A 287,510-nucleotide genomic window follows, 5' to 3' on the forward strand; every position below is an offset into this window, starting at 1 on the left:
CCTTCGCGTCAGGGGCGTCTTTCCCTTAGGTGCAATGTGTGCGGTGCACACGGGCGCCGCGGTCCTAGGGGCGCCGAGCGCTACTCGCACTCGGCCCGCGCCCGCGCTTTATTGACCAACGTAAAAAGAACTCCAGTTTGCAAACATTTTTGTGTAATATCCAAAGCTCATCTTATATTTGTAGAATTACAGCAAAGCAAGTCGCGCCATGAGTGGCTCGGCTTTTGCAATATCAATATTATAATATTTATTTTTCAACGTGAAACGAACCTTCAAACACTTATATGAAGATTATATTATTTGGTGTAATAGTGAGTGTCCTATCGCTCGTTTTTTCAAAATAGCTAGTGGGAGGATTTGAATTTAGATACAAAAAAGCACAGTGTTCTAAGTTAGAAAACAAACTGTGCCATGCTGGCTCTTCGGATGTAGAGAAGTTAGAGCTCTTTAATGAAATCGAATTAATACCGATGTTGTGATGATGTGATGCTTAATAAGTATAGAACATGAAATTTAAAGTAAAATTGAAGTACTTAAGCGATATAAAATTTACGTTTTGGGGTTAGGCTTGTTAGGGTCATTCAAGACTCAAGAGCACATCATGGTCAAAACCGAAAAAAACTTCAATCTACAAACAAATAACAATAAAGTTTGTTAAAAAAGATAACTAAACAGTTATATTGGAGAAATTTGACAGTACCTATGTGGTGCTGTTGATGTGCTATAGTTCGTCTGGTGAAACGAAAGAAGCCACCGCTTAGAGTCCTCACCCATAAGCGGCCGGACAAACTGTACTTTTACTTTGTACCCATTTCGTTTTGACCGCGCGCGCGCTTGTTAGGGGGCGCTAGGGTAATGTTTGCACACGGGCGCCACATGGGCTAGAGACGGCCCTGCTTCGCGTGCTAACCTTGCACGAAAGAAAGGCGATCAAACTTCATCCGGTTTCTCTGTTAAGTCTTGACAACATTCATCATGCTAAATAATCGCTCTATATCAGCGTTAGAATGCAGCAAAACGAATAAAGATAATAATAATATAATTAAGTTTCCAGTGTGCGTCTTCAAGGGTTAGAAACATAAGAAAAAAAACTAGTGATTTAACGTAGAAGCTACCACTAACTTAAATAATCTAATCCACTAAGAAATTCTCTAGCCACTAAAACCAAATTTATCCCGCCGAAAGGTACGTCTAAACCACCAGATCTAGTGGAAATTCCACTAAGTTGGCAACACTGTCAATGATTTGTCAGTTGTCAGTTTTGACAGTGACACATATTGACAGCTTGCTGTTTTTATAGATTTTCAAAGCAGCACAGATGACAGAAGTTTGACCTCAACAGCTGTCCACATCATTGAGGTACTATAGAGCAGGGCTTCAAATACCGGTATTTTTTCATAACGTTATTGCTTCAAGGGCATAGATAACGGTATGAAAAACCCGATACTAGAAATAACGGTAAATAGGATTTATAACGGTAAATATATGTTCTTTGATAACGTTACCTTTTGTGAAATAAGTACTTAATTTGATCAGTCAATTCAGTATGCAGTATGCACAAAATTAAACTAGACGTGTCTGGTGACCAGTAGGTATATATTATAGTACAAATGACGTCTTATGAGGATGACATGGTCAGTACTCAGTAGTTCAGTGCTCAGTATCTTTGTTCAAATATTACTAATTTATGGTTTTTATTTATGGTTTGTATAGTAAATTATTGTATTGTCAGCACGTGCACCGTGCGCTGGCTGCCGGACGGACTCTATTGTTTTGCAGACGACGGGGCGAGGTGGTACACAAAGCACACGACGAGTGGAGGCAGTCAGTTCAGGACGTTCGTTCTAGTGGAGTTAGAGAGAATAGAGCTAGCTGCCGCCTCGCGCCGCGCCGTCTGCGTTACTGCATGTAAACTGGTTTATGTGATCCATGGCGGGCAGCCACGGACATGCCGCGCCGCCAGAGGCCGCCGGAGACCTGCGTAGCGGTCTTTTTCCCTTTTTTTATTATTAAATGAGGGGGCAAACGAGCAAACGGGTCACCTGATGGTAAGCAACTACCGTTGCCCATGGACACTCGCAACATCAGAAGAGCTGCAGGTGCGTTGCCGGCCTTTCAAGAGGGAATACGCTCTTTTCTTGAACTGCAAACCTTCAATAAGTCGTATAGGTCCGGAAATACTGCTGGTGACAGTTCGTTCCATAGTTTTACAGTGCGCGGCAGAAAGTTACGCGAAAAACGCACTGTGGAAGACTGCTACTTATCAAGGTGATGAGGATGGTATGTTTTTCGCGTGGGACGATAGCGAAAAGTTGCAGGTGGTATGATTACGAACAATTCCTCAGAGCACTCCCCGTGATACAACCGATAGAGGATGCAGAATGAAGCTACCCTAGCCCTTAGTGTGCGTTGGTAATACATATTGTAGGATTCCCTTTGTGCTATCGTTCGCGGCGAAATTGACCGGTCCGCCCCGCCCCAAGCCCCGTGCCAAGCGTCTCTGATCCGACGGTATACGCTCCTTAAAATATTCTCCGTGTTATAATACCTACATATTTTGTAAATGCTATCATATAATTTTGTGCTTCCTTTTTTATATGTGTTGATACTTTTAACTACAGTCTACAAAATATATGTATTAAACTTAGAATTCTAGTAATAAATACTAAGACATATGAATAATTATCCATATTTTGCCAATCCCCCGCACTCGCCACAATTAAAACAAGTAAATAAATACGGACATAGGTACCTTGCATAATTTTCTGCATTCATTGACTAAACAAATTGCAGCACCATCTTGACTTGTTAGTGTGCGAACAAGCAAACGGGTCACCTGATGGAAAGCAACTTCCGTCACCCATGGACACTCGCAGCATAAGAAGAGCTGCAGGTGCGTTGCCGGCCTTTTAAGAGGGAATAGGGTAATAGAGGAGGGTAGGGAAGAGAAGGGAAGGGAATAGGGGAGGGGATTATGTCTCCGGTAAACTCAGTCACTCGGCGAAACACAGCGCAAGCACTGTTTCACGCTGGTTTTCTGTGAGAACGTGGTATTTCTCCGGTTGAACCGGCCCATTCGTGCCGAAGCATGGCTCTCCCATGTATATAAAACTGGTGCTCGGAAGTCGGAAGTTGGGCTGCGAGTGAGATATGGTGCACGACGCATACCGCATACCTGATACCAGAAAATATCGTTATATTTACCGGTATTTTTATAACGATATTTTTTGGTTATGTTACTAGATATCGATAAAAATAATACCGTTATCTGGCTACCATTAATTTTGAAAATACCGGTACGTAACGATATTTTTTCGGGTATTCGATAACGTTATGAAGCCCTGCTATAGAGTATAGACTGGAGAGAGCCTTATATCGGTGTATAAGCGTCAAAAGCGTGTAATGTTATGTCCTACTTACTAGGACATAACAAAGGAGTCGGTCTGCATATTTTATGTAATAAAAGTGTTAATAAAGGTTTTTAGTGAACATTTAATGCTACATATTGTTGAGTTTTGTGGTTCCGCTAAATAATAAACCATAAGAATGGTCAAAGAATGCCTCAAACACGTGGATTTAACATTAAAAATACGTAAGTTTTGAACAACGTTTTTTGGGCTTTTCAATCAGTACTTTTGTAAGCTAAATAATAGATAATTTATAAGTTTATTAATTCCTTATTCGTACTTTAGGCATTAGTGCTAAAAATATCACATCAATAATTTGGCTATAAAAATTGCATAGCTTTTTACATGTGTTTACGGATTCTTATCACTTGAACTATAGTTAATCGATATCATGACCTAATTGACTTTCTTTCCTCTATCATAATGTGCTTCGAAATAATCGACAAATAGAAATATTCAAGAAAATAAACGCACACTACTTGTATGAAAATAAGCACAAAATGGCCACGCGATGACGGGCTAAGACTACATCTATACTATAATACTTTATCTATGGTCCACATAAACTGACTTTACCTTTTATCATTTAAGTGACATGGTTTACAAAATATCCATACTTCCATTACTAATATTATAAATGCGAAAGTGTGTCTGTGAAAGTGATCCATCGTGTTCTGTCACAGAACGCGATGGATCGACTCAATCGACAAGGTTGAACTTTGAAGTTTAAAGTTTAAACTTTGAAGTCATTGAACAGTTGAACATCTTCATCAAAACTATTTTCAACAAAAAGGACCTAAAATATTTATAGGTTTAATGATATTGTAAGAGATTTCCATGATATTCGTACAAAAATCAAACCGTACAAATAAGGCCTTGTCAAGCTGTAATATTTTATGAAGTTTACAGTTTACACTTTAAAGCCCGACCAACAATATAAAAAACCCCGCCATATTGCGGAAATCTATTGGAACTAATTTCTTCAACTGGCAACAATCTTTATGAGATGTCATAATTGTCATCTGTCAAAGTGTGTTCTCGATTGTGCGTGATAAATTTCTAGGCCAAGCGAGTTATTTAAGCGTTAAAACGCCGAAAACTATTAAAAGCCAGTTAAGAAAAGTTATTTCTAATATGAATAATTACTTGTCGGAAAGAAGGTCTGAAGGGATCGACTCTATTCCTCTAAATAACATCACGGACTTTGTTGTCAACATGACTGGTAGGTACCTCATATAGTGTGCACAATTTGAATTGGCTAATTTGTGACTAATTTAATTCAAAAGTTCTGTTTTTAGGTGTATATTAGGGTTGCTGAGGATTCCTCTTCCGCTTCCTCATAATGAGAAAGTTCCGCAATATTTTGGGTTCCTCAACCGTTACCGCATTCCTCATAAATAGAAATAAAAATTCCTCTTCCGCTATCGCTTCCTCAAAATTTAAGAGGAATTTATGAGGAATTACACTGCGCATGCGCGTCGCGTATCCAATCACGCTCTGGCGCGGCGGCGCGGCGCCGGAGCGGTGCCGCACCGCACCCTGAGGGCAAAGATGAGTATTGCAGCGGCGCCGCTGCGGCGTGTGTCTAAACAGCCTAAGGGCCGCGACACACCAGAATGGCAGCGGCGACGCGAGCACTTTCAGTGTCATAAGATTTTAAACTTTATCTTCATTTTTGTAATACATAGTACAGCGGCCACGGGCGGCCGTAGACTTCTCAAGCGGTACTATGTATTACAATAATGAAGATAAAGTTTAAAATCTTATACTTATAAAATTACATGTCCTGACTGACTGACTGACTGATTCATCATCGCTGAGCAAAAACTGTAAAAGTTACAGCCACGAAATTTGGTGAGTAGGGTTGTTTTATTAAGTAGACACCCACTAAGGAAGGAATTTTGAAAATTTTACCCCGAAGGGGGTGAAATAAGGGTTGAAAGTTTTAATGAAAGTTCGTCATTTCTTGAGTTAGAAACATGAAACTTTATTTTTGGGTTACTGATTAAAAATGAATGGATACGTATTTAAGCGTTTTTGGAAATTTTACCCCCAACGGGGTGAAATTGGGGTTGAAAGTTTGAATGAAACTCCGTTATTTCTTGAGTTAGAAACATGAAATTTTATGTTTGGGTTACTGATAAAAATGATTGGATACGTGTTTAAGCGTTTTTGAAAATTCTACCCCCAAGGGGGTGAAATAGGGGTGGAAAGTTGCAATGAAAGTCCGTCATTTCTTGAGTTAGAAACATGAAAGTTTATTGACGTTTGCGTTTAACGTTTGCTTAAATAGGGTCCGTTTTTACCCTTTGTATAAGGAACCTCAAAAACAAAAAGGAGAAAACTATCCATCTTTGTTATTATACTATGTTAACGCGGATGAAGTCGCGGGCAACAGCTAGTCATATATATGACACTGAAAGCGCTCCGAGGGATGTAAAGCGGTAATATTAGTTTCGTAAAATTCGGTTTTTTACCATATTTTACGTAAAATATAAATAAATTACGTAAATTACGGTAAAATTGGGTAAAATTCAATTTAACAAGAGTTAAATCGTATTTTACCTTTTTAGTTAGTAATAATTGCAGTCTTCTTTAAAACAGAAATAGTCAAAATGTATATGTCCAGACAAATATTACTGAAGTTGGTGAAAACATAAGACTTAATAATCTTATGTTCTGTAAATTCATTTCTCATGAACTGGATAACTACCAAGGCATTGAACGTATGACTATTATGCAAAAATAACTAATAAATAATAATTTAACATCATAAGGACACTTTTTGCACTTCTCAAAATGTTCTGTCATCCGAGTAGCATTAGCATTTTTGTACTCCGTATTACAAAATATACACATCACATGTTTCCTTTTGTCATGTTCACTTAGCACTTGGAAATAATCCCACACTTTTGCTTGATTTCGTGGCATAATTTACTAAATGCACGTATAGTGCAGTCAGTCAAAACAATTGCAAGCAGAGTTGCATTTTGCGATTTTAGAAAAATGAATCATATTATGATTCATATCATGATTCTTCAAATTTTAGCCGCCGCCGAACGTAAGTATGTTGCAAGTTGCAACTTGCAACTACACGCTCTTCTCACCCCCCGCTATACTTTTCGCATACATACGTAGCCGGTAATTTTACCGTAATATATATAAATTACCGTAAAATACGCGTATTTTACCAGCGTTTTCGGTAAAATTACGTAATTTTGCAACCCTCGGCTCGCCTCGCCGCTGTCATTCCGATGTAGCGCGGCCCTTATTGCTAGACTGATTTTGATGATTCTTTATTGTGTGTGTTTTGAGAATGGTTTAGAATTTAGATTCATAGTTTGGTTCACTGGAAAATGCCCTTTTAATTATTTTTTGTGTAATGTATGTACCTAGTACGTTATGTACAAAGTACAGACAGGACAAAAGTTTGGGTTGGGTCCGCTAGTATTTATAATTTTCTATCTTCCTCTTCCTCATCCGCTTCCTCTTCCGCTTCCTCATCCGCATCCTCTTCCTCATAAAATATCCTCTTCCTCATCCGCATCCTCAAAATTTGCGCGTGACAATTCCTCTTCCTCCTCCTCTTCCTCATAATCACTTCCTCAACAACCCTAGTGTATATTGATCGTCTGCAATGTAAACACGAAGAGAAGGTCAGACCTCAGTTTTATTTTCTATACCTAATAATAATGAAATAAGAATGAGTCAGAGATGAGATATTATGACATTGAACCACTACAATCTGAAGATCATGAAGTATTTGATTTGAATCTGTTGAATATTTAGATTCTGAGTTTGATGAATAATGAATAACTGAAATAAAAGCGAATAATGCAATTATAAAGTTGTATTTTTTAAACTGCCTAATGCCTATAGTATTAAGTGAGTTTATTTCGTGATAAGTACTTACATAAATGCTATGCTTTTGTAAAATTATTTCTGCAATAGTCTTTAATAAAATAATTAGTCTTTATTATTAAATTAAACACTAGCTAAAAATTGTTCACTAGCCAATTCGTAAGTGTATGACTGTACTAAATGTTGCCATAATCATAGTTTATTTAGCGCCCTCAGCGCAGGTTTTTTAAGATATATTCTATGAATCTATGGGATTGGTACGGCTAAACCTGTGGCCCTATGAAATTAAAAAAAAAATGGATGTCACTGATGATCATTTGTGATTTGTCAATTGTCATCTGCAATTTGTAAACATTTCATTCGCGGGCTGGAAGTGGTTTGTTTGGGTTTGTAATTTTACAAGATAAAATATAGGTAACCCAAATAATTGTGGTTTTTCACAATAGTCGTTATTGCAAATTGACTGACGTTGATCGCGTTATCGTATCGAATTAAACTATTAATTTGAGTAAATAAAAATTGTTACTACTAAAGCTGTTCAAATCCAAGATAGTAAAATCTGGCAAAATCCGTAAAAATTCAAACTTTTATGCAAAATCATGTTTTTCAATGCGTGTTGTTAGTTAAAATAATGGTCGTTCACTGAAGAAACCCTATGCTCTAACCTGGGAAACAAGATTGTTAGAAAAATATAAATAATGCAGGGACTAAGCAAATTATTTCCAACCACAGAGGCATTTATTGTTTTCGCACTTTATATTATACTATTTGTGTTTCAAGGTATAGTTATTGTATTATCTTCTCACATTACCATTACCCGCCGCATAATATTTCAAATACTTATTATTAATGTGATTTTTTTTGTTGCAGGTGTTTTTATAACAGCATCAAAAACTGAAAATGGAGCCTACGATTATAATACAACACTAGTAGTTTTCCTCACAGAATTACTGAAGCTTTTCATATCGGCCGCTTTGTACACCATCAAAAGGGAGTAAGTATCGGTTGAGACTAACATTATTAATTTATAATTTAATTATTTGTATAAAATCAGTTTTACCATTAATTTCTTTCAGGAGTAAGCCAAATATTTTTAGGGCAATAATAATTAACAGGAAGCTACTACTTCTGTACTTTATTCCATCGCTGCTGTACTGCTTCTACAACAACTTGGCATTCATTAACCTATCCCACTACGACCCCACCACGTACTACATCCTGCTGCAGTTCAGAGTGGTCCTCACAGCTCTCATATTTCAGGTTAGGAAATACTGATTCTGTTACATCTAAATACAATCATTTTAAAGAAGATAAACCTAATGTTTTTTCAATGATTACAGGTTCTGTTCAAGAGGCAGCTGACTTTTATCCAGTGGGTGTCGCTGGGTATACTCACATTTGGATGCATGGTCAAGAACTTTGATGCAACGTCGGTCAAGTCTCAGCAGGATTCTGATGTTGTGTCTCAAATATTCAACATATACTTCCTGTCTATTAACTTCCAGAACTTCTGTTCATGCCTAGCGGGCACGTACAACGAGTATCTCCTAAAAACACAGGGACAAAATGTAGATATATTCCTTCAGAATGTGTTCATGTATTTGGACTCCGTGTTGTGCAACTACTTCATATTACTCTTCAAAGGCGAGGCAGGCGAAATGTTCAATGATTTTAAATCATTAGGAGACATTTTTGTGATCCTCATCATAGTTAACAGTGCCATCGTTGGAATAGTCACTAGTTTCTTCCTCAAAAACTTAAATTCGATTTTGAAAACATACGCTAGTGCCTTGGAGCTGGTCATAACGGCTGTGGTCTGTTACTTGCTCTTCAACATACTGATCACATGGTACACTATCTTCTCGATATGTTTAGTGAGCGTGGCGGTGGGCATGTATGTGAAAAATCCTGTGAATAATTCCAATCCCAGTCAAGTAGAGAAAAGAGATAAAGAACCGCTGTTAGAGTCCGTAACCAGTGATTGAACTTAATATTTTTAATTGCACTGCTAATAATATTAGTATTGAGCTTAGAAAAAAAAGGTATACAATACACTGCTATAATATTGGCAATATTTGGAAAGGCAATATTAGGTTTACAGTATTTCTAGTGGTCTTTAGTGCACAAAACTTTTATTTCCTGACAATTTCTGCAGAGGCTTATTATTATGTATATTTTTATTATGTAGACTATGATGGATATGTGCACTGTATAATACAGTATTACAAAAATTTTTACTCTTAGATATAAGGATACAGCTACGTATCAGTAAGATTTTATTAACTCGGAAAAACTATTACAAATGTGAATAGGTATGAGCAAAAATTCATACAAAAAAGCGTCTGCCAGTTGTGTGTCCTTCAAATGCTTGGTGTATGACTTAAATTTTAATATTATAATTATTTACATAAGTTGTAGTTATTAAATTATATAGTTACCAAATGGTTAGTCAGTATTAATTTGGAAATCTCGGTGTTTATTTCGTTTAGTACAATAATTGTGTTGTATAAAAAGAAAATTGAATAATACGAAAGTTTTGTTTTTATTCTAAAAATATAAACTAATCCAATCTCATATCTGCATATTATGATATTCACCTTCAAAACTACACTTAACTACGAAGTAATATTATTTTTACTACACAGAGAATAATACAATATTATTGTTATATTTGCCAACACAAAAGTATAAAGGGCATGTCTTATTTTACGATCGTTAAAAATTAGCTAAACGATAAGAAAGCCACACTCTAAATAGTGATAACACTATCAATACATAAAATGTTGTAATGTGGAATGTACTGGTCAACATCCGTTGGTTGACTAGATTTTTCCTTCCTGCAGACAGCAGACTTTCGGTCGGCCGATGGTTTAGTCAAACGCTCATCATGAATCATGAGATGGATGGGGGTGCGCATTGAGCACCATGCACAACCACAATTTGGTCAAACTATCTGCCGGCTAGTCCGCGGGGGTTCTTAGTTTTACGTGTGTCGTGTCGTTTACATTCAGCTACTGTTGCTGTTCCTGGCGCTGTCGGAAATATTTCTTTGAATTCTGCGGCCAGCGTGCAGCGGCAGTAACGACGCGAGTGATTATTAACACTCAGCCTACTACTCACTTGCCGCGTCGGTCAGCGCGCAGCGGCATTAGGACGTAGCAGCACAAGTGACTTTTTAGATTCTTGTGATGCCCACTTCCCTGCCCAACAGAGTTGAATATAAACGACGCATTATACACACACTGGCAAAATTAGCGGAACATAGGTAAAAAGGGCCAAAACTTGAACTCAAGTGGGTCGGGCTGTCTGAAAGCCTTTTTTATAGCTTCTAAGCTCATTCAAGAAATAAAATATTGAACAAAACTGGCAAGTTGACAGGTTTTTATACCAATTATGCCCTAATAAGTGTTTTTCGATTATTGACGTTGTAAGTGTTCCTGATAAGAATGGCGTTTTAGCGGGGTGCAAGGTGTGCTCAGCTCATTTGATTGTTTGGTTTTTGGAAGAACACATTGCTTAGATACAAAATTAGTGATTTCCCAGCATCTGCAACAGCTAGAGCTGTAACCACGATAGAGAAAGGTCACACCTACCGTTCGGTCAGTCAGGCCTTAGGTGTGTCGGCTTCCGTGGTTCATCGTAACTTTCAACGCTTCAGAGAGACTGGATCTTACGTTCGGAGACGAGAACAAGGCAGATATCGGGTGACAATGGTTCAGGATGACCATTTTGTAAGGAAACAAAACTTAAGAAATCGACCTCAAACTGCTATGCAGACACGAAACCTGTCGGAACAGGTCCAAGATGAACGTGTAAGTGATTGTACAGTAAGAAGAAGACTCAAAGAAGTTAAATTAAACTCAAAAGTGCCAGCAAGGGCACGAAAACTTGAGACAGGACACCGAAGTGCCAGGCTAAGATTTGCGCGTGAACATCAAAATTAGACAAGTGAGTGAAATCTTGTGCTGTACAGTGATGGGAGCAAATTCTGTGTACATTGTATTGACAGGCGATAAAGAATGTGGATAAATCATAAGGAAAGCTACAGGCCATCAAACTTACCGGAAACAGTGGCCTATGATGCAGGCTTTGTAATGATTTGGAGTTGCATATGATTTGGAGCCCGCATGGAGCTGATGATTATGGCCTATGATGCAGGCTTTGTAATGATTTGGAGTTGCATATGATTTGGAGCCCGCATGGAGCTGATGATTATAGGTGATGGTACTTTGACAGTACAGGGCTATAGCACCGACATCCTGGAACTGCATGGTGTGCCTTTTACACAGTTTTAGGTAGTAATTTCAATTTTATGTGCGTCCATAGAGTAAGAAAATCGGGCATTATTACCTAAACGATGCTGGCGTAGCCCAGGTGGAGAGGCCAGCGTGGTCTACGGATGTGGATCCGATTGAAGACGTGTGGCACATCAATGGGTGAACGGTACGAGTTAAAATTCCAGCTCCAAAATGTGTCCAGGAGCTCGAGTTGGCGCTACTGTGAGGAGTAGGAGATAGCCCACAGGAAATGATTGACAATTAAAATGCAAGCATGGAATGGCGTATCCAGGCCCTCTTGAGATCCATAGAAGGCATTAACGCTTTTAACATGGCATTTCTTTAATAAAAATGGAGAATTTATCTTAAAAACTTACTACTGAAATTTCAAAGATTTTCTTCATTTTTTGATTTTTGCTGATTTTTTTCTATTTTTCACGTTTTTATGCCCTAAATTTACATAAAATTTATTTTTTAATAATCAATTAGTAAATAAATAAATAAATATATAAAAATCAGTAAACAATTTTTAAAAATTGAAAATTTTGTTATGTTCCTCTAATTTTGCCGGTGTGTTTAGTTTAGCGTCGGAAGGACGGGCGTAGGCGCCATTTTTATAATGTTTGCGGCCAGTTTCGGTCACAGTGAACTGTTTGATTCTATTACCTAATCCAGGTGCGCTGTGCAGAGTATGTAACTTGTAAGTCGGTTCTGCGCATTTAATCTCTCGCCAGTCGTGTTGATCATCTGGGTCATGTTTTACGAGAGGGAAGGTGTTTTTGTGCACTTGGCACTGGCTTAGCAGTTGATAGTTAGCACCATAATATATTTCATGTGGCCTGTTACGTAGCATTAGATACATATAATTTGGTAAGGCCATCAGTCATCACATAAACAGCCACCCAGAAACAGGTGTGCCACAGGCCACAGAAGATCGGTTAATAACAATCTAGATTCTAGGTCGTAAAATTTCTTGATGTAACTTTGACAACGCAATATTGTCCACATGTATTATTACTATATCTAATCTACAGTATGATAACACACTACGAATAATAAAAACTATGGAAACATAACTCCCATACTGTTACCGTTTTAAATTTGGTTCCTTTCGATCTGTCATGTAACGTCAGCCTAGTACCGCTCAAGGTCACCTAAATAAATAAATAAAATATATTTTTATTCAAAATGGGTATCATGATACACTTTTTGAAAGTCGAACGAAGAAACTACGTTGCCTACCACCGGTTCGGGAACTACCCCGCCGAGAAGAATAAATATTGCAAATCACTGATCTCCATTATACATGTATAATGGAGATCAGTGTTGAAAATGTATTGAAATGTGTACCTAAGGTACACTTTTTTGACAAGTATTGTGGAGCATGTTTTTTGACGGAGTTACTTTATTATTCGTAGAGTTATCTATGTGTTAACATAATATATTGGCAATGTTAATTATGATTTAAGAAACCGACCAGCTATTAATACTCTGTTGTCGCCGGTGTAGGCGAATGTAAAACGATCGCGACTCTAGTCCACCAACGTTGCGAACTGCGAAAGAGGGGCGAACTGATAGTGTCATCCGCCACACGACAGTGCGTTATATTGCATCTCGCTCTATTGCTGTTTCGCATTGGTTTTACAGTTGTTTCGCGTTTCGCAGCGTCGGTGGACTAGAGACGTAAGGGTCACAATTTTCACCATCTTAAAACTATTTAGAAAGTGTGCTGGGGTCCTATTTTTATGGGTCGTATATCGCTTTGATTGCAGGCAGCCCTCACTCCTCACTCGCGCATCAGACGATGTGTGTGCGCAAGTAAGACAGCCTTTTTCGAAATAGGTCATACCAGTAACCAGACACCTTCATCCTTCAAGTATTGTAATACTAACAATAATTAATTCGTCACTGCAAACTGACACGACGTTTAAATAAAAAGTAGGTTCAAGACAATGACACTTTATTAAATTAAAGAGTTTTATTTCAAACAGAGATTTAGAAAAGCTGTGCATGTCGAAATAATGGTAAATAAATTATTGGCTGGCAAGTGACAATAAATTAAAAACGGGAATTTGATTCAAAAACAAACATTCTACATAGCCTTTATTATTGCACAACTCCATACTAGAATAATTATTATTATTGAAATAACTCATATAGGCGTCATCACCCTGGCGATTAGCGGGAGAGGTGGTGCAGATCTAGTGATCGCCAGGCAGGATTTGTATTTTGCGACAGCAATGAACGGGCGAAAATTGTTAAATATCTGCTGTTAATGTCCCTTTGACAACAGACATTGTACTATCAGAGAAGTTGATTCCTATGCAAATCGGGCACCTAAGTAGTTTGGTTGCGTTACGTCAAACCCAGCTGACAGATCACAATAATTAACATTGAATTGACATATTCGACCAAATAACGTTAGTCTGTCAATTGCATAGGAATCAACTTCCTCGATGGTACAATTTTTGCTAGTTGTCTTGCTGTTGCATGATACAAAAACACCCTGCCATTCTCGCCCACAAACCGCTAGCGCGATGACACTCCTCGTATTATACTAAGCGCATCACAAAACCAGTATCTCTTAACTACTATAATTTTAAGGCACCAAATAACTATAATAATTTAAATAGGCTTGTAGAGCAGCGTGGTGACGTACTTTTTCCTGTAGCGGTGCGTGGCGGAGAGCACCATCACGCCGTCCTTGATCGACAGCGCGTACAGGTGGTTCAGCATCACGTGGTTCGGCTCAGGCAGCAGGGTCGGTTCACACTGGAAAGAAAACAACAAATTCATATAATATAGGACAATATCAAAGGTAAATGTTTATAACAATTAGCAAGGTGTGATACTGGCAAGCCCAAGCCAAGACCTAGACAAGCCATTCTAATACAATAAATACGAAAGTATCTGTCTGTCTTAACAGACAGACAGATACCTTCGTGATTCAGCAGTTTGGGCGTCAAGAGGTAACCCTCTTGACGCCCAAACTGCTGAATCGATTTTGCTTAGTATGGAGTCCCAGGAAAGGACATACTACAATTTACATACGATACTTTTTATACAAGAAAAATGCACGGTTCCCGCGCGATCAACGACCTTAGGCCTAGCGCGCACCACGATTTTAGTTTTTGCCACACAATTTCAAAATTGCGCTGCAAAAAATCGCAGAGTACGGTGCGCGCACTGCGATAAATAAATAGTGATCTTTACTCACTTTCACCATAGATTTCGTACAAGTTGCTTGTCTTTATTTACTACTTCGGAGGATCAGAGGAAAAAAAAAAAGAAAATTCGTCAATACTGGACTCATCCTTTTATTCTAATTACTCACATACAGTTTTGCTCGATAGTTTTACTCCAAATCGAGTAATAGTTTAACTGTGTGGACCGCAAAACTCACAGCTCAAAGGCTCGCATCGAGCCGGTTTGATGGAATTAAATATATCGATTTAGGCGCTTTGCAGGGGGCGGGGCGGGCCGATCAATTTCGCCGCGAACAATAGCACAAATGGAATCCTATATTACCAACGCACATGGCGGGCACAAAGACCGCGCCGCTGGTGCCCGGCGGGCACTGGCGGTGCATGTCTGCGGCTGCCCGCCGTGGATCACACAAACCAGTTTACATGCAGTAACGTAGACGGCGTGTGCTTTATATACGCGGCGCGGGCAGCCGTCAGGGCGTACGCATACGCGGCCAAATTGACCGGCCCGCCCCGCCCCGTCGTCTGTAAAGCGCCTTAGAGTAAAACTATCGAGCAATGCTGAATGTGTGGACCGAACCCCCGAGCCGCAGGTTTTGCTCGACGTTATTGGCTCGATCGAGCAAAACCGTATCTGAGTACTAAGCATTACAGCGGATAGAATTATCAAAGGTTTCTTGTATCAGAAATACCATGAACTTCGGATGTATCCCAGTGGTTTATATTATAGAGTATAATATAAACCACTACAATGTTTATCGTTGGACAGATGATAATTATGTATTAATCTGTAGACAGATGAAACACAAATGCAGTGCGCGCGGTACCACACAATTTCATATTACTGCATTTTTATTTTCGCGACAATCGCGTCGCGAGCAGTCGCAGCAAAATGTGACAAATCACAATTTTAAAATCGCTGCGATTATTTACTCGCATGTGCGCGCACTCTCATACTAACTCATACGTTGTATTTCTGCGATAAAATAATCGCGCTGCATAAAGTCGTGGTGCGCGCTAGGCCTTAGCGCTATGGAGTTGCGGCCTGCGGGCGTCATCACGTCAAATTATGTCAACTTGTTTATCTTGTCAAATAAAATTAAAGTTGCATATTATAGTAATGTATAATAAATGAGGAGCTGGAGAACAAAACCGGATAAGTCCACTAGAGCGCGAAAGTATATATTTTTTTTAATTGGTCAAAATTTAATATTTTCAATCAAAACCAGTTAAAAAGGCTTCAAAAAGTTCATTTTCAAACAAAACTGTTCAGTAGTAGTAGTAGTTTTATTGATACTAGTTTTTAAGCCACTGTGTAATTTTTTTTCTCGCGGACTAATCCAGTTCTGTTCACCAGCTCCTCAAATGTCTCTTATTTTTCTTATGATAAATACTCACAGACAGAGGTGTATCCTTGTTGAGGATAACTTGCAGCAGATGCGGTGGTAAGATAGGTGGACCTGACACCTTCTCCCATGGCTTTGACTGTGGTATTTCCTGAAAAACATATTATTTGTAATTAATTTAAGTTAAAACTATTTACTCTCGTTAAAAAGATAAATCTTTTATCTTGGTTTCTTACTGTAGCAATAATCTACATCAATATACGTGGGAGAGCCATGCTTCGGCACGAATGGGCCGGCTCGACCGGATAAATACCACGTTCTCACAGAAAACCGGCGTGAAACAGCGCTTGCGCTGTGTTTCGCCGAGTGAGTGAGATTACCGGAGGCCCAATCCCCTACCCTATTCCCTTTCCTACCCTCCCCTATTCCCTTCCCTTCCCTACCATCCCCTATTACCCTATTCCCTCTTAAAAGGCCGGCAACGCACATGCAGCTCTTCTGATGCTGCGAGTGTCCATGGGCGACGGAAGTTGCTTTCCATCAGGTGACCCGTTTGCTTGTTTGCCCCCTTATTTCATAAAAAAAAAAAAAAATAATAATGTCCCTGGGTTCAAGTAGTGATTCAGCATTGCATCAATGTAAGTAACTCAACGTAATTAATGATCATTTTTTAAACTAGTCCAGTGTCTTAATAGCTAAAGTCAGCCTACGTACCAAGCAATGTAAAATAAGCATGCAAATTCCTATAGTCAATGTAATACTATTTATCTGAAGTAAGTGTAGTTACTAGTCACTAGTCAGTTACCTGTGAATACTCAGTCTGAGCACTACTGAGGACTCCCTCGCTATCTTTGGCTAGGGCTTGGAACACTTCAAAATCCGACATCTTCACTGTCACTAGGTTGTTTTTTGAACCCATGCCATTGTCAACTACTTTCTACAAACAAATTTAAAATAACATTTTAAACTTTCGCGTTGCATTATAATGAAACTTTTTAATCGGGACTTAACGCCACTTATACCGGAGATACCATGTGTATTGGAACACAAATATTGGACAACTCGAGGGTAGTCGTAGAACCGACCGCCCGGTGCAAACGAAGACGTCGCGCTCCTGCAGTCCCCTCGTGACCACGGCCGTTGCAACACGGCCGAAACGTCGAGAAAAAGTATGTACTCGTAGTAGCATTACTACTTAAATAAGTCGCGTTAAGTCCCGATTAAAAAAAATTAAAATACTTTACAATCTAGTAAGAAAAAAAAATATTATTTTATTTTACTATTCGTAGTAAAATAAAATAACCAATACATTGTCCTAGTGTGCCATAATGTGTTAATACAGATTGTCCTTTACGTCAGTCTCCATCTTTATATTAGCAAGTTGCAACAGCAAAGATAGTAAAAATATGAACTCACAACAGTGGGATCATGTCGCCACTCTCCGTCTACGAAATATTTGTACTGGTGCTCCCCTTCGGGCAGATCTATAATGGTCACAAAATCTCCATGAGACTTCACCATGGGAATTGTTTTCCAATCAGTAAATGTTCCGCTTATGAAAACCTTCAAAAAAGAAAAACATATTAAATACAGTGATAACTTAATTCTCTTACTTTATATAATTAATACAGTGATAACTTAAAACTCTTGAGAAATATTCATTGACATATCTGTGAATGGTCAAGGGCATAAAATATGCTAACAAACTCCATAAACCATGTGGCAAAATGATTGAAATAACATTGCGTTTATTAGACTTTAGCTATTCTAGTTATTACTAATCTGTAGCCTTCAATAAGGAAGTAAACAACTAATAAACAGATACCTGTTTTCCACCTCCTTCCCACTTGAATACGGTAGGTAATACTTTAATATCAATACTATCACAATTCTTATTGCTCTCTGTGAGCGTGTTGGACCTCTCTCGCATGACGGACTCGTCGGCCTCGTGCTCGGGGACGGCTTTCGTGTAGTAGGGCGCGCCGTCCTCGATGTTGTTGTCGTCATCGCGCGCGCCGCGGTCCTCGTCCTTCTTCTTGTCGAACGTGAACGCCTCGCCCTCCTTCGCTGGCGACGACGGCCCTAGGTCTGGCTGCTTGCTCGCCTGATCCTTGTGCCATTCTTTTGGTTGGTTGCTGCCTGCATTGCCCATCTCTAAAACGAGATACATCACACAGTCTAACGCCTATTTTCGTGCCTAATGATTTGTTACACTATAGTACAGCATTTACTTACCAGTATCTTACGTGGAAGTATGTATTCAAATCCAAACTATAATAATTTTTTTCTCATTTTTAGAAACAAAGCGAAGCAAAATCATATCATGTATTTTCTTTTGGTTGTCAAAAGTGAAACGTCAAAACATTAACACGACTGTCAGGTGTTCTCCTACTTGTATTTACAATAGGGACACACTTTTTGCCATTTATAAAAAAACTAGATCAGTGGTAATCAACCTTTTTCTATTTGGGCCTTTAAATTGGTTTAACTTCACCCGGGCCACTAAAACAGTCCTGGCAGGCCGCAGCTTGAGTAAAGCTAAACTAGATGAATCCCTCGACCCCGTTGCGCCAAAATTCGTTTATTGTGCGGGAACCGTACATTTTTCCGGGATGGAAAGTATCCTCAAGTGTCCTTTCCCGGGACTCAAAGTAACTCGCGCTGCGCCAGTAACTAAATTAAGGGAACCATACAGGAAAATAATACATAATATGAAGGGAACTTCTTATAGTAGCTTTATAAACCTTTAACAAATTGAATAATGAATTCTAAATATTATGTATATTATAATTTATAATTATTATCAAAGCTCCACTGGCTAGCTTCGAGAAATTGGGAGGTTTAGGGCTATCTGGCGAGTGCAGAGCCGCGTTCGCGGTTCGACTATCGGAAAATTCAGATCGTCAGTAAATAAAACAAACAAAAAATAAATACTTTGATTTATTATAGTCACATTTATAGTTTACATTTCCTAGTAAATAAGTGTAGCGCTATGTTGTGGCGGTTGTGGTGTTGCAGACTGTAGGTATACAACAGAGGTTTGTGCGATCCTGTATGAGGTATGTTAATCAGCAATCAATGGATTCAATCATCAAATTGCTGTATTTTTATTTTGATTAATGTTTGGTAATATACTATTTGTCATGGGTAACCTTCTAGCTTTTACAATACATATTAAATTTCTAGAAATAATTTATATATTTTAAATAACACGAGAAAGCCTCCTATCATATATTGGGTACATTAGACTGGTAATGTAAATAATGTGTAACATAAGCCTAATAAAACAATAACAATTTTAACTAACATAATCACAGCTCATTTTGTAAATAAAGTAGAGTAGTAGAGAACAAAACAATATTACTGAGAATTTACTACAAAAAAACTTTAGTAAAAGTTACAGCGTTTTCACAATAATTATTTTTCCCGCGAAGACTCTGTTAGTAAAATATTTTAACAGTTACTTAAACAAGCAATATAATTTGCTATATACTCTATTTTTCTTACAGTATAATATTTGGTATTATTATATTATAATTTATTATTTAATATAGCAACACAGTGCAGTAACAGTCAAAGCGCATTTTAAATTCCAAATAAAAATTAACATACACAACTAATACAAATCATCTGTAAGTAGCTCATTACTATCATCCTAAATAATTTAAACAATATGTAACTACTTAAAAAAATATTACAGCGACAAACAATATCCTAAAATAATACCAAATCACACACTACAAGCGCAGGTAGCCAAAAAAAATATTCTTGCAATCGTTTATGAGAAAAGCTGATATAGAAATTATTATTGGTTTTTATAAAGCGTATATTGTGTTATATAAAATGCTCCTGATAGATATAAAACAATTCACCTGAACGAGTGCACACGCAAACAACACAGCACCGGCAAAAACAGCTGCCAGAGATAAATCCTTATCACACAATAACACAAATGATAATGTGCATTTCACATACATAATATTATGTACACGATCAATTATAAAACTTTAAAATAAAACAGGTACTCGCAACAGATCTCCTCGTCATATAAGTGACATCTGAGGGCCAAAATAATGTGATTAAAATATTCAATTTGCAGTACCGCTGCAGTCCCATATAAGAAGATGAAATAGCATTACATCGTGTGCGCGTATTATCGACATTATTGAGACTGTAACTGTGACTGTAGCTGCGAATGAAACATTTTTATAATAATCACATAAAAACCTTCTGCATAACATAACAACTCATAAAGACAATAAATTCAGTCATAATGTTAAAATATGTATATAATATAATTTTTAAAAAACAATCCTCTGTAATCAAGTTTGATAAAATAAATTAGATTATTATTTAATTAATATTGAGGCAATGTTTTTTGTTTCAAATTGTGCAATTCTGTGTTATGTTCTGTAAAAAATAGCATTAAAATATTTTATTTTACTACTTTTCAATAAATATTTTCGGTTGCACACAAAATAGCCATAAAACGTCTTATCACACTAAAAACAACTATGGCTTTACTCCTAATAATCGTATTGGAAACAACAGGCAGGGCCGTGGCGCTGCTCACAACGATACGCGACGTGGCGCTGCGCAGCGTGCTGCGAAATTGGAACTTTGCATTTATATTTGTATTTTCTTTTGTAGCGAATGAAGTACAACTTGTAATGATAATAATTAATCATAAAAATCCGCGCTTGGTCGCGGCTCCTGGTAACCTGACACTTCGGCTAAAAATCATAATTTCAGTAGCTACTATAGAGTATTGTCATGTCAAACATTTCAGACAGACTTTCAAGGTAAAAAAATCGAAACTTGCTCAAGCGAAAAAATATTAATAAGCTTAACAGCAATACAATACAATTATTTTAAAAATCTGCCGCTTAAAAAAAATAGTTTTAGTATTGCCAGACCAAAATATTTTCTAGTCACACAGATAATATTAATGTCACATTGAATAATAAAACATGTAGTTTCTATAGGGTAGTATTTAATCGAGTGACTGTAAATTACAGTTTTAGGTGTCAAAATTACTAAATTTGGGTTACAGAAATACTATTTGAGCGACTGAGAGTGAGTGACAAATGAGAATGAGAAAGAACAATGGCCAAATCGTACCAGGTGGGCGGTGGCGTCCCGATATGCCATTAGTAGCAAAAATTCCCTAATATTTTAAGGCATCGAAAATCATTAGAAATGTGTCTATAAATAGCCACAAAAAAAGATCAATATATTTTAGTTTCGTTATGTTCTGACAGCCGGCGATCATTCGCATTCGTTCTATTATTTGGGTAATACTCTAGGAAAAATTGAAATAATTAGAAACGAGATCGCCGAATATACACTTGTAGGCCACACCGCAGTCGGGAAAAAGGTAGTTCTTAAGTCTAACCTCAAAATAATAATTGTAAACGTTATTAATTATTATAAAAAATCGTGGCTATTTAGACATAATTCTCAAACGGAATTATGTTTAGAGCATAAGAACAACCAAATCTAACTATAGTTTATTTTGGGACATCAAAAATAAAAGTCGAGTCCAACTCCTATACAAATTTGGCCATGATTCTTAACAGAACAGCAAGTTAGAAATTATTTATTTGAGTTACTTAAAATACAAAATGAGCAGCTTTATAATTTTTGAGCGACCTAATATCTGTTTGAGTGTCAACGTTACGTCCTGCATTTTTTTCAATATTTGGCAAATGTAATTTTTATACTGAGCGGCATTTTATCTTAAATGAAGTGTTTCGAATACCAAAAACCACTTTGAAAAATACACTAATGAGCAGTGTATAATGAGCACACATTAAAACAAAAAAAATGAATATGAAATAACTATTTGGTGAAACACTTTTATTCAGGGACTACTACGGACAGGGATAGAACAATTTTTTTTGTGAGTAGCTTCATTTGGATAAGAGGAACAACAATTTTATATGTGAAAAAAGTGGTAGCTAACACTTAACAGAGATAGAAAGGATTTCATTCTTTGATTTGATGATCCCAAAATATGTGTTGTTCTATTTGTAGGAACTTAAATTATATAACGGTAAAAGTTTAGAATCATACCCAACGATGGAGGGGGGGGAGGGGGGAGGGGGGTAACGCATTTAACAATATGTAGTTCTCATTAAAACACGTACAAAAATATAAAATATAAAGCCTCAAATAGAATATCAGTAACCAATTATCATTAATAAAGCAGCTCACAAAAGTTTGCTCAAAATGAACTTTTTAGTAGCTCGTAATAAATAACCTCACTTCGAAAAACTGAATATATATTTAATATTGAAGTTGCCCGTTATGTATTTCCAATCGCTCACTTAGTAATACAGTCGCTCGGATAGAATTTTAATATCTGAAATAGATTAATCGCAATTCACATTTTGTAAGCTCGTTCTGGATTTTATTATAAATCAATATTAGTCGTTAGTTTAGTTTATTTTTCGCTTAGTCAAATTAATACCGCTCATGTTATTAAAACAGTATGTATGTTCATCATCAGTCGCAAAGTAATTTTTTGTTCGCTCGTTTTATTATTTCCCTTTTCTATACACAGTACACGTTTATATAAGTAACGAGATAAACTTTAGTCAATTAATACTAGACGTAAATAGGTTACGACGATTTGAATAATTTATCGGTATATAAGCTACGACTACTTCATTTGTCTATTGAAAATTATTGTCATAGTTGAGTTTGGCGGACCGACGCGGAGGCCTCGTCTGTCAAATTGACAGCTGAGGTCGGGGCATAGACTATGGAAGCTCGACCGATGGCCACCGGTAAGGCTGCTTTTCCACCGGTGCTGAACTAAGCTGCTTTGCGAAAAATTTGAAAAATTAATAGAATTGCTGTTCTGAGTGACGTTAGAAAATGAAGCGATTCTACTGGTTCCCAAAAAGACACTCATCGTAACGCAGCCTAACTAAGCTGTGGTGGAAAAGTAGCCTAAGTGAAAGAGAGAGAATAAATGCTAGCTCCTCTTATTAATATTACGCACACTATATATGTAGAGCTATAATAGTCGATAGCTAGGTACCTATGCTACCCATCTCTTTCGCTTTATAGGTCCACAAATTGCAGTGGAGAAATATGGCCTTATTGTAGAAAATAGACAGACTGCTATCTCTTTCTAGGCTCGGTCCGTTCATACGTACATCTATGTATAAGTGAGTATATTCTGTATACTGGCGTACGTTCCGAAGCCGAAGCCGGTCAAGCCGAAGATGACGATGGCGACGTTCTTGTATAGCCGCCAGCCGCGGTCCGGCCAGAAGGTGACGAGCTCGATGATTGGCGGGAAGATGAGCGCCAGGGCGGAGCTGCTGAACGCGCCCACCAGCGAGATTATGGCGCTCAGGTTCGGGATCATCACCGCCGCCATGACTGAAACGTACAGAGTGGACTTTGAGTGCACGATAATCTTAATAAAGGGCACGAGCGAAATCTAAAACTAAAGACAGCGAAAAATGTTCCAAGTTTTATTAACAATATATTTTAAATAACGTAACCGTATTGGTTACGGCAAGTGTTCAATAGTCCTAAGAAGATTCCACAAAACATAATCGCACGACGATTATGCAGCAAAATAGCTCATAGTTAGATAGCAATAACTTCCCGCACGATGTATGAGCATCACATTAGTCAACAGACTGTTTACTCCGCGACACTATCGCGATCGCCCGGTTGTTTTCCGCGCTACCCCGTCTACCGAGTACCGATTCACAAGGTACATCCGCCGACACCGAACACCTTCTGAACCTTATTACCACAGCCTTAAGGGCGAAATGCAGGGTCGCCTCGTTGAACGACCTTTGGCGAAAGATAAAAGTGCATTCTTGCAGACGTACCTATCTGGGCCGTGGGGAAACTAAACACAACAATCTAGTTGAAAAAATCTAGTAGGAACTCGATTTTAACTCAATTAGTTAATTTACTTTCTACTACCTACCTACTTCTATCATAATATTAGGGCATAGATAAAGTATTATTAGGGTCTACGAATTAGGAAAAAAAATTACAAATATTGGCAATAGCAGTTTCAACGAAGGATCTCAATGAGAGCTTAAGACATTCGGATTATGAGAATTGAGATCATTGCATAACCCGTCTCGAATGTCTTAAGTTTTAAGTTTTAACCATTTAAATGTTAGCCGTTTATATTTTAACTTATGTAGTGAACGAACAGTAACGACAAAGAACACAATAAATTAATTATTTGCTATGAACAAGGTGTTGCTAGTGGCCAATAACAAGTGGTTTTGCAAATAAAATCGCTAAGATAAACCTTTGTTTGCCGTGGGCGGCGACCGACGTCACTAACTAGTTATTGATTTGGCGAAATACTAACTGGACGAAAGTCTTCAAAAACTCTAATATATACAAGCTCGACTTTCATTATTCCAGAGACTAGACATAATATTTTCCTTAGGGCCTGTTTCACCACTTCCTGATAAGTGCCGGCAGCCGGATAGGCTATCTACTACTTAACTTGACAGATAGAGTATGGAGAATCTGTCAAAAAAGTTGTGGATAGCCAATGCGGCACTTTTTCAGGAAGTGGTGAAACAGGCCCTTAGTCTATGATTATACAAAAATAACAAAGGGCCAGGCCACAACACTGCGTTGCGGCGTCGTATCGCAAAAACAATATCGCACTGAAATGCGATGCGATGTCGAAACGCAAAAATTTCACATAGTATAGCACTATTTAGTCGTAGATTTATACGATGCGACGCCGCAACGCAGTGTTGTGGCCTGGCCCTAAGGTGTACTCGAGGAATCGAGACAGTAGCGGTCATTGACCCTGTCAAAAACCTTGTCATTTTCTTTATAAACCGCGATTGACAATGAAGTGTCAAATGTCGGGCGATATCATATTTTGCATGCTCGATGTGAACTGAATATGAAGCATATCACTTCGAACTTATAAAAAGTTGGAGACTATCATTCTTAGAGTTACCAAGAGGTTTCCGATGAATCTGTAATAATCTGTGTCTTTATAGGAGGTCAATTTTGTTCTTAAATATTCTAAATACAGTGCGAGCATTTTTCATTTAGCGCCTAGACTAATAAGGTCCGGTACCGCCTCGCAGCGGCGGATCTTGAATTTGTGGGGCCCTGGGCTAATACTGCTTAGGGGCCCTACCTAATTACTCAACTAATTGCCATTTTGACAAGAAACTGTTTTCTGTAATGATGTAGGTATATCTATTATCTATACTATATAATAATATTATAAAGCGGAAGAGTTTGTTAGTTTGTTTGTTTGAACGTGCTAATCTCAGAAACTACTGGTCCGATTTAAAAAATTCTTTCAGTGTTAGATAGCCCATTTATCGACGAAGGCTATAGGTTATATTTTATCACGCTAAGACTAATAGGAGCGAAGAAATAGAGGAAAATTTGGAAAAAAACGGGAGGAAATATATTTGAAAGGGCTTATTTGAACGCGCTAATCTCAGGAACTACTGGTCCGATTTGAAAAATTCTTTCAGTGTTCGATAGTCCATTTATCGAAAAAGGTTATAGGCCATATTTTATCACGCTACGACTAATAGGAGCGAAGAAATAGAGGAAAATGTTGAAAAAACGGGAGGAAATTATTTGAAAGGGCTTATTTGAATGCGCTAATCTCAGGAACTACTGGTCCGATTTGAAAAACTGTTTCAGAATTAGATAGTCCATTTATCGAGAAAGGCTACAGGCTATATTTTAACATGCTACGATTAGTCGTAGCGTGATAATATAAGCGAAGAAAGAGAGGAAAATGTTGAAAAAACGGGAGGAAATTATTTGAAAGGGCTTATCTAACGAACTACTGGAGCAGCAATTTTTCTGTTATTTGGCACAGATAAGAAGTAGACCACGTGAAGGATCATAGGCAATTTTTTGTGGACTAATTTGTCTGTGAAATATCTAATTTGTGATATATACTTATATAAAATATAGCCTTTCTCGATAAATGGTCTATCCAAACTGAAAGGATTTTTTAAATTGGACCAGTAGTTCCTGAGATTAGCCCGTTCAAATAAGCCCTTTCAAATAATTTCCCCCGTCTTTCCATAATTTCATCTATTTCTTCGCTCCTATTAGTCTTAGCGTGATAAAATATAGCCTATAGCCTTCCTCGATAAATAGCCATCTAACACTGAAAGAATTTTTCAAATCAGACCAGTAGTTCCTGAGATTAGCGAGTTCAAACTAACAAACAAACTGCAAATTCTTTTATTTGGTCATCGCACTGTAGGTCCTTAGTTAAATCGAAATTTATCGAAAGAACTGATAATTAATGATGATTGATTGTGATGATACATTGTTGTCTTGTATTTGTTTTCTGTATACGACATCCTGGAGAAAGAACGCTCTGCTCCCCGTGTATTATATTTCTCTATGGCTCACAGCTAGTGATCGGTATCGTTAAAAAATCTTTAAGATGATATAGCAGTTTGGGAAAACATCAACAAGTTTCTCTTCATAAATTAGCCAAAAAATTTCACTGCAAGAGGTGTAAGACTCTGTCTTACTGCATTAAGTAAGATTTTAACTGAATGCATTTATTCACAAAATGTTCGTCTACGGCATTTGGATAATGCGCCAACCTTATGATCGGATTTTTTAAAATTCTAGATAATTTTTATATTATTGTCAATATCGTCTATTGGTTTCAGTTAGGTTGGGGGCCCTCTGTATTCGCGGGGCCCTGGGCTGCAGCCCAAAAAGCCTTATAGTAGATCCGCCCCTGCCGCCTCGTTTCGCCGAGTACAAAATAGGAAACGAGATTTAGTCGCAATCCTCTCCTAGTTACTTCAAAAAGCATACAGACTTAAGTTTCTTAATTAAAACAATTTGTTCTCATAAGTAAGTGACTAACAGGAATCAACTATACTACTGATTTAATTAATTTAAAATATCGATGATAGTTAATAATATCTAATCTTAAGGTAGAGCAATCAAATAAGACACGCTTCATATCAGAAGTGGGATGCATTCAGGAATCCCACTTCTAACACTTTTGTAAAATATAATTGTTGTGTAATTGCAGAATTTAGTTTTTAAACTCTTGTCCACATTATGTTTAGCGTGACAATAGATCAGTGGACAGGCATTGATCGTTATCTTATCGACCGCCCTCCCAGCCGAACCGCAACTAGCTACACTACTACAGTGACCGCAACACTCACCAGCCTATAATCACGTACATTGTACTGTATACTACATATTATGTGGTACATAGTTTAGTTATAACCACAGATTATAGATTTTCCTGTTCTGAGGTTAACTTATAACTTATACACCATAAGTAGAGGAACACATAAAAGCAACAAGCACTTAGCAGTTAGCAGTTAGCACACCATTAGAGGAAGCTGTAATGAGAAAGTGTATTTATAATTTACGTAAGTATACGTAAACAGGAATTGCAAGTAATAATCTGAACATCCATACAGCTTACTTAAATATTAAAATTATGCGAAAGTATGTTTGTCTGTTATCTCTTCACGCCCAAACCGCTGAATTTGCTGAAAGGTATTGAGATACTTTGAGTATCGGGAAAGGATATAGGGTACTTTTTATCCCGGAAAATGTACGGTTCCCGCGCGATAAACTAATTTTGGCGCAACGGAGTTGTGGGCCATCATCCTGTTCCAAATAAAATAACGGAATCTCTGAAGGTAAGGATTTATTGTTTCAACAAAATGTATAGAAATCTTGTTAATTTTCCATTGGAATTATTATTTACATCAGTACTGTTTGATGAGGCAGCCTTACGTTAATGTCACCAAACAACAGACCCCACTTAGTTATGTCAACACTCAACAACCCTCCCGGGGTCAAAGTACACCCCTGACATATTTAAGGTCGAACGTTTTCCTATTCCTATAAGTAAGTACTCCAAAATATTTTAAAATACTAGATAGCCCGCAACCACGGTACCTAACAAAATATATCCTATGTTTCTTACGCCGCAACGTAGTTTCTTTGTTCTTTCTACGACTTTCAAAAAGTGTATCATGATACCCATTTTGAATAAAAAGATATTTTATTTTATTTATTTATTATTTGATGTTCTTGCCCGTTACAAATTACATTAATTTTGTCAAAATCGCATCAAGTGTTGCATGAAGTAGGTAACAGACATGAGACATAAATCTATTGTAATAGTAGCAGTGAATCAACGGTTTATTGATTGACGAAAAATTGGCAGTTTGAAGAAGTAATAATTGGTAGACCTTGTACACAAACTACGGGAAACTGGCAGTTACATTAATTGGAAACAATCGAATTAGCAATTTACATAAACTGTAGTCGGATATAATTGGAGATAAACTTTTTATAGCGTTTAATGAAGCGGGCGAAGTGATAACCTCCATCTACCGACCGCTGGATAGGTATTTGGGGCAGATAGTGTTTGTGTGTAACCTATTGTCTGTCATGTCGATAATAATAATCGATATGTACTATAATACAGAGTCTAAACGTGTAAAAAAGATAAAGTGACAACTTTAGAGCTTAGGGTGTGTACGAGTCCCTTGAATTCACGATGAAAGTAGCAGCACTGAAAGAGCAAATTTTTGATATTTGTATAGGGCCAGTGCGGCGTCGCGATACTGTCCATACAAAAATAAAAAAGTTACTCTATCATCGCTGTTACTTTCACAGTCAGCTCTATACAGGGGACTCATACGGCATACCCTTGTCTTCCATATTTAGTATACTAGCTGTTGCCCGCGACTTCGTCCGCGTGGACTTTAGTTTATAGCGCGCGGTGTCAACAAAATTTGTGTCTAATTTAAAAACTTTCTAAAACCCTGGTAAGTGCCCCCTCTTAGGGCCGCGCTACACCGGAATGGCAGCGCTGAAAGTGCTCGCCTCGCCGCTGCCATTCCGGTGTAGCGCGGCCCTTTATTAATCAAAATACCCAAAAACAGCTGTGCAGTCTGCACATAATCTATACTAATATTATAAATGCGAAAGTATCTCTGTCTGTCTGTCTGTCTGTCAGTCTCGCTTTCACGCCAAACGCCAAAACTACAGAACCGATTGTAATGAAATTTTGTATACAGATAGTCTAAAGCCTGAGAATGGACATAGGCTACTTTTTTACTGGAAAAAATGGTTGTCAGGGGGTGAAAATGCGTAAATTTGTTCAAATTAAGTTAGTTCCAAAAATTCATAATAGATGGCGCCGTGCGTCTTCTACATCGCGCTGACGCTTGCTCAAAAGTCTTTCTATAAGAGGTGATATCATTTTACATTTAAGTTTCGATTTTTTTCGATTGTTATATCTATTCTACGGTATTAAATAACTCAGTACTTTATCTGTGCAGTGACGTAACCTTAAACCTATCAATGATAAATAGTTTATGGGTAAAGTTGTGTAATTGGGGGGCTACATAAGCTTTAAAATTTGGCATAAAATATAAAGTTTAATATAAAAAAATGAAATACTTATTGTGTGCACACTCCACAGCTATATTGATTTAAGGGGTACCAGGGTTTTTTTTATAAAAGCTTTTGACACCAATTTTGTTGACATCGCACTTTATAAACTGAAGTCCACGCGGACGAAGTCGCGGGCAACAGCTAGTCTACACTACTATTATAAAGAGGAAAGATTTGATTGTTTGTTTGTCTTGAATAGGCTCCGAAACTACTGGACCGATTTGAAAGATTCTTTTACCATTGGAATCCTACATTAATTCTGCTGAACATAGGCTAAATTTTATTTTGGAAAAAAAATAGGGTTCCGTAACATTTTTGGGATTTTCGGACACCAGGTGTAAAAAATCAACCATAAATGTTACTTTTTTCGCGTACGCTGCCTAAACTATAAAAGATAGAACCATAAAATGTTCTAAGTAATTGTAGATCTTTTAAATATGTACAAAAAAGTCCGCAACACACTATACCTATCTATGTTGAGTGAGGCACAATAACCATTTTTTATTAAAAAAACTTGAAATGTTTTTGGACTACATTTAAATGCCTTTATTTTACTCATGGCATTAATTCTTATCAAAATAAATTATTTCATTACTAAGTACAGTTAATGTAGATAATATTTGGTCTTTGAATGATTAAAATTGGACGTTTGGTTTTAATGTTATGGCGAAATTAAAATATTACGATTTCTGCTGCACGTTGCGAATTGGGCGTCGTCAAGGCGCGCCGCGCGGGTGTGCTCGCCCGGAGAGTCCACGTAAATATTAATTAATAATACCTCGATCATGGGAGTCGCAGACACAATAGATTTATAATATAATAGTTATGCGACAGCCGGGTGCCCCTTCATTGATGGGTTAATATTATATGTATTGCTTCATTAATTCATTACGTTTTGAATGACTATTATTTTTTATTGCTATTATAATTAGCTATTATAATAGTAGTTACAGGCTAAATAGTGTAAACCATTTTTATGTTCTTAACATAAATATTGACTAAGAAATAAAGATTGAAAAAAAATATTTAAAAATCAATGTCCACCCGTGCGAAGCCGGGGCGGGCCGCTAGTAACTAATAAGTATGATTAGTTCTATGTTACAATGAAGTAAAAAATAAAACGCCATCTGTTGAATCGTATTAGAACTAAAATGTTCATTGCATCGATATATTTCTGGATTTTTTATAATATTATACATAAAATATATTTAATTAAAAAATAAAACGCCATCTGTTTTCATATATTAGAATTAAAATGTTGATTGCATTGATATATTTTCTGGATGGAATATAGGCCAACACGGTACACTTGAACTCCTATTTTAGAGCGCCTTCTGTTGTCAACTTGTCACATATATTAGAAATGCAGTAGGAGCTCTATAAGATAAGATAGATTGATTATTATTATACCAAGTGATAATATTATTAAACATAATATTCTAACGTATTAAAAACTATAAACAAAAATATAATAACTAATAAGTATGATTAGTTCTATGTTACAATGAAGTAAAAAATAAAACGCCATCTGTTGAATCGTATTAGAACTAAAATGTCATTGCATCGATATATTTCTGGATTTTAAATAATATTTAAGATTTTTGAAATTTTATTTTAATACACATCCAAGACCCAGGAACATTGAAAACTTTTTGTTCCGCCTCCGGGCTCGAACCCAGGACCCCCGGGATGAGCGCTGGCCACGCGCAATGCGAATTCATTTTCATCGATATTTTCATGGAAATAAGATATTTTCCCACATCAAAATGTAGCCTATGTCCTTTCTCAGACTCTAGAATAACTGTGTACAAAATTTCATTGCAATCGGTTCAGTAGTTTTGGCGTGAAAGCGAGACAGACAGACAGACAGACAGACAGACAGAGATACTTTCGCATTTATAATATTAGTATGGATTATCACTTTGTTTCCTTACACCCTGTATCTAAGACCCTTGTTGTAGCTACAATCTACATCTCGTGCACATCACATGTTTTGTCCATATTATGTGTGAATGTGTTTTTGAACACTGTAGTCTGTACGCTAGCATGTACATTACTTACTGATTTCACACAATATCCATGTATTGTACTTATTAAACTTGTGATTACATAGCTATAATTTAGAAGCCTACATGGCTTTATGTGTGGTTAGTTGCCAATTGGTGACATAACTATGGGAAAAGTTTTGGTTATGTAGAGCTTCACAGATGAAAGTTACTTATAAGCGCAGCTCTACAAAAACGAAACCATATTGACATTCACTGTCGTATAGAAAAGCTTTGTTGGGTTGCACCAGAGTCACAGAGTCGTGGTTAGGGAGCAAACCCATACTACGTGACCCATTTAGGGGGGGGAGGGGGGTCTTCAAAATACTACACTCGGTCACGAGAGGGGGGGAGGGGGTCTAGAGTTTTGTCACGTAGTCAATTTTTTTTCTCGTCATTTAATACTTAACACTGGCATTTATTATGGTTATTTATAGCCAACAGCCATTAAAAAAACAGGCACTGTTGTCACTTATCAGGCATTTTGAAGTTTGGTGAAGCTGTCAAGCTTGGTGATCATATTTACTATATATTTTAGTGTTCGATTACAATTTGAACTACAGTCGTGACTAAAATAGTTGGTACCATCGAGGAAATTGATTCCTAAGTAGTTGACAGACCAACGTCATGTAGTCGGATCATGTCAGTTCAATGTTAATTGTGATCTGTCGGTTGGGTTTAACTTTAAACGCGACCAAATGATTTAGGTCCGCCATCTGCCTAGAAATTAATTTCTCTGATTGTTCTATTGTAATTTTAGACTATCACTAAATATTATAAAACAAAGTTTTTCCCCCATGTCCCTTTGTTCCCTTTAATCTTTAAAACTACGCAACGGATTTTGATGCGGTTTTCTTTAATAGATAGAGTGATTCAAGAGGAAGGTTTATAAGTATAATAACATTCCTTAAATAGTGGAGAAATACTGTTATTGTTGGGGTTTCTAATGTGATGTCGTAAATAATTAAAAAAAAAATCCGCTTACATTGCAAACGCAGGCTAAACCCTACGAGATTTATCAAAATAATGTACCAAGTACTGTACACATTGAAAAGGTCTACATAAAACTCCGCAATGGTATATGTCTACCTCTTATGGATATCCCACAATAACAGTTTTTTGTCATTTACTTTTAACGACAAAATATTATAATGGCTAATTTTCGAAGCGATTGTAATCAATACGGCATTAATCCTTATTCAATAAAACCACTTTAAATACATTGTAAATTGAATATCTATACTAATATTATAAATGCGAAAGAACCTCTATCTGTCTGTCTGTCTGTCTCGCTTTCACGCCAAAACTACTGAACCGATTGTAATGAAACTTTGTACACAGATAGTCTAAGCCTGAGAAAGGACATAGGCTACTTTTTAACTGGAAAAAGGGGGGTTGTAAAGGAGTGTTTATACGTAAATTTGTTCAAATTAAGTTAGTTCCAAAAATTCATAATAGATGACGCTGTGCGTCGTCCTACATCGCACAAGCGCTTACTCAAACGTGTTTCTATAAGAGGTGGTAAGGATAACGAAAGTTTATCGCGAGTTTATTTGAAGCTATAAGAAGATTTTTTAAGTTTGAAATAATTGTACCGCGGAAGCATTTCTGTAGCCTACATGGAAACGGAAACTACCGCACGCTACAAGCTGAAGTCCACGCAGACAGAATCGCGGGCAACAGCTAGTAGATCTATATGGCCCTTTACAGCATATGATTTTAATAAATAGATATTACAAATTAAAAAATTGCGAGACTTAGCTTTTGCGGCGGTACCGACCAATGCCGGTCACCGGCCACGGGCAGATATAGATAGAGTATAAGTAAAGAATATAAATCAAAACTGCTGAATCGATTTTAATATTTTTTTCTGTGGCTATATATTTTATTATACCCGGGCCGTGCGAAGCCGGAGCGGGTCGCTAGTTATTATACAATATTATATTACATAAATCTAAGTGATAATACTTTAGGATGTGTATGTGTTCCTGTGAAAGTAGCAGCGCTGAAAGACTATTTTTTTCACTTCTGTATGGAGAAAAAAATTTGCTCATTCAACGCTGCTACTTTCACAGTAAAGTTGTTTTTTTATTGGTGTCAAGTATTTCTTTATTATCTATATATTTTTTGGAGATCGTTATTTTTATTCTCTTATATAATTAAGTAGTAATAATTATTATAAATATGCAAAGAGTCTTTTGTAATAAATAACTTAATAAGCACAAAATATATAAGTCAAATTATTTTCGTTTGCTATCTAGTATCTACTCTTTCAACTTGCAAAATGATTAAAAATTATTCTTGTCAATACCACGTGAACAATTGAAGGGGGGGGGATGGGCATATACTACGCGTGGTCACCAGGGGGAGGGGGGGGTCAAAAAATCTTAAAAAGTAGGTCACGTAGTATGGGTATGCTCCCTTATAGTTACAGTAATGGTCAAAGTTATGGTTATAGTTAAGGCTAACTTAACTTTAACCTTAAGTTTGACCACAGAATTTGACAGATGTCTGTTGCTAAAAAAAGCTATACTTAGTTAATGGTATTGAGAGTATAAAAAATTGAATTATCCGTAAAAATCGACAGGAAAAATATTTGTTACAACAATCAACACTGTGAGCCATAGCAAATTTTCACGAAAAAATTTCGATAGCTGTTATGGTTATTGTTAAATATGGCGTCCTTAACCTTAGCTTAAGATTTGCACTGTAGTTAAAGTTGAAGTTATACTTAAAGTTACACATAGTTATTGTTAAATATGGTTACAGTTATTGTTAAAGTAAGTTGGTACAACCCACCCTTAGGTAGCTTCGGAAAAAAATGTAATCATCCCAATTAAAATAAGGTGTTTGTAACAATTTTCTTCTATGTTAAATTTTATATGTACTGTTGAACACAGTACCTACATATAAAATTGAACATAGAGGATATCGCATTTCTAATATAATCCATACAAATATTATAAATGCGAAAGTGTGTCAGTCTGTAACTTCTTCATGACGAAAACACTCAACCGATTTTGCTGAAATTTGGTATGGAGATACTATATGAGTCCCTAGAAAGGACTTAGGTTACGTTGATTCTGGAAAAATTAACGGTTTCCGCGCGATAAACGAATTCTGGCAAAACGGAGTTTCGGCCGTCATCTAAATAGTGATAAAAAATATTAGCTTCCATTTGCTAAACAAAATCTCAGGACATCAGCTATCAGGGCCTTAGTTTAGCCAAAAGAATTACTCTTTAAAACAGTGCAGTATACGGTGTACCATCAATTCTCATAATATTAGCTCCATCATAATAATTATTCATTGTCTCTTGTATTTGTCCGCGTGGGTGGCGCGGTGATGGCATCTGCATCAATATCAATTATCAACTGGACCTCGTTTATTTCCATTAATTACGGAAGTTTTTTGTTTGGCTGTTATTCAATTGTTCAAAATGATTAGGCAAACACCTAATTATCTCTTTATTACCTCATTTAGCGAGCAGTTAAAGTTTATTGAACTAATAATAGTAAACTGTGAATAAACATTGTGTTGTTATTTTTATAATTATATTACTTATTTTTATAAAGCATTTTGCTTATTACTTATAGTTTTGTCTAAATGACTTTCTTTTCAGGGTCTTATATGATAAGATACCCAAAAACCATATCAATTTCTAAACTCAGATAACTTTCGTCCATTTACCATTATCCTATGAATGAATGCACTTGCTAGTGATAAGTAATGGGCAAATGTTGACAGTACGGCAGTTCGGCTGTCGATAATCTGTGAAAAAACACGCGGAACTGCACCCGCGCCGGTTATTATCGCTAGTGGAAACTCCCAGCCCGCCGGCCGCCCGCCGGCCGCCGGCCGCCCGCCGCCGCCCGCCGCCCGCCGCCCGCCGCCCGCCGCCCGCCGGCCGCCAGACACAACGATAGCTACGATGCGATGCAGTTTTATTAGTGGCAGGTTTTCATTATAAACCTCTTCTGCATGTTCATGTTATGTGATGCAGGTTAGTCACTTGATTGTCGGACAATGACCATGGCTGGGTGGAACATAAATCATCCATCCGTGGGGAAGGGCGTGTAGGCTTTGGTCAGTCGGTCAAAAATTCATTAGGGATGAAAGGAATCTGAATTCACTGACGTGGAAAGTAGTGTTAGGATTCATCTTTACATGGAAAGGGTGTGCAGGGTGGTTAAATACTTTGAATTCAACGGTTGCGATTTAACGGGCTATAGTTTTAATAAATTAATAATCCGCTATGAGTGGAAAGGAAGATGGCGGTCACATGCAACTGCTGTCTGCTGCATACATTAATAATTACTGCTCATCAACAACTAATGGGACACAATTGCCAGCCATTAACACCGCGATCTCGCTGAATATCGGAGTAGCAACTAAATAATTAATAATGTCAAAACAATGAACCCGATTAATATAATATGACGTATTTAACAAAACTATTACTTGATGCCAGGCTTCAAAATTATAGATCGATCCTAATTCCTACATTTCCTAGACGATTTAATATATTTAACTATTTTGAATCTTGCATAAACAATAATTTAGCTGAAATGGCTACCTGTATTGAATAAGTTACAGACCTAGGAGGTATGTTCTCTTTAAGGGTGAAGCCAAACGAGCGTAATTTTGTGAGTTGTGAGTTGCAGAATTTCGGTAATCTGGCCATTTAAGGCTAGGTTATTCCAAATTCACGTTTCTAGAATGAGTAATTTTTAAAGAAAGCGTCATTAAAAAAAACTGAAAAATATATACATGTATAGATACATCTTTTAACTAGTGACTTTTACGGTTAGAAACACAATACAGATAATTTTACTCGATAAAAAAAAATTCCGAAACAACCTCGATTTTAAAAACATTTTCAGTTTTATAGGACTTACAGGGACTCAATCAAAAAATAATTTGGATAGTTCGATTACTATTAAAATTTTACAGGGAAATGTACGGATACATGTTTAGTTATACTATTTTTTATCTAAGTAAAAAGGTTTTTTCTCCTATTTCGCCCTATCATGGACGCGGCGATCGTCGTAACCGCCACTGTACAAGGCGCGCTGATATGAATGTTATTTTATTGTCTTTTACGTCGATATTAGCACTGACAGACATCGGCCTGCTAATTTAGGAATAACCTCCCCTTAACCAAGACTTTTTCGTTATCGCTTCGTTATAGAATCGCCGATCAAAATGTATGGAATTGACATAAGCGTTCGTTTATATGACGTTGACGTTCGATTCGTCTAATGTCAATTCCATACATTTTGATCGACGATTTTATAAAGAAGCGATAAAGAAAAGATCTTGGCTCACCCCCCAGGCAAAAATTCTGCTGCATTCAATTTCATAGAAAATTCCTACTTCGTTCACACGAGCGTAATTTCGTGAGACAAGATTAGTATAAAAAAAATATTTACGCTACCGAAATCATTACTTTCAGACCAAAGTATCTTGAATTTAGAATCAATCGGCGACTTTACGGGACGACTTTATTATAGGAGACAGGTCAAATCGTCTAAGACTACACCAAACAACTGTATAAGCAAGATACTCACAGGTAATAGAGATGAGGACGAAGCGCACCACCGCTTCCCCGTACTCGAGCGCCGCGTCCGTCGTCAGGCGCGCCTTCACCATCGGCCACACCACCGTCACGGGCACGTACAGCTGCAGGCCGTAGGACAGCAAGATGGCCGCCGCCATCGCCGCGCGCGCCGACTGCGCCAGCGCCGAGCCCGGCAGGTTCAGCGTGATGCTGCCCAGCACGTGGCTGCCGTACTTCAGGTAGCCGAAGAAGCCGATAGCCGTATATAGGGCGGCGACGATCGCCATGCCCGTGTTGAGCACGCCCGCCGCGCCGCCCAAAGCTTCGGGCGTCTTCATGTTGTTCTCGAGGGGTAGAATCTGGATACAGAGAACACGCGTCACATAGGCCGCTGTGTTTAGGATATTCATCTATTTAACCACCGAGATTCTTTATAACGAGTAGACAGCTATCATCCCGTGCCTGGTGGACGGTGGAAAGGGACAGCTCCACCCATGGACAGTAATTGGCCACCCGATCACGAGAGAAGTCACAATCGTAATTCGTAACTACTCGGATATATTGGATAGCAATCGGCATAGGATTGCGAGGACTAGGATTCTTAAACAACTGCTTTTAGACAAGATTCCTGGACCTAATTGGCAGGTTTCGACATGAACAATGAGCATCACTCATTCTTGTAACTTATAAACTCCATTCTAAATAATCAGTATTTCAGTACCGTTTTAGAAACTACATTACGAATTCGTGCGTGACGAAATCGCCGATGGAAATCGTCGCGTCGTCGGTTGTAGGGATTCACGAAAGTCGAAACCAGAAACCGTTCAATTTAATATTCATAAACTTGTCCGAATTCCCATCAAAGTTGTTTGATTAGTCTGTAAATGAAATATTTCTCATGAAACATAAGTTATCATCTCATCAGAAATAACATAGAATCAACGTGTTTATTGTTTAGTTATTTGTCAATACAGGAACTGTTTTCTGGTTTTGTGTGTCACGGCGTGCAGCTTGTTTACAATACCGATAAAGAGACACAGTTATTTAGATAACTAAAACATAACTATCAATTTCCCAATGCTAACTCCGATAAAAAACAGAGCGTGAATCACGGCCTTCGCGTTCGCGTACTCATCGCAGATGGTACCTTAAATAGAGCCTGTCCAGATGAGGCGTTTTACGCGCGTACCCGAGATACTAGAGCTACATGATATATCGCGTCGATGTCTACGCGCGTTTTTAAAACGCTTGCAATGAGCGGGACTCTCGACTCGCCCGAAAAACGCGCGAGGTACTTGGGTGTCATATGCAGCCATCGCGCGTAGTAGGAGTCAGTTGCGAGTGGACGTATTTGATGAAAATGATGGAGCGTGATAACTTCGATACGGAACTTTCTGACGAAATTGAAAAAAGAGAGGCCATATGGAATATGGAATGTTCAGATTATTTCAAATTCCAATAAAGTCATAAAACGCAGGAACTGGGAAGAAATCGTCGAGATTTTTTGTGAAGCAGGTGATTCCGAAGAAAAGAAAAAAACTTAAAAAGTAGTAAAAATTTGTGTGTAGTAAAGCCACATGAACACAACTGCTTTTTCCGAGTCCATGTGTGTAACTGGCTGCTGAATCCCTTCCAGCGTTTTACGCGCGCAAAACGCTTCTTTTGTGGTTAGTTCCTTTCATTATTCCACAGAAATATACCTAGTTCACCTACTGCGGTCTGCGTGTGAAAAGAGCCTGTCCAGATGAGGCGTTCTACGCGCGTAGTTTCTTTTGTGGTTAGTTCCTTTCATTATTCCACAGAAATATACCTATAATAATGAAAGGAACTACCTAACCACAAAAGAAAAGATTTGATGATAGATCGATTAATATAGGCATTAGGCTGTAGGTATTTGTTTCACCACTTTCTTAGTAATATGAATTCTAGACAGCTAGTCCTATCCAGTTTTAATACCCTCGCCGCTTAATATCTCTGATGCTCTTTGCCTGGATTCTAGCATAGCTGTAGCACAGAATAGAAAATAGTACAAGTAGCTGTAGTTAAATTAATGTCGAGTCACAGTCGTTGTAACGGGAAACCCAAAACCAACCAGTTCAAAAATCTAGAAAGTAGAAACCAGTTCCAAATTGAAATTCAAAAACAAGCAAGTTTAAAATGAAAAGAATTTATGAATATACGCGCGAAATATCAAAGCCATCGTCTATTTGTTACGCCCGCCATTAGATTTTATTAAACATTCTTGGCACAATATAATAATACTCCATAGTCCAGTATCCACAGCATATTATACACCGCAGTACGTGGGATGAGGGAATGTACATTATGTGGTGCAGAGTCGTCACTCGAGATGTCAAGGACTTCGCGATCGATTGATGGGGTCGCGTGATGGTATCGTGGATATCATCGAGAAATTTCATTAGGGAGATCACAGACGGCACACATTTTGTGTGATCGATTCTGCGGCGCACATTCGCGTCGGCAAGGCGTGGCGCGGCCAAAAGTGTGCCGTCTGCGATCTCCCCTAAGATGAACTAAGATCATCTTCGAAATGCTTGGTCCGCACAAAATGGGTCGGCGCGGGCGGTCCGGTTGCGGAACGCGGTCCGCCATTTGGTGACCCCTGTGCTAGATTATGCTGTATGCTCATTGCTCTGTTACCTATGGATTTCTAGTATGTCTACAGAAAAGCGTAGCATAGTAAATATTATACAACGCTATCCCAGAAGATTTTTATGGGATGCTTGCGACTAGTTTAGCGCAAGCTACGAACATGGTTTCGTAATTTACATTAAAGGTTCGCGCACACTTTGTCGGCGCGTGCCGGGGCGTGTCGGAACGGGTCGGGGCGCAGCGCAGCGCAAAATACGCTATAGCACACTATTGCCAGGTCGGGTCGCATCGCATTGACGGATTTTAACGCTCACTGTTCCGGTGCGTGCCGGGGCGGTTCGGCGCGCAATGTATTGACGGATTTTGAGCCGAGGCTTGCCGGGCCGCATCGCATCACATCCGCGCGCCGCTTGCTATAGCACACTGTTGCCGGGGCGCAGCGGGTCTTGTCGGGCCGTGTCGCATTGACGGAAATTCACCGAGCAAAAATCCGCACCGATGCGCCCCGGCACATTGGGCGATACGCGCATCCGCTTCCATACAAATTGTATGGAGGCGGATTTTTGCGATGCGCCCCGGCACTCTGAGCCCCGGCACGGCCCGTCTCACTCCTTAACGCAACTTAAAATAATCACAATAAAACCACAGTGAGTATGTTAGTAAACACAAAACACTCACCACGCCAATGCCTTCAAACGCGTAAATCGCCGTCCCAAAGTACAGCGGCAGCTGGTGCCAGCTGGAGAACGCCTTCACAGTGTTAGTAGGAGGCAGGTCTTGTAAGATATAGTAGAATGTTATTATCAGGCCCCAAGCGGTCATAAGGGAGGCGATCAGAGAGACGGGCGTCAGGTACTTGAGGTTCTTGACCATCCCGAGTGCCAGTAACGGCGGGAACAGGAGGGCCAGGTAGCTGTGGACTCCGAGGTTCACATGGAAGATGTGCATGATGTCCTGGAGGTTAGTGGCCACAAACAAGAAGTACACGCAGCAGAACCCCAGCTGAGTTATCACAAGAAATATATCAACAACATGCCTGCAACAAAACCTCCTGTTTTTATTTGGGCTTTCAAGAAAAATTGTTAAAATATATTTTTAGGTTGGCTGAATATTGTAGTCAGTCAACATAAACGGCATGCAATAGAAAATTCTAAACTATGTTTGGCAATGAAAGTAGGTAATATTATGCTCTATAATCTGTCAACAAAGAGTAGACGCTGAAATAAATTTCCCAAACATAATCACGCTCAAATGGTAGTTTTTGCACCTTATATTTTTACAGAGAATGTTGAACGCTCTTAGACATTTTTTATTTGCAATAATAAAGTTTTTGTACAATTTATGTTATTTAAAAATTATGTTCAGCGTCTACTTTTTTTGACAAGCTATACTATACTCTATGCAATACCTTATAGCACAACTTCATAAATATCTATCTCATAAAAGCTCAAAGTTCACTCAATCCAAAAACAATCAAACTTCTAACTGCTTATTATTAGAACAGATTTTAATGGCCAAAAATGTAAGATGGTGAGTTTACTCACTTAAAGAACCATGGAAGGCTTACAAACTCATGCAGTAATGTATTTTAAAAAACATTGTAATTAATTAATGATGTTATACTTAATAAATTATTATTATTTGTTTTTATGTAAACATTGTTTCACCGAGTTCATTTATCCTCAACTGTATAATTTATATAATAGCTCATTAAAGATTACATAAAAATTATAATGTTAGCAATAAAGTATTATGCACAATTTTGATTGACAAAGATTAATGCAAAAAAACAGTACCTTATTTTTTTAGCATGCGGTCTTAGAAAAATCGGGCCCATGGCAAAGGCTTCCTCCACCACATCCGCAAAATTCATTGAGGGTCTCTGATTCCTGATGCACAGTTCTCGTGAGCACCGCACCAATATGTGCATGCAGTGTGTGCATATCACTCCCATCAGCAGTGTCCCGCAGATACCTGAAGCGTGGTGCGACGAGGTTTAGAATACTCAAGTTGTACATTACTAATTTATATCTCTCTTATTGATTATAACCTGGAGTAGCATGTATTTTACATACCCAAATACAATCCAGCATTTTTAAAAGCATCCGGCATAGCCAGAATGCCGGTTCCAATGTTTCCCTTCAGCAAATGTATGAGAGTGTCGAAGTTGGACGTCGGATGTTCCAGCGAACGCTCCGACGCCGGATTGTATTCGCTTTTAGATTTATCATCTTTCGCTGGCGAGCTCGAACTCACTAATTCCACTGTTTGGCTTTCATTATTATCGAACGGAATAGCTGGTCCTATTAGAAGGGGCCGTTTTTCGTCGCTCATTTTCCTATTTTATTTTCTTTACAACTAGCGCACTACTTTATTAAAAATCTAATGTTACATAGTAGTTACATTCACAATAATATTTGTATACTAGTGAAGTTTATTATTTTTAACAAATAAGCGGTCGTTTCTAAATAATTTGTTTACATTTATATTTTAAAAATCTAAAATCCATGCATTGGATAGTGGACACTCTCATCAACAGAAATTGATCGACTGAAGAAAAAAAAACAATTTATCAAAAATGACACTTGACATATATATTTTTTAAATTGTCTCATGTGAACGGTCAACACTATAAGATCTAATGCCAAAAAATAAGGCTAAAATAAAAGCAAAAAAAATAAGAAAAATGTTTATCTAGTATAATAATTTTTTGTGAAAGGACCGAATGGTAAAACCTTTTTTTACATTTAAAATTTCAATATTATACAAATTTAAAAATTTAATTGGTCTGGCCAACGAAAGCTGAACCAAGCGAACCGCGGCAAAAAAAAATATTTATATGGTATCACATAATGTAGTAAAACCTTTTTTTTACATTTAAAATTTCAATATTATACAACTTTAAAAATTTAATTGATCTGGCCAACGAAAGCTGAACCAAGCGAACCGCGGCAAAAACAATTATTTATATGGTATCACATAATGTAGTAGGAAAAAAGGGAGTTTTTGGAGAATGTGAAAGAGTGATGTTGTGTTTTTAGAGTCTGACCAACGAAAGCTGAACCAAGCGAACCGCGGCAAATTTAAAAATTATTTATATGGTATCACATAATGTAGTAGGAAAAAAAGATTTAGATCATTTTCTGCTGATGCTAGATATTATATTACTCCAATGTGCAAAAAATTATGCACCTATAAAAGAAAAGTCTAACATAAATTATAGCCTATACTGACTTAGAAAATATATTGCTAACTAAGCCTAGTAGAATTGTTTCGAAACCGGTCGTGTTTTAGCTAAAATTTGTAATAATAATAAATGAATATAGTGGAAAAAGTGCACGTAAAATAATTGTGTTTTATTTGTGTTTTTGTTTGTATTAACGAGAGAGTAGAATATTCGATGGGTAATTAGGTCACAATGGTATGGTGGAAACTTTCCTGTTTCTCATCCGAATCTTCGTGAAGATTTTCAATAAAAATACCATTTATTAAAATAAATAACATGTCTAGTATGAAAAATTAAAAGATCATAAGAGTATAAAATAATAATAATTATGACCAAGTATCAAGATCATTGCACGATTTCATGATCTTGATAATGCACATTGCACGGTGCAACCGCAAACCATCGACTGGCAGAATAGTGTTGCCAGTCAAAACAAATGCTTGGTTCAGCTTTCGTTGGCCAGACTCTAACAATGTGGTCCTTTCAGTTTAATATTATTATGATGTACTGGATTAAAATTTGTAATACATATTAATATTTATAATAAACGTTTCATACTAGTTACTACAAATAGAAATCAATGTCTCCACTCTCCAGTGACCAGTCTCATTCGGAGAACTTCGGACATTCCGAATATTTATATAATTTTTTTTTTGTTACGTAATAATTTCATAAATAAAATTTCTGAACGAACATTTCCTCCATATTGGCAACATCGTCATATAAATGTCATTAATAAACAACAATTAAAAAATGTCGGAATCGTGTCAAGACGGTAATTGTCATGGAAATAATGAATTTGGACCCGATGAATCGCCTACGAAGCTTATCGTTAACTATATTCCCGAAGTCATGACCCAGGATATGATGTTTTCACTATTCTCCACAATGGGCAAATTAGAAAGTTGTAAATTGATAGCGAACCGAGGGTACGGGTTCGTGGAGTACTCTCGCCCGGAGGACGCGATAAAGGCCCGGAAAGCCTTCAACGGGCTCCTGATGCAGAACAAAACGCTGAAAGTGTCGCACGCCCTGCTCAACCCCGAACTGAAGCCACCGACGAAGCCGGAAGCGGACTGGAACCTATACGTGTGCAACCTGCCCAACGAACTGACCCTGCAGGACCTGCACGGCCTCTTCGCGCAGTTCGGTAAAATAGTCAATTCCCGCATCGCGTCCGGCATCGCCTTCGTGCTGTACGAGCACCAGTACGAGGCCGAGCGGGCGATACAGAGCGTCAACGGCACCACTCCGCCAGGTTTTTTACACCCGCTTACCGTTAAGTACGCTAATAAGAGTAATCCTCATAAGAGTAAAAATAATAATAATAATTTTTCTAAGAATCCCCTTGTGAAGCCTTACCACTGGATCAATCATATGGGTGCTATGAACGACCACAACTCCCCGAGCACATGGTCTATTTACATTTACAATATCGCCCCCGAGGTGGAGGAACTGACACTGTGGCAGCTGTTTGGTCCCTATGGTGCTATCGTGTCCGTTAAAATAATTAAAGATCATAAGACGAATAAGAGTAAAGGTTTCGGATTTGTGACTATGAGAAATTACGATCAGGCCGCCATGGCGATACAGGCCCTCAACGGCTATGTGCTGCAGGGCCAACCCCTATCTGTCAGTTTCAAGACCCAGAAGAGATAATGCCTTAATAAGTATCTAATTAACAATTTTACAATATCAATACAGTAACAGATAGACGAAACAATTTTCTCATTATTGGCGCTACGTTTACATTGGGTATGGGGCTCTGAGTCATAACTTTTACACGACGTAAGCATGCAGTTACACTCTTGTTGAAATTTTTTATATTAATTTGAGCTATTGACCTTGTTAAGTTTGTTTCTTATTATGGATAATAATTTATTCAGTTTGTTCGTTAAATGTTTCAAGTTTACTACAAGTTTAAGATGAAAAGATGATCGTTGTTTGGACGTCAGCATCAGTTGTGAGCATTGTGCTTTGATTATTATTTTTTATATTATTTAAGTATAATGAACCATATTATATGTGCTTTTACGAGATCTAATCAGTGTAAGCCACATGATGATGTTTAATCAGCTACTAGTTTTAGTTGTACACTTTTTATAACATGATGTCTATTTAGGTAGTGAAACGAAATCTAGAATATATCATATTTATACATTTAGTATAAAATTTGCTGAATTAAAGTTCATTTTCACAATTTTACAAAGTAGTTTTACTTGCAAATTGGTTTCTCACACATTGCACCGGTCTATGCACTACTGACTGCACATTATCTAACACCATTGACTATGTTTAACCTCTTATAATAATAATTTCCATATTTATTATAATCATAACTCCATTACTATTAGAGCTTTGTTTTAGTTTAAACCTCTATATAAGCTTCATGGTTTAAACACTAAAAACAAAACCCTTTTCTTAAATCTATTGGCTTCCAAAGATTTAAGTTTTATTTTATCTTTTAACTGTGAGTTAAATAGGGGAATATATTGCATCTAATCATAATTATTTATTGTAACATTATACAATTACATAATATAATATTTTAATATAATGTATATTAAAATATTATTATTAAATCATTTTTAATTTATATTGTTTAAATTTGTAAGGGTGTAAATTGTAATATTAAAGGGCACTTGGCTTTATCATGATAATTTCTGTTGTAATATCAATTATTAAGATTAAGTTTTATTAAAATTAATAAATTAAAGATATTATATTTTAGTCATTTATTAGTAAAACATTTAAAATGTACCCCATTGCATTTCCGTCATATTGTGTAAATCTTCCCTGAATGGTGAAAAGGGATTTAGAATTTTACCTACTCATTACATGTTTTACCCTTGATCAAAGGTTTTACTACATGAAATACTCCTCAACAGTCATATACAGATTTTGTACAGAACATACTTGTTTTATTCCCTTCGTACACAAAGTATCCATTTAATGTTTATTCATCCCATTTTGGTTATTAATCATGTTAGTAATATACAGAAATAATAAGATGTATAGGTTGATATCAGAGACCAGCCATGTTGATATCTTCCCATTTTGCTAATAGTGCTCGGCTACCGTCGTTTTTCATACATCATATCAGTCATTTTCATAGAAAAACAATGCTTGTGGAGAGCCCTTAGGATGTTCATACTGCAACCATCGTGCATAATGCACAATCAGCTGTTTACTAGGACTCGAACCCGCTTACCGCTACCAGCTGGCATGCGGCATGCGGATGACACCTTTTACTACGCGCACGCCCCGCGGGCCATGGAGAAAGTACAAAACTACTTTCAACGTAGTTTCGTGTGGTATCGATAGATGGCGCTTTTACAACTTTTCAATAAAAAATTTTGCAATTATTTTAAACTAGAATTTTATCGTCGTTTTAAACTTTAATTTATCGACTTATTAAAAGGATATAATTAAAATGTATATAAAAACATCACAAGTCTGTTAAGTAGCCAACTTTTCGAGTTGTCGATGGTGAAACTAATTAGCAATTTGTTAATTGATCGCAATTCGTAGATATGGATGCAATCGTTTGTTATCAGACTCGGATGAGTGGCGAGGTTTGGCGTTACAATAAACTAGGATCGTAAGTAGGTCTAGAACATCCAGATATATCCAATAACTATGCAATCAGCATAATAATTTATAGTAATTATCAGGGATGTTGCGGATCCCGATTTTTTCACATCCGCGGATGCGAATGCGAATGCGGATTTTTAGAGGTTCACATCCGCGGATGCGGATGTTGCGGATCCTGCATAAATATAGTTTATAAATTGAAAAAGTATTATTTTCATTTTTATTAATGTATTACAAAATAATAATACAGGTTCCCTAGGACAAACTTTTTGATTAATATCAAGCTAATTTTTCGTGAGTAGGTTCATTTTGATACGCATTTTGAATAGAACAATCCATATTTTAGGACCACCAAATCGAAATATTAAATCATATTTATCTCTGCTAGCTACCACTTTCGCAGAGGAAATTGTTGTTCGTTTTTTATATATCAATATAAATGAAAGTTATGAGCAAAAGATAGTAATTATGTAGGTATCTCAAACACAATCATGCAATCCTAATCAAAGAATTCATTTGCCAATAGTCGTTTTACAACGTTAGATTTAGTACAGAATAGGTCAATATCCATGTCCTGCGATACTTTATTAAAAGCATGAGTGCTTCGTAAGAAAAATGCATTATTTCTATTATTAGTTGTTTGCAGAAGGTACATCAAGTAAAGGCCGGTGACGAAATCCTTGTCTATTGGTTCGTAAATTTATTTTAGAAAGTAATTCAGGGCAGTCGATGAAACCATTTGCGATGTTCACTAAGAAACATGTCACTGATTTGACCCCTGAGTTTAAGTGGCAAAAAATGGTACCTTCTACAGCGTTGAAAATAGTTATCTGAACATTGCTGTGCCTTATAATCAAGATATCTCATAAATTTTCTTTGCACACCCTCAATACGTGATCGATAAATTTCATATTGGGAGTTCCAGACTTGCGACGCATACTCCAGGTGGCTACGAATGAAAGAACAATATAGGATTTTTATAGTCTTAATCGATCGGAAACTAGCGGACTGTCTCATGTTTCATCAATAAACCAAGTGCTTTATTAGCACTTTTTACGATATGGTCGATATGCTGGTCAAATAGAAGATTACTATCAAAGATAACTCCTAGGTCCCTAATGCTGTTAACTTTAGTTAAAAATTGATTACCTACAGTATATTTAGAATCGATTGTGTATTTCTGACGTGTATAACTAACGTAAAAACATTTTGATACGTTTAACTGAAGTTTATTACCATAGCAATAGTCTTCAAATCTATTGAGGTCACTTTGGAGTAAGTACCTCAATAGATGCACCACAATAAACGCGTCGGATTCTGTCACCGTTTTCAGGGTTCCGTAATCATCGAGGGACCCTTATATTTTCGGTCTATCTGTCTATCTGTCTGTCTGTTTCTTTTTATTTCGCGTCCACTCCACCGTGTGTGGTGTCGCTGGATAGGGTTTTTAAAAATATTACGAGTATTCCAAGATCGTTTTCCGATTCAGATATCCATTTATGAAATATGCAAAGTTTTAAATTGAAATAAATCGTCAGTGTCTCCCCCTTCTACCAGCTATTAGCTAAAAGGTAGCTTCGGAAAAATATGTGGAAAAATTCACGGGAGTAGGAAATATGCTAAATTTTAAAAGAAAATTATCACGGCTAAGAAGACTTCATAAGTTATTGAGAAGTACAAAGGAATTTTTCGTGTAAATTCCTTTGAATGTAACTGTGATCATGTTGTTAGTAGTATAAAATATATTATAATTGTACATTCATTGACGATACAAAACTCATCAAAAACTGGCGGTACTATGGAACCCTCTATTGTGCGTGGCCGATACGTACTTGGCCGGCTTTTTCGCTCCCATTGGTCATTTGTCACGCGCAAACGGCACGCGCCATTCACAGACTCCGCCGCTTTTTTTTCTTGTCGCAACTCGTATGACATTCGCATCCGCATAAAAATCCGCATTGATTTAATGTCGATGCAGATGCGGATGTCTAAATCTATGCGGATGCTCCGCATTTGCGGATGCGGATGCGGATATTCGCAACAACCCTGGTTATTATACGAGCTCAGGCGTTCAGTGTTTATACTTTATCAGCTATTTTTTTTAGCCAACCCTTGTCTCTTAACTTGGTGTAACAAAGGAATCAGCTGATGATGGCATATTATAAGTAGCAGAGCTATTTGGCGATGAAGGGCGAGGCGCATGCTCCGTGCTGTAGTTGCGAGTAAAATCAATAGGGGCTGGTAACCCCGACGGAGTGGTTGCGAAACCCGTGGTTGTCGGAGCTGTCCCCCGAGGGTCACGGAGAGCAGGCAGTGGCGGTGGACAGTGACTCAGGTGGCGCGGGGGGCGTCGGCCTCACCGTGAGTAGCAAGGTGAGCTGCGACGACTGACGTCATGTACTCTATTGTGACTTAAAATGTTTTTCCCAATGGCCAATAGGTAGGTAAATCTATTCAAATATAGTTCCAGATCTGCAGCTGCTATTTAATGATCACTGTAAGCATGGTTTTGCCAAATAACCTTTGCTACATGTAATAATATGTACCTACTAACTATAGGTCCATTACAGCATAGAGAAAAATGTCTAGTCTCCGATTACAGCTTAACATTTAAAGTACCAAGAACATAACAATACATTAGGGTAAAATAAGCCAAGTGCATGTTGGACTCGGCACATGGGCTTCCGTACCAATAAAGAGCAAAAGTAGGCAAAACTTTGTTCTTTGTAAGTACATTCAGCCTAAAGACAGACAGACGAACAGACATCGAAGTCTTAGAAATAGGGCCCCTTTTTTACCCTGCAGCCCTGTGGGTACGGTACCTAAAAAGCAATAAAAAAAAGAGACTCAATTGTAGAGCTGAGACCATAATGTTTTTTTTTTTAATTCGTCCCGGTCGGGACAGGCAAAGGGAGCGTTGCCCATACAGCCATTTCTATGTTTTCTCTATTTAATGAATGATAGAATAGAATAGAAAATACTTTATTTGTACAACTTAAAACTAAACTTAAACTTAAAAAACACAATAAAGGAAAAATATGTACAAATAGGCGGTCTTACTGCTAGCAGCAGTTTCTGCCAGACAACCTTTAATTTTAAATAAATTTGATAGTGAAGGCCGAAGCCAATTCTTTTATATGAGACCATAATGTGTTGTGATGGCAGGTATACCCGAGTGGGGGGGCGGCGCGCGGCGTGTGGGCGCTGCCGCAGCCGCCCCCCTGCACTATGGCGGCGGACGAGCCCCCCTGCTCGCCGGTCTCGCCGGACTCCCACCCCGCGCCGCCCCGCGCGCCCCCCGGCCTGCACTTCTCCGATGTGCAGCTCATCTTCGAGGCGGTACGCTCCGGGTGAGACACTAAAGTCTAAAGTAGTAAAGAATGCATGAAGTGGGTTGGATCCAGGGCATGAACACAAAGTTTGGTAGTTGAGCGGTACGAGAAGAGTAGGTAGCTGTTTATATTATACGAAATAACAGTAGTTAACATGTAATATGAAGAGGCGGCTAAAGTACCTACTAGTGATAGGATTGATCTATTACTAGTTAAGTTTGTTTCTTTAGTCGCTTGCTGATCGTTTTCACAAGTGCGTTATCTATACATATAATAAAACTGTAGAAATGACAATTCTGTACATTAAAGATATCCAAAAAATAATAAGCGGGGGCTGTTACTACATCGCTATAGAAGCCAAAACTGTGGTTAGTTTTTTGTCTGTCTGTCTGTCTGTCTGTCTGTCTGTATGTTTGTTCCAGCATCACACGAAAACTACTGATCCGATTTGAATGCGGTTTTCGCAGATATATTTGTCTTCTCCCAACTTAACATCTGGTGTACAAAAATTTTTCCCCCCACCTCTCCAAGGGGTCAAAAGAGGGGGTAAGATTTTGTACCAAACTTTTTTCTTTAACACGAAAACTACTGATCCGATTTGAATACGGTTTTCGCAGATATATTTATCTTCTTCCAACTTAACATCTGGTTTATAAAGTTTTCCCCCCTCACCCCTCTAAGGGGAACAAAGAGGGGGTCAAATTTTGTACCAAACTTTTTGCTTCAAAGGACTAACTTCATATTATTAACTGTATTTTTCAATTTAACATCTGGTGTATCAAAATTTTCCCCCCACCCCTTTAAGGGGGCCGAAGAGGGGGTTAGATATTGTATCAAACTTTTTTTTAACATGAAAACTACTGATCCGATTTGAATATGGTTTTCGCAGATATATTTGTCTTCTTCCAACTTCATATCTGGTGTATAACATTTTTCCCCCCCACCCCTCAAACGGACCAAAGAGGGGGCAGATTTTGTATCAAACTTTTTTCTTGAATAAACTTACATCATATTATAAACTGTGTTTTCCAATTTAATATCTGGTGTATAAAATTTTTCCCCTCACCCCTCTAAGGGGACAAAAGAGGGGGCAAGATTTTGTATAAAACTTTTTTCTTTAACACGAAAACTACTGATCCGATTTGAATACGGTTTTTGCAGATATATATGCCTTATTCAAACTTAGCATCTGCGCCTGGGTATGGACAGACGGACAGGCTGATATTATATCTTTGTACTCGGGTTCCGTTTTTTACCATTTGAGTAAGGGACCATAAAAAGGAGAGAATTATCCATTTCCGTTATTATATTATGCTAACGCCTACGAAGTCGCGGGAAACAGCTATCCATACTGATATTATAAATGCGAAAGTGTATTTGTTTCTTTGTCCTTTCTTCGCAGCCTAACGAAGCAACCAATTGACTTGATTTTTGGCATCGACTTAGTTGAAAGGGTAGAGAGTAACATAGGCTACTTTTGGTCTTGGAAAAACATCATGATTCTAAAGGAGATTTGCAAGAATATTCGTATTGTACACGATTTTCGAATTTCACGCGAGCGAAGCCGCGGGCAAAAGCTAGTTAGCTATAAAAGCACGATAGCTGTTGTCTTGCTATGCATAAATTAAAGAAACAATAGAGATATTGTGTTTTATTAGACGAATTTTAATATGCTCCGCATCGGACTGTAGGTACTTAACTGTCATAAATTTCTGTGTGATCCATAAAATTAATATACCTACCTAGGGGAATAGAGAAACAATTAGACCTGAGCAATAGAGATGTCATTATCAGTAACACTGCGTGGTAAAAAGAGACGTGTGACAGGTATATGACAGCGGCACTCTTTTTTTGACGTCCAGTCGGCACGTGCCGCACTAATCTCATAGAATTCATGTTCAATCATGCTTGTGTAAGTGTACCTATACGTGCACATATTTTTCACACAGATGAAAACCAATTTTGGTTACGTTTGACAGCTCGAGATTGTTGCTCTATTCCGCTAGGTACCTATATTAACTTTATGGTGTGAACATAGAAAATGTTTTATGGATTATCGCATCCTCTCTTTCTCTCCGCAGCGAGGTGAGCGAGACGGAGCGTGCGGTGGAGAAGCTGGGCGTGGCGGCGCTGGCGGGGCGGGACCCGCACGGATACACGCCGGCGCACTGGGCCGCGCTGGACGGCAGCGTCGCCGTCATGCGCTACCTGCTGGAGCGCGGCGCGCCTGTCGACCTCTCCTGCCTGGGCACGCAGGTACCGTTCAGACGTGATGTAGGTACCCAACGGCGTGTCCTTTGACGGGGCAAAAAATGTATGTGGGCAAAATTGGTTTGCGAGGCCCTCTGATTGATGACGCATTTTGTTGAGAGAAATAATTATTTTAATATACTCAAATCATACTCAAAAAAATCTTCGGGGCACGAGGCCCCTTGGACCACGAGACCAAGTCTCACGAGGCCGTGGGCGATGGCCCACGTCGCCCACGCTTTACGCCGCCTCTGGTTCTTTGTAACTGCTACATATTGCGCATCTGGTTAGTAATGCCCTGGCCTATCTGCAGAGTGCTCCTGTTTTTGAGACTTCTCAATTAGCACATTGATCTTGGATGATAATTATGTTTACGCCACTATATATTGTAACCAAACATACTCATAAATTTAAAATTAAGTACCTATATTAACAGTCATATAAACAACGAGTTGAATTGCCAGGACAATGAATGAATAATAATGTAATTCATTGAGGAAAACAATGTGATGCTGATGTGTCAATGAAATGGGAATTTGCACATTGCATTGTGTTATTGGAATTTGGACACACACATACACACACACACACACACACACACACACACACACACACACACACACACACACACACTCCACAACACATGACAACACCATGCGGACGTGAGATAGCTCGCGTCTCTTCTTGAGACTAGCCACCTCTCAAAAGTACTTATGGCTAAGTACGTTTATTTGTTACTAAGCCTATCCTAGGTCAATGAGTCTAGTCAATGCCTGTCGGACTATTTTGATATAGGTATTAACTAGAAATTTTAAGACTCACTTGCGACGGTGCATGTAAGGGTTACATAATATTGGTTTGGCGGTCAACTTAGATACGAAAGATCCGTTATTCGACAGTTAAAGACAGTGCTATCTAGTTAACTTCGGTTTATTGTTCTGTAGGGTCCACGGCCGATCCACTGGGCGTGCCGCAAGGGTCACGCGTCCGTCGTGCAGGTGCTGCTGCAGGCCGGTGTGGCCGTCAACGCCGTCGACTTTAAAGGTAACATACCATACAAGTTGCAAAATGCGCACACGAAAAATATGCACGACTTTCTACATAATATGCCGTTGGAATAATGTTAGTGCATTAAAATACTTAGTCTGATATACCAAGTCAACACAATCTTTTTCGAGGCTTAACATCTATATATCTAATATGCTAGGAAACTGAAAAGCTTACGATTTTTTCATGCGCAATAAGTAATATACAGCGTGACTGTGTCAGGTCTGACGCCGCTGATGACGGCGTGCATGTACGGCAAGACGGCGACGGCGGCGTACCTGCTGGGCATGGGCGCCGCGACGCAGCTTGCCGACATCAACGGCGACGCCGCGCTGCACTGGGCCGCGTACAAGGTACATATCTAACGACTTGACTTGAAGGAAACTATCATTTTATGGGCTGTGTAAAAAAAGCTCTTATGTCAAAATTTCACTCGTCAAAAGTCAAAAGCTCGGAAATGAGGCTGCTCAATAGCTGCAACTCATCATCATCAGCTCGCTTACTTTTCAAGAATGTCGATTTATTTATTTTTTTTGTTCAAAGTCTACATAAGTAGGTCCAACGACTTTTGTCTCTTTTACTTACGAACAAAAGCATTGCTATCTCGGTCCTTACCCCGGCGGCCGGCCTGTGGACCAAGATAGCATTAGACCTCGAGTGTAAGAGGAAAGTAGCGACCTCTATCATATAATGTCCTCCTGTTCGACGATCAACCTTCAACATCTGCCTCAGGGTCACGCGGACGTGGTGCGCCTGCTGATCTACTCGGGGGTGCCGCTGCACCGCGCTGACAACTTCGGCTCCACGCCGCTGCACCTCGCCTGTCTCTCCGGGAACCTCACCTGCGTCCGCCTGCTCGCTGAGAAGGTAACGGATAGCGACAAGCTGCGCCCAGATTAGACTTGAGTGGTGACTGTGACCGTAGGCCCCTAACACACTGCGACTTTTAACAGCGATGCAGTCGCGATGCTGTCGCGATGCTGTCGCGATGCTGTCGCGATGCGGCCGCGATGCGGCGATGCAGCATCGATACAGACACAAATGGTCCACCTTTACACACTTGCGCTACTTTAGGCATCGAACAGACGCACCTTCATGCTGCGCAGTTCGATCACAGAAAAAAAAGAATTCCCCGTACTACTATGGTCCACTTCGATGTCTTTTAATATCGTCTGTCATAAAATGATAACTTTTAGAACAGTGCTAAATGTCCAAAGAAATAATAACCAGCTGTTTCAAAAGAGTGGGAGTTCTTCAAATATGTACGTCACCTAAACTTGTATGGAGTATCATAATATTAATACGCGAACGAAAAACTTTGTAACCCTTTTTACGAAAAATAGGGAAACGTAGGTGCATGAAATTTTGCACAGTTATAGTTTATATGGTGAATGAGTGCATAGAACTAATATTATTTTGAATTTATGCTTTTATCATACATTTTTTTAACAAATAAAACATTACACACACTACAACACACACACATGATAAATGACAGATTTTTGAGTGACAAGCCTATATATACGAATTATACTCTTTTATTTATGGTTGAAGTCTGTTGACAACAAGTTGACAAATTGAAAATGGATTATGATTATCAGCTGAGTCCCAGAGACGAGAGTTGAAAAAAATATATGATAAAGTCAATATTTTTTTACAAATCAAACGTAGTAGTCTTAATGTCGTTGAGTCTAAGGTCGAATTTCGACCATTGGGCGATCTCTAGTAAGTAATAATTATTTTAGCCAATCAATGTACCTATTGTTAAGATTGTCATCGATAGCCGAGTTAACCCTTAACGTGCAGCACTCGAGCACATTAATATGCAAATCGCGGCGCGGCGGTGTCGGCCGAGTTTGGAGGGTAATTCGTCACAGCTTACAAGGCTGCACCGGGCTTTGTTGTTGTTCCGGACTGCGTAATACTTTATGCTGCCAATTTATTGATTCTTGGTGAAATTATGCAATCACGCATAAGAAAATATAAAAACGTATGATGCCTCCGATCTAGATAATGATTACAATCGATGCGGCTGAGAGAGTGGTGTCATAATGGTCTTCACCTTGATGTTGTAAGGAACGTCTTGAGATAATCATTGAGGCACATCGATAGTCTAGGGCCTACACAGATACTTCTGTAGGTATCAATAGCTCGCCATCTCCGTTGCCGTATTAGCATTACGGTCTGAATTCTTCGTTTGGAAACTCCACGTTCACAAACACAAACACCATCCAGGTAAAAGCAGAGCTGGAGCCGCGCGACAAGAACGGCAAGACGCCGCTGATGCTGGCGCAGGCGCACCGCCACACGGAGGTGGTGGCACTGCTGCAGAAGGAGCTGAAGCGGCGCGCGCACCCGCTGCAGCTGTCCGAGCTGTGGGCGCTGCTGTTCGGAGGCGCCGGCGACAGTAAGGGCCCGCTGCTGTTCTTCCTCGTCTCCGTGCTGCTCTGGGGGTACCCCATGTACATCATACGGGTGAGGATCCGGCTCGAAGGACCGATTTCTTATACGGCTCTGCCTGAACATTTATGCGCTGTTTTGTTTAGAATTCATTTACTTAAACTTGACTAAAAATAACAAAGCACTAACGCTAGTAACATTAGTAGGTATAGCTTCGTTTTTGTCATGAAATAAAAGAGTTTTGCCCCCCCAGCATACGCCAACGAGATATCTCGTGGATATCTCACTCTCGAGCTTAGTGATATTGTCGATATCGATATATATCTCTTTTTCGCTAACATGAATACGTCGAGACTCGAGAGATAAATTTCTCGTTCCTATATTTACTAGTTCGTTAGTATATAGAAAAAAATAGCACATATAAAAAAAAATTAAATCTAATTTTGACGACAGACGTACGAGAAAAATTTATGTCATGTTAAGGTCAATAGAGATTTTATTTTATTTTTTATTTTATTTATAAAGAGGAAAACTTACAGCTAGATAACATGGACGTAATGATAAACATAGAACAATAAGGCCAATTACAAGTTTTCACAGGTATACAGATGAAGAGATAAACCAGTTAACATCGAGAAAATGTGTAGAGTGAGATATCTCGTTGGCGTATGCTAGCACGGCTGGACTTCTTTATTATCTCACAATTTGTTTGGTCGCATTGAGTCTTGAGTTATATTTTGTGTTCTATAAGATTAAATTGAATTCAGAACAATGACCACTTGACCCGCAGTGCATCCCGCTGACGTGGAACACGCTGCGGCTGTCGCACTACTGCTTCCTGTACTGGAACGGCATAATGTGGCTGAGCTGGGTGGTGGCGAACCGGCGCGACCCCGGCTACCTGCCGCGCAACTCGGACACCTACCACCGCGCCATCCGCCGCATCCCCTACTACGACAAGTGGCGGCGGCGCGACGCGCTGCTGGCGCGGCTGTGCCACACGTGCCGCTGCCTGCGCCCGCTGCGCGCCAAGCACTGCCGCGTGTGCCGCCGCTGCGTCGCCTACTTCGACCACCACTGCCCCTTCATCTACAACTGCGTCGGCGTCCGCAACCGCATGTGGTTCCTGCTGTTCGTGGCCAGCGTCGCCATCAACTGCTCGCTGTCCATCTACTTCGCGTGCTACTGTCTGCTGCTAGAGGGCTTCGGGCTGCTGTACCTGCTGGGGCTGGTGGAGGCGGTGACGTTCTGCGCGCTGGGCTGGGCGCTGACGTGCACGTCGGTGCTGCACGCCTGCATGAACCTCACCACCAACGAGATGTTCAACTACAAGCGCTACGGCTACCTGCGCGACCGCCGCGGTCGCTACCAGAACCCCTTCTCGCGCGGCCCGCTGCTCAACCTCGTCGAGTTCTTCGTGTGCGTGCCCGACCGCCTCGACGATGCCGACGTCTTCTACGAGGAGGGCTTGTGATGGCCGGACGGCGGCGGGGGTGGCGGCGGCGGCGCGGGGGGCGGGGCCGGCTGGCCGCGCGCGCCGGGTCGCCCGCACGAGCTGCGCCTGCACAAGCAGTGACGCCGCCCCCTCCGCCCCACCGCGATCACCCAGCTAGAGCGCAGTCTTTGAAAAATAATAATATGCACGCAAATGGATGATATTTAAATACAAAGATTTAACACTTCGATAATCTGTGATATGATATAGCTTCAGCACACTCGGTAGGGATCTGTAGCCAAAACTTTGCCGCCCTAATAGGTATATGGGCGTTGGCCCCCGACGCTGTCTAGTTCGTCCGACACTATATTATAGTAGCGTTACCTATAATACAATAGCGTAGGCGGTAGCCATTTATTGTTAACAAATAACAATGACGCTACACCGCGGGTCACACATTATATTGCAAATTAAAGTATTTTCCTCGTTGTTTTATAAGTACACAATTGGACGATTTATAAATTGTTAGGTTTATTAAGCGTTTAGTATAATTGAGAAATTACTTAATATCTTTATTAGAATAAATGAGTTAAGCTTAAACTGTTGTTATTAACTGGCACGCACCCCAGAGTAGGTACCTAGTCTCTGCTCGTTAGTTTACAACCGTCAACCATGCCTTTATTTGCTCTTTGCATACCCAATTTAAACTTCGGAAACAAAAGTTGTACCTAAACTCGATCAAAGTAATGTCTCATTGGCACTTTATTGCAAATATTTAAACGCCAACTGCATTTAAATATTGCAATAGTAATAATGGCCATTCTGTTTGTGTTGCTTAAGGGTGAAGCTAAACGAGCGTAATTTTGGGAGTCGTGTCTAATACACCTGTGAAGCACACTATGCAGAAGTTTCGCGGCGGAAATTACGCATGATTACGTCAGCAATATCAAACGCATACAATATAACGCGACAGAATTTCGGCGTGGTGTGTCATCGGTAATTTCAAATACATTGCAACGCAGCATAGAGAAAAATAAACATACATTGCATTGCAGGCGGAATCAAGCCGAACTTCCGCCGCGGAAATTCGGCAGTGTATTTAGACACTGAGTCTAAACACACTAAGCCGATTTTTCATACTAATCTTGTCTCACAAAATTAAGCTCGTGTGAATGAAGTAGGAATTTTCTATGAAACTGAACGCAGCAGAATATCTGCCAACCGAAGTTCTGCGACTCACAAATTACGCTCGTTTCACGATTGACTTCACTCTAAATTACAACTTTATTTAAAAATACATTCTTTTGAGACTGGCTGGTAGTACGATGCATAAGCAACATAACTACAAATTTATTTTTTTCTAAATAAGTATGTCCCTACTCGCTACTCCCTAGACATGCTACAAGGTAAAATACGAGGAATAAAACAACAATGTATAACTGCACATTTATTATGTTAAAGACAACGAAAACTGAATCAACAGTACACATACGTCTTAGCCCAGACCATTCGATGCCGCAGTCCAAAACATTCGAGAAAAACTAAGTTTTGTTCTACGAATTAATTGTTTTAAATGTTAACATAAAAACAAAATGAAATAGAAACTAGTGATATTCGCCGCCGATAATCTCGATTGCATAGCCTATTTCTTTTCTGTTACAACAGGAAAATAAACGGATTAAATTTTCTAACAATAAATAATAGTATTTTACCCTTCTAAGTATCACATTTAGGTATTAACAAGACATCAGTCGCTTACACGGGCCGGACGAAATTATATTTCGTCGCGACGCTCCGGTCAAAATAAACTTTTAAAAGTTACCAGCCAGCCCGTGTAAGAGCAGTCTCAAATATCATTCAATAGGTTTCAAACCTTCAATTACATCTATATAGTGTAAGCCTGTTACACAGGCACACCGACACATTTTTACGGCTTAGGTACTGATATAGATTACGCGTTTTATCTGTCTACGTTTAAGTACCTTATCTACACAAATTAAACCAAACTCAACCCTCACTGGCATATATCAGATTCACAACAACTATAAGTTAAAAAGGAGTTGAAATTTAGCTTATATGGAACAGTAGATCTCGTAAATCAGTCGAGGCAAATGGTGCCATTAAGTAAAAAATAAAATTATATTGTGCAAAAATACAGTTTTATAAAAATAATAATCTGTCATTTAGAGTGGTTTCGTTACATAGAAAACTATATCATTTTTGTACACGAAATACATTCTATGTGCATTTGAAACCTGGCACGTTCGACACATTTGTTCGCAATCGTTCAACGATGTCTGAAATACTAATACCTACAAATGCGATAACGATCTACAAGTAACTACGTGGTATAATACTGATGCGCCGTAACCTACCGTATTCGCTCGATGGAAGCAGAATCTCACTTATAATACTACAGCTTGCCAATAAATATTCAATATTATTATTTCAATGTAACATTGTAACATTACCATAATTCTCTTCAATATAATTTCGTTTACTGCCAAGCTAAACGAGAGAAATTCAATAGAATATTTTTAAATTACAATTATATCCTTAACACAGAGTGCAGGTAGCGTCGAGCTACACTGCAGAACGATATCTAAATAGATTAGTAATAACGAATAAAATGTAACTCTAATGATGTCAGAGATGAGATACACTCAATGTTCGTAGCTGTGGGTCGGCGGCGTTCACTCGTCCTTGGGGTTGATGCGGATGGCGTTGGTGACGTCCTCCTTGGCGATGTCCTCGTCGCCCCAGCCCCAGAGCGCGTGCGACCCGTCCCCGGTGCGCTGCACGCGGCTGCGGACGATCTCGTCCGACACCGTCTTCAGGTCGTAGGCCCAGCCGATTTTGGTGAACAGGTTGATGAAGGCGGTGGTGAGGTTGATGCGCGTGTTGCCCAGCTCCGCGGTCTTGTAGTCCCAGGGGAAGGTGTGGTGGTAGTTGTGGAAGCCCTCGCCGAGCGCGAACAGCGCCACGCTGAGGTTCTCGGCGGGCTGGATGTGGCGGTCGTAGGGCTTGTCGCCCCACTTGTGCGCGGCCGAGTTCACCAGCCACGTCACGTTCAGGATGACGGCGTAGCGGAACATGGCCGCCACGAAGTACGCGTTCAGCCACGACTCGCCCCACGCCCACACCGGCACCACCGTCGGCAGCACGAAGCACACCAGCGGCATCAGCAGCAGATAGTATCTGTACATAACGCCTTGTGGTTACAAATACAAACAAATACATACTGGCTTTGACAAGTAAGGTAAGAAATGTAAAGAATATTAGGCAGATAAAATTAATAAAAATTTAAGAACCTATGCAACCCGACTCTTCTTACTTACTACTACTTAACTTAAAACTCATGTGCTTGCAAATATTTTTTTATATGTTAACATTTTATTTTTAAAATAAGCTAAAGGAAACATTTGTGACAAAATTTTCATAATATTTAAATAGGCCAAAATAAATATTGAAGGCGTGGCACGTAGACAACTCTGTATTTGCAAATGGATGTGTACACAGTGTTCCCCGGAGGAAGTGTAACACATATTTGCATGTAGAATACATTTGGAATACATTTATACTTGATGTTTCCTTTGACAGATAAAAATAGTCCATATTCTTTTTAAAAATTGGTCCAGTTACTTTGGACACTATTACATAGAATCTTTTTATAATAACTACTATAGATTATTATTGTTAAGACTTACTTCTTTTGGAAACGGAGGATGGGATCAGCGTACAAGTCACTGAGGTCCAGTCCTTTGCCTTTCTCCTTGATCTGTGGATGCTTGCGGACCAGCAGCCATCCAATGTGAGAGAAGAAGAATCCTCGAGTTGCATTGTGTGGGTCTGCGTCAGTCTCGGAGTACTTGTGGTGCATGCGATGATCACGAGCCCAGTCTATTGCAGAGTCCTGAATAATAATGTATATCTTATATCTTTAAACGAGCAATTCTTGTATATACATATATAATTGGAATCTCGGAATCGGCTGCAACGATTTTCATGAAATTTTTTTTTACATTTGCATGTATCATACACAGAATCAGCAGCTATAAGGAAAAAAAAGTATCAAATGTTTTGCTCCAATGGGGATTGTCCATTTTTTTTTAATTTTGCTCATTACAAAAACATTTCGAGGAATAAGGTCAGTGATCGTTTTTCTGTATATAAACGAAAAAAATACCCTTAGTTACTTATATTTTTGAACAAATACGTTTAACCTTTGTTTGACCTTCAATGGCGTTAAATTAGCAATAAATTCGACCAACATTACGTTTCGAACTTTTGGTAAGCTTCTCGTATCAGCTTTCACATAATGAGAACTTGCATTTGACGAACCAGCCATTATAAATAAGATTTTAGGGAAATTTAAAACATAAGCAGAGGTCAATTGGCGGCCGATGATGACGTCAGAGCGAAACTTTAAAAATTTATTGAGAAAAAACTAGCCAATGAATTTCAAAATTATTTAATTTATATTCTTAAAATACCCTATTTTAACGAAAAAAAAATATAAAAAGTACATGTGATTTTTTTTGGACAATGCCCATTTTTCCCCATTGGTAGCATCAATTTCTTTTTCCTTTTTTGCCATCAGATCCTGGTAGAACTATAAATAGCTTGAATTTTAAAAACAAAATATACCTGAAAAGCCATGGTGTTGAAGAAAACAAGAATAAGACGGAGCGGCCACTTGGCTTTGTAGGATTTGTGAGCCCACAAGCGATGAGCACCAGCTGTTATCCCCAAGCCGGACATTATGTACAGAATTAATGCTGAAAATAAAATGATTTTAAGAATAATAAAAATGTATTGGTAAAGATCTTCAGTAAAATAAATAATCTTATTGTTTATTTGTTCTACAGTGGGAAAAATATTTAAGAGACTCTTCTGTATGCATAATTGTTGCTTTTCAACAGCAGTTTAAAAAATGTTAAACTAAATTCATAACATTTTAATCAATACAAACTCTTAATAAACATCAGTTACAAAGTATAAAATGATCTTGAATGAATATCTTTGTAGTTAAGATGTACATTCTAGATTCCACTTCTATCCCAATCTTTAGCAAATCTTTATTTTTCACTTAAAAAAAATCGGATAGGAGATTTATTAATAGCACTCACCAAACACTGCTGTCTGCCATTTGGCAGAGAACAAGAAGAGGTATCCACCATACAAGCCGGCGATATGTAGATATGTGAAGGCTATGATGTTTCTCCACACCAGCTTCCTCGGGTAGCTGTCGGCCTGCTGTACGGGAGTCCTGGAGAGCGCCAGGTCGGGGGTAGCTGCGTCACTCTCAAACAGCACTCCATTGACATCCGTAGTGTTCGGCGCCATGATAGTCTATCTGTGAAAAAATGTCATTTGTACATTTTTACAAACCAAACTACAACAGTAACACCTTTAATTAGCTTAGTTAGGTTCAAGGTAACACTATTAGATGGAGAAAAAAACAACAAATTTTGAAATATTTTTTTTGCCTGGTTACGTATAATAAAAACTAAAGAAATGTAACTCCTATACTATTACTGCTTTAAATTTGGTTCCTTTTGAACTGTCATGTAACGTCAGCCTGATACTGCTTATGAATATAAATAAACAGAAACTGTGTCAATAAATGCCATAGTAAAATGTTGTTATCAATAAATACACAAAATAAAATGTGTTTTCTTGAATTTCTTAAATCGATCAAGTTTAACCATTATAATTAATTGCCTGTAATTATTAACTCACGTCATGTATTATAGTAGCTTTTAAGTTATTTATTATTTTTTTAGACAGGTGAGCATCTATATTATAAAATGTATTTTATACTTTAACCAGCTGACCCAACAGACTTTGTCCTCTGTCTCTTAACAATGATTATTTAATTCGAATTGGTATAATTAAGAAAAAAATAGATTAAAATTAGTATCTCCATGCCAAATTTCATCAAAATAGATTGAATAGTTTAGGCGAAAATCATAAAAGTTTATTGTGCGGGAACCATACATTTGTCGGGACCAAAAGTATCCCTTGTCCTTTCCCGAGACTCAAAGTATATCCATACCAAAATTTATCAAAATCGATTGAATAGTTTATACGCAAATCATAAAAGGATTTTGTGCAGTAACCATACATTTTTCAGGGATAGAATAGAATATAATAGAATAAACATTTATTTGCAGCTAAAACTATAAAAATACATACTTGATAAAAAAGAAACACTAAGAAAGGATTTTGATCAATTCTACCTCCAAGAGGTTAAAATAGGGGATGAAAGTTTGTATATAATAATACTTCTTAACGCAAGCAGAGCCGCAGGCAAAAGCTCGTTATCATAATAAAATATATTAAATGTACTACATTCAACCATTGCGGCACCGCACCCAAAGGACTCAAGCAGCTGTTGCAGCGTGATACTCCCGCGACACCGCTGTACGTGTCCAGGCTGCACTAGCCCACAACGATCAAGCAGGTCGTGGACTATATCAGGAGCAAGACCCACTTCGTCTTGAGGGTCGAGCGTTTGGAGTCCCACCACAAAGTCAATTTTAGCTTCTTTGTGGTGAGGGTCCCGACGCATCATCTACCGACCTTCGAGAAGGAGGAGTTCTGGCCGATTGGAGTCGTCTACAGGAGGTTCCGAGGACGACTTCCGAACAAGTCGCGCCCCACGTCGCAGATAATACGTGTTTAGTGCTTAGTGTTAGCTTTAGTTTATATGTTATGTATGTTAGTCTATAAGGTATATTATAATATGGGCCAAGATGCCAGATTTAAATAAATAAATAAAAAATAAAAATAAATAAATTAGCCGCAAATTGGACCAAGCTCTGCCCAAACTGTATCCTATGTCCTTCTCCGGGACTCAAAGTATCTCGATACCAAATTTCAGCAAAATCAGTCTAGCCGTTTCCGCGTGATGTCGTGACCAAGTGATATTTGGAAATTGGATTCATTTTTATTTAGGTAAGTAAGTTTATAGATCTGTGGGTGAGCAATAAAAACATCCACAATTCGAGGCGACGCGACGACGCAACAAAAATCGTTTTATTGTTTCGTGCACAGATTACTAGTTTCGGGTTTTGTGACTCTTCTAGTATTACAATAATGATTCATATTAAAAATACACTCAGCATTATAAAATAAAAGTTACCTGGGCTGAGGCACTTTTCACGGAAATATTCCTTTATAAATTATTATTCTTGTGAATATTTTCCTTTTATTTTCAGGAATTTCACGAACACAAATTGAAAACGTCACTTGTTTGACAACTGTGAGTCATGAACAGTGTTGCCAACTATTCAAAACGTTTTCCCCCTAAAGCAACTTCAAAATCCACTAAATTTCAACCAAAACTCCCCAAAAAATCAAAATATTTAAATTTTCTTGGGGTATGTTCTACTAAGCGTTCAAACGCTGAAATACACCTTCAACAGGCCAAACAAACAAACAGGCCAGCAGTTTTTAAATTATGGAGTGTAGATGGAGGAGAACTATCTCTGTATGTAAAAAGTGTCCGCTGAAATGCGTTAAATTAGGGTGGCGCTACAGTAGCAACAGGGTAAATTTTAAATCATTTAGCAGCTTTTATTTCAGCTATTTTAGGTTATATTTTTCAAAACATATTATTTAAATAAATTTAAATACTATTTAAATAAATTTAAATACTATTTAAATAATATATATTTATATTTTGTCACCAACGGCTACATTCATTCCATACCCTTTGCTGCAGCTAGCGCCACTCTTGGAGGATTTTTCAACTGTTATTTACTGCGTACAGTTGGACACTTTTTCAAATATCCCTCATATAAAAAAGATTGAAGTATGTATTTTAAATACATACTTCAATCTTTTTTTTTCATTACATGTATACAACGACAACAAATATAATAATCTGCCTGCCTAGTGTAAGCTGGTACGACTCAAAATACTATAGCGACTTCCATCTTAAAGGTGGCTTTCGGATCTATGCCGCGAGCGACCGCGACCGGTAAAAATTCAAATAAAATGCTACTTTATGACCAGTGGTCGGCGTAGGTAGTGCCATCCCGCGGGATTCGTTAATCGCGGCATAACGTGGACATGCCTCTCAATCCCGCGATTTTGGGATTCGCATTGAAATAATATATAATCGGAAATACATTCAGAATTTGATATTTAAACAACAAATATTGTGACAAACGTAAATAAAGAAATAATTTGTTAGTTTTTTATTTATTTATCATAATTATAAGTTTTATATGATATTAACAAATAAGTAAAAAATTAACAGAAATGTGATTATATTTATTTGGATATAAGTAGTATATCGTAGATCACTTTCAGGCTTGCCTGTGTTACCTGCAAATAATTTGATTGTTTAATTATAAAAATCCATTTAATGTTTATCAAATATTGACTTTCTTTTAAAATATATTTAAACAACAATAAACAATAATGAATTCGCTTAGTGGCACCGTTAAACATTCGACGCAAACAACCGAGCGATCATTCGCAGGCAACACAGGCAAGCCTGAAAGTGCTTTACGATATACTACTTATATCCAAATAAATATAACATTTTTTGTTCTTTTCGTCTGTTATGTGTGGATGGGATATTTTGGACTCACGCGCAAAAAAAAATGCTACACACAGAACAACAAGCCATGCGCTACTCGCAAGTGTCTGCTTGCTGTGTGCGGGGTGCGGGCCACCCCGCACCCCGCACACGTCTTGCTCCTGCGGTATTAAATAAATATGGATTATAATTAAAAAGAAAGAGTTATGTTTAGTTAATAAATAATAGATATCGATTTTGACGCGTAATCTTTTTTTTTCATACTGGCAACTAAGCAAAACATGGCTGAAGAAATATTAGACGTAGAAAAACGTTTAGTGACTCATTTATTTAGGCCTTTTTTATCCGGCGAAATTATGACTCAAAACTCGTTTTTTTTCATTAATTGTAAAGTAAATACTTGATTATTCGCGATAATTCGGAACGCGGGATTTTATCCCGCGATCCCGGAGGTATGTCCATGTTAACATATACAATTGAGGTCATTCACCCTAAATGGCACTACCTACGCCGACCACTGTTTATGACAGAATATAGGTATCATTTTCTACTGACATATTTTGCGTGGCAACCCATGCTGCCGCCGGCGGCGGCGTAAAAGTTAGTGGTTGAGTAAAATGAAACCTATAGCCTATGTCATAAAGTGGCATTTCGTTTGAATTTTCGTCCGTCACGGTCCCTCGCGGCAAAGTTCCGAGCCACTTTAAGGTTGTTATTAAAAAAATATTCCATTCTTCAAAATTTTTATACCCAAAAATATCCCCAAAATATTTTACCCCCTAAAAAACCCACTAAATTTATTTTTTCCCACTAAATTTAGTGGGAAATCCCCATAGTTGGCAACACTGGTCATGAAGTGACAGATTGTAGAAAAGGGGAGAAAAGGCCAACATGAGGCAATTTCCACGGCCTTCAGGCTTCATGACCGTGCACGAGATTATCACGAGATGTGCGATTATTTAATACATAGACTTATTTATATATGATTTAAGTAATATAATAATATACGATGAACGTTAGTCGTTACTTATTACTAGAGATGTGCCGACTAGTCGGTAAAGCCGACTATCCGGCCACTTTTGTAGTCGGCGAATAGTCGGCAAAAAGCGCCGACTAATCGGCTTTTTCCTTTTTTGCTGTTATTGAAATTACATACAAGAAAAATCTTGATTATTATTTATAATGTGTTCATTCACACTTAATCAGTGTTACACATTTTTAAATTAAATAAAGTTTTTCTGAAATGAGTGTTAGTAAAGAAATTATTTTTGTTAATATAATTTTAACAAATTAAGTACCGTATTATTAAATCAAGATTTCATGTCCCTACATACATGAAATATCTATTTAATAATACGTGAGAGAAAAACTTTGTAACCCTTTTTACGAAAAATGGGGAAACGTAGGTGCATGAAATTTCGCACAGTTATAGTTTATATGGTGAAGGAGTGCATCGAGCTAATATTATTTTAAAATGATGCTTTTATCATATATATTTTTAACAAATAAAACGTTACACACACTACAACACTACTACTAGGAAAAATGACAGATTTTTGAGTGACAAGCCTATACATACGAATTAAACTTTTTTATATATTATGGTTGAAGTCTGTTGACAAATTTGAAAATGGATTATTGTTTTTTTTTTTTATTTCATTTTAGATACTGCTTTAACGGCCAGTCTCAGATCAGCTGAGTCCCAGAGACAAGAATTGAAAAAAACTATGACGAAGTCAATATTTTTACAAAATATAGGTAGTAGTCCTAATGTCGTTGCAAGTAAGGTCGAATTTCGACCATTGGGCGATCTCTAGTTTAATGAAAACCATCAAATGTAGCTAGATATCATAGAAACAAAATAAAGTAACGTACGCGAAGTAAACATAACACGATTCGACACGTTTGCAGGCGGCGTGTGCGACTTGCGCACGAAACAGCAGTAAAAAAGCAGTAAAAAAGTTATGGAAACTTCCGAAACCGTGCTCGGCTTGGCCGACTAGTCGGCCGATTAGTCGCCTTCTTTGCAGCCGACTAATCGGCTAGTCGGCTAGTCGGCCAAAGTCATGATCGGCACATCTCTACTTATTACCTATATACTTTTTTTAGTCTATTTTTCTTGTCGTTTAAAAAACACGCGAATTATAGTCTGACAAATGAAAAAAAAAATAGAATATTGTAAATTATTAAGTTTTCAAAAGTATTCTGTTTTTTTTTAATTAGATTGATGTATCGACATTAGTGCAAATTGCAATAGTGCACACTCAATGCTTTGTACTTACCGGTTGATTAAAATTAGTGAACTTTTTAATCATATATTATTATATTGATATCACAAGACTCGTAAGTATCGAACGTTCCCGTAATGAATGCACTCATATACTCGCGCACTATATATATGAATATTTTATATCTCGTGGTGATGCAACGTTATTTTATTTACACGCTATCGCGGCGAGTGATGTTTGACCGAGGGTCGACCCGTCTCCCTCCCGCGGAATCGGCCGCACGCTGACGTAGCGTCTGCCCGCCGTCGCCTCCGGAGTGAAGTTAGCTCGCTGCAACACGGCGCGGCGCGACGATTGGATGGTACACCATGGCGCGATACTTGCACCACGTAGTCACCCACACATCCAAGCTTTGGGCCCCGGCCCACGAGTCCAGGCAGTGATCGCAATTCGCAGCGCAATTTGCGATCACGAATTATTGAGTACATCGGCCTAAGTAATTTAACGGCATCAAAATATTCAAGTACTGTCGCCCTACTTACCTTATCTATTTTGACTCACTGAGGTAATAAGTAATGTCAGTGGTTTTGACTACATACTTAATTATTTTAAACATGAGTTCTATCTAGTAATTAATTTTCTTTTTATGAAATAAAGGGGGCAAACGAGCAAACGGGTCACCTGATGGAAAGCAACTTCTGTCGCCCATGGATACTCGCAGCATCATAAGAGCTGCAGGTGCGTTGCTGGCCTTTTAAAAGAGGGAATAGGGTAATAGGGGAGGGTAGGGATGGGAAGGGAAGGGAATAGGGGAGGGTAGGGAAGGAAATAGGGTAGGGAATTGGGCCTCCGGTAAACTCACTCACTAGACGAAACACAGCGCAAGCGCGGCTGTTTCACGCCGGTTTTCTGTGAGAACGGCCGGCCGGCCCATTCGTGCCGTGGCTCTCCCACGTATAAACTAAACTAAACATATAACTAGATACTTTCATAAAAGTAAAAGAGACTAGCTCAAAATTAACGCCTAGGGGTTTTAGCACATAGTACCGTTATCTGAAACGGGCACATTACATTAAGGCTTTATAGACTCATGAACTTACTTTTAAATAAAAGAGCTTTGAATTAATAAAAGAACATGAAAAAAATGTAAAATATATTTTATTTGTATCAACAGTATGTAAAGTTTATTCGTCGTCCCTGGCGATGAGCTCGGGCGGCCACGTGTCTATGGACTTGGGCAGGAGCGAGGCCGGGCACAGCAGCAGCTCGTAGACGGAGGTGAGGGTGTAGCTGCCCAGGCAGTTCAGCGCCCACTCGTAGTTCACCGGCACCACGCCGCGCTCCATCGCCAGATCTGAGAGTATACATATTGACATACATTTCTAGATTGGTACATTCGTCATACGATTTTCATTATTTTTAGACCCCCCTCTCACCTTGTCACAGGTGGTCACATTTGTGAGTTCATCACCCCTTTAGGTGTGACATACTTTATGGTTTATGGATGAACCCATTTAGTTAAATTGTAATATTATTATGTTAAAATTACTTTTATTAGCAGCTTTAGAAGCACTGGTGGGTTCACACATTAAAATATTTTCCTGTGTTCAGCTTTATCAATTATTTATTACCAGTGAGTAGTGATTGAACAACTTTTATGCAAGGATTCAAAACGCTGATCTTCAAATTATTATTATTATTATTTATTAGTTCCTATTGTTTATCTTAGAAATAGGATTTAAATATCTCTTTGCAATAATCAAATAATTACAAACGGATTTAGTAATTTAAATTTTATTACACCTAAGTATAATAATATATTACTAGCAAGTGAGTTGCAACTAAAGATTTACTTAGCTTACATTTATTTTTCACGACTTTTTAACCATTTATTAATGTTGCAATAAATTCTGCAAAGTTATGTCGCACATAAAATATAATTCTTATTTTCTATATTGTACTATTATTTTATGATTGCTATTATTTTTTTATTGCGACCAATTTTACAATATTATCTTGATAGGACAATAACAAGGATGAGTCAGTCATCAGTGCAGTGTAGCAAGAGCACGCGTCTGGGGTGTGTGGCGACTGGCGGCGCGGGCGGCGCGGGCGCGGGCCGCGGGGTAGCGTACGTGGTGGTCAGAGTCCGATCGTACGAGGGTCGAGGGCCGAGGGGTTACAACTTACATCGCGTGATGCGGCACATATAGTCGTTACTTGTACGGTGTACCGCTACACCTGACTGTATCATGACTATTCATGAGTCATGACGCATTGTATTACATCATCAAATTGATCTTCGCACCCCAAAATAATTAAGTAATGTCAGACTTTGATACTCCTTGTAACCAACAAAATGGAGGAGGTTTCTCAATTTGACCGTATATATTGCAGTATATATTACCCCATCAAAAACATATTCATGTAAAAATATTGCTAAGACGAGAATATATAGTTCGTGGTGTCAAAAAGTAGTGAGATCTCAATTCTCATGTAGAGCCAAATTTCTAACCTTATAGTATACTCAGCCCTATATCTAAAAACCTTAATTTTACACAATATACTTGATATAATGTATCATCCGCACGAGAAGAATATTTCTCTACACATTCGTCAAAATCGGTGGCCCGTAAAGTTAAAGTTAGCCTTAACTATAGCTTTAACTTTAACCTTAACTTAACCATAGAATTTCACAGATGTCTGTTGCGTATTTTTCTATTAAAGCTACAGTTACGGTACGAGAGCCCTAGAACACATTTTTTATTACTTTCATTGATGGTCCTAAAATATGGACTGTTTTATTTGTAGGACAATGTTACTCTTAAGTTATATAACTAATAAGTAATAAATAAAATAAAAGGTCTTTATTTCTAGCAAAAATGTACCCATAGAGAATAATATAAAATACTAGATGACACCCGCAACTCCGTTGCGCCAAAATTCGTTTATCGAGCGGGAACCGTACATTTTTCCGGGATAAAAACTATCGTATGTCCTTTCTCGGGACTCAAAGTATCTCCATGCCAAATTTCAGCAAAATCGGTTCAGCGGTTCGAGCTTGAAGAGGTAACAGACAGACACACTTTCGCATTTATAATATTGGTATGGATTATGTAAAATTAAAATAAAAAAAAAGTTGACACTGTAAAGGGGTGTCCAGTCATAAAATCACTTCTTGTTCTGGTTCATGTGAACAGAGACCCACCGCACATACATTCGATTATTGTAGTAGTCGTCAGAGATAGCCGCGAGTATAATATTGCCAGAGCTGCGCAGTCCCTATAAAGGCCGGCAACGCACCTGCAGCTCTTCTGACGTTGCGAGTGTCCATGGGCGACGGTATTTGCTTACCATCAGGTGACCCGTTTGCTCGTTTGCCCCCTTATTTAATAAAAAAAAAATGTCCCCTGTGACCCCCCCCCCCCCCCCCCCCCCTTCGGACCGCGCCTGCTATCAATATACAAAAAATCAACAAAACTTGGTTGACTACTGAACCCTAAAATGGAACCCTAACAAGCTGATTTTTTGTATATTGATAGGTTAATAGTTATACTTATAAGTTAAGAGTAACATTGTCCTACAAATAAAATAGTCCATATTTTAGGTTTAAAGTATGAAATTCTTTCTATTTCTGTTAGCTACCATTTACAAGATTTTTCGCAGATAAAAATGTTGTTCGTCTTATCAAAATGAAGCTACTTACAAAAATTAGCTTGATAGTAATAAAAAAAAAATGTTCCGTTCTTACTGGGAAAGTGATTTGAATTAAACCGATGTTTAATTCCAATCAGTTTCCCAGTCAAATCAGTTTCTAAACGGGAGACTGGGGACACATCTTGTCCCCAGTCTCCCCTTTAGAATTTTTAATGTGCCTCTGCACTTTTTTTCCTGCGCATTATTTTTGTTGCGAAAATCGCGTAGGTAGTAAAAAGCTATTAATAATAATAGATGATAATAGGTATAGCCTATAGGCTATCATCATCATCATCAGATTCTGGTAGACCTATAGGTCTACCAGAATCTGATGATATGAATTACTATGAAATTTTAATTTAACAGAAAATTAAGATTATTGCTAATAAGTAACTTCATATTATGTCATCATAAAATAAAAATAACGATTGTAAAGAAATTAATTTTTATTAAATCAAACTTTTACAGCAAAAGTTCATGCCTCTGACCAAGATGCACAATCTGCACCGCCTAATAAAATTTCTTCGTAATCTGCGAAATGCAAGTCTGTTATTCATAATTTGTACCCTAGCAAACACAAGCTTTTGTCGTAGTTCTTGTTCGCTATCCCCACAGAAAAAAATCGATCGGGTTAAGGACCGTTATGTCTTGTGTAATGTGTACCCGATGGGGCCACATTTTAGCAATTAAATCTCCAGAAACTTCTAGCTAAAAGAGCTCTAATTAGTATTTGGTTGAGTTTATTTTGTAAAAAACTTAAATACTGAAAACCATTCAGCCTAGCTGGCATTTCATGCACCACCAACCTCTGGTTAATTATGCCAGCCCACATGTTTATACCAAACAGATGCCGAAATCGATCATTTTTGATGATAATATGAGGGTTTACTCTGAAATAATAGTGTAAATTATGAATATTAAATATGCCTTCTTCTGAAATTTGACTTATCGATCCAAAGAACCTTGTTGAAAAACTGCGGATCCTCCTTGTGGCGTCTTAGCATTTCCCTACAAAATCTCAGATTAGATTGTTAGCAAGTACTAACAATCGTTATTTTCATTTTATGATGGCATATGAAGTTATGAAATTTATGAAATTTTAATTTAACAGAAAATTAAGATTATTGCTAATAAATATATTAGCAATAATCTTAATTTTCTGTTAAATTAAAATTTCATAAATTTCTACCTTGATATAAATCAGCAAGTTTTTCTAATACAGGGTCACTTTTACGTAGTACATTTTTTTTCACAGTGGGCCCAAGATAGAAATAATTTTGGTAACCCTACAAATTTTTTGGAAAAATAGTTGATGGTTCCTGAAATTTGGACCGCAGAGACGCAGTTGAATTTTTTTAGTGTAGACACATTATCAAGGAATAAAAAAAAACATTATTTGTTTTATTGTTTCATAGCAAAAAATAAATTTAATGGGTTAAATGTAAAAGGACTTGGGGTTTCATTAAAAAAATACAAAAGTATTCATAACTTTTAGGGCAATTGAATTATGATCATACTGTAGAATATTTTTTTGTTGGAAATGCCTTCCTCTATCTGCCTGTTTCATTTGATCCACAATTTTTGGTCACGCTGTATATATAATATACAAGAATTGCTCGTTTATAGATATAAGATAAAAATATTTTTCATATTAATATTAACTAGAGATCGCCCAATGGTCGAAATTCGACCTTAGTTTCAACGACATTAGGACTACTAAGTACCTATATTTTGTAAAAAAATAATATTGACTATCATATTTTTTTCAACTTTTGTCTCTGGGACTCAGTTGATCTCAGACTGGCATAAATAAAAAAAACTGTAATCCATTTTCAATTTGTCACCTTGTTGTCAACCGTTGTCAACAGACTTCAACCTTAAATAAAAGAGCATAATTCGTATGTATAGGCTTGTCACTCAAAAATCTGTCATTTTTCCTAGTGTGTGTTGTAGTGTGTGTAATGTTTTATTTGTTAAAAAAATGTATGATAAAAGCATAATTTCGAAATAATATTAGCTCGATGCACTCCTTCACCATATAAACTACGAGGGCTGCTATTTATGTATCCGGAATTAAAAAAAGAAACAAACATATATCATTTAATATGGTTTTATTGCTTTTCAAAATATTCGCCGCGATGATCGACACACTTTTGCATACGCTGGACACGGACGTAAAAAAAGTACGGACGTAACCTTCTCTAATCACGAGTGAAGCCTAGTTATGGCCGCCCGTGTAGGACGTGTGCGTGATATGAGGGTTGCCATATAAATCATAAATTTGTAAAATTTCCCTACTTTTTTTTGTAAACTCAGACAAGTTAAATGTATTTTTTATACTTAAACATATTTTTATGTTTTTTTCGCTTCAGAAATGTAAGCGGTTGTTAAAGATGTCATAATGAAAATATTATTTTTATGACACTATAGATAGAAAAAAAAACACATATTACGTACAGAGAAGTATATTATTTACATAACATTATTAGTAATAATGATTATGTACAAACATTTACAATAATAAAATTATTACTAGCTATTTGACCGAGCTTTGCTCGGTATTCGATAAAACACGAATAAAATGACATTTTCTAAAAATGATTCCTAGCTAGACAGATTTATCGCCCCCGAAACCTATATAACAAACCTGTATACGAAAAGATATAAGATACTTAAGTCCCGTAACCCGTGTCTTCAAACAATCAAGTAATGTTAAATAAATAATGGCTTGTTAAATCAGTTAACGGCCTGTTAGAGCTATCGAGAGTTCTACCATGCGCTAACGTCAAATCAAATCACCTAACATGGTGTTAAATTTATTTCTGGTCCAGAGGTCCATTCAATATTTTCATTCCTACTAGGTCTCAATGACGCTCGGGTGACTACACCAATAGCACCTTCCCTCCCCTACTACTGAAGGAATTCTAAGACAACAATTTTATCTATGGACGCTTCACACCACGTCAGTCTGACCCCGTGCTAAGTACCTGAAGGACTTGTGTTACGGGTACCAGACAACGGAAATATATTTAATACTTTTATACTATACATATATTTAAGATTTTTATTATATCATACACATATTTAATACACATCCAAACCCGGGAACATTGAAAACTTTTTGTTCCGTCGGCGGGATTCGAACCCGCGACCCCCGGCTTGAGCTGCCAGACACTCAACCAATTGAGCCACAGAGGTCGTCGACTATGTGTTGCTGACTGTGTTGAATTTAAAACATCGACACTGCGACGAGCATCGTAAAAAACTACGTCGTGACATCGTAACGTGCCATGATACACGTGAAACGACGCCGCATCGTGGTACGACACGACGTCGTATCGTGTTTATGTGTCCCTGCCCATATATAATAATATACCACGTTAGTCTGGCCCCGTGCTAAGTACCTACCTGAAGGACTTGTGTCACAGGTACCAGACAACGGAAATATATTTAATACTTTTATACTATACATATATTTAAGATTTTTATTATGTGATACACATATTTAATACACACTCATGACCCAGGAACTTTGAAAACTTTTTGTTCCGTCGGCAGGATTCGAACCCGCGACCCCCGGCTTGAGCTACCGACAGCCCACCCACTGAGCCACAGAGGTCGTCAAACAACAATTATATCCACTTTTGTAAATTAAGAAATTAATAGGGGTGTAGACTATTTTTAGGAAATATATTTATTTTACAGATGTACCATCAAGGAAGTTGATTCCTATGCAATTGAGAGACCAACGTTATTTGGTCGAATACTTATGTCAATTCAATGTTAATTGTGATCTGTCGGCTGGGTTTGACGTAACGCAACCAAACTACTTATGTCCCCGATTTGCATAGGAATCAACTTCTCTGATAGTACATAAGTATTTTGTTACACCTAAAAATATGTATAAAAATAAATACACTCTTATTTCAATAAAAAAAATCACTTATTAAATATAAAAAATATTATAAAGTTATTAAGTAAAATATGTCCATTTTCGGTAATTCTATAATACAAACTCTCAAAAAAACAATAATTTGTATTAGATTTCGTTTACTGTCTACACCCCTATTATTGTATTCCTGCCTAATTACTGGTCAATAGTATGCTAAATACTTACATGAAACTAATAAAAGACAATAAAATTAATTATTTGATTATTTAAAAATAATTTTAAATTTTCCCCGGTTTGGGGAAAATTTCCCCACTTTGTTATGGACATTACTGACCTGTTGAAGTTGAATTAATATTTACATTATTTTATCAAAATACTTTAAAAATATGTTATCTTACCTATGAAATATTATTCCTTGATGTTTTTTGTGTAAGGTTGTATTGTTCTTGCACCATTTTACAACACAAGATGGCATATTTATTTTTATTTATGAATGACAAAGACGTGTCACCGCGATGCAGTCTAATTGCGTAATGGCGGTACGATCGGCTTATTACAGTGCGAGTGTTTGTGCAAGATGTGTACATATGATCGCCTGGGCTTATTAAGGGTGCTTCACTCATTTCTTAATGGCGATCCGTCCGTATTTTTTTTACGTCCGTGACGCTGGAACCAATTTTCATAGCACTTTTTCCATTCTGATTGAGGTATCTCCAAAACGTGCATTTTGAACGCATCAACAGCCTCTTCGCGGCTCGAAAAACGTTGACCACGTAATTTGTTCTTCGCGTATGGAAATAAAAAGAAATCGTTAGGTGCCAAATCAGGGCTGTACGGCGGATGACCAGTCAATTCGATCTTTTGACCCTCCAAAAACTGAGTTGTTTCAGCTGAGGTGTGACAGCTAGGATTGTCCTGATGTAATATGATTCTGCGTTGTCGGTTGTCCTTTCTTATTTCTTCAAAGACTTCTGGTAAACAAATGGTCGTATACCATTCAGAATTAACCGTTTTACGATTCTCTAATGGCACTGTAGCCACATGTCCATTAATTCCAAAAAAAACAGGCGACCATTTGCTTCAAAGTACTTTTTGCACGAGTAACTTTTGTTGGTTTCGGCTCATCTTGGAACACCCACACCGTTGACTGTTGTTTAGTTTCGGGGTCATATGCATAGATCCAAGATTCATCACCTGTGTAGATATTATAAACGGCTTTTGATGTACCACGGTTGTATTTTTTTATCATTTTTTTGCACCAATCGACACGAGCCCGTTTTTGATCGATTGTCAAGTTGTGCGGAATCCAACGCGAACATATTTTTTTTACAGCCAAATGTTCGTGTAATATCTTATGTATGCTCGTCATACTTATGCCTAAGGACGCCTCTATCTCGCGATATGTAACATGACGATCACGCATTATTAGTTCCCGCACAGCATCTATATTTTGTGGGACAACAGCTGTTTTTGGGCGACCTTCTTTATTTTCATCCGTGAGCATAGACCGCCCACGATTAAACTCACTGTACCAGTGATAAACAGTGGTTTTTGATGGTGCTTCATCTCCAAAAGTTGCGGTGAGTTGAATAAAGCACTGTTGTTGATTTAGCCCACGCCGAAAATCGTAGTAAATCATTGCACGAAAATGTTCACGCGTTAAATCCATGGCAAATGAAGACACGCAATTTTCAAAATGACGCCACAATGGAAAAATAATTGACAGTCACATGAAACAAAATGTATTCTTCAACCAAAGAGTTCTATTTTCAAATGTTGTAATTACTTTTTAAATATTGTTCTTGTAAGTGGCCAGTTCCGGATACATAAATAGCAGCCCTCGTATAACTGTGCAAAATTTCATTCACCTACGTTTCCCCATTTTTTGTCAAAAGAGATACAGAGTTTTTGGCTCACGTATTAATATATAGAAGATTTGAAATGAATGTGTCCGTCACCTTTCTAGAATAAAATAGATAGTCCCATAGGAAACATGATAGTTTTTACTGTGGCGAAATGCGCGCGATTAGCGATATACTTATTAAATGCTACCTGACCAGCGAACTTTAGTGCCCAAATGTGTGCGCAATACACAGGGTGCCCTTCCTATTCCATCACTCTCTCCCATCAGGTAAGACGGCTGACCGACACGACCGGTGAGATAACTGGCGAAGGACTGCTCGCTTTGCATGCGTAGGCAGGCATGGATCGACTTTTTAGAACAGAGAAACGAAATTCGCAATATAAGAGGAGTTGCAAGGGTTAACTTTGCTGGGCGAAAGTCGAAACACAATAGAACCCTTACTTGTTAAACTATGTATTCTGTGCCCTTACATTAATCTCGTCCGAGGCCTTTTTCTTGGTACTTGGCGCCGGCTCATTCGTGTCGTAGTCGTGGCTATCTTAGGGTTGTAAAATCCTATTGACAAAAACGGCGACAGTGGGAGGAAGTTTGCAAGATACACAGCACTGTTGTTTATGCAAATCATGATCCAATCTTATATGCTGCAATAGAATTACTAATATAAGGATTATGGGCCGATCATAAAAATATTGTTATCTGTTGTAAACAATAATAAGTTATAATCCAACAAGTGGCGCAGAGTGCACAGTCCAAACGTTCGAAAATATTAGTAAGCACCTTGCAGGCAGTTCGATTGTAGATAATAATATGTTGCAACTTGGAATTTAGTAGATTTGTCAAGTCGTCTAAACTAGTCACAGGTGTATCATAATCTCTCTACTTGTTTATATTTAAAAAAACCGGCCAAGTGCGAGTTGGACTGAAAGTTAATTAAAGGTTTACCATTTATGACGTATAAAAATAAAAAATCGGCCAAGTGCGGGTCGGACTCGCGCACGAAGGGTTCCGTACCGATACAGAGCAAAATAAGCTAAAAATTGTTTTTTTTGTATGGGAGCCCTCCTAATATTTTTATTTTATTTTAATATTATTATTAAATATTAAAATACACGTCATATTATAACAAAATTATGTGTGAAAAATTCAGCCCCTTCCTTTTGCCACTATTGATATAGAGCGGAAAAGGCCGAAAAAATCACGTTTGTTGTATAGGAGCCCCCCTTAAACATTAATTTTATTTTGTTTTCAGTATTTCTTGTAATAGTGGCAACAGATACTTTGGAAGAGTCTCTTTCGCAAACTATTCAGGTTAAAAAAAATATATTAGGAACCTCAATATGAATTTTGAAGACCTATCCATAGATACCCCACACGCATAGGTTACATGAAAAATTTCTTTTTTGTTTCAGTTCTACAACTGAAACAAAAAAAATCTAGAATGCAATATATATTCAAGGAATCTTGTCCACTGTCCAATGTCCTCTAGGTAAGGGTGGTATTCTATCAAAGATTTTCTATTATAATATGATTTGGATAACAGAAATTGGTACACTTCACGTAATTGTCTTTGTAAAAGAAGTTGTCTAGATGCAGACGAAAGAGAAAGGGATAGATAACAGCTCACAGGGGATATTTTATGCAAATTTTTCCCTTCGGTCATATTTTCTTCCTTTGTCAATTTAATGAAATTTTTATTGAGTCTTTCACTGAATTCTTTGGAGTATGTGCAGTAAGAGATAAGGTCGAAAGGTTATCTTCGACTACACATTCGACTGCAAATGTAATACCACACTTTTTTTATAAAAATAGAGGGCAAACGTGGCCATGGACCCTCGCCGCATCAGAAGAGTTGCAGGTCCGACCTTTTAAGTGGGATACGCTCTTTTCTTGAAGGTAACAGTTCACGCGTTTAAGCGTAATCGGCGTAACAGTTGCATAACAAATAACAATACGGGCCAGACGCGGCGCACGCGGGCACGGGTCGCGCGATGGCCGCTGGCCCGCAAACGTGAGCGGTGAGCGAGCACGTGCCTCGTGTGCGAGTGCGGACTTTACACGGATGACACACGCCTGCTGTATACATTTCTGAAGTGTGTATAAAATGAATGAGGTGAAGCCCGAATAATGCACACACGAATAGGAAGATACCCTCGAAGAAATTGATTCATAGGCAGTTGACGGACCTAAAGCACTCCCTAGACGGTAATTCAGCATGACATGCATTTACGTGACAACACGGGCGTAGCCAGGGGGAGGGTTTTGGGGGGTCCAAACCCTCCCGAAAAGTTAAGATATTAACATTCATAAAATTAAAATAAGGACAGGCGTGCGGCGTATCTCAATTATTGACCGACTTCCAAAAAGGAGGAGGTAATACGTTCGACTGTATCGACGGGTGCAAAGTAAAAAGAGTCATCTACAAAACAGCAACTTTTCAGGAGAGCGCATAATAGGAAAAAATGCTCCCATTTTGTCAATTTCCGATCAAATTTATTGAAATTTTCATCATTGTTTCATTATTTATTAATGAATCCACATGTATATTTAATTTCTTCTAATTATGTTTAATTTACGAGATATTGTAGTTGTCTGCATCTACATTGCGCTTGAAAATATGACAACTGAGTTAACTACCACTTGGTCGTTTCTACGTGGGAATTAAAAATTATATTTATTAAAGTATTTTTACCGATTACTAGTACGATTATCAGTAACTACGTAAAGTGTAACACTTTATATTATTAAAATTATTATTAAAAGTAAGTTATATTATTAAAATATGTAGTTAAACGTTTTACATCTTAAACACACCAAGTTCAGAACATAATTGCGTAGATATCTTTTTCTACGTTGTCGATTCGGTGCAAGGTACACGATTTAGAAGGAAGTTAAAATATGAAATACTAGCTTTTGCTCGCGGCTTCGCTCGCGTGGAATTTGAAAATCGCCTAAATTGCAAATATTCCCGTAAGCTCCCTTAGAAACATGATGTTTTTCCAAGACCAAAAGTAGCCTATGTTACTTTTCATCCTTTCAATTAAGTTTATGCCAAAAAACAATACGATTTGTTTCTTCGTTAGAGCGTGAAGGAAGGACAAACAAACAAATAAATAAATAAACATACTTTCCCATTTATAATATTAGTATGGATATACTTAGGAATCATTCATTTACTTTAGTAAAAATCGTATTTTCTCACAAAAGAAATGAAATTCTGTGTCAATACTTTAATTATTTTAAACTAATTTAAAAATTATTCAGTATCATTATCAGTACAGGAACTATGTTGTAAATTATTATAATTTAGGCAGAGGCTTATTAAGTCTTTGTACTTGGCACTTGTAAGCATGATGGGTTCATTATAACATCATAAGCATCGCCGGACGTTTTACACCATCGGAGGGGTGCATACGATTCTTCAGAACACAGAATGAAATTTTATTTCAACGATTTCTCAATTGCTTCTCGTGATCACAGAGATCCCAAAACCGGTCAAAGATAAGTTAATAGAAAAACTTCGCGAGAACTTGCAAATGCCGGGATATGATGTTACGCAGGTTGCAATTTACCATTTCTGGACTGATGTAATTGTTTACCTAAATTTTGTCGTAATTTACGTCTCGTATCAATACACGTGTCTTTATTTCTCAATCGCCTTTTCTTTAGATCAATATTTAACTGACGTCTTTTTCTACCGTTTAACGAGGAAGGCGTAGAACATTCACTTGATGCCTCCACTGCCGAAGAAGCATCAATGGTGTTGTCTATAGAAGATTTAAAGTTTGAGAGGGACAATATACTCGATGGCCTGTTTGAGTTAATAAACTCAAGCAGGTCACAGATTATATGAGATCAAAGTATCTGTTTAATAAAAAAGAATATATAATATTTTGATCTAATACTGATAATGGACGCGGCGGACTTGAAGTGATGAACTGTATTCTGAGGGTGTTTGCGTATTTGTTAATTTGCTGAGATCGACAAATTTTCAAAATCATTTTATATTTCAGAATGAGAGTGAACTGGTGTGACTGGCCTAGAGTATTCAGATCATGGGGACTTATCTTACAAAGTTAACTTCTATTCATTTGTCTTCATCGTTGACACATCAAGGTTTTCTATAAGATGTTCAATAATTTCATCGGGCAACACAGTATTTTGCTCGATAAATCTATCACTTATGTTCTGGAAACTTTCAACTTCTTTAAAAAGTCGTTTTGGACTTTCTGAACATGAAAAAACAGTAAAAAATAACAGTAACAAATTAGATGTCAATTAATATAGCTAACAATAAGAATTAACATAAATAGGTACTCATAAACATAATAAACAATACTAATTTGCAAAAGTAAATTGAGACATCTAAATCACAATCGCAACGTAGAAAAAGCTATATGGCAGATAGCCGCTTATGCCGCATAACATGACCCCCGCGCGTCCCGCGTATAGACGACCAGCGGTAGTTATCCGCATCTACATCGTGCAATTTCACAAAACAAGAGTAGATGTCTTCTTTTATGTGATAAAAGTACCAAAAATAAGGTGATATTTGAATTTTTGTTTTTGGTATGTTGTAGAACATGATATTTTAAGCTAGTTTCTACAAAAAAACGAAAAACTCAAAATTGCAGATGACTTTTTTTACTTTGCACCCGTCGGTATGTATCTTTTTTTTTGTATGTTCAACGATTACTCAGCCGTTTGTGGTCCGATTTTCGAAATTATTTTTGTGTTGTATAGGGTTTCACTCGAATTTGGTACCATGTTCACAAAAGTGGTGATCTGATGATGGGATCCTTGTGAAATCGAGGGGACTCCTTGAAATTTGTATCGAAACATATAGTGATTTCGATTTTTTCTGAAGTATTCGAAGCATATGCTACCAAAAAGTAAGACTTCACACCAGGTTATACCCTGGATCCGAAGGTACCCAACAGAACTTTTGAATCCTTATAGATACAGGTTCGGGGACTTTGGCGTTGTTTAAACCACTGAAAGCATAAGCCAATAAATCAATTTCATTAATCATCATCATAACAATTATAATTATACCAAGCATCATCATATTATGACCCAATTAGTGGTACTTTTAGTGATATTTTGCATCGAAGCTGATATTTTTGATGATTGTTTCGCTGTTTGTGGACCGATTTTTTAAATTCTTGTATTGTAAAATTTAGATTATATCCTATAGGATATAATCTAAATTTTGTACGAAAGTGGTGATCTTTTAGGATTAATTTTATAAATTTCAAGGATTTACCTCGACTGCTCATAAGCAGTCGAGGTAAATCCTTGAAATTTATTAAAACACACAAAGTGGTTAAGAAGTTGTTTCTAGTAACGTCAACATGTGTTACAATTAAGTGAAATTGCATACGAAGGTGTCTCTGGACCCAGAAACACTGAACAGAACTCTTGAACCTTTAAGATAAAAGTTTGGAAATTGCAGCATCGCTTAGGTAACTGCAAGCATTTACCACAACTTCGCCAGTAATATAATGTGAATAGTTAACATTCGTAGTGGTTATTTACGCATACTTAAATCCTTATCTTGTAGATAACTAAAAAGAGTGAAATTATTATTTTTAACAAAAAATTAAAACCGACTTCCAAGGTAAAAACAATAATAATATAAAAGTATTAAATAACTCTTACTCTTTAATATTGCCTTTTTCATAATTCGTCTAAATCTCAACTATTTCTGTACAGTATACATATACTACAGTCTTCATTATTTTGAAGTCGTTACCAGCTAATTTAATCGTGAGTTCAATCAATGTCAGGATATCTGAAACTTTTAGGACTAGTACCGACTTCAAAGTAATGAAGACTGTAGTATGTACAGAAATAGTTGAGATTTAGACGAATTCTGAAAAAGGCAATATTAAAGAGTAAGAGTTATTTAATACTTTTTAGTTCATATTATTATTGTTTTTACCTAGGAAGTCGGTTTTATTACTATCTATTGCACTAAAAAAATCATGAACATTCCCTATGGGATAGAAATTGATGCGAATAAAGTAGTGGATATATTTAAAAAGAAAAACAGAATATTAATTCTGTAATGCGTACCTAAATATAACAGAACATTTTTTTTTTATTTAGCTTATATTGACCCACTGCTCGAAATAGGTCTCCCCCAATTCGTTACAGGAGCTTTTCTCTGTATCTGTTTTTTACATCTTTAATATTTTTCTTATAAATATAAGGGTTATTTCTTTTTTTAATCGGGCTTTGTTGGCCCACCACACATTCCCATCACTGTATCTCCTGTGTCGCCAGAATCGACAGCGATATCCAACCTTTGTTATGATCTCAGGGAGCCCGAGGGATATGCTAAAACGCAACGAAATTAATCAGAAGAAAATAGGAGGAGTAGGAAGATTCCAGTTTCCCTCCCCATAAAAGCGGGAGACAGCACAAAGTTGCAATGACCGAAACTCAAACAACTTAAGGGGGAGCACCACGGAAATAAGGTTAATAATTGTGACTCCTAAGCTAAAGCTAAGTTAATATTGGAGTTTATTGTGTTTGACTGTAGCCAATAATAATTGTGACAAAAACGCTTGAAGGCCTCCTAGCGCTCTCCACGAGATCACCATAGTATGCGACTCCAGATGTACAAAATAGGTTGTTTAGCATAGTAGTTCTTTCGTCCTGCCAAAGACTGCACTCCCAGAGAACATGATGAGCGGTTTACTCAAACATGTTACCTTCGGTCGAGCACTCGCACATGGGTGATACTACTAGTTTAAATCCGTAAAGTTTGGCCTTAAAATTTCCATGACCAGTCAGGAATTGAGAAACGCAGTGATCAATATCCATTATCCATTCAATGTTTGGATAGTCGTTCACGAATATTAGGGGGAAAAGGGTTATTTTATGTACTTTTATTCCTTTTATTTTCTTGAATTTTGAATTGTGTTAGTAAATTATTAAAGCCTAAAACTTATTAAAGCCAGCAAGGCTAGCAGCTAGCAGCTAAAGCCGGCAAGCCAGCTAATGTGAAGGCTGCGCTAGCTTTTCTGAGCATAGCTTCTGAAATCGGGGATTATACTGGTTGGGAATCTCGGGATGTATGATTGACATAATGCGCGCGGCGCTCACTCGATTTGAATGTGTTGACATGCGACGCCCCTGGGAGAGTGTGACGCACAGTTTGGGAAGCCCTGGTCTAATCTGTAGGTTGGGATTGACAAACGACCAAACTACGTAGGTCCGCCATCTGCCTATGTATTAACTTCTCTGATAGTACATGGTGAAGCCTAAAGGGACCTGCTGTTATCAATCACTTTAAGTGTAGGCGCACACTAGGCGACACGCGTCAGCGACAGCTCGGCGACTAGACGCGACGACAAGCCGCCCTGTTTGCGATGGCTCTATAATTGATTGTTTACTCGACATGTGCTGTCTGTACGTTATAATAATATATTTTTTGTTCGTTGTCATATACAAAGACCCAGACGAAAACACTGCGTTGCGCCATCGTAAAATTTATAGCTCAAAAATTAAATTAAGAAATTAAAAAAAAACCCCCGCCAAACAACTTTAAAAAGTAATGAAATAATATTACTGCCTTTAAGTTCAAATAATTCCTAACTTGTGTAAAGTAATATTTTAGTCCATAATTGTTGTCAAGGTGTGTCGGGGGACCGCTAATGTAGATGTTTGATTTGAGATTTCACATAACATTATAATTTATAGTTTAAGGATCAGTTCACAGCGAACCGAATGGAGATAATCAGCGACTTGTAGGTTGTAGTTTACTTGGCGGTCCCCCGACACACCGTGACAACAATTATGGACTAAAATATTACTTTACACAAGTTAGGAATTATTTGAACTTAAAGGCAGTAAATATTATTTCATTACTTTTTAAAGTTGTTTGGCGGGTTTTTTTTTTAATTTCTTAATTTAATTTTATTTCATACTTTTTAAAATTGTGTTGGTTATAGTGCAGAATAATCCCTATCAACGTAATTACCATCTATCAATGTCCTTTTCGATGAGGCCGTTAATATGAGCCCAAACATGAAACGGTTCCTATAGAATCCAGGTGATGCTGCAGCAGCAGCATGTAAATATTTACTGTCTATCTACTTCTTACTGGTTGTTGCAATTAAAATGAGCCCAAACACGAAACCTCTGCTCTAAGTTGGCGAGGAGTTGGATCTTATTGATTACCAGGTGATGCTGCAGCACCAGGTCAACTTTCCATTAATATGTGTATACGTATATTGCATATTCAGAAATGCCATGAACTAGAATGAAATATAAAACCCATCAAACGAATACAAGTTGCTAACGGCCTTTCATGAACCAGATAAACCCTGATTGTCCAGCACTGAGCAGGCTGATGATGATGAATTATAGCTAAGAACACTCTCGATCATGTCAGCTTTCAAACAAAAAAAACTATATCAAAATCGGTCCATTCGTTTGGATGCTACGATGCCACGGACAGATACACACACAGACAGACAGACAGACAGACACGTCAAACTTATAACACCCCTCTTTTTTGTCGGGGGTTAAAAACAACCATTGCACAGTAACGTTTGTTTATAAGAACGATGCAATGCTATAAGTGTTGTCGCGTGACCCGAAGAAAGTTCTGTATTACGTATTGGCGATAAAAATGCCAAATTTGAAATTGATTATTTCACGTTCATGCACGTTTCCTACAAAGGTTTGATTACAGTCAACGTTATTTAGCGGTAGTTAATGTACCGGGGAATGAACGCAGTTAAAAATAGTGACATTAATTACTAAGGCACATTTTGTCGTTATAAATCTTGGGGTTTTTTTCTATCGCGGTCACGTCGTTATCGTCTTTTAATAAATGTCTTTGGCCTTCGGACTTCTTCCACCAACTACCAACAACAAAAAACTACTAGTTAGTAATAGTTAGTATAATAGGACATTACTTGGTAGTTTACACCATACAATGTAATAATGTATGATCTGTAGGAATATGCCGTGAAAATTAATCATTTACCGAAAATATATATTTTTTAATATTCGCTTAGTATCCGACAACGTAATGTATAAAATAGTACTACCATATTATCAAAGAAGTTGATTCATAGGCGGACTTACAAAATAGGTAATTTGGTCGTGTTGTCGGCCGAGTGACATACTCGGCCGACAGGTCACGACTCACGACTAAAATTAAATGGACATAAACCGACCAAATGATGTAGAGTGTAGACCATTTTCCTTTAAATCAATTTTTCTGATAGTGCAAAACGTCAGAGTCGCGCAGCACCGCAACGGGGCGATGTGTCATTCCTCCTAATGCAATGGTCACAGCACACATAATATCAACTCGGAAAGGGATCGTCACCGTATCGCCTTCGCCTCGCCGTCAACCAGGCGTCAACCTAACGTATGCACGTATTACCAAAGCGTATCAGTAGCGCCTGTACGTCAACTCGGCTACGGCTAGGCGACGCCTCGCTCACGGCTCGCCGACCGCTGTCCCCTCCCGAGTCGAGGCGATTACGTTACGGTACGCTTAGTGTCCGTTGCAGTAGGGAGTTTCATACAAATATTTATACGTGGGAGAGCCATGCTTTCGCACGAATGGGCCGGCTCGACCGGAGAAATACCACTTCTCACAGAAAACCGACGTGAAACAGCGCTTGCGCTGTGTTTCGCCGAGTACCTAAGTGAGTTTACCGGAGTCCGAATCCCCTACCCTATTACCTTCCCTACCCTCCCCTATTCCCTTCCCTTCCCATCCCTACCCTCCCCTATTACCCTATTCTCTCTTAAAAGGCCGACAACGCACATGCAGCTCTTCTGATGCTGCGAGTGTCCATGGGCGACGGAAGTTGCTTTCCATCAGGTGACCCGTTTGCTCGTTTGCCCCCTTATTTCATAAAAAAAAACAATATTGAACGGCTCGAGGCGATACGGTGCCGATCCCTTTCCGAGTTGATATGTGTGCTGTGACCTTAGAGCTGATCGCACATTTGTCCGCACCGTACACGCCGCACGCGCCGACCGCCGTACGCGGTGAGTTCGAAATGCGGCGCGTTCGTGCTGATAAATGTACCTTTAGGGTCATAATATTCTTACACAGAAAGCGGTCCTCCTGCGTGTGCTCGGGCTCCGCCAGCAGCAGCGGCGGCGCTCCGCCCCCCGACGCCGCCTCCACCACCGTGCCTCCCGCTGACACCACCATCTCCTGTTAGTATCGTTAAAGTTACAACTGCACTCTGTTTAGTCGACTACTTCTGCCTACTCGAATAAACAGAATACGTATCCGTTGATTCATCGAAATACCTTTTGATAAAGCGCTGTTTAGCAACCTACATAAACATACATAAATGATAAAAAGCCAGGGGTGGATGCAGCCATTTTTTTCATACCATCACATCATAAAAAAGATTTAAAAACACTGTGAAGAATTATTGTAGAGCGCTTAAAACTTAACGACGTCAATTTATGACGGGCATATTATTATTATTTATTATTTAATTGCAGGGTGCCAAGAAATTTTTACAGTCCATTAAAGTTTCTTTATCTCTGATAGGACTATTTGTGGCATAGCAAAACTAAAATGTTTATTAACACGTCTGGGGCCTCTTTGAAGACAGATTGCCACGACTGATACAGTAGTACCTAGGAAGGTATAATATTATTATTTATGGCAACAGTATAAGGTTCAGTGTGACCTTGAGCGTGTCCTCGGTGAGCACGGTGAAGGGCGGATGCGTGATGAAGGCGAGGCCGGCGAAGAGCGGTCGCGCCGCCAGCCGCGCGCGCCGCGGGCCCGCCGCCCCCGTGCCGTCCAGCGCCTCGAACTCCTCCTGTTTACGTATACCGATCATAGATGCCGCTGGTGCATTTATGAATCACTCGGCTGGTATAAATGGTACTCAAGATGCATCTCGGTCTCAAGACACGGTTCAGGTTCTGTGATTGGTTGGCGTCAAAATTTGGACCAATCACAGAGCCGAACAGCGTCTCGAGACTTGGTCGCATCTTATTTCTTAAGTACTGACTATTTATACCAGCCTTAATCTTTAAACCCCTATCTAATATATGTAAATGTGTAGTGATTTTTAAAGATTTTCTGCTTCTTGGGAAAACTATGAACTCTAAGAGCCAAGCAATGCACAAACGGAAACAGTGCGCCAACTTTTGTATCTTATATAATGTGGATATAATATGTAGCAAACTAAACACAATCGACATCCCCATACCATCATGGTGGTACATGCAAATAACCAATGACCATAGTCTGGTGGTTTACCTCGTCAGCAACATTCTGTGTCTGCAGGCACTTGGCGACCCACTCGTACGACACGATCCACCGCCCCGCAGACAGCGCCAGCATGAACTTCACTGACCTGACACCAAACATTCATTAAAATATCCAGAGTGCCTAGTGTGAGTTTTTTGTTTGACATTCGATCATAAACGCGTTTGGCGTTTACTAAGATTTTGTATGGTAGTACTCACTGGGCTGGGCTCACTCCCGTGAGCATCGCTAGGTGGCGTTGTACAAATCCCATACAAAATCTAAGTAAACGTTCACGATCACGATCGAATGTCAAACAAAAAACTCACACTCGGCACTCATATGAGACCACACTAAGCGACACTACGCTGCAGCGGAGCGACGCGACACGTCACCGCCAATATTATTTGTACGGTACCTATGTGGCGACTGGCAAGACGTCTGTGAAACGTGTGTGATATGTCGCGACGCTCCGTTGTAGCGCTATGTGCCGCCCTTGGTGTGGTCTCGCATTAAATAATAAGTGGGTTACTTTTTGTCTTATAAAATTTTGTTCTTTTTTAAAGAAAATGTAGTATTCAGACAATGAAGGTTACAAGTAAACTATACCATACAGAACATCGTACCTCTGTGCCTTATTCTCCTCGTCGACTCCTACTACCAGATGCGTCAAGTCCTTCGTATACTTGTCGGTGAAGGTCCAATTCTTGAGCGCACACAGTTTCTTGAGGTTGAGCTGCTGCTGCGACGAGAGGCAGGACCCGGCGATGCAGTACTTCAAGTCCTTAGCCATTTTCTTCTGAACTAGTGTGCGCGACGGCGAGTACGACTGCTCGAAGGCTTTACTCATAAACTCCTTCTCCTGCGTGGTCTTTGCTGCAACAAAGCTGGAGCAGAATGTCTGCTCCTCTGTACTCTCTCCATCGAAGTCCAGGGACTTTTTGGCGACTGGCGTAGATTTGTACTTGATTTGGTCCACAAACTTGTTGATGGTGACCGGAGTGTCCAGCGTTGGTCGGCCCTTGGATTCGTCAGCGGCTTTGCTGATGTCGACCACTGTATCACACAAGGTGATCACGTTCGATTCGCGTTGCGTACTTCCTTTCCGCTGCGAATGTCTCTCGATGGAGTTAATTCTATTTATATTGAGTTTGGAATTATTCTTGGCGCTGTCGCCCCTTGTTCTGGCTTTTGTGAAGGAAGAACTTCTGAAAAATTTTCATGAGCATTATTATAAATTATGTAGATATATTAAAATAGTTACAGACTTTATCATATTAATATTTTTAAGGTAGAAAATATAAATTGCTGGTAATCATTACTTAGGCGTCAAATAACATTTAATCTATGGTAATATTTTTTCTTTTCGAGGTTTAATTGATGCTCTATGCCACCACAAAGTAACGGCGGCATAGTTCGCTAAACCAATGTCGGTAAAAAATAAAACCTGGAGGTGGAGGTGTAAAGATCATAAAGTAGCATTTTGTTTGAATTGTTGTCAGTCGCGGTCGCTGCCGACAGAGATCGGAAAGTTACCTTAAGACCGACACACACACACACAATTTATTATATAACTTGGATCAAACAAATAGTTTTTAGGGGTTCCGTAGCCAAATGGCAAAAAACAAAACCCTTATAGATTCGTCATGTCTGTCTGTCTGTCTGTCCGTCCGTATGTCACAGCCACTTTTCTCCGAAACTATAAGAGCTATACTATTGAAACTTGGCAAGTAGATGAAGTATGTGAACCGCATTAAGATTTTGATACAAAATTGGAAAAATTATTAAAAATTTTAGGGGTCCCCATAGGTACAACTGAAACAAAATTTTTTTTTCATCTAACCTATGCATGTGGGGTATCTATGAATAGGTCTTCAAAAATCATATTGAGGTTTCACATTTAATTTTTTTCTAACCTGAATAGTTTGCGAGTGAGACTCTTCCAAAGTGGTAAAATGTGTGTCCCCCCCTCTAACTTCTAAAGTAGTCATGATAATTCTAAAAAATATATATGACACACATTACTATAAAAACTACCAACAAAAATTGGTTCGAATGAGATCTAGTAATTAGTTTTTTTTAAACATCATAAATGATAAACCTTAATTTAACTTTTATTAAATCAACTGAAAATAAATCAAAAACCTTTTAATTTCATAGAAATAAACCTTATTGCTGCTGCGATATGCGCTGCGCTTATTGGGCGAGTCCAACTCGCACTTGGCCGGTTTTATTTTTATCCATACTAATATTATAAATGCGAAAGTATCTCTGTTTGTCTGCCTGTCTCCCTTTCACGCCAAAACTGAACCGATTGCAATGAAATTTTGTACACAGATATTCTAGAGCCTGAGAAAGGACATAGGCTACATTTTGATGAGGGAAAATATCTTATTTCCAAAAAATATCGATGAAAATTAATTCGCATTGTACTTCTTATATATGTGACAGCAGATGCCGTTTTTATTGCCGATGGCTCCGTAGCTCAGTTGGTTAAGCGCGTGGTCAGCGCTCATCCCGGGGGTCCTGGGTTCGAGTCCCGCCGACGGAACAAAAAGTTTTCAATGTTCCTGGGTCTTGGATGTGGATTAAATATTATATAATAATTATAATTATGTATCATAATAATATTTCAAAAATCTATACTTAATATTATAAATGCGAAAGTATCTCTGTCTGTCTGTCTGTCTCCCTTTCACGCCAAAACTACCGAACCGATTGTAATAAAATAGTACACAGATAGTCTAAGGCCTGAGAAAGGACATAGGCTACTTTTTAACTGGAAAAAAGGGTTGTAAGAGGGTGAAAATGCGTAAATTTGTTCAAATTAAGTTAGTTCCAAAAATTCATAATAGATGGCGCCGTGTCGTCTTTTACATCGCACAAGCGCTTACTCTAACGTGTTGCTATAACAGGTGGTAAGGATTAATTATTCATTTTGCGTTTTTTTAAGCATGAAGAAGAGCTGTTCGACTTCGACCGCACTCCCCAGTTTTTAACCCCCTACGCAAAAATAGAGGCGTTAGTCGTTACATGTGTGACGTGTCTGTCTGTCGAAAGCACCTCTGTCGTGGTAACTGGTAGCCTACATGGTTCAATGGGAACTACCTACTACAACTCGGGCGAATTAACATGACACCTGGTTCAATTGACGTTTCTCTTAAGTACTGAGTGCAAAAAAAGTTTTTTTATTTTAAGTTATTTCAAAAAAAAATTACGTTACCGGAACTAGTTATTTTTATAGGGCTACACTAACCACAGTATTAACCAAGTACGAGTTGGACTCGCCCAAGGGTTCCCCAGCAGGAATACGAGGTTTATGGATGCGTCCGATAATTTGTATCTAGCTTCATATTAATATATTCCGTGAGTAGCTAATTCATACCACAGACGCACGGCAATGTTCAAACGTTAATACGAATAACAAAAACTTAACAAATTTAACGTTCAAACGTAACAACTAACAAATAACACAACAAAACTCAACAAAAATCCAAAAACAATAACCATTAACTACTAACAAATAACTCCGAAACGCAAACTCAATAACACACGTGTAACGGTAACAGATATAATATGCTAACGCTACTGGACGCGTACGACGAGAGCGGGGTGCTGCGCGGGGAAGCGAGGGAGGGGTAAAATTTAAGCCAGGTGTCAAGTTAACTCGCCCGAGTTGTATATAATAGGGAAATAATAAAACGAGCGAATAAAAAATTACTTTGCGACTGATGATGAAAATACTGTTTTAATAACATGAGCTGTATTAATTTGACTAAGCGAAAAATAAACTAAACTAACGACTAATATTGATTTATAATAAAATCCAGAACGAGCTTACAAAATGTAGATTGCGATTAATCTATTGCAGATATTAAAATTCTATCCGAGCGACTGTATTACTAAGTGAGCGACTGGAAATACATAGCGGACAACTTCAATATTAAATATAGATTCAATTTTTCTAAGTTAGGTTATTTATTACGAGCTACTAAAAAGTTCACTTTGAGCAAACTTTTATAAGATGCTTTATTAATGACTAGCTGTTGCCCGCGACTTCGTCCGCGTGGACTTCAGTTTATAGCGCGCGATGTCAACAAAATTGGTGTCAAATCTTTTATAAAAAAAGCCCTGGTATCCCTGTGGGATAATGCGTGGTGGCCGCAAAGGAAGATCTTCCGACCGAGCGAGGTGTTATGCTCGGTCAGGCCGAAGCCCGCGTGATACATTTCAGCTGTCGTATATATACGACAGCTGCGATGTACTGTCGTATATATACCGACGCGCTCAGAAAACTTTGATAGCGTGATGCAGGAATGTTAGGCAAATTGTGGGTACCGCCATATCACTCCCCCCCGAAGACCGGAGGTCGAAATCTTGAAGTCTTGTCGCTTGAGTCGCCAGTGCCAGTGAGTTCCAGTGAGTCGGAACTGTTGCAGTGAGTCGGAACTGTAAGCTGCTGCACGGGATCCAGTGAGTCGGATAGCTGCTGTGCGGGGCCGATGCTACGTGCTGAACAGGAGAGATGTGCTCTGCTTGCTGACTGGTCGGTGTAGTGAGAAAGCCTGATGATGCCGATGCGGAGTCGCCCAGGCCGCGGTACATTGCGGCTAGTGGACGAGGTACCCGATGAAGCGGTGCTGGCTGGCGCGGTGCGATACGTGTTTTAATGAAAACTACATATTGTTGAATGCGTGCGAATTAGAATGGGGGCGAGGCGACGAATCGTTGCAGTCAGGTAAGTTGGGCTGCGGACCAATACGACTTTTTTGGGTTAGGTTAGATGGCTAAGGCGGGATCATCAAATCAAAGTATGAAATCCTTTCTATCTCTGTTAGCTACCACTTTTTTTCACACATAAAGTTGTTCCTCTTATCCAAATGAAGCTACTCACAAAAAATTTGATTGATAGTAATAAAAAAAAATGTTCTAGGGATCCCTGATTAAAAGTGTTTCATCAAATAGTTATTTCATATTCATTTTTTTTTGTTTTAATGTGTGCTCATTATTCTCTGCTCATTAGTGTATTTTTCAAAGTGGTTTTTGTATTTGAAACACTTCATTTAAGATAAAATGCCGCTCGGTATAAAAAATACATTTGCCAAATATTGAAAAAACGTAACGTTGACACTCAAACAGATATTAGGTCTCTCAAAAATTATAAAACTGCTCATTTTGTATTTTAAGTAACTCAAATAAATAATTTCTATGTTGCTGTTCTGTTAATTTCTCGTCACTCACTCTCAGTCGCTCAAATAGTATTTCTATAATCCAAATTTAGTAATTTTGACACTTAAAACTGTAATTTACAGTCACTCGATTAAATACTACCGTATATAATATAAGTTACTCTATGGCGGGAAGTATCGCGCGCTATAAGCTGAAGTCCACGCGGACGGAGGCGCGGGCAACAGCTAGTGTAAATATAAACAAAATGGTATGGTACAGGGTAAACTTACTTCTGTGGTGTTTCTTCAACTACACTCTGGCCAGAGAGTGTGTCCTCCTGCATGGGTGTACTCTGCACTACTAGGTCTGACACATTGTGCGGTGAAGTTTTTTTGCTTGTGTTATCTGTTTTCTCCTCACATACAATGCTTTTCTGAGATTCCTGTAAAATAAAATATTATTTGTTGACAATATTAAATTTTTCGTGTTTTAATCGCATATGAACTGTACATTATGCTGCGATAATTTCTCAGATACTTATTCTTTTTAATTCCAACAAACAAAATATGTACAAAGATTTGATTGCAAAGAATTATAATGAATTAAAAGCTACTTACATTCTGTTTTTCAATCTCATTATCAAGTCCGACGCTGTCCTTTCCAAGAACAGAAAACACGTTTTCACTGTATTTTTGTGTTGTGTTAACATTATCATTTCTTTTTACGTTATTCCCTTCATTTTGTGTGGCAGTTTTGTTATTACTCTTCTGCATATGATTGATATCAGCATCAATGTTAGCAAACACTTGACTGATGATATCATTGTAGTTGTCCAGCTCACTACACTCCAAGGTGTTAGGTTTTGGAACATCTTCACAAAGAGAATTCTCCTCAATAGTGTCTACATCCATCTTTTTATTAGATTTTCTTTTCTTAGTATTGGGCTTCTCATTTTCACTATCATCTCTACTTCTCTTTACAGTTCTACTACTCTTGTATGTAGGTACGAGTATAGCAGATGGAGTATTTTTAGTTTCTTTTAGAGGCTGAACATTTCCCTCCTTCACTGACTCGCTGTCGAATATGTCTAGATCATTTAGTTCGGCTACATTCTGCTCTACTTCTCTTAGAGCTTGTGATGTTGATTTGACTGTAGTATTTAAATCTTGCTGTGTATTTTTATCCATAGTCTGAAACAGCTCCTTCTCAACACTTGCAGTTATTTCAGCAGTAGCAGTGTCAGCTGATGCTGTATTCTTCTTGGTTGACGCTGATTTCTTTTCTATATTATTAAAGTCAGTTTTTGTAGTACCCTGTGACTGGTGTATGCTGTTTACTTTAATATTATGTTGGTTTTGTGATATTTTCTCTTCAATTTGTATGTCAACTGAATCTGGTTTCTTCATTTGAACACTTACATCTCTAAGGGAAGTCTGAACTTCTTTGTCAGATTGTATATTTAGCTGTACATCATTATCTTTCTTCTTAATGTGTATATTGGCTACTGTATTTCCAACTTTAATAGTTATTTCAATGTCATCTGTATTTACACATTGCACATTATGTCCATCAAAAACAATGTTTTCTTTACTGTATTTATTCTTAGCGACAAAAGTACTCTTTTTTATAAATATTACTCTATTATCACTACTATTACATTTGTTCTGGTTACTTAAATTGCTTAAGCTTTTATTTGGCCTGTCAATATTGTTGTTATCCGTGCTTCTTTTATTTTTTTCTACATTGTCATTGTCTTTTGTACTTCTGTGAGAGTGTACACTTGTTTGATAAACTTCTTTTTGTGGTACATTTGAATCATTATTTTCGGGGTTGGATTTTACAACATTACCAACAATTTTAGAGTCATTTTTCTCAACAACACTTGTTTTTTCAGTGGCAATATCAGGAGTATTGTCATCAATGCTGTACATGGCTTGTGAGTCGGCCGCCTCATTCGCTTTTCTTGCAATACCTTGAGTCTTTTTACACATTTCAGTAGAAACATTCAATTTGTTTTTATTGTTTTTAACTTTATTTAGGTCCTTTTTCATTTTTTTAACATTGTTCCAAGTCTTCACAGTTTTGTTGGACTTGTTGTTAGTCTCCATAGAACTTGTACTAGTGCAGTTAGCATTAATAGCCATGTCAATTGAAACTTTAGATTTGTTATTGCTAGTGTTCTCTTTGTTTCTAATACTTCTGCGAGGTTTTTCATTGGTATATTCCTTGTCATTATCATCTATTATGTAATCAAATGTTTCAATGTCCATGGGACCAACTATATTTGCTTTATTTTTGTGATTGTTGTCAGGTTCAGGCATTTCTTCAATTCTATCCCAGTCCTGCTCTTTTGGGGGTACATATTCTACCTCCATGGGCACAGGTTTCTTTTTGTTCTCACTGTGAACTTGCGCATGGCTCGTAACTTGTTCGACATACACGGATGTATCTTGTGTAAACTGTGCAGAATTTGTAGGTGGCATAGAAAAATGGTTTTGAGAAGAGGCCAGCCAGTCAGTTACATTTTTGCTTGGATCTTGTTCTACTTCATCATGTGAGTCTAACAGACATTCCTCCACTGAAAATTTAAATTAAAAATTGTTATTATTATACTTTTAATGCATTGTTGCTCAATTGAAATATTTATTTAGTTATACATAACTTGTTTTCTCAACATATTCTTGTAATATTTTATTATAAGCCCGGGCGCTCACTAGCGGCCAGGCAGCGGCGGCCATCGAGATAGATACCTTCGTATGAAGCCGTCATAGACGACACGCACATGGCCGCGTCACGACTTGCGGCCACACCATATTTTCGATAGCCGCCACGGCCTGGCCGCTAGTGCGCGCCCGGGCTTAAAGTAGGTTCCTACATTTTATCTTAAACAAGTCTTCAAATGTTTCCTGAAGTTTCAGAACATGTTTAGTGAGGTTCTGCAAAGGCAGGTTCAGCTTGAGAGATGCCTTGTCATGGTCTACGCTACAGGTGGGGCACTTGTGTCTCCCTCGCCAGCAAGTGTGACACAGGGTGTGGCCGCATTTCGCTGTGGTAGGTATTGAAAATAACTTGCAGCTGAAACATTTATGTAGAAATGGTATGGTTACTTTTACCTATTAACTTATCTATCCGAACCTTATTTTTGTGTAGATTTGACACACCACTATTAGAATAGACTAATCATAAAGTAAATGCAAAATATCTTCAATACGAACCATTCAATGCAAGTTACTTGATAAACTTGTTGTGATACTAGCTTCGATAACTTATTTATATCTAGTTCTTGTAAAATCATATTTATTTACCATATTATAATTATTCAGAATAAGCAGATTTTATGCACTTTACTAACAAATTCAATTATTTTTCAAGGAAATTAGAATATTTCCCGCGAATTGTTTCTTTTGACATATTATTTTGATTTTGACAGCTGTCATCAACATAAGTTTTTTTTTCATATAATGGCACTTCGGCTATAACCATGGCCAGTGTCGAGTATAATATTATCGCGGGAAAACAATATTCTTTAAAGACTGGAGAGAGCCTGTATCGGTGTATAAGCGTCAAAAGCGTGTAATGTTATGGCCTACTTACTGGGACATAACATGAAATGTGCCGACCGACACATTTCATGTAATAAAAGTGTTAATAAAGATTTTTAGTGAACATTTTATGCTAGATATTGTTGAGTTTTGTGGTTCCGCTAAATAATAAACTATAAGAATGCCTCGAACACGTGGATTTAGCATTAAATACGTAAGTTTTAAATAACGTTTTTTGGGCATTTCAATCGGTATTTTTGTAAGCTAAAAAGATAATTTATAACTTTATTAATCCCTTATTCGTGCTCACTGATCTCCATTATTACAAGTACGCTGGATCTATGATACCTACTTTTTAGGTGCCATTTGAAGCGGAATCAGCGCCCCCATTATTAGGGTAGAAAACTAAATTTGACGTAACCATTGGTAACCATATATGTATTTTAATTATCTATGGCTTAATCGTTCGAATTGTTTTCGTGTTTTTAAAGTGTTTTATAAGGTTTTACGCGATTAAGTAATATATAAATTTATTTATTTATTGCTATGAATAGCCAACAAAAGTTACAATAGTACATGCACATTAAGGATTACAATATTTATCAACGTTATTGCACTTTTACTTACAGGCTATTACATCATGCTATAAAAGAACGGCTTAATAATAATATGTAAAAGACAAAATAGAGTAAATTAAAATTAAGGCAATATCATTAAAAATTAAAACAATGTCATTAAAAATTGGTAAATGTCCAGGCAAATCAAAAACTACTTCAATAATACTAACAATTACAAAAATACATTAAATTGATTAATTACAAAACGTTTATATTAATAATATAAAACGTGTATAAAACAAGTTCATTGAAATTAATTAGAATGCATTCCCATTAAAATAACATCATAACAAGTAAAGATAAAATTCGGCACATTCAAAACATTAAAATATGGGGAGAATGTCATGCAATAATAATAATAAAAAATAAATCTATGTAGTTTTAGGTAGACACACAAGAGGGATTCATAAAATAAGATAAAAAATAATAATAAATATAATTACAATGTCTGATTTTTAAATTAAACATAAAATATAAAAAAATATGATTAACTATTGAGATGCTTGACAATCCTAGATTTGAAAATTTTCAGGCTATCATGATTTAAGTCTAAATCTGGTATCCTCGACGATAGCTCATTGTATGTTTGTGTGAATAAGTGATGGTAGTTCATAGTTAAATTATGAAAGGGTGTATGTTATGTAAAACACGGTACAAAAAGGGATGTGGGGTTACATTTCACTAGTAAGTAATTTTAACAGCTCATTTCTACGATATTAAACTTTTATTGATAACATAGGCACTTAAAAATGTGGCACTAATCCTATTATACCGTATTCACCACATATTTAAGTTTGTTTTACCGATTTTTGATAAACAGTAAAATTCAATAATGCTGGAGTTTTCTGTCGATAAAACTTATCGATATCTATAATAATTGTATTGAAATCTCCGATAACCGATTTTTATTATCAAATACTTACATATTAATATGCTCTTAAAATAATTGACAGGTTTCTAATGAAGGAATTTCATAATTCCAGTCTGGAATTATGGTTGAAAAAAATTGAAAAGCCTGGTTGGCGTCCAAAAATTGCTACTACCGCTTGCCGTTACTATTTGAAGTGTACAAACGTTCTCTGTGAAAATACAAGGCGCATAACTACCATTCGATCGTGATTATGTTTGAAAAATTTATTTCAGCGTCTACTCTTTCCTGACAGACTGTAACTGTGTAATGGTAACTAATAAAATATAATGTTAAAGTATCGCACATATATTTTTATTATTACCTTACCTACTCCATCCCAATAAAAAAATGTATTCAAACGTTCCATATTTATTTATGGATCGCATTATCCAATTAGTTAATTTCCCTCGCACTTCTGCAATCAGCGCCAAAATGGCGAAAATCAAATGAGATAAAGTAAATCGATAAAAATTGGCTTGCTAGATCCATAAATAAATAGGGAACTTTTAAAGTTTTATATTATTACTAGACTTTCCGCGCGGCTTCTCCCACGTAAATATCTATTTACACAGACAAATTGGTCCACAAAAAATAGCCTATATAATCCTTCACGTTCCTCCGCTTTTTCCACATTTTCCTCTATTTCTTAGCTCCTATTAGTCTCAGCGTGATAAAATATATAAAATGGGCTGTCTAACACTGAAATAATTGTTCAAATTGGACCAGCAGCAGTTCCTGAGATTAGAGCGTTCAAACAAACAAACTCTTCCGCTTAATAATATTATAATATGATGAGATTAGTTAGGGTCTAATCACACATAACACTTATTCAGCTTTGTTCAGCTTTAGTACGATACACTGTAGCACTACTTTGATAATATTAGAAATGAAATTAGAAAATACAATACAACAAAGTTTTCGTTAGAAGCTTATCTTCAGTTTTGTTTTTAGTTTTTCGTAGTGCCAACTGGTAAAAATAAATGGATTATAGATAGGTACTGCTACTTCAGGTTATATCTACGTATGAAATCGTTGTTAATTTATTACGCCTATCTAAGTTATGGAGAGGAAGTCTGTAATCTTTAATACAAATTTGTAGCGTTTGTATTATTCAATTTAATATTTTTAACCGACTTCCAAAAAACGAGGAGGTTATATAGGTATTCAGCTGTGGATATTTTTTTTATTGTCCTAATGGTCGACATTATCTGAATCTGGAAACTTTTCATCGATAATAGAAAAGACAGTTGTACTTCACTAGTATTAGTTCCAAATACTCCCACTACTGCTATCAGCGCCAATATGGCGACATGATGGTGACTTTCAAACGTCATTTTTACGTCAAATTTAGTTCCTAGCCCTAATAATGGGGGAGCTGATTCCGCTTCAAATAGGCACAAAAAATAGCTGTCATTTCAAAGAGTATCATCAGTCCAGCGTACTTGTAAAATGGAGGTCAGTGTTCGTGCTACATAAGGCATTAGTGCTAAAAATGTCACATCAATTAATAATTTGGCTATAAAAATTGCATAGCTTTTACGTGTGTTTACGGATTCTCATCACTTGAACTATAGTTAATCGAATCGATGAATTATATTGTAATTGACTTTCTTTCCTGTATCATAATGTGCTTCGAAATAATCGACAAATAGAAATATTCAAGAAAATAAACGCACACTACTTGAATGAAAATAAGCACAAAATGGCCACGCGATGACGGGCTAAGACTACATCTATACTATAATACTTAATCTATGCTCCCGCCCGCGTTCATATAAAGCCTTGTCGCACTTTAGCGCATTAAGTATAGCTTTGTCCACACTGTGCCTTTTTTTGTTCATCAAGGGCATGCGTTAAAGCACAGTCAACATTGCACGTGATGACGTGAGGCATGCCCGTGACGCTATCACACTTTTCTTTCCAACGGGTGGATTTTGACGCATTCAATTATTGAATATGCCAAACGAAAGTTGAATAAAAAGGTGATAGCGAAAATTGAAGATGAGACTGCATAGTGTGGACATAGCTTTACACGGTTTGTCAACAGCAAAAACGGGTTTGCGCGTTGCCAGCTACACTGTTGTAAACGTGTTTAAATAAACCACAGTAGGTATTGAATAGATTTTGCTTGAATAGGATGCTACGCTCGCAACCTCCTTGTGAGTATAGTATTCGTTGCTTGCAACTCATACACAACGTCATGGCGCCCTGTACATGATTCTAATATTTAAATAATTCTAATATAATTAGGTATGTTAAATTTTATTATTACTAAAATTACTTTCTATATGCTTATCATACTGTATACGTATGTATACAATAGGTACACACGTACACACTACACATATTTTTTCTCTCCAAGAATGTTAAACGCTTAATAATCGTACGTCACTGGATCGCCCAGCGGATATTAAGTCTTTGTATGAGTCGCATTTTATTTTAAAGTTATTTTATTACTTGTAGACTAACATAAATACATAATATTATTGGGATTGGGGCCATGGGCGTACCCAGGTTCTGGGTCAGGGGGGGGGCAAATCAGATTTTTCATTAGCTAGGTGTTTATAAAGAATAAAAAATTAATAATTTTTGGTTGTAAAAATAATGTATTGCAAACAAATGGCAAAATTAATTTTCTTTATTTTTAATTTTTATACATAAAAGTACTAGATAATATACTTAGTAGGGACGTCAACATGATCCAGGGGGAGGGGGGCAGCTGCCCCCCCTGCCCCCCCCTCGGTACGCCCATGATTGGGGCTTAAAATAAAAAAAAGGCAGGGCAAGTCTTAATATAGTCCGTCAAAAAAGTGAAGAAATTAAAAAGTGGCAACATCGTAGTGTCATCCCTTTCAAATCTATCTAAGAAAGTAATAATAAAAATATACTTGATATGCCGCTCGAGAAGAATTTAAAAACTCTACACATTTGTCAAAATGGGTGGCTTGGCCATTTTGTTATTCATCATTCTTTGAAGTTTGAACGTAATCTATTATCTATATTACTTTTTTGTTGTATAGTGTGTCATCCATCCCTTAACATCGTAGTGTCATCCCTTTTTTCTTAGATTGATTTGAAAGGGATGACACTACGATGTTGACACTTTTTAATATCTTCACTTTCTTGACGCACTATACTTCTTGGCCAGGGTGGTGCCAGCCGCCAGGGCGGGGTATAAAAAAATATGTTTGTCAAATTGTTTTTTTTTTCGGCACTTGTCAGCTATCTGTCAGCCGCAGGTCATTCCAGTTTTTCTGTAAAATTTGTGGGTTTTTTCTCATAGAACCAATATTTATTTTATATATAAACCTACATTTCGCACTATATTTAAAAGTAAGTAACAATATTTTGATCCAGGTAATATTTATCAGAAGACAGGATTATTACTTATTTAAAAACCGATATTTTATGTCATTACATAATCTTATATTTTTACCCTTTTTTATAATAATAAATAAGAGTTTCTAGTCAAGAATAAAAAATTACGGTTATGTTATTACTTACACCTCAATTTCATGTTTAATAACCTACGCAAAAGCCATTGAACAGGTAAATAATGTTGTCCATTAGGGAGGTTAGTTTAGTGTGAAACACCATCAATTTACATTAAACCCAACAACACAATAGTTATGTAAATGGTGGTAATAATTTTTCACATTTATTAATTTCAGAATGGCCCTTCGTATGTTTGCCCGCAATGTTGCGAGACAGATGCAAGTCCGTGGGTATGCTGAGGCCGCTGCCGTTAAAGAAGGAGAGATGGCACTTACTTTGGCTGCTGGAAACAAAGTGAGTATCTAATTAAATATATACTTTTATGTATTTTTAAGTATTAGTTTACAAAAAATATGAATTAATGTACTAACCAGCCATAATCCATAAACTTTGTGTTCAATTTGATATTCCTGCTTATGTAGAATTTATGTTAATGTTATTTGCTTTGAGTTTAATACTCACTAGGCCTTTACATCCGTTGTAGATGATTTATACAGTATTTTCAGAGCAAAGTAACCATACCTCAAATACTGTAGTGCCTGGGACAAGATTTTTAAATGTCCGTATGGTTGCCCAACCGCATACGGCATTCTCGCAACATAGTTGGCCTAGTCCAGAGGAAAGAACTAGTCAATACGTCTGGGACCAACTATGTGTGGCTTTCCTCACTATGTTTTTCTTCACTGTATGACCGTCCATATTATGTACTTTAGATCAGAAAATGTCTCATTGGTACACGCCACTCCACACTCCACCCTGGAACGAACCTGCACCCTCTAAGTGTCTAAACACACTACGCCGAAGTTACGCGGCGTAAATTCTGCATGATTACGTCAATGCATACAAAATACGGATGGAACGCTACGGAATAGTGTGTCATCGGTAATTTAAAATACATTGCGGGCGTAATCATGCGTAATTTATGCCGCGTAACTTCGGCCTAGTGTGTTTAAACACTTAAAGTACGAACCAACAGTGGTCTACCCATTAGGCCACAGATGCTCTTTTAACGTTGTTAGTGGCGGCCGAAAAGGAAGATCTTCCGACCGAGCGAGATAGCATGCTCGGTCAGGCCGAAGTCCACTGACGTCATTTCAGACGTTGTATATATCTTGCCGTTCTCCGAAACTTCGATAGCGCGATGCAGGAATGTTAGGCGAATTGTGGGTACCGCCACATCACTCCCCTCCGAAGACCTTTGGTATTCTTCTTCGATGCGCTTGTGTTGTCAGGTGTGGGCCGAAGCTACGCGTGCAATGACCAGGAGAGGGACCCCGTGCTCTGCTTGCTGACCGGTCGTTATAGCCTATGGCTGCCCCGTTCAAGCCAGACGCGAGTTCGACCGGCGCGGAACGCGGCTTATGGTCGAGGCGACCCAGTTATGCTTGATGTCTGCTGACGTGGTGCGGAGGGGCGGGGAGTGTTGATGATGATTAATGTCCAGAAGGATGCGTGTTCTTGTCGGTGGTCACCAATTTAACGTTGTTAGTGGCGGCCGAAAAGGAAGATCTTCCGACCGAGCGAGATAGCATGCTCGGTCAGGCCGAAGCCCATTGACGTCATTTCAGACGTTGTATATATCTTGCCGTTCTCCGAAACTTCGATAGCGCGATGCAGGAATGTTAGGCGAATTGTGGGTACCGCCACACTCTATTAATACTTAAAACAAATAAAATAGTATATTAATTTGTTATAATCACTCCCTAGACATGTATAATATGTAAGTTATAGTTACACTCCTAATACCTCCATTGTGGGTATCGCAGACGCAATAGATTTTCAATTGTTATGCAGCAGCCGGGTGCCACTTGGGGATTGGTGGCTTGTAGTTGCTAGTGAACAGTTTTTATTTAGGTATTGCAGTTGTAAAAATTGACAAAATTAATATATAATGTGTATAAAAACACAGAACATTACATTAGTATGTCTCTTTTTCAGGTGTTCTTTGACAAGCAGGTCGTGAAACAAGTTGATGTGCCATCATTCAGTGGATCTTTCGGCATCCTTCCCAAACATGTACCCACCCTTGGTATGAATAAATAATTTGCATGCTGCCTTTGTTATCTGATTTTCTTTTGCAACTTTAAAGATAAATGGCAAAGTCCTTCCTGTTAAGACTTAACATTTGTACTTAAATAAGCTTTTAATTAAAATATTTGGACTGATGTATCAATAGCAAATGTTTTATGATAAATTTAAAATTACAATATAGAATTACATTAAAATTTAATAAAAATCATAGTTTTGTGGTTGAACTAAGTACATATTTATGGACTGGAATGTATTAATTTTCAGCTGTGCTAAAGCCTGGTGTAGTGACTGTAACAGAAAATGACGGCAAACAGACCAAGATCTTCGTATCATCAGGCACAATCACAGTCAACGATGACTCTTCCGTTCAGGTATCTTTCTTTTCTTACTGAACCTCTTTATTATTAATATAATTATATTATACTCAGTGTTGAAAGTTGATTATCCAGACCAAGAATGTAGTTGCAGAGCGTGTAGACTTCCGTGTTTCGAATTATCACCACTCGCCTTTGTCACACATTTCATGTCTAATCTTATACATAAATTTAACTTATACATAAAATTCTCGTGTCACAATGTTAGTTACCATACTACTCCGAATTTTTTTTACCAAATTTTATATTCAGTAGGTCTGAGAGTTGGCTACTGGATACTTTTTAAATTGATAAGTGCATTTGTTGAATAAATAATAGTAAATTATAACAACTCGAGACTGACGGCGACCATTGTTTGTGCAATGGGACATCGATGGACGTTGCCATGGTGCCATAATTATTTAGTCACTCCAATAAAATTATATGGGCGAAATACTTTTTATGGCAAAACAACGTTTGCCGGGACAGCTAGTCAACATTATAAAGTTTGCTTCACGCTTTTAATAATAATATAAATGACGAAGATTCACGCAACTTCAGACCCTTACAGCCCTATTACTGCAATAGAAAGTAGACCATGTTCTTTTTAGGCAGACAGTAATTTATAACTTCGAGTGTACTCGGGGAATCGAGACAGTAGCGGTCCTTGACTCTCTGTCAAAAAACTTCCTTAATAAACAGCGATTAACAATGAAGTGTCAGTGGGCGCCTAGACCTACAATAATATTGAACAATATCACGTATTGCGTAATCTGGCAGCACGGCAGTGCTCCAGCCAAGTTTTTTAGCAAAGGCCGTAGCATACTTTTCTCGAAGCGGTTCGCGGCTTTTTCACACCCCCTTTATCTTCGATGTTAACAAAGCTAGGGATTTAGAATTTCGGTGACTAGGAGCAAGTATTAAAACTAGTTTAACCTCCAAATTACATAAAATTTCGATAAATAGTTTAATAGTTACGGATGATTAAAGTTACATTTTGTCACTCACTGACTGACAGATCATAAAAATTCTAAGGTACTTCTAGAAGACTTAGAACCTTGAAATTTGGCAACAAGGTAGGTCGTTATCCACAATGAAAGGAAAAATTATGAAACTGGCCAAGTGCGAGTCGGACTGGCGTACATAGGGTTCCGTACCGTAAATTTGTATGGGAGCCCCCCTTAAATCACAAGTTTATGTACTTTTTATTACTTATTATTAAAGTTGAAATACAATTAAGTATTTTCTGAAATTTTCAAAAACCTTACTTTTACCATTATGGATATAGAGCAAAAAAAGGGCAAAAAAATGTGTTTGTTGTATGAGACCCCCGATTAATCATTTATTTTATTTTAGTTGGACTATTATAAGTTAAAATTATTAAATCAATTATTGATATCGTAGCTCCTCATCTAGCAATGATTTTTAATAACTGCATAAAAAATGGTGTTTTTCCTGACTTGATGAAGCATAGCAAGATTGTTCCTTTATTTAAAGCCGGGACTAAATCGGATCCCACTAATTTCAGGCCTATATCGATTCTACCGACCTTTAGTAAAATATTTGAAAAAAATATTTTAAAACAATTACTAGTGCATTTTAATTCAAATAATTTGCTGCACGATAACCAATACGGATTTACTAAGGGTCGATCCACAACGGATGCTGGTATAGGACTTCTTTGTAGTATTTTTGAAGCTTGGGAGGAGTCGCAGGATGCCTTAGGTGTGTTTTGCGATCTCTCCAAAGCCTTCGATTGTGTTGAGCATGCTACATTGATCAGGAAACTGCGCCACTACGGCATAAAGGACTCTGCTCTCAGCCTTTTGACTTCTTACCTTAAAAATAGGACTCAAAGGGTCTAAAATAGTAAAAGGTCCAATGGAACCAAAATAGAATTAGGTGTCCCACAGGGATCTATCTTAGGCCCATTTCTTTTTCTCATCTATATAAATGACTTACCTTATCTAGTAAAGGATAATAATAATGAGATAGTGCTTTTTGCTGATGACACTTCACTTATTTTTAAAGTGAAGCGACAACAGTCGAACTACGACGAGGTAAACAGTGCTCTCTCAAAAATAGTACATTGGTTTAATGTTAATAACTTACTTTTAAATTCTAGTAAAACTAAATGTATAAAGTTTACTTTGCCCAATGTTAGGCAAGTCCAAACCAATGTGCTATTAAATGATGAGAAGATGAATTTGGTAGATAACACTGTATTCCTAGGTATTACACTTGATAGTAAATTACAGTGGGGTCCTCACATTGCTAATCTAGCAGGTAGGCTCAGTTCTGCAGCATATGCAGTCAGAAAAATCAGAGAAATTTCTGACGAAGACACGGCACGATTAGTATATTTTAGTTATTTTCATAGTAGGATGTCATATGGAATCCTTTTATGGGGAAACGCTGCCGACATTAATACAATATTTGTGCTGCAGAAGCGAGCCATACGTTCTATTTATAAAATGTCTGCTTTAGAATCTCTGAGAGATAAATTTAAAGAAATTGGTATTCTAACTGTTGCTTCTCAATACATTTTGGATAATGTAATATATGTTAGAAAAAATATAAATAAATTTAAAGTTAAAAGTGACATTCACTGTAGAAATACTAGAAATAAGCACAAGCTGGACATGCCAGTGATCAGACTTAGTAAAGTCAGTAAATCTTTTAAAGGTCAATGTATACGCCTTTACAATAAAATCCCAGAAAACGTTCAAAATCTTTCCATTAATAAATTTAAAAAAGTAGTCAAAGAGCGTTTGTGTGCCAAAGCTTATTATAAGGTCAATGATTTCATAGAAGATGGCACATCTTGGGAGTAGGATGGCTTCTTGCAAGGCTACTTCTACATCATTATATTATGACTTACAATTATGTATGTTGACATTGTATATAATATTAAGTTACAAAATTGTAAACTTTATTTTAAAAGAATAATTTTTCTCTCACTTTTTTGGTAAAAAGTGGAACCCGTGCAAGTTTCTTACGCCGGTTCTTCTCGCCGGGGTAGTTCCCGAACCGGTGGTAGGCATCAGGTAGACATTCTGAAAAAATTTGATTCAAATTTACTCAGAAATAAAACATTTTTTTTTTATTAGCTTTTATAGCGACAACAAAAGTACATAATTTGTAAAAAAATAAAATATCTAGCTATTGCGGTTCTCGAGATCTAGCCTCGTGACACACGAACGGACGACAGACAGACAGTTTAGACTCATTAGGAATAGGCTCCCGTTTTCATCCTTTGTGCAAGGAAACCTAAAAACTGAAAAGTATAATATAACTTTATTAAATAAAAGAAATAAGAAAAGATTTTTATGTTTGTGGCTTTGCAAGAACATTAAAAATGAGTTTCGACTTCATAATAATTATTTTACGTACAAAAGGAAAAATAGTGTTAACAAAGTTAACAATTAAACTATGATAATTAAATTCGATTAAAATATAAATGAAATCAGAACTGCGAATTACGATGTACACTCCATAGTCCATACTCCCTCGATACATGGTGGAGCACTCCCTTTATATCGCGGTATCGCTTGTTTGTGGAGTATAATTATTATGGTTTAAAAAAATCCGGGATAGGTCGTAATACTCAATCGAAAGTAACATCGGTGCACGAATAACCTCCTGAAAGTTCAAAAATTGTTGGGCTATCGTCATAGAATTTGTACTTTGTAGGAGTACCTACCTGTTATTATCAATTAATTTTACGACCTAGAATATATACCTAGAAATAGAAAATGGGTGCTAAGCTAAGTACAGAAAAGTTTTAACGTGACCTGGAAAAGAAAAGAAACCTTAAAAAAAGTAATGAAATCCCACCAAAACATTAAATGTAAAAAGGAGCCAAGCAAAATATTGCATAGCCATGCAATTTAACTATCGTAAAAAGTTTTCAGATCACATTCAAGCCAAGCCTTCAACTTATTTTGTAATTTAAATCAACATTCAGTGAATTTATCTATAGTTTTCTTTATTTTATAATTATTATAGTGGCTTGGCAATGAGCACTAAAGAAATAATCAGCGACTGATTGCATTTATTGGGTATCATCGTCCACATGCGTCGTTGCATACCAGTTACATACTAAAAAAACACTATACGTTTGCAGTTTGTGTAAGTATGAACTACCCCAAATATGAAGTTTTATATTTGTTTTTCTTGTGCTCATTGCCGAGTCAAGTTAGACGTTTGAGATTTCATAAATTTGCACCAAGCTGGACCAAACAGGACTAAAAATTAAATTTTATTTAGTTACCCTTATGGGGACCTATATAATTTTTTTTAATACAATTTTCTATACTTAATGAAATAATTCCCTTGTGTGGAAAAAGAAAATCCCACCAAAAACATACCTGTTAAAATTGGGCCAAGTTCCTATCGGCTAATTTTTGGCCTAAAAAGGGAGTTGAAATCCAATCCAATGCCAAGTTTAGATGCACTTCATCGATCGTAATCATCTTCATCAACAGCCTGCGGGGCTAAAATGGTCGCTTTGGAGAATCATATATTTAATCATAATATTCATTTTTAAACTGCACCACAACAATCATTGATGTAAGCGAATCACTATATGAATTGCACGCAAAGTGGAGTTCAAAAGTGATTCGCTTCGATTAATGATTGGTCTCCACGCGCGAGCGCCGCTCGCGGGACCAATAATTAATCTAAGTGAATCACTATATGAATTGCACGCAAAGTGGAGTTTAAAAATTAATCATATTATGATTAATTATATGATTCTCCAAAGCGACTATTTTAGCCCCGCTGATCCATAATACTTCTAATTTGAACTTTTATAAAGAATACTTTCGATAGCTGGCGCTGGTGGTATTTGTTAAACTATCAATAGAAGCCAATTTTTTAAGTAAACAGTATTTATTTAATAAGCTATACAGTTGCATTATACACTAGATGTTCCGCGCGGCTTCGCCCGCGTAATTTAGGAATGTCACAGAAACCGTACATTTTTCCGCAAAAAAAGAAACCTATGTCCTTTCACGTGGTATATTATTCATGTGTGCCAAATAACATAAAAATTGCTCCAGTAGTTTCTTAAGTTGGAGATTATCATTCTACGAGTTACTAAGGGGTTTTCCGATGAATCTGTAATAATCTGTGTCTTTGAGGTCAATTTAATTAAATATTCTAAATATAGTGCGAGCATTTTTCATTTAGCGCCTAGACTAAAAAGGTCAATGACCGCTAGCGCCTTGTTTCGCCGATACAGTATAGTTACAATTCAGTTAAATGTATCAATCAAAGGCGTGCGAGTAATATTTACATCGCCATCCTACTACGTGAACATATTTTGTAATTTGTAAGGGGATGGGAATGGAAATGGAAATAAAGGATATTATGTCTTCTTTTTATTATAATTTATGAAGTCAAGGTAGAAGGATTATTATTCCTGTAAGTAATGTGTGGTGGTGATGATTGCAGGTGCTGGCGGAGGAAGCCCACCCCCTGGAGAACCTAGACCGCGCGGCCGCGCAAGAGGCGCTCAGCAAGGCGCAGTCACAGCTCACCTCCGCTGCCAACGACAAGGTAATCACCAAAACACTTACACCAGGGTTAAGGCTGACCCCACATTAGGCGTGGGAGCGGCGCGCACGCGGCGTTCTCTCGGTCACACGCCAGTAAGACACGCTTACTTAGATCTGTAGTATTCGTAGTGGTGACTCTCAATAAGTGTAATAGGTCAATTCAACATTTTTTTGAATTCGAGGTGCGTGCGTGCCTCTGCATCATGCGTATATGCTGAATTGCAAAAAAATACATACACATTTAAGGTTGTTGGACGTCTTAATTTCTCAGGGCTAGGATAAGGATAACCTAATTAGGTACTATGACTTAAATAGACAACCATAACCTGGTTCGTTTGTAAAACTCATTTTACTGTGAAGAAATTAAACTTAAAGTGAGATTTCAATTTATTTTTCATCGTATGAACCAAACATCTGCAAGTACAACGACTATGTTAATTTAATAATAACAGCAATAGAGGTATAAATCTTAACTAAATGCGTTCCTCCTTCCAGGCCAAAGCCGAGGCCGCCATCGCCGTGGAGGTCGCCGAGGAGATCGTCAAGGCGGCGAGCTCGTAGACAGCTCAGCTGTTTCTAGTTATATTTTAATTAATACCAAGCGACTGTACAGTGTCTCCATGTGATTGTGTGGCAAATAAAACGCGATGATGTAGTTGAAATATGAGTACTTTATTCAACACAATTCAAACACTTTGGTACAAATAGTTAAATCGCAATCGGCGCTCCGGAAACGATCAGAACAAGCCGCAAAGAACCCGACAAGCGAACGTCGACGCGCCGTCGCGCCCTCACTAAGCTGGTAATTTCGAGTAATTTTAATCGTTACGATCGATTTATTCAATTAGAACTTTAATAATTATTAATCCAAAAATTTTCTAAATGGAAGGTACGAGAAGATCCGTTGCTAGGAAGTCGCGGGAACCTAACTACAGCCTACGTTGAAGCGATACACTTAGCGCGGCGTGCGCGCGGCGCGCGGCGGTGCGGTCGGGCGGCGCACGAGCGGGCACGAGCACGCCCGAGCGGGCGCGCCGCACGCACGCCGGCGACCTAACATCTAAACACTTTATACGTTTACATAGAAAGATAATTACGGTTAATATTAAAATTCACCTTATCGACGATCGGGTAACATGACTCATATAAAATATTCAAAATTTCGTATCGAGAGTACATCGGGGGACACGCTTACGTCTAGCTACGGAGTACATACGTCTGAAGAGTTAAACGCTAAATATTCTTACACCTAACTTACACCTAGCGTAAACGCAAATGAGAACATTAAACATTACAAAATACTAGACGCGATATAAAATATGGTAAAAAGCATCACGGGTAAAGGAAGCATTACGAAACGTGGCGGACGCTCAAATTATACAAAACAATATAAATAACGTTAGTTCACATGAAAATAAACGGGTTAGTTCAAAATATCACATTACCACGAGCGAGCTCGATCTAAACCGACGCGGAGCGAGCCAGCGGTGCCGGTCGATCGTCGATATCGAATCGATGGGATCCACCGACATTTTGGCAACACCATCGAGGGGCACCGCTGCTCTTACAGACCGGCGTTTATACAGGCGCGCGCGTCGCGGGCGGCGGACGGCAGGCGGCGGGCGGCGCGGGCGCGCTACGGGGGATACATCAATTTCAATACCTACCACAACCTTGTTTCTGTTGGAGCCCGACCAGAAAGTAAAAAAATCTGCCGTGGGGGCGCTTTTTTTGCTGCAATACTGTGAAAAGCGAGTAGCGTGTATGTGAATAATGATTACAGATTTTCAAAAGATTTTTCGTTACTGAGGTTTCAATTTCGTTTCGCGATTTTCGGCAAAGTGGCGATTATTTTTATTTTTCTGGTCGCGCTTCGAATGGTAACACTAGTGACGCCGCTACGGGAGTGCGGCGCCGCCCCTCGTCCGCCGGCCGCGGCACGCCGCGTCACAATCCAGCCAACTTAGTTGGGATAAAAAATAAAACGGCGACACGCCAAACAAAACAAAATCATCCGCCCGAGCGCGAAAACTTAATTAAATGCACGTAAATGAGCTGCAGCGCCGCGGCGGCCCGGCCCCTCGTCGGCGGCTTACAGGTTACACTGCCACAGTATCGTAGGCTGTGAGTCCCCCCCGCCCGTGGATTTGCTGGGGGACTGGGGTGGTTGCTTCTGGTCTGCAAGCGGAACGCACGTCAGATACACGCGTGGGGGGTGTGGGGGGTGCGGTGGTGTCGCACGCGGGAGCTACGCCGAGGGCCAAGCTGGTAACTAGGTGAAAGTAAGCGACGCAACACTCGTCTCGGCAAAAGGGCCACCGTTGACGATCGTTCGGTCGATTTTGTTGTATTTACAGCAAAGGGCTGCGAGTTATTCCGTGCGGGAACACGATGCCGATGGAGAGACACGTACGGATTTCATCAGTCATAAGGGATGATTTGGGACGATGATCGACGGACGATGATTAAGCGGGCTCATTAATTAAGGTTCAAATTATTGAAATTGCGTCGGTTACTTTCGTGACATAGTTGGCGGGTATATATGGTTTCCAGTAACATATCGAGTACATGGTCTGAAAAAGCACAATTTGACTGGTCGTTACTATGCTGGCGTGAGGGTCGCAGGTTCGATATGTTGGGCGTCGGCGAGACTACACGTGGTATCCAATTGTTGAGCAAATGAAACGACTGGGTGCAATGATCGCGCCCGGGGGAGGCAACGCTGTCGCCGCGACGTTTCCCCTCTCGTTCACCACCGTAGATCCGACAGGGACGGCGAAACAAACCTGCTCTGTCCTCCTGTTGCCGTCCTTACCGAGTCTACGGAGACGCTGGAGATAGACAATCGCAGCGGCAGCGTTGTCGCCCGAGGGCGCTTACGTATGGTGTTAGCCACATAAGGTTAATTCCACAAATAATAAGTTCAGGCAAAAAAACAACATTCAGCGAATAATCGGTTGTACATACGTTGACTTACTGCTTCCTGGCGCCGGATGCGGGACATAACACATGCTTAATGCCACCGTACATATACATACAATATACCCTACAGTATACATACATTACATACACTATATACTGCACCTGCGCTCGGGGTGCGGTTTGCCTCATGACGGGGCTTTTAGTGCCATTTAATTCGGAAGCTCAATGATTATTTTCGATATAATCTCGAAAGGGTATCAGTCGGTACGCTGGGCGCACGCGTAGTACTCGAGATTTTACCGATCTCCCCTAGGAGTGTTGTGAACTTGTCAATAAGAATATAATTATTAATAAAGTGAGTCGTATGTGCGGGCGAGACTGTCACTGACCTGTCTATGAGCTTGCGCATCTCGTCGCCGTGCAAACCGTCCTTGGCGGTGTGCGCCCGGACTGCAACAACCGCAACAACACATGACGATACTACCGCGCTCCACCGCGCCGCTACCGCTCTTGCGCGATGCCCACTACGCTCTTTAGTCTATGGCCGTTTCGGGAGAAACGCCCAATCTCTGGGGAATCGATACCCATTTTTTCCTAGTGTTTTTTAAGCAGATCACAATTATTTTTTGTAACTTTTAAGCAAACGTTTAGTGGACATCACGGAAGAGTCGAACATGAACTAACTCTACGGAACAGATCGAGAGGAAGATTAACACAGACACGTCTAAGCCGTGGAATGGAGAAAAAATATTATTAACAAAAATTTACACGAATCTAACTCGGCGTTCGCCGAGACACAGAGTTAACCTAGTGGAGGAAAAATTTAGAAAAAATATATAAAGCCAATTGCTATGATGTCTAGAAGCTCGAATTTGTTAAAACGTAGAAATGCATGCGGTCAGTCACAAGTTAACACAATGTAAACTATTGAGTCAAACGCTTTACCGTCCTCTGTGGCGCCGGGAGTGCATGGACAATGCGCTGTATTATTACACGTTCACATTCTACTTATTGTTATTACAGATCAACAAATTTGTATTCAACTCCAATTTCTGGTAGCATTCAACTCAACTCTGTGACACTATGGTCACCTAAAGTTAAAGATTTGAACTCATCGAAAGTGGGCGATCGTCGGTCGTTGGACATAATCATTGATCATCTCACATCTCATACATTTTTACGAAAAGCCATTATCTTCATTTTATTTTGTAGACGGTTAGGGCAACTCGATGCCCTTCATGTCAATGTCTACTCGTGTCACGAGAGTGAATCATAAACCAATGACGACTGCGTCATTGGATAATGTCGATATTTCGTTACATACGTATACATACAGACAACAGGTATACCGATGTGATTAGCCGTTACAGAGTTCGGTTAGGAGTGATCAAGGAAGAGTCATGTGAGTGTGTATACCAGGGTAGTTGCGGGGCTGGTCGCACTCGGCCTCGGAGATCTCGTTGGAGTCCTTGCTGTCGTTGAAGCTGGAGGAGCAGTTGTTGTCGGCGTTGCGCGGCGGCGGCGGCGGCGGCTCGGGCGAGCTGTGCTTGCGCCCGCGAGACACTGCGGAGTAAGAAGTAACATTAGTAGGGGTAAAGATAACAATCAGGTATTTTTAAAAACGAATGCAGTATACCGAATACTACATTAGTTTTCAGAGAGTTGTTTTTAGTTACATAGTAGAAGTTACTAGAAAGTTAGTGTAATTTTTATCACTGAACCGCGGCAGCGGCAGCTCTTGTGCCGTTTCGACTCACGCGACGATAAGGTGAAGATGCTCATTTTAAATCTAAAATATTATAATATACTTTCGTCGCCTTTTCTTAGAACAATTTCGCACGCTTGTAAGGGCATTTCGCACTGGCTAAAGGTTTAAAGGTAATGCTCGTTTGAACATTTCAACATGGCCTATCCGCCATTTCGTCGCTACGTCAGCCGTTTTGTCTTACTCACCGATGCTGGGCCGTGATCCGTAGTGGTCTCCATAGGGCGTGCCGTAGGCGCCGGTGTACTGCTCGTCCTCGGGCGCGCAGCACGCGGGCTCGTCGTACTCGGGGCCGCACGCGTACATCGGTCGGGAGTAGCGGGCACGCTGAAATGTGAAAAGTTAACATAATATAGAAAAGCTATAGTGCCAATGCAAAAGTGACTCCGCCTTATCTCACCTTCCGCCTTATCCCCAATTTCGCCTTATCTCACCATCAACAGTTCGAATTGATTCAAAAGTACCAAAGAGGTTGGTTTTAAATGTAAAGAAAATAAGAGCATTTATTTGTTTATGTAGATGACGTAGAGTTAACAATATAAAGACATTGTTTCGGTAGGAGTATCGAAGTACGCACGTATTGGTCCTCCTCAGCGCAGGTGGCGGGGTCGTCGTACTCGGGCGCGGTGGAGTAGATGGCGCTCTGGCCGCCCTGCGAGTTCTTGCGGGCGTAGCGGCTGTTGGCGCGGGGCTGGAACGAGATATTAATGTAATGCTGGTTTTTCGTATGAGTTTATTCATTTATATACATTTTTCATTAATTTATCCTATAAACTGTGCAGTAATTTTTTTAATTAATTATGTGATGTGAGATCACATTGTTTTGCAACAATAACATTAGGAACTAGATGACGTCCGCAACTTTGTTGCACCAAAATTCGTTTATGGCGCGGGAACCGTACAATTTTCTGGAAAAAAAGTATCCTATGTCCTTTCCCAGGATTCAAAGTGTCGCCATACCAAATTTCGCCAAAATCGGTTCATCGGTAAAGACGTGAAGAGGAGAGGTAACAGACAGATAGACACATAATATTAGTATGGATCTTGGATCTGTCCTATCGTGGTTATTTTTCATGCTCAATGTGTATTTCATATTCTCTATTCTTGTTGTTGCACTGTCCTATATCTTATAGATCCCTCTCGCCCTCAGACTATTATGCATCTTCTCTATTTGCATTTTGCAACTCTCCTGTCCCGTATCTCCATCTCTCTCTCTATACTGACCATGCTCTGCGAGCCAGCGCGCGAGTGTGCTGGGTGGTGAGGGTGCGCGGGGTGGGCGGCGGGGTGCGCCAGCGTGCCGGCGTGTGGGTGGTGGTGCGGGAACGCGATCGCCTTGCTCGGGTCCATCTCCTCGCGGAAGCCCAGCAGGTGGAACGTCGCGTACGGGCAGATCTCATCCTCCATGCCTGGACATACACAACAACGTTAGACGATATTATACAGGTCATCATGCTTCAGACTTTCGACGCGAGCTCCAAGGATTGTCGAATGTTGCGAGGGGAGTGCAGGGTGCTCTTTTAGCAGAGCGTGGAGCCACGCCCACTCGCTCTTGATTTCTCGGAGCTCACGCCTATAGAATGTAACGCAGTAAATAAATCAGTTAACGAACTCTTCACAAACCCTGTGAACAATATTTTAGCCTACGTTCAGAAGAATTCAAGTAAAACAAACGAAAATGTTGTTAAAATAATAGAAAAACTAACAAAACACCTCAAATTAAAAAATAACGAAGCAAATAATAATAACTGTTGTTAGTAGAATGCGGCAAAGCTACTAGAGCTTACCTCACATACGGCGGAGTTAGCCGCGGATCGGCCGGTATCACACTTGGTATCTATTATCTACTCTATCTTCTGTTTCACTACTTTCAAGCTACTAACTCAAGCATTTTCATGCGTGTAGTTTTATAATGTTTGATGATTGTATGAATGCTTTGTTACTATGTGCGTAAGTATTTGTGTAAGTATCGTTTTTAAATGTGATTAAGTTATCGTCTCAGACAAGTTCGAATGCCCATGACGAAAACAAAAAGATGTTATGATTTTTCATTAGCGCCCAACAGGGGGCTTTAGTCTCAAATTGGGCGCCAATAACCTATATTATAACTGCTGCAATTATTTGTTTCTGTGTCAGTGTCAGTAAAAATGTCCATGGTGAAAATAAAAAGATAATATTATGATTTTTAGTTGGCGCCCAACGTGGGGTTTTAGTTCCAAATTGTTCACCAATTGGCTATACTAATAACTGCCGAGATTGATAATGTGTTTTTGTGCCACGTGTCTGTGTGTATGAGTGTCTGTGTGTCGCAAGCGTCAAGCGACTGACCTGTGGAGAGCGTGTCGCCGGAGCCGGTGCGGCGGACCGGCGGGCGCGGGCGGCGGACGCGCTCGTAGTGATGGCGGCGCGGGTCCCACGTCGAGTGCGCGCCCACTACACAACTACCGCGTTACATGCGCTCTACCGCTACCCCGCTACACCTCTACCCCGCGGTGTATACTTACTCTCACCGCGTGCTACTTGTATAGTACCGACAGAGTTGGCGCTGGACAGTTGCAGACGTGGTTAAAATAAGTATTACGTCAGTATATACGGAATTCATCGATGCTGTTAATCCCTAGTCGAACGCCAAGTTCGTCGATGGCAACAAACCACTAAGCCTTAGTAAGGAGCTAGCTATAAGCTAGTAACTTAAGGATACAGTGAGGGTAAGTATATACACCACATCCACATCTAACATGTACCACGTACCTGTTTATGCTTTGACATATCCTCTTTGCAGAGAAAGTATAGTTTTGAAAAGAAAAGAATAAGCCAAAACATAAAATAAATTAGGTAATTAAGATAGTCACCAACATAATGTTATAAAACAAATAGAAATAATAACGTAAAATACAATATTTCGTCTTTGGTCTAAACGAGATCTTAGGTATATTTATTTTGTACTAGAAATAGTTGTTTAAGCAAGTCTGGAATAATAAATTGCTAGCGATATAATATGAATTAAATTAAATTTATAAATTTTCATTAGGTTTGGGGTGGCGTATTTTCAATATATTTTATGCCCAAAATAAGCCATACATAATGTAATAAAAAAATAGGGCCTATCTTTCCCCACTTATCGCGAATATCATGGTCATGTCGTCCCCCATGTGACATCACTAGTCAGTACTCACTGATAACGGCCTGTCGTTTGACTCTGTCGCAGGTGTTGTAGTTGGAGCCGGGTACGGGGGGTAGCTTGCGGTTGGGGGGCGCGATGTAGCCGAGCTCGTCGCGCAGGCCGCCGCGCTTGTCCAGCGTGCCGCCGCCGCCCACCAGCGCGCCCTGCGACGCGTTGTACACGGCGTCGTCTGCGTACACGCACGCAATTAGATACGAGCTTAAGTTATGGGGGAAGTTAGGTAATATGAGATATAGCTTGTAAACACATAATATGACTCATTTTTATTGGCTAAAATTTTATATGAGATACAAGAGGTTATCAATTGGATATTTTTATTCACGAACGATTAATATTCAAAAGGTATACGACATAATATATAGGTAGATACACTTTTCATGCTCTACGGAGGGTTACGTTTAAAATATCTACAAATAAAGGTGTATTACGACATAAAATGGTATTCTAAGTGAGATTTTTAAAATCATAGCTGAGTTGCAATGATATCTACATGATATAAAAACACTAGGGACAAATAAAATTACATTATAAAATAAAATTTAATTATAAAATCTATTATGATACATTTAGATTACAAAATCTGGGCCATTCACGCGTGTTCCTCTGCTGCTGTGGATATATCTAGGGGAGGAAATAATAAACGAAGCGGTGGTCATGCCGCATACATACAGTAGGCGTCCTTCTGACCTCGCAGGCGGCGCGGGGCGTTGCGGCGGGCGAGCGTGAGGCAGATGACGGCCATGCCGACTACGAACACCAGCAGCGTGGCCAGCATGGGCACCAGCACCTCGGGCTCGAGCAGCGCGCGCGCCCAGCCGGAGCCCTCGCTCGCGGGTGGCGCCACCGTGCCTGCGGTACCGACCTTTGTGGTGAGGCTCCCGGGCGCCGCGCACCACGCACACCACCACCACCGCGATGACGATCACGAGCACGGCCGCCACCACCGGCACGATCAGGTTGAGGTGCGACAGCACGATCTTGAGCGTCTGCTCCGGCGTGAGCGCGTCCAGCGACCGCGCCGGCGCTATCGTCCCTGAAATGCGAGCCGCGAGTTAGCAAACTGAAGCAATATTAACAACATATACACAGGCACCGCATTTCAGGTACGATCGATATCAAGATTGAGCGTCTGATGTTTTTGTGGTGGCGTTATAGGGCGCGGTCGCCGCGGTGGTAGTGTTGCGCGTTGGTACACATTGGCGGGATATTTATACATACATTCATCTTAAGCCTCTTTGAGGGGAATACTGACAGGTTTTCAGGTATGATAAGCTTAGATAATAGTCTATAGTCTCACGTCTAAATTGTATGTAATATAATATTAGTATCTATGTCGTCCCCTTTCATATGTAGCTATCTAATAATAAAAAAAAAAATAGTTCTAGGACTAAAAGTGCACTAAATAATAACTTGACAAGTAGGTAGAAATGATTAACTGGGTTAGTAATGGAAGGAAAGAATATCGTGATAATACTCGTATGTATAATGTAATGGTTTTATGTGCAATAGTAATGGATTTCAAAAAGAAAACTAATTCCAACACTTTAACGACAGTTATAAGCTAAAATGATAATTTTTTTAGAGAAGTTATAAGTGATGACTGAGGACTGATGCGTGGTAAGATGAGATGAAATGATCGTTGTGTTGGAATAAAAATTTGTTGTTATTACAAATTATTTATTTCATCTCATATTTTAGAGAGCTCAGTAAGTTAGCATTAGAAGAAGAACAAGAACGGAAAACAACACAAAAAGCAAACAAAACAAAATGAAAACATAGAAAACTACACACAACAGTCAGTAAGGTGCACAGGTTAGCTATAGTTCGTTCGCGCTAAGTTTTCAGTAACGCAATAGCACAAACGTCAAAATGGCAGACTTCAATTGGGTAATATGAATACGACTTAAACGATTTTAACATTTATACTGGTGGGTCATTGCATTTTTAGCGCGTATAGTGCAAATTACTGAAGACTGTACTTTTAGTTACTGTAGAACTCCCCCTTTGCATTTGACTATTACCATACTCAATTTTAATAAAAGAATTTCCTTTGGTCTAAGGAAACCCCCTCTCGAAATCCCCCAATATGTTTAGGACAGTGCTTGGAGCATAAGGCGCACATATTGACGTATAAGGACTCATCCTGGCTATGGGGTGACGCCCCAGCATGCAAAGCCGGGCAGTGCCTAGCGCAGAGTGCGCACATGTCGTTGACAATCCCTTGGCTGGTGCCCTTGGATATTTCCCCAGTTTTCGGGCAATGGAAGGCACATAGCGAGCACATGTCCTCGACGAGTGACCCCCTGTTTGAGCGGTCGTCGCTATCGGCCCTGGCAGTGACCCCCTGTGGTGTACCTCCGGTCATGGTGAGCGTGGCGAACTCGTACTCGGCGACGTTGAAGCCGGCGTTGTTGTGAGCGGTGATGCGCAGCACGTACCACGTCGCGGGTTCCAGGTCTGGAAATTAAAAGTTTTTTTAATGATATGAGATCATTAGACGGATAACAGTCGTCATGCGTCGTGCGTCTTTGCCGGGTAAATTAAGATCAAAGAAATACGTACCTACATATTTATTTATCAGGCGCAGGACCGACTTTTTACATGCCCATCCGACGCGTGGATCATCTTAATTGTTAGACAATCAGGTGATAGTTTGCATTGTCCTAACCAAACTTGGAAATAACATGTTTCCAACGCGGGAATCGAACCCACGACCTCCGTGTCAAGAGCCGCGCTCTATACCACTAGACCACGGAGGCGCCTGATCTCTCGCCGGTCGTGTCGGTCTTCCGTCCCACTGGGTTATGAGAGTAAAGGAATAGAGATTGCTCTTGTGTACTGCGCACACACTTGGGCACTATAAAATTACTCCTGCGTAGCTGGCCTGATTTCAATAAAACCGGCCACCGTCACCGAAACCGGTGTTGGGAGCTATTATTATATTTATTTATTGAAGTGTGACGTCATTGATGACGGTATGTATTTCCTTCCTACTACATATTATATGTAAAAGTTTATTTATAAATAGAATAACGTACCCAGTACAACAAAGTTTCCACCGGGTTTCACAGCGTTAGAGATTTGGTTCCATTCAGCAGCTCCCCTGTAGAAGTTTGCTTCACATTAATGTTGCATATTTAATACAATAACACTAGGCACAATTTATTTCAGGCCAGTTTTCTATAAGGTTAGGTTAGTCAGTATTTTAAAGGACAGCTCTCATACGCTTAGGCTTTGCAATTTTCCCATGCCACATTTTGTTTAGTGTCCTAAATGTGAGTTTCTATTCACTCTGAAATAAACTATCATTTGTATTGTAGTTAGTTACTATTTTTTTCCACTAGGGGCGCTGTTTTGATGGCATAAAAATACAAAGTTTTCACGGCAAGAAGTAACTTAAATTCGGAGTCACAATAATATAGAATGTTGACTCACTTCTTCTTGTTTTCGACGACGAAGTGGCTCATGGGGCAGCCGCCGTCGAGCCACTGTTTGAGGTGCAGCGTGACGGAGGAGGAGCCCACCTCGATGAAGTCGGCGGCGCGCGGCACGGGCGGCTTGGAGCCCCGCGTGCGGGCGATCACCACGTCCGACGCCTCGCCAGTGCCGATGCTGGAAATGCCGTAAGTGCCACTTTATACACGTATTATTTTAAAGATTCAATGAGAAATTGATTCCTAGGCAGAATATAGCGGACTTAAGTAATTTGGTCGCGTTAAGAAAAACGTAGCCGACCGATCACAGCTATCATTAAATTGACATAAGTCGGCCACATGACGTAGGTCGTAGGTCCGTCCACTGCCTAGGAATCAATTTCCTCGATGGTATAGGTATTTTAAGAGCGTGCTCGTACTTGGGAGTAAAATTATAGGGTCGAATGTTACAGTATGTAAGGTTTAATAATTTTCTATCAAAGCTTACATACTGAAAAACTCTATCTTATGTAAATTTTACTGCGTTGTCGTATTTTATACGTCTAACGTCAGCTAGTTTTCAGATAAACGCATAGAATTTTTGCGCCTAACGATGTGTTACACTACTCACTAGTAGTACTGTGTATGCATGTGTACTGTGTCGCAGTACTCGGTGACTTACCCGTTGTATGCAGTAACGTAAAGCTGGTATCTAGAGCCGCAGAACAGGTTCTCGAGTGTGTAAGTATCAGTGTTGCTTGGAATCTGAAATGACCGAGAGGCAGTAATAAGTTGACAGCTCATTTAGGTATAAACACAAACGTAAATTATAATCAAAAGTATACGAATTGATTTGACATGAATTAAAAATGAAATACTTTTTACCGTACTTTAGGCAATATGTACTGTGTGACTGTGGCGGTACAACTAGCGCCACAACCCTGCATCGCGCTATCGAAGTATATTTAATACGACAGTGGGCTCGTATATCACGTGCATACCTGACCGAGCATACCACCTCGCTCGGTGGAAAGACCTTTTCGGCATCCACGTATTTCCCACATAACAAAATATATTCACAATAATTACAATAGTGTAATTATTGTGAAGGCGCAGGCGCAGGCCGCAGCTAGCTCGACGCGTCCCGTTGTGATGTAGCCGCAACATAATCAGTTTAGTTATAATATTTTACTTGAAGGCAAACACACCCACAAACTTCTCGTTTATAATATTGTCAGTGCCTAGTACCTGCACGGTCTCCCAGTCGCCGAACTCCTGCTTGTAGTGTATGGTGTACCCGGCGGCGGGCGACTGCTCCGCGTCAGCAGACGGCTTCAGCCGCAGCGTCAGCGACGACACCGACGACGACGCGATGTTCAGCTGAGGGGGGAAGGGGGGCGCTGGAATATGATAATGATGGGTTACAGTGGGATTATAGAGTATACAAAGGCCTTTACACATATTAAGTAAAAACGAAGATAATCGTGAACTTGTTTTTGATAGAGGTGCATAACTTGATGTAAAGTCATAGGAATATCAACGCAATGCATAGACGTCGTCCTGTCGCGGAAACCAAACAGCTTCGTACATTTTATCATCGTTATTATTGTCATTATATTATTTGATATTTCACTGGCGCACTACCTTCTATCGATTGGTACGCCATAGCGATATATTCGTTAAGGAAAGAGACAAGTAGTGATGAATGAAAAACGACGTGCTCCGCGACCATTTTGTCTCGTATGTTTCACGAGGAACAACAACAAAAAAAAAAACACGAGCTTTTCGGTAGACAAGTGATGCACTACTAGACACCCTAGCGTCGTAACGCGTTACCTAACGAAGCGTTACGCTCTTATTAGAAGCTGCCATTTCAAAATACATAAACAAGTACGCCAACTCACCAAGAACAGAGAGCGTATGTGTGACGGTGTCGGTGCCGAACTGGTTGTCGACGTGGCACGAGTACTCGCCGGCGTCCTCGCGCGCCACTCCCGCGATCTGCAGCGAGCCCTCGGGCAGCTGCCGGACGCGTTCTGACGCTTCGAGAGGCTGACCTTTGACCTGTAGGAGAGTAGTTATAAGACAAATAAATAATTTTCTGAATAGGCCAAAGTGATTGTAAGATTATATTTTCACATGGTTTCATCTTTTGAACTGTCACACCATCAGATGTCGGTAAGTAGTCCTTTCGTAAATGTAATATGGACAAACTTCAAGAGAGTTTGGATGTAACCAGGTCCGCAAGTGTGCATCTCGAGAAGAATTTCAAGTACAACTACTCTGGGATGCACATAGGCGGCGGAATTCGTTTACTGACTGCTCTTACCTTCCATAGAATATTGGGTTGGGGAACACCAACAGCGAGGCAGGGCAGCTTGACATCCTCCTTGTAGGTAGCGGTGAATGACTCGTCGAAAGAGGCGATCTTGGCGGGAACTGGAAAAACATTTACAGTTATTATTAGAAGTTAAAGAATTAAATTTACAAGGATACATAATATTATGGGATTAAGCGTACAGCGTAGTTCGCCTTTGTCTCCCACAAACTTAAAAGAATGTAAAGTACATACGGTCATACACCGCTACGTTGCCACCATCTTTAATGTAAACATTTCAACACGTTCCACGATCTAACTCTAGACATATTATACAAGAATAATATATTGCTTCATTCGTGTTAAATGCTAATCTATGTTTTACACGAATGACGAGGATTAGGAGCTCGGCATCGTATAAGCTGCCATTAGCATCAACTTGTTATTAGCCATTAGCTTCAAACCTTTGTCACTGGGGCTGCAGGAGGCGGTGGCCGAGGGTTGACCTTCGCCGATGATGGTGGACGCGGTCACCCAGAAGTCGTAGCGGCCGGCTTTCAGCTCCGTCGCCGAGTAGCTCGTCTGAGATGCCGGGACCTGGAGAGGGCATTACACCATGTAGCATTGTCGAAAGTATGAATTATCCAATATTTACTACTTTTTACATCCACAACTTTTTTTATTACATATTGTGTTAAATCACAAAAAAATACTTAAAATATAAGTGTCAATATATTTTTAGGTAAAAAAGCTTATGTTCAAGTTCATTAGGAGCCTCGCCCTCAATCAGGAGGGCGTGGCTTTGGCGTACCAAATACAATGATTAAAATAAGTTCTCTTAATTTGGGTTAATATTTACCTTGTTAGGATGAGGTTCAGCGTTCTGCGCCTGGGTGTAGACGTTGTAGTGTGTGACGACGCCGTTGGGCTGCGCTGGCGGCCTCCACGACACGAGGATCGAGTCCTGACCCATCACTAGAGCCTTCACGGCACGAGGGGCCTCCGGTACTAAAAAGTAAAAGTGGATGTCAAGACAGATGAAAATGTTTGTGTTTTTGTGACTGGGAAGAGTTGGCTGCTCGTAGAATAATTATCAGATTTTTCGCGAAGGAAGGTATAAAACGAAAGGAATTGGCGAATTGCGTTTGTGTTTGACACTCGATTGAGTACGAGTTTTTCTATTTTATTGGTGTAGCGAACTTTTCTCCGACGTTCTGGATTCCAAATACTAGTCCCAGTCCCAACGTTAGGTAAAATACATAATGTATAAAGTATACCAACCGTCCTGTTCAGTCTGGCAGTGTATGGGGGCGGAGCGCACGCCGTCGCCGCCGTTGGTGGTGGCCAGCACCTCCATGGAGTAGTTGGTGAACTTCTTCAGCCCGTGGAGGATGGTCTCGCTGCTCGCCGTGATCTTAGTGTCTTTGGTCTTCTCGTCTAAAAAATTATCGAGTATTGTAAAGGAGATGTTATGATAATGACAATAATTGTATTGCGAGTTACTAATATCATAATCTAAAAATGTATAAATGTATTGTAGCAGCAAGTAATGCACCACTGCAGCAGGTCGCAGCCTTATGTAAAGTTAACGATGAGTTGTATGACGCTTCATTCGTCAATTTGACTTTTCGTTGCTGACGTCACTCTCTTCAAACGCGAAACTCTTCAAGCTCAAAAGATGTACACTCTCCAAACGCTAATCTATCAAATCTCAAACAAACAGGTACTTACCATACCAAGTGTCGCTGGGGCCGTATACAACTTTGTACGCCTTGATGAGTCCGTTAGCGGCGGCGAGGGGCGGGGACACCCAGGATACGCGGATGGTCTGAGCGGTCAGTGTCGTACATAACACGTCCTGAGGGGGAGCCGAGGGGGCGCCTTCTGCGGTGTAAGCCTTCACTTCCGTTGACACTGGTCCTGAACCCATCTTGTTAAACGCTTGAACCACGATCGAATATTGCGTGTATGTCCTTGAAAGTGAAAACATGGCCGTTTTAAAACGGGTTGGAGAATCGAATGATACTGGAATCTGGATCCTGTCCTATTAAATTATTATAAGTCGGAATAAAATGAGAACAACACTTACTTAAGGTTAACGATATCCAGATGATGTTCCTTGCCAGACTCCTTGGAAATGTCAACGGTTTCGAAAACGAACGACTTGTTGCTTGACGCCAGTTTGTAGCCAACATAGTATCTGCAATTTGAACAAAGGTAAGAATCATTCTATGAGGGTATAATTTACCAATCAATTACTATTCTTCTTCCATCTTTATTAATTATATTTTGTGTTTCCTTTCGGCTGATAAGTGAAAATTCGTTGGGCTAGCGTCAGACTTGCTGCGCCAGAAGCATGAAATTGACGTACCCTTGGAGTTCGCCGTTCCAGTCCTGGGGCTGGGGAGGTTTCCACGTCACTCGCAGAGTGTGCTTATCGGTGGCATCAACTTTGACGTCCTGTGGCATGCCAGTAGGAGCCTCTTCGGCGGTGATGATGGTGACTGTCTCCGAGGGTTCCGAGGTTCCGAGCTCGTTTTCAGCGACGATACGAATGTGATACGCGGTGGCGGGCCTCAAACTGAACACTCCAGCCTCGGTAGTATCTCCAGGTACTAATACCCTGCAAATGGATCATTTAAATCAGAAAAAGGTCCTTTTTAGTAAATATAGCAAGTGACTTTTAAGCTGCTTAGATTTTTTCGTTACCTGTCAATATCCTTCTCCCAGTTGCCCTTGGCGCGTTTGTATTCGATAAGGAACTTCTTGATTGGGGAGTTGCCATCGTAAGGAGCAGCCCAAGACAGTTGCACGGTCCTTCCGGATTTGTCCAATACCTTCAAGCCGTAGGGTGCCTCAGGGACCTCTGTAATGTAATTTGAGTCGTTAGTTAAAGCTTCGTAGTTTGTGAAATTGATTGGTAGGTGCTCATGATAGCAGAGATTTTTTTAGATAGGAGATTCTTTAACTTGCCTTGAATAATCATGTTGATGCTAGTATCGTCGGAGCCAAAGGCGTTAGTGGCGACACAGGTGAAGAGCGCGCTGTCAGATCGTTCGGTCCTTCTGATGCTGAGGTCGGAAACTACACCTCCGGGCAAAATCTCCTCGCGGATCGTGTATCGTGGGTCGGATTTGGGTTCCAGGCGCTTGTTGTTCATGTTCCAGATGATTCCGATTGGCTGGAAAGTAAAATATTATGTTAGTACAGCTTTGGAGGATAAACTAGTATTTATGATTAGTAGATTAGTATAATATCTTTCGTAAAGATACATACCCGTTCTCCTTTAGCTTGGCATTGTAAGACAGCGGGTTCGCTTCGTCGCGCAGTTTGGTTTCGCATCTTAATTTCGAATTGGGGTGGAGCTGAAACATGGTTTGTTGTTACAAGATTGATTCTTTGTTTTATAAGTATTTCCATGCAAATGAAAAGTTATAAGTTACCTTGTACACTGATGATGATGACAGCAGACAGTCCAGATCCGATTCCGTTTACAGCTTCGCACAGATAATATCCTTCGTTCGTCTTTTGAATGTTCGTGATAGACAGAGTACCATCCTCGACTTTTACGTTAGGGTTGTTTGGCTTAAGATCCTTGTAATCGCCGGGCGTATCCCCTTTAAAAAAATTGGTAAGTTTTGGAGTTATTGATTAAAGAAGAATTGTTTTGATGAAACATTAAAGAAGTATTCACTGTACCTTCAGCCCTCTTCCACGTGACCTGGGGCTTGGGGAAGCCGTCGGCTTTACATTCAACTTTAGCGTCAGAGCCTTGGGCAAAAGCCTTATCAGTGGGTTCCAAAATCCAACGAGGAGGTACTAAAATATTAGTAACAAATTAATTATTCATTCAAGGAGCTTTTATAAGAAATTCATGCATTCTGACAGTGTAAACATAAAAAAATAGATTTGAATTTCTTTTGAAAACATTATGATATAGCATTTTATAATGGGTTCATAAAATTGCACCTTTTGAAACATACATACATATATACACACATAGTTATTGTATCAAATTACGTTTTTTTTAATATGTGACATACATACAGACAAACTATGGGTTCTCCATTTGGAATAAGTAATTTCTGTTATAAGAAATGTAGGTATCAAGAGATAAAATGATACCAATTTTTTTGACAAAAAAGGTAGGAATTGAACTGAATAAAAATTTGACCCAAGATTTAAAACAGATGTTCTTATAGCAAGTATTAAACATCAAAACAATTTAATATTATGGTAAAGAGATAATTTTAAACGACAAATGATATTTAAAATCAAATTCTTATCCATTGATATAAACTGGAATGATTGAATATGAACAAAAATGAATAACGAACAAAATCTGGATGAAGTCCTTGACAATGTTGTTATTATTCCAGTTTACATAAATCGTATTAAAAGCTCCTATAACATACAACACAAACATAATAAAGTAAATGATGTTGCTTTCGAAGCACTAAGGAGTGAATCAACAATGATATGTCAGGCTTATGCAATAGAGGCTTTTACGATTTCAATCTTATAAGTAACATTTATAGCAAACAAAAATGTCCAAGCTGATCTAGCTACATCAAAACTAAAATAAATGGGAGAAATTATAATAAACAAGCGAACGCCAACACCCAGCCATGATTCTGCGAAAATAATGCCAGTAACGTTGAAATGGGTGTGCACGATGTTCGAATACATTATGTTGGCAGATAGGCCGACAAGCAAGCACACAAGCATCGAGTCTCAGGCAAATAATGCAAACGATATTAGTAACCAAAACCACCGACGGGAACTAGGGAAAAGGAGGGGAAAAACAAAAACGCTGCGAGGAGGGGGAGGGGGAATGGTTTCGTCGATGATAGCCGCAGCCGGTTCCTACGAAAGATCTTCGACTTTAGCATCTGTCACTAACTAAACTGAACGAGTTCTCCGAGTGTGTACGCTTATACCAGTATACTCGATAGATATCGACGCTAGCTAAACATCTTTAAATACTTCGCATGATCTCTTCAAGAAGCCAATATTATGATCGTAACAAAGCAAAGCGCATCCGTGCTAGGAATCGGGGGTGACGTGTGTTCTGTACCGTGGACTTCTAGTGAGGCAGAGTAATTGGAGGAGCCGGCGGCATTGCGCGCGAGACAAACGTACGTGCCGCTGTGCGACCAGTTGGCCGGGTCGATAACGAGTAGCGAGGCCCTTTTGGTAATTTTGGTCGCCGATACGTCGGCTACTTCTTTTAAAAGGCGTCCTTCAAAGTACCACTCGATATCGAGTGGCAGATCACCCTCCGAAACGAAGCAGTTGACTTGACTCGCCTGGCCGGCGTACAACGGGGTCTCAAACGAGAACGGAACTATTCGAGGTAGTACTGGAAAGAACCACAGATAATCGGTTAATTTTCAGCAGGCATGTTAGCGACGTGAAGTTAGAACAGAGTGGTGATAGTGAACGAGCCCCTCGAGGTGCTATCGTGTTGTTAGTTTTTGCTGATTATGATCGGACTTTAAAAAGTTGACGTGCCGTTGACTACGAGCGTGGCGGCGTGCTCGGTGCGACCGGCCGCGTTCTGCACGATGCACGTGTAGTTCCCCTGGTGGTTCGCGCTCACTGAGTTGATAGTGAGGACGGAGGCCCGCGGGCCGAGCGGCGTGGTCACTATGTCGCGGTGGAGACTCGAATCGATAGTTTCGCTGCTGAACGTCCAAGATATATCGAGCGGCAGGTCTCCCTTGGTGGCGACGCAGTTCACTACTACGGCGTCCCCAGGGTTCGCCGGCACCTCACCGAAATTAAACGGCACTACGATCGGCGGAACTAGGAGAACAAACAGTGAATTAAATGAAAATATGTACATAATAGTAATCGTATTACAGCGGGAGTGGATGAGTTCGAAAGCGTATCGATCGTTGTGTAACTGATGTGCGCACCCTTCACGACTAGCTCGGTGGAGTGGGAGACGACTCCACCGGCGTTGCTCGCCGTGCAGCTATACAGTCCCGCGTGCATGGCGTCTATGGACTCGATAGTGATAACGCTACTCCTTCTATCGACGTTACTGACTCGGACGCCGGGGACGGTGTTCGCCGACCGGTTGTTCACCGTCCACTCCATTCGGACCGGCTGGTCGCCGTGGGTAATTATGCATTGCAAGGCGAAGTAATCCCCTAAAAAGGCTGGCTCGGGGCCGGACGCAAAAGGTGCTATCTTGGGAGGAACTGAAACAAAGTTTTTCTAATGATTCAACAAAACTGTCTAGTCATAAGGAACTAAAACGACTAACCGTAGACTATCAGATCGGTCGAATACGTCGAGCGCCCGGCGCGATTTTCACCGATACACACATAGGAACCGGCGTGCTTCGCATCGACGGACTCGATTATGAGCAGGCTACTACGTTTCGAATTCGTGATCGAGTAATCGTTGCTCCGCTGCGATATCATGTGTCCGTTAAACGTCCAAGTGATGGTGAGCGGGAGGTCACCGAGGTTGACGGTGCAGGACGCTTGCAAGTATTCGCCGACGTTGGCGGGCTTTTCGCCGAACGAGAACGGTAAGATGTTCGGTGGGACTGGAAAAGTACTCTCATTGATCATAATAAAAACAAACTCTACAAACTGATCGAAATTATAGGAAGAAAAAGAATTAAAAGTGAACAAAATGTACAGTAATCGTATGCACCGTTGATTATCAACAGGGAGGTATGTGAGTGTAATCCGGCATCGTTTTCGGCTACGCAAGTGTAATTTCCGGCGTGACCGTGGGAGACCGAACCGATACTGAGAATAGCGCTCCTCTCTCCTATATTGAACACCGTAACTCCCGACTTGGGCTTAATGGGCTCGTTCTCGAAGAGCCAGCGCAGGTGGAGCGGATGATCGCCCTCGACGACCGAACAAGCTGCGGTTACCACTTGCCCGGAATTCATTGCGACTTCCCCGAACGTAAACGGTTGGACGACGGGAGGAACTGAACAGAAACAAGCAACACGAGTATTATTAAGCGAAACACGGTACCGATGACGTTCAGAGTCGCCGTGTGATTGACGGAGCCCGCCCTGTTGGCGGCGGTGCAGGTGTAGTTGCCGCTGTTGGCTCCCGTGGCTGTCGGGATGTCTAGTATGGAAACCCGGTCGCTGACTTTCATAGTTTTCAGGTTGAGGGCGGGAGTCACCGGTCGGCCTCGAAAACTCCAGACGATTTCGAGCGGGAGGTCGCCCTTCGGTACGTGACAGTCGAGGTGCACGGATTCGCCCGCGAACACGGCCTCGTCCAATTCGAATTGTTTGATGTGAGGAACGACTGAGCAAAGAAAATTCTAGCGTTAACACTAAACGAGTGCGGTCGGACGACAGGAGGAAGTGAACAGAAAATAAGCATCAACCTTTTTATAAAGCGACACGATACCGATGACGTTGAGAACGGTCGAGTGATTCGCGGAGCCCGCCCTGTTGGTGGCGGTGCAAGTGTAGTTGCCGCTGTTGGCGCCGGTGGCAGTCGGGATGTCTAGCACGGAGACGCGCTCGTTGAGTTTAGTGGTCTTAAGGTTCATCGCCCGGGTCACGGCCTGGCCTCGAAAGCTCCATACGATCTCTAGTGGAGTATCGCCCTTCGACACGTGGCAGTCGAGGTGCACCGACTCGCCCGCGAAAACGGCCTCGTCCAATTCGAACGGTTTGATGTGGGGGACGACTATGTAAAGAAAATTTTAGCTTCAATGATGTTACGAATACGCATGCTCTAATTCATGACATATATACCGTTGACGTTAAGGGTTGTAGAGTATCGGTCTTCGCCCGCCCTATTTTTGGCGATGCAAGTGTAGTTGCCGCTGTGAGCTCCCGTCACCGAGGCTATGGATAGAAACGAAGTCTGCTCGGCCATCTTTTGAGTCTTGATGCCGCTAACCGTCGATAGGTCCTGACCCTCGAACGTCCACGAGATCGACATCGGCCGATCGCCTTTGCTGGCGTGGCACGTCATCTGGACCGATTCCCCGTAAAAGATGGCCTCCTCGATTTCGAACGGCAAAATATGGGGTGGAACTGATGAAACAAAAATTTGGAACTAAGTAAAATCTAAACGTGCATTAATATTCTATGACGGTCTGGATAGAATATTTCTAAGGAGCGGTGAGGACATCGGGTACCGTGAACGTTGACCACGGCGGAGTGGTGGGCGCGGCCGGCGCGGTTACTGGCGGTGCACGTGTAGTTGCCGCTGTGCTGGCCCATCGCCGTTGGTATGCTTAGGACCGACGCCTTGTCCCCTAACTTAGTCACAGTGATGCCCTTGTTATTGTGATGCGGAATCTCGATCCCTCGAAACGCCCACGTTATCTGGAGCGGGCGATCTCCCTTGGACACGTGACACGTGAGATGCACCGACTCACCAGCGAATATGGACTCCTCTACTTCGAACGGGATGATGTGGGGAACGACTTGAAGCCAAATACGGTAAAGTTACAAAAATATATAAAAAAAGAAAATCTAACACAAATCGAATACAAACAGTTCACGAGTGATCTAGATCAGTGCATATATACCGATAACTTTAAGTACGGTCGTGTAGGAAGCGATGCCTGCGCGGTTCTTTGCTATGCAAGTGTAATTGCCACTATGTGCGCCGGTCACGGACGGGAGGACGAGCACCGATGACCGTTCGCCGACGCTAGAGAAGCTCCCCATCTCGGGCGATAATTTATGGCCGTCGAACAGCCACTGGACGTCCAATGGCACGTCCCCTTTCGATATGTGGCACATCATCTGCACCGATTCTCCCGAAAATAAAGCTTGATCGACATCGAACGGCAGAATGTTTGGTGTGACTGAAGTAACAGAAATAAAAATCATAGTATGAAAATAAAAACGAACAAAACAAGCTTACGTCGCTCAAACGTGTATGCGAACGGAATTCATGCTAATTCTGCTCGCATAACGTACTCAGGTCCGAATAGCTGCGTGGAACATAACACAATACGAGATGAGCGATGAGACTGACCATGAACGTTAAGGGCAGTGGAATGATTAGCGGAGCCGGCGCTGTTGGTAGCTACGCAGGTGTAATTGCCGCTATGGCCGGCGGACGCCGCGGCGATCGATAGGAACGAGGTGCGCGAAGTCATTTTAGTCGTCATAATGCCGAGATGCGACGACGTGTTTTCGAACCCGTGGAAATGCCACTTTATGTCGAGGGGCAGGTCGCCCTTCGACACGTGACAGTTAAGCTGAACGGACTCCCCGGCGAACACTGACTCGTCAGCTTCGAACGGGACGATGTATGGCAATACTGTTAATCCAGAAAGCTACGTATTAATTTGAGGCGAGCGTGCAGCGTGCGACAGAGTATGGGGATAAATATAGGTAGATACATGATTATGAGTTCGCTAGTTCGGACGCTTATATACCGTGGACGTTAACGGCGGTGGAGTGAACGGCGGAGCCGGCCCGGTTGGAGGCGTGACAAGAGTATTCGCCGCTGTGGCCGGCCGTCGCGCTAGTGATGGTCAGCAGCGAGGTCCGCTGACCGATCTTCGTCGTCATCAATCCCTGATGCGAGGACAACTCTTTTCCGTGGAAACTCCAGCTAATAGCGAGGGGCGTGTCTCCTTTGGACACGTGACACGTCAACTGGACGGATTCCCCGGCGAAGACCGGCTCCTCGGCCTCGAATGGAACGATATGTGGAGCGACTGGTGAAATGAAAATAAAAGGAAACAAAAATATTTAAAGCCTCGCCTGAGATACAAAAGTCCGTTATTTATCCATCAAAATTACAACGCGATTAGAAACTTGGATGCTCTTCAAAATATTTCCTAACTCTAACGGAGCCACTTCGGGCCCGAATTATTTGGGGAAAATTCGATATAGATAGGTCAGGGGAATCGGGGGATGAAACACGAAAGCGCTACATTTTGAACTTTTGTACCCTTAACATTGAGCGTTGCGTGATGGCTAGCATTGGCGACGATATTGGATGCGATGCACGTGTAATTGCCGGCGTGCTTCTCGGTCACGGTGGGGATGATGAGGGCGGAGCCCATGTCGCCCACGTTAATGATATTTATCCCGGGAAGGGAACTCACGTCTCCGCCGCTAAAGGTCCACGTGAAGCTCAGGGGCTTGTCGCCCTTGGGGACGTGGCACATCACCTGAACTCCCTCCCCATAAAACACGGACTCATCGAATTCGAAACCGGTTATGATGGGCGCAACTGAAATAAATTTATTTTACAATTGGAAATCTTTGGCTTCCGATCGAGGACCTTCGATCGCCTAGTTTGGTAGCCCGCCAAAGGTACTAGGGGTGGAACTAATGATAAAAAAAAAAACAAAACTAACAAGCAGTAAACCATAAATAATAAAATACCATTAACGAAAAGTTGTGCGGAGTGGTTCATAGCGCCGGCCTGGTTCTTTACGACACACGTATAGTTTCCTTGATTTTGATGACTCACTGACTCAATGCTCAGCTGACTCGCGCGTTTACTGTTCATGAGCGACACCCCCCGATCACCGGGACGAATGATGTTTCCGTTAAAATACCACTCCACCGTCAGGGGCTGGTCCCCCTTGCTGGCCGTACAAGTTACCAGTACCATTTCTAGCGAGTTGACCGGCTCCTCGCCGAAGTCGAAGGGTATTATTTGAGGAGGGACTGCGAGGAGAAAAGGAAATAAATTAATCAACGACAGCGATCATACGTTAAGTACCGTTGACAAACAACTGAGCCGTGTGGTTGACCGACCCCGCCTGGTTCTTTACTGTGCACGTGTAGTTCCCTTGGTTGTGATGCGTCACCGACTCGATAGTGAGTTGACTGGTTCGCTTGGCGTCGGTGAGCAGGACGCCGCCGGTCCCGGTCCTGAGCGGCTGGCCGTCGAAGTACCACCGTATAGCGAGGGGCATGTCGCCCTTGCTGACGGCGCACATCACCACGACCATCTCCTGGTCATTGATCGCCTCGGGGCCGAAGTCGAAGGGCATTATTTGCGGGGCGACTACGAAACGAAATTAAACCGTAGTGAAAGTCACCGGAATTAGTGGAAGGCGTGACATAGATGCTTTAAAAGGAGTACGACAAGTATAAATAATATAAACAAAACGTGCTAGCTGAAGCGGCTTGAGAAAATGAAAGTAAAGTGTCCTGGGGAGCTACCGTTGACGTTGAGAACGGCGCTGTGGCTGCTGCGGCCGGCATCGTTCTCCGCCACGCACGTGTAGTTGCCGATGTGCTCGTGCTGGACGTTCTCTATGCTCAAAATCGATATTCTTTTTCCGTTTCTATTGATTAGGACGCTGTTCCCGGACTTCAGAGGCTGATCGTTCAGCTGCCAGTGAACTTTGAGAGGCAAGTCGCCCTTCCCGACGGTGCATGTTAGCGATACCGTGTCCCCGGCGTTGAGGGATTCCTCCCCAAAGTCAAAGGGTGTAACCTGCGGTAGAACTATAGAACTTTCGAATTAAACGAGAGGATTCTGAGGCGTTTACGTTCGCGAAATGGGTTGAGGGTAACAAAAAGAATCGAGGAAGCTTAGGAAAAGTGCAGCAAGCTTAGCGTATCTAGAGATGAATTACCATTGACGATTAATTCGGTCGAATAATTAGCGTGGCCCGCTCGGTTGACGGCGGTACACGTGTAAGTTCCGGTGTGGATAAAGGACACCGCATCGATAGAGAGGCTGCTAGCTTTGTGACCGATTCTGGCGATCGCTACACCCTGGATTTCAGTCGCATTTTTGCCATTCAACGACCAGGTAATATCGACGGGGGTGTCCCCCTTGGCCACCATGCACTGGACGCCCACCGCGTCCCCCGCGTTGGCCGGCTCGTCACCGAAAGTGAAGGGATGGATTTGGGGCAGAACTGTTAAAAACGCTACTTCAGAAATGGATCTACAAAACAAAAAGCTAGGAGTAATGACCGTTAACTTCGAGGGTCGCGCTATGGTTGACCGTTCCCGCGACGTTCTCGACGTGGCACGCGTAAACCCCGCGGTGCGTCCCGTTCACGGAGTCGATGTTGAGGATCGACATCTTGCGGCTCATGCTACCGATGGCCACGCCCAGCGAGTTGCTCGGCGTGATCGGTTTTCCGTTTAGACTCCAAGAAAAGTTGGCGGGGAGGTCCCCCTTGTTCATGACGCACTGAACCGACACCGTGTCGCCGGCGTTCGCGGGCTCGTCGCCGAACTCGAAGGGGAAGACTTGGGGAGGTACTGCGGCAACGGAAAAGCTCGTAACGTAATAAATAAAAAGCAAAGAAAATCCGCGGGCGAACCGTTGACGCTGAGGACGGTGGTGTGGTTGGCCTCGCCGGCGTCGTTCCTGATTTGGCAGGTGTACGAGCCGCGGTGGACGGCGGTCACCGCCTCGATGTTGAGGATGGAGGTCTTCTTGCTGATGGTGGTGAGGACGATGCCCAGATCGTTGTAGGGTTTGATCTCGTCGTCGTTAAAGCGCCAGCGGAAGGCGACGGGCAGGTCACCCTTGCTCATGACGCACGACACCGACGCCGTCTCGCCCTCGTTGAGGATCTCCTCGCCGAACTCGAAGGGGGTTATTTGCGGGGGGACTGACGACGACGAGAGAGGGGAGTTAGGACGCGAGCGGATGCAGCGGGAAAAACAAATGTAACGAAACGGTCGGTCGAAGCCCAGCATCTGTACCGTTCACTTCTAGAACTGCGCTGTGGTTGGCGGAGCCGGCGGCGTTGGCGGCGACGCAGTGGTAGGTGCCGCGGTGCGCTCCGCCAACGGAGTCGATGTTGAGGATGGAGGTCTTTTTGTTGATGGTGGTGATGACGATGCCCAGGTCGTTGTTCTTGGGCACGCGGCGCCCGTTGAAGACCCACGAGATGTTAAGGGGCTGGTCGCCCTTGCTGACGGCGCACGACACGGACGCCATGTCGCCGGCGTTGGCGGGCTCGTCGCCGAACTCAAACGGCAGAATTTGCGGGGGGACTGACGGGTCGAAATATGTATATATATCGTATCGGGGGAATGTGCAGCTACTGTAGCTTTGGCGGGCGTTAACCGTTATTATTACGTATTAAATTACTTCCGTATCCTCTTTGAACCAGTAAAATACGCTTTTTCTGAAAGAAATTTTTATTAGACACAATATAAAATGGAGTGATGTCATAATATTACAAGAACCTCGACAACCCTTTGTAGGTTACTTAAAAATTATTGTGAGCCATGTTTAAAAGAGCTTGTCTTTATTTTGAACTTCATTATGACATCACTTACAATTTTAAAGAAAGAGTTACTTTTGAAAACGTTATTCTGCATAATAGTATAAGTTTAATCTATTTTATGAATACAAGGTGTCTTAATTTTTTTTTTCTATTGGTATATTGATGTATTGTGATATTTTACAAGTAACAACTTTCTTTATTAGTTTTAATAAGTATAAATGAAGTATCCTACAACTTTACTATTCATAACTTTAATACTCAATAATATTATATAAATGCAAATAGTGACTAACTTTTCATTTGTTTGCTTTACATTACTTTGCTGATGGACCGAGGGTCTTTATTTATAATATTTTATTGAATCGTAATTTACTTTTTGTTTTAACTTTGTAAAAAAAGCGTATTCTTTCTTTTGTGACTATCGCAACCAGTTGTTTTTACTTTATATTTACTGTTTCTTCATTTACACCTATAAAATATAATTTATCATGTTTTATGTAAGTGGTTATTGTGGTAACGTAACATGTCTTTTGAATTTTTTTTTCACACAAATTTCCAAAGTGCTCAATTAATATAACACTTTCGATACAATGATAAATTTCATTAGTGTATTTATAGGCGACTCTTACATAAGGCATGAAAAATATACATTTTTATTCTAGAATTTTCGATTTTAGTTAATTTTTTGTCGATAATTTTTGAAACATTACATCATAATTTTTTTCTGCATAAACTTTTTGCCTTCTTACTCATCAGTCATTACTTTCCCTGCGTATACTTTGAAATATCCTTTAAAAATTCTAGAATACCTTACTTCCTAGCCGTAGGTTACACGTTCAGTTTATCATCAATCTGGCGTCAAACTGAGACTGACGCCAGATTGATGACAGAGTGATGGCTAGAAAGTAAATAATAAAGAAATGATCAGTCCGTCAATCATCTGGTTAGACGTTAAATTTCGCGTCAATCTTACCAGATTGATGAGCTGAACTGATAAAACTGAGCGTGTAAGCTACATCTTAGTGTATCCGATCAGGGCTATCACTCACCCATGACCTGGAGCTCGAGGTTGCCGCGCGCGGTGAAGCCCTGCGAGTTCTTGGCGACGCAGGTGTAGGTGGCCTGGTCGCTCAGACGCTCCACGTTCTCGATCACCAGCGTGCCGTTCGGGAACACCTTCTGCTTGCGGTTGATGGGCAGCACGCTGAAGAGAAGAAGGTAGGATTGAATAAGCCACTTCAACAGAATAGGAATAAGAATCTATTGACTCACAATTCAAGTTCGTTAGCGCGGATGCGAAATGTCCAGTGCGATGATTTCTCGACGCTAGCTCTAACGCGCCTTTATTGGCGGTTACAAGCCTTAAATTTGTTTGGTAGGCACTATTTGGATTGATGAAAACGGCTGGTGTTTGAAACATGAAGAAGTGTCAATGTTAACTATTAAATCGGTATTATTAGGGCCTTTTAGAAAGCACAACATGTTTAACGTTAATGAATTACAAATATAAAAAATATAAAGTTAAAACAAAACAGTACAGATATATACAATATAACATACCGTCCGTCTCTTTCCCATACGATGGAGTCAATAGGGTACCCGGCGACGGGACAGTGCGCGATGAGCGTGTCGCCGGCGACGACGGGCCGCTTCTTCATCTGGCGGACGTACGGGTGACCGTACACGTTCACGCGGGCCGAGTGCGACGCGCTGCCGACCTGAAATCGGGACATTGGTTGGTGTAGTTAGTAGTTTTTAATCTGTCTAGAAATCCATATTTAATTTTATAAATGCGATAGTATGTCTGTCTGTCTGTTAGCTCTTCACGCCCAAACCGCTGAACCGATTTTGCTGAAAATTGGCATGGAGATACTTTGAGTCCCAGGAAAGGACATAGGATACTTTTAATCCCGGAAAAATGTACGGTTCCCGCGCGATAAACGAGTTTTGGGGCGTCATCTAGTGTAATATTAAGGACCCTTTACTAAAAGCTCTTTATTTTTAATTTTGCAATATGATGTTTTAGGTTTTTTTTTAATTTTTATAGTCACGTTTTATAAACCTTTTTATTATTATTTAATTTTGGCGAATGAATTCGAAAGTGAAAGAAAGATATGCAAATCAAAAGAAACTTCAAAAACATACTTTGTTGTTCACCAGTTGGGTTCAAATTCTACAAAGTTTTAACAAACGCAAATATAACCTGCAAATAAAATATGTATGCACGTGTCAAGTATTAAAACACGCAAAATGTTAACAAATAATTTAACCATGTATTACTAAAGTGCGGCGGCTGCACTACAGCTAACCCAATTACACGGGGTAAATGCGAAATTATTTTCCGCAATTAAAATGTTCCAGTACTTATTCAAATTAATGGGGCATTAAATTTTTTCATTCCTCATTATATTACGCCAAAACACCCCTTTTCATGAGTCACGGATCATTTTTAGGATCCCTTTAACATGTGTCTACCTAACCCCTTCCTCTCCCATTAACTTTGACGCAGTATGTGTGGGTGACGTTTTTTTTTCTGGTATACCGCCGCCGCAGTGGGACAGCATAGGCTCTTAAAAAAAGCGGCCAAGTGCGAGTTGGACTCGCCCATGAAGGGTTCCGCAGCAGTAATAAGGTTTATTTTAATGAAATTAAAAGGTTTTTGATTTATTTTCATATTTCAGTTGATTTGATGAAAATTAATTTAAGGTTTACCATTTATGACGTATAAAAAACTACTTGCTAGATCTCGTTCAAACCAATTTTCGTTGGTAGTTTTTATAGTAATGTACATCATATATTATTTGTAGACTTATGATACCCCTACTTTAGAAGTTAGAGGGGGGGGACACAAATTTTTCCACTTTGGAAGAGTGTATCTCGCAAACTATTCAGGCTACAAAAACATTATAGAAGAAACTTGAATATGCTTTTTAAAGACCTATCCATAGATACCCCACACGCATAGGTTAGATGAAAAAAAAAAATATTGGTTTAAGGTTTACCATTTATACCGTACAAAAAAACTACTTGCTACATATCGTTCAAACCAATTTTCATTGGTAGTTTTTATAGTAATGTACATCATATATTATTTTTAGACTTATCACGCCCCTACTTTAGAAGTTAGAGGGGGGGACACACATTTTACCACTTTAGAAGAGTATCTCTCGCAAATTCTTTAGGTTAGAAAAAAATTACATGAGAAACCTCAATATGATTTTTGAAGACCTATCCATAGATACCCCACACGTGTAGGTAAGATGATTTTTTTTTGTTTCAGTTGTACCTATGGGGATCCCTAAAATTTGTAATAATTTTTCCATTTTTGTATCAAAATCTTAATGCGGTTTACAGACTACATCTACTTACCAAGTTTCAATAGTATAGCTTTTATAGTTTCGAAGGAAAGTGGCTGTGACATACGGACGGACAGACAGACAGACAGACAGACAGACATGACGAATCTATAAGGGTTCCGTTTTTTGCCATTTGGCTACGGAACCCTAAAAAATACCGCCGCTACCCGCTAATAGTTGCTACTATTGCATTAAGGTTTCATTTTTTTTTTTATTAAATAAGGGGGCAAACGAGCAAACGGGTCACCTGATGGTAAGCAACTACCGTCGCCCATGAACACTCGCAACATCAGAAGAGCTGCAGGTGCGTTGCCGGCCTTTTAAGAGGGAATACGCTCTTTTCTTGAATGTTTGCAGGTCGTATCGGTCCAGAAATACTGCTGGTGACAGTTCATTCCAGAGTTTTACAGTGCGCGGCAGAAAGTTACGCGAAAAACGCACTGTGGAAGACTGCCACTCATCAAGGTGATGAGGATGGTATGTTTTTCGCGTGGGACGATAGCGAAAAGTTGCAGGTGGTATGATTCCGAACAATTCCTCAGAGCACTCCCCGTGATACTACCGATAGAGGATGCAGAATGAAGCTACATCTCGGCGTAATTCCAGGGGGTCCAAGCTGTTTGAAACACTATGGCAGTCAACAATTCGAGCAGCCCTTCGTTGGATACGATCCAGAGGGAGCAGTTGGTATTTTGGCGCCCCTACCCAGAGATGAGAACAATATTCCATATGAGGCCGAACCTGCACCTTGTAGAGTTGTAGGCGTTGGTCCGGTCTGAAGTACTGTCTCGCTCTGTTAAGTACACCAAGCTTCTTCGAGGCTAATTTGGCCTTACCCTCAAGATGATGATCGGAACTGGACTTCGCTCGATATGTTGACGCCAAGTATCTCAATGCTAGGGGAGATGGTTAATATCATCCATCCAAAAAGGATATGGGCGAACAGTCCATAGACGGCTTTAATTTTATAATAAAAAAAGAAATATTATCCATCACTACATTACAGACCTTGCTAGAGGCGATGCAAGAGTAGAGGCCGCCGTCGTTGGTGTGGACGGAGGAGACGTTGAGGTGGGACTCGACGTTGCCGTCGGCAGTGACGAACTGGCCGATCTGCAGGCGCTCGGCGCTGGCGAGCCGCTCGCCGTCCAGCTGCCACGCGATGTCGGGGGTGGGGTTGCCGGACGCGACGCACTTCAGCCGCAGGGGGGGACCGGACCGGAGCGTCTGCTCGCCGAAGCTGTGCCTGATCAGGGGCGGCTCGACTGGAAACACGTGATGCGTTATTATTATCAACTGGGCATCTGGGGTATCGTTTGATTGTATAGTCTTCTCTTTCTGCATAAATACGATTAAAGTATGACAAAACTTTACAACTGTTATAGTATGACTGGCGCAAGCCTCAATAATTATGACTCGAAATACATCAAAAGGTTTCCAAGTTAATCAAATTATACAAGATCCGTAATACTCTTTTATCTCTGGCTTCAAGAAACACAACATAAGCTTAAAAAAGGATAAAGTAAACTCACATCGTCCTCCAAGTTTCAGTTCGGCGCTGGCTCCGGCGCTCTCCTGGTCGTTCCTGATGAAGCACTGGTACATGCCCTTGTCCTCCTTCTTTACAGATTCGATCCTGAAACGTGGCAGTAGTACCTTTGTAGCTTTTGACAATGTTTTCTAGGTTAGTACGTGGAGGATCCCTCTGAGATTTCCTTTACTTTTGCGAACAATATCCCGATGACGAGTCACGGTATTACCTCAGAGTGGTGTCATGATGGTTCATGTCCTTGCCGTCCTTGAGCCAAGTGATAGTTTTAACGGGGTTGCCCTCGTATCTGCAAGTGAATACTGCCGGTCTTCCGAAGTCGACGGTCTGGGTAGCGGGTTCGACGGTAGCCTTTAGCGGGGCAGTAACTGTTAGTACCGTTTCGACGGATTCACCTGAAATATTTGGTATTATAATTTAGTTGTCTGATAAGGACTTCCATCTCTTAATTAGTTGTCAAACGATAAACCTATTCTATGCTTACATACCTCCAACCGAGTTATTGACGACGCACAGGTATTTTCCAGAGTCCTCTACTTTAGCCTCCTTAATGATGAGCGTTCCGGACACCTGCTTCACTCTGTCGTCCAGGGTAACGGGCTGCTTCCGAGCCGAGCCGTCGATGAATTTGTACCATCTGCAACAATGGAGAATTAGTTTAATGAAAAATGAAATGTGTTCACAACTCAAAATGTGTTGGACAGATCGACTGATTCATTGGGACTCTTTAAAATATAATTTTACTTATTTAAAATTTTGCATGATTCATAATTTTAGCTGCATCTATAGCCATGGATACAAGCGCAGGGATGTTAGAACCCTACTCGCCAACGAGAAACAAATCGATGAACCGAATCTAAAAATTGGTGCAAATGTTACAAATTAACTGATCGCGAACGAAGAGAAGACCTCCGACCCCAGTGAGAAAATAATGTACACTAAAAGCGATATAATTACGTAATTAGTGAAATTTGAATCTACAGAAAGCTACCATAAAAATCAAAAATGGAACAACGGATGACCGCTCCGTCCGAAGGTTGTAATTGAATTAAAGCACAAAGTAAAGATTTAAGCGTTCGAATGAAAACAAGAACACCCTGACACTTACCAGGAGGTGTCAACGCCGTTCAATCGTTACTTTGGCTGGGGGTGCTACTATCGCGGCCGGCCGCGTCACGCCTCCACGTCACGTGGGCGGCGCCACTGCAATAACAACGACAGTCAATATGCGGTATGAGCGGCGTGATGATGAACGCGTGAGCGCGCCGGCCGCGGCCGGACCTCGTGGGCGGAGTGGTAGAGTATAACAGGGCGCTCAGCCCCCCCCCCCCCCCCCCCCCACATCCCGGCACCCCCGGTCCGGGCCTACCACTGGCCACCGCAGCGTGCGACAGGTGTGACAAAGGGAACCCTACTCACCTAAACACCGGGACGGGGTAGGCGGCCACTTGACAGGTCAAGAATGCCGTTTCGTTTTCGCTCACGAAGAGTACGGCCCAACCCTCGAAATGCATAGTATCTTTTCTAGGAGCGATTTTATTTGTCGGCTCTGCAATATCAACGCCATATTATTTAGTCGGCAGGGACCTAGCACTCTAACGACCGATTCAGTAGTAGACTTAAAATGTAGTTACCTGAATATTGGGGGAGGGTAGCCTGCCACTTCGCAAGTTAAGTATACTGATTCCGTGATCGACACTGAGAATATTTCGCCGCCCTCGAATTTGCGATGCTTTTCGCTGCGAGGCGCTATTTTATTCGTGGGTTCTGCAATACGGAAGACAGAGGTAAACGCACCTTGATATGGGCACGGGGAATCCTTGGGCCGGACACAAGAGCGCCAGCGGGGAGTTTTGAGAGTAAAGAACGGCGGCCTTAGGCGTCGCGGTTATACTGGGGACGGCGCTCGCTATCGGTTCTAAACATACATACACCTAGCGTTTAATACTTTTTAATGTTGACTACAGAACACTACCAAAAATGGTTTATCATCATTCTGAACTTGCCTGAATAAGGGGACGGGAAACGCCTGAGCTTGACACAACAACGCAAAGCTTTGGTTGACGGTTCTTAAAAACGTACTACTAAGGGCGTCCGTGGAGAACGTCGGAGCTTTGGAGCCGACCGGTTCTGGAGTTAAAAATAAATGTTAACAGTGAGCGTGTAGGGAACTTGCCTGAACAACGGGACGGGGAACGCCTGCGCTTGACACAACAACGCAAAACTTTGGTCGACCGTTCTTATAAATGTGCTACTACGCGAGTCCGTGGAGAACGTGGGCGCTTTGGAGCCGACCGGTTCTGGAGTTAGAAAATAATGTTAGCGACGTGCATGAGAGACTTGCCTGAACACCGGGGCGGGGAAACTCTGAGCCTGACACAACAGTGCGAAACCTTGTCCTATGCGCTTCCTAAATATGCTGCCCATCGATTCCGACGAGAACGTCGGGGACTTGGCGCCAACCGGCTCTACAAAACGTTACTATTATTAAAATTTGGAAAAACCATAAACTGACTTGCCTGAAAATAGGAACAGGAAAAGCTTGCGCTTGACATAACAATGCGAAACTTTGATTTTCTTGTCTTTTAATAGACGAAAGTGCCGATTCCGAAGAAAAAGTTGGAGCCTTTGACCCGACTGGCTCTGTTGAAAACAATATTGAGTTAAAACTGACACATTCATGCAATCGTTACAGATATAGAACTATCGTCCAATATAATGCATTGGTTATGAAAATATTATTTATGTACGCAATGTGCCCTTAAATTACGAATAGTTTATCAGATATAATATGAACTTGCCTGAATATCGGTAAAGGGAACGCTTGAGCTTGACACGTCAGGGCAAAACTCTGATGTTTATGTCTCGTCACCGCCGAGGACGTTAGGTCATTGGGAAAGGACGGTGGCTTGGAACCGACGGGTTCTGTATAAGAAAAATATACATCGGTTTAGCTTACCTAAACAGCGGCGCGGGCGACCCCTGAGCCTGACACAGCAGAGCGAAGCTTTGGTTCGTCTCCTTTACGAATATACTACCCTTAGACTCTGAGGAGAACGTGGGGGCTTTCGCGCCGACGGGCTCTACAAGTAAACGTTCGTAAATACACTAACTATGGTTGAACCCACCTGAACACCGGCCGAGGGTACCCTTGCGCCTGACATAGCAGGGAGCCTCGCGCGTTGGATTCGATTTGATAAACGTACGATGATGCGGAAGTGGGGAACATGGGCGCTTTGGCAGAAACCGGCTCTGGGAGAAAGATATAATTTATGTTACATACACTCACTTGAAAATGGGAGGAGGGTGCGCTTGGGCTTGACATAGCAACACGATTTCGTGCTTTGCGAGTTTTGTGAGCGTAGTGCTTTTAAATTCCGAGGAGAACGACGGAGCCTTCGATCCGATAGGTTCTGAGACAAGATTTAAAGGGCACGTTAGTATTAATATTGACTACGCGTTCTTACCTGAAAATGGGGACAGGAAACGCCTGAGCTTGGCACAACAACGCAAAGTCTTGTGACGTTCTACGAGTTATCCCGGAAAACTGGACGTCGTTAGAAAACGTAGGGGATTTAGAGCCAACCGGTTCTAAAATTTAAAGAAGAATATAAATTAGTCACCTGTAAAGGGGAACCGGGTACCCCTGGGCTGGACACAAAATATTAAGGTCTTGGCCGACTGTTCGAACGTACCAAGAAAATTTGTTATCGGTCGAGAACGTTGGCGATTTTGATCCGATGGGTTCTAAAATCAAAGGTAGGTTCGGGTAAAAGCAGGTAGCATGAGATTTGATTATTACCTGTATATCGGAACCGGATATCCTTGAGCCTGACAGAGTAACGCAATGTGATAGTTTACGGGCCTGTTAATGAACCAAGCGAATTTATCGTCCGTCGATAGCACGGGAGGCTTGGCGGCTATCGGTTCTGAAAAGTGATACATTTATGCCCTTTTATTCTCACCTAAATATCGGGACGGGGAATCCTTGGGCCGGACATAGGAGAGCGAAATCTTGTCTCGATTCAATTTCAAACCAAGCTAGTTTTGAACCACTCGAAAATGATGGACTTTTGGATCCGATCGGTTCTACGAACAAAAACGTTTTAAGGAGTAGTTTTGAGCTGTATTCGTTAAAGTATTATAAGGTTTTAATTTGAAATGATCCACTCACCTAAAGACGGGGACAGGGTACGCTTGGGCCAAGCAAAGTAAAGTGAAACTGGAACCCTTCTTAAATTCCACGAATTCGATTATTTTCGTTGGGACTTTCGGAGGAGTACTATTGATGGGTTCTAAAAATATTAAGTAGATTTTAATATGTTATTACCTGAACAGAGGAACGGGGAACGCCTGTGCGGGGCATAATAGTGTCAAGCTTTCATTAACGATCGCACTAAATCCTCTAACATTATCCATCGTGGGAAACTTCGGAGGAACGCGTCCTACGGGCTCTATATTAAGAAAAACCTTTTTTAATTAAAAATTGTACTGGAAATAGGGTTTACCTGAATATCGGGACTGGAAATGCCTGTGCCATACAGAGTAAAGTATACGTAGCGTTAGCCGAAACTTCGGTGATATCGATCACCTTCGAAGCTACTTTTGGAGCGGCGCTGCCCATCGGTTCTATGGAAGAATAATATGCGAGGAGCTTAGAAATTTGAAACGTCACGAGTACCTGAATGCTGGGGCGGGAAAAGCTTGCGCGGGGCACAAGAGGGTGATACTAGCGCGCTCGTTAGCGTCGAAGGCGCGACTTTTGTCGGTGGTCGTGAATTTGGGCGACACTCGGCCGACGGGCTCTAAGAATAAATGGTTCGTCTGAGTCGTATTACAAATGCGTTTACCTGAACAGTGGGACCGGGAACGCCTGCGCGGGACACGACAGAGTCAAGCTGGCGCTAAGTATGGCACTAAAGCTCCTCGAGCTATCCATCGAAGGGAACTTTGGCGAGACCCTGCCGACCGGTTCTAGGGGCACATAACATAGTGTTTAATCGAAAGTACCTGAACATCGGACTCGGAAACGCTTGGGCCGGGCATAACAACGTCACGGAGGTATTCGACGAATACGTGAAACTGCGGCCGGTTTCCATCGACGGAAATTTTGGCGCGACTTTGCCCATCGGTTCTGTGTGACGAGACGTGCGTTTGAGCTACACCGAATACCGTACTTCCTTACCTAAACATTGGGACGGGGAATGCCTGAGCGGGACATAGGAGCGCTAAGCTGGACCGTGTGTCGTAATTAAAAAGTCGACTCTTTTCTAAGCTCGGAAATTTCGGGCCGACCCTTCCCATCGGTTCTGAAGCAACGTATTAATTCACAAAGACATAGGCATAAAGTTTTTAAAATCATATAAATGTCTCAGATAGCTTGTGTATTCGATAAATACCTGAAAATCGGGACGGGGAACGCTTGGGCCGGACATTGCAACGCAAACGAATCGTTCAGTCTCACTCCGATCATGGTACCCATAACTAGCGAGGCGAATTTGGGCGGGACGCGTCCCACCGGCTCTACAGTACAAAAGTTATCCGTTACTACAGTTTGCATTTACCTGAACAAGGGGGTCGGGAAAGCTTGCGCGGGGCACTGCAGGGCGTAAGACTCGTTTTTCCGCACCTCGAACATGGTCCCGGTGAGGACGGTCGCGAATTTGGGGGGAACGCGGCCGACCGGCTCTAGAACGCAACATACATCGGTGGAGGGGGGCGCTGCGGATTACCTGAACACGGGGACAGGAAAAGCCTGAGCCGGGCATTGCAACGAGTACGTCGACCCCAGGTGCGCCACGTACATGGCGCCGACCTGGGTGGAGGAGAATTTCGGCGGCACCCTCCCTATGGGCTCTGAGGAACGACGGAAACGCTTTAATGCCGGGAGAGTCTTACCGGTACACGGGCGCCGGGTAGGCCTGCGCGGCGCACAGCAGCGCCACGCCCGCGCGCGCACCGAACTGGAACCCGCTAGTGGTCTGCGCGCTAGGGAACTTGGGAGGTACGCGCCCCACCGGTTCTGTTCATGTTGGGAGAAGGTGGCTTTACGAGGGTCGGGCTCGACGACACGTTATTGACTTTGAGTCCCTACTTTGTAACGAAATAGATCGCGGCGAGGCTCTGCAGGATACCCTGTCCCAACATTCAGGCAAGTTTGTGAACGATGAAATTGGGCAGATCAAAATAACATGTTCAAATGTAAATCAAACCTTAATTATAATCTGTCATAAAATCATAATGTGATAAAACATAAAATGGTGATTTAGAGTCATGATAGTTGATACTATATGATTATGAATTGTTTTAATGTGAGATTATAATTAACGTTTGCAGTTTAGGTAGACAGAGTACTTTTGTAAACATTTGTTTAATTTTTGGTGAGCATATTTTGAGCATCATCCAACAACGAAATTTAATTTCTTACAAAAGTATTCTTTCTGACATGTTATTCATTTCATTAATTAACTATTTACAAAATATAATATAACAAAGAAAGCTTTCATCTTACGATTTAAAATATTTTCGTTACTTGTTAATTATTTATTGTAAAAGATGTCATGTCTTTACAAATATAATTTTCATCGTGGATGAGAGCGTCCTGTGTTATAATAAAGTATATACCAGTAGCGCTGATCGAGAAAATACTACAACATTTTTAAGTTTTTTAGTTATAAAAATATTAAATCTAGTTTCAATCTAAGATTATTATGAAAAAAATTTGAATAAACTGCGCTACTGAGTTACAAAACAAATAAATGTGAGGACTTACCAGTGATAACCAATCGTCCTTTAGTAGCCGACAATCTAGTTTCTCCAGTGAGCCTGTGCTTGGTGCGGCATTGGTACGACTTGTATCCGTCCTCGGGTCCGACATCTCGGATATGCAACTCTCCGGAAGGTAGCACCAAGTATTTGCCCTCTGAAAGTTACGACTTCATTAGTATGATCGCCGATGCCACCAGTAGTGTCATATTTCATTTAAGCTCAATCTTATTCAGTGCGACATAAGGTCGCAGTTTACTTACAATAGCAATGACATGCACTAGCCTAAGGAAGGAGGAGTGTCGGGAGAGGTAGGCCGTGAGGCCCGTGGAGCCACGGGAACCCTGTTCAGGAATATCAGATGCCTACGCAATGAAGCCCGAAGTGATCATATACGAAGGGAATTTGGAAGCTCGTACCATCAGATTTGGAATGAGTGTCAATGTTAATCTCGTCCTCCTCATCGCCCTCGCTGATGATCCAGGAGACGACGCCCACATACTCCGACACGAAACTGGGAATGTGGCATTTCACTATAGCCGCGTTGCCCCTAAGGACGTACTCCTCTAAGAGATTGACGGCGTACGCCTGCGAAACCACTGAAACAATCAACCTAATCAGTACCAGGGTAAGGCTTCGGCCGAAGATCCTAAAACTAATCACGTCAGCCCTAAACCTAACGCTGTGACAGGAGCGAGGAATAACACAAGGAAAAGGTAGCAGGAGTAGGATGTTTTTGTACCTAAGTCCGAAGTCTCATTAACTTTGATTTCTTTATCTACGTCATCTTCAGAAATGATCCAAGAGGCTACCCCAACGTATTCGGAAACGTAGCTCGGAATTTGGCATTTCAAAATGGCCGCATTTCCTCGCAACACGTACTCCTCCAAAAACTTTCCGTCGTATGCCTGAGATACAACTGCAAGGAAAAATAATAAGTTACTAAATATCTTTAATTTTCCTAGTGTTTTCGCACCGAACGATGAGTAAGAATCCGATTAATGTCACAAATTCACCCACCCTAAAACTAACGAAATGAACCATCTGGGACGAGAATAGGCAACATGGAAAAGGTTTGGGAAAATAGGAGATTTTTTCGATATTTTGTACCTAAGTCTGAAGTCTCATTTATTCGAACTTCTTTCTCTACATCATCTTCGGAAACAATCCAAGAAGCTACTGAGACGTACTCGGAAACGAAGCTGGGGATTAGGCATTTTAGAATAGCCGCATTTCCCCGCAACACGTACTCTTCCCAAAACTTGACATCGTATGCCTGAGATACAACTGTAATGGAAGTGAAAAGAAACAAATTATTTTGATTCCTTCAATGAAATTCTCTAAATAATTTTTCGCAATCAAAAATATAAATCGTAAGACCAGTAGCAGAATATTAGACCTAACTGACAAGATAGGACAAGGTAATGATGATGGATTTAATCAGGTCACAGGATCCGCTATATTACCCAAACTGAAATCCGAGTCGATATTAATATCGGCCTCCTCGTTATCGCCTTCTGAGATAATCCACGAGGTGATGGTAACATACTCCGTTACAAAACTGGGGATATGGCACTTCAGGATGGCCGAATTCCCGCGTAGGACGTTCTCCTCCCAGAGATTTACAGTGTACGATTGCGATACGACTAAAATGTGTGAAAAAATATAATAAGTAAAATTGTGCCTATTTACATTTTAGCACCCTAACTAATAGAATTCAATACCGGATGGACATAAAAGGATTACGGGATTTTCAGCCTACGACGTCTAATTCGTTACCAATATCGTTAAGGGCAGTTCCATTTATTTCCCTCTCCTCGACGTCTCCCTCGAATATGAGCCACGACAAAACAGTTACGTATTCGGAGACGAAACTCGGAATATGACATTTGACGATGGCAGCATTTCCCCGCAAAACGTTCTCCTCCATTAGGTTCAGTGTGAACGCTTGGGAGACAACTGCAATGTTACAACAAGACTAATTACGATTGGATATAATATACAGGCGTGATGGGACGGACATGGAATAAGAGGATACCAATAGCGCCTAGAGTTAAATATACCCAAGTTATTAGCTTCTGCCTTAATTTCTAGTTCGTCTATATCACCCTCCGATACGATCCAAGACGAGACGCTAACGTATTCGGTGACGAAGGTGGATATGTGACATTTGAGAATAGCGGAGTTTCCCCGCAGCACGCTCTCCTCCATCAGGTTTACAGTATACGCCTGCGTTACCACTAAAAATGGGAAACTTTTATTTACTTTTGAAAAAGGTATCGGGAGCACCTGGATCGGGAGGAGCTTAAACGTAGTAACTATAGCGTAAGAGTACCCTGTTGGCCTGCAAAGTCATTCGAATAGATTTCATTTTCTTCGTTATCTTCGCTGATGATCCAGGAAGATACAGAAACGTACTCCGTTACGAAACTCGGAATGAGACATTTGAAAATGGCAGCGTTTCCCCTCAGGACATTCTCCTCGACCAAGTTGACCGTGTACGTCTGAGACACGACTGAAATATAAATTCGGATCCGATCAGAAACTACAAGATCTAAATATTTCGGGTGGGGATGGAGAATGGGCCGAGCGAGACTGTCGGGTACCGTAATCATTGTCCAACACGTATTCCCCGCCCTCGGTGTCGTGCCACGAGACAACCTGCACGTGATCGGCGACGAACGACGGAATGTGGCACTTGAAGACGGCGGCGTTGCCCCGTATCACGTATATGTCGTACACCTGCGACTCGTAGAACTGATTCACGGCTGCAACGGGAGCATAGTGACTACGTTTGATCGGGCGGCGGGGATTTCGAGGAGCGGAAGAGGGCAATCGGGGATGCGCCGTGATCGCCATTACCGTAATTGCGCATCGAATCGTTCGAAAACGCCGGGAGGGACTCGTCGTTGGTGACCCATTCGATCACTTGCACGTAATCCGTCACGAACGACGGGATCGTGCACTTCACTATGGCCGGGTTACCGCGAAGCACGTCCTCGTCTGTCACTCGTGGTTCGTAACTTTGATGAACGACTGTGAAAACAGATCACCCTGCCTAAAATACCTGCCATCATTTCGGGAAGCGGAGAATGTGGAGGAGGGCCTAATGTGATGACTTGATGAGAGTGAGTACCGGATTCTACGTAGGAGTTATTGTAGCTCGCAGCGACGGTGTCGTTGTCCATTATCCACGACATTACATAAACGAAGTCCGCGACGAACGAGGGGACGATACACTTGAGGATGGCGGTGTTGCCTCGCAAAACGAACTCGTCGTTGACTCGAGCCTCGTACTCCTGAATGACGGCTGCGACGAGCGAATAGTGTTAGGGAACGGGAAATGCACTCGTTACTACGTTGGAGCGTTACCCTCGGCGCTGCCCGGGTAGTAGCTCCCTCCCTCGCTGTCCGTCCACATCTCGACGGACACGAAGTCGGAAACGAAACTGGGAACTTCGCACTTCATTATGGCGGCGTTTCCTCTAATTACGTACTCGTTGTCGGCCTCCGCTTCGTACGGCTGGGATATCACTATATCGGTCACATATATTTAGGAAGATACAAGGATTTGGAATAATTACAATTATTATCATTAGCATTATTATTAAATTATTGTACCCTCCGATATTTTCGTATTGTTAATGGTCAATATTTCCCCGTTGTCCATGAGCCAGGACTCTACATAGACGAAGTCGCTAACAAATGAGGGTATCTTGCAGCGGACAACGGCGGCGTTTCCTCTAATGACGTACTCGTTCTCGGCTTCCGTCGCGTAGTACTGAGATACAACTGGACAACAATCGATGTATTACGATGTATTACATTGAATAGGTAGGTACCAGGACATACGGACAATGGAAGTAAGGTGTGGTTGTTCGACGAGTGTTTACCGTCGTCATCGGAATAAGTGATGACCGTCCCCTCCTCGTCGATCCAAGAGTCTACTTTAACAAAGTCGGCGACGAAGGAGGGTATGGAACATTTCAAAACAGCGGCGTTGCCTCGGATGACATATTCAGTCAAAATCTCCGTTTCGTAGAATTGATTGACGACTAGAGGAGAAAAAAATTAATGATTCAAATGCAAAATTTAAATAATAATATTTAGAGTGTAGTGGGGGTAATGGAAATGGGAAATTCATATTTGTCTAGAAGCACTCTACCGATATCATCGGTGGGCAGGTACTCTCCGGCGTCGGAGTCGACCCAGGCCTCGACTTTCACGAAATCCGCGACAAAAGAGGGGATGTTGCATTTTAGGACCGCCGTATTCCCTCGAATCACGTACTCGGAGACCACCTCGGCTTCGTAGTACTGGGTCACGACTGAAATGATATCACAGGACGGATGGAGGATCGACGCGTCTAAGATCAGGTAAGGTTACCCTCGCCTTCCTTCGTGCCGTTCACGGTAAACGAATTTCCGGCCTCGTCGTGCCAGGAGATCACGGTAACGAAGTCCGCGACGAACGACGGTATCGAGCACTTGAGTATGGCGGAGTTGCCTCGGATCACGTACTCGTTGTTGACTTCGGACTCGTACTGCTGCTGCACGACTGGAACACGGGGGACGGAGGGGGGCGTTAGAGGCGGTAATGGCGGAGGGACCGTAGTTCTCGCCGGGGTAGAAGTCCTCCTTCTCGTCGGTGTGCCAGGACAGCACGTCGACGAAGTCCGCGACGAAGGAGGGGACCTGGCACTTGAGGATGATGCTGTTGCCCATTATCACGTACTCCTTGTTCACGTCCGTGTCGTACGCCTGCGCCACGGCTGGTACGAGCTCGACATTACTTTCGATACATTGATGACCATGACTATTTAGATGACTGTACAAAAAGTGTAGCTTATCCCTCTAGTGTTTTTTAACCACATAGATGTACCCCATTGAGTTTTACTTTCGATTCTATTGGATGTAACTGGTAGTGCCTGTTATATGGTCGTTATTAAGTGATTATCAAATTGACCCTATTGTCCCGGAGGGCCGTCTCTGAGGGCACGACTAATAGAAAGTAATTGACCGATTTGTCTTGTGACCTTTTATAATTCATTTCACGCTTGTTTATAAATATACCTCCTCCTTAAATCCTCTTTGACACGGTGCACTATAGCGGAACAATATTTTCACTAGAATATGGGTCTGCTACTTATAAAAATAAGTTCGAGATATTTTAGGGGACCTTTGAGTATTTCCTAGAAAGGGTGATATCAGTGATATTTAGACAGCTAATTTTCGAAACTGTCATGTAACATAATACCCTTAAACATGGCTGCTGAAAACCTTTACATTTTAAATATTTCTATTTTATATAATATCTAAAAATAATTTTTTAGATTAATGGTATGAAACAAACATACATACATGTTCTGGTAAGCTAGAAATACATTGTCAATCGTGACCAAACCTAACTTGCACTCTCTCCATGCCACGGAAGTCACTCATGGTGTTTCTCATGTAACTACTATTCTAAGTATGACGAACTAATAGACATTTAACTAATCTCCTTATTCAGGTTGGATGGCGTTTGACAAGTATTTTAGCTCGCATGATTAGACTCAAGGCTAAGTCTTCCTGATCAAGGTCATATTGATTACAAATACAGCAAAGCCTTTTGTTTACATTTTATTTTGCCTCGTATATTGCTATCCTCCGCGCGTGAGCTTCGAGGAATCTAGTGCTGAGGAGTGGGCATATGCAGGGCTGCACTTTTTCTTCTAACAAATCCTCGGAGCCCGCGCGTGGAGCACAGTTAATATTTGGTCCACTTAGTTATTTTAGCTCAGAATTGCTAATAGAGTGATTTTTATGTCGCCGACATAAACTGAAATAACTTTGAATGCTGTCTGCTATATCCAAGTTTTTTACAGTACTTAATAGTATATTTTGAGATTTAGTTAATTTCGTATTGTGTCTCCGAAATAACGCCCCGAATTGTTATTTTAATGCCGATTGTTTTTTAGCAGTGACGTTAAGTAACGTGCAGCACATGTCAAGTAAATAATCAAAAAAATACGGATTGGCGACATCAGTTCGCACATTGCACCGCACCTTGATTGCTCAAGTCCGCGTCCCCTATATTACGTACTGTCAAAAACTCTGGATCAGCTCTCTATATTATAGTGGTGAGTGGTGACTGGTGGGTATGCTCACCGGCGCGCACGTTGACGTCTCGGGAGTGTATGGTGCCGACGGGCGAGCGCGCGAGGCAGGCGTATACCTGCGCGTGCACCTCCTGCCTGTAGTCCTCCGCGCGGAACGGCGGGAACACCAGGTTGCCGTTCGGGAGCACCTGGAAGCGGAGACAAAGGAGATTGGAATGTTTGTGTCACACAGGAACGACGATCCTCGCGCGATCTCCGAGGATTCTCTTAAGAGGTTTGCTAGGTATTTTTTCATAGACAAGCGCTGTTCTGCGCTACGTATTACAAGCTCTATGACTTCATTGCGACGTAATTTGTTAATCACGCGGTATCAGTACTAATATTAATCCATCTTAAGAGCATTGTCATGACCTAAATTTCTTTTGTTTGATCGTGAAGGGGTAAGATAGACGAACAGACAGACACATATCGTAAAAAAATACAGTAATGACAGTGAGAGTTAGAAGATCATCGTCACACTCGTCAGAGCTTAGGATGGCAGTTAAATTAAAATGTACTACACTGTACTCGGCGAAATGAGGTGGTAGCCGTCATTGACCTTTTTAGTCCAGGCGCTAAATGAAAAATGCTCGCACTGTATTTACAATATTTAAGAATAAAATTGACCTCTTATAAAAATACAGATTATTACAGATTCATCGGAAACCTCTTGGCAACTCTTGGTATGCAAAATACGATATAGCCCTTAAACTAGGAACATTTGACAATTCATTGTCAATCGCGGTTTATAAAGAAAATGACAAGGTTTTTGACAGGGAGTCAATGACCGCTACTGTCTCGATTCCCCGAATACAGGTCTTACCTTACTTAAACTTTGACGATAGTAACAGAATCTTAGTAGTATAGGTAAATTCTCAAAAAGTAAACCCTAAGAATGAAGTTCTAACGGAAAGCGGCTGTTTTAACTTAAGAGTTGGATCAGTTTACAAGGATTAGCAGTCTGCGCGTCACACGGTAAGTATGCACTTCGCATGGCAATTGTATTCTGTATGCAAGATTGTCCCATTATTGTAAACCCGATACCATCAATGGACAAAATGTAGGAAACTATTGGTATTGACCGCACGTTCGCATGTTACGAGAACCATTATAATATTGGATCGGCTTTAGATAATAATAATAATATAATATAATAATATCTATGGACGCTTCACACCACGTCAGTCTGGCCCCGTGCTAAGTACCTAAAGGACTTGTGTTTCAGGTACCAGACAATGGAAATATATTTAATACTTTTATACTATACATATATTTAAGATTTTTATTATATCATACACATATTTAATATACATCCAGACCCTTCCCGGGTCTTTGAAAACTATTTGTTCCGTCGGCGGGATTCGAACCCGCGACCCCCGGCTTGAGCTACCGACGCGCTCACCACTGAGCCACAGAGGTCGTCAGAAGAGTCAGAGATAAAATCATTCATAGTAAGTGGCAAGTATGCAGTAGTCTGTAGTATGCAGTTGTTGCATATATGCGATTTGAATACATTTCACAACTAAGTTTCTAGCTATTAGCTAGCTGATGAGTGCCATCTATACTAATATTATAAATGCGAAAGTATCTCTGTCTGTCTGTCTGTCTGTCTGTCTGTCTGTCTGTCTGTCTGTCTGTCTCGCTTTCACGCCAAAACTACTGAACCGATTGCAATGAAATTTTGTACACAGTTATTCTAGAGTCTGAGAAAGGACATAGGCTACATTTTGATGTGGGAAAATATCTTATTTCCATGAAAATATCGATGAAAATTACTTCGCATTGCGCGTGGCCAGCGCTCATCCCGGGGGTCCTGGGTTCGAGTCCCGCAGGCGGAACAAAAAGTTTTCAATGTTCCTGGGTCTTGGATGTGTATTAAAATAATATTTCAAAAATCTTAAATATATTTTATGTATAATATTATAAAAAATCCAGAAATATATCGACGCGATGCAATGAACATTTTAGTTCTAATACGATTCAACAGATGGCGCTTTTTTTTTACTTCGTTGTAACATAGAACTAATCATACTTATTAGTTATTATGTTTTTGTTTATAGTTTTTAATACATTAGAATATTATGTTTAATAATATTATCACTTGCTATAATAATAATCAATCTATCTGATCTTATAGAACTCCTACTGCATTTCTAAGGAGTTCGAGTGTGTTGTGTTGGCCTATATTCCATCCAGAAAATATTTTTACATTTTAATTCTAATATATGAAAACAGATGGCGCTTTATTTTTTACTTCATTATTATAACAGAACTAATCATACCTACTTTATTATATATTATTGTTTTTATTCATAACTAGCTGTTGCCCGCGACTTCGTCCGCGTGGACTTTAGTTTATAGCGCGCGGTGTCAACAAAATTTGTGTCAAATTTAAAAACTTTTTAAAACCCTGGTAAGTGGTACCCCTCTTAGGGCCGCGCAGCGCGCTACACCGGAATGGCAGCGCTGAAAGTGCTCGCCTCGCCGCTGCCATTCCGGTGTAGCGCGGCCCTTAATTAATCAAAATACCCAAAAACAGCTGTGCAGTGTGCACATAATCTGTACTAATATTATGAATGCGAAAGTATCTCTGTCTGTCTGTCTGTCTGTCAGTCTCGCTTTCACGCCAAACGCCAAAACTACCGAACCGATTGTAATGAAATTTTGTATACTGATAGTCTAAAGCCTGAGAAAGGACATATGCTACTTTTTTACTGGAAAAAAGGGTTGTAAGGGTCGTAAATTTGTTCAAAAAATTCATAATAGATGGCGCCGTGCGTCTTCTACATCGCGCTGACGCTTGCTCAAAAGTCTTTCTATAAGAGGTGGTATCATCTTACATTTAAGTCTCGATTTTTTTCGATTGTTATATCTATTCTACGGTATTAAATAACTCAGTACTTTATCTGTGCAGGCAGTGACGTAACCTTAAGACCAAATTTCACCAACGACTGTTAAAGTTAATGCTCGAATTAGTATCACGTTAGCTGTTTCGTTTTTCATATGAATGAAAGAGAAGACAGGATATTTTAACAAGCTGTTAACACTAACAGACGTTGGTGAAATTGGGGCTAAACCTATCAATGATAAATAGTTTATGGGTAAAGTTGTGTAATTGGGGGGCTAAATAAGCTTTAAAATTTGGCATAATATATAAAGTTTAACATACAAAAATGAAGTACTTATTGTTTGCACACTGCACAGCTGTATTGATTTAAGGGGTACCAGGGTTTTTTTATAAAAGCTTTTGACACCAATTTTGTTGACATCGCGCGCTATAAACTGAAGTCCACGCGGACGAAGTCGCGGGCAACAGCTAGTTCTGAATAAAGGCCGGGTCGAGTGTCGAAAAATTGGTTCAACCGACTGTGTTTAAAATTAAGTATCAAGTTGCAACTTGCAGGTATAGAATTATTATTATAATTTTAAATGTATTTTAAATCTAAATCACGTGTGCAAATAATTATGAAGTTTTAATTCCCGCAGCTTCCTCAACCTTTCCCACACATAATACCCACATATTATTCAAAATAAAAGTAGATTTCAGAATGGGCACGTCCAAATATTGCTTGATGATATGAGGTGGGCGCTTCTCCTTAATCACCTTCGACGAAAATGTTGGTGTGTACTTAAGACCAAATCCTTAAGGACGTCTTTTACGACTGATGGACAGTAGGCGGGTCCTTCTTTCACACGGGTAGCGCTGAGCGCACAAATATTTGTTCGTGCCGAAGCACGGTTCAGTATAGAGCAGCCTCGGCAGCTGAGTTGTGACTTACAACTCATCTGCCGAGGCTGCTCTATAGTTACCCCGCGTGTAAGCGCTGGCACTCACCTGTCGCAGTCCGGGAACGTCGCCCACAGCAGTACCGTCAGCTCGCACCCAGATGACGTCGGGGGCGGGGGAGCCCCGCGCCGCGCACTCCACCACCGCGCCCGTCGTGTTGCTGAAGTCCACGCGGTTGGGCGGTTCCTTCATGAAGATGGGGCCGATGCTCTCGTCCTCGCATCGCACTGCTCCTGAAAAGATGGTTCAGTTAGTGTTTGGATCCAGAAAAGTAGTTTTACCTCCTATCTCAAAGAAGAACGCTCTTGGTGATTACCGATTACACTAGACAGAACTCCGAATGAGTGATTTATAAAATCCGAGTAATATTTTCCATGGCCTCCAGAAGCCAAAATAGCATACCTATTTAAAGTCTTTACCCCAAATGGTTAACTCGAGTTAAACGAATGATACCTAAATAATAATACATTCAGTGCAGCGGTATCATGCACGGTTTGCATCTAATTTTGTAGACAGTATCTGGTTCTAAAATCTAGACCGGTTGAAGGCTAGTTTATATGACGTAAACAGATATAATATTCATTTATAGCGCTCGACAAATCCAGCTCACTTCGCAGTTGCCGATAACTTCGATTCGCATTTGTAGCTTGAACACTGTACAGTAACTGTTTAATCTGTGCTTTTATTTCGTAGCCTGACAAAGAGCAGATATCTCGCATTTCATGTTAGTGGTAACTAAATGGTGTCAGGATTTTAGCATAGTTTACTCTGTCAATCACAAGAAATTATAGGCTGTAAGACGTTATTAGATTTAAAGTTATATTTAAGCTCTTGCAATAATTTGATAAGCTAAAGCTCGCTAAAGCTCATCAAATCTCAGCAAAGCAAACAGTTTTACTGAACTTCTGCAAAACATGGACCACGGTACAATAGTTTATTGGCGCGGTCGAATGACTTCTTAAGTCTCTACATAGAGCATATAGAACATCTTGGAGAATCATTGGATTGAGCCAACTAAGCCCAGATGTTTACCATCTCTAAATCTACATAACTGTCTGTCGGCGCACGCGCAGCCTTAACCGCCTTAAATGTCAGAGTCCCCGGGGCCCCGGGATCGGACGCGCACAATTGTGGCCCCCGGCCTCAGCTCGTAATGGCTGTGGCATTGCACTCGCACAGGGAATAGCGGTGACCTTTATAGCACTACTCTAGTGGTTAGTCACTGACTGGAGTAATCACAGAAGAGAGAAATCGGAACAGTATTCTAGTCAATTTTATAAATAGCTTATGTCTGCTATCACTATAATATTATTGTATGCAATGTGGTACGCGTATAATGAGGGGTAAAACATGAGAAAATATTATCACAAATGGCTGTAAGAGCAGATGATTGCGAAGATTGAAGTGCGTTACTGGTTTTGTACAGTTATTATAACTTATTAGCATTTTTATTTATTTAAACTTACTTTAAATTTTATACAAAAACTAGTTTGAAACAAGTCGACAATCGTCTGCAAATATTTATGCACCTTTTTGCGGTGTTGTGTTAATCATCATAACATATAGCTTTAACGAAGTCAAAATGTAAGTTTTTGATAACATTTCTTGCCCCAGCGTCCTTGAGTATAAAGAACAGGGTTTGGCAAAGAAATTTTTAAGTTTACTTTTCGTACGTCATATGGTCAGTAATCACTACACTTGTATGATTAGTAGATACAACATTACGCACAATTAAAATCTTTTGTTTGCGCTATTTACTCGTATACGCAGTTTTGACATGGTCAATTATTATCTAGATTTTAAGGTTTTTTTAACATATTAACTATCCATTCAAGGTAATTGTTGATTTGATTGTAATTCAAAAGGTCTGTAGAAACACTCCTGTCGAAACCCCCCCGAAACCGGGCATAATATTCAAACTTGGAACAAATTATAGGGAACAAACTGCACATTTTCCTGTACTCTCAAAGCTCACAAAGCTTTGGCTCAATTTATCCGCAAGGTTACCGACCGGAAGCGGGCGGGCCCGGGACTCCTGGCGATTGGCGAACAAAGGGACTAACATACACAGTACAGTACTGCAGACAAACATTGTACTACACTACTGACACAGATGCATACTTTACGGCCCGGCGCGCTAACAAGCCACCGTGACGGAGCTTTGCATAAGCTCTGAAAAAGCTCAAGACTTTTTTATGCGAATAAGTTGGACGTTTAATGAAGAATCTGAAAGCTTAAATGAATCACCAGCTTCATGCTTTTACACTACATACAGCTCCCTTAAGTCAAAATACTGTGATATAAAATGACATTGCCCTAAATCCAAAGCTGTTCCTGGCATTATGAAAAGATGAATGTGACTTGAGTTGAGTGCAAAACATAGCGTTTCTATAGGTGTTTGGTCTTATAAAGAAGTCTTTTGAGAGTTGCTGGCGTTGTAGCGATACATATTATGCTGTTAATATAGTGTAGCTTGTTAAAACGAACTAATAGTTCTAAGAGCCATGATTCCAGGCCAGGCGTCAATCGTCAATGTAATGTTCGGTGCTTTAACTTGTGTGTTTTAACATAGTCAAGACACAAGAGTGTTCAGTGTGCTCTATTATTATACTATAGGAGTGTCATTTAAAATAGCCTGTTTCAAGCAATGCATTATTTAAAGAGTTGGTTAATTCTTCACTCAGAGAAGAAAAGGCTGCAGAGTGCAACGGATTCAAGGGCTTATTTTTTAATCGATTATACACGAACTATGTTTGGTCCTCGTGATAGCCCCAACATCTTACAAAGTTGGCGGTACACGAGCTGAATGATGAGGGCTCTAAATCGCTCCGCTCGACCCAGATACGCGACGCAAGGCTACAAGGCTACAGTCTACGCCGAGAGATGCCGCATGACGAGTGACGACCATTTATAGTATTAACTGTGAAGATGTTGATTACTATTATAATATTATGCCAACAAATTAGTTATCATTGTTCGCCACTAGGGTTATTGTATAGATGACACACCGTAGTTAACGTCTTTACGGGGAGTAGTGACAAATTCAGGATTATGTTTGTCAAATTGTACATTAGGAAAACATTGCAGCACATAATACAACTATGCATTTATTTACGTAGAGTAGTATAGATTTTTTGCCTGATACTTAGATAATCTATCAGGCAAAAAATCGCTAAACGCTTGCGGTGCATGTCAAATCCATTCTCAATTTCTAACTTCGCTGTCGAAGCTATCGAGTGCAGTTTGACTGAGCTCCCGAACAGAGTTATTATATAGATGATGAGGGCTTCTGCTCGACCCAGTTCCGCGCCGCGTCGCGTCACCGCACGGAGGCCGACGCGACTAATTGCTGTTAATTACTAACCACGTGGTTGCTGGTTACCGTCGCGTTCGGGTTAACGAACACTCACAACTTGGTCACGGTCAACCTCTACCCGTAAAGGAAGTTACGGTGACACCCACGTTTTGTTACGTTTGAAATTATAGCACTATCCATGGACGCTATGTCGTTTTGCGTTTGCGGTGTAAACACTGACTCTGAAGCAAGTAAGCAAAGGATATTGATTGAATCAAATCGCAAAACCTTGTGTAGAGTGTAGTAGAACTCTCGTTAAAGGCTTGAGGAATATATTATTTGAAAGTTTGTATTGCTTCGTACAAAGCAAGCAGCGACTAATGATTTTGCGATCGTAAAACAGCTCCCCAAATCTGATTCTTAGGCCAGTATAAATAGTCAGTACTCAAAATGCATCTCGGTCTCAAGACACGGTTCAGGCTCTGTGATTGGTTGGCTGTCAAAATTTGGACCAATCACAGAGCCGAATCGCGTCTTGAGACCGGGTCGCATCTTAAGTACTGACTATTTATACCAGCCTTAATAACTAAACTTGATCAATTTGTGTCAATCACCGTATTGAAGCGAGCTAAATCTGTGTATTATATCGTAAAGCGATCAGGGTCACTTCTAGTGCTATAAAAATATTTCCATATTTGGCAACAAATAATAACCTTAGAATAACAATTAAACGTTAAATGCTGGTAGCAGTTATAAAAACAATTAATAATTAATATTTATAGTACAATAATTTTTATTTTATGATTTACGTTTTATAGTCGAGAAGCGTTTCTTTGATTGTTTATGACCAAGAGAGAGATAATGATTTATGACACCGTCTGTAGTAGAAAAGCATTATTATTTAATTACTTAGTTAAGTTTTTTCGCTGACCGCTGAGTCTACCTGCATGGGTTTACCGGACAGGTATACCACAAAGTGTGTGTAGCTGTGCAGTTTTTTTTAGCCATTGGTACATGCTGAGGCGACACACAAAAACATTTCCTACTTAGCTTCCATTCATCCAAATATATTTTTAGCACAGATTTAGCGTACTGCGTATCTCTCGGGTGGGGTCTGAGGTAGGTAATTTTAAATTTGAGATAATTTCAAAGTGTTTTTATGGTTCATTACTATAGTAATTAATTCTTGGTCTTCTTGTCGTAGACCCTGCACAGGCAAGCCTGCACAGAATACCTCTTCGGTTGACAGTATCGCACACTTAACGACACTTAATGATACACTTAATGTAATTGGGTTTATTGGGGATGATACTCTAGTGTGAAGGAGTTACAATAGATCCTCATAGATCGCAGTGATGTCAGGGCTACTGACAGTGACCTGCTTTCTTTAAAAAAAAGCATAAAAAATTAAAAAATAAAAATAACTTTCACCACAAAAGAAATAGTAATCAAAATATTTTTTCTTCGTCCAAAGTCCAATCCCATATATTCTGAGAAACTCAGAATATATGGGATTGGACGTTAGATAAGGCCGTGAGCGCAGATGTTCACGACAGGTGCTACAGAAACCTGATTCACCATATGGAAACGCAATTATCATTTTATTCATTTACTACATACTTCAAATTGTTGCTTTGATCATTTCATTAATGAGTCGAGGATTAGGTATAGTGTTTTGTAAGGATTTATGGACTATTTTTCTTAATCCTCACTCTATGCGGAGACGAAATGAGTCTACGATCTACAAAGTGCAATAAACTCTTTAATTTTATTATTATATAAATCTCTCTAAATGTTCATTATTTCTAATATTACTAAATGACTTCCAATGAAGTGAGGCTCGTTGTGCTTGTCATTCTGCTAAGAAATGACAATAACCTATGAATGCGTCCCTAATAATTTTGAGTACATTGTACATCTGTATTTGGCCATAAATATTAAACTTGCGTATAATATTTATGGCCAAATACAGAACCGTTTGTAGAGCAAGAAGCTACTTGCTCTACAAACGGTATATTCTTAACGGCTACTTTAGGGCCCAATTTTTGACGTACTTACTTAAATCTTTTTCTGCTGGGCTAACAGACAAGTCATAGCATGTGATTTGAGAGCCTGTTAATTTAGGAAGTGTTAAAATGGCTGTTATTATAATTACGAGGTACGAGCTCTATGTTTGTTATTTCTTCGCGCTTAGTCCTAGCTGGCGGATGTTTGGAATGAAAATAGTTTTTAATGTGATCCCTCAGGAACTCATACATTTACATTCCATATCCATAAATAAACGGGAATGTAGTCCAGCGGCTTGTTTCTTGAGAAATCTATTGTGATTGCAAGTGATTGTTGGTAGAGCCAAGTTTATTCTTGGTGACAAAACAGAAACCAATCTACATATATTAAGTTATAAGTTTGTACTACGTACAGTTATATTGTAAATGTTTGCACACAATATTCCTGTTCTACTTTACTTTCTTTATTATCATAGTATATCCCACAACCTGTACATTTTGTGGTAGGTACACTTTAGGGAAAAACTATCACGCCTATTGATTTGTGCTTTAACATAGTAATTTTTATTTATATAATATTAGATAAGTAGATGTGTCATCATTAGTAATTCAAGGTGTGACGACGCGAGCCCTCACAAGCTCGGCTTTGAGCTAGTTTATTTTAGCTCTACATCTCTAGCCCCTACATCAACAACTTTGCCTAAATCATACCATATTTTAGTTAACCACAATTTAAATTCATCACAAAACTATAGATCGGCTCTTGAACATCTCCTGCTTTAACGAAAATAAAAAAATGACCGCGGCAAAAAATGGCGCACGCGACAGATGTTCGCCGCGCGCTGTGATTGGCCAAGCGCCACAGATGCGTGCGAGGCCGAACTTGATTTCTACATCCACGAAGCCTCTACGTCTACCTGCTACTGTTTATAGCAGTCAGTAGAGATAGAGGCAAGTAGTTTATTGACGTTATACCGAATAGAAGGCGCAATATTCTTGGAACCAACTTGGAACATAGATAAGCTTCACTGAACAAATCATCAGTAGCACTAATGACGTAAAGGGCATTAATCATAAAAATGACGCTCCTGTCTGCATTATGAACACATTAATCTTGCAATTTGCAAATACAAGTTATAAAGATAAGTATTTGTTTAACTTGTATTAGCCTAAAAACGTCAGAATAGGCTTACTAACAACGATGAATGAAAGCTCTCATGCCCTCAAAGCATACATTTTAAAACCTAAAAGGAATAATTCCATTAGGAGAGCGATGCCCTTATGTGGAGAGGTTAAGCACTGGCGCGATGTAGGGCATCCAGATTAGTATTCTCGCGGGATCTGAGCCCTAGGGCACTTGATGCCTTCGCTTTGTGCTCCCCTGCAATTTACACAATTATTGTCACTTCCTGCCGTGGAAGATGAAATATGATATTTTAATGGTTTTCTAATTTATGTTACTGTTGTAACTTGAAGTAAAGTTATTAGTTTTAGCATAGAGTAATAAATGTATGGCTGGTCTCTGGTTTTAGATCCAGTTTCACATGTTGTCACTTTCTTACTTTATATTTTGTGGGAATTGAGATTAGAGAGTTGAAATGTGAATTAATAAGCTGTTGCTTATTAATTGTCAAAAGATTGGGTAACAAGCCACATTATGACTTGTAAAAGAAGTTCTAAGTATTAAACTAGTGCTTACTCAAACTCTACTTAGACGTGCCTCTATCATAGTTCGTTATATCTTTAAATATTTATAAGGTATGTTTGTGAGGAATGATTGACTCTTATTGATTGATATGCAAAGTTCGCTCGCTTCCGGCTCAGCCCACTCGCACATGGAAATTAGAATAGATAGCTTGATGAAATGGAATCGTCTTCTTTGTTTTGTAAGATTTATCTTTGACTAATGGTTCACCCATAAAAATGTTTAGATAATGTTGTCATAAGCTTGACCATTTGATATTTAAATTTTTTACGACAGTTACGAACTTAACGGTACCTTGCCTATATGCCTATTTTTTAGAAGGTAAGAGCAAAAAACTTTCTGCAATGGTCTTCAATGTTACGTGGAGTGTTTGAAACCTCTTATTTGGTTGCTGGTCCAATTTCGAGGACCGTATGGTGCTCACCATCCTCAAAGTTTCCACTCGGCACCAGGAACTGAGGCCATGACCCTTGCACGATTTAGCTCCACCGTATAAGCACGAAACAATGGAGCGAGCTTATAATTAAGCCGCGCTACTCCGACGCATACTAATGTTTACGCACGCGCCCTGAATCCCCTAATTAGGTCCACGTTTGGGCAACACCTCTCCCCTCCCCTCTCGCTGCGCCAGGTGACGACCCATAGATAAGTTTAATGACATCAACTAAGCCTCGTCTATGTAATCTATCGGAATAAATTATTACAAAGTTTGTTAATGTTGACGCAAATTAAGCAACGGGTTTGATCACTTTGAACGAACTCATTGGCTTTATACAGTTGCCGTGGCTCCATCAAAACCGATGCATAGCACTGGGGAGTCGAACATAAGTTAGTCCCTGCAGTTTCAGAACGCTGCATTGCAGAATGCATTGAAGTAGGTGTACTTACCCTTTTGCCTTTTGTATACTCGAAAATGTGCGCTCGGGACTCGGGAGCCACAAGTTCGAAAATATAAAAGCCAGCCTTTTGGTCATTTAGCGTGTGGTCAAAAACCACTGACACGAATAATTGGCGTATTAATTAATACACTAACATTGTGTTTAGCCTGTTTGCTGGTCGTTCGCACATCGTTTTGTTATAGATTCCTCGCGCGTCCGTCGACGGCTCTAATTGCTGTAATAAACAGAGGGCTTCTTAAAATAGACGTGAAATCAACGTAACCGCTCCATTAACGAGCTAGAGTCTAGGGTAAATGAAACGTCTCTAGGAATCTAGACTGCTAAATGGAGAATTTGCGGTTTTGCTCTCGGTAAGTAGCGAAGCCAGCGTAAATTAAAGCAGGAGTTGAGACAAATGGCGGTTAGATACGAATTACTTATGACGAGTTGTCCTGCACAATTGGCAAAATTTCCAACTTTCTGGTAAAATATAGACCTATACTTGCATACATCATCATTATGCATCGTGTAAATAGTCTGCATAAAATTATTCATTCTGAATTTTCTTTTACCTGACTATGTAATAAGTTATGAAACAAATCTGTGCTACCTTCTATTTCCACTCAATGTTTAAATTATTTCAACTTTAATTTCAGCAGATGTAGGGCCCATCCTCACACAAGTGATACGACTGGTTACGTTTCGTCTCCTGAACAGTGCGGCCATCTTAAGCATGCAAAGGCCTAATGAGTGTCGAAATGGTTCATCAACCTGACTGAATTCCTCCGCTTATCTCTTGCCACATTGTAACCCGAGCTAGCTGACACTGAATACTTGAAGACGCTTTGTAAATTATGTGCAATACGCACTGCACCATGCTCGATCTTATTACAATAGCCGTAAGGGTCATAAGAGGTAGAGCGGGTTAGTAGCGAGCGTACGTGCAGCGCGCAGGTGCTATGGAAACGAGGTTAGCCCTGCAGAGTTTATGTTTTGATTCATCTATAAATAAAACTTTATTATTGATATAACGTTACATTTTAATGCAATTGGTGGATACACTTTGACCTCCTTAGAAGTAAAAATATACCATATATTATAATTTATATGTATCCATATACGTATACCAATTATTCAATGAAGTCTAGATATTTGTCATGTCATGTCACACCCAGACCTTGCATAGTTATCAACCGTGTTATTATTTTAATAACTAAGGTAAAAAACCCAAACACAAAACATGATGTCTCAATACTTTCAGCGACTTCCGTTATTGTTTCGTTATGTAATTGTACTGCAGTTTTCTCCCCCAAGGAGCTAATTTTTTTCACAAAAGCACAAGGAGGCTCTCGCGGAGAACTAGATCGAATGAAGGATCTGAGAACTCGTTCCCGCTAGTCTGGCTGAGGTGAAGGCTTTTGCAAATACTCTCAGCTTAGCATCTTTGATAAGCTTTTTATGAAGCTATTAAAGATAGCTTTATGAAGTTTTTTAAAAGTTTTTGTTAGCCACGATAGTATAAAACATTCAAATTCTTTATTAAGTCCGACATTTTCATATTTCATTTATGTATTTACTAAAAACATATTAGGAAAGATGCAGAACTTGTTACTTTAAATAATAATAAACTCTTTATTCAAACCATTAGTGAAACAAATCAGTTGACAATGGATACAAAGAAAGAGGAAAAAAAAACAGTTTGAAATGGCGGCCTTCTCTTCATTACTTGAATATCTACAAAAAGCGATAGCCAGCTGCAATGACACTATATCCACAACTTTATAACGGCTATAGAGCCCACATTTTTGCCTCTCCTATGGCATTTCGGCACATAGCACTGTATAGTCAATACTGTAAAAATTATAATAATATGTACCTACTAAAGAAAGGTACTGGTACACAAATATTATTTTATATCAATATAACACAATATTATTTACGTGGGAAGCTGGGCAGTGGGCAGTGGGCAGGGGCAGCTATGAGCTATAGTCCAGTTGCGACATTTCGCAGTGGGCGACCACCAGGCACCAACACACTCCCAATTGGAAAATTAGTTCCGCGGACGGTGGGCTTGGTGTTTTGTCACTTTTAACCGACTTCCAAAACAGGAGGCGATTATACTATATTTATTATTTAATAGTGTAGCAATACCTACATTCCTAATTGGAATGGGAGTAGTAGCAGTAGTAGTAACTAGTAATGCATGCTCTGCTTTTTTTTTATGAAATAAGGGGGCAAACGAGCAAACGGGTCACCTGATGGAAAGCAACTTCCGTCGCCCATGGACACTCACAGCATCAGAAGAGCTGCAGGTGCGTTGCCGGCCTTTTAAGAGGGAAAAGGGTAATAGGGGAGGGTAGGGATGGAAAGGGAAGGGAATAGGGGAGAGTAGGGAAGGGAATAGGGTAGGGGATTGGGCCTCCGGTAAACTCACTCACTCGGCGAAACACAGCGCAAGCGCTGTTTCACGCCGGTTTTCTGTGAGAACGTGGTATTTCTCCGGTCGAGCCGGCCCATTCGTGCCGAAGCATGGCTCTCCCACGTATAAACGCTTTCGGTTCTGAGAGTTTTTGATTAGAATTTAAAGCATTATACTCTTATAGTCGCTTTTAATTGGCTAACGTCAAAATTCAAAACAATTTACTAATTAAAACATTCTGAATTGCTAAGGTCTGGCTTAAAAAAACTCAGATATTCATGTAAACTGAAAAGTCTGAAATCAGCCATTAGCTCTTTACAGTTAGTCGACCTAGGTTAAGTTTGAAATAAGTTATGAAGATTGGAGAATATATTACATACTTATAATATTTTTTTCTAGATTTCGGTTTAAGGCATAGAAAGTTGGCAATTAAATCTCCGTTACAAATTAAAAACAAAGTTTTTGTCTCCGAACTCTACGCTTAGAAATGCTTGTGAATTTCAATTTTTGCCACATGTTTAATAACCACAAAAAACATGCCTTATATACAAGCCATTATGGCCTCTACGGTGCTGGTGCTTAGTTTTATTTCCCCGAAGCAAACATCGATCCGGGGCAACGCTCGGCAAAGTTTATATTAAAATGTAGAGTTCGCATAATAAATGGTGTAGCGTGTCTAATTATAGCGTGCCCAAATATGTGGGTCTGTTTGGACAGGAGTAGCTTGGCCGTCGTATATTATACATACAGTCATAGATCATTTATTTTTAATGAATATAGGCTAAAGTCTATTGTTTTCGGTAAACTCCGCTAGGATTTTCGCGTCGGAGATAACATAGCAAGTAGCAACTAGCAATTAAACAAGTTAACCGACTCTATTTTCTTCAATTTTGTTAAAGCCTGATCTGTATTGTTTAGCTATAAATAATGTATCATAATCAGCTGACTTTTACAATCTCCATTTTAAACATATTCTCTCACTTTCTTGTACATACAATCTTAATGATTGCGAAGAGGCTGATAGAAGTTCAACCTCAGCAAGGTTCTATGTACGCACTATGAGGTATCGTTATTCATTACTATACCATGACATGTAGGAACCTAATGTATTATAGCATTAAGGCGAGGATATATGTGTTTATAATAGTGGCTTGGTTCTGACAATTGCAGTGCGTGCAGATAACTATTTGTTTCGACTTAGTGGCCTCTCCCTGCTCCCATCCCCAGAGTCCCTTCGTAATCAGATAAAGCGAACAAAATTATAGTCTACGTTAAAATATTATGTTTGGAACCATTTGTAATATTCTTTGTAATTCTATTATAGCATGGATTAGTTGATCTTTTAAATCGGTTTTCAACGTGCATATTGTTGTAATTGGGATAACCCGTTAAAATTAACTTTAATAAATAAATAAATAGGTGCAGTTTGTATGTTATCTGAGTCCAATACTCTTTCAACGCAAACTGTAAATAGAGCTATCAAAGATTAAAGAACATTTTTCTAATGGAACATAGTATGTATTATAAAAGTTGATGGTTGCAACATCGCCAAACTGATCGATATAATCGTGTGAAAAAGTTGCGAAACATTTTATGCGTCGGAGTCGGAGGAAGTGCGGCGCCACTTAACATGTGGATAACTTTTTGCTCGCTTTAATCAAGATGATGTCTTAATCTGATTAAGGACGCTGCATTATTTTAATTTTCATTGTTTTAAACCCGTAGTTTCTCTCTAAACTACGTGGACATAATATAGTCAGTAAATGTAAGTAATTTTTTATATTGATTTTGACAACAAGCTGACCATGTTGTTTCCAGAAAATAGTGCAAACAGTAATCACATACACGAATGTTTACAGTTAGACATAGTTGATGTATTTTGAATTAATATTTTTGCTTCGTGTGAATTCCAATATTCAAATTGCGTTAAATGTAAACAGTTTAATATGTTGTTGTAGAGCGATCGCCGCCCACCGCCGCGCGCCGCGGTCAGGCGAGTTCTTGGCCAGAACAAGGTTGTCTGTAACTTGGCAGACCGTGCTGTCCGTGCTAAGCTACGCTACGAGGAACTTACTAACTGCTAGTGAAACTTTGCATTATAAATTAAAGCGCTAGTCCTGGTTATTGCTGACCGATTATCAAAATAATTTCTTCTTTATCTAAAACTAAGTTCAGCGCGACTCGCTAAAATATGGAATTCCCAAGGAAACAAATATTTTTCCGCAAAAAAGTAGAGTATGTCTTATATGTACCTTGGTCTTATATGTGTGCAAAATTACATACAAATCAGTCCAGCAGTGAGATTAGCGCATTCAAATAAACAAACTCATAATATGAACGACTAACGGGAGAGACATACTCAATACAATTTACCAAAATTGTATTGAGTATGTCTCTCCCGTTATTTTAACCAAAAATGGTGCAGGTGAACCAAATCGTGACATTCATAAAGTAAGTCCCGTAACGCCTTAAACTTTTATCAATGTAGAGTTCTTCGCGTTACGTTTTTAAATTTTAAGGACACTTAGACAAATGATCCCAATATTTAGCCTCACTTCCTTCCTTATTTAACGAGACTGTCAGTAATAAGTCACACAGGGATAATTATAAACACCGGCCGTGGTATTTCAGTGACGGGGCGACAGGCGTGCAGCATTTTATATAGAGGTAGACGTATCGATTTGCCCTCGAGGCATAGTTCATTTCCGGACGAGCTTTGTGTCACCCCACATTCAACTTTACGGGATAATCTGCAAATCTTTCAGTCTATAAGGTCTAGTCTTTAGGGGGGTATAAATACAGAGGTGTGTATCACGAAAGTAGAGTACACAGTTTTGTAAGAATAAAGAAGGGTTCATCTATCGTTGGACTATGGTCTATATACTCTTTAAGTCTGTAGCCTATTAATAAAGATCGAAGTCCTGAGTCCCATTTTATCATCAGAATATTATGCATTATACAACACTTTCCTCTCATACATTCTATAATATACATATAATTACTTTTGACACTTTTAGCTCTATCTTAATAGTCACTACCGCTAAGCCATCGGTCCATTTAATAAGTCAGTGATATTGTATTATGTATACTACGTGTGATTTGTCTTCACAGCTCGCTTATCTGCCTTGGCCGGTTAGCGGCTCGGCGTATCATGTGTCATATTAATAGGAAGCAAACACGAGACTGTCTCCCGCTTGGTTGATAAGGTCCAAGTATGGAGTTGACTATAAATAGAGAGGCTAACACCTGCGCAGCAAGCATAATGCGCCAAAATGATAGTGACAGAAAGAGAGAGTGGTACAGTTTATATTAAAGACTAAAAAACCGGCCAAGTGCGAGTTTGACTCGCCCATGAAGGGTTCCGCAGCAGCAACAATGTTTATTTTTATGAAAATAAAAGGTTTTTGGTTTATTTTTATATTTCGGAACGGAACCCTAAAATAAAGTTTCAAGTGTATCGATTTTTGTAATTTTCTAAATTTCTTCCTTTTGTCGCGATAATTTTTGCAACCTGAGTGAAATGATCGAAGGCATACGTATAATATGGAGTTGTTATTGACATGAAAATATTAGACACAAAGTGATATTAATGACTATTGCAAATCACAATAGTAAATATTATGTTTGTTATGGGAACTAAATCTGACGTCCATTGACCTGCAGTAGGCCGGGGTCATAAGTTCGTACTCGTAGATAACTCGACACGACACGACAGCGAACACAGTTAAAATTATTTTAACTCCAACATAATGGTTATGGCACATTATATCAGTGTGGTCGAAATTACATCATGATAGCGAGATAATATCTTTAATAAAGCTTCATTACAGGATATGAACTAACGACGCGATAGTGTCATTTATTCAATTTCCTCTGACCCAAAGAGTGAACAAAAACTATTTGTGGCTACAATCATTTTGAAGTTAACATGTTGTTTACTTAATTTATTGTTTAGTTATTAATATTTTTACGCTAGGCAAGCAGCTTGGCTAGTTGGCTGTCGGCGAGCATAATCTCTAGTATCTATTCCCTGCTTGTTGAGACTTCGTACCCTCACGTAGGGCGCTCACAAATCTTGCGACAGCAATGCAACAGACTTTTGACAGCAGCTGTCTGTCAAAATTTTCGTATGTAACTTGACATAGGTACAACGTATAGTTCTGGTATAGTGTTGCTGTCAAACGTCAACCCCATAGTTGTCGCAAGATACACTGCAATCATCCTGCCACTCGCCTAGCTAGCATACGCCATCAACTGTTAACTCACCTATAGCGAGCAGCGCGACGAAGGCCGCTACTCCGGTGAACAAGCCCATGGTCACTTCACCTGTCACTCACACACCAATGATGGTTCACTCACAGTACACAGTACACACACGGGAAACTTCACAGGCCGCGATGCGGCCGGGCACTGCCCGAATCTGTAACAAAACAGAAGAACATGAAAATGTGGGGCGAATAGGTTACAAATGGAGGGGGACGAAAAGGTTACAAAAGTTAGGGGAAGATTAGTTTACAAAAGGAGGGGGACGAAAGAATAATTTTTCAAACTATGGTTTGACATTTTATTGTTCTAAACCCTTCATTGGAACGGAAATTGATAGCTCAATAAAAATTATCGCCCTCCCTCGCCGCTACAGTTTATGACTCTACCATACGTGTAGTTTTGAATACTTAGTAAGGAAAGCTTTCATCACATAACGTACTTTACAAATTCTCTTTCTAAGAGAGTAGAGAACGCAGGAAAAGGCTTACTTCCGATATATGGAGTGTACAACTACTGTTATTTATTACTCAGTAAATAAATGATAATGTAAGCATGTAGGTCACGCCTGTAGGTGCGTTTAATTATAATATTGCTTTTCACAGCCGTTAGTCAAAACACTAGGGGAAAGCTAGGGGCAGCGAGGGGCGGCGAGGGGCAGGCGAGGGGCAAACGGCCCGCGAGCCGTGAATTTGGGAAGGGTAGCGCCCCCGGGGGTACGCCTGTCCTCTTCTAATTTCCATCGATTTTAATATGCACGTCAAGTTTTTATATTATTATACTAGCATACATTCTGACAAACTTTTCAACTTTAGTACTACAATATAAAATTGAAAAGTTAATCGGAATGTATGCTAGTAATTTTCTTATACCAATTCCAGTAAAAAATTATAGAATTGGCAAAATGGATCTTACAACAATGTCATGTGTGATCTTTGTGTGTGATATATGTATGAACATTTTGTGAAAACTTTGCAACTTCGTCGTGAGTTCAACCGTACCGCGCGGTAACCGGTCGCGGTAGAACTAAGTACAGGTAATGTAGAGTTTGTCAGTTTGTCTTGTCTTCACCTCTCTTTGTACACGGTTCAGAGTTATTTGCCCCTGAGAAGACCTTTTATGTCGACGACATAAGAGACGCTCTATTAAAGTAAAACGACTCCGAACTACAATATATGTACGGTCGAAGACAAATTTGTTTAAACGTATATAAAAGCACACATTTGAAATTCAAAGTTTGGACTTTATTACCAGGGAATACGGTCTAAAAGGGTTAAACTGGATCTGTCTTCGACTATCCATATAGTGATGAACAAGAGGTAGGACTTAGGAGCTCACAAAAGGCAGTGCACGTGCGTCGCGCAATCACAACGGACAAAGTAATGCGGAAACGTCCCGTGAATACCGTCCGCCGTCCGCCGTCCGCCGTCCGCCGTCCGCCGCCCGCCGCCCGCCGCCCGGCGAATGTAAAACATCGACTTCGGAGAAAATACGTAGAGTTAGGCTGGTACCATCAGGCTGATTTAGGTAAAGTTAGACTGATTTAGGTACAGTCAGGCTGATTTTGGTACAGTCCGGCTATTTTACCTACAATTGCGCAGGTTACAGTACTAAACACGGTAAAGCTTGTAATCAGATCAGTTCTGGCGTGTTTAGGTAGAGACAGAAAATTATTTAATGCAGTTTCTATGCGTTTACATTTTAATTTCTGAATTTAATTTTTAATTGGTTAGTGAAGAAAAGCCCCGTTATTCGTTAATTGTAATTTTGTTCATGACATTGGCATTGTACAAAGCCACACATAGCTTAGGTAGAGTAAGGATAATAAATAAAATTTAACGATTTTCATTATTTTTACTATGCATTTCAACTATTTAGTACTATATTTAATAACTCAGTAATTTCTGCATAAACTTTTATGATTTATGGTCAATAACTCAAACGGAATTTCATCTTGCGGTAATTTCACAATTTATTACACACAAGCTTCTAAACTTTCTTTAGTAGGTAGTAGGTACTTAAATAAAAGATAGATTACCTGAAACTTCCTAAACCTCATTAAGTACTAAGAAGACCATAATTCTTAGTCCTAATTACTAAACATGATTTACTTAGAAATCCGTAAGTGTTTGTTAACTAAAATGCCTAATTTTAACCTTAATGGTTCTTTCTGGACGTTATTTTTGAAGAATTTTAAAAGGAAGAGATGATGGCTTGTTTCTCGGAGACACCACCACAACCTGAGGTATAAACAACCACCTGTAAATCACTGAAAGTGTTTGTTTGGATGTTGGTGTGAACGTGTGTATGTATGCAGAGTGGATATATACGTGTGTTGGTGTGTGTGTACGGCCCTCCGAACGTCCCCCTCGTCCCCCGGCCCTCGCCCTCCGGCTATTTCCAGCGCCATTACTGGGGTTTGCTTTCGGCTTTCACGATTTTTATTAGAACTCTCCCGCTACCGACTTAAGATTTCAATATGAGTTATGTATCTCAGTAAAATATATGTAGATTTTAGATGTAAAATTATTTATGGGAAATATTGTATGATGTCAGGTACCTTCCTGTTCCTGAGCTATTTTTGGTGCGATCAGAACTCAAATGATCAAATGAAATGATCAAATGATTTTACTAAAGCTTGATAAAAGCAAGAGACCATCATTTTGATTGTTACCAAAGTAGACTGACTTAGTTTTTAAGTCGTTTTAAAACCTATTTATTTCTAGAATTTCTGGGAAAGTTATATTGACGGGCAGGAAAGCAACCATGTATTTAGTATCAAGTCGGACGAGTTCTGTGTCGTCCCGCCATATTATACACCTTCGGACTCTTATGTAAAATGCTTCTAAACTTAGCAGCTTAGGAACTAAGCCAATTACTACAATCTTACATGTCCTAGGTGTCTAGCTTCTGACGCCTCCAGTCTAGACTAAGCTAATATTTTATAGCTTTTCAGTTTTCTTTAGGCTGCCTTCACATTAAGTCGCGCGGCTGCCGCACTACTCGCGACCTAATGTGAGGGCAGCCTTATGAGTACCTCTACGTGTAAATGGATTGCATGCTATCACATATTTTGTTAAGAATTTGTCTCAAAATAAATTTAGGATTTAAGACACTTACAGCAACCACAAACTTGTTAAACTTATTGCTAAGCTATGATGTACGTTTATCCAAGTTAAACTTAAACCTTCTTATAATAAAATATCAAGTCACTCTTTTGCAAAAATAAAAAAACAGCCAAGTGCGTGTCGGGCCACGCGCAATATAGGGTTCCGTAGTACCGCTAGTTATTGATAATGTTTGTATGGTCAATGAATGTACATTTATAACGTGTTTTACACTATTAACAACATCATCTCAGTTACGTTTAAAATTTCCTTTATACTTTGCCGAATACATTTTTTTTAGTTGATCCACTATTATAATAACTCTAAAACTTATGAAGTATTCTTAGCCGTGATAGTTTTCCTTCTAAATTCAACATATTTCCTACACGCGTGAATTTTTTCACATTTCCAGAAGCAACCGTTTAGCTGGTAGAAGGACTGGGCTCTTACGACTTGGACTCTAACGATTTTTTCCACTTCAAAACTTAATATTTCACAAACGGATCCCTAAATCGGAAAATGATCTATGAATACTCATAATAATATGTTTAAAAAACCTATTCAACGACACCCCACACGATGGGGTGGATGCGAAAAAAAAATCATCCCCGCTTGATGTGTAGGGTAGGTACCATAAAAAATATATTTTTTAGATTTCATGTACCATTTTGTCGGCATCATTAATATGTACATTCATGCCAAATTACAGCTTTGTAGGTCCTATAGTCTCTGAGCAAAACCGCGGACAGACAGACGGACGGACGGACAGACCGAAACTATAAGGGTTCCTTGTTGACTATGGAACCCTTAAAACGAGAGAAAAATAGTGCCTTCGGAATAACTAACCCGGACTAGCACAAGTAGACCTTAGCAAAAATTTTACAATTATGTTATTAGAAATAACTTCATCATTAAAGTTAGCAGAACCACCTAGACCTCCTGTGAATTGTGAATTTAATGTGCAAAAGCTATTTCTTATCAGCCCTGCCGCTAGTCCAAACTGATAACAGTTGAACTATTGAAAAACGATTACTAGCGAATGCGTATTGAGCAATTTTCACTTTAAGCGGGCTAGTTCACTACTACTTTTGTGTTTTTACATATTTTAAACGGACAGACCCATTATTTGTTACTTTTGTAAGCTCCTAACTACTATGGTTGGCCTAAATCCATAGTTATGGACCTGTGTGTACTACAAACTGGGTACATTTGTAATGATAAGACATCTCAGTTAGTGGCCGCCTGCCAAATGCTTTGTTTCTCTCACTACTAATGAATGCGTAAACAAAAGCGATATGAGGTATCTTTATGAAATAAGCTCGAAATGGAACACATAAAAGATGAAACATTTAGTATTCAGACGAGCGTTTGTCCGTGGCTTCGCTCATGACATTATAATATTATATGTAGTATGGCATGTAAACTTCGATCCCTATTAAGCCTCTTTTGTGGAGGACTTCTGAAAAATCCCTTTTTAGACGCGTGTGACATTTCAAGTTTCTAGATATATAAGTACGGGTTTTGCTATCTTTGTGCCGCATACAGAATTTCAGAGACGAATACTAATTACATAACTGTAATTAAATGAAGAGTTTGACAAAATATAATGTATGGGACCTATGACAAAATCTTCATTCAATTACAGTTAAGAAAAACATCCACAAAAGCCTTACTTTTGGGTGGTATATTTTGTCCGTTCGTAAATCCCTATACGGCATGTAACATAATCTACGTCGCTCTCTACATAAAGCACACAGTACGCGCCGCGACATATAACGGCAACTTGTCACTAAACGTGCCTCCTCAAAATTCTACCGCAGTATCTTGTCTGGCCTCTCTGTTAGATTTTATCATACAATTTATTTGATAAATACAAGTAAAGACAGGGAGAGAGCGGAATTAGAGTTTTTTCCGATGAGAGCTCTACATTTTTGAAATCGTTGTTAAAAATAATTATTTATTAAAAAAAATAAGTCTTCGTTATAGTGGTCATAGAGGCAATATAAAATAGAAATTTCCTTGAAGGCGTAAAGTATAGCTTTATTAACGGTTCATTTAAATTCATAGAAGTATTATAATATTTTGGGAAGTAGGCAATGTCCTTAAATATAACCATTACCATTTATAATATAAAAATTTAATATTTTATTGCCAATGCCATGCCTGGCCTGATCTACCTGAAGACCTGATAAAAACTTTACAATTTTTAATGATGTCTGAGAAAGGGCATGACCATCTGTTACTTCATAATGATTCTAAACTTATGATGATTGTTACTAAAATGTTGATGTTAAACATGTGTACCCCGCAGTCCGCACACAGAGCACCCCGCAACTTATTGAATTGTACGAGTATAAGAATCCAATAACGGAAGTCTGATGCTGCACGGTCCACATCGATCCGTCTAGCGCCCCGCCCGGCTCCGCCTGCGGTATGTACTCAATGGCGGCAGTGAATACTACCTTATGTCGAAGGTCGTTCGACGTGCGAGAGACGTAGGACGTACGAGATGATGATGAATGTTTAAGTGTTTTTGGTAAAAGCTTCTGGAACCTAACGAATAACATTTACATATAACATAGTAATTAGTATGTATTTAGAGTAACTATCACATTATTATCGCACATGTAGAAGCAATAATTTATTTTCGAACACGTAGAGGTCAGATATTTAGCTCTATCAAACGCAATGTGGTTTCAGTTAATCTAATGTAGCATGTAGCAGCTGCGAAATTGCTTAAATACGGAACTCTACACGCATCACGATTCACGAATCACACTTTACCGGTCCCTATCTTCCTCAAATATATAAACAATTTGCAGTTGATGAATCGCTACACTCAATCAGCAGTAAAATATCTGCATAACATCCTTCACATTAAGATGGCCTCTCAGCTCACAGGTACATTCTGTAAACGCTAACAATAATTGAAAATCACGGCTTTGTAAAGACTCTACCTGCCGTTTATTCTGCGCCCGCTTTCCGTGCACCTGCCCTTGAATAATGAGACTGGTCTTTTGAAGTTTAAATCGTTTTACCTAGCGTGAAGCTTTTTAAAATGTCAATAATCCTTAGCGGAATACGAGTTTAGTAAATACGTGTCCTTTTAAACCGAATTTGTTGTAATATATGTTTTGGTTTATGCGTTAAAAGCTTACAGAGTAGTGGCGTATTAATTACAGTCGCGTGCTCCGAATATAATTAGGAAGTAAGCAATAAAGTGCTGACGACTCTACATAGAGATTCGCGGATTAGGCGTGGCTGCTCTCGTTCGACTCACGTTGTACCCGCTCCGTGTTTTCTTCGTCTTTTAGCAATAATTATATTCTAGCAAATAGCAATGATTCATTTGTTAGTCAGCCTCACACAAGGTCAAAGGACGACCGCCTCGGTTCAGACGTGCGAAATTGCTACAGGTTTTCAACCGATCTGATGCAAAAGCTTTTTAATGTCTCTACATTTTTATTTACACTAAAATCTACGTAGAGAACGTTTACTACAATTATAATTTCGGTAGTCAAAACATATTTAATTGTAGCTTATTCTCTACGTAGTGAATGAAAGCTTATCTTAAAACACCTATACTTTTGCTACTGTCGATATAAATATTTATAGAGATTGAACTGCCTAAGGACCGACGAAGTCCTTCCGATTACAAAAGATGTTTATACTTATTATTGATTACTGATCAGCGGCCGAGACATTGTATTTATACTGAGAACACGCGATAGATTGTAATATTTTATCAGTTTATCGCAGATTAAAGTAATCGAGGATGCATTCATAATATACAAATACTCGCTGGGTAAACGTTGCTTTCTTTAGTATGTCTTAGGCCTAAATACTGTAGCTATAGAGGTATAAGGGTAGGTCTCCGTCATGAAATCAGTGTATCCCGGCTTGTCGGGGCTCGCGGCGGGCCGGCGATCGATCTTGCGCGGGGCCGCGTTGCGGACACTTCTCACGTGTGACACTGGCTCTAATAGGTTATACGCGATAAACGAGCGATCCTTACCTGAACAACACGGGAGGAGGCTCAGAGCGGCGCACAACACGGGAACACTCGCGACACGACGAGCGACCGGCTCGTCTCACACAACGACGCCGAATGCCACTACCGTAGTAGCCGGCATGAACGGCCGACGACTCGGAGCGGGACGGCGCTATCGGTCGTCCCGCTCACCCCGATCGTTACGGGCCGAGCGCGCCCGAGCCCGCCCGATCCCGCAGGACCCGCGCCGGTCCGCGCAGGGAGTCCTGCCGCCTGCGTCATGCGTGCTCCAGGCTCCTGCCTCCTTATTTATGTAACGACATGGTGCGACGCACCTACGCATTAAAACATAATATTCGCTACATATTATATACACTGAAAATTAGGACAGACTTTTTATTGTTTTTGAAAAAAAAAGCGCTTTCAATGAAAAGCAGTTAAGTTAGCTGTTTTACCATTTACTTAAAAAAGTATAAGATCAGTCTATTTTTGATCATTAAAATTTGATGTTACTTACTTAATAATTTGAAAAATTACTTACTCATTTTTCTCTTACTTCTTTTTTCGTATATCTTACCCGATCTTTTAAGGAGCTGTTTCATTTTATAAAATGTGTGTTTAATATTAAATAATAAATAAAATTCCTGTGAAATAAACATTATCAACTTCTACTCCAACTACTCAAACTAAACTATATTATAATAAAAAAGTTAATCATTAATTATAAACTAATTAATTAATCAAATAGTAATCAGGATAAATCAAACAACATTCTATAATTTATTATAATAAAATTTATTACCAAATTATGCCAAAAATATTTATTATAACAATAAATAATAATTAAATTCAGTTGTAACAACTTTGGCAGTGTTGTATAAAAATAACTTTTATATTTTCCCCAAAACTATCGTTCACAGGCGAGCAGACAAAAATAATGTTACAGAAAACGTATAAAAATAATAAATTCGTATAAAAGCCAGGATAAGGTGATAGTTACATATAGTATATTTTTTAATTAATTCTAATTTTATTATTAATTCTAATGACTTGTCAGTATATTATATTACCGAATTTATTGGCAGTAATCAAATATTAGCACATGCCGAGGTAATAAAGGTAAATAGACATATTAAGAAGACTAGAGAAGACTAAAAAGAAGTGACGCGGCCGGCGCTGCATTCTTCAATAATAAACTACATCACCATTCGGTGTTCTTTTACTCCTTGATAAACATTTTAATATATGGCACACTTTAGAATAGTAAAATGTTTATATTATGTTGTCTGTGGACGATAGTTTTGGTAGGGTATGGCACTTCTTTATTTATTCATTACCTAATAAATATATTAACAAAGTCTTAAAATTGTAGTTAACTTTGCTGGACGATATTGTTATAGTTCATTTATAAAACACATTTAACATATTATTTCAAAAATGAATCTTAATTTTTAATAGTGTTAATATTGATATTTATAAAAATAATATATTTTGTATGTTATAATATATTGTCAATCCTCATGTACTGAGTATAGTTCAACTTTAATAATATTATAATCAACACAACATACAACCACCTCAATATACACATTTTAAATGATTTAATAATAATTGACTTACTCAATGGGCCATTGAAGTATTCTGAAAATAAATTGTCGATGGAAACTCTACAGGAACTTTTAATGATTAAGAAACTTCAATACACTCAGCTCAAAAATTCATAAGCCTATTATAATGTGAATAAAAATACATTGCGAGCTACCACTACGAATATATTGTCCGCTACAGGTCCAATACTGTACATGTAAACAAAAACTCTTTCCTTGTCTATTAATTACGTAGAAAAATTTGCGGCGTATCATCTATATGCTAAAGTTGCATGATTTACAGTTTTAATGATTATTGAGTAACAATTTTACTAGTTTTTTTTTTCTTTCCCTTGTTATCTGCGATCAACCTGAAGGTTATAAGCAGACGCTCAGAGGCTCAAGCTCAGTAACTAGGCCTCTATATTCAATTGGCTAGAATCTGTTATCCAGGTCCAGTATGTTGTGGCGCTTGAGACGACCATAACGGCTTTTTTCGAGGAGACCGTGGGCAAGGTCATTAGGGTGGTTATTTAAGCGTAGCTTGTATCTAGTGCATGATTTAGAGATTTCCTCTTTGATGGTGGGTGAACTTTTACTCGTTTTAATTTTAAAAAAGCATTACACGTACATGTACGCAAATTTTGCGTATACGTACGTACATATACGCAATCGCAGTTTGACAGACAGACCGACTATATTTTTCTCAAACCGAGAGCATTTTGTTTACATAATATACAGCCGGACCGTGTCGGACGTAACATGTCTGCTAACCGGAAGTCCTAGCCGGACTGCCGGTAGTCTAGCCGGATCTAGGCGGACTCGTGCGGCGCCGGCAGCTTCTCCCAGGTGGGTTCGACGCCCCAGATATCGCGCGCGTACTCGGCGATGGTGCGGTCTGACGAGAACTTGCCCGAGCTCGCGATGTTCATTATCACCATCTCCGCCCACTTCGCCGGGTCCTAGAAACAAATTGGGATCTTATTAGTTATTAGCATCAGTATCTACCACATATAGTCATTCATATTTAAATTCTGGTGACTAAGACCGCATTAGAACTAGGCCACAACACTGCTTTGTGGCGTCGCGTCGTCAACGTTGCAATGTTTGTTGACGTAACTAAACGGCATGCCCGACGGAAAGTCCAACATTTTTAAGGTTGAGCGAGGAGTAAGTAGAGCGCTACGGGGAGACGTAATTGGTGGATCAGACGGCTGTTTGTGCGTAGGCCATACGATGGTGCCAGTAGCCAGCTACTATTGATTGTGAGTGTGTGAGACGTGTAGTAGGAGTTACCTGGTAGACGCGGGCGACGGTGTCCTGCGCCTGTATGTAGGCGTCGAAATCGGCGAGGTGCAGGAAACGGTCGTGGTGCAGCAGCACGTCGGCCACCGCCGCGAACCGCGCCGGTTCCCCGGGCGAGAAGAACCCGCTGCGAATCTGCTCCACGCACGCGCGCAGCTCGGGGTTGCGTTCATAGTACTCGTACGCGTTGTAGCTGTACACAAAATTGATATTATAACTTATAAGGAATAAATGTTTATTTGTTACATCGAATAAAGTAGGAAGTCTGTGTATTTTTAGTTAAGTTACTTGGGAATAAAAAGTATGTAATGTTATTCTATAATACTAGAGCTTAAACTACTACTATTATATCTATAATAATAATCCAATTGATTTTGCTTGTATTAGTAGTAACTAGTAATACGATTTCTGATATCTTATCGCAAATCTTATTTTTCTTTCGAGTAACGCATGACGATGTCAAATGTCATAAATCGCCAGATAATATAATGACTTTATACTGCATGCGTTTTGGACGCTTTTGTGAGCTATTATCGTAGTAAATAAAAGCCTAACATTTTATTAGTACGGTTGCAATCGAAAGAAGATGAATGCTACAAGATCCCCAACACGAGTAGCTAGTATATCATGAAAGGGGACAGCGGTACACACCCCTTCTTCTGCAGCGCGGTGACGTCGTCGACCCTCATGCCGAATATGAAGAGGTTGTCCTCGCCCGCCTCCTCCGCCATCTCCACGTTCGCGCCGTCCATCGTGCCGATCGTCAGCGCGCCGTTCAACATGAACCTGCATTACAGTCCACAACATATTAGTACTTAGTACACCGTTTGACATTAGCCACTGGTCAGTTTACTGCGTTTACCACGTTAGTTACAAATGCTCACGGTGCCATGCCACAACGAGCTTTTTTTTAATCTAGACAAGAAATGACTTTATCGTAGAACGATAACGGCAAACATATTATTACCCCCGAATGTAATGTCAATGTCTTTTTTTGAAATTACATTTTATGAAAACACCTATTTATCGTTTGATAGAGGAAGCTGACTGTATCGACCAAGAACGCAATTGCTATCATATTATTTAAAACAAATAGGCGAACTAGGGTACTGAACTAACGCCGCCTGTTTAAAAATCACATTACAGGCAGCCACCGTTTGAGTTCCCCACCCTCCGATCAATGTCATCAAATGCATGAGGCCGAAATAAGAACCAGCGTTGGTGTAACTTCGCATCTACGTCTCCATCTCAATGTCATTCTATTGGCAAAAGATCTCTAGGAAATCTGTAGGACTGCATATGAACTGGAAAGTGGCAAGTTGGCTCACTTCATGTTGCCGGTGCCGGAGGCCTCGGTGCCGGCGGTGGAGATCTGCTGGGAGAGGTCGGCGGCGGGGATGACGCGCTCGGCCAGCGTCACGCGGTAGTTCTCCAGGAAGATCAGCTTCAGCCTGTCGCCCACCTCCGGGTCGTTGTTCACCTGAGTATGAGAGAATGAGCTTTATTCAGGCCGGCCATTGACGGACGCCGCAAGTAGATCTGCAGTTTTCATACTAAATTCATATCCGCAACTAGCTGTTGCCCGCGACTTCGCCCGCGTGGACTTCAGTTATAGTGTGGGAACCGCACATTTTTCCGGGACAAAAAACGTTCCTTGTCCCAGATTCTAATTAGTATCTCCAATCCCCATGCCAAGTTTCTTCAAAATAGATTAAATTGTTTAGGCGAGAATCATAAAAGTTTATTGGGCGGGAACCATACACTTTCCGGGACAAAATGTATCCTATGTTATTTTTCGGGACTCAAAGTATTTTTATACCAAATTTCAGCAAAATGGGTCCAGGTGTTTACGCGTGATGTTATGACCACGCGAAATATAACGTTCCGGACGGCTTCGCCCGCGTGAATTAGATATTTTACAAACAAATTAGTCCACAAAAAATAACCAATGATCCTTCTTGTCTGTGCCAAATAACAGAAAAATTTATCCAGTAATTCGTGAGATAAGCCCTTTCAAATAATTTCCCCCGTTTTTTCCACATTTTCCTCTATTTCTTCGCTCCTATTAGTCTTAGCGAGATAAAATATAGCATATAGCTTTCTTCAATAAATAGGGTATCTAACAGTGAAAGAATTTTTCAAATCGGAACAGTAGTTCCTGAGATTAGCGCGTTCAAATAAGTCCTTTCAAATAATTTCCCACGTTTTTTCCACATTTTCCTCTATTTCTTCGCCCCTAATAGTCTTAGCGTTATAAAATATAGCCAGCCTTTCGCGATAAACAGGCTATCTAACACTGAAAGAAATTTTTAAATCGGATAGTAATTCCTGAGATTAGCGCGTTCAAATAAGCCTTTCAAATAATTTCCCCTCTTTTCTTCACATTTTCCTCTATTTCTTCGCTCATATTAATCTTAGCGTAATAAAATATAGCCTGTAGCCTTCCTCGATAAATGGGCTATCTAACACTGAAAGAATTTTTAAAATCCGACCAGTAGTTCCTGAGATTAGCGCGTTCAAATAAGCCCTTTTAAATAATTTTCCCCCGTTTTTTCCACACTTTCCTCTATTTCTTCGCTCCTATTAGTATTAGCGTGATAAAATATAGCCTATAGCCTTCCTCGATAAATGGGCTATCTAACACTGCAAGATTTTTTCAAATCGGACCAGTAGTTCCTGAGATTAGCGCGTTCAAACAAACAAACAAACTCTTCCGCTTTATAATATTAGTATAGATACACGGACCGCTCGCGCAGTTCTTGAGCAGTTTCTCCCGACTGCAACTTGCGGTCCGTCTATGACCAGTCTTACAACGATTCGTGTTGATATTTTAATTTAATATAATTTCTTAAACTTATTAAACTGCATAATGTCTTTGAGTGCAGCCGTTATTTGAGTTGCGACGACGAGGTTCAAAAACAAAAGTGTCGTAATTCGTATGTCAAACCTATTAAAATAAGTGTTTCAGAACTTAGTCATAATCGACGATTCCAAATTGGCTTATTAATATTTAAAAAAATATTTCAACGACTGATTAGCTATTCGAAGTAGCCGCCTGTCTCTATATGTTTGAAAAGTCACTTGACAGAAAAATGGAAGATAGTAAATTACTAAGAAATTGTTTGGATACATAATTATGTAAGTACACGTAATACCTACGATTATTTTAGTACGCAAAAGATCTAAAATAATTACCCGAGAAAATCAATATTTTGAATGTATGAAAATAATTTAGTTGTTTAGAAACACCGCATGTGGATCAGGTTTAAACAAACAATATTATAATTGAGTCGGTGCCAACACAAACTGCGCCAATCCACCTTTTTGTTGTCACTAGATGCGGCTTTCGCCCAGTCACATAACAGGTATATTATATTAATATAAGATGATTTCGTTAATGTATTGTTTGTATGAACTATGAAAACTAAAATCAGATATTTTTTTAGAATTAAGATCGTTATGGATTTACTATTTGCACGCACATACCTATCATGTGCGTGAAAAAGCGTGTGTGCGGCGTACCGCGTAGTGCGGACATACCGTGTTGCCGACGGCGCAGGCGAGCGCGATGATCTGCTTGGCGATGAAGTAGCCGGGCGCCGCCTTGCCGCCCAGCATGACGGTGCGCGGCGTGTGCGGCGCGGCGGGGTCGCGCTTGATGCGGTTGTACAGCGTGATCACGTGCAGGATGTTCAGCAGCTGCCGCTTGTACTCGTGGATGCGCTTCACCTGCACGTCGAACAGCGAGGCGGCGTTGACGCGCACGCCCGTGTCGCGCTCGATCAGCGCCGCCAGCCTCAGCTTGTTCTCCTGCTTCACCTTCATCACGGCGCGCTGGAAGGCCGGGTCCCGCGCCCAGCGCTTCAGCCCCTGCAGCTGGTCGAGGTGCGTCGTCCACTCGTCGCCGATCTTCTCCGAGATGACGTCCGCTAGGCCCGGGTTGCACAGCAGCAGCCAGCGGCGCGGCGTGATGCCGTTCGTCTTGTTCTGGAACTTGTCGGGCCACATCTCGTAGAAGTCGCGGAAGACGGTCGCCTTGAGGATGTCGGAGTGGATGGCGGCGACGCCGTTGACGGCGTGGGAGCCGACGACGCACAGGTTGGCCATGTTGACGCGCTTCTCGCCCTCCTCCTCGATGAGCGACATGCGGCGCATGCGGTCCGCGTCGCCGGGCCAGCGCTTCTGCACCTCCTGCAGGTGCAGGAAGTTAATGTGGTAGATGAGCTGCATGTGGCGCGGCAGCACGTTCTCGAGCATGCCGCACGGCCAGCGCTCGAGCGCCTCGGGCAGCACGGTGTGGTTGGTGTAGGCGCAGCAGCGCACGACGAGGTCCCAGGCGCGCTCGTAGGGCACGCGCTCGACGTCGACGAGGATGCGCAGCAGCTCGGGGATGGCGAGCGCGGGGTGCGTGTCGTTGAGCTGGATGGCGACCTTGTCGGGCAGGCTGTCGAACGTGGTACGCACGGCCTCGCGCGACCCGAACTTGGACGCCTTGTACCGCCGGATGATGTCCTGCAGCGTGGCGGCGCACATGAAGTACTCCTGGCGCAGGCGCAGCTCCTTGCCTTCGAAGAAGTTGTCGTTGGGGTAGAGCACGCGCGAGATGTTCTCGGCCACGTTGCGGTCGAGCACGGCCTGGATGTAGTCGCCGGAGTTGACTGCGGACAGAGGGCGGGCGTGAGTGCGAGGCGTGCGGGTTTGGCGGGGGGGGGGGGGGGGGGGGGGGGGGGGGGGGGCGGAGGGGGGGGCGGGATACTCACAGAAGCGCAGGTTGAAGTCCATGGGGCTCTTGGCGGACCAGAGGCGCAGGGTATTGACGACGTTGTTGTCGTAGCCGGGCACGGGGTTGTCGTAGGGCATGGCGAACACGACCTGGGTGTCCACCCACTTCTTGCCCTGCGGCGTGTCCTCGACGCGGCCGTAGAAGTTGACGGGCAGCATGAACTCGGGGCGCGCCTTCTCCCAGGGGTTGCCGTAGCGCAGCCAGTCGTCCGGCTCCTCCTGCTGCTCGCCGTTCTCGATCTTCTGCGTGAAGATACCGTACTCGTATCTGATACCTGCAACGTCACGCGCACCATGAACGGTCTTTTCAAGTTGCCATTTAAAATAACCGAGCTGGCGGTAAATAAATAGATCTCCCAGAACATAAATCGATCCCAAATAGAGGCAGATGTGCCTAGTCACAATTTCTTTAATTTCTTTAATCATAAGTCTCTCCGACCTCCGTATTTGAAACATGTTACGAATTGTTATGCTAAGACAAACAAATAGTTATATATACGGGACTCGACGTTTATTTATTACTCTGTCACCAAACTCTAGCTACACATTTTTAGAAAGAAAATCATGAATCACTTGATTCATATTTGCTATTACTTCTATAGTTTGTGCGTTTTATGATGATATGCGTGACACATTATAATTGACAATAGTAGGGAAGTTACCTAACAAACATTAATCGATAGTTTAAAAATATCGAATCACTTCGTAAAGGAATTGCAATCGAAATTATCAATTTCGTACTGACATTTCAGTGGTGCCGGCGATTTAAGATGGCCGCCCTTTTTTGTCGATTTGATTTCGATTCAACAGAGTCAATCTCTATTGACGTAAGTTCCGTTTCATGCATCTCACATTTTTCAAATGTTTTCGTAACAATAATTTTATACTCCTATTTTGCAGTTAATATTTATAATTTTATAAGTATTAATAAGTTAGCATTTAGCAACTTTTCATTTTTATTTATTTACAATTATAGGAAACATTTGTTTTTGTAGATGGAATATAATTTATTACATTTTGATTTTTTTTTGTTTTCTTGTAAAAAAACCCGTAGCAAGGAATATGAAAACTGTCACCCATATCATCTTAAAACGCACAAACTATAGCGACAAGTAAAAAGTCAATAAAGTCAAGTGATAGTCACGCGGAGCGCGCGTGGACTATATTATAATATCATCACAACAAAATATATGATCGCCGGCTTAGAGTTCGAGATAGAGAAAAAAATATATTGGTCAAGTTCACGGAAAATAATAACAAATAATGGCAACCGTGAATGGCAACATAACACGATGTTTTAGTTCTGGGTGGTGCTTAGACAAATACAATATATTCTGCCCTTCTAAAATATTTATAAACACAGCACATTAGGACAGATCTAATATTAAAAAAGTAAAAAGTTTCCGAATAGGTTAAAACTATTACACTTTCAGAGCTGTCTTACAAAATGCCTTTCATTGGTTTGGGTACTAGCCCAGAGAAAATAACCAGCGCGGCGTCAGAATCACGCTTTTACAGTATCTATTTAAGTATATTATTGTATTTTACGTACCTAAATGTGAGAGCATAACATGTTTATCAATCTCTAATCAGCTGGTTTTAGCTTATAGCCGCATTTTGTTATCATAATAGATGCAATAATCCATAATCTATTAGCTGGGGTCGGATCAAACGGGGGGTATCGGGGGTATCGATATAAGCTATTAGGAGCCAAACGGTTAGCTTATCAGCACAATAGTAATCAGAGCAGTAGTCTATTAATCAGCACGATATGTAGTTGCTTGTAGTCAGCGCAGTAGCCAGTAGGACGTCAGTTGCTAGGCACGCGGCGACCCACGCACAGTGTGATAAAAACCTCGATTTTGTTTCACAACGTTTTTCTTTCAAAATACTATAGTTGATAGCTATATAAACATTAGAGTAAAACTCCGAGATCGATATTCTTTGTAGTTATTTTTTTAAAGAGTGTCAAAGTTGGCGTTTTTCTGGGTAAAAAATTTGCATAAAAATTAATAAAAAAAAAACTAATCAAGTAACATTAACTTTGTTTATACCAATTAAACAAGAACTTAATACTTGACTTTTTCTCCGAATTTGGTTAACCTACTGTGATCAAGTAGGCAGATATTTATTTATTTAGTAATTTTAGTTTTTTATTTTTTATTTCGCGATTAGATCGAATTAGAAAAAGTTTTAAGCATGAAATGATAGTGTGAGTAATCCTTTATCAATGTTATCAAAAATCACACTCTAATAACCTCTGTGTCAGAAGTAATATCCAATTCAATTTTTTTTTTATAAAAATTCGGATTTTTTATACCTAGGGTTGTCACTAAAGTTGATATTTTATTTTCCCCGACTACATCAGAAGGTGATTACTGATTAGATACTGTTTGAGCATATTAAATCATTAATTTACGTCATATTTTTTCACTTTCAGATTTTTTATTATTAGACCTACCTAAACGTGATCCTGATATTTTTTGTATAGGATATCGATTGCAAATTTGCGTATCAACCGGATAAATCAAACAAGAGACCTTTAGTGACAACCTTAGGTACAAAAAATCCGAATTTTTATTAAAAAAAATTTAAATACGATATAACTTCTGACACAGAGGTTATTAGAGTGTGATTTTTGATAACATTGATAAAGGATTACTCACACTATCATTTCATGCTTAAAACTTTTTCTAATTCGATCTAATCGCGAAATTTAAAATAAAAAACTAAAATTACTAAATAAATAAATATCTCCCTACTTGATCACAGTAGGTTAACCAAATTCGGAGAAAAAGTAAAGTATTAAGTGCTTGTTCAATTGGTATATACAAAATTAATGTTACTTGATTAGTTTTTTTTTAATTAATTTTTATGCAAATTTTTGACCCGGAAAAACGCCAACTTTGACACTCTTTAAAAAAATAACTACAAAGAATATCGATCTCGGAGTTTTACTCTTATGTTTATATAGCTATCAACTATAGTATTTTGAAAGAAAAACGCGGTGAAACAAAATCGAGGTTTTTATCACACTGTGCCACGGGGTGACACTACAGCAGCTCAATGAAATAATCGCTACTGATAACGATATAAAAACGTATTACATAATAAACAGAAAATGCATGTATTTATTTAGGATAAGTACTTGTATTTACGTAGGATAAGCATGGGCGTACCCAGGTTCTGGGCCGGGGGGGGGGGGGGGGGGGGGGGGGGGGGGACTGCCACTCATCAAGGTGATGAGGACAGAGAATGATATCATTTTCCCGTGGAGGGATGAAATGATGAAAAGTTGCAGTAGGTAGGTAGTAGCAATTTTTGCTAGTAGTAGATGCTCGAAGGTTAAAAATCTAAACCATATCCATCATTGTTTACTAGGAAAAATTTTTGGACGCTACCGCGTGTCTAACGCGGTAGCGTGTCAAGCCAAGTTCCAGCACAACAGAACTGGCGAGCAGCACCGTGTGTACACGAACCATTTGTAGCTACTTTTGACCCCCTCATAATTCAGAAACTATTTCGCATAAACGTTTAAAATTTAGCTCATATAATGAGACTTGCGAGATAAATATATGATCTAAATTTCATAAGCACAGCTCAAACGGTTATTAAAATACCTACTAACGTCCGAAAATCTACATTTTTGTCACTGACTGACTGGCTGACTGACCTATAGATCAAAATTCTAACCCAGTTCCAGATTACTTAGAAGGCTGAAATTTCGAATCCAGCTCGGTAATTGTGTGTAAGCATGGGGAAAAATAAAAAAAACCGGCCAAGTGCGAGTTGGACTCGCCCATGAAGGGTTCCGCAGCAGCAATAAGGTTTATTTTTATGAAATTAAGAGATTTTTGATTTATTTTCATATTTCAGTTGATTTAATGAAAGTTAAATTAAGGTTTACCATTTATGACGTATAAAAAAACTACTGGCTAGATCTCGTTCGAACCAATTTTCGTTGGTAGTTTTTTGTAGTAATCATGTTTATATTATTTTTCCATTATTGTATCAAAATCTTAAAGCGTTTCACAGACTACATCTACTTACCAAGTTTCAATAGTATTTCTCTTATAGTTTCGGAGAAAAGTGGCTGTGACATACGGACGGACAGACAGACAGACAGACAGACATGACGAATCTATAAGGGAGATCGCAGACGACGAGACTTTTTGTGCGATCGAGTCTGCGGCGCCCATACAGTCGGCATGGCCGCGCCTCCCTAAGGGTTCCGTTTTTAGGGTTCCGTACCTCAAAAGGAAAAAACGGAACCCTTATAGGATCACTTTGTTGTCCGTCTGTCCGTCCGTCCGTCTGTCAAGACCCTTTTTCTCAGGAACGCGTGGAGGTATGAAGCTGAAATTTATATCAATTACTCAGGTCTACTGTCCCTTGAAGCTGTGAAAAAATCAAACTTCTAAGCCAACGCAATCAAAAGATACAGCCGTTTATGCCGCAAATTTTCGACACTTGCAAGGGAATCAAAACCTACAGGGTGCTTCCCGTGAACTCAGAATCTTGAAATTTGGTGCGAAGCAACGTCTTATAGCATAGATAAAGGAAAAATTACGAAAACCATAAATTTTTAGTTACATCACATAATATATTTTTTTTTAATAATTTTAAACTTACTACCCATTTCCTCATAAACGCGTAGAGGTATTAAATTGAAATTCATACCAAATACTCAGGTCTATAATACCTTTAAGCTGTAACAAAATCAAACTTCTATGTCAACGCAATCAAAAGAAACAGCAATTTAAGCTGCATATTTTGAAACTCGCAAGTACTCGCAAGGGAATCAAAACCTAAAGGGTACTTCCAGTCGACCTAGAATCTTGAAATTTGGCATGAAGCAACGTTTTATAGCACACATAAAGGAAAAATTCCGAAAACCTTAAATTTTTAGTTACATTACAAAATATATATTTTTTAATAAATATAAACTTATTACTTTTTTCCTCATGAACGCGTAGAGCTATCAAGTTGAAATTCATATCAAATACTTAGATCTAATTGCCTTTAACCCGTGAAAAAAAAAAAAATTTGTACGGAACCCTCGGTGCGCGAGTCCGACTCGCACTTGGCCGGTTTTTAGGGTTCCTTAGCCAAATGGCTAAGGAACCCTAAAAAACAAACAAAACTTGGCTAGTTTTCATCAGAATTAAAATGTTCAATAACTTTATGAAATGACTGATGTAATGAAAACTGGCCAAGTTAGATCTAATCTATTTTAAGATCTCACATTATTTTTAAATAACATCAATTATTGTTATAGATCTATAAGTATATATAAAAATGGATTTTAAATTGTATTAGTAACGGTAAAACTCGAAAACGGGCAAACGGATTGAGCTAATTTTAGTTTTAAAATATTCGTAGAAGTCCAGGGAAGGTTTTGAAATGACACGAAGTTCACCGGGACAGCTAGTATTCAATAAAGCAAAGAAATAGACTATTATTTGTTCATAATGTTATTTGGTTCCTATACATACATATTTCAATTTTCCATCGAACTTGGCACTCATTTAGATCTCCATCCTTTTTACGGCGAAGTCCATACTCCATAGACAAGAATAATGTTTGTATGGAACTTGGCTCTCCATTCTTATTACATTTATGTTTTTGGTGGGATTATTTTTTACGAGATTCGTATTAATTCATAACAAAACAATTTTAACCTGCACCTATCAGATCACAGATGCTATTTTACCTACGTTACAAATCGTATAAAATACTGATCTTAAAATTTATTATCTAAGGTCATTGTCAGCAAACATGTTAAAATGAATCATTCCGTAATACCGCGCTGACACTCGTGAATATATTTCGGTAGTACGATGAATGACCGAAAATCTCGTACTTACGTCTCGTACATTTTCCAAAATACTTTTAATGCCATGTCAATTTTTAATGTTGAGAATAAAAAGCTGTTACTCGTGTTTGAAGATGCATAATTTTATTCATCATGTTAACCCGTCGATCGTGGAAAAACGAGACGCAATAGATATTCTATTGTGTCTCGTTCACCGGTGAGCATATTATGGGGCTCGATGAATTATATAAATTAAAAGTATACTTATATAAGTAAATTAGGATATGTGATAAAAATTAACACTTAATACAAACTGTCATTATGGTGCTTAAAAGAAACCAACCAAACAACAATTTTCTCAGTCATCTTTCTATATTCTTTTACTATACTGGTTATATTCAGCTTTTGATAATAAGTTATCAATAGCTTTTTCTTTTATCATATTATCAGATAATTATAAAACATTATAATTATGTTTGAATATTTATTTTGTAACAAAATACACTGAAACAGAGATTGGTTTAATCACTTTTTTAATTAAACCTTGTTAAATCATAAACACATCTTTATGATTATGAATCCAACTCTCGGTATTTAGGCATGTTTTAACACAATTGGAATGAAGCCAATGATAATACATATTATTGTCAGTGTCAGCTTACACATAGCTACAAGTGTCAAAATGATTTTTGTATATTTTGTTAATAATTAAATTGATAATCAACAAAAGATTATGGGATAAATTAACAGTTAATGAGAATATGTTTAACCCATTTGTAGCCAAACCAAAACGGCAAGAAAAAATTTAGAAACTTCTTAATTTTATAATAGTAAGGAATATAAATAAAAAAAATTAAAAATATATATTTTATTTAAATTATAGGGGTGTACCCAAATTGGCACAATGGCCACTTATGGGGTCGGCGTAGGTGGGTTTATGTGAAGCATTCCTACTCAATGCAAATTATTTTTTCGTTCTTTTTATAAGCTCTTAGACTTTTATTATGACGGAAAACCTAATATTTACGGTTTGAAAGTACTTTTGACACGAAGTTTTTCGATTTTGGATGCTAGTGACGAGATCATTATAGGAGGTAAAATCTAGCTCTGCCTTGATGAAATAATAACTTGTCAATTGCACCTTCTTTATGCTGAAAATGTAAAAGACACGCATTGGATAAGCTCATGTCAATCATGTGTGTGATTATATATTATGTGCTAACACTTCAACAATGAATGCCAATTCTATACAACAATATTGATTGGTCCATTTTGACCACATCATCCCTGTGGTTTCTTGTAGTAGTTGTTATAAAAGTTTGCTATTTTTAGTTTAGTGATAGGCTATGCGATGCTGAATAAGTCTGAGTATAAGGAGTACACTTCGTCAAGAAGTAGCACTGAGCACTAATCAATTAGGCCAATCGTATGTACTGCTATTATATTAGCGGTAGTTTGAATCTTATTAGATGTAAGACAAGCTCAACTCGCTGCCTGCTGCAGGTTCATCATGCATGACCGCTATCCTCAGAATCCGAAAAAGTACCAACGTTATGAACTTTAGTTTCTCCTGAACATTTTTCAAGATTGATGAAATTTATCTATCATCCAAACCACTTTGTCAATAAATACACAGGATTCCAGTGAAATGATGGTCAATTTCTATTTCAAGGCATCATCACTATGTGCATATATTATGTAGTATATACGTATTCAGTGCTTCCTCAATCCCACGGTAGCTGTTAATGACACTATAAAGTCGTTAATCGATTCATCACAATAATGTAAAAAAAAATATTTTTTTTAGTATACATGTAGCCAGTGTACCAAAATTGGTACAGTAACGTTTCAGTTGCTATAAAATGGTAAAAAACGATTTGAAAAAAGCTTGTTATGTGCTTATAGGATATTATTTATTGTATTTGAAGAATAATGTCTATTTACGATGATATACTTAACATGTAATATAGAATAATTCCAAACAGGTAACTACCTCGACGTGTAACTCGAAAGCATATTTTAGCCAAATATTGCTATAAATGTATAATATTTAACGAAACTATTTAATTTTATACGTAACGACAACACTTTCAAATTTAATATGTAAGATTTTTTCACCTAATGTCAATATTTTTTTCATAAAAGATTAAAAACAAAGTGTTCCCAAATTGGCACGGTGGTCATGAATGGGTTAAAGAAGCACAGTAACAGATTATTGTATTCTTTTTTTTGGTTTAAGGACTTTATTTAGTTTACTTTCCTTGATAATAGAATCACTTGAATGGCTGGACTGATTTTAATGGTGACAGAGCTAAAATAGACCATGGCAATGGACATGGGCTAGTTTTTATCACAAGCAAATACATGGGTCCTGTACAATTTTTATTTTGGGCATAAGAGTAATATAGTAGAGTAGTATCCGTAAATTGTCCCACTCACCATAACCATAAGCTGCCATGCCCAGGGTGGCCATAGAGTCCAGGAAACAGGCGGCTAATCTCCCGAGACCTCCGTTACCGAGACCCGCATCCTCCTCCAGCTCCTCCAACTCCTCAATATCCAGGCCCAGCTGGTACAGGGCCTCATCCACCGTACCCTGGATGCCAAGGTTGATCATAGTGTTCTGAAGGGACCTTCCCATGTAGTACTCCAGGGAGAGGTAGTAGACACGCTGTAAAATATACCATGTTGTAATCATATAGAATTTATTTAGATATTTATTATTTATGTATATTTCCAGTTAACAGTAAAATAAATTCTATGTTATGCGAGGTTTTTACAAACATAATTATGACATATAATAGAGAAGCATGTAATGTTTTAATTAAAAATCGGCCAAGTGTGAGTTGGACTCGCGCAGGAAGGGTTCCAAAGTAGGGAGGGAAAAACTTGTGTTTCTTTGTATGGGAGCCCCCTTAATTGTTTCTTTTATTTTAATTTTATTATCAAATATTAAAGTACACATATAAATTTTGAGGATTTTGCGAAAATTTCAAGTGTCTATATATTGCGACAATGGAATTATGAACCAAAACATCCAAAAATATCACATTTGTTGTATGGGAGCCCCCCTTAAATATTGCCTTTTTGTTTTTAGTATTTGTTGCTATAGCGGCACCAAAAATACACAATCTGTGAAAATTTCAGAAGTCTAGCTATTATAGCGGTTCTCGAGAAACAGCCTGGAGACAGACAGACAGACGGACATACATCGAAGTCTCAGTAATAGAGTCCCGTTTTTACCCTTTGCTGTTAGCTAAACAGTAATCTGGTACCATATTTTTCTATAGTAATCATGCTCCACTATAACATTACATGTTGGACAGTAATTACACAAATAATTACTTAAATAGCAAATAATGTGTGTTTATCCTAAACTGGTTGCAGTCTAGTCTCACTTACTGACCTTGTGTCTGTTTGGTAAGTGGTTTCAGCCCAAATAGATTCATCAATAACATGCTGTTTGTTACTATGTTTAATTTAAGTAACAGAGGAACAGTTTTATAGCTTGTAATTAGTTATTTTATTACCCCTAATTGTATGAATGTTTGAGTTTAATGGATAATAATAACTTAATAATTGGTACATAAACACATAAAAAAATAACATTAACCTTGGGGTCCTTCTCATAGTAATACTGCTGCGTGCGGATCCAGCGCGAGACGAGATGGTCGCGGACGGTGTGGGCCAGGGCGAAGTAGTAGTCCCGGGGAGTCGCCACATTGCGGTCCTTCACCAGGGTGTAGTGGACGTGGCGGTTGAAGGCCTTCTTCACCTCGGCCACATTCTCCACCTCGACGATGCCCCGAACCGAAATCTGCTTTCGCTTGTCGGAATCCGTTTGCACGCTCATCCTGATTTATTTACTGTGCACGATACAGCGACGTTCCGCTGCCGAACCCGCACTGAGCGAGCCGCGATATCGGTCACCTTGAGAAGGTCAGACTAGACATCAACTCTGACCGCTGGCCGCTGCGAGTGTTTCTCCCGGTGCCGTCGAATGCGAATCACGACTTATATGAATTGTGGTTTAAGTAAACTGAACTCCTCCAAATTGCATATAAAATTGATATCAAAAATTAAAACTTCAAAGTAGAAATATTTACCCACAAAAAATCTTCTTCTTCTTTTAAAAATGGCCGCCTCGGTGAGTTGCCAATGTCAGAGTGGCTTAAACTTCTTCTTCGTCTTTTTTATCAACCAATCACTGTCGATCTTGCTTAAAAATTGCACAGATTATCCAACTTAATTTAGTTGCTATGTTTAAATCTGGAACCCAATTTTTTTTTGTTCGAAAGTTTCACCCACCTGAAGAAAGCGATTGCCGCGCTTGCCGTGGCAAAAATATGCAACCAAAGGGGCTCAGTTAGTAGTCAAACAAACTTGTCAATCTTGTTTTGAAATTTTTAGAAATTGGTCTTAATGGTTTTTGTATCGTAGATTGCAAAAATAACAGCAAAAATAGGTAGGTAGTCAGTATACAAATTTAATGTTTTTCCTAAATCCACTAGGAAATTAGATCAGATAACTGCTGTAAAAATGAAAAAGTATGTGATTCAATATAACCTAAAATTGCATTATTAGTCAGTCAGTTATTTGAGTTGCATTTTATAAAGATATTAATTGAGTACCTAACTATTGTTTAAGTGTTCATGAATGATGGACCACCATGTTCTCCAAAACACGACGACAAAACTTGCAGTGATAGTTTCATAGAATACCTATTTTATTTAAATCCAAAGTATCAGGTGGAAGAAATAGTGACTCACAAATGACGATAAACCAGATACAACATCTGGTTTAAATGATCTTTTAGAAGCTGGAGATAGAGTTTCAATGAAAAAGGTTTTTCAAGTAAGCAAGTCTTAGATGAAAGGGGTAAAAAAGTTAAAATTATTATGCCCCCATTTTGAGCAAAACAAAACGAGTACTCTCAAGAGGAAACCGAAAGTACTTGCTCGCTGATATTGCTCGAGTAAGAATCCATATTGAAGTGATTGAAAGCAATGATATTCTATGTTACTATTTTAGAAACTCATTGATTGAAAGTGTATTAATGCAAAGACTCAGAAACATGAAGAATGTTTGCAGTGTTTTAGTAAATTTATAGACACCGATTTTCTTCCAGAGTATTAATGTTGTAAAAAATAAATAAAAACAAGATTTTTAAAAACATTACATTTATTTTTTTCAAGTATAAAGTATTGCTTGTATTTTTGTTACTGATTAAAGCAGCAATATGTTTGCACTTGGCGCTCTGGTTATAAACGCAGCTTCATTTTACTCCAGCAACAACTGATCATTATTATCTATCTGTAAGAATGAATAAAAATGTTTAGACTAGCTTTATCTAAATGCTTAGTTACGTTTTTGGTTGGTTCATTACTTACGTTTGAACTTGTTTTATAGGGTGCTAAAGTCACTGATGTTCAACGAATTATATTGGCTCGTATTAAATAACATTGCCATTAGTTCTTAGCTCTTCTACATCCCTTACATGTCCTGCTAACACCAATTTATTTCCTTTTAGCATAGGTTGGGTCTTGAAACTTATTGAGTGTTTTATACTTTCAAAACCAGTTTTTTATGATTATATTCATTTTCCACAAGTAGTTTTTAACTAAATCTAACCCAAATACCATTAATTATTGTTCTAAATATATTTTACTAGCCGTTGCCCGCGACTTCATCCGCGTGGACTTCAGTTTATAGCGCGCGGTGTCAATAAAATTGGTGTCAAAAGCTTTTTGAAACCCTGGTACCCCCTAAATCAAAATGCCGTGTAGTGTGCACATAATATGTTTTTTTTAATTAAACTTTTTTATACCTAAAGCTTATTTAGCGTTATACAACTTAGCTGCATAATGCATTACTGTAAAGTATAGACAACTAGTGTCAAACTTAAAAAGTTAGATTGTCAAGTCTCTAGTGTGGTTGTCCTCCTATTGTAATTACATTTAGTATGTACTGAGATTAAAGCTTTTCATCTTGCCTAACCGCTTACTTATTTTCCTAATAACTATTAAACTACTTAACATGGTGTCAGAATAAGTATATAACGTGACAAAGAAAAGGAATTTAAGTGAGAAAGTTGTAAAATGGCTACGAACGATACCGTATCCGGAATAAAGCCGCCTGCCACCCTACAAATTGACTCAGACAAATCGACGTCATGGAAAAAGTGGTTACAACAGTTCGAATGGTATGCAATTGCTATTCAACTCGATAAAAAACCAGCCGAAGTCCAGGCAGCTACATTTATGGCAGTAATAGGCCCAGACGCGATCGAAATCTACAACAGCTTCAATCTTAGCGACGCAAATAAAAATAACCTCAAAATTATAAAAGAAAGGTTTGGGGAATATTTCACACCTAAAACAAATATATCATTCGAGAGATACATATTTTTCAAGATCGAACAAAACGAAGATGAACACTTTAACGAATTTTTAACCAGAATAAAAACTCAAGCAAGCAAATGTGAGTTTGACAATTTACTCGACGAAATGCTAAAAGACAAAATAGTATTTGGAATTAGATCAAATCAGATAAGAGAGAAATTGTTGACAGAAGACAAACTAAACTTGACAAAAGCTATAGCAATATGTAAAACTTGTGAAGAAGCAACAAAACAACTGGACGAGTTCGAAGGTAAAAATAAAGTCTTATCACTGAAAAACAAAAGTCTCAGAAATAAACAAAACGAATATTTTGACTGCAAAAGATGCGGTACAAACCATAAAAGCAGAGAATGCCCAGCTTTTAATAAACCATGTGCAAAATGCAATAAAAATGGACATTTTGCCAAGATGTGCCGTACACAAAAAAAATATCAGATTAAACAGAAAAATAGAGTGAATGCAGTAGAAGAAAGCTCAATTAGTTCTGAAGATGAGGTATACATATCAGCTATAAATGCTGGCGGAAATAAAGACTGGACAGAAAAGATACAAGTTGGTAATGTGCAATTTACAGCCAAACTAGATACAGGAGCACAATGCAATGTGTTACCGAGACACTTGATAGACAAAATAAAGGCAAAGCTAAAACCAAGCCGCACAAAAAATTTAATAAGCTACACTGAAGATAGACTGGCAGTTTTGGGTGAAGCGGAGCTATTGTGTACAATCAAAAATGAAGAAAGTAACATTACATTCAAAGTAGTACAAGAAAAAGTTACACCAATTCTAGGACTAGATACCTGTGAAAAATTGGAATTAATCGCTAGAGTCAAAACATTAAAGGAAAGTGAATGCGAAGATGATGTGTTCAACGGTTTAGGCTGTTATAAAGATTATGAGTATGATATTGATCTTATAGAGAACCCAAAACTCGCAATCATACCACCAAGACGTATTCCACATGCCATAAGAGATGAGGTGAAGCAAGAACTCGACAGAATGGTGAAGTTAGATGTCATAAAGCCACAGAAGGAGCCTACTCCTGCGGTGAGTCCTATTGTAATTGTCAGACAAAAAGGCAAATTAAGAATCTGTATAGACCCATCTGATATAAACAAAAACATTCTGAGACGTCACTTCCCACTTACTACTATAGAAGAAATTTCAGCTGATATTAAAGGTTCTAAGTTCTTTGCATTATTAGATTGTACAAAAGGATTCTGGCAAATAAAACTTTCCGAAAGAACACAAAAAATACTAACTTTTGCTACGCCATGGGGAAGATATTCTTACAAAAGACTCCCTTTTGGAGTGTCCTCAGCACCTGAAATATTTCAAGAAATATTAACTAATTTGCTCAGTAAATTCAAAAATGTCAGAGTGTCCATCGATGATATATTTATTCATTCAAAATCCAGAGAAGAACTCAACAAAACTGTTTGTGAAGTCATAAAAACATTGAAAACAGCAGGTTTCAAACTGAATAAAGATAAGTGCATTTTTGAATCACAAAGAATTAAATTTTTAGGGCACATTGTTTCAGAAAATGGACTAGAAGCAGACCCTGAAAAAGTAAAAGCCATTCAAGAAATAAAAACACCAACAAATAAAACTGAGCTACAGAGACTACTAGGGATGATTACGTATCTAAACAAATTTATTCAAAATATGTCAGAATTGACGGATCCATTAAGAGATTTGCTACACAAGAATACAATCTTCACATGGGAAGCCCATCAAGAAGAAGCTCTGAACAAAATAAAACATGTTTTACAGAGTCCTCCAGTATTGAAACTATATGATGTTAACAAACCAGTAACACTAACTGTAGATGCAAGTTCAAGAAACCTTGGAGCAGCACTTCTTCAAGAAGGACAACCAATAGCCTATGGTGCAAGAGCGCTGACTAAAACAGAACAGAATTATCCACAGATTGAGAAAGAAGCACTTGCTATACTGTTCGGATGTAAGAAGTTTCATGAATATGTTTACGGCAAAGAACTGACAGTGGAATCAGACCATAAGCCACTTGAGACAATCTTTAAAAAAAATATACAATCTGCTCCAGCGAGACTGCAACGCATAATATTCAATCTTGCACCATACTCGCCAAAGGTTATATTTAAAAAAGGAACAGAAATACCCTTAGCAGATCTCCTCAGTCGAGATTGCGATACATCTAATCTGAAATATAAACAAGAAGACAATTTGAAAATTGCAGTTATACTACCTATGTCATTAAACGCTAAAGAAGAGTTAATTACAGCTACTAAGGAAGATCCACACTTACAGTTACTTCTAAAAACAATAATACAAGGATTCCCAGAAAAAGTCAATGATCTGCCTACCGAACTACGACATTATTTTAACTTTAAAGAAGACTTAAGCTATCTCAACGGAATAATCTTCAAAGGAAATAAAATAATAGTACCAAAATCACAGATTGCTAAAATGTTAAAGAATATTCATCAAGGACATCTAGGTATAAATAGCTGTTTAAGAAGAGCACGGCAATTTCTTTACTGGAAAGGACAATATGACGATGTCATAAGACTAGTTAAAACCTGCTCTGTCTGTGAACAAACTCAGAGAGATAACATTAAAGATATAGTACTAATCAAAAAGATCCCTACACTTCCATGGCAAATAGTTGCATCAGATTTATTTGAGTTAAAAGGAAAAACTTACCTAGTAATCTGTGACAGTTACTCTGGATTCTTAGATTTTCATCAGCTAAAAGGTCAGTCATCATATGAAGTAATTGAACAACTAAAAAGATGGTTTGCTGTGCATGGAGTGCCAGAAGAGCTACAAACTGATAATGGAACACAATACTTGTCTCAAGAGTTCAAGATCTTTCAAAGAGAATGGAGATTTAATCATGTCACATCTAGTCCACATCACCATCAAGGCAATGGGCTCGCTGAAAAGGCAGTTCAAACAGCCAAGAATATGCTAAGAAAATGCAGCATTGACAAGTCGGATGTTCAACTAGCTTTATTAAACTGGAGAAATACACCAAGAAATGATATTTTAGGTTCACCAAACCAACGATTATACAGCAGAATTACTAGATCTCCAATACCCACCCTTGACAAAAACTTAAAACCAAAAATAATACAAGGAGTTACAGCCGAACTGAAACGACTAAGAGAGGAACAAACCCGATACAGTAATAAGCATACCAAACAGCCAGATACTATAGAAGTTAATGACAAAGTCCGACATAAAGTCTCTCATCGTCACTGGGAAGGGGCCACTGTGGTGAGTAAGCCTGAAGGTCTACCAAGATCTGTAATCATTGAAACAGACAAAGGACAAATACTAAGAAGAAATTTAAGCCACCTGCATAAGACACAAGCAGACATACCCAGCAACAGAGTAGTAATACCTGAAACCGTCCATGCTGATGAACCAGCTTTACAACAGGCCCCAGCACAAGAACAATTACCACCAATTACTAGCTCACCCCCAGCATCAACAAATTCTATAATGAATAACCCTGATCATACAAATAATTCAAATTTGCCTCAACCAGTGACTGCACCAAGAACGTCAAGATTTGGTAGAATCATCAAGCCAATAAATAAACTTAATATTTAATTATAATCATAGCACATAAGTTTATAATTACTAGTTCATTATGTAAGATACATATGGTATCTAGTTGGGCTGTGCAATTTATTCTATTATTACTGTTACTATGTTAGTAAACTAATTATAATTTTTGTCTGCATAGAAAGGGAGATGTAAAGTATAGACAACTAGTGTCAAACTTAAAAAGTTAGATTGTCAAGTCTCTAGTGTGGTTGTCCTCCTATTGTAATTACATTTAGTATGTACTGAGATTAAAGCTTTTCATCTTGCCTAACCGCTTACTTATTTTCCTAATAACTATTAAACTACTTAACAATTACTGATTACACAACTTTAGCTTTGCCCAATACCCATAAACTATTTAGTATTTATTATTGGTAGACTGTTGTTTCTGATATCTATGTTGGTACGTGAGTTAATTAACAACATGTATAACAATCTAAATATTAATTCAACATGGTACCACTTCTTATAGAAATACATAAATGAGCAAGCGATAGCGCGATCTAGGCGACTCTTGGCGCCATCTATTTCAGTTTTTGGAACTAACTTAATTTGAACAAATTTACGCATAAACACCACCTTACAACCCCTTTTTTCCAGTAAGAAGTAGCCTATGTCCTTTCTCAGGCTTTAGACTATCTGTGTACAAAATTTCATTACAATCGGTTCAGTAGTTTTGGCGCTGTTGTTTTTGAATTTGATATCTAAGTTGGTAGGTGAGTTATTAGTAATAACGTGTATAACAATCGAAAGAATCGTAAAACCTACCTCAACATAGTACCACCTCTTATAGAAATACGCATGAGCAAGCAATAGCGTGATCTAGGGGACTCTTGGCGCCATCTGTTTTGAGTTTTTGGAACTAAGTTAATTTAACCAAATTTACGCATTTTCACCTCCTTACAACCCCTTTTTCCAGTTAAAAAGTAGCCTATGTCCTTTCTCAGGCTTTAGACTATCTGTGTACAAAATTTCATTACAATCGGTTCAGTAGTTTTGGCGCTGTTGTTTTTGAATTTGATATCAAAGTTGGTAGGTGAGTTATTAGTTAATAACGTGTATAACAATCGAAAGAATCGAAAATCAGCTGAACATGGTACCACCTCTTATAGAAATACGCATGAGCAAGCAATAGCGCGATCTAGGGGACTCTTGGCGCCATCTGTTTTGAGTTTTTGGAACTAAGTTAATTTGACCAAATTTACGCATTTTCACCCCCTTACAACCCCTTTTTCCAGTTAAAAAATAGCCTATGTCCTTTCTCAGGCTTTAGACTATCTGTGTACAAAATTTCAAATCTATCGGTTCAGTAGTTTTGGCGTGAAAGCGAGACAGACAGACAGACAGACAGAGATACTTTCGCATTTATAATATTAATATAGATTTGCTATAATATTTACAAAATAAACAAACTCTTGTTGTTTATTTTTTGACACATGCCCCTAAAACTTCGTTTGAAATATGTCACTACTGACGTGCACGTTCCGAATAGACTGGAGAGAGCCTTACACTCACTACGGGGCCATTTTTTAATAAGAAGAAGAAGAAGAGAGCCTTATATCAGTGTATAAGCGTCAAAAGCGTGTAATGTTATGTCCTACTTACTAGGACATAACAAAGGGGTCGGTCTGCATATTTCATGTAATAAAAGTGATAATAAAGGTTTTTAGTGAACATTTAATGCTAGATATTGTTGAGTTTTGTGGTTCCGCTAAATAATAAACCATAAGAATGGTCAAAGAATGCCTCAAACATGTGAATTTAACATTAAATACGTAAGTTTTGAACGACGTTTTTTGGGCTTTTCAATCGGTATTTTTATAAGCTAAAAAGATAATTTATAAGTTTATTCATCCCTTATTCGTGCTATGTAAGGCATTAGTGCTAAATATGTCACATCAATTAATAATTTGGCTATAAAAATTGCATAGCTTTTTACGTGTGTTTACTGATTCTCATCACTTGAACTATAGTTAATCGATATCATGAACTAATTGACTTTCTTTCCTGTATCATAATGTACTTCGAAATAATCGACAAATAGAAATATTCAAGAAAATAAACGCACAGTACTTGTATGAAAATAAGCACAAAATGGCCACGCGATAACGGGCTAAGACTACATGTATAGTACATACTTCATCTATGGGCATGAGGCATCTGTATTCTACAGTACCTGTCAGTTAGTTGTCAATTTGTCATAGTAAATGTCAATTGTATATTGTCATTTGTCAAAAACGCCAACAGGTGCTATTTTTGTTGGCTTTTGGCAGTCGTCTCAAGCACGAAGCACTACGCATGTGCGGCCGCAGCATAATGAATATCTCAAGGAAACTGGAAAACAACACATTTCAGTTTCAGTTTTTGAGTGAGGTTCGATTACTATGCGAGGGGTTTCGCTCTCCGAGCCCGGCGCCCCCCCCCCTTCCCCCGCTCTAAGAATCAGTTACTTACTTTAAAAATAAATCGGCTTCGCATTTATTATTATCGTTGTCGTCAGCTTCGCGAAATACATCCGATAAATAATATCGGACGAGCGGACGACTATATCTAATGGCCCCTCTTCAAGATGGGCCAGCGCTGGGCGATCGAATGGTGCATGCGATGGCTATGCAATGGTCGCAACGCCTCTACATGATAGCCGTGCAGCGTTGCCAGAATGTTACTTTTGTAACATATAAGTTACTTTTGACCCTTGCATGTTACATTCATGTGACATGACTACAGATGTTACTTTTACTTTACTTTTGGTAATTGAAAAAAAAAAGATATTTGAAACCAAAAATGCGAAAACAAAACCATAACGAAACGCACTAAGTTTTATTGAGTTTTGTCGTTACAGCTGACAAAGCTTTAAATGAACGTGGCGAAAAAGGAACTAATGCTGCCATCATACAAAAACGCCCCCGCCCACGTTCATAACATTAAAGCCTTGTCGCACCTTAGTTTAAAGTTTTAATGACGGTCCTATTGGTAGACTTGGAGCTAAACAAAATAAAATGCCTTCGTAAAAATAAAATATAATCGGCCAAGTGTGAGTCTGACTCGCTCATAAAGGGTTCCATACCGTGATAGAGCAAAAATAGGTCAAAAATTGTGTTTTTTTTGTTAAGCTTATTTTATTATAAAATGTTAATTTGCATATTTTTTATTTAAGTATAAATAAAGTACACATTGGATTTTGTGGAAATATCAAGTGCCTATCTATTATTGATATTCAGCAAAAAATGCCAAGAAATCAAGTTTGTTGTATAGGAGCCCCCTTTAACTATAATATTTTGTTTTTAGTATTTGTTGTTATAGCGGGAACAGAAATACATAATCTGTGAAAATTTCATAAGTCTAGCTATAGCGGTTCTTGCGATACAGCCTGGAGACCGACACACGGATAGAAGGACATACCCTTTGGGGATACGTATAAATAAAGAACTTCATCTTTATATGTATAGTATTTTTCGTGAATTCTGGATCCTAAACGGCATTTAACCACTCGACCGCGGTCAGGCACCGACTGTCGTATCGCCAACGTGTAGAGGCGACAGGCGTACCGCCATCGCTGGGCCATCATCCTTTGATGTGTGGCCGAAAAACCGACACCGCCGCCATTCCACGGCCAGCGCTGACGCCATCGGTCATCCTACGCCACTACGTCCTCCACACGCTGGGCCATCGTGATGGCCCACTACGCAGGCCCATCGTGAAGAGCCGCAATAAGACACTTGTATTAAAAAATTAATCAGCTGTCATTCAACTCGGCTGTCATTTTGTTCTTGTCAACTGTTGTCAACCATTTCACATTTGTCAACAGTTGTCAAAACAACAAGGAAAATATTTAGGTAGGTACCTATTAGTCGAACGAACAACAACACCAATTATTACGAATACAAAATACAAAATCTAGTTTTACAAGATGAGCGGGTAAACTAGGGCCTCCTCCGACAGACATGACATGCGGTAATTGTTTTAAAATGTCCTGTAGCGACGAAAGCGAGGGTTTGATACCCAAAGAGTACATCGACTACGACTTTGCCGAGGATGCCCTGGATTTTGAGGTCAGAATACTTTTATTTTTCCTTAGTTACTAATAATAAGGTAGTATAATCATGGGCATATACAGTTGCTTCAATGGCAGGGGTATATATAGACTAATTATTGTTCGAATCGAGTACTTAAGTTTTCCAGTAGGCGTTATTAGATTACAGCGGTCAATGTTTGCGTTTGATAAGTGCATTATGTTCTGTATACAACACATGCAATATGTAGTTTTATCTTACAAGCCTTTGGTTGTAAATGAAACTGATATGAAAATACATTGTTATTAATTCCTGAATAATTGAGGATGAGCTTCATTGATCAATGGCTTCTGAAGCTTTGTTTATAATTATTGCCTTGACTATAATGCATGCTATTTTATATCTGTGTTCTAGAGTACAAAAATTGATGTACTGTAGCTCAATATTGTCTCAGCCAACTTCGTCGCACAAATACATCGCAGCCAACTGGTTAAAATAGCCGTTCAATCAAACAGCTAGCCTTTTGACTGAACAACGCTATTCAATCGCATGTCTAGCTTTTTAATGGAATATTTAAGTCGCTCAAAACGTTCATCACTACAAGTTAAACGTTTTGAGCGTTAGTGTTAGTGTTAGTTTTTAGTATAATTGTATGTATGTTAGTCTATACTCTATAAGGTATTTATAATATGGGCCAAGATGCCTGAATTAAATAAATAAATAAAAATAAAAAATAAAATAAATTAAACAAATTTCCACAAAAGCACACTAATTAAGGAACCCTAATGTATCAAACCAGCTGACTTCGCGCTCCTGCAACTTTCCCAGCGACGGTGGCCAGCGAGTTCGCCGAATCCCTTACAATAGCTTATTCTTTTAGGTCCCCATTGTTTCAATTCCAGAATCATAATTTTCATTTTACATTTGTCACTTCTTAATCCTACTTCGATTAGGACAGTCGCTTTAGGATAATTAATTTTAAAATTGTAATTTTTAATTTTAAATAAATAATTAAACATTTTTTGGTTTTTTTTAAGTCCTCAGACTGCTACAACCGTAATTGGCGCAGTCTTGGGGGGTAGGATACTCGCGGGCCGGTTCGCTTGAGTCGCTTATTCGCGCCGTGTTTGCGTGCCGCCCGAGTGGCAATCCAGTTCGAGTCTACCCAGAACCTACGTGTGGCAGTTCGAGGACCAGAATCCAGCCATCGATTCGAGACAGAGACCAGAAAATGCATATGTGAGTACACTAGAATAGCTCTCGTGTTGCTCCTTCTAGACCTAAGCCTATTTTTAATTTTCCAAAATTTATCATCCCAGAGCCTCTAGATCCCGAGAGCCTGAATCTTGGCAGGCGCGTCGGACGAGATTAGCAGATAGTTTTAGGGATATAGATATTTCAAATTTAGATTTAGATATTTCTGATTTATTTAATTTTAATAATAAAATGGCACACGACCCAGATACAATTTTTAAGGCCCTCCGCCTGGTGCCGGAATTTAATGGCAATCCAAATATTCTTACGCGATTTATCCAAATATGTGATCAATTAGTAGTTAAGTATGCTAGTCAAGAGCCTGGAAATGAATTTTCTAACCTTTGCTTATTAAACGGAATTTTAAATAAAATAACTGGTTCCGCAGCGAACACCATAAATTCGAACGGAATCCCAGATAGTTGGTTAGGAATTAAAAATTTACTTATTAATAACTTTTCCGACCAAAGAGACGAAACAGCTCTTTATAGTGATCTCTCTTTAGCTACTCAGGGGAATAGGTCACCCCAAGAATTTTATGACCATTGTCAAAATTTATTCAGCACTTTAATGACATATGTTTCATTACACGAAGGACTTCAGACTACTATAGAAGCTAAGCGTGACTTAAACAAAAAGGTTACTACTATGCAGGCATATGTACGTGGTCTTAAGGAACCACTAGGGTCCCGCATACGTTGCATGCGACCGCCTACAATTGAAAAAGCCCTTGAATATGTGCAGGAAGAACTTAACACTATGTACATGCATAATAGGTTTGACCCGAAATCATTTAAAATTTCTTCTACACCGCACACATCTACTCAACGCCCCAACTTTGCTCATCAGAATTTTTCTATGTCTAGTAATAATAGTAATTCCCCAATGCCGTTAGGACAAAGACCTTTTACACAAAATCCACAGCCTTTTAAATTTGATCATCATCATCAGCACAGGCAACCCACACATACACAGAGAATATTCAGTGCACCACCACCGAATTATAATCCGCGTAGTCATATGTTTAGGATGCAACCTAAAAATAATTTTTCGCACAGGCCTATTCAAAATTTTAGCTCGCAGCCTCAGCCTATGAGTGGTGTCAGCCACTATGTTACTCGACAGTTACCACCTACACAGCACACATTAACAGGACATAATTGGCATAAGCAGGGAAACCCTTCGAAATTATTCATATGGACTTACTGACTATAGACAATGTAAAATATGTGACATTCATTGACGTTTTCACTAAGTACGGACAAGCATATTACCTACGTGATGGAACAGCAATTAGTATTTTACAAGCACTTTTACAATATTGTACCCACCATGGTGTACCTCTGACTATAGTTACAGACAATGGAACAGAATTTACAAATCAGTTATTTAATGAATTTACCCGGCTTCACAAAATTAAGCACCATAAAATTCTAGCACATTCACCTAATGATAATGGAAATATAGAAAGATTTCATTCTACTATTTTAGAGCATATTAGACTTTTAAAATTACAGCACAAAGATAGTCCAGTAGTTAACCTCATGCCTTATGCATTAATAGCTTATAATAGTTCTATTCATAGTTTTACCAGATGTAGACCTTTTGACTTGTTAAATGGACATTTTGACCCAAGGGAATGCTTAGACATTGACATAACCCAACAAATGCTACAACAGTACTTACAGATTCATAAAGAACAAATGCAGAAAGTCTATGACATTGTTAATAGTTCATCCCTTAACGATAGGCAAGCTTTAATAGAAAATAGAAATAGAACGCGTGAACCTGAAAAGGAATATGCACCCGGTCAGCAGATTTTTATTAGGAACCCATCAGCAGCTAGACAAAAGACAGCACCACGTTACACACATGACTCAGTTATTGCAGACTTACCCATACACATATACACTAGAAAGAAACGAGGTCCCGTTGCAAAATCTCGTTTAAAACGGATTCCTAAAGCAGCAAATTTGTTACAGGATACCCACGCTGATACTCATGATAATACCCCTGGCACATCTTAAAGACATTAAAATAGAAAGCCTTGATGACGGACCTGGACTACTACCTTACAGACTTGGACATATGAAAATTACTACACATTACCATACATTTATTCAGTATATAAGACTTGACGAGATAGACGACAAAATGAGGACTTTACAGGACCAATTACAAGACTTTGAAAGCCAGTTGACTAATGACACATATGCAGTTTATGAAATTCAGATAAAATATTTGCTCAATAAATTAGATGACATATTTGATCAAGTAAAATCATTAGAACCTTCAAGAGCTAAAAGAGGAATCATAGATGGTCTCGGATCTGTTATTAAAAGTATTACAGGAAATTTAGATTATACAGATGCTTTAAAATATAATCAAGCAATTAAACTTTTGGAAGAAAATCAAGATAAATTAAGTAATGAAATGAACAATCAATTAAGTATTAGTAAGAAATTTATTACGAGATATAGCAGTGTTTTATCCGAATTAGTAGATAATCAGAGTAAAATAAACAGTACTTTATCTTTAATTTTAGCTAGTAGTAAGAATAAGGATTTCACTTTAATTAAATATGCTAAGTTTGCTCAGCTTTTAGTAATTTTAACAGAAAATATAGATGATTTATTAAACGAGTTATTAAGAATAGAAAATAGTTTAGCGTTTGTTCATGCATCAAGCATGCATCATTCGATGATTAGTATAGATGTATTAGGTTTAATGGTTAATAAAATGAAATTAATATATGGTGATGATAAAATATTAAATTTAGAATTAAGAAATTATTACGATATTATATTTAGATTTCCTATTATTTCTAAGGATAGTTTTACTTTATATAGATTAGCAGTGATACCAAATAGGAAGGCTCAGGCTCTCATTCCGCCCTCTCCTTTCATTGCAACTAACGAGATGTCATTCGTGTACATAGAGGCTGAATGCCCGAAGTATAATAACTGGTATCTCTGTGAGGACTTCAATCACCGTCTACGCACGAAACCAGATTGTATCCACGACCTCATCACCAGCCAAGTTCTGAAAGAAACATGCCACTTAACTTCAATCAACCTTCTACGAGACTCAATGGAAAAATTGGACGACGTACACTATGTTGTATCTTTCCCACATGAAGAAAAGGTACAGATTTCATGCAACACCCAGGAGTTCACCAAGCTGAAAGGAAGTTACCTCTTATCTATTCCAATCAAATGCAAAATTATTACTGAAGATTTCACAATAGTCAACGAGAACAACGAACTCAAAGGACACCCCCTGAAATTGATGAAGATTGCAGACAACATCGCTCACCAGCCCGACATCACTTTGAACATTACCTCAATCAATCTACAAGGACTTCATAAAATTCAAGAAAAGGTCATAATGCAGCAGCCACTACGACTAGATCATGGACACAATACAGCTATATACCATACCACAATACCATTATATACGCTGTTATTAAGTGCAGGTGTACTTATCATCATCTTATACCTGTACAAGATGAAAACCACTAGAAAAGCAGAGAAGCCGCATAAAGAAGATGAAATAGAAGAGAAGAATAAGGAGAGCCCTGAAGGCACAAGCATCCCGGCAACATTTTCGCTCAGAGTTCTCAAATAGTTGCCTCTCTAGGGGTGGAGGAATTAAGGAACCCTAATGTATCAAACCAGCTGACTTCGCGCTCCTGCAACTTTCCCAGCGACGGTGGCCAGCGAGTTCGCCGAATCCCTTACAATAGCTTATTCTTTTAGGTCCCCATTGTTTCAATTCCAGAATCATAATTTTCATTTTACATTTGTCACTTCTTAATCCTACTTCGATTAGGACAGTCGCTTTAGGATAATTAATTTTAAAATTGTAATTTTTAATTTTAAATAAATAATTAAACATTTTTTGTTTTTTTTAAGTCCTCAGACTGCTACAACCGTAATTCACTTTTTGATTCATCTTTGTTTGATTCCTCCTCATAATACACACAACAAAATTAATAATAAATGCTCACTTGATATTACAGGCTGTATAATATGCCAATAAGCAATACATAGTACAAATTATTATAATTTATATTATACTGAAAACCTAGTTGATACTTACAGTCTATAAGGTAAATTTTGAATGACAAAATAAATCATTCAAAGAACTGTCTTCATTAAACTATATTATCTGGAATAAGAATTACAATATTTGCTATTTTTATAACTCAATATTATAAATATGAGAGTGTCTGTCTGTCTGTTACCTCTTCATGCCCCAACCTGCTAAACCAATTTTGTTAATATTTGGTATAAGATATTTTGAGTCCCGGGAAAGGATGCATTTTATCCCCCCCCCCCCCCCCACCCCCAGCAGCTGCTCTGACTCACATTTGACCTATATCTTATATATTTTATCTATTATAGGTAATAGGTAGGTATAATGGTCATAATTTGTAAATGACATTATTTGCAAATGTTTTGAATGAATGAAGTTGCGTCTTATCTTATGTAGGTATATCGAAAATTATCTATTACCTCCTAGTTTTCCTTATATTGACAACATAAAAAGGTCAACACACAAGTGTTAGGTTTAATTAATTTGAAAGCAAAAGTAGGTGCGTCGTACTCGTTATCGTAACTCGTAACGTATTTAGTGCCCTACGAGTTACGAGTTTACGACCCTCACGTGTGATTGTTAATAACTTGTTATGGTGGTGTGAAGGTTGGTTGGTGTACAGTGCTAGTTCAGTCCGAAGTTGTAGCGAGTGGCGCACGCTGGCGGCTGGCCGCTGGCGGTGCGGACTGCGGGCCGCGAATAGTACGAGCGGATATTTCGGCGAGAATGCCGCGTCCCTGATCGCGTTTAGTTTTGATTTAGTTGTGGTGTTAGTGCGAGTGTAGTGCGAGTAGCTAGTTGCGACTGTGCGATGGTGTGCGGGAGCTGTGCGCTCTGCGAACGGCTGTTCTGCCGACCCGCGCCGAAGGTGGTGGAAGAAAATGTAATTAATAATTATCATTTTACAGTTGGTTAAGTTGCATATTTATTAATGTCACTGGTTACAGGAATTCGATTTGCCAGATCTGTGGTTCTAATTTAAAATCATATTGCACTGTACCATCACTGTACTCACTCAGAGAATACTGCAGTCTGCAAGTTCGTAACTCTTAGGTACCTACTCAAAAAAGGATAGTTTTTAAGGGTCCGTACCCAAAGCCTTTGGGTTCCTGTAACCAGTGACATTAATAAATATGCAGGCCAAAGGGTAAAAACGGGACGCTATTTCTAAGACTTCGTTGTCTGTCCGTCTGTATGTCTGCAGGCAGTAACTCAAGAACGGTAATAGCTAAAGAGTTGAAATTTTCACAGATTGTGTATATCTGTTGCCGCTATAACAACAAATACTAAAAACAAAATTAAATTAATATTTAAGGGGGTCTCCCATACAACAAACGTACCAACAGGTAGGTACTTACTTGAATTTTTGACACAATCCTTAGTTTTATGTATACTTTAATATTAAATAATAATATTAATATGAAATAAAAAATTAAGACGGGCTCCCATACAAAAAATATAAATTTTGGCCTAATTTTGCTCTATAATGGTACGGAACCCTTCGGGCGCGAGACCGGCTCGCACTTGGCCGATTATTTTAAGTATTTCACTGAACTTTAAATGGTTACAATTTACAATTTTATTCAAAGTTATTATACTTCTGTGATCTGTCAGGAGTTTAAGGACTCAGGAGCCAGGACCTTATGCCCATAATATTATAAATACTCCAACAGAAACTGAGAGGTATAAATACTAGACTGGACTGAACACGGGAGGACAGAACATTTTAATTACCGATAAAAAATAAAATGCTGACATTAGTCTTGAGAACTTCCTTGACCCTTTATTTGTTACGTATTACATCCGTGCGTATAATGTTATGTTCTCACAGTTTTTGTGTCAAGATCCCCAGCTGACATCATTAACAGTACATAATATACTACCTAGTACCCATAGAGGGGTACTATAACTTCGTACTGTAATATTTTGTAGTGATATACGTGAGGGACCTATTCGTGACTACCGCCTGTTACTACAATTTACAATGTTGACAAAGCTGTACAAAGTAAATCAGTGGTTGTTAACCTTTTGGATTACTTACTTAAGCTGAATATTTCCTTATAAATAACTTTAATATACCGAATGCACTCAGCGAGGTTTAATCATTAATCAACTTTAATTACTAGATTTTCATTTAAACTCCGTACTTACAATTTTCTGTCAAACTGTTAATTAAATTTTATTTTAGTAATCATTAAATGTCTCTGAGTACGTTAGGGAGTAACTAGACGTATGGTCCAAACCACGAGGTAAGCACAAAACATACGAATTTTCAATTTTAAAGTTATCAGAAAAAAAAAGTTATCAGCTGGTCTATTATGTATCAACTTACCTACTGGTTGACAATGTAACTGCATCAATGTTTTACCGCGGTTCGTCTGACGCCTTATAGCTTTCGTAATTTCATTGAAAAGGCCTTCATATTTTCCGGGAACTTTCCCCCTCGATTTCCCCTATTCAAATTGTTTATTTAGGTAGTGACGTCACGCGGAGACACGAAATGCGATAGAAAAATGTGTCGTCTACATCGATATAACATAGGTACTATGGAAAGGTAATAACTAATAATAATTAATCTGAAACATTGGACCGCTTAAATTAGCTTCAGCTTCTGTCATGAACACGTAGTGAGGGCAACGAAAATTATATGATCGACCCTAGAACAAAGTAACAAACTGATCAATGATGAGAACATACAATTACAACTACATAATATTACTTATAAGCTGCTTATAAGTTATAACTATTAGTATGCCTCGTGAATTTCATGGAACCATGTTGTTGGCTTAGTAACTAAGCCAAAAACATGGTTCCATGAAAGGAACTTAGTTCCTCTTCCATAGACTGGTATTTCGATGTTTGTCTAGGCTCCGTCGCTGTAGATGGCTAATCAGACAAGAGGGGGAGAGTTTATGGAGGCTGGGGCATGTCATCCTGACCTAGTTTTACTTTTAGGCATGGGGAATAAGGCCTTTAATGTGTACGTACAGTAGGAATGTAATTACATAACTAAGTGATAATTTTAGGGTGTGTAATCTGTGTATGTGTCCCTTGTATAGAGTTCACTGTGAAATTAGTAGGTAGCGCTGAAGCAGTAATTTTTTTTGTAATTTGTATGGGCAAATTCATGACACTAGGCGCTTGCCCATACAAATCACAAAAAAAACGACTATAATGGGCATGCAAAAGATGATTCATGTTACAAAAGATGATTCATGTTACAAAAGATTTAATAATAATTTGTTGTTGTCACTAGTATACAATGTCTATAGGCGGCTCCCGGTTTCCCGTTCACCTGAAAAAGTCAACCTAATCCCGACTCCTGAGAATTGAGATATTATTACATGGTAGGATCAAACACCAGCAATGTATAACCCAGGGTTCCCTACGTTCGTGTCGGCCGCCGCGCCGGCCTCGTCACACCCATTTTCTTTTTACGATAGCAGGAGCATTGATATTGATTTTCAAATAAACGACATGCGATGTCGAAACGATCTGAGTGGCTTAAGTATTTTTTAATTGCCTAAAAATATTTTAGCAATTTAATTACTTAATATTGTAATTAATGTAAGTCTACTTTACCTCTATGTTCATCTCAGAAAAGGACATAATTATTTGAATAGTTTTTGTCACTGCAAAATGTACGGTTTCAATTTGATAAATTAATTTCTGCGCGAAGAAACTTGCAGGCAAGGTAGTTATAGATATTATATTATAATATATTATAAGTACCTCTCATGTTACGATGACATGATGAAAAGGATATGGGCGCAGAGCCCATAGACGGCCCCAAATTAAATAAAGAAAAAAAAATGTTACGATGACGCGGACGCCCTCAACTCCGTTGCGCCAAACTTCGTTAATCGCGATGTCATAGGATCCTTTTTATCTTGGGAAAGTGTTAAGTCGCCGTACACTTTTCCAGGATAAAATGTATCCTGTAATTTCCCGGGGACTCAGAGTATCTCCACACCAAAATTCAGCAAAATCAGTTCAGTGGTTTGGGCATGAAAAGGAGACAGTCATACTTTCGTATTTAATATTAGTATGAGGATTCATTTCTGAGTATGGCTTTACCGGCTCCATATTTCCAAACTGGGAAACTTGATGTTTAGACTTTAGACTACGCTTAGTGAGAACAACTAGGCCAAATAACTTGGAATATTATGTCTACGTGGTCCATACTGGTACTCGATAGTTTTAATACTTCAGCAGATGCTTCACGAGCTAGCCAAGACCGAAGAGCCACTTTGTAAAAAAACAATAAAATATTAACTCTTTGTCGAGGAAGAGTAAGTTTTGATTTTATTAGTTTATAAAGCTTCGGCCAAACCTGCGCGACCAGAGCGACTGCGAAGCGGAAGCATCTTATAATCTTATGGCGCTTCGCGACCGCAATGCGGGCCGGGGCAGGGCCGTTGATTCAGACCACAACGCGACGAGTAGATGTATTTTCAAATTAGTATGGATTTGTCACATTCGCAAGACGTCTCACGCAATTGAAATCTGTCAAATCCATACAAATTTATGCCGCGCCGCGCCTCGCCTTGCCTCGTAGCGTTGCGGTCTTAATTGACCCTTAAGCTGCGCGTCCACTGCATCGGAATCGAAGCGTACTTACGAAATGCCGATGGGGTGCGTCCACTGCATTCGGATTCCGCATCGGCAATTTAGTTATTAATGTATTATTATGAAATGTGTGCGTTAACGCTTTGGAGTTAAGGTTGGATTTGCTATGTTCAGTTTTGATACTTTGTTTCGATGCGCTTTGACTCTGCACTAAATATATAAATTGGCCCATAGTGGCTGCGGATGACGTCATCGGCATAAATTCCGGTCTCAGGCGCAGAAATGCCGATCCAGTGCACGCAGTACCATACAAATCAATACAAAGCAACAAATCCGTACGCTCCGATTCCGATCCAGTGCACGCGCAGCTTTATAGGTAGAGCTAGACGCTCGGCGCGGGCGCGGCGCTCCCGCTTCTCAGTCGCTTTGGTTTTGCAGGTTCGGTCGAAGCTTTAATTAGGTACTTAGTTTATTCCACGGTAGATTTCATATTTTATCCATAATTGTAATATTGTAAGTTATTTAGAATAAATCAGAATCCTGGAAAACGGGATGAGCCTTAAAAATTATATGCACTGGGATATTTTCTACTCCTATCTTGCTTCTGATTAATCAGGTTGGGGGTCCCACGTCTTTTTGTTATTTTTTAAAACTAAACTCAATTAAATGCATTCTGCTCGTGGCAAGGTCAAGGCAATGAGGACAGGACAGTTTCCTAATAATTAAGCCGTGACTTCATCATGAGTCACGTCCTCGGTGCCGACCAACACAACATTAACATACAGTAGAGTGTAGACTGTAGACCATCCATAAGCGTGATTTCAGTTAACTTGAAGTAGCAAAGAAATGCGCTACTATTGAGTCGCACATAAGCGTTTCTTTGTCTCGAACGATTACATTTAACAGCTCAAAAATGGCTCCAGTTCCAGTCCAGTAGGTGTATAACACCTAGCTAGGGTAACAAAAATTGTTTAACCGACTCGAGTGTGACCAACGATGAAAGTATGACAGTTGTAAGCGAAATGCATAGGCATTATTAGGCATACATTTTGATTTACACCTAGCTGAGGCCTGACTGACTCCTGAGCAACACATGGAATCATTTTTTTACTTATAGTTACTCTTCCATAGTATTTATTACAACACTCGCTCTGTGTTGACTGTTGAGTGATTTTAGGGTGCGGCTGCGTTACTCTACTATATTATGATATACTGTGCGATTGGTATTCGCGAGTCGTATTGTCGCGGCTTCCTTATCAGGCGGTGTGACTTATCAGTGCCATTGTTGTGGTTTATAGTAAACTGTGGATTGGTGGCGTCACGTATACGTTTGAAATATATTTTGTATGAAATTGATTCTGAAGAGTAATTATTAATCTTCGATTCAACTGTATGATTGACTAAAGATGACCATACCATATAAAGCAAATAGTCTTTAGCTAATTACCCATAAACATAAAGGCGAGTCTACACCAAGTATATACCAACATAAAACTATTTCATTTTGTATAGAAATTTGATTATAACCTCAGAATTCGGATAAAAGCCGTCCAAACTTACAATTAAGTAATTTAACCAAATCTAACAAATTTTTAATCCAAGCGAACTTTGCTGCAAGTAAAGATTTTGTATTCAGACAATAACGAGCAACAATCCATTCCAATTTGTTGACAATGTAGCAATGCCTTTTGTTCAACTAGTTTTAGTCGTTTTCCCGGTTTTCCACAGCTGTTGGTCGGTGAAAAGCTTTTTCATTCCGCTACTAAACGTCGCATTCCACTGATATCTCTCGGGCCGCGGTCTGCCAAACCCAAAGCGTCCGTGACATAAACTTCAAAAATAAATCTGGATTGTTGTATTTCAATTCAATACAATCGCTCATCTGGATATGTAGAAATGTAAAATATGTACTTTATTATGTTTTTTTGGACGTTTCTTTTAACCAGCTAGAACTTTGGAAAAATTATGTACAAAGCTCTTTAGGATACACGATTAATAAACAAAATATTTACATCGGAATTCGGAATAGCCTCGTCAGTAAGCACCTCGTCTACGCATAACAATCTCACCAGTCAGTATAATACAGCGAGGGAGTACCGCGACCGTGATCTTATATTCTGTGGCGAGGGCGAGGACTCGGAATGTACATTTGTACAATTTGATTAATAAATCATTAATAAAGCAATAGCTCTCGTTAGCCAAACTTAAGAATTTGCAGCCCTGGATTTATAAATACCGCGGCGGTATAGTATAGGGGCAACGTCCAAGCGAGGTGGTAAAATTCGTACTGCAGGGGGCGGCGGAAATAAAGTGGCCTACGATTATAATAAAAAACATAAATCCGGCACTGCCTCAAGGTATAGGATCTTGAAAATCGTTTGTCAGTCATACTCCGAAGAACTAGTAAGAACTAGAGTTTTGAACAACCTAACTTGTCCTAAATCTAAAATCTTCATAAATACCTTCAATATCGAGCATAACATTGAGCTCGCTGCCCAGCCCCGTTGTAATCCCAGCCCCGTTGTAATCCAAGCCCCGTTGTAATCCCAGCCCCGTTGTAATCCCAGCCCCGTTGTAATCCAAGCCCCGTTGTAATCCCAGCCCCGTTGTAATCCCAGCCCCGTTGTAATCCCAGCCCCGTTGTAATCCCAGCCCCGTTGTAATCCCAGCCCCGTTGTAATCCCAGCCCCGTTGTAATCCCAGCCCCGTTGTAATCCCAGCCCCGTTGTAATCCCAGCCCCGTTGTAATCCCAGCCCCGTTGTAATCCCTGCCCCGTTGTAATCCCAGCCCCGTTGTAATCCCAGCCACGGTGTGTGTTCAGGTCCAGCTGGCGGAGTCGCTGGAGGTGCGGTTCACGCAGGCGCTGGAGGAGCCGCTCGGCATCGGCTCCCACATCGTGTGCACCGGCACGCCCAGCGCCGACCTGCCCTGGTGAGTTACCTTCTTTTGCAGAGACCAGCCGTATCAAACAAGCTGGTGGAGAAAGCACAATCTTTATAGTTTTAGAGGTTTATGTCTTTATGGTTTGAACCTTAAAGGTTTGGTCCTAATAACAGGATGAAAAACTTTTTCTACACCAGAAGTCATCATAAGGTCACTGGAAATTGTTATAAAAAAAATGTCTGACGACAATCATATTATAGTATGTCTAAGCGAGAATAAAAAAACAACCTTAATCGTTACCAACCCACTGATTTCAGGTTCTCGATAAACCTGTGCTGCGGTGAAGAGGGCAGCGAGGGGGGTGAGGAGGGCGACGTGGCGGTGCACTTCAACGTGCGCGTGCCGCAGCAGTACGTCGTGCGGAACACGCGGCGGCGTGCGCGGTGGGGGCCCGAGGAGACCACCGCCTACAGGTGGTACAAAAGTGCCATAATAGTGGTGTTGTGGTCATTATGGAGTGTGTCATGTCACAAAAATGTTGATTACGATGAATTTAACAATCAGGAATGTACTTGATTAACGTCTACCTTCTGAGAATTATTTGACAGAAGGTAGTGTTCTTGATACTTGATTAGTTACCATTTTTCACGTTAGCTAATCAAAACTGCAATTGAATAGATCTAAGTCTGTTAAAAATCCATAGAAACCGGGTATTATTTTCCTAAGAAAACGATAGTACGTTTCGTCATTTTGCATGTGTCATCACTCATCAGTCTCTGGAGCTAATAAAGCGATGCCTCGTGTTTGTCGCAGATTGTTCCCCTTCAAAGTGGACCGGCCGTTCACGCTGGAGATTCTAGTAGACGAGAAGGAGACGCTGTGGGCGGTGGACGGCGCGCACTACTGCAGCTACGCGCACCGTACGCCCAGCGTGTTCGCGGCGCGTGCCGTGCGTGTCAGCGGCGTGCGCGACGCCACGCTCAACGTGCGCAAATGTGACGCTTACCCCATGTTGGCGTCGCCGCCGCCGGAGGTACGCACTCATTCTATGAGCATTTATGTAATGCAGCTTAGAGTAAAGTGGTTTTTAGGGTTCCGTACCCAAAGGGTAAAAACGGGACCCTATTACTAAGACTTCGTTCGACTCGCACTTGGCCGATTTTTATTTAAACGTTACGATGCATCACAGCGTTTCAAAGAAGGCGAAGGGGGAGTACAGACATATGTTACGGCGCGTGACACGAGGTGGAGAGTATATACCTAGGTAACACTGAAAATGTTTAAAAAATGAAAAACGGCTTAATGTAGAAAGTTCCCAATACTTTTATTGTTTTTAGAAGTAATCTCCGTTCCTCTCTACACATCGTCACATTCGATGGAACCACCGAAAAAGCAGTGGGTCCAGTCTTCCACTGGGTCAATCAGTTTTAGGGGTCTCTTCTGTGGCATTTTCGTACGCTTTCATCGCATCTTCAGGGCTCGTAAAGCGAGTACCTCGAATTTTATCTTTATTTCTTGGGAATAAATTAAAGCCGCAGGGCGCCAGGCCAGGACTAAATGGCGTATGAATCAATATCTCAACACGTGCCATAGTCAAATATTCAACAGTCCGTCTCGCGGAGTGCGGTGAAGCATTGTTGTGGTGAAGGAGTGTCCTGCTTCGAGGGCGCTGCTGTTAAAATATTTCCAAGACGACAGGCACACAACGATTGACATACCATTCTGCAGTAACTGTCCTTTCATCTTCTAGCACAACTGTCGCAAAATTACATTTCCGACCAAGTCATGAGGCAATCATCTTTTTGCCTTGACTTCTTCCTTTCTTTACCTTAGTTGGCCAAACCTCGAAAGGAAACACCCCTTGAGCTGATTGTCTTTTGGTTTCGGGTTCGTAGCAATATATCCAGCGTTCATCACCAGTGAGGTTGTCAAATACAGCATTTGAGTCACCGCCGTTAAACTTATCTAACATTTGGCGACACCAGTCCATGCGAAGGCGTTTCTGGTCGTCGATTGAAGTATGGGGAATGCATCTGGTACAAAGCTTCCTGACGCCTAAATGTTCATAAAATATTTGTTGAACTTGACTCATAGCAATGCGTAGGCTTGCCCGTATCTGCTGGTAGGTCACTCTTTTATCTCCCTCTATCATGCGTCACACAACACTAATGTTAACTCCAGTAGTCGCTGTTAAAGGACGTCCTGCACGCGGATCATCAGTGAGATTGCTACGTCCACGTTTAAACTTGTTAAACCAGTTGTAAATAGTGACACGAGATGGGGCTTCATTATGAAGTGGTAATAGCAGCCTATCAAAGCTTTGTTATTGAGTAAGCCCACAACGAAAGTCATAAAAAATCTTTAACTGATAATTTTCACGTGTAACAAGAGTTTTAGATTTGCTGCCAATTCACCAAAACAAATGACAAATAAATGTAATATACCAGATTATGTTACCAAAGAGTTCTAAAATTGTAATTTAAAAAAAGTTTTCATTAGTAATGTTTCTAACTAGCTAGTTCTAAACACTTTCAGTGTAACCCACGTATTAAAATCATTAAAAATTGTGTAACATACTTTAATGATCCCTTAATTGCTTGACACTGGGCGGAGGAACACTAAGGGTTTGTGCACTACACGGCATTTTACCGTCCGTCGTTCATAACTTTCCCGTTTGCCATAATATCAAAACGTAAGAAAACGGGACGCCCCGCCGCGCCGGATGGTAAAATTCCGTGTAGTGCACAAACGCCCTAATGCATCGCTCGTCGCGAACCTTCCTCAACTTGTTTTATTTCAAACGACAACATACAGCTAGAACAAGTTTGGTTAAGCAGATAAATACGGAAGCCAATGACAAGTTTTTGCGACGAACTATCTGTCTATTAAATAAGTAATTTAAACTTAAAATAACTTCTCTTGCTGTTCAGTAGTTAAGTGGTGTAGTTAAGGTGCAAAAGAGAAACTATAAATGTAACTAACTTCCAGGTGCCGCTTCGCAGCAGCGTATCGGAGGTGGGCATGGCGGGGGAGGGGGCGGATGGGGCGGAGGGGGCGTGGCGGGCGAACATCATCGCGACGCTGCCGGACGGCGTGCCCGACGGACACCAGCTGGTCGTAGAGGGCAGGTAAGGGTACAACATTTAGGGCCTGTTTCACCACTTCCTGATAAGTGCCAGATAGGCTATCCACAACTTAACTTAACAGATAAAGTATGGAGCATCTGTCAAATAAGTTGTGGATAGCCTATTATCAGGAAGTGGTGAAACAGGTCCATACTTTACTGGTCAATTTGTCCGTTTAAAAAGAAAGACGCACTTGAAATATAATGTGTGCGCGATACCGCGGTATTATAAGCTAACTGTGTCCGTGCGGGCCTCTAACAAGCATTTAGACGACGCACGACGTTCCCCCTGCCTCGTCCCTCTCGGCCGCGCTGCCGCCGCCACATTCCATCAAGCCTTTTAGGCGTCACGTCAATTCTTCTGTAAACATATTATAACCAGTATAACTTTACAATTTATTGGTAGTTTACATAATATAATACAGTCCACTAAGTGCAAATCTTTAATATTTGTAAGTTTACCTCTTAGGTGTTTCTTGTTATAGAGTAGGCTGGTATAAGTTCCAAAGAGAAAGTATGATTTATTTGATTTTGAAGTAAGTTGACAATTTTATTATAATGAAAAAAATGATTTAAGAGAAACGATCTGTGTTAAAAATATTTTAATATTTTATCGGAGGAATAACAATAACAATAACAATAAACGTAATTTACGTACTTAAACAAAATTTTAATAACAAAATTAGAAAAAAAATAATTAAATTCCTTTTTCTGCTCCTTGAAGGAGGGTCAAACTAGTTCGCCGCACCAAGTTCTACAGCCGACATTATAATACAGCAACATTACTTGAACAAATTTTGAAACGATGTCGCTGATACTTTTATCTAATTTCTTTGTCTATATTCCAGGATTCGCGGTCTCCTCCACTCCATAACTCTGGACCTGCTGGACGAGGCGCGCGAGTGGCCGCGGCCGCAGCTCGTGCTGCACGCGGCGGTGCGCGCGTACGACCGCCCGCAGCTGGCGGCGCAGCTCGTCGTGCTCAACGCCTGGCTCGGCGCCTGGGGGACCGAGCGCCGCCAGCGCACCGCCAGACTCGTGCCCGGACAGGTAGGCGTTAGTATTTTAGATTGGTGATGATTTAAGGGCCAATTCACACCGGATCGGCAGCGGCGCGAAGAGGCGCGGCGAGGCCGGCAGCGGTGCGAAGAGGCGCGGCGAGGCCGGCAGAGGCGGCTCGCGTCGCCGCGGGCGGCCGCTTGTGGACGCTCGCGGAGCGAAAATTATTACTCCCTTATTATTACACGTAGCTGCGTCTTTTTACATTTTATGATGTAATAACAACTAGGAGAACATATTTCAGCCCAAAAAAAGACATCTGGAAATTCAAGTTCTTATGTCTATGATACTCGATTTTCGATCCACTGTGCACCGCGCGTCCGTCGGCGGAAAGTGCTCGCGGCACCTCGCGGCACCTCGCGACGCCTCGAGGCGCCTCGCGACGACGCGCGCGGTCGCGGGAAGCCGCGAGCACTTTCCGCCGACGGTCGCGCGGCGCCTCGAGCACTTTTGAAGTTTTCAAGCGATACTAGTAGTTATAAGTATGTAAATAAAGTTTAAAATTATTTCACACTAAAAGTGCTCTTCGCGCCGCTGCCGGCCGCTGCCGATCCGGTGTGAATTGAGCCTAAATCTTCCTACACCTGTACCTGCGACAATTTTTAACTTAGCTTCAGGCGGATCGGCTTAGTGCCCTCCCCACCTCCTGTCACCCAACGTAAAGTTATCTATATATTAATACGTGAGCCAAAAACTTTGTATCCCTTTTGACGAAAAATGGGGAAACGTAGGTGAATGAAATTTTGCACAGTTATAGTTTATATGGTGAAGGAGTGCATCGAGCTAATATTATTTTGAAATTATGCTTTTATCATAATTTTTTTTAACAAATAAAACATTACACACACTACGACACACACACACACAAGGAAAAATGACATATTTTTGAGTGACAAGCCTATGCATACGAATTATACTCTTTTATTTATGGTTGAAGTCTGTTGACAACAAGGTGACAAATTGAAAATGGATTATAGTTTTTTTTTATTGAATCTTAGATACTATTAGACAATGCTTACACGGCCAGTCTGAGATCAGCTGAGTCCCAGAGACGTTGAAAAAAATCTGATAAAGACAATATTTTTTTACAAAATATTATTAGTCCTAATGTCGTTGAAAATAAGGTCGAATTTCGACCATTGGGCGATCTCTAGTATTATTTTAAAAACATTACTGTGTTTTAATATTTTACTAGAGTGTAGACGAGGCCTGACCATGCCTTTATTAAAACCGATTGGCATACCTCGTTGTATTCGGTTTCGACTGCTTTTTAAAACTTATATTTTGTGAAACTACAGGTGGTGACTTTGCGCGTGATGCGTACGGCGGAGGGGTGGTCGCTATACTGCGACGACGCGCTGCTGGGCGAGATGGAGGCGCGCGCGGCGCTGCAGCCGCGGGCCGTGCGCCTGCGCGGCGACCTCACGCCCACGCGCCTCGTGGTCACGCCCGCGCCCGACGTGGGCGGGCCCACAACGCCGGTTACGCCCACGTAGAGCGGCTTCGAGCTCGATCGCGTCGCGGTCACACCCGCGCCTGCCTCGCGCCGCTCCGCGCCCGAGTAGAGCACGCTTCTTGTGCGATCGGGTCGCGATCACGTAGCGTCCGATGCTTCAACTGATGACCTCATATAAAAGAAGTATAACGACGCGACGCAATAATTTTGAAATTGAAGAAACGAAGTACGTAAATAATAAGGGTTCGTGGTATGAGAATTGGGCTCTTGCATTTTAATCGTAAATGTATTCAAAAGATTATAAAACTGCCATAATCTCGACAATTTGGAAGACGATACATGTTTATGTTAGATATAATGACTATAGGTAAAAATATTACGTTTCCGAAAATTAATTTCCGTCATGATAATATAGATAGTTTTTGGAAACGTTATACTTATTGTAGGTTTATGACATAATTATATTAATGTTTTTTTATAATTTTACTTATATTGTTGCATTGATAGATTTATACGATGTGAGGTGAATATTTATGAGATAATAATGTAGTGGTCCTCAGGTATTGGGAATATTAAAAAAAATATCTAGTCTTTCTGAAACTGTTGCTGATGATTTGCATAATATAGTGTGTACAGTACCGCACGGATCCTTTGACGCGTGGTCAAAATTCGAACGTAATGTATAGTCTGTCAAAAAAGTGAAGCAATTAAAAAGTGGCAACATCGTTGTGTCATCCCTTTCAAATCAATCTAAGAAAAAAAGGATGACACTACGATGTTGCCACTTTTTAATTTTATCACTTCTTTGACAGACTAAAGTCCGTATTCAGAATGAGACCAGCTGTCATTTACGACTGTTCATATTTTCAAGTGGCAAAAGATCCATGTAGTATTGTTAATGTGTTCAGAAATAATTGAAATGAAGTTAATGCATGTAAGTGATGAAGTCTGTGATGGAATACTGTTGTTACCGTGAACCGTCCTACTGCAGGTCGACTGTTACGAAAAGGCCGTAAGACAAGGTGAAAGCGCTTTAGTTGCACATTTTTGCTTTTTATCGTGATTTAAATTGTGTCGTTCATATAAATTAATACAGCTAGGCAGCAATTTTACTAGTAAGGTTTTCTAATGTTTGGCGTTAATGGCAAAAGAGACTTCAAATTGTCAAAGTTTTTGATCTTATTTTAGCTACCAGAAAGTTTATTCTGGTGACAAAAACTGCTAGAGTCGAGTCTGCCAGCAATAGAAAATATTTAAAAACTCTCATTGATAATGATATACATGTATAGCTCTTGCTTATATGATGCTTAAGGAATATGTATACTGTTTTCAACTAAATTATACAACTTATTTTTGTAAGCAACTGCTAGGTATTAGTTATTGTTACATTCATAAAACACTCATTATAATAAAAATCGTGCAATTATTATTCAATTAATATAATTTTTAAGGATTTGACTTTGTATTTTCGATGAATACGGAATATTTGACAATTGAAGACCTAATCGGATGAACAAGGTAACTAACATTTTTTAATGTTTCTCTTTTTGTATAAATGGAGGGAAAATGATTTGCAAAAAATATCGATGGTATGTTGCCAGTTTGCCACAGTCTCACAGTATACATAAAATCCATGTTTGTTCATATATTTCTGGTCCTAAGCCCCCATTTGTGAAAAAAAAAACGAACATTAAAAAAAATTGTAACATACATCCACATACGTCTTCAATTACAAGTTACTTACAGGGTAGGTGGTTTACCTGCTACGCGACAATACTTAAAAACTTTCGGAGAATATTATGTTATATGAAAATATATTATATGAAATTTTTTAAGCATTTACAGATAAATTTTATTTCGTTATGTTGATTTTTATTTCTCTTTATACAAATATAAATGAAGCGCAGTATGCCCGGCTAGAATGCTACTAATAGAATGTCAAGTAACTGCGATATAATATTATATAAGTACTTACCTCTACAATGCTAATTTTTGTTTACTTTTAGATAATTTTTATTTTTCGTAGCATTTAGATCAATATATTGTATTAAAACTAGAGTATACGACTTCATATTTGTATACATACACGGGTCATTTCAAGACAACCTCTAAAACATGAATGTGTGTGTGTGTAGAATTTCAAACGCAAACATTAGTTTGTCTTAACTGGCAAACGCGCCGGCTTGCACTCGCTACGTACGTGCGGAATTCATTTCGTTCGAAAAAAAGCGAACGTATGCGTCAGTTCAGACGCTCCCCCTACGGAGATGCCGTAATTTACCGTTCTTAGAGCCTTATTAACTCATAAATTGTAATTGTAAGCTACAAAATCATAATAAAAATACAGCAATAATCTTCAGTATATGAACGTTCCTTTCATATTAGTTTCCTATTTTTGTTTTTTATACTCATCATAATATCAGCTTCCAAAGTAATACCAATTTATTTAAATTCAAGCATACGTTCAGTACCTATCTCCCTAGTATTTACAAATTACGGTTATTTGAAACACACGCCAATAGATCGACAATTTCATTAACTACATACTGGACGTTAGAATTTTTTTAGGTCAATTTTGAACTAAGATAAGTAAAAAAAAATATTTTGGCGCGATATCGGCAACGCGGCAAATGTATGGTCAAGGTCGTTTGCTCAGGGGATGGCCTTATTGTATTTTTTTTCTGATTCGGTTGTCCGAATATGGAACGTGTGTATGCGGCAAGCCTAATGAAATGCTGAAAATGTCGACCCGTCTTATTATTATGGTCACGTGTCCGGACCATGTGGCGACGATCATTATTTAACGTTAATTTTTATTAAGTACACTACCTATTTAAATATTTTTTATAAGTACAATTTTGTTTATGTTTATCAATAAATAAAATGAAATTTATCATGTTGAACAAGTTAATATTATGATATTGATCTCAAAAAGTAATAAAAATGTTGCAATAAATAATAAGATTGTGTATAATTTTTTTGTTTTCGATTTTCAAAAGTAAATAGAGATCTGTGATCCATCTTATGTTCGATGGCTGTATCATGCGTGCAGCAGACCAATCAGCTGTCGGACACCGAACTGACTATCGGACACCGGAAACTAGCAAGCGGCAAGCGCTAATAAAGGAGTAGGATCGCAATAAAGAAATATATAACTTAAAAGTATAATTATTATTAAGTCGTTAACGAATATTCAGTATGACATGGCGAGTTTAGGCGTTGGCGAGCACCCAGTCGACGTATGAGGAGAGGCGCACGTTGACGCCGGGGTAGAAGGGGTCCGCGCAGCCGAAGCCCCACGACGTGATGCCGACAAGCACGTCGCCGGTGGGCGCGCGGTGCGACAGCGGCCCGCCGGAGTCGCCCTGGCACGCGTCCTTGCCGCCCACGTCCAGAATACCCACGCACAGCATCTCGGGGGTGATGTCGGGCCAGCCGCCGTAGCCGGGCTGCGTCTTGAGGTACGCGTACCGCTCCGCGCACAGTTGATGGTTGATCACGTTCACGTCCACGTGCTGCAGGTTCTCCGACCCGGGGCCGCCGGACTGGAAACGATAACGTGTTAGGTTTCGTCGAGGTCGCCGAAGCGATGTAAATTGAAAAGCTCGCCCTCGACAAGGGAACGAGGTTCCGTTGTGGTCACCAGAGAGACATAAATTCGAGAGCTACTAATATGCTTTTTAGCAATATTGCGAATTCTTACGCAGCGTACAACTTTTTGCAGCTGTCACAAAGTGAATATTTAGTGTACACGTCGGTTTACCCAGAGCGTTCCCCATCCGATGGCGAAGAGCTGAGTGCCGTCGGGCACGTTGTAGTTGGCGCCGGCGATGGGCACCGTGGCGATGTTGGCGGAGAACTGCGCGGGGCTGGCGAGCCGCACCAAGGCGATGTCGTTAACGAGCGTGTTGCCGTTGTACTGCGCGTGAACCACCAGCTGCGACACGGCGTGCAGGGAGCCGCCCGACGACGCCTGCGTCGAGCCCAGCCGCACGCTCCACAAGGACGCGGGGTCGCCGCTGGAAACCGATAAGCCGTGGCCCGTGACAAATGTTTTTGATGTGATTTCTACGTTGTGTTAAGTTTTGTTAGTAGTGTGCAGTAAAATTATACAATAGTCTAAACAGCTTTAGACTGGGCCTACTAATATATATTCTGTGACTGGGCATGAAATTTTAGATATTTTATATGGTTTTCGTTTGCCTGCACGTCTTTTGGCATCATCCAATAATCTCACGAGAAGTCTCTGCGAGAGACCGTACTATTATGTAAGTCGAAACAGTCTCTTTTTCTTTTCCACAGAAGTCTGAATTGTCGTTATACCGCTTCGGGGAGAACTGACGCTCCCGATCAAAAGATGACAAAACTAAAATTACGCTTGTATTGTAAACTCACTGGTAGCAATGGGCAGCGGAGAGCACGCTGGTGGCGGTGATGAGCGAGCCGCCGCAGGCCTGCGAGGGGAAGATGCCCCACCAGCTGTAGATCATGCTGGACATGTAGGGGTACTCCTGGATGGTGGTGGCCTCGCCGCCCACGATGCGCGAGCCATGCTGCGGCACCGCTGTAATATAGACAGGAGTCAGTTTACATCGAGGCCTCGGGCGGAAGATCTTTGCGAGGCCCTGGGCGGCAGGTCTTTGCGAGGCCCTGGGCGGCAGGTCTTTGCGAGGCCCTTTGTCGCCCAGTAGCGCACTAGCGGCCAGGTCGCGGCAGCCATCGAAAGTATAGTGTGGCCGCTGGCCGCCGTGCGGCCAGGTGCGCGTGGTCTATGGCGGTTTCATAATTAAGGTCGGCCGTCGCAAACTGGCCGCTGCGGCTTGGCCGCTAGTGCGCACCCGGGCTTTGTCTTACGAAAAAATACCTTGCGGGCTTGCGAGGCCCCTGCAAGAGCGAGGCCCCGGGCGATTGCCCTGTTCGCCACCCCACCGGGTCGCCATTGGCTTTACATCATAACGTGACGAGACGATGGGGTGCATTTTTAAATGTGACGACCTCTTCGGCTCAGTGGTTGAGGGCGTGGTTAGCGCTCAAGCCAGGGGTCGCCGGTTCGAATCCCGCCGACGGAACAAAAAGTTTTCAATGTTTGTGGGTCATGGATGTGCATTAATTAACGGCCGTTCCCAACATTTGATCTATCTCTGGTTTTGCCTAGCTCACATTTTGAATAGCTCACAATTGACATAAAATGTATGTCTCTAATGTCTAATGTGAGCTATTCTTTTTATCTCTAGTAGGGCAAAACCAGAGATAGATCAAATATTGGGAACGGCCGTAAGTGTACTTATCATATAATAGAAACCTTAAATATAATATTATGTACTTATAGTAAGTATAAAAGTACTAAATATATTATAATATATTATTATTTTATATTTTCCGTTATCTGGTACCTGTAACACGAGTCCCTCGGGTACTTAGCACGGGGCCAGACTGACGTGGTGTGCGTCCATAGATATTATTATATTATAATAAAATTGGACCAGCAACCCGCTTTTCTTCGAAAAGGAAGGCATGGATCACGGCGCGGCTGTGTCAGAAGCCTCCTTCTCATATTATAATATGTCTACTCTGATACTCTCTCATGATCTTATGAAAGGCGATATAAAGATCTTAAAATTACAAGCAGATCACTTATCCATGTTGCGGTATTTGTTTGCTAAGCGGTCGGACGAGTTGCTGTAAGTATAAATATTATTCTTTCCTTCTATTTAAATTAGCTGGATCGAGTAATGTAACAAACTTACCCAGAGCGGCTCCCACGAGGGCCAGTAATATGATAGCACGCATGTTGTCAGGAGTAGTTGCGAACACGTCGGTCGGCCTACCATTTATATTAATTCTTTATCACTTATCGTCTACCAAATCTACAGGCTTGTTTAGTGTCACGTAATTAGAATTTTTAAGTAATTAGTTTCAAATCTTTTTATCCTACGTTGTATTTTTTTTTATATTTGGAGACTAGCGACCTGCCCCGGCTTCGCACGGGTATAAAATATATTAGGTATAGGTACTTTCATGGTCTCTACTACGGACTACCCGTGGCCCGCATTGGTCGGTACCGCCGCAAAAGCTACGTCGCGCAATTTTTAAATCTGTATTATTTTCGAAAATATTCATTTAAATTATAAGTATACTGTAAAGGGCCATATAGATCTACATTAAATTAACAATGTATTTAAGGTATTTAATTGGATAAGGATTAATGCTGTATTTATTAAAATTGCTTCGAAAATTAGAAGTTAAAAGTAAATGACAATGTGGGATATCCAAAAGAGACAGACATATACCATCGCGGAGTTTTCTGTAGACATTTTCAATGTGTACAATACTTAGTACATTATTTTGATAAATGTCGTAGGGCTCAGCCTGCGTATCACGTACCTATGCAATGTAAGCGGAAAAAAATGAAATTATTTACATCATATAAGAAACCCCAAAATTAACAATGTTATTATAAACATTCCTCTTTAATTACTCTATCTATTAAAGAAAACCGCATCAAAATCCGTTGCGACTTGCGTAGTTTTAAAGATTTAAGGGAACAAAGGGACATATAATCGGCCAAGTGCGAGTCGGACTCGCGCACGAAGGGTCCCGTACCGTTATAGAGGAAAAATAGGCCAAAATGGTTTTTTTTGTGTATGATAGCCCCCCTTATTTCTTTATTTTATTTAAATATTATTATTAATTATTAAAGTAGACATAAAACTAAGGCCTTTGTGTAAATTTCCAGTGCCTAGCTGTTGCCATTATTGATTACGAGTAAAAAAGGCCAACAAAATTACGTTTGTTGTATGGGAGCCCCCCTTAAATATTAATTTTATTTTGTTTTTAGTATATTTTGCTGTTATAGCGGCATCAGAAATACACAATCTGTGAAAATTTCAGAAGTCTAGCTGTAGCGGTTATTGAGTTACAGCCTGGAGACAGACAGACAGACAGACAGACAGACAGACAGACAGACAGACAGACAGACAGACAGACAGACGGACAGACAGACAGACGGCCGGACAGACAGACAGACAGACAGACGGACAGACATCGAAGTCTCAGTAATAGGGTCCTAACTCCTATTTTTACCCTTTGGGTACGGAACCCTTAAAAGCGACATTGTTTTATAATAATATGTAGTGATTAAGAAAAAAAGTCTGTGTACTGCGACCAAGAGCGGATATTACCTAAGTAGTCTCAAAACCTCGTAATAATATCATTACCAAAATTTTTAAGCTCTCAAAAACAATTAAAACGCTTTGGTACGGTCGCCAAAGACACTTCAGGCGAAGTCTGCATACAATACGTATTCATCTTCTCTGTTACAGTACGATAGCTATACAGGGTGTAACAAAAATAAGTGATAATACTTTAGGATGGGTACGTGTTCCTTGTAGAGAGTTCATTGTGAAAGTAGCAGCGCTGAAAGACGAAAAATATTTTTCACTTTTGTATGGGCAAGGGCCCGAGCGTCACGAGTTTCCCCATACAAAAGTGAAAAAAATTTTTGGTCTTTCAGCGCTGCTACTTTCACAGTGAACTCCCTACAAGGAACACCTACACACCCTAAAGTATTATCACTTATTTTTGTTACACCCTGTATATATTATTAGGTATTTCTATATTTTTTTTTAATTCTATTTGTAATATCAGACTATAAATAAAAGTGACCAAAAACAAAATAAAAGTAAGTAAGTATTTCAAAAAGATAAAACCGACTTCAAATTATTTTAAGTACGTAATTATGATTCCCTATCTTAAAAACTACAGAGCCGATTTTGATGAATCTTGCAGTATTCCTAAGTTGAACAATACCTATAGTTTAAGAAAAAAATATTTATTTAAAATCAGACGTGTAGTTCCGGAGATCTGCGAACCCCAACATAAAAACATTCATACATACACTTTTGAAATTTGACACATTTGTTCAGACGCTGATACTATACAATACGAAAACTGGGCAGTTCTGGAAATATTAACATACGGGTCAAATTGATAACCTTTTTTTTTAAGTCGGTTGCCTGCCTTATAATTATTATTGATGATGATTGATGAATCATTATTGTTTTATCGCTATGGTTTACTGTAATCTTAATCTAATGATAATTCTAATTGATATGTTACATGTTCGTTAAATAATAATTATTAATTGTTATATTTTGAGTGGAAAGGACAGCGACGTTTTCACGGAATATTTCGAATGTGAACTTTTGAGAATACACAAACTGTGTTACGCTCGTAAACATCTCATAATTCGGTTTTTTTTTATGAAATAAGGGGGCAAACGAGCAAACGGGTCACCTGATGGAAAGCAACTTCCGTCGCCCATGGACACTCGCAGCATCAGAAGAGCTGCAGGTGCGTTGCCGGCCTTTTAAGAGGGAATAGGGTAATAGGGGAGGGTAGAGATGGGAAGGGAAGGGAAGGGAATAGGGTTAGGGAAAATTTTATTCGAAGGTTAACTTTTCTCACATCCTGAGAATTGCCTTCCAGGTCGCCACACTAGCATATTTTTTAAGCACGACATGGCATAGCATGACGTTTGCAAGTAGGGACCAAAATTTTGTATATTCTTATTTTCATACTAATATTGTAACTAGATTGCTATTATGTCACATAAAGCATACGCTTCTGTATTTCTGCATTATCTGGGGGCACAGCTGCAGTGCCCCCTCCAAGTCGAGCAAAAAAGCGGCACAGCCGTACCATCCTTTTCTCGAACCAATTCAGGCTCTTTTTGACACCCTATAACTTTTTTTTTTAATGAAATAAGGGGGCAAACGAGCAAACGGGTCACCTGATGGAAAGCAACTTCCGCCGCCCATGGACACTCGCAGCATCAGTAGAGTTACAAGTGCGTTGCCGGCCTTTTAAGCGATTCAGTGCGGATGACACGGGAGCCGTGTCATACGCGTTTTTAACGTGTGGCGTATGACACAGGAGCCGTGTCATTTGAAAAACGATTGTATCTCCCTCAAATTACACTTTAGAAGATTCTACTCTGAACAAAATCATCTTAATTTTCCACGTAGAACAAGCCTATAGGCTTCGCCTCTGAATATTCTGTGAATTGAAAAAAAGTAGGGGCCGTCAACCTTTTTTAAAAGGTGCATTCATTGCGGATTATACGGCAGCCATGTCTTATGGGTTTTTAACGTGTGGCGTATGACACGTGAGCCGTGTCATTTAAAAAGCGATTGTATCTCCCTCAAATTACACTTTAGAAGGTTCTTCTCCGAACAAAACCATCTAAATTTTCAACGTAAAACAAGCTTATAGGCTTCCTCTCTGAATATTCTGTGAATTGAAAAAAGTAGGTGCTGTCTCCTTTTTTAGCCCACCGTAGGTACATTATCCAAAATTTCTGATCACTAAAATTCGGACGCCAACCGGAACGTACTCTGTTCATACATTTTGTTGTGGCCCCGCATACTATCAGAATTCTGACGTGTTAAAATGTATGAGCGTCCGACTTTTTCTGATAATAAATTCGGATAATGTGCGGCCGGGCTTTTTAATAGTAAACTTTTAAGAAAATAAAGAAGTAATATTGGGAGTATTCATGGTTCCCATCATCAGATCACCACTTTTGTGAACATGGTACCAACTCGGAACCGGATCAATCGGAATAAATACCCTATACAACAGAAAAATTTTGAAAATCCGTTCACAAACAGCGGAGTAGTCGTTGAACACACATAAAAAAATATCCACAGCCAAACGTATAACCTCCTCTTTTTTGGAAGTCGGATAAAAAATATTAACTACGAACTTCTTTATCTACGAACGTATAATTTTCTTTGGAAACCCAGATTTAATATAGGTACTCGTAGGTACTGATATTTCTAACTTTGAAACCTACAAAAGGTTAGCAACATCTGAATAAAAAAATCGCTTACCTGACATTTTCAGGTTTACACTTAGTAAAACTATTCGAAATCAACTTAAAACAACGTAGCCTTCCGTCAACAACAATAGTTTGGGTTCAATTAAATAAATAAAGTTAATACAAGCGTAAAAACCAAAAAAAACCATAAAGCTTTTTGAACGTGGCGGATGACACGGTAGCCGTGTCATCTACTCCTATGGCGTATGACACGGCTCACGTGTCACGGGAAAATTGTATGCCGCCACGACTGAAAGTCTTCAAAAAGGTGCGCCGCATTGAATCGGTTAAGAGGGAATAGGGTAATAGGGGAGGTAGGGAAGGGAATAGGGGATGGTAGGGAAGGGAATAGGGTAGGGGATTGGGCCTCCGGTAAACTCACTCACTCGGCGAAACACAGCGCAAGCGCTGTTTCACGCCGGTTTTCTGTGAGAACGTGGTATTTCTCCGGTCGAGCCGGCCCATTCGTACCGAAGCATGGCTTGGCAAAGTCTCAACGTGGGACGTTTAGACTTTTTAGTTTATCCACTTCATTGTGGATAAACCAACAAGCCTGAATTTTCAGTTGTTAAGCAAGCATTGTATAATCACGGTATACGAGGGCTGCTATTTATGTATCCGGAACTGGCCACTTACAAGAACAATATTTAAAAAGTAATTACAACATTTGAAAATAGAACTCTTTGGTTGAAGAATACATTTTGTTTCATGTGACTGTCAATTATTTTTCCATTGTGGCGTCATTTTGAAAATTGCGTGTCTTCATTTGCCATGGATTTAACGCGTGAACATTTTCGTGCAATGATTTAATACGATTTTCGGCGTGGGCTAAATCAACAACAGTGCTTTATTCAACTCACCGCAACTTTTGGAGATGAAGCACCATCAAAAACCACTGTTTATCACTGGTACAGTGAGTTTAATCGTGGGCGGTCTATGCTCACGAATGAAAATAAAGAAGGTCGCCCAAAAACAGCTGTTGTCCCACAAAATATAGATGCTGTGCGGGAACTAATAATGCGTGATCGTCATGTTACATATCGCGAGATAGAGGCGTCCTTAGGCATAAGTATGACGAGCATACATAAGATATTACACGAACATTTGGCTGTAAAAAAAATATGTTCGCGTTGGATTCCGCACAACTTGACAATCGATCAAAAACGGGCTCGTGTCGATTGGTGCAAAAAAATGATAAAAAAATACAACCGTGGTACGTCAAAAGCCGTTTATAATATCTACACAGGTGATGAATCTTGGATCTATGCATATGACCCCGAAACTAAACAACAGTCAACGGTGTGGGTGTTCCAAGATGAGCCGAAACCAACAAAAGTTACTCGTGCAAAAAGTACTTTGAAGCAAATGGTCGCCTGTTTTTTTGGAATTAATGGACATGTGGCTACAGTGCCATTAGAGAATCGTAAAACGGTTAATTCTGAATGGTATACGACCATTTGTTCACCAGAAGTCTTTGAAGAAATAAGAAAGGACAACCGACAACGCAGAATCATATTACATCACGACAATGCTAGCTGTCACACCTCAGCTGAAACAACTCAGTTTTTGGAGGGTCAAAAGATCGAATTGACTGGTCATCCGCCGTACAGCCCTGATTTGGCACCTAACGATTTCTTTTTATTTCCACACGCGAAGAACAAATTACGTGGTCAACGTTTTTCGAGCCGCGAAGAGGCTGTTGATGCGTTCAAAATGCACGTTTTGGAGATACCTCAATCAGAATGGAAAAAGTGCTATGAAAATTGGTTCCAGCGTATGCAAAAGTGTCGATCATCGCGGCGAATATTTTGAAAAGCAATAAAACCATATTAAATGATATATGTTTGTTTCTTTTTTTAATTCCGGATACATAAATAGCAGCCCTCGTAATACTCAAAATTTTATTCAATTTGAACAAGTAGGTAGTAACTTGTTAAAGTTTCTTATTTTTGTCATTGACTGACTTCGACCGATCACCAAAAGTCTAAGGCACTTCTAGCAGACATAGAACCTTCAAACTTAGAATATAATTAGTGTTTAGTGTCTAAATCAAGGAAACATTCAAATATTTCAAAATTTCTGTCCAGTTTTCTAGATACACTAACTTCGTAAATAACTTTGTAATCGCATATAAATGTATAGGATTACAAAGTTACATTTGCGGTTTATGAATCATTGTACCCGTACCATCAATATCTCCGGTTTATCGTCGGTAGATAGATATCTAGCTAGTGTTTAGTGTCTTAATTAAGGGAAAACCTAATAAACATTTCATAATTATTACTGTTTTCTTCTTCTTTCTCTAACTTCGTGAATAACTTTGTAATCCCATATAGTACATGTAAAAGATTACAAAGTTACAATTTATGAATCATTGTACCGGTACCATGGATATTTCCGTAAGTATGTATATTCGAAGGAGTAATAGTAGTAGACAGGTATCTATATATTATACTAGCTGTTGCCCGCGACTTCGTCTGCGTGGACTTCAGTTATAGCGCGCGATGTCAACAAAATTGGTGACAAAAGCTTTTATAAAAAAAACCTTGGTACCCCTTAAATCAAAACAGCTGTGCAGTGTGCACATAATATTTCATTTTTTTTTAATTAAACTTTATATATTATGCCAAATTTTAAAGCTCATTTAGCCCCCCAATTACACAACTTTACCCATAAACTATTTATCATTGATAGGTTTAAGGTTACGTCACTGTATCACTGTAGGTACTTATATAATAATATAAAGTACTGACTTAATAAATAACGTAAAAAAATAACAGTCGTTAAAATAGAATGTATAATGATACCACCTCTTATAGAAAGATGTTGGGCAAGCGTTAGCGCGATGTAAGAGACGCACGGCGCCATCTAGTATGAATTTTTGGAACTAACGTAATTTGAACAAATTTTCGTATTTTCACCCCCTTACAACCCTTTTTCCAGTTAAAAAGTACCCTATGTCCTTTCTCAGACTTAAGACTATCTGTATGCAAAATTTCATTACAATCGGTTCGGTAGTTTTGGCGTGAAAGCGAGACAGACAGACAGGCAGACAGACAGACAGAGATACTTTCGCATTTATAATATTAGTATAGATAGTATAGATGAAGCACTTGCTTTTGCCCGCAGCTTCGCTCGCGTGGAATTCAAAAATCGCGTAAAATACGAATATATAAAAATATCTTGTAAACCTCCTTTGGAAACCTGACGTTTTTCCAAGACCAAAAGTAGCCTATGTTACTCTTCATCCTTTCAACTAAGTCTACGTCAATTTGATTGGTTGATTCGCTAGGCCGTGAAGGAAGGACAATCAAACAAACACACTTTCGCATTTATAATGATATTAGTATGGATATTGGATAGTCATGAAAGGCAAGTAGTATAGTAATACTGTATACATTAATATGTATACAGTATTACTATACTACTTGATGTATGTAATAATGATTATAATTATTATTATTCATTGTAAGTTTTATTTGTTTCTTATAAAAATCGTTATTGATATTTATAGTAGTAAAAGGTACCAAAAAGGAGAAAGTATAAGGACTCTACAAAAAGTGAGTTCCCATCAAAAACATCCTGTAAAAAAACTAAGTCTCGCAACTCAGTTTTTATACATTATCATATCAATATTAAAAATCTTTTACGTTTTAAATAAATAGATCGACTTGGACATCGCATGAAAACACAATGTATCTTACAATTATTTATACTTAATTATTATATTATTATAGATATTATAGATTGTTTAGTCTATTGCGCTCCATGCGATTGATGCAGGCCCGTAGTGCTGTGTGATACTGTATAGTGTTGTACTAACTTAACAATCTAATCATGCGATATCCAAGTCGATCTATTTATTTAAAAAGTAAAAGATTTTTAATATTGATATGATAATAACTTACGTACTAATAGTACGTAAGTTATTATTATTAGTACGGTACTAACTTGAGACAGAAGGTCCCCTAGGTAGGGACTGAATAAATTAACCGACTTGGTATTGCATGGATCTCATAATTTTTTATGGTATAAAAACTGAGTTGCGAGACTTGATTTTTTTACAGGATGTTTTTGATGGGATATTATATACCCAAATATGTAGACTGATATTTTAACACCAGAATCATTATTTGAGCACGCTGGCTATCACAAGTTATTTGAAAAGTTTGTGTTGTTTATATCATGCTGGGAGTTCTAATGTTATTTACTGATGCGTATGAAATAATAATACGATTCTTTGGTATATACTTTAATAATCTGGAATGTTCTTAAAATACATAAGTAAAAAAAAAATTCTTAACTTTTAAATAAATCGAAGAATAATCAAAATACATATAATGCACAAAATCTATGGCGGTAAACAGTAATACTTTGGTTGATAACAATGTCCTAACGCGACTTACAACTAGGGGAGGTGGGAGGGGCGCCGGTGCGCGTTGAAGTTGGCAGCGGTACGAGCGAGTCACGTGACACGCGTAAGCTACACATTGCCAACTTCAGACTGATTACGTTAGTCCGTCCAGTTATTCACCTGCATTTCTATAACAGTGACCTTTATGTTATTATTTATTTTTATTTATTTAATTTAGGCATCTTGGCATTAAGGTCTAGAGGAAGATGCCCTGATCGGACCGCACTTGGCGCATAAAATGGTAAAACGAAGGAAAACGAGGTGGTAAGGTCACATACATACAATATAGTGTAATATTATTATGTAATATCACCGAATATACTCGGATCATCAATTTTAAGGCTAATTTAGACAAATCGTGAAAATAATATATATTTTTTACAACGTGGAACATCATGACACTGCATATAATCACGTTCCCTTGTTTCCTTCGAAGAAAAAAAAAATTTAATGCCACATGGCAAAAAAGGAGTATTGTGTCCACACGAACAATAATCTATCATTGCAAATTAAAGTATAGCCTAGTTAAGTTTAAGGGCTATAGCTCACCGGGACGCCATCGCGACGTAGCCAGTGACGTTACCATGGCAACGTCCAAGCAACGTCTGGCGTCTCTGCGTCGCCGCAAAGTTTAAAAACATCGCTTTGCGGCGACGTAGAGGTGACATGGTAACGTCCCTGGCTACGTCGCGATGGCGTCCCGGTGAGTTATGGCTCTTAGAGTTAAAGGCCACGTCGAACAGAGGGAAGCCAGAATTGATCATTAAAACTATGAATTTGATCAACGTTTTTCATGTTTCATTTATAAATAATATGCACTTAAATTGCAAGGGCTTTATTAATAAAAATATTAAACATCTCACTAGACAAGAAATCGACACCGCGTAATGTTTGCCCTTGTCTCTCAACACGCTCTGCTTGCGTTATGCGTATACCATACAGACAAAACATTGTACGACTATAACATCTTTATATACAGTGTGCGTAACTCGTAAGTTAATCCAAGATGCTAGATGTAAGTTAAATATTTTTACTAATAACACCCGACATTATTTTACTAATTACCGATTTAGGTAAACACTTAATTAATATTAACAAAACTATATTTCACTAATAAAGCTTCGATTTACGTTTAAAACCCTCGACGAAGAGATTCCACCGTATTGACAAAAGGTAAACTATTAATAACAAAACTTGTGGCTTTCTCTTGTGGCGCGGATCGTGACCGACTCCGATGTCGTGTCGGTTGGAGGTTTGAGCCTATAATATGTATGTATGTGTATAAACGAAATATAAAATAAATATAAAAATGTCATAAAAACAATACAACATTACACGTATTCGTTAACAATTACAGAATATAGTGAGGAGAGGAACTTGCAGAATGCTTCACACTTGGCGACGCGACGCAGCGAAATACGTTTACATACAAATTGTAACTACGTCGGATTTATGCTGGATATATCAAGCGCATACAATTTTTGCCGTGCATTAAAAATTCTAAGACGCAATAAGTAGGTTTATACTTTATGTTTATACTTTATAATAATTAATTTATAATAAATTGCAAATTATAAACATATTGTGCGCACTTCGTACGTAGCTACGTACGTACGTACGCCGCGTCCCCGAATGCATGCACGCATTTGTAAAGTATCATAATATAGTTTTTATATTAAAAGGCATGTGTCAAGTATTGGCAATAACAATAATTACATATATTTACACTGTAGAAAACATACAAAGAAATAACCTAACCGATTATTATTTTTATAAGAGCAAAATGTCAGCAAAATCATACATATTAATATATAAATATTATTCCTAGAGTAACAGAAATATAAAAATGCAGTTGACACTGTTTTATGAGCTATTTCAATGAACATAGATACTTATCACTAACGTATTAGAGAAGATTTTAGTGAAATGGCAACACAGACTCAGAACAATCATAGTAAGCTTAAAACATATTAAAGGTGTATCAAAAAGTAAAAAATTCCATAAAATACGTTACTCCATACTAGAACAAGCGTTATAAAAATTATTACGAATCAGACTGTCAAATCAGAGAGGCCTTAAGCTTGGAGCTAAATATATAATATTTTTTAAATTCTTACGAAACTTGATGATTCGTACTTACATAGCACACAATATAATGTGATTGAATTCCAGTCAAAAATGATTTACGTTAAAGTTAATTAAAGGTGCTCTAGTGCGGTCCACTTAAACTGACGTCGTTTTAAGTTTGAAGTGAGTCATTAGTGCAAATGTTAAAATTTACCAGTGAGGCTGTGCCCATGTACCAACGAATATTTTACATTTGCGCTCTTGACTCTTAACAAGCTTAACAAAAATAGACTATAGTCACCTACCTACCTACTCTCTAAACAACACACGATGAATACTGTTATTTAATTCGCTGTCACGTCATAATATCAGTTATGTAAAGATTACAGCACGTCAATATTTTTATAGTTAATGACATTGTATAAACAAATTTGTATTCAAACTACGCGTATTTATAGATAAACTAGCTATTTGACCGAGCTTCGCTATATATATATATATATATATATATATATATATATATATATATATATATATACAGGATGTAACAAAAACAAGTGATAATACTTTAGGGTGTGTACGTGTTCCCTGTAGAGATTTCACTGTGAAAGTAGCAGCGCTGAAAGACCAATTTTTTTTTTCACTTTTGTATGGGCAAGGGCCCGAGCGTCACGAGTTTCCCCATACAAAAGTGAAAAAATTTTTTTGGTCTTTCAGCGTTGCTACTTTCACAGAGAACTCTCTGCAGGGAACACGTACACACCCTAAATTATTATCACTTGTTTTTGTTACACCCTGTATATATATATATATATAGAATTGCTCGTTTAAAGATATAAGATAAGTCGTATAGAATAAATTGAATTTCGAGCATATGAATGCCGAAGAGTCAGACAGATGAGTTATGACCGTCCTTACTCGCTTTTACTTTATATCACCTTAAAACCATTCAATCATATGCTTCAGCCACACGTGACCACAGCGCGAACTGTACCGTGGACGTAGATCGTACCTTCGCTATCGCTAGTCTAATAAACAGATTCATATCAATGATCGATGATTTTACTTATATTGTTTCGTCGCAAAATACTTGTGGCTCCGACGCAACAAAAGGAACAGTACTTTTAAGTATTGGGGTTATTTTCAGAATCACTATATAAATCTTAGAAGTAAAATCGGCCAAGTGCGAGTCGCACAAGCGCACGAAGGGTTCCGCACCGTTATAGGTCAAAAATTGTGTTTTTTGTATGGGAGCCCCCCTATTTTTTTTTATTTTATTTTAATATTATTATTAATTATTAAAATACACATATAATTAAGGCATTTTTGGAAATTAGAAGTGACTCCCTGTTTTCATTGTTGATAACGAGCAAAAATAGCCAAAAAAATCACGTTTGTTGTATGGGAGCCCCCGTTTAATTTTAATTTTATTTTGTTTATAGTATTTGTTGTTATAGCGGAAAAATTTCAGAAGTCTAGTTCTTGAGATACAGCCTGGAGACACACAGACGGACAGACAACGAAACGACGTCTTAGTACTAGGGCTTTTTTTACCCTTTACGGAACCCTAAAAAAGATATTGATCTAATTCAAATAAAATTTTAAAGTAAAAGGTTACAGTAAAGATCTCATATCTTTAAGGCCACCTTAAAAATCATATATTATTATATAATGTCGCAGACCCGACATACACACATACATACCCATAAATCATACTATTATACTTCACGAGTTATGAGTACTTATAACATAGTTCGGTTTTACATAAGTAGATTAAAGAGATATCAAACTTATTTTAAAAAGATATTTAATATTTGTAAGGGATATTTATTTATTTATAATATGAAATTTTAATAATTTTATCAACACATCCAAAGTATAATTACCTATAATAAATTATATTAATACTAATTATCGTTTACGATGTATTATAATCCATCTTACTATAATGACCTGTTGATCTGACGCAGACGCTTAAATTCCACGGTGTATAGTCTAAATGTAGGATCAGTTAAAACTGTATTAAGCTTATAAAATTTCAGTATAGAGGACCACCCCTCAGAGCACCTGTATCACATTATACATAGTATTAACTATTACATCTAGAACTGGTATAAGCCAGGCCCGTCACAAGTGTGAGGGCAGTCAAGTCGAGAGCTATATTAGTTATTATGTACTGACGACGTCTACAAGTTACAACTCTACGACGTATCTTACCTAGTTGGTGTTTACGTTACAGCCTTACTCTAGTTACGTTACGTTAATAAATAGAAGCTTAACAAATGTACTACGCTTACAACAGTAAGTCTGCCGCCGGGCCGGGTATGTTTAATATTTAGTATACGCTGTACGTACTTTGCGTGCACGTGTAGGCATATTTAAGTAAAAAATAAAATTTCTGTAGTAACACAGACATTCGCCTTTACGATGTTTAGTACGTAAAGACGTTTAAAGCAATATTTTTGCATGTAACAGTTGTCACACAACCGAGGTTAAACCTAGACCATACCGGCCGGCGGCTCCAAACAATAACATATCAATTATCATAATATACAGAAGCCGCAACAACCGGCGCAGCGCGGGCGCCGCACAAAACAACATACACTACCGAAAGGCACTAAATTCATAAGATACAGCTTGTAACAATTGTCGTAATACGCTAATTCATTCTTTGGACATAACATTATAATACAACAGATGCGTCAAGATTGCGGGCTTAGCGCGATAACGGCGGCGGCTATCGGCGGCGATCGACGGTGGCGGCTATCGCGTCATCAGTCATCACTCATCGCCTAATCCCTGAAACATCGCGGCCTCAGTTATCTGTGTCTAGGTTATGTTCCGACGATAATTAGGTCCAGATTAACATTTTGAATGCTAACTTTGAACTTCATGCAGCTCTGAGTTACAGTTTATCAAAATAAAGATAAAGGGTTAAATATGTATCATGTTATCCCATTTATAGACATACAAAAAATCGTCCAAGTGTGAGTTGTACTCGCGCACGAAGGGTTCCATACCATCACAGAATAAATATAGGCAAAAATCACGTTTGTTGTATCGGAACCCCCCGTAGATATTTAATTTGTATGTTGTATTTAGTATTTGTTGTTATAGCGGCAATAGATATACACAATCTGTGAAAAGGGTTTTCCAAAAAAACCCTTTACTGTACTAATTGACATTGAATTGGCAAAAAACCTACGAATAATAAAAACTAAGGAAACGTAACTCCCACACTTCAACCGTTTTGAATTTGGTTCATTTTCGCACACTAAAATATGGCAATAGCAACGAAACACACTCAAATTTACGAAATAAAGCCGTTGACATTAATTGTCACATCTTTATTTACACAAAATTGTGTACCGAATACATGCATTGTATTCGGTACACAATTTAAGTTAATAATAATAATAATTCTTAATTAATTATAATTAAGTTAATAATAATTCTTTATTTACACAAAATTGAAAGTATGCATGTATTCGGGTCACATTTTGTAGACTCGTGGACAAATTTTTTGACACATTTACTATTCCCTAGTTTTTATTATGCGTAGTAAACAAATCAATTACGGCAACTTTAGTTTGTTTGGCGACTCGTGTTGGCTGCCCACCATACTACTTTTAGTAATTATTGCTCCCATGCCCCATACAATTTTCTATACATATTAATTGGTCTTTTGTGTGTGACCAGCAGTGATGCTCAGGGCTGCCAACATGGAAATTAATTTCTCACAGTTGGTTACTGTGTGTGTGTGTGTGTGTGTGTGTGTAATTACCGGCGTGGCGGCGCGGGCGGCTAGTGTCGGTCGACGGTCCGCTTGAGCCACTGCGTGAAGTGTCGCAGCTGCCACACGGCGCGCGCCGACTCCTCGCGTAGCCGCAAGTTCTGCCGCTTCAGCCGCCGCACCTGCGCACGTGCACAGTTTTAATCTAACTTTATTAAGAGGCATAATATTCAGCTCTAGCAAATGATACACATTGTCCCAAATTACACGAATTATGAATTAATGCTCCGCTTAATATAGCAATCATATTATGCCAAATTTCGTTTTTGATTTAGCTCACAGGATGGACAGTGATAATGTCACGAAAAAAACCCAAACAAATAGTATAGGCAGTGCCGTAAATAGCGAGCAGCGGGAACTTATCAGGAGCCAACCAAAAAAATAATAGTACTGGTAGTAAGTCTGGCCATTTTTGCGCCCCCCAGAGTCTACGCCCTGTGCCTGGGCACCGGTGGCACCGCCCTATTTACGGCACTGAGTACAGGTCCGCCATTTTCTGCCTATGAATTAATTTCTCTAGAAGTACAATGCTAAAACACTTCCTTCTTCACATTTATGTCCTGCTTTTGTATTAAGTACTCATTTGTTTTTGTACTGTGGCGGTACCTACCCACAATTAGCGCCATTAATATACGACAGCTGAATTGTATCAGGTGGGCTCCGGCCTGACCGAGCATAACACCTCGCTCGGTGGGAAGATCTTCCTTTGTGGCCTCCACGCCCCACAATATGTTAGGCCTGCTATATCCGTATCCGTACCTCGTCCTCCAACTGTCGCTGCTGCGTGTGCGCGCTGGCGGCGTCCGCCTCGAGCGCCGCGACGCGCTCGGCCAGCCCGCACGCGCACGCCTCCCCCGGTGCCGCCCCCGCGCTCGGTGACGTCACCTCCCCCGTCACCGTGGTCGTGGACTCCTGCAGGCTCGCCGGCGTGCCCGACTGCGATTGGGGTTCGTCTCGCAGCTGCATTTAAAATTGTAAATAAAATATTCAGAAAAAAAAATGTCTACACAAACCCCGCGTTCCACTTGACGTTTTCATCGTTTTTAACGTCAAGTGGAACGCGGGTCACATAATAATATTATAGATGTCAAATTATACTCCCTTAATAATGCGCATGCAAATCTTCGCTAACTGTCGTAATCACGGAAACACCCGAATCTATGAAACCTAAGAGCCCCAAACAATGCAAAACATTTTGCACCTTGTTCGAAAGAAATAGAAGTAAATATCGTATTATATTCGGTACCCGGTACTCAGTGGCTGTCGCCTGTCGCCGGTCCGTCAATTGTCTCTATTTTTGGCGCATGCGCCACACAACTTTTTATTGTGCATGTCCATATCATATCATACCATGGCAACGCTACCAACAAGTTGCTTAAATTTGGTTACGGACAAGACGTAAACAGTTGGCGTTGCCATGGCATGACATGATTTGGACATGCGCAGTAAAAGGTTTTTTGGCATCGTCTTCCGACGCTCGGGAAAAAAGATCGTTGCCGAACAATGACGAAGATTTATTTGCGCATTATCACTTTGGGAACACTGTAAATGTGAATTGTTAATTATTGTCATATATGTCACTGTATTATTGATTTGGATTTTAAGTTATATTTTATCATGTCTTTTCTGAATGAATACATTACTATGGAAATATGTCAGTACCTATTGCGATTACTTCGTCGCGGTCACAGCTCGCTTCTGTGGCCGCGTTGCCCGATATATTTTGTGATTGATATGGCAACTAATAGCGAGTGTAATTACGAGGAGATCGAATACTTGAATGAAAGTATGGAGGAAGATGAGGATACGATGCAGCTGAGAAGTACTATACAAAATGAGGAGACAGAGGAGACGGAAAATACACATAGATCGATGTCGAGTAAAAAGAGGATTAGAGAGGAAGATGACGGAACTACAAATGAATGGACGACAGTAAAACAGCGTAGAGTTGGGTATAAAGAAAGTTCTGATAGTGAGGCGTATTCATTAGACTTAACGATAACTTGCAAAGAAAAAATGCCTAGACAATTTGCATTTGCGAAAATTTTGAAGCAATACAATATAATGGGGATTTCTCGTGTGAAGTACGTTAACTTTTATAAGGTGATATTATCTTTTGAAAATGAAGCTTCACTACAAAAATTTACTTCGTGCCCTGTGAGCGAGAAGTTGGGTTGGAAATACCAACGAACCTCTGAGGTCGAAACTTCCTATGTTCCTTCCTATATTTCGACAGAAGAATTATTGGCCAACGTTAGGAGTGATGTTAAAATAAAATCGGTAATGAGACTCAACAAAAGAAGACAACCGGAACATAGTGACAACGAAACAGAAAAGCGGTGGATACCGAGCGAGATTATACGCATAGGTTTTGAGGGACCCACGTTACCTACTCATGTATTTATATACGAACTAAGAATTAAGGTTGAGCCATATATGTTCAGCGTAACCCAATGTTCGCGATGCTGGAAGTTTGGACATGCACGTAGATATTGTTCGGCTAAAAATGTTGTCTGTCCTAAATGCACCGGTAATCATGATAATTGCGAAGTTACGATTTTTAAATGCGTAAACTGTTCAGAAAATCATTTGCCGATGGATAAAGATTGTAGAATTTATCAAAAAGAGAAAAAAATACGTGAATTAATGTCAAAATTTAACTGCACTTATAAAACAGCGATTTCTCGATACGTTTCAACTTCGCCGACACGTTGTGAAAAGTTAGCCCCGACAATTGAGGAAGTTATACCTAACGTTATTATAATGAGAAGCGATTCGACAAATGATTTAACTACAATCGCAACATCAACGCGAGAGAGTTTTGCTGACGTTGTGAAGAGAAATAGTTCGAAGTTAACAAATAACGATCACAAAAATACTAGCCCAAAAACAGAAGGAAAAAAGTCTAAGAAGCAGAAAAGTCAAAAGAAGAAGGAAAAATCAGAGCACGAAGAGAAATCATTTTGGGATGCTGAGTCTACATGTAATAGCTCAACAAATGTATCCGAAAGCGAAGAAAATGTTAGTTCAGGTTCAGAAAAAGAGAAGAAAAGAAAAAAGAAGTCGAACTTTTGGAGGATTTTTACAAAAATTAAAGACATTATTTACAATAGTGATTCTTTGGAGAAGAAAATTAAGCAGGTAGTAGAAATAGTTGTAGGTTGGATTTTCAATACATTTGTGAAGGAGTTTATCGGTAAGTCTCTTAAAAAGTTTTGTAATAATGGATAGGGTTAACAATAGAAATATACGTCTTAATATAATTCAATGGAATGCGCAAAGTATTCGACAGAAAAAGATATCTTTTGAACAATTTTTACTGCAGGAGAAAATTCATATCGCAGCGATTAGCGAAACTTGGCTTAGGTGTGATGATATATTTCTATTGAAATCCTATTCAATTTTTAGGTTAGATCGAGAAGATGGATATGGTGGTGTGTCCATTGTAGTACATAAGTTTATTTGTGCTCAAAATAAAAATACTCGAATAAGGAATTCACGTATTGAATTATTACATATTAAAATAACAAATTGTCTGTGTATTGAGAATATTATTTCGGTTTATTGTGCCCCTGGTATACAAACTTCGCAAAGGGATTGGGATGAAATTTTTTCTATTGAAAGAGATAACACTTTAATTTTGGGCGATTTCAATGGTCACCATTTGAATTGGTCGCATAAAAATGATCAAAGAGGTATACAAATATTTGACGCCATGATAGACCATAGTTATGTACCACTTAACGATGGCAGTCCCACTCGCATTAAAATGTATAACAATTGTCTTTTACAATCGTCTCCTGACATATCATTTATATCGACAAACGTAGCAATAGACTTTAATTGGACAGTGACTAATGAATCTCTCGGTAGTGACCACTTAATTATTAAAATTTCATGCGTTAATTTATTAAACAAAAAATATTTGAAACGGAGAAATTATAAAAAAAGTAACTGGTCGGGCTACTCAGATAACATTTCTACTATTATTAGATCCAGTACGACCCCTGATGATCCTCAAGATCTTTATAATTTTCTGGAAAAAACTATCCAAACTGCAGCCGACAAAAATATTCCATATTATTGTATACCTACTTCGATTAATAATAATTTTAAACCGAAACCTTGGTGGTCTCCTGAATTGTCAAAGGCGGTAGCTGAACGTAGATTGGCATTGAAAAAGTTTAGGCGTAATCCTTGCCCTATAAATTATTTTAATCTTAAAGAAAAAATACGGAATACACAGAAAATGATTCGTAACGCTAAGACATTATCATGGAAAAACTTTTGTTCTTCGATAGATTCAGGTTCATCTCCAAACGAAGTTTGGCGAAAAATGAGGTGGATGAAAGGGTATAAAATGAATAGCAATTGTACTGATTTAGATTCTGTCGAAAAGTTACTTATGGACTTAACTCCGGACTACGTAAACCGTAAACAACCTGATTTTATATCTAGTAATGAAATTTTAGAGTCACATATAACGTTATTCGAATTGGAACAATCTATTAAAGATAAGGATACCGCGCCGGGTTGTGATGAGATCTCTTATTCGATGGTTAAAAATCTCCCGATCTGTGCAAAAGAGATAGTTGTGCGTATATATAATATGTGTCTTGTTGAGAGTTTTGTTCCTTTACAGTGGAGGTCAATCAATATAGTTCCAATACCTAAGTTATCCCCGAGTAGTTCTAATACGCTGCGTCCGATTTCACTCATATCGTGCATATGTAAGATCTTTCACAATATTATTTACAAGAGATTAGAATGGTATATAGAAAAGAATAAATTATTAAGTCAAGATACCGTAGGTTTTCGTAAAAGTCGGTCCTGTTTAGATAGTTTAAGTAAATTAGTGTCCAAAATTCAGCTAGGTTTCATGACGAATGAAATTACTATAGCCTGTTTTTTAGATATAAATAGTGCCTACAATAATCTCGATATTCATTATTTATGTTTGATTCTAGATTCTATTGGTGTGGGTTCTAAAATTTGTACTTATATATGGAACTTTCTCAAAGAAAGGAGACTTCATCTCGTAATGCACAGTTTAAATAAAATATTATGTAGATGGACCGACCATGGCTTGGCCCAAGGTGACCCATTGTCCTCTCTCCTGTTCAATATCGCGACGCACAAATTACTTTCGTGTTTAGGTAATATCGATGGTTCTCAATACGCTGACGACTTTTCCATATATGTTACATGTAAGAATGTTAACGAAGGAGTTACATTGTTGCAATCTGCCTTAGATAAATTCACTCGTATGTTAAGTAGTTTAGGTTTAGATATTTCAAGTTTTAAAAGTAAAATTTGTGTATTTAAAAGAGGGGTTTTTAAACAGGAACTTAATATAAATATAAATAATATTATCTTACCGGTTGTAGAAAATGTTAAATATCTCGGATTGTGGTTGGATAGATCGTTACGTTGGAAGAAACATATAAATGAAATTTGTTGTAAAGTATCAAAGACGGTAAACATATTTAAAGTTCTTTCAGGGTCAGGATGGGGTGTCCACCAAAAACATCTCAGGCATCTTTATATATCTCTCATCCGAAGTAAATTAGATTATGCTTGTTTCTTGTTTGATAACGCATGCAAAGTTCATTTGAAAAAATTGGAACTCATTCAGAACAATATTATGAGAATTATTGGTGGATACATCAGAAGTACACCTATACATATAATGCAAAATGAATTGTATTTACCGCCTCTAAATATAAGAAGAAAATATTTAGCTGGAAAGTATTGGCTTAGATCGAAATCAATTTGTAATATTAAAACACTAAATATTTTAGAAGAGATATGTACGAGTAGGCGTTCTTCTTATTAGTCGGTGAGGAAGGAGCCTAACTTAATTAATCTACATAAAGAACTAAGAGGTCTTCACATTCATAATTATTCAGAAACACTTGAAATGTTTTCGATGAGTACCTGGCCTAGTAATTTAAATATAACAAAGAATATATTTCTTGTGATTCCGGAGATAGTAAAAGCAAAAAGTTGTTATGAACCTAGTTATTTAAAACAATTGTGTACCAGGTATATTTTGAGTGATTACTCTTCGCATTATAAAATTTACACGGATGGCTCAAAAAGCCAAGCCGGTTCGGGCGCAGCCTTTTTCGACTGTCATATTAATTGCCATTTTAAGTTTAGAATTGCTTCCAATGTTTTGTCTATTATGACGATCGAGTTAACCGCTATATCGAAAGCTATTTCTTACATTCATTCGATAAATCAATCAAAGTTTGTTATATTTACGGATTCAAAAAGTTCTTTACAACATTTGGCTCGATGCACCTCGTCTTCACGAGGTACACCGATAGCCTATTCTATATTGGGGGACATTCTAAACTTGAGAAGGAATGGAAAAGAGGTCGCCATACAATGGATTCCATCGCATATTAATATCGAGGCTAATGAAATTGTAGACAGGTTGGCCAGAGAAGCCATCGCTGACGGTACTCCGATTGACGTGGAACCATTGTATAGCGACTTCTTTCCATATATTAAAAAGAAATGTTTTGAAGATTGGCGGGAGTACTTCAATCAAAGATCCAAAGAAAAAGGTATTTGGTACGCAACTATCCAACCACAATTAAGCACCTACAGGACGTGGATCGGTCAATGCGGGTTGAATAGAAAGGACCTAACTTTGGCATTACGACTGCGCGCTGGGCACATTCCGTCAATGAAGTTTGCTTTTCTTATGGGTAAAGCTCCCAATCCTTTATGTGAGATCTGCAATATACAAGATGACATTGTCCATATACTGACGGAGTGTGTCCGGGGCGCAGACTTGAGGTCACGTCTCAATAGTGATTATTATAATGTAGGCAGTATTAACAGTATATATTAGCTGATCCATCTTCTGAGGCTGCTAAAATATTATATAAGATTTTAGATATATCTCTTAAACACCCCAGAGATGTTTAAGAGATATATCTGGACCACATAGTATGTTTGGAATGAGGCTGATTTGTTGATTTTCAATTTTTATAATTTGTATTGAATACCTATAAGGACGGCATTATCGTTTACGATAAAGTCCTTTAATTAGATTAAAAAAAAAAAAAAAAAATGTCAAAATCTGAGCAAATAGTATTGTAAAGGGAGCACATTCTTTGAACAGGATTATTCTTAGCTACATTGTTTTTATACTTAGGAAAAGCTGAGGTATACGCACGGATCGGGTAGGAATTTTCACCGATATCTGATTCAAAACCTCTATGTTTATGTAAATTACATAAGTCGAACTAGTTTTTTATTCGTAGGTCCAACATCTGTCTGCGGCGTTCAAGACTCTATAAAGAGAATTTATTAAGTCTGTCCTCGTATAACGGGATCTAAATCAAAAAAAATTTTTTTTGATTCAGTTATACGTATGGGGACCCCTAAAATTTGAATTTGAAACAAAAAAGATTTTGTATCAAAATCTTAATGCGGTTCACAGACATCTATTTACCAAGTTTCAATAGTATAGCGCTTATAGTTTCGGAGAAAAGTGGCTGTGACATACGGACGGACAGACAGACAGATAGACAGACAGACATGACGAATCTATAAGGGTTCCGTTTTTTGCCATTTGGCTACGGAACCCTAAAACGACGCCGAATTGACTCTATCCTGTCAATGTGTGTGATGTATTGGGGACCACACTGATGAGCAATATTCTAAGATCGATCTTAACCAAGGCAGCATACAATAGAATCCATGTTTTAATACTTTTGAACAGTCTGGTAGTTCGAATAATAAATATTATTCGCATTAGCATTTTACTTGCTCTACTGCATAATATAACATGGTAATGGTGTCTAAAGGACAATTTTGAATCAAACATGACACCTAAGTCACGCACTTCCTTAGTATATTTATGTGATAAAGCCTTTTTACTCACATTCACTCACTATAATATAAAGCAGATCATCAACAAACAAAAGAAACAACAGGGGACCAAGATTGGATCCTTGAGGTACTCCGGATGTCACTGCAATAGGTATCGAGTCAACACCTCTTAAGGCCACTAATTGCATTCTACTGCGAAGATAAGATGACAACCAACGGAGGAGATTAGCATGAATACCCAAAATGTTGAGCCTTTTCAAGTAGTATAATATTATGGTTAACTTTATCAAAAGCTTTTGAAAAATCAATATAAATTGAATCAGTCTGCGTATTTTCATTAAATGAATTATTATTATATTTCGTAATTCTTTAGGTAAGGATGTCCATTTTCATCTTTGATATATTTTTTTAGCTGATGGCGACATGCTTAAAGCTAATAGATTATTGAATAATAATATAGCAGAGGAATCTTGAAACGTACCGGCACGTCCACCCAGGAGTCCTGCGTGACGTCGGTGACAGAGTCCAGCGCCGGGTCGGACGCGTCCAGCGACGGGTACTGGTGCTCCTCACATATCTGAAATGTTATTTTCTATAAATTATAATATCAGATGACTATTCATCATCAATATTATTTAAATACAAAAGTTTCCAAGGATTACTGTGACTCTTTTACATAACAAAAATTTAACGACTTCGAAGAAACTTTTAATAAAGCAAATATTTACTAAAACAACGATTAGGTATGACTGTTTATATAAGTTATATTTGAATGAAAGTAAACTTAAACTTTCGGAAGCGAAGTCATGGAGGGATAAGATGTCGTACGCGCACCTGCAGCATGGCACGCGTGGCGGTGTGCACGAGCGCGGCCCAGTCGAGCGCGGCGGCGTCGGGCAGCGGCAGCGGCGCACCTCCCGCGCTCCCCCCCTCTCGGCCGGGGGTGCCACTCCCCGCCCGCAGCTCGCCCAGCTCCGCGTCCATCATGCGCATCAGCTCTTCTGTGAGCGAAGAGGCGTTGGCGGAGCGCGGGCGGCGGCGCGGCGAGTCGTCGTGCGAGCGCCGACGCACGTCCACCGCGCCACCTGCGCCCGCCGGCGACGCCGCGCTGCGCCCCGACCCGCCCGTGCCGTAGCCCTCACTGTCGGAGCGGTGCGGCGACGGCGGGCGGCGGCGCGGCTGCTGCTGGGCAGGCGGCGCGCGCGCGCAGTCGCAGGGCGCGGGCGCGGCCAACAGCACGGTGACGGGGTCGGCGGTCTTGAGCAGGTCGACGAGGTGGTCGTGCGGCAGCGCGTGTACTGCCGCGCGGCACACCTCCAGCAGCCGTGCGCCGCGCCGCACGCCCGCGCGCGCCGCCGCCCCGCCCCGCGACACACCCGCCACCACGCCCTCCGCCGACACGTGAAAACCTTGTTGCACGACAATCAATGTCAACATATTTGATTACCAGTATCCTATCTTATGACAATACTAGCACTGTAGAACTAGCCTAATCGACGTTTTCGCACAATCTAATTTTCACCAAAATATAAATCATGTCTCTATTAAACATTTTTTTTTAATGAAATAAGGGGGCAAACGAGCAAACGGGTCACCTGATGGAAAGCAACTTCCGTTACCCATGGACACTCGCAGCATCATAAGAGCTGCAGGTGCGTTGCCGGCCTTTTAAGAGGGAATGGGGGAAAAGGGGAAAGTAGGGAAGGGAATAGAATAGGGGATTGGGCCTCCGGTAAACTCACTCACTCGGCAAAACACAGCGCAAGCGCTGTTTCACGCCAGTTTTCTGTGAGAACGTGGTATGTCTCCAGTCGAGCCGGCCCATTCGTGCCGAAGCATGGCTCTTCCACGTATAGAAAAATTTGTCTGTATTACATAACGAGAGATACTTCGATGTAATCCGGAATTTGTGACAATCAAATGAGTGGCGTACCGAGCTCGTTAGCGGCACCACGAGCGAGCGTGATCTCCTGCAGCTCTCGCGCGTGCGGCGGCGCGACGGCGGCGAGGCGGCGCGGCAGGTCCGCGGCGCCGCGCACGCGCACGCTCTCGCCCACGTGGTAGTAGATGCGCGTCCACCCGCCGCTGCTCACCCAGCCTGACAAATAAACCACAATAAAGCAAGTGCCACAAATAATTACAGCTGATATCGTCGCCATGTTAAGCGCATCGGTATTTAAACCGAAGGTTGTAATAATCAAATTCCATCAAGAAACGGTGACTATTCAATAAAACAGTTAAAAAGCTATTCTTGCGTTTCTTCTGCTCACGAAAAGTTATGTAAGCACAAACTAATCGAATTTTACTTCTGTTGGTTTAGTCAGGGAGACATAAGTTTTAGATTTATATAACGACATTTACGTTACTAAGAATATTAAACAGTCTTCCACGGTGCGTTTTTCGCTTAACTTTCTGCTGCGCCAGCAGTATATCCGGACCTATATGACGTGCAAACCTTCAAGAAGAGAGCGTATTCCCTTCCAATGTTGCAAGTGTCCATAGGCGACGTTAGTTGCTTTCTATCAGGTGACCCGTTTGCTCGTTTGCCCCCTTATTTTGTAAGTAGTACCGAGCAGCGAGGAGGTGGGCAGCACTAGCACGATCTGTCGCGACGCCTCCTCCAGCAGCACGATCGTGTCGGCGGACACGCCCAGCGCGCACTCCAGCGTGCTGCCGGAGCCCTCGTCCTGCACTTGCACCTGCAGTTACAACGGAAAACATTATATATTTATATATAAATAAACCCGGACACAAATCAGAATATTAAATGATACTAAGTCTTCCATTTTTTACGATTAGGTCTGAGGGTCAAGGGAAATGACCAACTAGGCAACTTGTACAGTTAAAGACACACTAGCTGTTTGACCGAGCTTAGCTCGGTATTCGATAAAACACGAATAAAATGACATTTTCTAAAAATGATTCCTAGCTAGATTAGATTAATCGCCCCCGAAACCCCCTATATTATATTTCCCTATATTTCATGAAAATCGTTGGAGCCATTCACGGCAGGACTGCCGTGAATGTGAATTCTGTCAAATGAAGCAAATAGTGTTGTACATATTCTCGATTCTAATTAATCGATTTTCGAAACAGACATGAAACAGACGAATGATAATGTTCGTCTTGGGATATTTTGTGACTCGATAATTATATTTTATGTAACACTAGCTGTTATCCGCGACTTCGTCCGCGTCAGCAAAATGCGATAAAAAAAGAAAATGAAATATCTATCTTAAAATTGAGTTCCAAAATTCCACCGTAACATACATACAGAGCAAGTTAAATAAAAGCTTTTAAAAAGAGACAAATTTTCCCCTTCCTTACCGATATAGTAAAAACCGGCCAAGTGCGAGTTGGACTCGCCCATGAAGAGTTTCGCAGCAGCTATAAGGTTTATTTCTATGAAATTAAAAGGTTTTTGATTTATTTTTATATTTCAGTTGATTTAATGAAAGAAAAGTTCAGGTTTACCATTTACCATTTATATTGACGTATAAAAAACTACCTGCTAGATATCGTTCAAACCAATTTTCGTTGGTAGTTTTTATAGTAATGTACATATATATTTTTTAGAATTATCATGTTCCTACTTTAGAAGTTAGAGGGGGCACAAATTTTACCACTTTGGAAGAGTCTCCCTCGCAAACTATTCAGGTTAGAAAAAAAATGATATTAAAAACCTCAATATTATGATTTTTTAAGACCTATCCATAGACACCCCACACGCATAGATTAGATGAAAAAAAATTTTTTTTTTCAGTTGTACCAATGGGGACCCCTAAAAGTTTTAATAATTTTTGCATTTTTGTATCAAAATCTTAATGCGGTTCACACATTACATCTACTTACCAAGTTTCAATAGAATAGCTCTTTAAAGTTTCGGAGAAAAGTGGCTGTGACATACGAACGGACAGACAGACAGACAGACATGACGAATCTATAAGGGCTCCGTTTTTTGTCATTTGGCTACGGAACCCTAAAAATCAGAAACAAACGGTGGAACAATAATATAATCAAAGGCAAGATTTTAGATAATAATGTGATGATTAATGGCATAATTATAGTGATGATGATGATTAGTATTATTCACTTTTGTGATCATGTTACTAAATTCGGGCTACATCTCATACAACAAAATAATTTTGGAAATCGGTCTACAAACGACGGAGTTGTCCGCGAACCAATATAAAAAAAGTGAAATATGTCCTCCTCCTTTTCGGAAGTCGGTTAAAAGGTAGCCTAAGTTATGCCTTACTACATAAGCTATGTGCCAAAAAAGCCCCGTCAAAATAGCTCCAGCCATTTCAGAGATTAGCCGGAACAAACAGACAGACAGACAGACATACAGACAAAAATTGTAAAAAATGTTGTTTTGGTGTTGATGTATTTATGTTCCTGTTTAGTGATTTAGTTTAGAATATAATATATTACTAGCTCTCCTGGCAAGCACGTATCTTTAGATTTATCATTCCTCTGTATATTAACTCGAATAATTACACAGGTCAACAAAATCGAAAAAAATTTGTACCCTGTGCAAACTAATAGTAGTTCCTATAAGAGTTTTGTGTGCACGATATATGTTTCTATGAAGCTTTCTTTCTATCAGCTCAAATTTTTAGGATATTTCATTCCAAAGTTTCAAAAATCTCGCATTTTAGCCCATTTCAGAATCACATTGCTGTTGAAAGTATTCATTTTTATTAGTTTTGTAATATGTATGCCAGAGGGAGACACTTCTTATTGAGAATGTAACTTGTTTCAATGAGTTATGACTAATTTCCCCAATATTATGACGGTTTTCAAAATGCTTTACCTAGCTCATACTACGTGGAGTAACAATTTTTGTATGAAAAAAGAAAGTTTAGTTTACAACTCTCTTTTAATAAAAAAATATATTATGCAATTTAAATTGAGATCTAAATAATAGATATTGTGTATATTTACTGAACATATTTTATCAAAATTCATGAAAATAAATTATTTCAATAGTTGTAAAGCGATTCTGAAATAGACTAAAATTCTAGATTCTTGAAACTTTGGAATGAAATATCTTAAAAACCTGAGCTGATAGAAAGAAAATTTCTTAGAAACATGTGATCGGGGCACAAAGTTCTTACAGAAACAGCTTTTGGTTTTCAGGCACCAAATTTATTGTTGACCTGTGTTATCGATTAAAAAATCGATATACCTATTAAAGTGGCAAAAGAGACGGGGCGCGGCGATGCCTTCGAATCGATTCCACACAAAAAAGTGACACGCTCGTGTTCATACAAATTGGAGCGACATGGCGGTTCTAACTAGATCCATTTTCTGTGCCCCTATTCTTATAATATATAAATCCAACGCATGGATCATCTTACTTGTGAGACAATCAGGTGATCAGCCTGCATTGTCCTAACCAAACTTGGAAATAACATGTTTCCAACGTGGAAATCGAACCCACGACCTCCGAGTTGAGTCCACGCTCTAAATCACTGGACCACAGGTGTCACTGACCTGATAGCAGAGCGCGCCGCTGACGAGCACGTCGGTGGAGCAGTCGTCGGCGCGCGCGGCCGGCGTGCTGGCGGTCGTGTTGCCGCGGCTCGCCAGCAGGGACGAGAATATCGCTGGAAGAGTATCAACATTCAAATTATTATATTATTGTAGGCTTTAGAGCGTTTTCACACGAGACACGACACGACACGACAAAATGCGGTGACGACTCTGGGCGCCATACATTTCTATGTACCGTGTTCACACGGAACGACACCGCACAGCACGACACAATTTTTAGACGACAATCTGCTATGTTGTCACTTTTTTGTCTACAGATAATATATAAATAAATTCTTTATTGAAAAATTGTTAAATAAATAATAAATGATTTTCAAACAGCCTGCCAAACTGCATTGCGGTTTGCCGGCGAGCATTACGCCGCCATATTACAATTACATCATAAGTTTAGTATTTATGGTAATAATAATTAATATATTATATAAATATTTTTATTTATTTTATAGTGCCCAAGTGTGTGCGCAGTACACAAGAGCACTCTCTATTCCTTTACTCTCATAACCCAGTGGGACGGAAGACCGACACGACTGGCTAGAGATCAGGCACAGGACCGACTTTTTACATGCCCATTCGACGCATGGATCATCTTACTTTTCAGACAATCAGGTGATCAGTCTGCATTGTCCTAACCAAACTTGGAAATAGCATGTTTCCAACGCGGGAATCGAACCCACGACCTCCGTGTCAAGAGCCGCGCTCTATACCACTAGACCACTGATGCCTTAATATATATATATTATTATAATTATATGACCATTTAATGATACTACAGTTCGACAAGGCTTTATTTGAACGTGGCGAGAAAAGGAACTAAATGCTCCTATCATAGAAAAACGTCATTTTTGACATGTGTTTGACAGTTCTCCTTTACCAGCAGCGCTCCCGTCAATGTCACCCACGTTCAAATAAAGCCTTGTCGAATAGTATACTATACATATATTATATGACTACGTTTTATAATAAGCTACTATCTTAGGTACAAACCTCGACAATAGATGACGTAATATTTTTAAGAACTAACGGCTAGTTTACACTATTAAGTTGGTAGTTAACTAAATTTTAACTTAATTTTAAGTTATTAACTGCATGTAAACACAAAATGTAGTAGCAAGTAGCAAGTTCAAATTTAGTTAAGTACGTATAAAGTATAAAAAAGTAAGTATAATGTCATATGTTAAAATTTAGTTGACTACTAATTATCTACTTAATACGTGTAAGGGCGTTTGTGCACTACACGGTATATTACCATCCGGCGCGGCGCGGCATCCGATTTCCTACCTTATTTATATGGCAAACGTGAAAGTTATGAACGACGGACGGTAAAATTTTGTGTAGTGCACAAACGCCCTAAGCCAGCCATAAGTGAATGCGGTGTCGTCGCAGAAATCGTCGCTCGTGTGAAAACGTCCAAACGACAGCCTGTGTGTCGTCTGTTCTGCAGTTCTTAAATCGTGTCGTGTCGTGTCTCGTGGGAAAGCGCCCATATTATAACAATAATCAGTTAGTGTAAAGTAGATGACACTAATACCTTAAATAAATACATACAAGGAAATTTAATACTCGTTTAATTTTACTAATCTAGACAAGAGCAAGCGCTGTTTTATGTAGTTAACTTACTAAAGGTAATTTTTATGATGGTTTTTTTTTTAATTTCTCATCCCCCCTAACGGTGTCAGGGCTTGTTGTTAACATTTAGGTTGTGTATGCAACATAACAATAAATTTACATTAAATACATTACTTCAATTATTAAACTTATAAAATTATTCCAATTAAAATAAATAACGACGATGATGTTTCCAAAGCTAGAGTTGTGTAAGTTACAGTTTATATTATGACTACTACACAATACACTACGTACAAGGTGTCTTGTAGAACTTCTGTTGCGCGTCGAGGGGCGTGGCGGTGACGTAGTTGCGGGCGAGGTCCTTGAGGTACTCCTGCCGCGTGCGCGTCGCCATCGTGCTGAACTTCGGCGACTGGATCGCCGCGTTCTCCGCGTTTATTATCTGCATAACGAACAAATCACTATAATGCAATCTATATACCAATCTATATATATCTATCAACGCACAGCCCAAACCACTGGACCGATCAGGCTGAAATCTAGTATGCAACTAGATAATATGACGTAGGCATCCGCTAAGAAAGGATTTTGATCAATTCCACCTCCAAGGGGTTAAAATAGGGGATGAAAGTTTGTATATAATATTACTTCTTAACGCGAGCGAAGCCGCGGGCAAAAGCTCGTTAACTATACGACTTCAGAATAAGCAGTAAGTACATATATAAATTCGTTTTTAAAGTATGTATCATGTCGATTGTTATCTTTTGTTTGAAGTAAATAAGTGATACCTTGCTGAGCAGCAGGTCGGTGAAGGCCTCGCCCTTAGCGTAGGTGGCGCCGGCGTCGAGGGGCGGGCCGAAGAGCGGCACCTCGCGCGCGCGGGCCACGGCGACACGGTACCGTGCGCGCGGCGTGCACGGCTCCACGGCGCGAACCACCACGAACACGTGCTGGAACTGCGAGCGCACGCGCCGCGGCGAGAAGGCGGCGGCGCCCGGCTCCTGGAACACGATGGTCACGATGTCGTTGCCCACGTGCCGCTTGCGCAGCAGCTGCTGGCGGTCCGGCGTGTACGGCAGCATGGTGGACACGTGGAACATGATCTCGCAGCCGCGGTGCGCCGCGTACACCGAGTACAGGCCGGTGGAGTCGGTGCGGTTGTCGAGGCCGGCGCGGTACTTGTCGAAGTCGCGCAGGCGCACCGTGCGCCCGAGCGTCTGCAGGAACTCGACGAACGCGGGCCCCGCCTCGCGGTTGTTGTACATCTCCTCTTCGGTGCTCTGGCCGGCGCGGCAGTACATGACGCCGACCTTGTACTGGCGCGTGAGGCGCTGCTCGTCCAGCCGCAGCAGCTGCTCGTCGGCGGCGGGCGCGGCGAGGCGCAGGCAGGCGAGCTGCAGCTCGGGCGCCACGTGCTCGACCACCTCCTTGGTGCTGAGCGAGTCTGAGGAGTGGCTGGGCTTGGCGGCGGGAACGGCGTCCTCGAGCACGGCACCGCGCAGCGCGACTAGCTCGGCCGTGCGCACGATGAGGCGGTACTGCCACGCCAGCTGCGAGGCCACGCCCCCGCCCCCTCCGCCGCCCCGCCGCAGCTCCACGCGGTCCTTCTTGATCGACACCGCCACCGGCCCGAGGTTCTCGTCCATTCCCAACCAGTTCTGATGTCCTGTTACAAAATTTTTTTGCAAAAAACGATACATAATACAAAGCAACTAAAATAATAATCGACGAAAGATACAGTTATCGTAACAAAGAAAGCAGCAAGTAAATAAACAATGTTAGGCTGGTCTGCACACATGTTATGTATTCGATTTTCGAATTTGTTTACCGTATTCAGAATTTTGGTGAGACTAGCGAAAACATTCGTTTTTTTTCACACGCGAACGTGCCGGCTTGCACTTGAAACGTACGGAGTTTGTTCCGTTCGGAAAAAAGCGAGCGTATGCGCCAGTTAAGTCCTTTCTACTGATTCTATGTCATCGGATTTTCGAATACGGAAAACAAATTCGGAAATCGCATGCGGTAAACTCGTTCATGCGGCCAGATTAAAAGGTGCATACTTACGCTGTTTGTAAAAGTAGTTTCTATAATATAAAGCGCCAAGGTCTTGGCTTTCGATCGGCAGTGGGTTCGCTGACTTGGTGAAAGGACATCCGTTTTGCCAATGCGTCTTCCCTGGGGGGAACTCGAGCACCGAGAACCCATACGCTGCTCTGGGTCGGTGCCAACCGCCATCCTGCCCAGTGAGAGCTCCCTTTGCAGTGCGGTAACACAGCGACACGCAGCGCTCTTCCTCGCCTTGTAAACAAAACCACAATATTAAAAAATAAAAACTGTTTACTTACAGATGGCAAAAATAGAAAATTTATATTGTAAATATGTTTCCAACACAAAGTATAGAGTAAAGTGCATTAAATTAAAAGGAGAATGCCCAAAAATATATGGAACCCTGTACCATTTTGCTTCACGACCAAACTTGGTTTTTTACAGTCTATAATTATCATATTAGCTCCTATAAAAATATATTTGTAAACAAAACTGTGGTTTCAGAGTAATTTGATAAAATCTAAAATAACCTCAAAATCTTCAAAGCATCTATTTTATTGACAGGTCATACACGAGCGAACGTTATTGCTCTAAAAACAGAGTAAAGCGCTTATATCTAGGGGTATTTATTATTATTATAATGCCCAATAGGCAATAGCGCACTAGCGGCCATCGAAAGTATGGTGTGGCCGCTTGGTGGCCAAGTGCGCGCGTGGTCTATGGCGGTTTCATACTAAGGTATCTATCTCGATGGCTGCATGACCTGGCCGTGTGCGCTATTGGGCTTATGCTCATGCTGTCAAGGAATACTATACTCACAAGGAGCATGCTGTTGAGTGGAGTCAAAAATAAAACAATGTATTTTTATTTTATCCAAACATTGTCATAACAATAACAAATACATAATATATTATACTTATGCATCAAACGTCCAGCGGCTTTATTATAACATTAACAAAAACAGAGTTGTATTAATAAACAAAAGGAAAAAAGGGCAAACACAAAGGGCTTAATTATTCTAAGAACAATAATAATTAATTAATAACATAATATTACATGTAAATTAAGCCTAATATAGTGTATGAATTAATAAACATAATTCAGTAAGTTATTCACATTTAGCAGTACATACATATTATGGAACATAATATTATGTGAACATGATCATTGATCACACAAACATTTAAATAAGATTAATTTTTATCAACATAAAAGAAAAATACCTATTTAAACCATTCATTATACCCGGACCGTCGCGTCGGTATGGATCGATCCGTATAGATATAATTAGACCAATCTGTATGAAGCTTAAAGGAGTAATGCGGACGGGTCCAAACGGATTCGTCCGCATTACTCTAAAACCCTCCACATCGCTTCATACAGATCGGTCTAAGCGGAGCGATCCGTACTAACGGTCCGTAATAGTGACAACAAATAAAAATATTTTATGAAATTATTTATGAAACCATTTTTATTAGGACACAATAATAAAAACACTACCAGCAGTATCAAATATTGAAGAATAAAAATTAAAAATATCAATAATAAGATATAATCTATACTAATATTATAAATGCGAAAGTATCTCTGTCTGTCTGTCTGTCTGTATCGCTTTCACGCCAAAACTACTGAACCGATTGCAATGAAATTTTGTACACAGTTATTCTAGAGTCTGAGAAAGGACATAGGCTACATTTCGATGTGGGAAAATATCTTATTTCCATGAAAATATCGATGAAAATTAATTCGCATTGCGCGTGGCCAGCGCTCATCCCGGGGGTCCTGGGTTCGAGTCCCGCAGGCGGAACAAAAAGTTTTCAATGTTCCTGGGTCTTGGATGTGTATTAAAATAATATTTCAAAAATCTTAAATTCTTAAATATATTTTATGTATAATATTATAAAAAATCCAGAAATATATCGATGCAATGAACATTTTAGTTCTAATACGATTCAATAGATGGCGTTTTATTTTTTACTTCATTATAACATAAAACTAATAATACTTATTAGTTATTATGTTTTTGTTTATAGTTTTTAATACGTTAGAATATTATGTTTAATAATATTATCACTTGGTATAATAATAATCAATCTATCTTATCTTATAGAACTCCTACTGCATTTCTAAGGAGTTCGAGTGTACCGTGTTGGCCTATATTCCATCCAGAAAATATATCAATGCAATCAACATTTTAATTCTAATATATGAAAACAGATGGCGCTTTATTTTTTACTTCATTATTGTAACAGAACTAATCATACCTACTTTATTATATATTATTGTTTTTATTCATAACTAGCTGTTGCCCGCGACTTCGTCCGCGTGGACTTTAGTTTATAGCGCGCGGTGTCAACAAAATTTGTGTCAAATTTAAAAACTTTTTAAAACCCTGGTAAGTGGTACCCCTCTTAGGGCCGCGCAGCGCGCTACACCGGAATGGCAGCGCTGAAAGTGCTCGCCTCGCCGCTGCTATTCCGGTGTAGCGCGGCCCTTAATTAATCAAAATACCCAAAAACAGCTGTGCAGTGTGCACATAATCTATACTAATATTATAAATGCGAAAGTATCTCTGTCTGTCTGTCTGTCTGTCAGTCTCGCTTTCACGCCAAACGCCAAACTACCGTATAAATGCGAAAGTATCTCTGTCTGTCTGTCAGTCTCGCTTTCACGCCAAACGCCAAAACTACCGAACCGATTGTAATGAAATTTTGTATACAGATAGTCTAAAGCCTGAAAAAGGGTACCAGGGTTTTTTTATAAAAGCTTTTGACACCAATTTTGTTGACATCGCGCGCTATAAACTGAAGTCCACGCGGACGAAGTCGCGGGCAACAGCTAGTTTAATATAAATAAAAATACTTAAGTACCATAGTTATTTTTCAAGTGCAGCAGAACTATTCTAGCTATAATGTTTCTCTTTTGTTGATCTTGTCTTACAGTATGTGTTCTTGTAGTAAGTATATAGAATAGACTGGCCACAAGAAAAACAATCTTCTATGACAAACTTCCTTCATTGTTTGGGTTTGCTCTGCGGTGTCAGAATCTGAAGTCAGCTGTAATAAAACAAAGAATTAATTAAATAGTGTTTGTAATAATATATTCATAGAAGTAACATCTATACTCTAAATGGTTTCACTGCTAGAAGATTACTTGTGAAATCAAAGACTTATGTATTTAAAGCCTTTAATGTTTTTTCTGTTGTTATATTTTCAGGTGCTAGTTTAAAACATTTCATTTGTCGGGAAATACATGGAAGGTGCCTTCTTAGACTTTTATATGCTTATTCAGAAAATAAAATAGGTCTGCTTACCTGAGTTATGAGTAGGAATTATCCATATACATTGGGAGTAGACAAAACGAAATCAATATATACGCAGCAAAAGTTCACAAAATATTTTCACAATATATACATTATACGCAGAAAAAGTTCAAATGTCCTGCCCAGGGTGTACAATCTTAGAATGTTTGACACGGTAACATAAGAATTTTAAACCTCCAAAATAAAGAAGACCAGGCAAGTACCCAATTATTGTATGAAATGCTTACTTTTTAATTTGGTAGAATAATAATAGTTAATAACTCCGTCGCAAAACAAGAGATGGCGCTTGTAAAGCTTTCGCATCAGATTTTATCATAAATTGTGCTAGATATCACTACTGAGTTATTTGTAACTAAAATACATATGTAAATATAAAAAAAATCAGAATCTTTTATGAAAATAGTATTTTAAAATAAAATATTTTCAATAAAAGGTACTGTGTTGTATTTTTGTAACTTAACAGCTATAATATTATTTTTCCTTTTGGTAACATCGATAAAAAATATCCCAACAAAGATGTCAAAGTCAATCAAACTTTTTGCTTTCGAGTGTGGTGCTAAAGAAGGTAAAACAGTGTGCTCTACAATTTGTCGAGTAACGGCGTTTTCACACGAGACACGACACGATTCTTAGGCGGGCGCCATTGTGATCAAATACGCAAATTCGCCAAGTGTGGCACTGACATTTGCCTATTTGTGCAAATTAATTGCTGGCATTTTCCTATTTGTGCAAAGTTTGCTCAAACTTTGAAGCCCATGTCTGGCGCCAGCTATAGACAAATATAAATTGCACGACAGACGTCACACAGTCTGTCGTTTGAATGTTTTCACACGAGCGACATTTCTGCGACGACACCGTATTCACTTATGGCTGGTTTACACGTATTAAGTAGATAAGTAGTCAACAAGATTTTAACTTAAATGACTTTATACTTACTTAACTAAATTTGAACTTGCTTCTTGGTACTAAATTTTGTGTTTACATGCAATTAATAACTTAAAATTAAGTTAAAATTTAGCTGTTACCTCGATAAGCAATTTATACGTGTAAACCAGCCATTACTTCTTAAAAATATGTCATCTATTGTTGAGGTCCTAAGCTGATAGTTAAGCTTATTATACAATGTAGTCATAATATAATATTATTTATGTATAGTATAAAAAACCTGCCAGTACCTCGCTACGCCCATGTTAAATGTTAATTATTACCATATTATAATACTAGGTATGATGTAAATGTAATATGGCGGCGTAATTCTCGCGAGATAACCGCTATGCAGTTTGGCAGGCTGTTAGATTATGATTAATTATTTATTTAACAATTTTTCAATAAATTATTTATATATTATCTGTAGACAAAAAACGTGACGACATAGCGGATTGTCGTCTCAAAATCGTGTGTCGTGCGGTGCCGTGTGAAAACGGTACATAGAAATGTATGGCGCCCGGAGTCGTCACCGCATTTTGTCGTGTCGTGTCGTGTCTCGTGTGAAAACGCTCTTAGGCTCGGACATTGTTGCTCGCCTGTCTTTCTTGCAAAAATTTGGGTAAGGGATAGTTCCCTTTGTGAGTGTGGGCTAGACGAAGGTACCTTGGATCATATATTTTTCTCTTGTCCTAATAACCATTGTTCCCTATATGATCTTCTCCCCGCAACCATTCCCCGTCCTATCAATTTTAAATCTGTGTTATATTTTGTAAATACGTCATTTATTAAAGTGTTATGTACATATTTTATTGATACTAATAAAATAAAATTGTAATTAGTTAGTAGTTACTAACCCTAAATGTTTGTGTTGTTTTAGGTTCTCTCAACAGACTCATTTTATAAAAGTAGTACACCGTACACTTGTTTAAGCATTAGACCTTCTTCAACACAGAGTCTTTGCCACTCACGCTGATATTGGCAACTCACCAAGGAGCCATTATTAAAAAGAAGAAGAAGAAGAGTGTGGTGCTATCTGTCATAGATATGTGTCTACGCTTTTTTCTTGCGGCTTACGAATTACGAAGAAATTTGTTTGTTTCTGTGCATATGTCCGTCGAGTAGAGCCTCCGTTGCTCCGGTTTGTGTGTTTGTAAATTGTAAGTGCTGTGAGATTGCTCCTGTGCAAGAACTGAGATAGGACTCTTTGTACTTTGTAGAAGTGTTGTGTTCCTTTAAAATGTTTTGAAATAAAATAATGTTCTTGTAACAAATATAATTTATAAAATTCTGTTGTTTTATTTTAATTTTTAATGTACATCTAATATTCTATAAAATCAATTACCGCAATAAAGCGCCATCTGTAACTTTACGACGGTACTAGACCGTTGTAAAGTTACAGATGGCGCTTTATTGCGGTTTCCACAAAATAAAGAGAGTGAGGTCTCTATTCCAGTATATAATAAAGTACTCTGTGGTCCTGCCCTATTTATAATTATAGAAGCAAGCATAATTTATATTTTGTGTAAATAACCTGAAAAATAAAACAATGTCGCAATGACAGATGTCAGGGATGCGATCGATAAATCGAAGTCTATGAAAAAGATCGATTTTATGTCTAATAGCAGCACTGAATCGATTAAGTATAATGGATATTAGATTAATTTTACTGTAAATCTAACATACGGTATATATTATAGAAAAGCTTATACATGATATCATTATGTCATATTATCATTCGAAAACTGTTATTAAAGCAAGTAACATTTATAACGATTGCAATAATAATTGCTTTAGTCGAATGAATCGATATTGTTACAATATCGATTCTTTGATATTATGTTTCTATTAATGCACTACATCACTAACCAAACATGGAGGAAGTCATATTTAGTAATTTTTATTCTTTAATTTATATTCACAGTTCAAATATTGGATTCCTGGCGTGGAATCAGGGTGAAAAATTCGAAAAAGAATTACTATTATATTTTCATATTGAAGCATGAGACAAATTGGTACCACTTTTGGGCATTCGCCTTTTATTATTATGTCCATGTTTCACTTAATTTTTTTTTTATGAAATAAGGGGGCAAACGGGTCACCTGATGGAAGGCAACTTCCGTCGCCCATGGACACTCGCAGCATCAGAAGAGCTGCAAGTGCGTTGCCGGCCTTTTAAGAGGGAATAGGGTAATAGGGGACGGTAGGGAAGGGAAGGGAATAGGGGAGGGTAGGGAAGGGAATAGGGGAGGGTAGGGAAGGGAATAGGGTAGGGAATTGGGCCTCCGGTAAACTCACTAGCGCTGTTTCACGCCGGTTTTCTGTGAGAACGTGGTATTTCTCCGGTCGAGCCGGCCCATTCGTGCCGAAGCATGGCTCTCCCACGTAAAATTATAGTGCTATAGCTTTTATATACAGTAAAAATAATTCATCACTTACAATAACCAGCAAATACAATACATAATATTATGCAATTTACCAAATTACTAAAAACTAAAGCTCAGCTCCTGCCTGAGGAATTATTACTGTTATAGTTTATAGTTTAAATATCAATTACATTAGAGAATGTCATGTTACTATGGCAAACTTTTAAAATTAGAAACTTAATTGCAAATATTATATGCTACATATTATTGTATAGTCTCTAGGCATCTATCTGCATAAGATTTTAGTAGAAACAAAAAATTCCAACTTAAATATAGACTAGAGAGATAACTGTGTAGTAGGTACTCCTAGTAAAGACAATGGTAATAACAATCACTGTGGGAATGAACTCATATGGTTGCCACAAAAAGTATTCCATTCAATCCACAAGTAATGGGCACAGACAATTGGAGCAATTGTTTTTGTTCAGGAAAATTACATGTCATACACTTCACAAACCACAGATTTATATTTATAATAAATGTGATCACATTTAACCTCCTTTTATTAAAACAATTAGGGAATATTATTTACTAGCTGTTGCCCGCGACTTCGTCCGCGTGGACTTCAGTTTATAGCGCGCGGTGTCAAAATTGGTGTCAAAAGCTTTTTAAAACCCTGGTACCCCTTAAATCAAAATACCCAAAACAGCCGTGTAATGTGCACATAATATATATTTTTTTAAATTAAACTTTTTGATACCAAATTTTAAAGCTTATTTAGCTTTACACAACTTAGCTGCATTACACAACTTTAGCTTTACCCATAAACTATTTAGTATTTAGTATTAATTATTATTAGTATGCTGTTGTTTCTGATATCTATGTTGGTAGGTGAGTTCTTTGATAACGTGTAAATGTGTATAACAATTGAAAGAATCGAAAGGCTAAATTCAACATGATACCATGTCTTATAGAAACACATAATATGAGCGCCAAGTGTCGCCTAGCGCGATCTAGACGACTCTTGGCGCCATCTGTTATAAGTCTTTGGAACTAACTTAATTTGAACAAATTTACACATAAACACCCTCTTACAACCCCTTTTTCCAGTAAAAAAGTAGTAAAAAATTTCATTACAATCGGTTCAGTAATTTTGGCGCTGTTGTTTCTGATATCTAAGTTGGTAGGTAAGTTATTAATTATTAATAACGTGTATAACAATCGAAAGAATCGAAAATCTTACATTAACATCTTATAGAAATACATATGAGCAAGCGATAGCGCGATCTAGGCGACTCTTGGCGCCATCTGTTATGAGTTTTTGGAACTAACTTAATTTGAACAAATTTACGCATTTTCTCCCCCTTACAACGCCTTTTTCCAGTTAAAAAGTAGCCTATGTCCTTTCTCAGGCTTTAGACTATCTGTGTACAAAATTTCATTACAATCGGTTCAGTAGTTTTGGCGTGAAAGCCAGACAGACAGAGATACTTTAGTATATTAGTATAGAGTATAGATTGAAATTTGTGAAGCTCACTATTTTTTTTCTGCAGCAAAACCATATCCAATCTTAGGTAAGTAATGTTACTTAACATGAGTACTGAGTAGCCTAATAGAGAAATTAAATGTAATTCAAAACAGATGTAATATTATGTTAATTTGATGCTCTTCAACATTAAGATTGTTCACAAAATAACAGCTTACAACATTGCTCATATTATTCATGAAAATTGTTAATGCATGACTGACAGCATCACAAAAACAGTTAAACGGCTGACTCGCACGCACAAACTTAATTATAACTATGATAGTCAACTTGATTAAAACGAAAGTTATGTATTTTAAATAATATAATTGTAACACTAATTGGGTATTATGGACAACATTTTCTATTCAAATAGACAACAAGGAATTCCTATTATTGTTTTCCTCAGCTCAGATGCAATAAATGGAAATGTGGAAAGTTGTTTTTTTTATTTTTTTATTTGAAAACATTACTTATAAGTTATCTATACAGTGTGTAACAAAAATAAGTGATAATATTTTAGGGTGTGTAGAGGTAGAGTTCACTATGAAAGTAGCAGCTCTGAAAGACGAAAATTTTTTTCACTTTTGTATGGGCAAGGGTGTGAGCGTCACGAGTTTCCCCATACAAAAGTGAAAAAAAAAAAGGTCTTTCAGCGCTGCCACTTTTACAGTGAACTCTCTACAAGGAACACGTACACACCCTACAGTATTATCACTTATTTTTTTTACACCCTGTATATTAACACATGAGCCAAAAACTTTGTATCCCTTTTGACGAAAAATGGGGAAACGTAGGTGAATGAAATTTTGCACAGTTATAGTTTATATGGTGAAAAAGTGCATCGAGCTAATATTATTTTGAAATTATGCTTTTATCATACATTTTTTTTACAAATAAAACGTTACATACACTACAACACACACACTAGGAAAAATGACATCAACAACAACAACATCAACATCATACAATATGGCGTCAACTAGCAGGTGTTTGTTGGTGTTTGTGGTTGTTTTTCGGAAAGAAAGTAGTTAATAAAAGTTACAAGTGTTATTAAAGAGACAAAAATTGTGGAGGCACATAAGAGTGAATTAAAATTTCAACAAATATTCGAGGAGAAATTACGGGATTATGAAATGGATGGACGCAGCCTCCCGCGAAAGGGTGTTGGGGGGGCCCCCGTCAAAACAAACAATCCAGAAAGTCCAAAAGTTGGTTAGGTTAGGTTAGAACTTAGACCACAACACAGAGGAAGCCGAGCGAGCGCAGCGAGCGTGCTGCGGCAGCAGCCGGCGACGGCCGTCAAATAAAAGGGGGCTCGGGAGGCGCAGCCCCCCGCCAAAACAAAAACAAACCAGTTGGCTAAGCGTCGTCTAGCTGTAGTGTAGAACTATGTAGTCGACAAGTCGGCTAAACAACATTTAGCTGTGTGATTGAATGGCGTTGTTCAGTCAAAGGGCTAGCTGTTTGATTGAACGGCTATTTAGACCAGTCAGCTGCGACATCTATACTATATTGTAATTGGGGTACCCATTATTTATTTATTTTATAGACTCACCAACAGAACAGCATTTGTAACATTTTAAAATATTACATTATAAATTACTTTATTAAATAAAGAATAAATATATACATGTAACTTGTTAAAGAGAGACAATTTTGGAGTCTTCTATAAATAAATCTGAGTGCATTGTATTAAATTTTTGTATTGGTTTATTCTAATCATATATATTGTAGTTTTACAATTATTATTGTACACAATATGGTTATAAAATGTGAAAAACTAAGTAGGTACATATTTTACACTAATGTAATAAGATATTTTACCTACCTCCTAGCTCATTTCTGAAGAAGGGACAGCTCTCAACAAGTTCATTAGATCTACCGTCACCGGTGTCAGGTACGGCATCTTCGCCGGGAGGTAGACCTCGAGTAGCCAACAGAGATGCAGCAGAGGCACCCGTGGTAGTGTTGCGTCGTCTACTCAACAGCGCACCACGCACCTCAGCGGCATAGCTCAAATTAGCTAGCAAAGATTGGCAATCGTAGTGTGCAAAATTTTTTCTTTTGTTAGTGTCAGGCAAGTTGGTGATCAAAGATTCACTGTCACCGCGAGGCGTGACTGGGGAGGCGCCGCCCCACAGCTTGTTCAGTTTCAGGCGGGGCTTGGGGCTGACGCTGGCACGCGGGGTGGGCCCGTCGGCGTGGTCGCCTGCCAGCACCTCGGCGAAGCGGTCGGTGATGCGGGTCAGGCCGCTCGGCTTGTCGGGGGTGGCGAGGCCGTTGTGCACCATGGCGGGAAGTCGCTCGCCGCCCGCTATCACGTCGATGGACCCGTGGCTCCCATACTCCCGTCGGAGCCCCGTCGCCGAAGGGTGTTCCCCGTATATCAAATCGAGGCTCGAGTTGCTGCGATACATAGCATCTCTGGCTTCCTTTCTTTTGAGATGATCGGGAGCATACATGGCATTATTTTGACATTTACCGGAATCGCGGCTCGGGATCGAACACTTTTTACAAAAGAATGTCACCCCGATGAATCACTTTCTTGAGTGTAGACTCACTCTCGCATCTGAATATGAAATAATCTCGAATAACAGAGGTTCATAATTGTTATTCCTACGGTACAGTTACTTTTAAAGTGGAACACAAAATCAAAAACACTGTACAAAAATAACGTGAACGGGATTAATTAAAGCTATGTTACTGTACACTTTTTAGTGATTCCTTTAAGGAAACTACAAAACTAGGGAATATCGTCGCTTTTTCTTCCTTAATTTATTTTGAACACTCATTTTAGCACAAACTTTTAATACAAAAGATCACAAAAAAATTGCAGCGAGAATGACAGTATTTTTTTTACAAAACTAAGTGACATTGTAACTTCATAGCAAAGATTCGAAGCTATACAGCCGTAACTTATAAAAAATCAAATTCCTCAATAAAAACGAAAAAATATATAATTTGTTGTTTAAATATCAGCCCTCGTGCAACGCACCGTAAGATTTTACAAGGCCCCCAAATTGCGTTACGTTCCCTTATTCATTCTATATAAAACGGCAACAACATGGCCATGCGTGGCAACAAGTAGGTTCTTGAAGTACCTAAGTATTCAGAAGTCACACTTCATTGAAGTAATCAGAAGACACACTACGTCAGCTGCATATATTTTAACCAGTGTTGCCAACTTTTTTTTTACTAACCCACCAAATTCAGCAGCGTAAACCACCAGAAACCGCTAAAACCTAAATGGCCTCTCAAACCACCAGAATTCCACTAAATAACGTAAAGACAACAACAAACTATCTGAATATAATTTGAAAATAATACAACAACAACGTTATTATTATGAAATAATTATTTTTGTTACTACAAAAAGGAAAACTGTAGTTACCTATGTACCTATGTATAAGTAGGTACTTAACCAAAAGAGTAAAGATGAACGTCTTCAGAGGAATCATTGTCATTTACTTGTTCAGTTTGTGAAGAATAAATTTCTTTAGTTCTTATTTTTGTAATACGGCATTTGATATTATGTTGTTATTACAGCATTTGCCTTCGCATGCTAACCTTGCACGAAAGAAAGGCGACCCTTCATCCGGTTTCTCTGTTAAGTCTTGACAACATTCATCATGCTAAATAATCGCTCTATATCAGCGTTACAGTGCGACAAAACGAATAAAGATAATAATAATATAATTAAGTTTCCAGTGTGCGTCTTCAAGGGTTAGAAACATAGTAAAAAAAACTAGTGGTCACGTCGAAGCCACCACTAACTTAATCTAATCCACTAAGAAATCCACTAGCCACAAATACCAAATTTTTCCCGCCGAAAGGTACGTCTAAACCACCAGATCTAGTGGAAATTCCACTAAGTTGGCAACACTGATTTTAACCATAGACTTAATATAATATTGTTAGGAGTTTTTCCAGAATAAGCCCCGCCCACTAGCACTTGTAGTGGGATCGGCTCCCCTTCCCTTGTCGTCGGGCTATAAAACAGGGCGTCAGCACGCAAGATCCACTTTTTACTTCGGGTCCTCTTGCTTGCGAAAGCTCTGTTGGTTTGACTGTCGGTGTGATTTGTAATCGTGAGTCCTATTTAAGTTTTGTCAAATATTGTGATAAATGTGTTCCTTAATTTGTAACTTTTGTTATTTGTAAATAGTTTTAATTATTTGTAAATGAATGTGATTTAGCGTAATAAATATTTGTTTTTTTTTAAGTCTTTTTACTTCTGGTTCCTAAAATCAGAAGTGAGGGATTGAATCCATTTGCCTTAACCGTTTTGCTTTTCCATACCACTAAGGAATACATTGGACATAATATTTGGCTGTTTTTAATTTTTCTCAATTTACCCTCGATTATTTTTATCGAGGTTTTATTTTCTTTTGTGTGAATTTTGTGTTTTATTACAATGAAACCGCGTAGATCACGAGACAAACCACGCCGGCATCGCCAGGCGCGTCGTAAACGCGTATATAGCACGTCGCGTAGCGTATCCCGCGAGCGTTCTCGGTCTATTTCGGTTTCCTCGGTTAATTCTAATCGTCGTAATTCGCGTAGACGTACACTGACGCCTCCTTTGTATCGGCATAAATCACGGCGTGACGCTAGGTATCGATCGAATTCGCGAGACCGCTCACGTTTGCGTTCGAATACGGTTTTACAATTGCGTTCACGAGACGGGCAGGCTTCGGAGTCGCACAGTAGGCGTTCAATTTTCGATAATACCCTAGACACTATTTTGACACGATTAGATGCTATCGAAAATAATTCTATAGGAGTGTCCTCGAAAGGGCGAACGGTAAGCGGCGTTCCTGAACGCACTCCTACGCAAATAATCACCGACGCGTTGCAGTCGATAATTCCGAGTCGCTCACAAAACTATTACATATCGAATTTCGACCCATCGATTCATGACATCGATACGTGGTGCGAGGAAGTCGAGCGAGCACAATTAGCTCATCAATGGGGAGACGGTGAGTGTTTGTCCCGAGTCGCTAATTGTCTTAAAGGCGACGCCAAGACGTGGTTGAATGAGTGGGTCACCTGTGATAGGACCTGGAGTAGTTTTAAACGCGAGTTCAAACCGTTGTGTTCTAAAAACTTAGATTACGCGAGAATTTTATTCGAAACGATGTGTACGAATTCTGATAAATTCTTGTCATATAGTGAATACGCCCGACGCACAATCTTACGGCTACGAATAGTTAAGGGATTAAGCGAGGAACTAATGACGCTTATCGTCATACGAGGTATAAATGACGCACACGTCCGCGCCGCGGCGGCGAATGCTAACTTGTCGCCCGATACTGTCGTTTCGTTCCTATCGATATATCAAAAGCCAAAACATGATAAAGTGCACACTAAGGGACAAAATCAACCGCTTAACGGGAAAACACGTTTCACTGAATCTCACATACGGAATAAACGTCAAATTAAATGTTTTACTTGCAACCAAACGGGGCACAAGAGTTTCAATTGTTCAAAGAACATAAATAGCAATATGCCAGTCAGTGAGTCGTTCGATGCAAATAAAACATGTACGTTTTGTAAGAAAACCGGTCATTTAGAAAATTCTTGTTTTGCTAAAGCTAGATCGCAACCGCAGAAGCGCAACGTTAATCTTTGCAAGGACTATAATTTAGATCGCAACAGTAACCGTGACATAACTACGGCAGTAGTACAGGGCATACCTATCGATGTTTTAATTGATAGTGGTGCCCTCGGCGTGTCTTTAATCTCCTCAGATGTTTTAAAATATTTTTCGCATTGCTTAAAACCAATCAAATGTACGCTGAAGGGATTGAGTGATCACGAGATATCTGCTAGCTCATACGTTACGCTCACGATTGAATTTAGTGATATCTCTATTGAAGCGGATCTAGTTGTAGTGCCGGCACCATGCATTTCTACTTCTATTATAGTGGGTACTGACGTTTTAAACCGGGAAGGCATTACTTACGTTAGAACAAGGGATAGGCAGTATATTGCACACACTCCTACACTCGTCACTAATGTTAATACGGTAGGCGATTCGAATCTACAGGAGATTAGGACCCCACTAGTGGGTAATGAGCGGAATCGTCTGTTAGAAGTTATCAATGATTTTTCGAAATATTTTATTTCTGGTACCGCTACCACTACAGTAACCACGGGTGAAATGCATATCAATTTAACTAGCGACGCGCCGATTGTGTACCGTCCCTTACAAGCTTTCTTTGACCGAGAAACTTAAAGTCCGAGATATAATTGACGATCTCCTTTCTAAAGGCATCATACGGGAGTCCGAATCCGAATATTCTAGTCCGATTATTTTGGTGAAGAAAAAGGACGGATCGGACCGAATGTGCGTCGACTACCGAGCGCTCAATAGAATTACAGTAAAGGATCGTTATCCATTGCCACTAATCGACGATCATATTGACCGACTAGGTGATAAGAGGGTCAAGCGGTTTTCTTCCCTCGATATGGCAACTGGCTTCCACCAAATTCGTGTTAGTGAATCTTCCATACCCAAAACCGCCTTCGTAACGCCAGATGGTCATTACGAGTATGTGAAAATGCCGTACGGATTATGTAATTCCCCGATTGTATATCAAAGGTTGATAAATAAAACGCTCCGTAAGCATATTGACGCCGGTAACGTCCTCGTATACATCGATGATGTGCTCCTGATGAGCCACACGGTTAGCGAAGGTATAGAATTGTTACATGACGTATTACAAACTTTAACAACTGCCGGGTTTTCAATAAATCTTCGTAAATGCGTATTTTTAACCACCGAGATCGAATACCTAGGCAGGGTCATAAGCGAGGGTCACGTCAAACCTAGTCCCACTAAAGTCAAAGCCCTGGTGGACTCTCCAGTCCCTCAGAACGTCAAGCAGGTCAGACAGTTTTTAGGACTTGCCGGTTATTTTAGACGTTACATAAAAGGGTTCGCTACGATTACGCGATGTATATCGATGCTTACAAAACAGGGGGTAGCATTCCGTTGGGGTCCTGAGCAGGAAGCCGTTCGTCAGGAAATCATAACGCGACTTACAACGGAACCTATCTTAGCCATATTCGATCCGAACTTACCTACCGAAGTCCACACCGACGCAAGTAGTATTGGTTACGGAGCAGTTCTTATGCAAACTCACGAGAATAGTAGCAAGAAAGTAGTGTCCTATTTTAGCAAAGTAACCCAGGGCGCTGAAAGCAGGTACCACTCCTACGAATTGGAGACTTTAGCAGTTGTGAGAGCATTGCAGAATTTTAGACATTATTTAATTGGAATTAAATTTAAAATACTTACAGACTGCAATGCCCTCAAAGCCACCGAGCGCAAGAAGGACCTACTCCCGCGGGTAGCACGTTGGTGGGTCTATTTGCAAGATTTTAATTTTGAAATAGAATATAGGAAGGGTAGCATGATGTCTCACGCGGACTATTTGAGTCGAAACCCCCCGTTAGAGGTAAATAATATTACTAGGCCGCGTAACTGGGCTCAAATAGCACAAAAAGCCGATGATGAAACACGACAACTTGTTCAGAGGCTTAACGATGGTAGCCTCGACTCTGACAGGTATATCTTTCGAAATGACATCTTGTATTACAAATACAGACCTGTAGGTGAGGAGTCGCGGCTACTTTGCTTTATACCTAAGGGCCACAGGCTAAGCCTCTTACGCGTTTTTCACGACGAACATAACCACATCGATTTTGATAAGACTTTAGATCTCATCTTGAAACATTTTTGGTTCCCAGGTCTAAGACCTTTTGTAAAAAAATACATAAGTCACTGCCTTGTTTGTATTTCTAAGAAAAGAGTACCTAGAGCCCCTCTTCAAAATATAACTTCATGGCAAAAACCCGAGATACCATTTTCGACAATACATTTGGATACTTTAGGACCCCTTCCCGAATCTCATGGCTATAAATTTGTTCTTTTAACTGTAGACGCTTTTTCAAAATTTATCTTACTTTACCCAATGTATAGACAGGATGTAGGAGAGTTATTAAAGACTGTAACTAATTCTATTTCACTTTTTGGTGTACCTAAACTTTTTGTAACCGACAAAGGTAGAATGTTTGAATCTTCAGATTTTACTAAATTTCTTAACGATATGGGCTCAACGATTCATTATATCACACCCGAAATGCACCACGCAAACGGGCAGGTAGAAAGGTACGCCCGGACCGTACTTAACATGCTTCGAATCGAAGTTAATTACAAATTGGCTGCATGGTCTGAAACTTTGTGGAAGTTACAACTAACTCTAAACATCACGAAACATAAGACCACGCAGATGTCAGCACTAAACCTTCTGATTGGAACTGAAGCTACAACTCCTATTATTCGGTCCCTTGTTCGCGATGTGGCGATTGATAGTTCTACTAATCGAGAGGGACAGCGCGAGCTACACAGGCAGCGGGCATCCGAACTACTGGAAAGAAACAGGGCTGCTCAAGACACCTACGTCAACCGGCATCGGCGGCTACCCAAGGCGTATAATGTTGACGACTTGGTTTTTGTTGTCAAGTTTTCACAGGCAACTGGGAAGCTAGATCCCGGAATGCGAGGGCCCTACCGGGTCGTTCGTACACTGCCAGGCGCGCGGTACGAGCTACGACTTCTAAGCGGCGCCTTCGGAAAGACAACCCAGGCGGCTGCGCAGCATATGGTGCCGTGGCGTGGAGAGTGGTGTCCGGAGACCTGTGCTGCATTCTTTGAATGTGAGTAGCTGGCTAGACACGTGAGGGCGGACTGCGGGACGACCCTTTTAGCAGCGGACTGCGGGACGCTTGCCGCGTGTTTATGCTTTGGAGGACGGACTGCGGGACGTTGCCAAACACTTGTCTGGGTGGACTGCGGGACACCTCTAGGGGCACGGACTGCGAGACGTTGCCAAATTTAGCATGCTTATTGATCGGTCTTGACCATAGCTTTTGTTGATATAAAACTTAGTTGGATGTTGATGAATGGTGAAAGATGGATGCAAGGGGCCTTATAAGGGACGTATAACAGGGTGTGTAACATTAATTTTTGTGCCTACAGACGAGAATGGTGCTGACGCAGAGAACGCGGGCGGCGAGCCAGGACCGTCGCAGGAGGTTCGAGAGAACGAGGGCGGCGAGCCAGGACCGTCGCAGGAGGTTCGAGAGAACGAGCCAGGACCGTCGCAGGAGGTTCGAGAGAACGAGGGTGGCGAGCCACGAATGTCGTAGGAGGGCGGCTCGCCTGCAGTCGTCGCGACGCCAAGACGTCGGGATCCAGCGCCAGCCATGTGCTGCAAGACTCGTCCAGATATCCAGAACGCAGTCGTGGGCGATGCGTAGTCAGGAGAGGCCGTGTTAGGAGTTTTTCCAGAATAAGCCCCGCCCACTAGCACTTGTAGTGGGATCGGCTCCCCTTCCCTTGTCGTCGGGCTATAAAACAGGGCGTCAGCACGCAAGATCCACTTTTTACTTCGGGTCCTCTTGCTTGCGAAAGCTCTGTTGGTTTGACTGTCGGTGTGATTTGTAATCGTGAGTCCTATTTAAGTTTTGTCAAATATTGTGATAAATGTGTTCCTTAATTTGTAACTTTTGTTATTTGTAAATAGTTTTAATTATTTGTAAATGAATGTGATTTAGCGTAATAAATATTTGTTTTTTTTTAAGTCTTTTTACTTCTGGTTCCTAAAAATATATATACTGTTTTAACTTTCGTAGGTATTGAATACCGTAATACTTTCATCTTTCGAATATATACCTATATCAAGTTGATCAGTATTAGCAGCGTTTTACCCTGAAATAAAATGCTTATTAAATACTTACCTTATTTGAAGCATAATAATTGAGATAGGCACATCCGTTTCCGCAGATTTTACCTCCTTTTCTTTCCTGAATGTATGTATGCATAATAATAATTGAGACGTGTTTGTTATCGCCTGGTGATGATGTACCTACGCCAATGTGACAAAATAAAAGTAAGACGCCAATGTGAAAAGAAAATAAGTATAACAATATAAAATAAAAATAGTAATTCCTTGTGGGAATACTTCAAAAACTTTATAAATGAATATATAGATAGGTGATATAAGAGCAATGGAATAGAAAATCCAGTGTTCAAACACTTTTTTACACAATTATTACACCAAAAACTGATTGACAAATCAAAAATACAACTTGTAAAAACTTTGATATGGACATAATGTAATCAACTAAAGGACCAAATCCTTAAATCGTTAGAATTAGATGAAAGTACTAGTTTTTTGTACCGATTTTCAATAACGGCCCCAAAAGTATTTCATGAATGGATACATTGTCTATCGAACTTTCAGCCATAGCTGAGCGGACGTTACCCGGTGGTGCAGTTGTCTCAGACAAGTTAGTTTTGATACCGCCAGCTAAAGGCGGCAGATGGTTTTCCGCGCAAACTCGTAACTAAATTGCACATTTAGCTTCGCTAATCGCTACGCCTGCGATGAAAAAAGTGATTACAGCATTTAAGCCAGTAAACAGCAAGGTTGCTCATTACTGGGATTGCCTAGAATCAGAACTGTTCGTTTTACTTATGACTAAATAAATTAATCACATTAAGAATTTTAAACCACTGTATTCTTACAGTGTGTAAGATCATGTACACGTCTGCCCGACGAAAACAAAAGAAATATATCTGTATGTCTAGAAAATACAAATAAATTACTTGCGTCAACTGGCGTCAACAGTATAAGACTTCAATAAGTTTTTAATTTATGTTGTACAAGCTTTTTCAATGCAATAGATTTTAACATGTTTTACCAAACCGTAAGAACTTAAAGGGCCAGAAATCTCTGTATCAGACATAGAAGATATTATCTACTTATGTAAGAAAATAGTGTTATAAGAGAGCTTAATTTATTAAAAATAGATAAGCTAAGAATTTTGCAAGGACGGAATTTTACGACCACCCCCACATTTCTATACTTCCAGGGTCATTTCCTGATCTTTGGAAGAGGGACCCCCGTTGAAATGTCGATTGTGTATTTCTCCAGTTCTCGAATCGTATACGGTGCTGCTATTGCACTCGACTTGAGATCTGCCCGCCAAAATACTCGTTCCCAGCGTGGAACCACTAGAAGATAAATTCTTTGAGCCTGATTTAGGTGAGCCAGGACTTTGGGTATTAAGTAAACACCTAGGCTAGGGGGTACTCCTGAGAAAAGGCATCGTGATATAAACCTGCTTGATCGGTCAAGTCGAGAGTTACATAATTAGTCACTACATGAGCTTCGGCGGAAGCAAATAGAATAAAAAAACAGTGCAGTACAGTTGCATATGATATCGCATAGCGTATAAAATAGAATACAAATAAACTGCAATTGTAGGTATTTAAGTCACGTTCTAACAGTCATGTGGCGAGTCTTCACTAATTACTCTTACACCCATATTCTTAATCGTTTCCTTCTCCTTCTCCACTCGACTTAACCTCAATCCAAAAAATTGTATCATCAAAGAGAATATAATCACTGTGTATCATTAATTCATTAGTGACTATCTGTGCTTACGTAGTTCGAGCGTAATATCAATTTTCATAATTTCATCTCATAATATCATTTGTGCTTTTCTATACTTACTGTTTTCTGTGCTATTTCTTTATCTTCTCATTGGTATACTGTGCTTTATCTTTACTGTGTATTCATCCTCATAATAAAGGAGAACACCCAAACTCCATAAAAAATTACCGAAGGCCCGGCGCAGAAGAGATGTATCTCAATTATTTGTGTATTTTATGTGTAATATTTTTTGATAGGCGTGTTCGCCGCAGGATGTGGCTAAGATAGAAAAAAATGCTTTGAGATTTGTTCAGGCGCTAATTGAAAATTATATTACGTTGAACATATCGACTCCAAAATGTTATAATATGATAGTTATGAATTATGTTTCTAAAATACATAATTATAATAATAATAAATAATAAATCTTTATTTTTCAATAAAATCACATACCTACTTATACAATACTAGCTGTTGCCCGCGACTTCGTCCGCGTGGACTTCAGTTTATAGCGCGCGATGTCAACAAAATTGGTGTCAAAAGCTTTTATAAAAAAAACCCTGGTACCCCTTAAATCAATACAGCTGTGCAGTGTGCACACAATAAGTATTTCATTTTTTATATTAAACTTTATATTTTATGCCAAATTTTAAAGCTTATTTAGCCCCCCAATTACACAACTTTAGGCTGCGTTTCCACTGAAGCGGAGCGGAGCTTAGCGGTGCCCAAATTGACCAATCGTGCTATTCCAGCGGAATGACCGCAAAGATTTCGAGTATTTTCGAGCATGGTGATTGGTCAATTCGACACCGCTAAGCTCCGCTCCGCTTCAGTGGAAACGCAGCCTTACCCATAAACTATTTATCATTGATAGGTTTAAGATTACGTCACTGCACAGATAAAGTACTGAGTTATTTAATACCGTAGAATAGATATAACAATCTAAAAAAATCGAAACTTAAGTGTAAGATGATACCACGTCTTATAGAAAGGCTGACTTTTGAGCAAAAGTCAGCGTGATGTAGAAGACGCACGGCGCCATCTATTATGAATTTTTGGAACTAACTTAATTTGAACAAATTTACGCATTTTCACCCCCTTACAACCCTTTTTTCCAGTAAAAAAGTAGCCTATGTCCTTTCTCAGGCTTTTGACTATCTGTCTATATGTGTATGTGAAAGCGAGACTGACAGATAGACAGACAGACAGAGATACTTTCGCATTTATAATATTAGTATAGATTATGTGCACACTGCACAGCTGGTTCTGGATATTTTGATTAATTAAGGGCCGCGACACCGGAATGGCAGCGGCGAGGCGAGCACTTTCAGCACTGCCATTCCGGTGTAAGTCCTAAGTGTAGGTCCTAAGAGGGGTACCACTTACCAGGGTTTTAAAAAGTTTTTAAATTTTAAACAAATTGTGTTGACACCGCGCGCTATAAACTAAAGTCCACGCGGACGAAGTCGCGAGCAACAGCTAGTTATGAATAAACACAATATATAATAAAGTAGGTATGATTAGTTCTGTTACAATAATTAAGTAAAAAATAAAACGCCATCTGTTTTCATATATTAGAATTAAAATGTTGAGATTATTTTAGAGCGCCTTCTGCTGTCAACTTGTCACATATTATATTAGAATTAATGCAGTAGCAGTTCTATAAGATAAGATAGATTGATTATTATTATACCAAGTGATAATAAACATAATATTCTAACGTATCAAAAACTATAAACAAAAACATAATAACTAATAAGTATGATTAGTTCTATGTTACAATGAAGTAAAAAATAAAACGCCATCTGTTGAATCGTATTAGAACTAAAATTTTCATTGCATCGATATATTTCTGGATTTTTTATAATATTATACATAAATTTTTATTTTTCATTTAAGATTTTTGAAATATTATTTTAATACACATCCAAGACCCAGGAACATTGAAAACTTTTTGTTCCGCCTGCGGGACTCGAACCCAGGACCCCCGGGATAAGCGCTGGCCACGCGCAATGCGAATTAATTTTCATCGATATTTTCATGGAAATAAGATATTTTCCCACATCAAAATGTAGCCTATGTCCTTTCTCAGACTCTAGAATAACTGTGTACAAAATTTCATTGCAATCGGTTCAGTAGTTTTGGCGTGAATGCGAGACAGACAGACAGACAGACAGACAGATATACTTTCGCATTTATAATATTAGTATGGATGAGGCATCCCCATTAAGCATGTAGCAGTACCTACGTTCGTGCGCCGATTGAAACAAAGAAAACAACGCGCTCTGAAAAGAACGCACGCCGTCTTTGTATACGTTCGTTATAGAAGTTGAAACACAGAAGAAAATCGCTCTGCAAAGAACGTACGTTCGCAATGACAAGAGAAACAGCTGTCCGTGTAATAATACCGGACATGAACCGGCCTTGAAAAAGGCGTTTTTCTAATAAGAATTCTTCATAACATCTTCACAAAATGGCGGCACTACTATTATTACCGGCGCAGCGACAAGCAGCAGCGAGACGAGGTCGGAATGGCGTGCGCGGGCGGACTGAATTCGCGGCCCGCGAGAGCCCATATTTATACTTTTAAAATTTCAATTTAATGTAATTGCTAAATCATATATTTTAAATGTATTGTAATTTTAATGTAATGACTATAATGTAATGTAACGAAAATTTCAAAAAAATTTTAAATGTAATGTTATGGGTCGCAGAAGCCTGAAATAAATGATTTTATTTTTATTATTTTATACTCGGGCGATGCCAGCGCCGCGAGCCGCGGTGCGTCCAGTTTCCCGCGCGGCAATCGTAAAACTTTGTAAATATTCCTTATTCCATTTTTTTCTCTCTCTAATTTTGTAAATGTTTTTATCCCTTTCTGTACATCTCTTTCTAATTGTAATAGCCAATCACAATCAATCTTTTAACCTTTGTACATTTTGTAATAATAATAATTAACTCATTTTTTTGTATATAAGCAGCGCATTTTTGTAAATAAAGCACTTCAGTTCACCACAGTAAATCGAGTTTTACTCTTTACTCCTCCGACCTCTAGTGAACTCTTAGAGTGACCAAACAGTCCTCTAAAAGCATAAGATTACATGTGTTTTATTATTATATTACTATACCGATCCTTTTTATATAAGTACATCCAGGGGAAAATAAACAGAATGACAAGATTTAGTGAAAATAAGTATACAGGGCATGGGCGCCGGCAGAAATAATTTCCAAGAGGTGCAGATTTTAGTTTTCTTTCTTTTCTTTTTACTTTTTACGAACAACAATGACTCTATTTACGTCAACAGAATATATGTATTGTATTATACATATTTTAGTGTCGAAACATATTTGAACGAACTATCTTTGTACGGCTTTCAACATACTACTTTTTATTTCAATAATTTCTGTTGATCCCGAGATTCCCAAGGGGTGCAAGTGCACCACCTGGCACCCCCCTGCGGGCGCCCATGATACAGAATGTAACAAAAATAAGTGATAATAGTTTTGGGTGTGTACGTATTCCTTGTAGAGAGTTCATTGTAAATTAATTTTAGCAGACAGAATTTGTAGTACTTACCTATCTTTATTCTTAAGAGCGTTTACGTCGTACGCATAAATTCAAGTTTCATGTAATTCAGTGCACTTTTATTCACACAGAAGCAAGTGCGACTGTGTGCGTGAGTTGGTTCATTATAGTCAAATCAAAAGATTTTGATCCGTGCGGAATGCGGATGCAATGTCGATGCGAGTCGATTTATTATTATTGATTATGATTTACTATTACATTTTAGCATACTATTACTACCATAGACTTAATAGGTATATACTGTCGTATAGACCACCTGATAACCCGAAAATGCGTGACCATTTTCGATCTGTCAATGTGTGCGTGTGCTAGTGATGTATATTTTACTATCGATAGTATAGTATTTTGCTATCGATAGTATAGTCCGTTCGAGTTATTTTACCTGAGTTTCTATAAGAAATAAATAATATGCAACTTTGACAGTTTTTATATTTCAAATTAGGTATCATAAATTTTAATTGGCAAAAAAAGGTGACGATTGAAAAGTAGATACACATTTTCGTTTGGAATTATTTTTCAATCGTCGGATATGTTATGACATGAGGTTCTTATAGGGGTAAATAATATACACATAACACATTATAAAGTTACTTATTTATTACTCAGGTAAAATCTATCTGGTAAATCAGCCCTTACATTGAAAGTAAACAACACACATAGTATACTTATTATATTTTATTCTTAAATTAAATACATATCATAAAATATCATAATATTTTTTTTACAATTATTTTTAACCGACTTCCAAAAACGAGGAGGTTAGACGTTCGGCTGTGGATATATTTTTTATGTATGTTCAACGATGACTCCTCCGTTTGTGATCCGATTTTCAAATTTTTTCTTTTGTTGCACATTGTATTGTTCCGAGTAGGTACCATGTTCACAAAAGTGG

General features: G+C 39.3%; 13 protein-coding genes and 1 long non-coding RNA gene across 19 annotated transcripts; 5 read left to right on the forward strand and 9 right to left on the reverse strand.

Moving 5' to 3' along the window:
- Positions 1-7,647: 7,647 nt before the first annotated feature.
- On the forward strand, positions 7,648-9,692 carry LOC121739855 (UDP-galactose transporter senju). Its single transcript, XM_042132440.1, has 4 exons — positions 7,648-8,048; positions 8,139-8,262; positions 8,345-8,528; positions 8,609-9,692. Exons 1-4 carry the CDS (start codon positions 7,967-7,969, stop codon positions 9,251-9,253), a joined length of 1,035 nt encoding a protein of 344 aa, XP_041988374.1. The 5' UTR covers positions 7,648-7,966; the 3' UTR covers positions 9,254-9,692.
- Positions 9,693-13,962: 4,270 nt separating this feature from the next.
- On the reverse strand, positions 13,963-18,434 carry LOC121739813 (5'-AMP-activated protein kinase subunit beta-1). The gene is made up of 6 exons (XM_042132391.1): positions 18,333-18,434; positions 17,923-18,251; positions 17,514-17,660; positions 16,903-17,034; positions 16,150-16,248; positions 13,963-14,317 (listed from the first exon to the last, which is right to left on the reverse strand). The coding sequence occupies exons 2-6, from the start codon at positions 18,247-18,249 to the stop codon at positions 14,171-14,173; spliced, it is 852 nt and encodes a 283-aa protein (XP_041988325.1). The 5' UTR covers positions 18,250-18,251; positions 18,333-18,434; the 3' UTR covers positions 13,963-14,170.
- Positions 18,435-22,603: 4,169 nt separating this feature from the next.
- On the reverse strand, positions 22,604-42,222 carry LOC121739780 (proton-coupled amino acid transporter 2). Its single transcript, XM_042132345.1, has 5 exons — positions 41,843-42,222; positions 41,564-41,741; positions 40,446-40,803; positions 37,165-37,513; positions 22,604-23,492 (listed from the first exon to the last, which is right to left on the reverse strand). The coding sequence occupies exons 1-5, from the start codon at positions 42,099-42,101 to the stop codon at positions 23,266-23,268; spliced, it is 1,371 nt and encodes a 456-aa protein (XP_041988279.1). The 5' UTR covers positions 42,102-42,222; the 3' UTR covers positions 22,604-23,265.
- Positions 42,223-43,727: 1,505 nt separating this feature from the next.
- Positions 43,728-45,198, forward strand: LOC121739806 (ELAV-like protein 2). Its single transcript, XM_042132385.1, has one exon. It carries the CDS (start codon positions 43,747-43,749, stop codon positions 44,650-44,652), a length of 906 nt encoding a protein of 301 aa, XP_041988319.1. The 5' UTR covers positions 43,728-43,746; the 3' UTR covers positions 44,653-45,198.
- Positions 45,199-46,577: 1,379 nt separating this feature from the next.
- Positions 46,578-57,252, forward strand: LOC121739801 (probable protein S-acyltransferase 23). 2 transcript variants are annotated; one of them, XM_042132372.1, is made up of 9 exons: positions 46,578-46,594; positions 48,693-48,960; positions 49,753-49,937; positions 52,001-52,175; positions 53,114-53,213; positions 53,439-53,569; positions 53,949-54,083; positions 55,452-55,691; positions 56,407-57,252. In XM_042132372.1, exons 3-9 carry the CDS (start codon positions 49,816-49,818, stop codon positions 57,088-57,090), a joined length of 1,587 nt encoding a protein of 528 aa, XP_041988306.1. In that variant the 5' UTR covers positions 46,578-46,594; positions 48,693-48,960; positions 49,753-49,815; the 3' UTR covers positions 57,091-57,252. The 2 variants fall into 2 exon arrangements, with proteins under 2 accessions (XP_041988306.1, XP_041988305.1); XM_042132371.1 differs by lacking the exon at positions 46,578-46,594 and having other exon boundaries at positions 48,682-48,960.
- Positions 57,253-59,192: 1,940 nt separating this feature from the next.
- LOC121739805 (acyl-CoA Delta-9 desaturase-like) lies at positions 59,193-67,990 on the reverse strand. 2 transcript variants are annotated; one of them, XM_042132383.1, is made up of 5 exons: positions 67,888-67,990; positions 62,181-62,407; positions 61,699-61,829; positions 60,759-60,964; positions 59,193-60,249 (listed from the first exon to the last, which is right to left on the reverse strand). In XM_042132383.1, exons 2-5 carry the CDS (start codon positions 62,395-62,397, stop codon positions 59,745-59,747), a joined length of 1,059 nt encoding a protein of 352 aa, XP_041988317.1. In that variant the 5' UTR covers positions 62,398-62,407; positions 67,888-67,990; the 3' UTR covers positions 59,193-59,744. The 2 variants fall into 2 exon arrangements, with proteins under 2 accessions (XP_041988317.1, XP_041988318.1); XM_042132384.1 differs by lacking the exon at positions 67,888-67,990 and adding an exon at positions 64,199-64,309.
- A 981-nt stretch (positions 67,991-68,971) lies between these two features.
- Positions 68,972-97,103, reverse strand: LOC121739797 (protein PFC0760c-like). Of its 2 annotated transcripts, none has more exons than XM_042132367.1 (9): positions 96,924-97,103; positions 96,584-96,783; positions 94,326-96,286; positions 93,999-94,150; positions 89,166-89,747; positions 88,552-88,648; positions 87,971-88,105; positions 87,372-87,480; positions 68,972-69,187 (listed from the first exon to the last, which is right to left on the reverse strand). In XM_042132367.1, exons 1-9 carry the CDS (start codon positions 97,001-97,003, stop codon positions 69,018-69,020), a joined length of 3,486 nt encoding a protein of 1,161 aa, XP_041988301.1. In that variant the 5' UTR covers positions 97,004-97,103; the 3' UTR covers positions 68,972-69,017. The 2 variants fall into 2 exon arrangements, with proteins under 2 accessions (XP_041988301.1, XP_041988302.1); XM_042132368.1 differs by having other exon boundaries at positions 87,349-87,480.
- A 4,891-nt stretch (positions 97,104-101,994) lies between these two features.
- On the forward strand, positions 101,995-110,875 carry LOC121739808 (ATP synthase subunit delta, mitochondrial). The gene is made up of 6 exons (XM_042132388.1): positions 101,995-102,110; positions 102,449-102,566; positions 104,211-104,301; positions 104,568-104,674; positions 110,114-110,218; positions 110,713-110,875. Exons 2-6 carry the CDS (start codon positions 102,450-102,452, stop codon positions 110,776-110,778), a joined length of 486 nt encoding a protein of 161 aa, XP_041988322.1. The 5' UTR covers positions 101,995-102,110; position 102,449; the 3' UTR covers positions 110,779-110,875.
- Positions 110,869-180,416, reverse strand: LOC121739796 (Down syndrome cell adhesion molecule-like protein Dscam2). The gene is given in 42 exon segments (XM_042132365.1): positions 110,869-112,395; positions 113,529-113,589; positions 114,556-114,702; positions 115,093-115,231; positions 115,482-115,595; positions 116,129-116,313; positions 117,233-117,337; positions 118,081-118,257; positions 118,758-118,906; positions 118,908-119,121; positions 120,444-120,545; positions 121,127-121,191; positions 121,524-121,700; positions 122,184-122,266; positions 122,750-122,901; positions 123,406-123,565; positions 123,831-123,940; positions 124,283-124,415; positions 124,678-124,826; positions 125,100-125,255; positions 125,550-125,791; positions 125,908-126,018; positions 126,190-126,441; positions 126,528-126,684; positions 126,792-126,999; positions 127,095-127,183; positions 127,262-127,435; positions 127,518-127,637; positions 136,474-136,767; positions 138,053-138,207; positions 138,564-138,721; positions 141,368-141,624; positions 141,892-141,995; positions 142,120-142,303; positions 142,397-142,545; positions 146,239-146,362; positions 148,681-148,830; positions 153,283-153,444; positions 154,823-154,961; positions 158,648-158,832; positions 173,169-173,322; positions 180,288-180,416. Coding segments are annotated over 41 exon segments (6,120 nt in total). The 5' UTR covers positions 173,218-173,322; positions 180,288-180,416; the 3' UTR covers positions 110,869-112,316.
- A 1,703-nt stretch (positions 180,417-182,119) lies between these two features.
- On the reverse strand, positions 182,120-197,834 carry LOC121739799 (glycogen phosphorylase). Its single transcript, XM_042132370.1, has 8 exons — positions 197,365-197,834; positions 196,191-196,422; positions 187,915-188,211; positions 186,695-187,812; positions 184,483-184,634; positions 183,806-183,940; positions 183,146-183,347; positions 182,120-182,811 (listed from the first exon to the last, which is right to left on the reverse strand). Exons 1-8 carry the CDS (start codon positions 197,602-197,604, stop codon positions 182,662-182,664), a joined length of 2,526 nt encoding a protein of 841 aa, XP_041988304.1. The 5' UTR covers positions 197,605-197,834; the 3' UTR covers positions 182,120-182,661.
- Positions 197,835-207,570: 9,736 nt separating this feature from the next.
- Positions 207,571-226,922, forward strand: LOC121739803 (galectin-4-like). Of its 3 annotated transcripts, XM_042132382.1 has the most exons (8): positions 213,570-213,584; positions 213,724-214,000; positions 220,509-220,618; positions 220,888-221,043; positions 221,384-221,603; positions 223,559-223,698; positions 224,543-224,744; positions 226,052-226,922. In XM_042132382.1, the coding sequence occupies exons 2-8, from the start codon at positions 213,929-213,931 to the stop codon at positions 226,247-226,249; spliced, it is 1,098 nt and encodes a 365-aa protein (XP_041988316.1). In that variant the 5' UTR covers positions 213,570-213,584; positions 213,724-213,928; the 3' UTR covers positions 226,250-226,922. The 3 variants fall into 3 exon arrangements, with proteins under 3 accessions (XP_041988314.1, XP_041988315.1, XP_041988316.1); XM_042132380.1 differs by lacking the exons at positions 213,570-213,584; positions 213,724-214,000 and adding an exon at positions 207,571-207,804; XM_042132381.1 differs by having other exon boundaries at positions 213,562-214,000.
- Positions 226,923-229,393: 2,471 nt separating this feature from the next.
- On the reverse strand, positions 229,394-232,054 carry LOC121739807 (trypsin CFT-1-like). Its single transcript, XM_042132386.1, has 4 exons — positions 231,957-232,054; positions 230,605-230,773; positions 229,973-230,228; positions 229,394-229,754 (listed from the first exon to the last, which is right to left on the reverse strand). The coding sequence occupies exons 1-4, from the start codon at positions 231,997-231,999 to the stop codon at positions 229,422-229,424; spliced, it is 801 nt and encodes a 266-aa protein (XP_041988320.1). The 5' UTR covers positions 232,000-232,054; the 3' UTR covers positions 229,394-229,421.
- Positions 232,055-244,398: 12,344 nt separating this feature from the next.
- LOC121739798 (signal-induced proliferation-associated 1-like protein 1) lies at positions 244,399-274,362 on the reverse strand. Its single transcript, XM_042132369.1, has 12 exons — positions 273,354-274,362; positions 263,404-263,637; positions 262,128-263,005; positions 261,634-261,781; positions 259,714-259,826; positions 256,784-256,913; positions 256,148-256,312; positions 255,049-255,623; positions 254,696-254,791; positions 247,123-247,323; positions 246,355-246,485; positions 244,399-245,369 (listed from the first exon to the last, which is right to left on the reverse strand). The coding sequence occupies exons 1-11, from the start codon at positions 273,985-273,987 to the stop codon at positions 246,375-246,377; spliced, it is 3,285 nt and encodes a 1,094-aa protein (XP_041988303.1). The 5' UTR covers positions 273,988-274,362; the 3' UTR covers positions 244,399-245,369; positions 246,355-246,374.
- A 196-nt stretch (positions 274,363-274,558) lies between these two features.
- Positions 274,559-282,877, reverse strand: LOC121739811. The gene is made up of 3 exons (XR_006037495.1): positions 282,797-282,877; positions 281,329-281,332; positions 274,559-274,569 (listed from the first exon to the last, which is right to left on the reverse strand). It is a non-coding gene; the product is annotated as an uncharacterized LOC121739811 (long non-coding RNA).
- Between the last annotated feature and the right edge of the window lie 4,633 nt (positions 282,878-287,510).

This window comes from Aricia agestis, chromosome 2 (genome assembly GCF_905147365.1).
Source record: "Aricia agestis chromosome 2, ilAriAges1.1, whole genome shotgun sequence".
In the NCBI taxonomy this organism is placed as follows: domain Eukaryota; kingdom Metazoa; phylum Arthropoda; class Insecta; order Lepidoptera; family Lycaenidae; genus Aricia; species Aricia agestis.

Excerpts from the sequence above, each read along its gene's own strand:
- LOC121739813 (XM_042132391.1), bottom strand. The coding sequence starts at position 18,249 with ATGGGCAATGCAGGCAGCAACCAACCAAAAGAATGGCACAAGGATCAG. Across the intron at positions 16,249-16,902 it reads CTCAGACTGAGTATTCACAG|GAAATACCACAGTCAAAGCC; the intron begins GTAACTGACTAG and ends TATGTTTTTCAG. Across the intron at positions 14,318-16,149 it reads ACAAGGATACACCTCTGTCT|TGTGAACCGACCCTGCTGCC; the intron begins GTGAGTATTTAT and ends TTTTCTTTCCAG.
- LOC121739798 (XM_042132369.1), bottom strand. The coding sequence starts at position 273,987 with ATGTATGCTCCCGATCATCTCAAAAGAAAGGAAGCCAGAGATGCTATG. Across the intron at positions 263,638-273,353 it reads CTTCAGAAATGAGCTAGGAG|GCGAGGAAGAGCGCTGCGTG; the intron begins GTAGGTAAAATA and ends TTTGTTTACAAG. Across the intron at positions 247,324-254,695 it reads ACTCCTGGGTGGACGTGCCG|CTGCGAGACGAACCCCAATC; the intron begins GTACGTTTCAAG and ends TTTTAAATGCAG.
- LOC121739797 (XM_042132367.1), bottom strand. The coding sequence starts at position 97,003 with ATGATTTTACAAGAACTAGATATAAATAAGTTATCGAAGCTAGTATCA. Across the intron at positions 96,287-96,583 it reads AGACTTGTTTAAGATAAAAT|TGGAGGAATGTCTGTTAGAC; the intron begins GTAGGAACCTAC and ends TTAAATTTTCAG. Across the intron at positions 88,106-88,551 it reads CACAGAATGTTGCTGACGAG|GAGGAGTTCGAGGCGCTGGA; the intron begins GTAAACCACCAG and ends ATACGTAAACAG.
- LOC121739855 (XM_042132440.1), top strand. The coding sequence starts at position 7,967 with ATGCAGGGACTAAGCAAATTATTTCCAACCACAGAGGCATTTATTGTT. Across the intron at positions 8,049-8,138 it reads TATACTATTTGTGTTTCAAG|GTGTTTTTATAACAGCATCA; the intron begins GTATAGTTATTG and ends TTTTTGTTGCAG. Across the intron at positions 8,529-8,608 it reads TCACAGCTCTCATATTTCAG|GTTCTGTTCAAGAGGCAGCT; the intron begins GTTAGGAAATAC and ends CAATGATTACAG.
- LOC121739808 (XM_042132388.1), top strand. The coding sequence starts at position 102,450 with ATGGCCCTTCGTATGTTTGCCCGCAATGTTGCGAGACAGATGCAAGTC. Across the intron at positions 104,675-110,113 it reads ACGATGACTCTTCCGTTCAG|GTGCTGGCGGAGGAAGCCCA; the intron begins GTATCTTTCTTT and ends TGATGATTGCAG. Across the intron at positions 110,219-110,712 it reads CCTCCGCTGCCAACGACAAG|GCCAAAGCCGAGGCCGCCAT; the intron begins GTAATCACCAAA and ends TCCTCCTTCCAG.
- LOC121739805 (XM_042132383.1), bottom strand. The coding sequence starts at position 62,397 with ATGGCGCCGAACACTACGGATGTCAATGGAGTGCTGTTTGAGAGTGAC. Across the intron at positions 60,965-61,698 it reads TCAACACCATGGCTTTTCAG|GACTCTGCAATAGACTGGGC; the intron begins GTATATTTTGTT and ends ATTATTATTCAG. Across the intron at positions 60,250-60,758 it reads ATCCTCCGTTTCCAAAAGAA|ATACTATCTGCTGCTGATGC; the intron begins GTAAGTCTTAAC and ends CGTTATGTACAG.
- LOC121739803 (XM_042132380.1), top strand. The coding sequence starts at position 207,697 with ATGACATGCGGTAATTGTTTTAAAATGTCCTGTAGCGACGAAAGCGAG. Across the intron at positions 221,044-221,383 it reads GAGGAGACCACCGCCTACAG|ATTGTTCCCCTTCAAAGTGG; the intron begins GTGGTACAAAAG and ends TGTTTGTCGCAG. Across the intron at positions 223,699-224,542 it reads CAGCTGGTCGTAGAGGGCAG|GATTCGCGGTCTCCTCCACT; the intron begins GTAAGGGTACAA and ends TCTATATTCCAG.
- LOC121739807 (XM_042132386.1), bottom strand. The coding sequence starts at position 231,999 with ATGCGTGCTATCATATTACTGGCCCTCGTGGGAGCCGCTCTGG. Across the intron at positions 230,774-231,956 it reads CCTCGTGGGAGCCGCTCTGG|CGGTGCCGCAGCATGGCTCG; the intron begins GTAAGTTTGTTA and ends TCTATATTACAG. Across the intron at positions 229,755-229,972 it reads TCGGATGGGGAACGCTCTGG|TCCGGCGGCCCCGGGTCGGA; the intron begins GTAAACCGACGT and ends TATCGTTTCCAG.
- LOC121739799 (XM_042132370.1), bottom strand. The coding sequence starts at position 197,604 with ATGAGCGTGCAAACGGATTCCGACAAGCGAAAGCAGATTTCGGTTCGG. Across the intron at positions 183,941-184,482 it reads TCCGGCACCGGCAACATGAA|GTTCATGTTGAACGGCGCGC; the intron begins GTGAGCCAACTT and ends ACTGTAATGCAG. Across the intron at positions 182,812-183,145 it reads CCGTCGCCCGCGTCTACCAG|GACCCGGCGAAGTGGGCGGA; the intron begins GTAACTCCTACT and ends ATTTGTTTCTAG.
- LOC121739801 (XM_042132372.1), top strand. The coding sequence starts at position 49,816 with ATGGCGGCGGACGAGCCCCCCTGCTCGCCGGTCTCGCCGGACTCCCAC. Across the intron at positions 54,084-55,451 it reads TCCGCCTGCTCGCTGAGAAG|GTAAAAGCAGAGCTGGAGCC; the intron begins GTAACGGATAGC and ends AACACCATCCAG. Across the intron at positions 55,692-56,406 it reads ACCCCATGTACATCATACGG|TGCATCCCGCTGACGTGGAA; the intron begins GTGAGGATCCGG and ends CTTGACCCGCAG.
- LOC121739780 (XM_042132345.1), bottom strand. The coding sequence starts at position 42,101 with ATGAGCGACGAAAAACGGCCCCTTCTAATAGGACCAGCTATTCCGTTC. Across the intron at positions 40,804-41,563 it reads CCGCATGCTAAAAAAATAAG|GCATGTTGTTGATATATTTC; the intron begins GTACTGTTTTTT and ends GTTTTGTTGCAG. Across the intron at positions 37,514-40,445 it reads CGTTTGAAGGCATTGGCGTG|ATTCTACCCCTCGAGAACAA; the intron begins GTGAGTGTTTTG and ends CTCTGTATCCAG.
- LOC121739806 (XM_042132385.1), top strand. The coding sequence starts at position 43,747 with ATGTCGGAATCGTGTCAAGACGGTAATTGTCATGGAAATAATGAATTT.